This window comes from Lytechinus variegatus, chromosome 11 (genome assembly GCF_018143015.1).
Source record: "Lytechinus variegatus isolate NC3 chromosome 11, Lvar_3.0, whole genome shotgun sequence".
NCBI classification, from domain to species: Eukaryota; Metazoa; Echinodermata; class Echinoidea; order Temnopleuroida; family Toxopneustidae; genus Lytechinus; species Lytechinus variegatus.
In genome coordinates, this window is record NC_054750.1 from 9,297,097 (window position 1) to 9,579,010 (window position 281,914).

General features: G+C 35.7%; 15 protein-coding genes across 19 annotated transcripts; 8 read left to right on the plus strand and 7 right to left on the minus strand.

The window, feature by feature from the left end:
* The first annotated feature begins 1,697 nt into the window (after nt 1-1,697).
* On the plus strand, nt 1,698-27,840 carry LOC121423433 (UV excision repair protein RAD23 homolog B-like). Its single transcript, XM_041618769.1, has 9 exons — nt 1,698-1,904; nt 13,601-13,679; nt 15,513-15,592; nt 16,238-16,449; nt 17,403-17,562; nt 18,116-18,218; nt 20,214-20,350; nt 21,371-21,661; nt 23,472-27,840. Exons 1-9 carry the CDS (start codon nt 1,839-1,841, stop codon nt 23,568-23,570), a joined length of 1,227 nt encoding a protein of 408 aa, XP_041474703.1. The 5' UTR covers nt 1,698-1,838; the 3' UTR covers nt 23,571-27,840.
* LOC121423434 lies at nt 25,098-31,254 on the minus strand. Its single transcript, XM_041618771.1, has 2 exons — nt 31,009-31,254; nt 25,098-30,424 (listed from the first exon to the last, which is right to left on the minus strand). Exon 2 carries the CDS (start codon nt 30,391-30,393, stop codon nt 29,407-29,409), a length of 987 nt encoding a protein of 328 aa, XP_041474705.1. The 5' UTR covers nt 30,394-30,424; nt 31,009-31,254; the 3' UTR covers nt 25,098-29,406.
* A 3,817-nt stretch (nt 31,255-35,071) lies between these two features.
* On the minus strand, nt 35,072-47,246 carry LOC121423937 (protein PAXX-like). Its single transcript, XM_041619486.1, has 7 exons — nt 47,059-47,246; nt 44,630-44,690; nt 42,923-42,972; nt 41,550-41,740; nt 40,242-40,322; nt 39,428-39,512; nt 35,072-37,554 (listed from the first exon to the last, which is right to left on the minus strand). Exons 1-7 carry the CDS (start codon nt 47,178-47,180, stop codon nt 37,521-37,523), a joined length of 624 nt encoding a protein of 207 aa, XP_041475420.1. The 5' UTR covers nt 47,181-47,246; the 3' UTR covers nt 35,072-37,520.
* A 70-nt stretch (nt 47,247-47,316) lies between these two features.
* On the plus strand, nt 47,317-62,859 carry LOC121423936 (probable dimethyladenosine transferase). The gene is made up of 11 exons (XM_041619485.1): nt 47,317-47,494; nt 49,694-49,767; nt 50,149-50,235; nt 51,308-51,369; nt 53,196-53,339; nt 54,468-54,591; nt 55,083-55,175; nt 56,214-56,278; nt 58,822-58,885; nt 60,855-60,961; nt 61,814-62,859. Exons 1-11 carry the CDS (start codon nt 47,437-47,439, stop codon nt 61,854-61,856), a joined length of 921 nt encoding a protein of 306 aa, XP_041475419.1. The 5' UTR covers nt 47,317-47,436; the 3' UTR covers nt 61,857-62,859.
* A 7,964-nt stretch (nt 62,860-70,823) lies between these two features.
* On the minus strand, nt 70,824-85,257 carry LOC121424552 (mesoderm induction early response protein 1-like). 2 transcript variants are annotated; one of them, XM_041620278.1, is made up of 10 exons: nt 85,177-85,257; nt 81,433-81,457; nt 80,781-80,914; nt 79,782-80,013; nt 78,935-79,011; nt 77,569-77,638; nt 76,395-76,546; nt 75,705-75,881; nt 74,843-74,970; nt 70,824-73,272 (listed from the first exon to the last, which is right to left on the minus strand). In XM_041620278.1, the coding sequence occupies exons 1-10, from the start codon at nt 85,183-85,185 to the stop codon at nt 72,699-72,701; spliced, it is 1,578 nt and encodes a 525-aa protein (XP_041476212.1). In that variant the 5' UTR covers nt 85,186-85,257; the 3' UTR covers nt 70,824-72,698. The 2 variants fall into 2 exon arrangements, with proteins under 2 accessions (XP_041476212.1, XP_041476213.1); XM_041620279.1 differs by lacking the exon at nt 85,177-85,257 and adding an exon at nt 84,806-84,830.
* Nucleotides 85,258-85,538: 281 nt separating this feature from the next.
* Nucleotides 85,539-118,813, plus strand: LOC121424551 (dynein intermediate chain 4, axonemal-like). Of its 2 annotated transcripts, none has more exons than XM_041620276.1 (23): nt 85,539-85,654; nt 87,179-87,416; nt 89,512-89,628; nt 91,242-91,312; nt 91,921-92,033; nt 92,522-92,703; nt 94,111-94,218; nt 94,939-95,008; nt 97,255-97,386; nt 98,766-98,881; nt 99,490-99,592; nt 100,514-100,719; nt 101,315-101,401; nt 101,754-101,831; nt 103,008-103,081; nt 105,029-105,170; nt 110,639-110,799; nt 111,382-111,469; nt 112,657-112,785; nt 115,501-115,598; nt 116,368-116,443; nt 116,651-116,728; nt 117,903-118,813. In XM_041620276.1, exons 2-23 carry the CDS (start codon nt 87,201-87,203, stop codon nt 117,957-117,959), a joined length of 2,502 nt encoding a protein of 833 aa, XP_041476210.1. In that variant the 5' UTR covers nt 85,539-85,654; nt 87,179-87,200; the 3' UTR covers nt 117,960-118,813. The 2 variants fall into 2 exon arrangements, with proteins under 2 accessions (XP_041476210.1, XP_041476209.1); XM_041620275.1 differs by lacking the exon at nt 85,539-85,654 and adding an exon at nt 86,631-86,734.
* Nucleotides 118,814-122,149: 3,336 nt separating this feature from the next.
* Nucleotides 122,150-130,735, minus strand: LOC121423996 (NADH dehydrogenase [ubiquinone] 1 beta subcomplex subunit 6-like). Its single transcript, XM_041619557.1, has 4 exons — nt 130,438-130,735; nt 124,575-124,676; nt 123,449-123,505; nt 122,150-122,964 (listed from the first exon to the last, which is right to left on the minus strand). The coding sequence occupies exons 1-4, from the start codon at nt 130,696-130,698 to the stop codon at nt 122,938-122,940; spliced, it is 447 nt and encodes a 148-aa protein (XP_041475491.1). The 5' UTR covers nt 130,699-130,735; the 3' UTR covers nt 122,150-122,937.
* Nucleotides 130,736-137,289: 6,554 nt separating this feature from the next.
* On the plus strand, nt 137,290-151,699 carry LOC121423766 (E3 ubiquitin-protein ligase Topors-like). The gene is made up of 2 exons (XM_041619253.1): nt 137,290-137,423; nt 147,967-151,699. The coding sequence occupies exon 2, from the start codon at nt 148,001-148,003 to the stop codon at nt 150,587-150,589; it is 2,589 nt and encodes an 862-aa protein (XP_041475187.1). The 5' UTR covers nt 137,290-137,423; nt 147,967-148,000; the 3' UTR covers nt 150,590-151,699.
* A 7,146-nt stretch (nt 151,700-158,845) lies between these two features.
* On the minus strand, nt 158,846-172,644 carry LOC121424471 (TM2 domain-containing protein 1-like). The gene is made up of 6 exons (XM_041620165.1): nt 172,415-172,644; nt 163,003-163,249; nt 161,920-161,993; nt 161,145-161,238; nt 160,057-160,222; nt 158,846-159,481 (listed from the first exon to the last, which is right to left on the minus strand). The coding sequence occupies exons 2-6, from the start codon at nt 163,140-163,142 to the stop codon at nt 159,368-159,370; spliced, it is 588 nt and encodes a 195-aa protein (XP_041476099.1). The 5' UTR covers nt 163,143-163,249; nt 172,415-172,644; the 3' UTR covers nt 158,846-159,367.
* Nucleotides 172,645-175,597: 2,953 nt separating this feature from the next.
* LOC121423921 (holocytochrome c-type synthase-like) lies at nt 175,598-189,032 on the plus strand. Its single transcript, XM_041619469.1, has 5 exons — nt 175,598-175,751; nt 179,149-179,527; nt 180,087-180,355; nt 181,074-181,157; nt 188,163-189,032. The coding sequence occupies exons 2-5, from the start codon at nt 179,174-179,176 to the stop codon at nt 188,368-188,370; spliced, it is 915 nt and encodes a 304-aa protein (XP_041475403.1). The 5' UTR covers nt 175,598-175,751; nt 179,149-179,173; the 3' UTR covers nt 188,371-189,032.
* A 3,985-nt stretch (nt 189,033-193,017) lies between these two features.
* On the plus strand, nt 193,018-222,653 carry LOC121423845 (tetratricopeptide repeat protein 39B-like). The gene is made up of 16 exons (XM_041619351.1): nt 193,018-193,163; nt 197,155-197,285; nt 202,288-202,316; nt 207,947-208,051; nt 209,003-209,211; nt 210,338-210,470; nt 211,315-211,414; nt 212,060-212,125; nt 212,839-212,947; nt 214,847-214,974; nt 215,578-215,739; nt 216,580-216,786; nt 217,172-217,283; nt 217,871-218,000; nt 219,390-219,506; nt 220,539-222,653. The coding sequence occupies exons 2-16, from the start codon at nt 197,184-197,186 to the stop codon at nt 220,918-220,920; spliced, it is 2,091 nt and encodes a 696-aa protein (XP_041475285.1). The 5' UTR covers nt 193,018-193,163; nt 197,155-197,183; the 3' UTR covers nt 220,921-222,653.
* A 7,023-nt stretch (nt 222,654-229,676) lies between these two features.
* LOC121423758 (5'-AMP-activated protein kinase catalytic subunit alpha-2-like) lies at nt 229,677-249,555 on the minus strand. The gene is made up of 14 exons (XM_041619241.1): nt 249,434-249,555; nt 243,863-244,004; nt 243,055-243,148; nt 241,657-241,801; nt 241,078-241,165; nt 239,851-239,969; nt 239,382-239,490; nt 238,735-238,837; nt 237,486-237,600; nt 235,232-235,305; nt 234,374-234,422; nt 233,595-233,764; nt 232,056-232,227; nt 229,677-231,257 (listed from the first exon to the last, which is right to left on the minus strand). The coding sequence occupies exons 1-14, from the start codon at nt 249,516-249,518 to the stop codon at nt 231,106-231,108; spliced, it is 1,617 nt and encodes a 538-aa protein (XP_041475175.1). The 5' UTR covers nt 249,519-249,555; the 3' UTR covers nt 229,677-231,105.
* Nucleotides 249,556-249,801: 246 nt separating this feature from the next.
* LOC121423759 (armadillo repeat-containing protein 7-like) lies at nt 249,802-257,254 on the plus strand. Of its 3 annotated transcripts, XM_041619242.1 has the most exons (7): nt 249,806-250,251; nt 253,219-253,317; nt 254,578-254,646; nt 255,214-255,280; nt 255,708-255,778; nt 256,529-256,620; nt 256,815-257,254. In XM_041619242.1, exons 1-7 carry the CDS (start codon nt 250,092-250,094, stop codon nt 256,920-256,922), a joined length of 666 nt encoding a protein of 221 aa, XP_041475176.1. In that variant the 5' UTR covers nt 249,806-250,091; the 3' UTR covers nt 256,923-257,254. The 3 variants fall into 3 exon arrangements, with proteins under 3 accessions (XP_041475177.1, XP_041475178.1, XP_041475176.1); XM_041619243.1 differs by lacking the exon at nt 253,219-253,317 and having other exon boundaries at nt 249,802-250,251; XM_041619244.1 differs by lacking the exon at nt 256,529-256,620 and having other exon boundaries at nt 249,803-250,251.
* On the plus strand, nt 253,558-254,138 carry LOC121423760 (40S ribosomal protein S13-like). Its single transcript, XM_041619245.1, is given in 2 exon segments — nt 253,558-253,980; nt 253,983-254,138. Coding segments are annotated over 2 exon segments (456 nt in total). The 5' UTR covers nt 253,558-253,596; the 3' UTR covers nt 254,055-254,138.
* Nucleotides 257,255-262,339: 5,085 nt separating the features above from the next.
* On the minus strand, nt 262,340-269,713 carry LOC121424063 (probable 60S ribosomal protein L37-A). The gene is made up of 4 exons (XM_041619648.1): nt 269,612-269,713; nt 265,063-265,198; nt 263,088-263,172; nt 262,340-262,467 (listed from the first exon to the last, which is right to left on the minus strand). Exons 1-4 carry the CDS (start codon nt 269,612-269,614, stop codon nt 262,407-262,409), a joined length of 285 nt encoding a protein of 94 aa, XP_041475582.1. The 5' UTR covers nt 269,615-269,713; the 3' UTR covers nt 262,340-262,406.
* Nucleotides 269,714-281,914: the final 12,201 nt, after the last annotated feature.

Sequence of the window (281,914 nt, forward strand, 5' to 3'; positions counted from 1 at the left end):
TGGATGGAACGGGGGGGGGGGGGTTGTAATGTCCTTTCTTCATGTGATGATAAATGGTCATGTTGTAAAATGGTTTGTGGTGTTAGCAGTTTGTTAGTTATGAAATGCATAGATTAGATGGGGGCAGTAATATTGCCTATATGAAAACAGAGGTGAAAGTTTTGAAAAAATGAAAAAGAATGAAAATAAAGCCCAGACAGAGAAAACAATGATTGGACAAGAAACTTGACTGGGGAGTGTTTATTTTGACCAATTCTGACAAATGTGATGCAGCTGTCAGCCCTACTAAAATTGAATTATGTAGCAAACATACAATGTAATTACCATTTGCAAAAGTAATGGGACAAACCTTCATTCTGAAATGATTCAAAGAATAGCCATCTCATTCTTGCCCAAATGAAGCTGAGAAGTGGCATACCGATGTACATTCATCTTTTGTCTTCCACTGACAAAAAAAGTTGATTTTTCCCCCTCCACATTATAAGCTATATACTTAATTTCTTGCAGAAAAGGGGAATTTGGTTGGTTTTTGAAAGATAAATCCTATGATAAGAAATCTTTTAGCAGAATTCTGGCCGAGTTTAATCCAGTTTGCACGCTTGTCTGATAGTGAACACACGCCATGAAAGTGTACGATTGTCTGTTTACTTTGTTTATGTGGCCTCACCTGTTACAAAATGAGTTGCAATCAATCGCAGCTCTAACAATCATGTGCAACTTGATTTTCAACCAATCACCCGGGGGGGGGGGGCACTTACATTGACGAGTGGATACCATGCGCGACCAAAAAAAAAACACGTAAAAAGGATGTCTTTTTCACGATAGGGCACGTTACGTACGTAACGTGATAAGGTTGTCAAAAACCCGGGTCAAAAACACAAAAATAATGATAAAAGGGTATATCTATTTCGCTAGGAAAATTACGTGTTTTGGGTCGAATTTGCGGGGAACCAGAATTACAATGTTTTATAAAGGATGTCCTTTTTGCCGGTCCTTTTTGCCCCCAACATTTCGTGTTTAGAGTCCGTTTTGCGCGAGGTTTAGAATTAAGGTGGGGTCGTACTATGCCAAATAAGGTAAAGTCGACAACCGAAGGACCCGTAACAATAAAACATTCCTGTACTTGTTTAGGGGTTCATCTCAGGGAATATTTGCCAAGAGTATCGTTTTGTTTCCAATACTTGTTAAGGGTAGGGTTTCACACGCCAATACTTGTATGAGGGGTACATTTTCAGAATATGGAAATTACGTGTTTAGGGTGCTTTTCGAGACTTCATGGTCGCGCATGGTATCCACTCGTGAATGGAAGTGGCCCCCCCCCCCCCCCCCCCCCCACCAATCAACATCGCACATTTTGGACTTTCGATTGATTGATTGAAAAAAAAAACTGCATAGAATTATGAGAGGGTGGTATGTAAGGGAATATTTACAAAGGAGATTTTGATATCTACAAATTAAGAGAAAGGGTAAAAAGGGGGATGAAGGATGGAGAGGGGGAACACACTGCATCTAACTTTAAACGAAGGAAAGGCGCAATAGAAATATTACACTCAATTAATGAACCAGTACATTGCTTATCAGTTTGCAATGGTTATGTGCATGCATATTGCATACATAATTTACATGCGGCGAAACTGAGCCTGCTGTCCGTGTCGTCGCCTGCACTTGCCATGCATGCACGCCGGCCGTCCAACAACAGATGGCGCTACAGTACCTGACGTCACGCATATGGCGGAGAGCGTGTAATCCTGAGTTTGCCCTATGAAGAAAAACTTTCTTTCTTTATTACATTAAAAATCACAAAGTTACCCTGTTTTGCTACCAGGGAAACGACCATCATGATAATAGTACTGAAGACGTTACAGCAGAAATCTTTCAAGGTGGAAATAGAGGAGAGTGCAACGGTAAGTTGATTCTAACTTTTTGTCTATTGCATTATTTTTGCATTGCCATTGCACTGGCACCGCTGCCTGTGCTGAGTGAATGTGAATTTAATGAGTCTGCTGTGCGTCTGAAAAGTGGCTGTGCTGTGTCATGCCTGGCTTGGCTCATGCCAGAATCTGAAATGCATGCTCTTAGAGACTTAGTCTTATTGCTTCTACTTTTATTATCCCTCTTCTTTGTCTACAAAATTGATGTATGCCTTTCTGATAATTTTCTTAGACTAACTAAAGTCTAAGCATCCACCTATCCGATCCTGAGTCTGGCAGCCATCTGTTTCGAGGAGTTTTTTTTAACATTTTAAATCAAAATGTTTTTATTTTTTGTACACAGACGGCTTGCGATCGTGCAGCTGCCATTATCAGTAGGGGGTTAACAATGCCCCGGCCTGATAGGACTGATAAATTTTTGTCTTCATTTCATAAAAATAAAACTGAACCAAAAAGATTCTGTTTGGGCCTGAAATGCACCAAAAGTGAAACTGGAAGTGGAAAAATAACTTCAAAAAGGATGAACAGTGACTTACATTGGCTGTCACACAACTCCCACTTCAATGGTTTGTCCGAACTTAATAATAATATGGCAGTGAGTCCAAACTTCGTGTGTATCCATTCATTGCGGACAGTCATTATCTAGTAGGCCCCCTAAGTTTCTTTAGGATGAGTTCAGTATTCATGAAAATATGGACAAAAGATCGGCAAATTTGTCACGTTAGCGCCCGTTCTGAAGAAATCTAAAATTCTCAACAAGCATCACGATATCATTTTGCAAGCAGATATCATAAAAATGGTATTGACTGATTCTATAGCTTTTTGTCATCAATGTGATATAAATATCTCACCTTTTGAGCTCGAGTTTTTGTTTAAATCTCCTCAAAAACTTTGGTCCGTGAAGTTAAGTCACACTTTTTCAGAACGGTTTTCCAGCACAGCGCGCTTGTTAGTGTTGTTATCTAGAAAAAAAATCCCGGTCCGAAACCGTCCCGGCAACTTCAAAATTTCCTTATCGGGATCCCGGCTCGTCCCGAATCCCGAAACATATCTCCACGCACAAATGCAATCCAAAAGTGTATACCTACATTTCCAGCCTTAAACACTGCGCACTGGCGGTGCACCAGACAGTCAAAGCATAGAACTATTAACTGTTAGCTCCATGGTCAAAGTGTGCATGCCACCACCGCAAATTGTAAACATTCACTCAAAACGTGGGGAAAATAATGATGAGACAGTCAAAGCGTGCCACCACCGCAAACTGTAAACATTAATGACCACTGACATGACCCGAATTATGTTTGAGTCGACCCAGCTGCTGATCTGACAGTCCAATAACACACGTGTCGGTGCCACTGATCTGTGGTCGGTGCGCACGTGGTTGACAGTTATAAGCAAATTGCGTAATGTCTTGTCAGTGCGCCTGTGGCCCTAGCCCGGAATTTTAACTTTCAGTTTCACTCTCTCTCCCTCTCTCGTAACTCTGAACAGTATGATATCACCAAGGAGATATCTCCTTGATATCACTACTACTGAGAAAAGTGAATACTATCTTATCAGAGAAGCTTATTTGGAAATTTACACAAGATTAGTCCCGGCGGCCGGCACTTCGCATCAAAACAACAAACTCATTTTTTCTTTAATCATGAATTACTTTCGATCGAGAAAACATTATTTGAATAGATACTCAGACTATTCACAGTAAAAAAAATATTTTGAACAACTATTTAAATATTAAGAAACATTGTTTAAGCCAGTCAATATACAACTGTTTTTAAACTATTAAACCAATAGAATTTTTTTAAAACTTTAAACAGTTTGTTTTTAAATATTTTTTGCAATTTCCAACGATATCATTTAAAACTGTTAATATCATTGATAATTTGTTTGATGCATTTAACAACATGTTTTTTACAACATATAGGGTATGATATGACTTTCAAAACAATGTTGTTTCAAAGTTTAAACAACGCCACTTTAAACATCGCCAATTCTAACAGCGTTTTGGTACAATTTTATAATTTAAGTCGAAATATATCTAGGAGAAATGATTTGACCATAGAGCTATTAACAGCTCCATGATTTGACCGACTGGTTTGCAATTGTAAACATCAAGTCAACAGATGACAGATGGTCCCCAGTCGTGAACGACCAAGCACTTCCCGTAACCCCCCCCCCCCTTCTCTCTCTCTCTCTCTCTCCCGGCTCTAACCAGCTGAAACATGATGCGCATTCGTCTAGTTGTTATTTGCAAACCCTTTCGCAAAAAATACCCCAACAAAGACAATCATCACAAAATTAATGGCGACTTTTTTTAAATGACTAAATTTGCAAATACTCATAGATCATCATCGTCAATTGTTAGTAAATTATTTCATGATAAATTCACTAGTCCATACATATCGTAGCAGATTCAACTCGAAATTATGGGGTAAATGAATGACTCAGTAAAACGAACTGAGGTGAAAGAGGTCTGCACATGAGACTATACAGTAGACGATTGTTGTCTGCGTAGATCTCTCGGAGCCGTGTGCAAAGCTAGATTGCGTGCATGCTCATGCGATCGACGAGTACAGATTGCGTAATATTTCGAGGTGCATGTGCACACAGCCAGTTGAAACTAAATTGTTCTCTCGTATTTCGTAAGTACAATTACTAATTAGGGAAATATTACAACATGAATTTGGCCATTATTGATTTTATTTTCCTGCCGGGATACGGTCTAAGTTGATTGATCCCGGAACCGTCTCGGAACCGTCTCGGAGCCTCAGACCGCCGGGAATTCATCCCGATCCCGGACCGACTGACAACACTAGCGCTTGTAGATGGGAATGGAATTTTGAGATCGCGATACCGGCAAAACCCTACTCCACTTGACCTGCTTCACATTTTCGTCAATGAATTTATAGTTTACGATCTTGCCATCAATGTAACTAATTCTTGATTTGGTTCAGGGTTGGTAGAAATTATGAATATTTTGTGAACAAAATTAAGCAAGTTCAATATTTTGGAAAAGTCTGCCAAGTTTGGACACCCCATCATACATAAACTTATGGCATTGTGTGGAGTGTTGTGGCCCAGTGGATTAGTCTTCTGGGGCCCGTTTCTCAACAGTGTCATAAGTCTAACTTCTTGACTAAATCGGAGATAGTGAGCTACTTGTCCGCTAACCGTTTCGCGAAGCCCTCTTTACCAAGATCGTGTACAACAACCTCAATAAATATTTATGACACCTCCGAACCTGTCATAACTTCTTTCTTAATGACGTAGTGGCATCACGTGGGTAGACTATGACATGCAAAAGAGCCGAGAAATTTGAAAATTATAATCTTACGTAATCAATCTTAGAGGTTGAAATTACATTCCAAAATAAGTGGGATAATGCATTCGATGATCATTGTAATACAAAGTAACTATGAAAACTGTTGGTAAAACGCCACAAAACCATTCATTTTGAAATAGTAAAATAATTTAATCGATGAAAATTCTACCATGTCAGGCCATCCATAACTGGACTTGTATTTGTCGTTTTCAGACCCTATTGACATTTTATTAAATTCTAATCTCTAATTTATGCGTAGGATTTGTCAAATCGTAAGATCGGTATCAAAGATTTATATAAAAAAAAGTGTTAAACTATATTTCGATGATGTTTGGAATCATAAAACATTGTATAATTATCATAATTGTACCAAAAAACGTTATGGTTTACTTTCGTAAACTATTAAAATTGGATATCCCGGGGGTACCCATCTCAACGTCCACATGTGATTTTTTAGTCATGAAATAAAGTATTCATAATTCCATTTTTCAGCAATTGAATGCCCCAGTCTTCATGGTTTAAGTATGTATGATGCATAATTTACCTGTGCTATTATTTTTAAAAGATGTACCGTAAGTAACGGTGTATTAACCGCACCTTTTTCTCGGCGGGGTAGAAGCAAAAGTCGGGGGTGCGGTTTATACACGGTGACGGGTCTGAGCCAGCCCGCCGTAACCCCTCCCGTACATGTACGATGTCTGCCAGTTCACAACACATCGAGTGGCCGGGCGTAGCCGCCCAGGCAATGTCGTTTAGAGGGGTATGAGCCGCGGGTAATGGGAAGCGATTATTGCAATATTAATTAAATGTTGTCCATAACAAACGCACTCACCTTCATGACACTAATTTTGACTTTATTCTCGATTCAAAGTAGTGAAGTTCCCTGACTAATTTAAAAGAGACGCCAAGCATACTCGGTAATATTTTGTCACCGCTGAGCGAGAGTTGAGTGAGCTTAGAGATTGCGTTGTAATGTGGTTACAGTGCGACTTAAGCTGGCGCTATTCAAAGTCCCGTTTCGCGCCAGCTTGTTTTTTTTTCTTTCCTGTTTGCTTTTCATAAGATACCATGTAAACCACGCACGAGAGAGACGGCACGAAGTAGTAAAAAAACAACTGGAAAAATGCCAATTTCTTTGTTTCTTGAACCTTCCTATAATCCCGTATCCAAAATTCATGCTAAGACATCAAATTTCTGAAAGTGATTGTGAGATTGTGATGCAAGAAATGTGAATGTTTCTTCCTCCTACGCTGGGAAAGACACAGATCATAATTTGATAAGATGTACTGGCATGACTTGTACTGTATCGTAGTTTGCAATGTAATGGCAGTGCTGTGTGTGTACACTGTGACTGTGAGGTGAGCGAGTGTGTAAGTTGCCAATATTGGCGGGACCGTTCTTTCTTTCTAACATTTGTAGATGAATTGATTAAGAACAGCATATTTCTGCATACCGGTAATCTCTTTGGATACTTTGAAATCTTAAAAGCTTAGATTTTGTTTCTTCGTACCTCAAATATGCATGTAAATGTGAGAAGATTTTTTTTTTATTTTTTTTAGTCCAAAGTTGGGGGTGCGGTTAATACACGGGTGCGGTTAATACACCGTTACTTACGGTAATTCCCAATTCATCACAATATTTGCAATTTTGTCATAATTTTTCTTTTTGTAAATTATGCTGTTCTGTGACTAAGGCTACGTCTCGTCTGCTCCTTTTACCGATAGTATCGATATCAAGGTATTTTAGTTAGGAAGCCTTTCGTGAAACAGGTATAGTAAGATTGGAACTAACTCCGTAGTTTGTTGATAAAGATATGACTGACTTGTCCAGGTGTTGAGAAACGGGCCCCTGACATTTGAAACAGAGGGTCTTGGGTTCGAATCCCAGCCATGGCGTAATTTCCTTCAGCAAGAAATTTATCCACAGTGTGCTGCACTTAACCGAGATGAAGTGAATTGGTACCCGGCAGGATTAATTCCTTGAATGCATGAGCGCTGAAAGGCAGCTCGAGCTAAAACCCGAGTAATAATAATTACAACGCGCCTCTTAGTAGAATATTTCTAGATAGATGGTGCTATATAAATGCCTATTATGATTATTATGGCCATTAGGTCCCTGTAGCCTACAGATCGAGTAATATAACTTTGGTCTCTGTAATTGGTGAGTGGAGCCAACAGAGTTCAGCGGAACAACCAATAAAATAGAGACCGAAGCTCTTGATCTATGATCCTGTATTATTACGCATACTGAATCTGCAGTGTAACTTATTTAGTGAAGTCCAGACTGATCCAGGAATCTCCAAAAGAAAAAATAAGGTAGACTAACCACTAACGTTAAAACCCTTATGGTTATGGTATCCGGGGGGGGGGGGGGGGGGGGGGGCAGTTAAATATATTGCTAATGCTATGTACACATGCATGACCAAAAAAAAGTGTTGAAAGGGATGTTTTTTCAGTATTGGATGAGGGCTCACATGCACTTGTTAGGGCGTATCTAAAAGACAGATTTTCAAGTTTAAGGGTGGTTTTGATTTTGAAAGACTGGTCAATGGGGTCACTCAAATGTAATTAGGGTATTGTTTCCAAAGCTTTTTTTTAAAGACTAGCCAAACGTGTGTTGGGTATGTCTTTTTCCCCAGCTTTTTCCACAGGGTCATATTCTGGCGACAACTTGTTTTGGGTAGCCTAGAGGACTCCTAGAGTGGACGTGAATTGTGAGACTTTTTTCTCAAAGAATTTAACTGCTTTCTCCTGGAGTAAAATTGATTATTTTTGTACTACATGTATAAGAAAGAGTAAATGTTACTCTTTTATATTGATTATTTCTTTTGATTTTAATATTTTGATAAATGAATGATTTTTTGGCATGAAATTATATCTCAAACAAAATTTTCTTCTCTTGTTTTCACTTGCAAATTGTGCAAAATATTGTGTTTTGGACACAAACACAAAATTTCAAAATATCAACAGAAAGCTCAAAGTTTTCCTCAGACACTATACTTTCTTACAATGTCACTCTTGATATGTGGCATCAGTTTTAGATGTGTCAGCAGCCAGCGTTTTCCATCAAGATACAAGATGAGATTTCTGAAATTTCTGAGTAACATAAAATCCAAGAGTTCAGATTGGCTGAATAATGTCTTCAAAACAACAGGCCCGGGTAATTTGAAAAGATTACCACATGGTGAGTGTGACCTTGCAGAGGCCCAGTTTGGGGAACATTCAAATTTGCATGGGTGTATGGTCTCTATGACCAATCAGAGCGCAATATTCTTGTTTTTTGAGCTGATAAATTTACTCGGCCTATGAAAAACTTGCTGCTGACCCATCTAAAAAAAAATAATAAAAAATATATTAAAAACTTGTCACATTTGCTCTATGGTGAGTTGAAAACAGCCATTTTATTCATTTTTATTCAAACCATGTATGTATGTAGCTGGTACAAAAAATGTTAAAACAGCTATTTTTGACTCTCCGTACGGCCGCTGTATAGCAAATGTGACCGAAGTAATAGACCTTAAGCTTTATCATTCATAATCTAAAAATCACTTGAGCTCAAACAGAAATTAAGTGAAAATAACTTTTGTTGCATGAAAATGTTTTCTTTCATGTTTTTGGTCAAAAGTTTCACCTGTATTACACAATCTTTTTGAAAATCGAAACACATGACCTAAAAGAATGACTTTTCTTATTTATAAAGATACCAAAAACATGAAATTGGGTCAATAGTTAGAGCAGCAATGGCCGAATAAAAAGATGTGTTTTCATCCGCACCAAGCTCATTAACAATGCAAAAACCCTCTAGTCATGAATATCACTTGGATAAAAGAAGCTACTATTTGAGGGTTTGCCGACTGAGTGTAACTGCAATCAGTCCTCAACAGGTCCCTTTTAATCAGACCAGACAGTATATTCAAGAATTCTGTTTGTTTCTATTATACGGTACACATCTTCTTCAGGATCACAAGCATTGATCAGAATGGTCATATTTCAGGACAAAGTACATTAAATTTCCATAAAATTAAGGTGGCGCTTCGTGCTCGCACAATTTAATAAGGCTTATGAGATTATTATATATTTAGGCTGATTTTTAAGGATAAAGCTAAGAAGTGGCTGTTTTTATAGTCCTGACTTCTCCTTCCAACAAACAAACAAAAAAAATCAATTTTGAGCAGCATTTGTATCTCATCAATCAAACAGGCCTATGACAATGTGTAATGGGATATTTTTGAAATTTTTTGAAATGATAAATCAAGGCTCGACATTAGCGGTGGCCCAAATTCACCTCGGCAACCATTATTGGAAAAATGTTAAGTTTTGGTGGCCCGAATCGGGCAACCAATAATTTTCAAAGTAACAAAATTTTTCTCCCAATTTTGCACGCATTTATCAACTTTCTACAGTTCAAATTGCAAGCCAAATCGTCATGCGCCCTTTTTGTTAATCTACACACAAATACACACACACACAGATTGCATAGTCATGACAGTATGTAGGCGTACCGCTATAGCAAACAGTAACTATTATTCGACCGGCCGTGCCGTCTAGCTGTGCGCTAGCAGACTATTCAAACTCAGGGACCTGCGATACGAAATGTTGCTGCTAAGAAATCTTCCACAGAACTTTGAAAATCTACATCAAAGTCATATTTTACACCAATGAAATGCCCTTCTATGGTCCATATTACTAAAACCTGATTATTTGCAAGCATTAAAAAGAGGAATTATGACCTCTCTTTTGATTAAAAAAGACTAATTTCCAAATGCATTAATACACATAAAACACATAGGTGAGTACATCACAGTCCCAAGTGTGCATTTGTATGTATGTTGATATTTGGTTTCTTTCGAAGCTGAGTCTTCTAGCCCAAAATAAACAAGACAGTTTCTTTCTTATTTAAAAATGACTTCTTAAACCACTCTCGAGGAAGTAAATACTTTGGGAAGGCATTTATTTGATCATATGAAATGTGAATTTTTCCAGCATTTTGTCAAATATAGGGAAGGACTTTTCTCACTGTTTTTTTCCAGATGTAACTTTGCCGTTATCTTATTTTTTTTCTTTCATTTTTTATAGTGGTTAAACCATTTATACCCCTTCCCATTGAATATGCCTGATTAAAGAATATGTTTCTACTGAAAAGTAATAATAATAATTGTCCCCATTTTTATTAATTTCTTTTATTCATTTTTCTTTCATTTTCTTTTGATTTTCTCTAATTTTTTTTCCTATTTGTTTTTTCTTTCTTCATTTTCTTTCTTTTGTTTTATGTCACTTATTCATTTTATATATTTTTTTCATTTTGTAATTTTGTTTTTTTCCCCTATGCATTGTTCTAATTTGCAGCATATTTTTCTGTGATTTTCTCCTGCTATAATATGCTGGAAAAGAGAAAATAAACTGGATTTTGGGCCTGCATAATCTAGGCTTTAAAGGTAAATGCTAGTTTTGGTAACGATATCAAAATGAGTTCGTACAGAATCCAATGAAATGACCACCAACATGTCTGTTTGTATGTATAAAACACATGTGCCAAAGGATTCTGGAAGAAATTGTGTCATTGCTGAGAAATCAGCAAATAAGCACAAGATTTGGGTAGAGCGTCGGGCCCGACGCTCTAAACAATTATTATACATTGTCCCACGTGCGCTTATCTGTGTTGGGGATCTTTGGTGTGAACATTTTTCAGCGTCGATTTCAAGATTTCACAAGGTTCAGTTTATGTAACTGTACCAGATCTAGATCCTCGATGATATACTGACAATTAAGCCTAGGTTTACAGAGTTTCTCATGAAATCAGTGTTTACTGCAACTACTGGAATTTCTCTTTAAGATCAAAAAGGAAGAAAGGAAAAATCATTGTTTTGTACATCTATCTTCGTTTGCTATGCACTATTTATTTACTCCACCATTATGAATGTGTGTCTATGTGGAGATTTAAAAAAAGTCCACACAACCTGGGAACAGTACAGTTCATTTATTCTCTTTCAATCATTTCATATTTACAACGATAGAAAATTTATATATTACCACAAAATATTAGCAAAGTATATGTAAAATAACAGCAAGCAAGATTTACATACAAGAAATACAAAGTGAAAGTAACTTAGTGGTAGTGGCTGCAGAAATAATATTTCAGAAGTTTGTTTACCGGTATTCATTTTTCATTAATGTTTTTCTTTATATTATTCGGGCCACCAAACTTTAAATACGGGCCACCAAAAAAAATATATTTCAAGGTTTTGGTGGCCCGTTCGGGCCACCACCAAAAAAAATTAATGTGGAGCCTTGGATAAATATGATGCATAATTGTCATTTATAACCGTCGATGCGAGTGTGAAGCGCGAGTCTCAATGTTGATGAACTGTCACGAAGCAGGATTTTAAGTCCTTGTTGGAAATCATGAAAATTATACCTCATTAAAGAAAATGCAAGCACGCAGTGCTAGATAAAAAAAAATGTTTCAGACCTGAAGAGAGTATGGAATACATGAAGAGGATAAAGGTACTTCACAAAATAAAACAATGCAACTGCAAGCTGAAATATTTTGATAGTCATACAACCTTAAAACGGGACATTTACTGAACACGTCTTTAAAATTTACAGTGCCATTAAGCGGTACATGGGGCTGGCATCTGGCAGAGCTTTATAACAGGACATGTCAAAGGGACAGTGTGCATCATTTCCAGTAGATTTTTTTACCCAATATTTCTTTTTCTTAACTCTTCCTGGCTTGCTGCCCGCACCTATGTTAAAGCCTAGGTAAAGAAAACAGTTGAAATTACAAATTCTAGTGATTGTTTTCCCTAAATAATTTGATCTTGCTACTGTATATCTCATGAATGTCAATTTTACTTCACTGTATCAATACTAATGTGCACCATTGACTTATGATTTTTTTTCTGTGTTGATGAGTATGCAGAAGTGTCATTGGCTCTAGACTTCAAAGACTGCAAAAAGAAAGCAAAAGAGGATGAAAGAAAGAATGGAAATATGGCAAACAAAGAAAGAATGAAGGAAGGAAAGAAAAAAGGAAAGGAAGGAAGGAAGGGAGGGAGGAATGAAGGAAGGAAGGAAAATAGAAAAAATAAAGTAAAGAAAGGGGAAGGGACCAAAAAAAGAAAAAAAAGGAATAAAAAGGGAGGATGAAAGAAAGAATAAAAGAAAGAAAGAAATAAAGAAAAGAATAATAATGGTTAAAAATATATATAGTGGGGGAGGAAAAAAGACAGAAAAGGATGAATAAAGGATTAGAATTAATAGAAAAGAAAGAAAGGAAGGAACCTCAAAATTTAAACAAACACCAGGAACAACAACAACAACAAATCATCCTAAATTCTAACAATATTTTTTTTAAATGAAATATTGTGAAAAATATATTATAAATCGTTAATATGTCCTATTATCATGGTGAGCATCCAATTTAGTTCAGTCTGAAAACACAAAAGAAAGAAAAGAGAGATAGATCTTTTTTAGTTAATTTGAGAAGATCAATTTTCCATGTACTACAAATGTAAAGTGCTCTGTATAATGGCCTGATGCAGCAGTGTAACTTTCTCCTTTTTGAGCTGTCACTTTGACAACCCTGATATGGCTTAAAAGAGCGATTTAAAACCTCAGATATGACCAATACAAGGCCGCAGTGAAAACAAGTTGGCGCAAGGTTGCAAAATCTGCTGACTCTTACTCATGCCAGCCTGGAAAGAGGGATTGGGCGCAATGAGTTGGCGTCTTCCCTTGACTTTCAACTCTCATTTGGAATTTATTTTTTTCAAACTGCCATATTTTTGGCTTCTCTCTCAGGTGAAGTATATCATGAGCATTTCATGAAACCAATAGTTGATTTTCATTAAAAACTGTTACAAGCTACTGAAATCCTTGCATCTGATTTGCTCAGAACAAAGTAATCAATGAAAATTTAACTCACAAAACACTCCTCAGGATGTTTCATACATTTAAACAAGGATTTACTAGAATTTGCATTAAAATTTCAAAGAAATTTGTTTCTTAAAAAGTTTTTTTCTTTTTTATCCCACTTTTTTTAGCCTTGTTTGTTGCAGATGTTCTCTCATTTCATTTTAGATTTTTTAGTTTCAAACATGCAAAATCTTTTTTTGTTAATAATTTTGAATAATTTGTGTTTTGAAAAATTGCTGGGACTGAATTGTGACTATTGCAGTATACATTAGTATCACTGTTTACTAGTAACAGACCAACTATACAATTCTGTGTTTTGTGTGTTGGATATTTTGGATTGTATGTATAACTTGCTAGTTAATTTTAGGACTGTTGTACGAGTAACTGTACTAGTTTATTTATTGTGTTATTTCAATTTGTTTTGACTACAGGTCAGGAATCTCAAAGATGAAATTGAAAAGAAATATGGAAAAGAATTTCCTGCCTCCGGGCAAAAGTTAATTTATGCAGGTAAGAAAAGTCTTCAGGCTCCTTTAATATTTAGCGTGCATTGCCAGTGGTTTATTGCATATTTTTATATTACAGAGAGTTTTTGCCATATATTACACCACAGCGCATGCTGTGTTAATGTGTTTGTTGTTTTGATAATCATTCCACGTGCAGTGCATCAAGCGAACTTGTCTCGGGCAGATTTGCGTTTGCACCAAATCCAAAGTAGTCCTGAGACCGGTCTCAGAACACATTGCAAGCTGGTCCGGGATACGCTCAGAAGTGAACTCGGGTACATGTTATGTAGGTTTGTGCGTTTACACCAGATTAGAAACCTGCCCGAGACTGGTCCCGGGGCGCCCCAAGACTAAGTTAGGAAATCCTATGTAACGGGGATCGTAGACTTATAATATTTTGGAAATAGTTTATCTTAGATATTGACATTGATTGATTCATAACTTTAATCTAAATTAGGATGTGAGCATGAGCATAAAAATTGTGAAAATATATTTTTGTCTCGCCTGCATAGCAGAGCGTGACTATAGGTGCCGCTTTTCCGAGGGCTGCCGCGACGTCGTCAACATTGAAATCTTAAACAAGGTTAAGGTTTTTTAATTGCATCATAACTTAAAAAGTATATGGACGTAGATCATGAAACTTAGACATAAAGGTAATCAAGTATTACTGATCATCCTGCTTGAGTTTGAGGTCACATGACCAAGGTCAAAGGTCATTTGGGGTCAATAAACTTAGACAATGTTGGGGGAGTCAATATCGAAATCTTAACCAAGGTTAAGTTTTTGAAATGTTGTCATAACTTTGAAAGCATATGGACCTAGTTCATAAAACTTAGACATAAGAGCGATTAAGTATCCTTGAACATCCTGGGCGAATTTCAGGTCACATGATCAAGGTCAAAGGTCATTTAGGTTCAACAAACTTTGGTAATGTTGGGGGTATTTGGGGGAAATGGCATTATAACTTTAAAACTCTATGGATCTTGTTCATGAAACTTGGACATAAGAGCAGCAATGTATCCCCAAATACCCTGTGCACATTTCAGGAACATGGCTAATATCAAATGTCTTTTAAATGTAAATTAACTCTGACCGTGTTGTGTTGAATTGGCATCATAACTGAGAAAGTTAATGGATGTAGCTCATGAAATATCAAAATATGAAGTATGAATGATTGTTTTGCACACGTATGTCTTAGGTCACATCATCATGGTCAAAGGTCATTTTGGGTAAATGGACTGTATAGTGTTTTCTTCTGTCAATGATTATTCATTAGCTGTTTTCAAAGGTAGCACTGCTGCTATATCGAATTGTGTAATGCAGGCGAGACTGCCAGAGGCGTTCCACTTGTTTAATATGGGCATCAGCAATAAAAAAGATTATTTGTGAGTGCTCTTATAGGTAGTCTAGCCTAGACAAATAAAAGCTGCTTGCCTACAGTATCAGCATACACCAGCTAAAACTTTCAGAGCCCCTTATCTACATGTAAACTCGTTCTGTCTATTCATTTTTCTTTACCAGTACAAATGCTGCTATTAAGGTACATCTGTTATTTTCGTGCATGGCTGCATATTCAAACGTTGATGGTTATCCAATATTATGATGTTGAGCAGAGAAAAATGCTTGCCTGCATTACAAAACCACAGACAAAATATAAGTAAAGTCACTATTAAGATACTATTTTAGCAGGTATAATAATGAAATCTTCTATCATTGTCAAAACTGTAGTACTTTATAATTTCAGAATTACAGAGATGAGTGCATACGATGATCAAATTGAAGAAGTGTGTTTGTGATGATCATGTCTTGTTATAATATTTTGTTTCTTTCCCTCTAGGTAAAATCTTAAGTGATGACAACCTTCTATCATCATACAATATAGATGAAAAAAGTTTTGTTGTAGTCATGGTTACGAAGGTGAGTCCAACTAGTATCTTTGTTAGTACATGTACATGGTTTTTCGGGCAAAAAAAAAATTATTAAAATCTGTATTTTATCTGTATTTTACACGCCCGCCCAGCGACAGGTTGGGACGTATTATGGTATCACGTTCGGTGCCCTTCCATCCGTTAACTTTTCCTTGTAAATGCGATAACTTCAGTTTGACTTTACATATGCTCATACTGCAAAGCAGAGTGAGACAAATCCTGAGACTTAAATCATTTTAAAAAAAAGTTTGTGTTTTAGAATAATGAAAGTTAATTTTGTTATACATGTACTTCAAATTTGAGGACTACTTTATTTGAATCAAATGAACATGTGATTTGGTTTCTATCACATACTTGTACACTTTCTATCACATACACTGATAGATAATTCTGTTAGTTTATGGTAATAAAGATTGCATTAATGATATTTAAAATGGGAACAATGTGAATAATTAAATGGATTTAGAAGCATTGTTTAATTAATTTTATGATTTTTATTCTATTGACATCACAAACAGGAAGGTACAGAATACATTACGGTAATTCGGAATTATATTGGGTCTTTCTATTTATATTGGAAAGATTAGTGAGTGGATATCTCAAGTATTTGTTTGTATGATGTCTCCCTGTACAGAGATTGCAAACAGAAGAAAAGAAAGAAGAAAAGAAGGAGGAAACGAAACCACAAGAAACTGCTGCAGCTGCTGCCAGTGCATCCGCAAGTAGTGCCCCGTCTGCTGCAGCCGAGAGCACACCTAAAGCAGCTGAGGAGAAGAAGAAGGAAGAAGAAAAGGCAGCAACCCCAGCCCAAGAAACAAAACCAGAAACACAGCAGTCAAGTGGAGTGTAAGTTCTGTGGACTGTAATCTTTGGAAATAGGAATTAAGATGATAAAACCTTTAATATTGTCAAATTCCGAGGAGAGCATTAACCCTAAAAAGCGTTTTTCAACCACGCCGCTTGCTGACTTTTTAGTTTCGAATCTCACACAACTTTTGAGACCAAGTTTGCAATGTCCAGATACGCGGTTACGAAATTACGCAACATTATGTAAGTGCATGTCAGACCAAAACTGCTCAAAAACGTGAATTCATGTACAAATCCAATGCAAATTGTGTATTTAGCCAAAATTCGTAAATGCATCATTTTTTTTTCTTGTTCATGATCAGAATTAAGTCTGCAACAATTTTCATCAAAAAGCAAAAAAAAAAAAGTTGAAAAACAAAGAAATACATAAATTTTTAAAACAATAAATGCAAAGAAAAAAAATTGCGATACCAAATTCTTTTTGAAGTATATTTGATCGGATCCTAGAAAGAGTCTGTGAATGAAAAAAATAGAAGTTTTGGGGCCATATAATTAGCATAATTAATTCATTAAATGAAAAATCTTATTATTTCAAAAAAATTAATCATACAGCTTTGCAGATTTTTTGCACACTACCACTGTGCAAATTTTTGCGGTGCTCGCGCGCTCAAAGGCCGAGATTCCGGGGGGGGGGGCAGAATTTCATCCCCCAAGAGGGTCCAAATAACCCGGCTCTTTTATTGTTGAGGCAGTGCTGTTCTTATGACTCAACTTTTATTTGTACTTTTTTTAGTAATTACAAGAATAAAGAGATCTATGAAAATATTAAGCTTAGAATGACATTAAATAAAGTGCATTGCTTTGCCTATGAAATAAGTTTGTATTGGTTTTTACTCTAGTAATCTGAAATACCAGTGAAGATCATTGAATATGTCTTTATACGAGTGCAAACCTAACATTGAACTTGGATTTCCTTCTTTATTTTTTGACAGTGAAGCCTTCCATAATGCAGAATCCACGCTAGTGATTGGTGAAGAATATGAGAATATGGTGACAGAGTTGATGAGTTTAGGCTTTGAAAGAGACAAAGTCATCAGGGCAATGCAAGCAAGCTTCAACAATCCAGATAGGGCTGCAGAGTACCTCATGACGGTAGGTTCATTGATTGATTGATTGGATGGTTGTGGTTGGTTGGTTAATTTGGCTAGTTGGCTAATTGTTGATTTGTTTCATTTGGTTGATTTATTGATTGAAGTAATTGGTTGATTGGTTGGTTATTTATTTGGTTTGCTATTTGGTTCATGGCCGATTTCTTATATTTATTGGCTGATTGATAAATTGATTGATAGGTTGGTCGATTTGTTTGTTTTGATAGTTGATTTATTGCTTTGTTGATTTGTTTTCTTGCAAGGATTTGCTAAATTCCCCCCCCCCCATCCCTAATTGGTTTAATTGGTTGGATGGTTGATTGAATGACAGATCAATTTATTGATTGATTTATAAATTGATTCTCCAGTATATCCATTGATTGTTTGATAAATTGTTTGATTTAAGATTATTTGATTGAGTTTATCAGAGCAATGTCTATTGGAGAAAATGTAGGGGGATCATTTAGAAACCGGATTTTAAGGTGTTTGTAAATACTACCAGTGTATGAAATTTGGCATAATATTCTTATGATTGTGGTCATGGCTTTCTTATACAGGGTATTCCAGAGTTTGTTCCAGAGTCAGCACCTGAAACGCCGGGAGGTCAACCAGCATCACAGCAATCATCTCAACCATCATCACAGTCCTCATCTCAACCAGGTAACTAGTTTTATTATCTTTCTTAAAGAATATTCTGATTTCAGCTAACCACTTGAGGTCTCAGTGGCATAGTAAAGAAACCAAAACAGGTATAGTGCCACTTGTTTTTTGTTCTCATAATTCACCTCTGTCTTGATAAATCATAGAAATCATACAAACAAAGATGATAAAATATAAACCCAGGATATCTTAACGAACAAGGAAAGGGTAACATAACATCCATGACGTAGATGTGAAAATAGCATTGAAAAAATACATACAAGCAATAGAAGTATAAACATTAAAAAAATGTGTTTTAAAAGGAAGCAATGTGAGTGAAGTGCATATTTTGAAAAGAAAATGGTTAGAAGCCTGTAAATTCTTCCTCAATACTAAGCCTTTTGTTTGTTTATAATTTGTTATCCTTTGACCGACAGTATGTAGACCAAATTGCCTGTAGACCAAATCGGTTCAGCCCAGGTGGTATTAGACTATCTGTGAAGTAGATCTATTGATTGTAGATCCAATCGGTTCAGCCCAGGTGGTATTAGACTATCTGTGAAGTAGATCTATTGATTGTAGATCCAATCGGTTCAGCCCAGGTGGTATTAGACTATCTGTGAAGTAGATCTATTGATTATAGATCCAATCGGTTCAGCCCAGGTGGTATTAGACTATCTGTGAAGTAGATCTATTGATGATAGATCCAATCGGATCAGCCCAGGTGGTATTAGACTATCTGTGAAGTAGATCTATTGATTATAGATCCAATCGGTTCAGCCCAGGTGGTATTAGACTATCTGTGAAGTAGATCAACTGCTTGTAGACCAGTTTAATATAAACCATTTGATGTGAATGACATTCAGTGTTATCCCTGTTTTTTAAAAACATTTCTCTCAATCACTGTCACTAATTAGTTGTAATATTAGGGTTAGTAAATATTCAGTGCAGTCCAGTAGGCCCGTTTCGGGTACACGTGTACACGCACGGTCAAGTCAGTGCACGTGTACTAAATTCCATCACCGTGTACACGGTAGCATCTGCATAAAGCTTGCGTGGGACTGTAAAGTCAGTGAACAAGCTCACAGCCTCACATTAATTCTTAGTTCTCAGACACTGCACATGTTTTAATCACTAATATGTCAATATATTTCAATTAACCTAGAGTGAGTTTACTTCCAAAATCGCCGATTTAATCCACATTTATTCTGGAGACTCAAGTTTTTGTACCACACAAAATGGGTATGCTCCGGTCAGTGCAGGGCCCTAGTTAGCGCCGACGTTCGTTGGATGCGCATTTTGCATACTGTACCGTACACATGCATGCACAGATCGCTGCAGAATTGAGTGTAACTGAAGTTATCGATTGATTTTCATTATTTTATTGCCAATTTGAGGAGCGTGTGTTTGTAGGCTTGTAGCACATGTGTATGAGCGTATAACACGTAACTGGAGACTCTCGAAAGCGTTCTTCAATCACTTTTTAGAGCCAATTTGAGAATCACCAATTGCGACAGCGATCATTGCTCTAGTTACGTGTTATACGCTCATAAACATGTGCTACAAGCCTACAAACACACGCTCCTCAAATTGGCAATAAAATAATGAAAATCAATCGATAACTTCAGTTACACTTAATTCTGCAGCGATCTGTGCATGCATGTACGGTACAGTATGCAAAATGCGCATCCAACGAACGTCGGCGCTAACTAGGGCCCTGCACGCCCCTGCACTGATTTACTTTTGCATTCTTTATTAATTTAATGTGCTGCTAAGCTGAGTAAACTTTTTAATTGCACCAATTTTTGTGGATTGATACTTCTAACTTCTCAGGTAAGCTTTAAAACCGTGACTTAGGCTACATGTAGGAAACACTGAAAAAATACCGTAACTCACTCTCACTCAGTGTTTACAACGTGTACACGACCGAAAAACACGCCGTGTACACGTGCATCAAAAATGGACTTTCAAACCGGGCCTAGTAGTAAAGGTTTTTTTTTTCTCTCTCTCTTTCAGGAGGTGAGATTCCTTCATTGGAATTCCTAGTTCAACTTCCTCAGTTCCAGCAGTTACGGCAAGCCATAACTCAAGATCCATCCATGCTTGGTCAATTCATCCAGTCACTAAGCCAATCAAATCCAGAGCTTCTCCAGGTATTAATCATCTTGGCCCGTATTCTGAAGTCTGGTTTAATTTAAACTCAGGTTTACAGTTGTGGTTTAGGTTATGAGAAGCCAAAAGTATCAACATTTTTATTAAGTTGTATGTGTCTTATGTTTTCTGTGCTCTTTCCGTATTCATCAATTGTGAAAACAATCATCTATTTATACTTCCTAGACAATTATGAATGATTTGAGATATGATATTGCATGTTTGTTCCCCCATTGTTTTTTTTTATACCTGAATGAAAATTTGATGTTGATAATATAAAGCATTTATTATCATAGCAATAGTTTGACAATTTGCCTCTCCACATTCCTAAGCTTTCCTGTTAAGTCTTGTGTTGAATGGTCAATTAGTTGAGGGATGATTGATTAAAAATAAGAGTATTTCCTTTGACAGTCTTTTTCTACCTTTGCCAATGTCAGTTTTGAGCGGCCCTAAAAACATAGGTTTGTGAGCAATTGTGTATTTGAAGACATCAATTTTGTGACTGATTATCTAATCAAACCTTTTTTTTTCATACAACTATGATGATGATTAGTCAATTTCATTGTGCCAGCAATTGCAAACCTTTGCAAGTGGGTATTTCATAAAGCTGTTTGTAAAGTTAACTTTATGCATGACTGGAACATGATCTTAGGTCCTAACTCAATTACATAGGGATATCAGTTGGCATGAGAAAGGGTTACCAGTCGTGTGTAAAGTCATTTGTATCTATTAGGATTTTTAATGGGAGAGTGACATCAAATATGATATTTTTCCCCACAGAAATAACTTTTTTTTGCTATGTGAATGATGATTTTTGGTGTTTTTTTTTTTTTTTTGGGGGGGGTCTTCAAAATTTTAAAGAAAATTGTTATTTAGGCATGAAAATAGGATAAAAAGGATTAAAATAAGATATAAGGAATAGGATTTTTTTCACTATTAAGGTTGGCAGCTCTACCTTTGTGTTACAGTACCACCTTTGTTTTAGCAATAATCTACCTGATTTCCCTTTCCCATTGGTTTAGATGATAAGTGAGAGGCAGGAAGAGTTCATTGCCCTGATCAACCAGCAGCCTGATGCAGCGGCACAACCTGCTTCGGGCGGTGGCAGTGGTGGTGGTGGTGGAGGAGGGAGTACCCAATCACAACCTTCAGCACAGCAGCAGCAATCCTCATCACAACCTACCAATCCTCCCAGCCTACAGGCAGGGGGACAGCAAGGTGGTGGAGGTGGTCCAGGTATCAGGATGTCAGCTGAGAACCCAGGTGTCGCGTACATTGAACTCATGCCAGAAGAGAGGGACGCAATTGAAAGAGTAAGGACACATTTTTTTCCCACCAATGGGCCTGTTTTGTAAATGCTTCTATCATAACTGTGACATTATTGCAACTACCGTGATTGTAACATTGATTGTGATTGGTTGCTGAGCATTGTTATGGTAATTGCCATAATGGAAAAGTTACCACAGTTGTACCTCTTTATGACCTCTTTAGCCCGAATTCACAAAGGTGGTTTTGAAAACCCAAGGTTGAATCCATGGTTATGCAGAGTTCCTGTATAAATTACGCTTAATTTAGCGCGTATCGGGCGCTTTTTTCACAGTGCGCTAAATTGACACCTGTTACTATGGTTAGATATGCTATTTTATTCATGAGTCCACTGTTTGAAGAGTGGACTCATTAATTCAAGACAGTGGACTCATGAATAAAATAGCGCGGACAACCATGACAACAGGCGTCAATTTGGCGCACTGTGACAAAAGTGAGCATCGGCATTTTACATTTTTTCATATATGCGGTAAAATAAGCATAATTTATACAGGAAATCTGCATAAACCATGGACTCAACCATGGGTTTTCAAAACCACCTTTGTGGTTCTAGAATGATTTGATAGGAGAGAATTAGACCGCTTTGATAATCTTGAACTCTGTGCACTGACAAATACAAGTCGTACACCATGCGATAACAGCACAGTTTAATGTTATTTACCATTTTTTGTCTCGCCGGCAATGCAGAGCAGCTCTAGTATTGGCGCCACTTTTCAGACTGTGGCAGCGTCGTCAACCAATAATATTGGAGGAGTTTCACGTCACATTATTAAGGTCAAAGGTCATTTTATAGGGTGATTGAACTTTGACTATGTATATTATTAAATGTCACCATTATTTTCAAAATTCATGGATCTTGTTTATTAAACTTGGACATAAGGCTAATCAAGTATCACCGATCGTCTTGCAGGAGTTTCAGGTCACATGACTGAGGTCAAAGGTCATTTAGGGTCAATGAACGTTGACCAAGTTGGGAGGGTATTTTATGGCATGCCACCATAAATTTGAAAAGTCTGTGAATCTAGTTCATGAAACTTGGTCATGAGGGTAATCAAGTATCACCAATCATTTGGCACAGTTTCCAGATCACATGATCAAGGTCAAAATTCATTTAAGCTCAATGAACTTGTTGTTTGCCAAGTTAGCACTGCTGCTATGTTGTTTGTCATAGTGCAGGCAAGACTACCAGAGACATTCCACTTGTTGTGTAGCAGTAAAAAAATAGATGGTTAGAAGTCCTCCCTGAATAGACCACCCTTATACATGATGGTATTGTAACATGTGAATATCTGTAATAGATTCCTTGGACATCATTGTTAATAAGGGGACTGTTTCATCAACATTTTTGTCTGACAAGTTGTCAGATCTGAAATCTTTCCTTGATTCTGATTGGCTGAGAGGCACTGTTACTATAGTAACTGTCGGATAAAATGGGACTTGTCGGATAAAATGTCCAACAAGTCCTTTCATGAAATGCTCCCCAGATGTCAAGATTTTCTGATGTGCTTATGACATAACACTGAAGTATATCACATCAGGAGACCCAATTTAAACGCCGATAGAGAAGGTCACGTAATATAGGGATTAATAGATGGAATGCAGAACATTTTTTAAAGAGAATCTGCTTGGCAGTTTGATAGGCATTAATTTAAACTGAGTGGTGATAATTTATTATTTTTGGATCATATATATATAAAAACACCCTGATGATAACATGGATATCCTCCGAAATGAATATGGTATCTCTAAACATACTTTTTATGTTTTTTCTTTGTTTATCCATTTTCTTTTTTACAGCTGAAGGGCTTGGGTTTCCCAGAACAGGAAGTAATAGAAGCCTACTTTGCTTGTGACAAGAATGAAAATTTAGCTGCGAATTTCCTCCTTCAGAACTGAATCACCTATTATTATTTTGCAGAAGTAACCAATATTGTTTCCTTGGTCACCAGGGGCTGTTATTGTAATGTTTCAAAGAATCAAGTATCAATGAAGCAGATTGTTTCTATTCAACTCTCGAACTTTGTTAATAAGCCTGTCACACACTACACATTCCAACTACGATGTTATTTATGAACAAATCACATTTTTCATTAAAATATGAAATTTGAAGACGTAAAATAAATTTTTTGAGGTTCAGCATTAAGCTTGGAGTGCTAAGATGGAATTCTGCTTTGCTGCAAGCTTTGTGGTCACACTGAATTTTAAATCGGCTTTAAATCCCAGCCGATCATGACATTTTGATTTTGCTGCTATTCCTGAAAGGGGAGGGCTTAAAATTGACTGAAATTTTGACTTCAGTACTCGTACTCCTATTTGGAAATCTCGATCATTAATATTTTATAGGTTGGAATGTTATAGGTCAAATGCTATCACAATTTTTTTTATCAGATAGCAAAAGATCATGTAGTGTATGGCAGGCTTTAGTCGCATCCATGATCCATGGCTGTGTTTTGGAAAGAGTTGGTGGATTCAAAGTTACACTCAAGCAGTGTTTTTTTTTTATCTCATAATTTGTCTGATGACTACACAGTAGACTGGGCATTCTTGTAGCATGATATAACCAATCCAGTTTTGTCTTATTATACCATATGGAATGGAATCTCTGTGCCACTCAAAATCAAACTCAGCTTTATGTGAAACAGTGCCCTCTACTGTCGATATTTAAATCATTGTTGTTCATTGCTCAATGACATAAAATTTCACTGAGATCTTGGCTTCAATTTCATCATAGCTGCTGCACTCAACTATAAGTTCAATCCGTTGAAAAGCATTTACAGCCGTGCTAAAAAGTAAGTGTACCCCACCACAAAATGGACTCCTTCATGCCGGAATGTTGAATGTAGACAACAATACTACAATATTTGGCAAGCCCAGAGAATCAAACTTTATTGAATGTAAAATTTTATCACCTGACTTCACAATTAAATATCTACAACATGACGGATCTCTTTCAGTGTGTACATTTCCTGGTGGGGTTCACTATATTTGATCACCACTGTATAATCTCTTAGGGAAATATAATTAAATGTTACTTTTTCACTTCATCCAAATGGTTTTAAAAGCCAAGTGAGTTTATTCATAAATATTTGTATGGTGGGACTTAAAAAAGCACTTTCCTGGCATGATGAATGTTGGATGTACTATGAATAAATATTTTATCTTTAACCACCAATAGCATACAAAGAATTTGATGAACACGGAAAATGTAATGTGTACATTTGACTTATACAAATGATTATGTTTCAATTTGTTCTTTACATGTCAAGGATAAATTGTGATGTTTATTTATTATATTAATTAATCTTGGAAAAGGAAAAATGCTCTTATATACGGTCGATTGGGAACTGCCCTATCGAACCATCATTTTTACTACCCCCCCCCCCCCTCATTCTGACCTATTCCATTCTTTTTTTCCCCATAGAGTCTAGTACAAATTTCTCCTTTCTCATAGATTCACAAGGTTTTAATCAAAAATAACAATAATGATTTAAACTGCTCAAGTAGGAATGATGAATATTTGAACTTGTCACCAAGCAAAAGGGTTCTCACTTAATCTACCCCGACATTTTTTACATTTTGAAAACAAGGAATTATTATTGATTGATTGTGTTTTTCTGCATTGGCTTCATTGCATGCTCTGTGTACAATTACACTTTAACATTGATATAAAACAGACAATTTTCAATTAGTTATGATCAAAAGCACAAAGCTGGTCATTCGTTCCTTGCATATGATGCTGTTTAATGTATTGAAAATACTAGGAATGTTGAATGTTTTCTTCTATACCAGCAAATATTATTGTTTGTTTGTATATGTTTTTTTTATAATATTGTACAAAGTATTGATCAAATATTATCACCTCTAGGGACTCGACGAGTGCCATGTTGTAAAGTGATAATAGTACTTGATGAGAATTGGTTAGAAGTTTTGGTCATGTGATGGCATAATGCAATAGCAGGGTGCTACATTATTATGTAGTCGATGTAGGCAGGGGCAAGCAAATCTATTCAATGAATTTTGTGGTACCCATAATCCTCCATTCTTTTTAATATTCAATTTGTTTTGACTTGGCAATCCATGAAAGGAATCAGTAAATTGAGTTGACATTTGATTGTATCCATTATTAAGCATATCATTTTCATTCTTTTCACATTTTTCATTTCCTTTTATCTCTGAACTTTAAATTTGGATCTCTTTGATCTATTATGTTATAAAAATTAAGGATATTCTTAAGAGTTTCCACAGATCAGTTTGATATTTGCATATATTTCTTATCGTTTTTGATTCATAACAGACCATGTAATTTTGTCTCAAACCATATCAGATAGCATGAATTACAACACCGTTATAACAATTCCAACAACCGTTATGATTACCATGACGTGTTGCATGTTCAATGTGAACAGACCATCAAAGTTGTCAGGAACAATCGATTTCTGCCTTTTCTTCACCGTGTGCCCCAATGGGTCCCTTGTGTAGGCAGACTATGTTCTGATTACATAGTCTTGACATAGTCATGATATTTAGTTCACTTAACCAATTATACTCTGTTCCAAGTGGTGAAGTTGTAGGTTTGGGAAATGATTTTACAGGAAGAAGGGTTTGTTTGGGGATAGTCATGATTTAAGCTTGCCAATTTAATTTCATGAATGCTAACTATTCAATAGTTAAAGTAATTTACAATCTTTCTACAGTCATTCTACAATCTTCTGTTATGGTGTCCATGCTTTGATTAATCTATGTTTTTATAAAAGATATTGTGTTGCATGAAAAGTATATTAATGATACCGTTTGTTCTGGACATTACGTAGGTCTCATATCCCATGGTCATGTAGGTGTTAAACTTGACACAATTATGCAGCATAAAGGATAACATTGTTGTTTTTACATCCTCATGATCTTCATATTCTTTCCTATAGTAATATGCCATGCCATTCTTAAGTAATTCTAATCTAATTCTAATAAAGCATTTCACAGATGTGCTAAGTGTTACTCATAGAAGTATTTTGCACTGGGTTTTTTTTTTCAAAAAATATTTCAGGTCCGAATGAATTTTTTTTTTTTAAGAATAAAATTAGATATGGTTGATATTTACAATTTATTATCTGACTTTTGTGTATGGTATGCCATGGAAATGTATACTTGTACAATTCTATTGATACATCTTTTGTGTAGCAAGGCCTTGACATGTGTCTTGCAAGAAAGGTAACAATGAAAATACTTTTTTTTCACAAAAGAAATACCATAAAGCTTTTAAAGGTTTGCTTCCAGGAGGTAATCAATATGATAAGCATGGACACCTTTTGTGCTATTTTGTTGGGGTCTTAAGCGGTTTCAGACGTTCTCGCCACTCACGATGGATAACGCTACCAATCACCATTGGTGATCAGTAACATGTCATTTACAAGTTATCATCACTCACGATGGATAGCGCTAACAATCACCAATGGTGATCAGTAACATTTCATTCAGACGACCACTCACGATGGATAGCGCTATCAATCACCAATGGTGATCAGTAACGTCATTCAGACGTTATCACTAGCAATAGATTGCTAACAGGCGATCAGTAGCACGCCATTTAAACATTTGGTCACCATTTTATGATATGTAAGATGTCTTTCCGCAGGTTACAAGACGACATCTGACCATCAGCGTTTCTCTCCTGGATCGAAATTGATAAATCTTATTTTGCGTAAATTTGTGTATCTAGTGTACTTCATTTATTTGTTGTACACATGCAAAAACAGGGATGTCACCCCCCCCCCCCATTTTTTTCCTGTTAATTGTGAGAATATAATCTCAATTTGTAAAAGTACATGTATTAGATACAGTCCTTATCACATTTTCTTATTAATCATAGTTTAATACAAAGAATTAAAAAGCAAGAATTTTACTAAAGTTGTCAGATATCTAGTTCCTACGTTTATTATATTCATAATTTATGGATAAAGAGCTGAAATCTCAAAGACAAGGAATTTAACAATATGCATTCTGAAAATTAGTCCAAGTATGTGTACTTTTCTTTTACCCAGTATTTGAAATGACTAATTTGAGAAATGTACATTTGTTGGTATCTGAAAGATTGTTTGATACTTACGACAACATATAGTGTAAATATCTCAGAATAAAGGCAAATTGATCATTTTCTTTTTGCTTAAATGAATCCTGTGTGGAATGTGATCCTTATTTCTTTGTTCTTCACGAATATGTAATGCAATATACCGTCATTCACATCTTGCATGCAGTGAAAACATTGCATCAAAAATGCTGCAAATTATAATAATGAATTTATTCATTTTCATGCACACTAAAAACGATTGCTTGGATGGATGGACAAATTCTATTTCTTCTGTCATATATTTTAAATATTCCCTTTATTTTGCTGGAGGAAATAATCATTGGCAAGTTGTCATGCAATGGCAGTTACTACAATAATGGCTAGTAGAGCTACCAAGTAGTACCGATTTTCAGTATTTCGTACTACATAATGAGAATACTGATGGTTTCAAGCTGAATACCAATTTCTCAATTTTCAGTTAGATGTGTTGTCCTGTGACATTTCTTTGAAAATACTGAAATCTTATTCGTTTTTAAGTCGACACTGCTGCTATATGCAGAGTAAAGTTTAAAGTGTAAGTTCAAAAACTACACATCGTAAATATACCCATTCTTGTACTGATAAAGTGAACAGTAAACTGACCTCAAAGTAATTTTGATACGCTTGAAATCAGATCTCAATATTACATTCCATAATAGTGCACGATAGACCTATAGAGGTACACATGATATTGTAAAAAAAACATGCAATATTTTATAGGTAAAATCTAGGAAATCTCAAAATCAATTGTTGGACAATTGAATCATGTCAACCCCTCAAAAGAAAGCTCTGCAACTCAACTTTGAGGGATGATATATTTTTATAGTTATTGTAGTAGAAAAGATGAAACTACATGTAGTATCATTGAAAATCTTCATTATTCGTCTTTACAATGAAGTACCATCTGCTGTGATTTATGTTATCATGGAATGTGTACTTACCCTGGATATAGGGAAAAGTCAGAAGTGGAGTGTTGCAAAATACATTATTTTCTATGTGGAGTCTCCATTCTATAGAATTTTGACCATGCAGGTGGGTGACAGTGAATGTTTCGCAAAATTGTCAGTGGTGCATGGTGCTTTTTTTTATGAATAAAATGTGCTTGAATGCTATTTGGGTGGTCATTGTTGAAGGCTAAAGATTTAAATTCAACATCCAAAAATGTTTTAAATGACCAGGTTCAACATAATTCCAAACACATTCAATCTATTATGCAAATAAGAATACACAATGTGTGGAATTTCAGGCATCAGTACATCAACATCATTCAAACTCGGTCCATCCTAGAAACATTTGGAAATTCGCTATTGGAAAGATGAATTTTGCAACATTACATTTTTGACATTACTGCATATTTACCATCATGTCTGCGCATTCCATGATAACATTATACATGACACATGATTGTAAAGAAGAATATTCATGCTTTCAAATGATACCACCTTTACATATGATGATGGCACACTAAGAAATGTATTGCCGCTCAAACTTGAGTTGCAGAACTGTTTTTGAAGGGTTTACATGTGAGAACAATTCAATTCAAGTTAGGCTAAATCAGATTGACACAGATTTACCAATATAGGCGAAACATGTCTAGATAAGTAGAGCATCTCTTAAAGCTGAATTTTTTTTTTATTCATGGTACACTGCATAAACTGTTACTTCACCAAACCAATCCTTGTTTTGTTTCGTCACAGACAGAAACCCATCTGTCTTGGTGTCCCAGACACAGCGGCTTGAACTGACTAAATCCTGTCCAGATTTTAGGCATATCGTTGCCAGTGAGATGATCTTGTAGCGTGCCAATCGCTGCAGTTTCACCTGGTGTTTGATAGACTCTACCAACCCTTTGGCAGCATGAGCAGCTTCTTCTGCAGTAGCTGATGAGTTTGCAGAGAGGCTGTCAAGGGTGCTCTCCAAGTAGTCTTCCATCATCCTGCGGATAGTTCCCTCCACCTGATGGAAGTTGTTCCTAGGATCCATACGATACGTATTCTCATGCTTCACTCCCGTTTCTTCCAAGAACTGATGGCAGTGTCTGCCCCTACCCTTGTACCCAAAATAGTAGTCTGAGCTTGGTGTGATTAGGCTACTTGAAGAGTCTGTGTGATAGGGGTATGTACTGCGCTTGTACATGGACATCACTGGATGGCGAATGCGAACCTCTCCTTGGAGATCCCTGTGGCTGTTAAAGCCAGGAAGGGACAGAGCTGAAGTCCCCTTGTGGCCATGGATATGACCATTGTCTGACCAATTATCCCACTCTTTGATGGTACTGTTGTTACCTGAAGGAATCTGCCTTGAGGCATTTGTCTCGGCTCTTGGACGTGACACCCCAAAGTTGCGATGAGACTGCCCCTGTGCTGCAAATGCTTTCTGGAAATATGCATCATCAAAAGACATTGATCTACGTCTGCCACTGTTTGGCAGCTCCAACCCCCCTCGATTGTGGATACCCCTTTGTTTGGACTGTCCTGGAGGTTGGACTTGATGAAGACCTGGTCTAGGTCTACCCTCAGGTTTCTTGGATGTTGGAGCTACAGGAGGTAGGGTGGTACCACGACTACCATCCCACAGCTTCCTTGACTGCATTACCTTACTGTAACTTGGTGTTGCCATTCCTTGAGTAGCATGATCTTCAGCATAAAGCCTGAAAAATGAAAATAATCAATTTGTTTTATTCCCCTACTTTTTGTTAGATTCTTTACTCTGTAGGTTTGTAAAGAAATTAACTGTGTGAAACGAATATAACAGGGAATAAAGAAATGTAATCCTATCAACTGCAGATTAACTCTACAGGATATTTCAAGTACATTAATTTCAAGCAGAAGTTTTTCATAAGGGTTTTCTGTTTTCTCTCCATAAATCTACCTTTTCCTTTACAATTAAAACGTAACACTTTCAGATTCTTCAAACCGACAGTACCAGGGTGGTGTTTCATAAAGTTATGCACAACTTTGCAAACGACTGGAACATGTTCTTATACATAAGGCAGCTACATAGGGATGGATCATATAGCCCAAGAAAGCGGCACCAGTTGTGCGTAAAGTAGTTTGTAACTTACGAACAGCTTTATGAAACGGGCCCCAGGACTGCATAACGTAACCATCAACTGTAAGCATCAAGTGTCTTTTTCAGACTTTTTCAACACTCTTCAGCTTTTTTTCCGATTTTTTTTTGTGACCACTCACACCCCTGAAATAATGTATAGATAAAACACGGAGTAACACTTACAGTGAAATATCACCCAGATATGAGACCTCCCCGAGTTTGTGTAGCTGCTCGACAAACAACCAAACTGACTGATGCTTCTTAACTTTTGTAGCAAGTTGCTACCAGCAACCCAAAATGAAGTAGGTGTTATTAAACAAATAATCAGCTCATCAAATCATAGTGAACCATCGATTGATCTTACCATGACCCCCCTCTGTTGAAGATTGTTTGCGGAGCTCTACAAAAGAAAAATGATAACAGAGGACAAAATGTCACCTTTGTTCAATGTTTTAAAGGGCCCCATAGATTTATATGTTCTTATAATGTAAACATAATAAAATACATTTCAATCTACACATTCTCTTCAATCTCTGAATGATATAAAAAGGAGGTATTTACACTCATCATGTTAGAGTCATTCCATGTTCCATGTCATAATAAAATGTTATTGGCTGAAGATTCCATGTGAAGGTATTTATATGGGATAGTGATTATCACTATCATCAAAGAATTGCTATACCAAAAGAAGTCAGCCATTGTAAAGAGTATTTTATGACTAAATCCCTTTAGAGTTCATTGAAAGAATTTTGGAGCCAGCTAAATTTAGTAGGCAGCATAATACAGGACCCACATAAAACAATTTAGAAAATTAATTTATAGTCTATAGACTTTGTCTTTAGTATTAATATGCAACAGACTTTGGTAAAGGAGAACAAATAGAGATATCAGAGAGATGTAGTATCAACAAGTAACAAATGAGTTAATTAGACTGATTGAATTGTGACTTGTATGTTTTAATTGATAGAAAAATTCACATACAGAACACAGCTGTAAATATTTTATCTCAAATACACAGGAATAATCATTAATGTAATCTTAATCTCATTTATTTTAAATGGCTACAGATGCAATTGAGAATATAAGGATGCTGAAATATTGCAGAAAAATTGAATAATCCAATCATTTAAAGGACAATTCCACCCCAACAAAAAGTTTATTTGTATAAACAGAGGAAAATCCAACAAACCTAAATTTCATCAAAATCAGATGTAAAATAACACAGTTCTGGCATTTTAAAGTTTCATTTAATTTCACAAAATGGCAATAAGCACATCCTGCTCAGTTTGCAAATGAGGAGACTGGTGATGTCATACACTTATTATTTCTTTTGTATTTTATTATGTGAAATATGGAATATTAATTTTCTCCTCATTGTCATGTGAAGCAATTATTAATTCACTGAGTTGTCACTGAGTTGTGCATATCACTGTTTTGTGAAAAATAAACAAAATTTTAAAATGTAATAACTTTCTTACTTTACATCCGATTTTGATGACATTTTCAGCATTATGCTAGTTTAATCTTTCTCTATTTATTCAAATCAACATTTTTCTGGAGTGGACTTGACCTCTAACAGAGCAGTGGAGAAGCACAAAGCTTACAAATTATTGAAAGTAGAAAATTACAATAATTGATATCTTTCCACCAAGTTTGCTTAGTTTTTGTCCTCTCCCTCATCATATGAGATGCTATAGATCAGAAGCTTTGTATGTATATTTGGGGGTTTTTTTCAATGTGATTTTTTTTAATTATTTTGGTTGGTATGTTTTTATCTGTACAAATATGTTCCTTTCTCTTTTATTTCACATTTAGTACAAACAACACATATGACATCATGATTTAGTTATAGAAAAATGCCGTACTGATTATTATGTAACTGCTTTATGTTATGATGGCTGCGTTCTATGGAATAGTCTCCCCCAAAACCCTCAACAATTTCAAACTCTGTTAAAAGACATTTCCTCAATCTTGCCTAGGCCGATCAACTGGGATGCAATACCTTTCCCCCTTTTAGGACTGATGCTATTAACTATTATCTCTTTTTTTTTATGTATTGCTTCATATAATCACTTTAGTCACTTAATCATGCTTTATACGTCTGTACATGTATCTTAATAATATCATATGGACTGATGATTGTACATGTGTATGTATTATCACCATTTACTGTTTTTAATTGTATATAGTTGTATTGTTTGTTTTCCAGGGCCTCATGGAAGATCAACTTTTGTTGAATGAGCTACCCTGGTGAAATATTGAATAAATAAATAAATAAGAAAAAACACATTGCAATATATGTAAATGTATCTCGCAAGGCAATCAATGCCTTATAATATACTCAGATGAAGTAATCTAAATACATCAAGTATTCAGTTTTCTTGACTGCATATCAAAATCAATTACAAAAACACATTTTAGATCATCTATTGAACTTCATTTAAAATGTTGCAAAAATCCTCTCATTTTAGTCAACTATTTCACATATAAACACCCATAATGGTATTACCAGTAGGCCTACTGCATTTTCATTATGATGAAAGTACAATACAATAAAAAAGTTTCATTACGTGAAAACACCATTTGGAGTCGGACCGCAGTTCAGATTGCAAACTGCGGTGTTATACCCAATTTTTCGTTTGGATCTCCCAAATATTATTTCCAAGCCCTTAGCACCCGCGCTTGGCAAGGTAATCCAGGGGTAATACTTGCTGTCTCAATTTCACCCCCACAGGCCAGTATATGAGCGTTTAGCAAAGGACCAAAAGATAAACAACAGCTGTGCTATTACGTAAGACTTCTCTGCCTGTAGTTGGACCTTCGGAATGAAATTATTGTATTCGATATTTAATCACGTTTTCAAAGGCATATTGTATTCAGTAATCCAATGTTAGTCCATTTTCAATTTCGACCGAAGAAAATCGATCTCGAATAAGGAAAGTAAACGAATAAAAATGACGGCATGTTTTGCAGAAATCGAGCTCAGCGCTGCGCATGCATCCCATCGTGTGTGGCCCCCTACTGTGACTGTATATGCCGGGCTCTTGTGTTATCTTCAGACCGACGTCAAGAAACAGGTGTTTTGATACTTAAATTGCTTGCTTGGGGCATGTTAGGGTTTGTCGTATTTGGAGAAGAGAAATGATGAGAAGGGAAACCGGGGTATAGTGATCTCAAATGGAAGTTTTTTGTCATGTGGCAATATGAAATATTAAGCTAAACGTAGAAATATTAAGCTAAACGTAATTTACAACACTGAATATCTTCTTGCTTCATTGGATGACCTTCACCTCAGGCCAAAATTCATCAAAAAAAGTTCTACCAATAAATTGAAGAAAACAAATTGCATGGTTTCAACTGCCTAGCTACAGATAAAAATGTTGGTGATTTTTTTACCTGATTGCTATAAGAAAGCATGAATGCTTGTAAGCAAGCAACCAGAGGACCAACAGCTTAAGATCCTCTCTGAGGAACCTGATAATAAAGATAAATGCCTTACCAAAGGACAATAGCGCACCAAGTGGGAATCAAATCCAGGTCACTAGAACCGCCGCTATACCCATTGAGCCTCATCATGGTCACTTGCAATTGATTTCAAAAGTTCAAATTCATAACTGAATCCCTGAGTTGTAATTTATTTTTCTTTAAATGTTGAACATTTATCAAAAAAGGCAGTCCACTGGGACAGTAAGTTGGTTTTCATTTAATATGAATTTTTTACTTTTACACTTTTCATTCTTATACGCAAGTAGCCCCATATGTCATGCAACTAGAATTCCATATTGCTATTTTCTTATAAAATGATATAACCAACCTATATGAATGATATGTTCTCAATATGTTGCTATGAAAAACAAATATTTCAACCACAATGAACCACATCTACATGAGATATGGATCGAGAGCTGCTCATTTAACATGTGGTATCAAAATATCCAACCTTTAAAAGAAATGATATAATTCAATCATGCTTTTTAATTGATTTTTACCAAGACTGCATTAACATGTGTCTCTTAATAATTTTCCTTAATCAAAGCCAACATGACATCAGAGAGGACTTCCTTTTTAACTGGGATCGGATACTTAAAGAAGTAATCCCTCTGGCAGCTTTAATAGCTTATGATCCCTGTACAAACCCTATGAAAATCAAATAATTCAGTATTCAAAAGGTTAAAACATCTTCCTTATTTAACCCAATGTCTATTGTCTAGTATTGGATTCAACATTAAGCGGAATGGATTCAAACAATCTTATATTCACTACATACATTGAAATTTATTTCGTCAGTTCATACAATACGATATCTTCTCCAGAAATTCATGGAATTCATTTTCTTTCAGATTATCTTTCAATCGAATGTGACACAGTTTTTAATTCAGGATCTTTTCTACACAATATTCCCTTCCAGGTGGTCATAACAGTTTTTATATTCTAGCATATTGAGTTAGACACGTTTCCTTAGCATCCAAATATCAAAACCTATTTTTTTTATTTTCAATAATTTAGAATTTTACAAGGCAAGTTCAACTTCCAGCAAGGATTGGATTAGAATTTAATCTACGATCCAGTTGCAAGAAAAAACAAAATTTCAATTTCTAAGTGCTCAGCGAACACTTCTGCCAAATTCAAATAATTTCTTTTACCGGTATAAAAATACATTCTTCAATTCCTAAAATGCAAAACAAATTCAAATTTGAACATTTAGCAAGTTACAAAGGCTTCATTCAATAAGATTTCAATTTCTTAGAGCTCAGCGAATACTATTGTCAAATTCAACTAATTTCATTTACCAATATAAAATACATTCTTCAATTCCTAAAATGTAAACAAATTCAGATTTGAACATTCAGCAAGTTATTAAAGTTCCATTCAATAAGATTTCAATTTCTTAGTGCTCAGCAAGCACTATTATCAAATTCAACTAATTTTCATTTACCAGTATAAAATACATTCTTCAATACCTAAAATGTGAACGAATTCAAATTTGAACATTTAGTAAGTTACAAGTTTCATTCAATAAGATTTCAATTTCTTAGTACTCAGTGAATACTATTCTCAAATTCAACTAATTTTATTTACCAATATAAAATACATTCTTCAATTCCTAAAATGTGAACGAATTCAAATTTGAACATTCAGCAAGTTACTAAAGTTCCATTCAATAAGATTTCAATTTCTTAGTGCTCAGCGAACACTATTGTCAAATTCAACTAATTTCATTTACCAATATAAAATTCCTAAAATGTGAACGAATTCAAATTTGAACATTTAACAAGTTACAAAAATTTCATTCAATATCCTAACCTTAATTTTTTCACCAAAGAATGTGACTATCTAATGCGTAGTTTGAATATTTTTTTTAATTCTAACTTTCCATAAATAAAAAGATGAATTTTCTGTGAATTGAAGACCAACAATAAATGTATTGAAGGGGATAATATTTTGGATTTCTTGTTAAAATGACATTTCAATGAGGAAACAAGTTCATTTCATTGAGTAGAATTTCATTTCATGAGCCATTTCATTTCATAACATTTAATTATTGTATAAATGCTGAATCGTATCTTTATCACAATAATGATGCTCTCATATTTTGAAAATTTTATTTACATTTCCATGTGAATACAAATGTTAGTTTAAAAAAAAGACAATATATTGACAGCAATAATGAAAGTTCACTTGCATGAAAAGTTTCAATGCACTTGCCCTGGAAAGGATAAGTAATCGAAGTTGTAATCAAATTTCTAATATGTTTATTGAAATATTGACCAAACTCCTGACCAACAGTCTAAATTCAGTCATAAACAGTGATTTCAAGAAAAGCAATGCTTCATGATTTTTCTAGAGCAAATTAATTAAAGTGTCCATAGCTTTACAGGCAAATTAAAGAAAGAATTGATTTCAAGTCTCTGCAAATTTCATTATTTTCATTATTGATTAAGTGCCCAAAACTCAAAATGGCAAATAATTGATTTGCATCCTTCTTTTTATCAACAATTGATTTCTTCTTTTTTAACTGCCATCTTCATTGGATAATACACAATGAGGAAACAGGGATATTTGATTAAATGTCTACAAATTTCTGTTAGAGTACTAACAAGGTTTGGTTTCTCTGTCTTCATATCTCACATTTTCTTGCCAGCAAGACATTTCATTCTAGTTTATAAATATGGTCTCTTTTCAATCAAGCATCAAGACCAGCCTATATACATTGTGTACAAGTAAAGGTGGACTGAACACATTGACAGGAGTAATTATAGTGGTATTAAAAACATTGTTGTCCTGCACAATACATATTAAAAATAGATTATATTTCTAATTATTCTTTATTGTCTATTGTTAAGAATGTCACCCTTGAATAATTAAAACAAATACTTGTAGTATTCCTAATTAAATTTGCAGTTAATGAAATGTAATACGGATATATTATTAACATTACACCAGTCAGCTTTGTAATACACCAAATGTATCCTTGAATTCTCAGCTCCATCCAAGAGGTTGTATATCGCATTGGCAATGGAATAGCATCAGATTAGTGAGACCTATCCTATAGCTTGACACACTGGATAGTACTCTGGATTCTGGACAGCTTTCACAGCATCTATGATTCATCACAACCATATTGAAAGACCTCTGTGACTATAATAGGAGTCCATGTTGAAATTCATTGCAAGCATAATATTGATCTTTTGGCATCAGTCAAACTCCACCCCTTTGGCAGCTTTCCGCCTGTAATATCAATGGTAAGAAAATCAAGAAAGCATGAGTTAGTTTAAGCATCCGGCTATTGGTATGTTGATTGAATCGCATAAATGCATAAATCAAGGAGCTATTATTAGAACTGATAGAAAGAGACATGAGTGTATAGATAAAGTCATACTCTAAGGTTTCGAACCATGTATGGGCCAATCAAGCATGAATCACCTGGTAATGTAATCAATCAGACCCCCCTCGACTTAAAATCCACACCAAATGTTCCCTCAAGTATCTAATAGAGCCATGTCAAATTTTATGCCCTAAGGTCACACGGTTGCTAAGTTACAGCCTGAACTAGTAACCAATGCATTGACAGTAAATCGTCATTCTTGAATATTTAAAAAACATGAGTATTGGGAAAAGTGAATCATTATGTGGAGTTATTCTTCAGTAGAGAACTTACATTTGCTTTCGTGATCAGCATTCTATCTATACACAATTCACACATTATAACAGTTGTATACATAAGTGCAAAACTGAAGAAACTGGTAGGACATATTCTCTTGTTTTCATTTAACATATCATCTTTCATGATTTTCAAATGTTCTTTGAATGAGTGTAAGCCAGTTCGTAGTTCCTTTCTGCGCATGATCAAAAGATTCTACGCATGATCAGAAGAAGGTCATTTGTACTAAAGTGGCATGGCGTTTTAAAATCTAATGAGATAAGCACCAACTTTGATGTCTTCATTATTCATATATTCTTTTGAATTGTCGTTTTCATTTACATCCACAAAAAACGACAATACTTCCACGAACGACTGGTATTTCACAGTTTGCAAAGTACATTGTGCAACATGCTAAGATATGCATTCGAAGAAGTTATGCAACAAATGCCATCATTAAGTGTTCATTTGTGTGCTATTCTAGTCATCTGGTCTATTCAATTTCTTCATCCTGCTATGTAAGGCAAGCTTGCGTAATATCTTGCTTTGAAATCTGCCTATCATAATGAAAGAAATGAAAGGTCATTTGACCAAAATTGTCCATGAAGTAATTACGAACTGGTCTATTCACATACAGATTTCAATGAATCAATATATCAATGCCATGAAAAAATAGAAATTAATTCATGTAGTTAAAAGCATGAATAACGAGATACAATCCAGATGAAAATAAAATAAAGTTATTATATAGAATATATACCACATTATTACATGTAAATAACATCTCTGTGTGCTTCCAAAAATCTTGCATATCAAAATTCCACCAGTTTTGCCAAGTAGTATTTCATTTTATGTACATAGTGTATGTAGTCAACATCTAAAAATAAGATTTCAAGGAATGAAACTTGCCAAGTCTCAATTTTTTGTGAGTGCAGCACAGTTACGGTGGGAAAATCACTTGCTGAAGGAAATGAATGATATATGACTGGGATTCAAACACACCACCCTCTGATTTAAAGGAAAAGACTCTTCTTCTTCTTTGGGTATACTGCCCAACGCCCTACAGTAGGAGCCAACCGGGCAGGAAGTGCGCAGGTGTTTGGCACAGAGAGAGAAGATGCTCACCTCTCGATATCTGATTGGGGGTTGCAGGTGGACCACTACACTGGGGTTTCCCCCTACTCTTATTCGAATAGTGCAGTGGGTTCTTAACGTGCAAAGGTGGTGACTCTCCTCTACACAGGGCCTCCATTTAACGTCCTTGTAACGTCCCTGTAACATAGCCTGCATCTATGGAACAGGGGAGAGATGCTTGCACACAACGCACTGGCTTCAGTCATCCGCCCAGGGTGGACTCGAACCCACGATCTTTGGTTCGATGGGCAGACGCTTTACCGACTGAGCCAACTTCGCTCTCAGCACAATGATGCTCCCATTTGAGATTATTTGTCAATGACTTACTTTTTACTGGATGGGTTGACTATGCTGAGGCCTTGTTGCTTGACAATCTTGGGCTGGTTTCCTGATTGCTTCTTCATCTCAAAATCTACAAATAACAAATAATAATACCGGTATCCTAATAATGATCTTACTTGGTAATATGTTACCCTGATGTTTTGTTGGATAACCAAGTACAAGGTACTTGACTTTCACCTCTTTTTTGTCCCATTCCTTTTCTAATGTTGGACAATATGCTCTTTTTACCACCAGCTAAATGGGAAGAGGCTTTAAACTATTTCTTCTGATAATCAAAAGTCAACAGCTGGTATTCTTTGTGTGTGTGTGTGTGTTTCTTTCTCTTCTAGGGCTGTTATCATTGAGAAAATTCTGTCGATATCATGCTAAAAATATCTTACCAATATGGATAACTATCAACAAAAGAACATAATCAAAAGGCATTTTCCATTTGAAAAGCCACTTTTGAAGGGCCGTTTCCATGAAATCGCGGAAAATCACTGTGTCCCTACATAATAGCGGGTATTATCGACAACAAGAAAAAAGTTATCGATATTGCTAGGTGGCAAAATACAAGCGATTATCGACAGGACTAGCGATAAAGATGTTATCGATAACAGCCCTATTCTCTTCTGATAATGTATTTTGTATCTGTATTGATGTTCATGATCAATTTACTGATACTTGCTTTTGTTATGAGTATCATGATAGCATATATACCTTGGAAATGACCTAGAATAAATGAATGCTCTCTAAAAACATTGTACGGCCAGTTTATAGTAATCTTAATGACGAGATACATGTGTATGAATTATTTTACCTGGTAATATGTTGCCCTGGTCAGTGGTACTTGTCCTCTGTTTCTTCAGCAATGCCAACTCTTCTTCTTGAGTGATCTTTGCTGTAAATGATATTTTAATTGAAAATGATTTTTTTTTTCTGATTCTAAAGGCAACCCCTGTGTTACCATGTGTGCGCTACAGTCTACGCCACAAAAAGTTTATTTGAATAAAAAGGAAAAATCCAATAAAAATAACACTGATAATTTCATCAAAATCGGATGTAAAATAAGAAAGTTATGACATTTTAAAGTTTCGCTTAATTTCACAAAACAGTATATGCACATCCTGGTCGGTATGCAAATAAGGAGACTGATGATGCCATCAACTCACTATTTCTTTTGTATTTTATTATATGAAGTATGAAATATTCTAATTTTCTTCTCATTGTTTTTTTTAAACAAGTGCACACCTAGTTACCAATAATGCATATAGCATTTCCATTTATTGTCAAGTGAAACAATGATTAATTCCTCCCTGAACATGTGTAATTAGAATTGTTTAATACTATATGGTTCAGTCAAGTTGGTCTAAATTGTCAAATCTGTAAAAATTGAAATATTGTATAATTCAAACAATAAAAAACAAAAGAAATAGTGAGGGACATCATAAACAAACTGAGTTGTGCATACATGTATCACTGTTATGTGAAAAACAAGCAAAAGTGTAAAATGACATAACTTTCGTATTCTACATCCGACTTTGATGACATTTTTACCATTATGCTGGTTTTATTTTCTCTATTTATTCAAATCAACATTTTTCCAGGATGGATTTGACCTTTAATGAAAAGGATTGCTAAAAAAAATCCGAAACCATTTGTGTTGTAAGAAAGTAAGACAATGAGTTGCTTCAACAAATTCTAATCCAATGGCCATTTTTGTGGGCAAAGGGGTGTTTTCTTCATAATTCTTCATGAAAATTTTTTATGGTCATTTTATTTTCCATCTCTTCATAATGATCACTGTAATAAAGCCAACAAGTGGAACGCCTCTGGCAGTCTCGCCTGCATCGCGCGATTCAATATAGCAGCAGTGCTGATTTTGAAAACTACTATGGAATAATTATTCACAAAAAACACCATTCATAAAATGATACAATACACAACAAAAGTAGACACAGTTTTTAATGGCCTCGCAACAATTTACCCAAGAATTAACTTGGAGCCAGAAGATATAAATGATATTAATGAAGCCTTTTCATTCTGAAGAAATGATTCGCTTTTTTGGGGGGGAGTTCAATGTTATAATTAAAGGGGTCCTCTTCATACACTTCATCACTGCGTTCACCTGTTAGTTTCTTTTTCAAATCACTGGAATATTCTGCAAAGTAGAAGAGCGCCCTCTGTAAATCAGCTTTGCTCTCATCAGCCCTGGCTTCAAAAAGGTCGTAGCTGAGGGCATTTGGACCACTTCCAACTGTCAGGAGGACTTTATGGTTCTGGAGTGTCACTGTAATGTCCCCAGCTCTGAAAGCATTGCTGTAGGGAATAAAGTGGATAGACAATGGAACAGTGCATGCATCAGCGTGATGTTATATTTTTATTTATTTTTTATTTATTTTCAGTTTTATTTAATCAGGGTGGCCTCATCAGTTAACAAACTGCTGTCCTTGAGGGCCCTGAGATAAAAATCAATATGTACAATATTTACAAAGAATGAATACATAAATCAAAATGGCATACACTAAAACAGTAAATAAAAACATTTAAAAAAAAATCTAATAAAAGATCAACATTGAATTTCAAGAAACAAAGGAAAAAGAAAAGGCTATCGGAAACTGCTACATACGATTTAACGGGAGAAGGATGGATGACTGGTGACAGAGTTATGTTCACATTGATTGATAATAATTTGAGTAGAGATTGTAATGTTTATATCGTGGCTGGATCACTACAGAGAGGGTGATCGACTGCCCCGCCCCCCCACCCACTCCCTCCCAATCTCCCATGAATATATTTTCAAGTGGTCGGTGTAATCATGTGATGTAAAAAATTTTAAAAAGGAACAAATTAAGTAAAAGGAAGAAACAGAGAGATAGGGAAGTCAAAATAGATTAAGTCTTTGGATTGCCAATTGTGTTAAATCCTAGTAAATAAAACTCTAAGGCCTGTATTCTGAAGTCAGGTATAATTTAAACTCTGGTCTAAAATTGTGTTTAACTATGGACAGCCAATCATGACATAAATCTCTAACAGAAGATGTTCATAGTATCAGCTCATTTGACTCTCAGATCATTCTAAATAGTCTGAATTGACAAGATAATTGTCTTCACCATTAAAACACATTAGGAAAGAGCACAGTAAAACTAAGAAGTATACCATGTGAACAAATTTTGATGTGTTTGGCTTACCATAATTATAGCACAGGGTTAGACCGCAGAGTCTAAGCTAAACACGAGTTCAGTATACGGACCTAAATAGTTTACTGATAGCTCCTGAATCAACCTGCTGTTATTCATTTTGTTGAATAATGAAATAACTTACAATACAATGTGAATAAACTTGAAAAATAAGAAATCCTTCAAAGTTTTTCTAGTTTATTTTGCCATCTTTGCTATTGGGCTTTTCAATAAAAGAGACATTTTTCAGTTGATCTGACAAAAAAAAAACCTAAAATGAAAAATGAATTACAAAGCTGAACTATGACATTAATGAACCAACCTGAATCTTAAAAAATAAGCCTCATTTGTAGTCACATCTGCCAAATCTCTCTGAAAAAAGAAAAGATACCAGTAATATTCAGTGAACTGAAGGTGATGACATAACAGAATGTTGAGAGAGAAAGAGAGTGTGTCAAAGAAAAAAATAACGACTAAAAGGGAGAAGGATGGAAATAAAAAAAGAATGAACAACAGAAAGACAAAGTTTTAAAAGTTTATAAAAAGAAATATGGAAAAAGAAGCTGCTGAAAACTGCTTATCTAAAAAAAGAGCCAATTGGGTAAATTAGAGAGTCAAAAGGGGCCTAAGCTTTCGATCCTAGCAGAATCTTCTTCGGAGGCAAAAGGACCAAAAGAAATATGAGAAAGAAAGATTAAAGAAAGAATGGTAGAACATAAAAAAAGACAGAGAGAAGGGAATAAAGGAAGCAAGGTGATTATATTAATACTGTCAAAACCAGTATAAGTGTAAAATGCATGTTAAGAAAATAAAATCAGGAACCCTCTCAGTGCTTTTCAAATTAATAATAATAATAATAATTTGATACTTATATAGCACCTAACAAAATTTCTCTAAGCGCTTTACATCATAAAACCTAACTACTTAACTTAATAAACTAAACTCACTTATCAACTTAACTACCTTACATAACTAAACATCCTACATAACCACCTTAATACTAACTGAACTATGGGCATATTAACTGTAAAAAATCATAGGCCTACTATTTACGGAAGAGATATGTCTTAAGTGCTACTTTAAAGGAACTTAGAGAAGAATGTGATCAAATTGAGAATGAAATTTGCTGAGCAGGATTTCTGCTGAAAGGCATGAGTTCAGATTATTGTCTATGTGCTTTATAACAGGAGTTTCAGGACAACATTTAAAGGGGAAGTTTACCCTGACAAAAAGTTTATTGTAAAAATAGCAGAAAAAATAATAAAAAATATTGCCGAAGGTTTGAGAAAAATTCATCAAATAATTAAAAAGTTATTAGAATTTCAATTATTTGATTTGTGACGTCATATGCGAGCAGCATTCCTACATAGCGAATGGTAAAAAATCAATTAAATGTCATTTTCTCAGAAAATTGAAAATGGTTTTCACTGTAACTTTTGTATATCAATAGACAAATCATTTCACACAAGATCATGAAAAGAAAACAAAATTAAGTCATCAGGAACCATACAAAATTTGAAATTCATACATTTTATATTACATAACACATGGGGCAGCTGCTCGTTTATGACGTCACAAATCCAAAATTTTGAACTCTAATAACTTTCTTACTTTTTAACGGATTTTCCTCAAACCTTCACCAATATTTTTTATTATTTTTTCTGCTATTTTTACAACAAAGTTTTCTTCAGGGTGAACTTTCCCTTTAAGTGGTCTATAAATTTACTATAAACAAGCAAGGCATAGGATACAAGATGAATGAATTTTTCAATTTTGAAGGCAGTCAAATAAGTATACCTTCCATTAACTGAAGTTGAAGTAATTTTTTCAACCAGATTATTAGCAATCTTCAAAATGAATTTCTCCTGATTTTAACAGATTCCTGTGACCCCAATAGATTTTGACATAGCATTACAGAATATGATACAAACATGCATACATATTCTATCCATACCAAACTTCCATTCAAGTTTCATAAATCTTTCAGAATCTGGAGATTTAATGAATACACTGAATGCATTTTTCTTACATGAGATTCCAACTGTGAGGAGTCCATGGCCAGTCGCCACACATCAATGCCAGTTGTTACACTGTGAAAAAAAGATGAAAATATTAAATGAAATGATAAAACAAAATGAAAAAAAGATGACCCCGAGGGGGCCACTTCCAATACCAGGAGCGACGAAAGAAAAGTAAAAAAAGGATCTTGTTTTCAAGATTGGGCATGTTACGTACATACCGTAATAAGGGTGTCAAAAACACCAAAATAACAAAAAAGGGTATCTATTTCTCTAGAAAAGCAAAGTGTTTAGGGTCAAATTTGCAAGGGTATAAGACTAAAATGCTTTATAAAGGATGTACTATTTGCCCCCAACACCACATGTTTAGAGTCCGATTTGAGCGAGGTGGGGCGGTACTAAACCCAATAAGGTCATGTGATGTCCATAACATAACACTGTCGTTGAACTTGTTTCGGGGGTCAATCCAGAAAATATTTGTCAAGGGTACCGTTTTGTTATTAAGGGTTTGGGTTTCCCATATGCCAATACTTATTATGTTAAGGGGTGCATTTTCAGAATATGAAAAATACTTTAGGGTGCTTTTCAAATCCCCATGGTATCCACTCGTCAATGAAAGTGCCCCCCTCCCCAGGGTGTCTGACACAAACATACTTACCCTCACATGTAACATACATAACATACAGCAAGCACACAGGCACTCATTCAATGAACATGATATGACCTTGTTCTCCGTTACTACTCTGTGTGGTGAAATAAGGTTGGAAATTAATGTTTGGCAAAACAAGGCCAATTTAAGGAATTTGACTGCATTAATTTAAAGATGAATCCACACATAACAGTAGTTTTAACCATTTGATGAGTAAAAAATTATTCTTATACCTTGAAAAGTGTGGGGGGTGATTGTTCATGCCATCCCCCCCCAAAAAAAAGTGGGGGGATGTATCCCCCATCCCCGGGATTTATGCCCGTGTGTCCAAAAAGTCAATAGGTGAGTTGTCCTGGGCTCCGTAACACAAAGATTAGCGATCAACCGCTAAATGAACTGACCAGTCAATATCAATGTTACACGCGCATTCGGTTTAAAATGCTGACCAGGGACCAATCAGTGCGCTTCTTTCATATTTGCAATCCATCGCAAACTAGTCTATCGCAAACCTTTGTGTTACGGAGCCCAGCTTGCCCTCAAATTTTCTATGTTTTGAGTGAACAATGTAGCTAAACTTAGCACTGTCCATCTTCCCATTTTCTGGCAGCCAAGTTGATTATCTATTCATGTGACATGTTTCCATGGCTCACACAGACCTAAGTCAGCATAGACTTCAAAATGCCTATTTTCAGCCACTAACAAATTAGCCCACACAGTATAGCATAGGTTATAGGAGTCGATCATGCCATGGACCAATATGCATACACTATTTTATGGAGTAGACTCCTATTTAAGCCTTATTTTTCACTATTTAGGAGATTTTGAGGTGAGTTTTTAGCAATGTCTGTAATAATAATGCTAATAAAGAGTATATTAAGCCATTAAGGTCATGGGCAGAAATCCCAGGGGGACAGGGGGATACATCCCCCTACCAAAAATAATAGTAGGGGGGGACAAATGTATTGCCGTACACATGCATGACCAAATTATTTCTAAACACCCCCTAAACAATTTTTTTCTCTGTGTGCAAATTAACCCCTAAACAAGTTTTTTGCGGGCTTTATTTACACAATTTGGCCCCTAAACAAGTTGTCGCCAAAATATGACCTCAGGGAAAAACATACCCTAAACACGTTTGGCTAGTCTTTAAAAAAAAAAAGCTTTGGAAAAAAATACCCTTAATAGTAATACGTTTTTACCCTGCGATTGACCGTGAGTCTTTCAAAACCACCCTTTTTCTTTAATATCTGTGTTTTTGATACCCTTGAATGCACCTACGCTACGGCCCACGTCCAAAACTGAAAATACACCCCTTTATTAAGTTTAAACACAATTTTTGGGGTGTAAAGCATTATATTTGACTGCCCTCCACCCCCCCCCCCCCGGTACCTATCAAATGCCCCCTTCTATTTTTGGTCTTTTATGGTGGAGAAAATAATATGACCTTACATTTTGGTTGATAACCTTTTTTTGTCTCGTCAAATTTTACAGTCCCTGGTACCTTTGCTTTGGGGGGAGATTTCCACTCATATTTAATGTTCTATAACATTAAATGCTTTGTTGCTAGTTCTTTTTTTTCTCCTTTTTTTGTCCGACGTTAACTGATCTAACGTTAGACTTAGATCTAACTTAGTGAGTAGCTTAGTCTACTTATACTTAGTCTTGAAGACGCAATGATGACTTTTTAAAATCCTGTCATATACTTCTTCATCATTGACAGGATTTTAAAAAATAATCATCAATTCGTCCTCAAGCATGTCAAGACTAATTAGTATCGTTAGGTCTACTTACTGTAATATCCATGAATCTTTGTCGCAAGACGTGTAACATAAATACTTGGTTGATTCATTTTTCACAATGAAATGATGACAATCAGCCCCCGCGTCTCTGGCTGCAGATTTGGCCGAAGACATCTTTCACATACAAAAAAAGCAAGTGCATTGATAATACATGCAAAAAATGGAGCGGCGCTGGAGTTGGGGAATTTCCCTTCTGTGTAGCGCATGCGCACTAAAGATCAGCCGTAACTGTATTGCGACGTACGCCTACCACATGCACATTCTGCTGCAGTGATCTACGATTTTGTGTTAACTTTAAGATTAAATTCTGCCAGAAAATTCAAGTTACTGGGAATCGGAAAGCCAGCGAAAGTATAATAAGCCCAGCAAGATGCCGAAAGTAAGAGTAGAGAAGAAGTCACGCGTCCACGATCAAGTCTACAAGCAAGGTAATGATCACTCACAATTTTACCGTGATCATGCTCACGACATTATGATGTTTATGTTGCCCCATGCGTGAATAATCGTGTGGTGTAACTCTGGGAGCTCAACCGCCGAAGCCAAGGATCAGTTTTAAAGCATAATTATCATGATAAGATGAAATCGTAAGATGAATGGAGGTTGATGTTGATTGATAAAACCACCGCAAAATGCCAAATATGAAAATTTCAGAGGAAAGGAATGCCATCAACAAACAAATTTAAAAGAAATATTGATATATTTTGGCGAAATAAGCACTTTGAGCTATCAAGCTTCCATGACTCCTCACGCAAGCTCATGAAGTAGTAGTTTTCAGTGACCAATCCTACAAGAAGCGACCAGGAGTTACAGGCTTGCGCCTTCATCCCGTACCAGATGATGATGATGATGATGTTTAATCTAGTCTTGAGCCGGGACTCAATGATGATGTCTTTTTCAAATACTTTCTTCATTCCTCATTGGAGTCTTGAACTGCTCGTCATATAAACTTCTCAAAAAAAGTTTGGAAATCTGACTTTGATCGATAGTTCATATCAATGTATTATTAAAAGCAATGAACAGATCATTTAATTATCTTTAAAATGACACCCTACCAGTAGAGGCGCACGGCCAATATGACTGTCTCCCATGAGAGAGATTATCTCCAATATCAGAGACTTTTGTAAAGAATTTGGGTATCCAATTTCAGAGACAGTCTCCAGTTTGGGAGACATGTTTACATTTGCTGCAAAAGGATTACCTTGGCAGCAAATAAAAATGTGATAAGCAGATTCCTCATGAAAAATTACCCCTTTTCACTGTGTCTAGTTTTGTTTTGATAAGGATTTTTGTTGTCATCCACACACAAAACAAATAGGCTTCTGACCTCAGTGAGACAAAATATTGGGTGGAAAAAATTACACTTTTGTTGGTATTTATTTTGTTCTTTTGTGAAGCAAGTCTCCAATATGGGAGATGTCTCCCCTATTGGAGAGAGTCTCCCATATTGGCCATGCGCCTCTACTCTCTACAATGATTTATGGTTCACATATGGAGGTGCAGTGCCTTGTAATGTGGGGCAAGGTCAAAATTCAAAAGTTGCAAAATGACACAATATTAAAAGTCACTGTTCTTTTTTCCGTGGCGATGAGTAAATTTCTCAGCGGTTTCTTTTGACTTTGATCAATAATTCCTCATCGGTTTAAGTACATAACAATGTGTATTTAATATCAATGAATAGATCATTTAATTTTCTTTAAAATGATACCCTACATGATGTGATTATCGTTCACATGGAGGTGCAGTGCCATGCGCCTCTACTCTCTACAATGATTTATGGTTCACATATGGAGGTGCAGTGCCTTGTAATGTGGGGCAAGGTCAAAATTCAATAGTTGCATAATGACACAATATTGAAAGTCACTGGTTTTTTTCAGTGTCGATGAGTGAGTTTCTCAGCGGTTTCTTTTAATTTTTTTTAATGCATCTACAGCATGTTATCACTTTAAAGAGAATCAAATAATCTTTTGAATGATGTAAAATATGCATTGTTTGTGTAAAATTGGGAGTTGGGAGAAATTTATGGCCAAACACAGATTTCCAATTTTTTTATGAGGGGTTTACATGTATGTATATTAAGAGACACATGTAAACACAGCTGGATTTCCCTAGGAAATCCAGAAATCCATCTTTTGATATAAAAATCATGTTAATTGTTCTGATTTTATTGATCTCTACACCTTCCTACACCTAATGCATAGGAAGGTTTTAAAAAAGGTCAATTAAGATTTTGTTTAAATGAAGGTTTCTTAGTCTTAACAGACTGATGTCATGTAGGTCCCTCGATCCAAATGTACACAACACAAATACAATAGGGTCATGCCTTGAACCGCTTATGTATTACGTACATCCGGTTAGCGAGGCCGTTTTGAAGAACAATTTATAGATAAAAATTATTATGTCACAAATACTAAAATTTAATACGTGATTTTAAATAATTAGTAATATTATACTAATTGTTTATAATCAATGTAAATTCAAGCAGCGAACCAATTCAGGGGAATGAAGTTCATCCCCCCCCCCCTTGAATAGTGAGACTTCATGCATTTACATGTGGTGTCGACTGGTGTGCACTGATAACGTGATCTGTGAAATATTAAACTGTATTTCTTTTATGTTGTATTTATCAGGAATCTTGTTCAATACTGGGATAGGACAACACATCCTCAAGAATCCTCTTGTAATTGAAAGCATCATCAGTAAGGTACAAATATAATTAATCTTTTAGTTTTATTTGTGATCGATTGTGATTTGCTGCATTGAATTTGTATTGCTTGACATATTCTGCAATGGAAATGTACTTTAAAATCATGCTTTTGACAAACATAATCAAAATTTTGATGATTCATAACTCATTGTTGGATGGATTTTCCTCAAAATCATGGGTCTGCTTTTATAAAAACAAATGTTATAACAGGGCAAAATTTCCTTTGGAAATGTCACATTGCAGAGGAGGACATTCCAATGATTCTTCTCACTACATGAGTCCTCATTGGAACTGTCCAAAGAAAACTGATGTATCACTAGCAATTTAATTCATGTTCATCTTTACTTGGTGAAACCATTTATCTTATTTTGATTTCAGGCTGCATTGAGAACAACTGATACAGTCCTTGAAGTGGGTCCTGGTACTGGAAATATGACAGTTAAGATGCTTGATAAGGCCAAGAAGGTATGTTTATCAACCCATTATCAACCCAGTTAATCCTGAGTAATAATAATCTCACATCTTATTGTGCAATTGATGTTTGAGTTTTCCCTGAGGTGATCAGAGTATCAAGATTACAGGAATGTGGTATTTACAACACCAACACATCATTAAAGGACAAGTCTACCCCAACAAAAAGTTGATTTGAATAAAAAGAGAAAAATCCAACAAGCATAACACTGAAAAATTCATCAAAATCGGATGTAAAATAAGAAAGTTATGACATTTTCAAATTTCACTTAATATTTACATCCTGGCTGGTATGCAAATGAGGAGACTCTGACATCATCCACTCACTATTTATTTTATATTATATTATATGAAATATGAAATATTCTAATTTTCTCATCATTGTCAAGTGATACAATGATTAATTCCTCCCTGAACATGTGGAATTAGCATTGTTTAATACTATATGGTTCAGTCAAGTTGGTCCTTATTGTCAAATCTATAAAAAATGAAATATTGTATAATTAAAACAGTAAAAAGCAAAAGAAATAGTGAGTGATGGACATCATCGACTGAGTCACCTAGTTGTGCATATCACTGTTTTTGTGAAAAATAAGCGAAAGTTTAAAATGTCATAACTTTCTTATTTAACATCTGATTGTGATGAAATTTTCAGCACTATACTAGTTTCATTTTTCTCTATTTATTCAAGTCAGCAGTTTCCTGGGGTGGACTTGACCTTTAGTTATAATAAGCATAAAATGGCATCATCCTTTAATGTATCATTTTGAAAGTGTTACTTTGTGAACTCTAGAATTGCTCACCAATCTCAGGTTAGATAGATAAGCACTGTGTATAAACAGAGCAACATGTATACACAGTACGCATGTGTGATGGTTTTCAATCTACCAGTGAATGAATTATAACTTTGATTTGCTGCTTCTGGACAATCAGCAGAATGAAATACATTTTTTCTTGACATATTTCATTATTGTTATTAGGATTTCAATTCTTTGAAGTGTTAACTTTGACTTTCCATTGGGTATAATATGTTGCAAATATTTGTATGTTTATTTCTTTCTTTTAGGTAGTTGCTTGTGAACTTGATCCTCGTCTCGTTGCTGAATTACAAAAGAGGGTTCAAGGAACGTAAGTTGTTGGTTTTAAAAGCTTTAAAAGACTCATCTGTATAAAATATTCCTTGTTAACTTGATAGATGGTATCTTTTCCGGAATGTGAATCAATGACTAATCAATCTATCAAATCCCCAGATCTCACTCACACTAGTGACCTTATCTGTAACCAAGTAGAGTATTGTGCCTAAATATCTTTGAAAGTTTCTTTTTTTTTAATGAGAGAACCCAATTTTTAACAGAAGGCCACTTCCATAGAATCAACTTAATGTATTAAAGTCTGACTTCTATTTTTCCTTGTTTTCACTTCATTATAAACTACTCAAGGGATCTAAAATTCACAAAGTGAAAAGAACTATGGTAATTAATGATTTGTCAAATGGTGGATTAAATATGTTAGATCTAGGTATACAGTTAAACAGTTTTAAGTTAAGATGGCTTTTCAAATATTTCGATGATACTAAATCAAAATGGAAATGGATGTTTGATTATTGGTTTGATAAATTAGGTGGAAGCTTTATTTTGAGAAACTGTGTGATCCACAATATATCCTGTCATTGAAAATGATTCCAAGGTTTTATCGTGAAATATTATATGTCTATTTTACTTTTAAAAAAGAAAAAATGCTTAAGGAAAAGAAAAAAAATAATCTCAAGTGCAGAGATTTGCAAAGAATTGTTATGGTTTAACAACAATATCAGACATAATGGAAGGATGTTGTTATTTAGGAACTGGATACGGTCAAATATTTTGTTCATTGGTGATCTGGTATCTAAGAATACCGTTCTTACTGTAAATAAGTTAAAAGAAAAGTTAGTCAATCTTGATGGACAATGGTTGTCAGAATATGCAGTTTGTATAATGTCAATACCAAAAATGTGGAGAGAACAACTAAAAGAAAATAACCTTGCTTTGTTTAGAAAATTTAAAAATTCAATCTTGAATGACGAGTCATGTATGCCATCTGTAAATACATTACTTAATTGTAACTCTAGAGTAAAACAAATTTATCAAGAGATGTTGCAATTAATTTTCAAAAGATCAAGGGCCGAATTATTTTGGAGAGAAATTTTAGATGAAGAAAATAAGTATTATTGGTTGTTTACATGGACACTGAAACTCAAGTATTCAAGATAATGCCATAGCCCATTTTAATTTCAATTTTATGTATAATTTATTACCTAATCTCTGTAACTTAAAAAAATGGAATTTAAGAAACACAGATATTTGTCATGAGTGCAATAAGTTGAGTGATTTATTTCATTTGTTTTGGTTGTGTATAGAGGTTGATAAGTTTTGGAAATACGTCGAAGCACTCATAAGAAAATGTCTAATTCAAAAATTTCCGTTTGAAGCCTCAGCATATTGTTTACGGTCTAAGAAAAGAAAAAGGAAAAGAAATTAATTTAATTTTGAATTATGCATTATATTCTATTTACAAATGTTACAAGATAACATTAGTTACAATGAAAAAGATGAAATTTTATGATTGAAAATTATGTTCATATATGTTGTGGAAAAAAGATATGATAATGAGAAAGGTAAACGAAAGGAAAATTTGTATATGAATATGAGCAAATGGAATCTAATACTAAATAACTTGTAAAACTTTTGTTTGTGTACATATATATGTGTATATTTTATTCAAATAAAGAAGACCAGTACTGGTTTAAAAGAAGAAACAGAATAAACTACTCAAGCCATTATAATTTGAGAGTGTTAATCATTTATCGTATAATTCACAAAGTGGACACAAATCATTTCTGAAAGTCAGGCAAGTGGTGCAGATGTAAATACTCTGGAATTTCCAAGCAACGCATTTTTTGTTTATTACTTTTCCAGACCATTTGGTCCCAAGTTGCAGGTGATAGTTGGTGATGTGCTGAAGACAGATCTGCCTTTCTTTGATGTCTGTGTTGCCAATTTGCCATACCAGATCTCTTCTCCGTTCGTCTTCAAGCTTCTTCTTCATAGACCGTTCTTCAGGTAGGATTGCTTACAGTTTGAACCTAACATATTGATTAATTTGAATGCATAATTTCAAGAAAACATGGGGTGTACAAGAAATACTACTTCGATGATATTTCCATAAGTTTATGAGAATGATGATGATTTGATTATACTTTTGTTTCACAAATTCAAATGTCAAAGGGTACAGGGGGTTTTCAAACTATGTTGTAGTGATAACAGTAACCTGTTTTAGGGATCAACTTCGAGCTTGGCTCATATGTGCACAAGGGCATGGCAATCTGAATATCTGTGGAGTCCCAAGGTCAAAGGTCACAGAGGTCATTTGTTTGAAAATTTAGGTAAGGTGTGTATTAAAAAAAGTCATTTCTGATCTGCCAATTAGGAGGCACTAATTTTATCAATCAATGTTCAATAGATGATGCAAAAGATGTTTTACTCATCGACCATATCAACTTCTGTCCCTTTTTGGTGATATTTAAAGGGGAATGCAGCCTTGGCCATAAAATGTTGTGTTGGGAAGAGAAAAATAAATTAAACAGAATGGCGAAAGTTTGAAAGAAATCGGACAAGCGATAAGAAAGTTATAGCTGCTTTAAAATTGAGATCACTAATAGTATGTAGATTTCAAATTGGCAACTGGGTAAGTAAATTATGACAAGGGGCAAGGACAACTTTCCCATAGGCCATGTACTTTATTATCAGGGATTTGTGGTTTTCTCTTAAGTACCTATTCCCCTGGGGCAGTAATCTAAATATAACCCAGGTAGTATATTGTTTTATGTCCTCATGAAAGAAAAATATAATTTGAAATAAAACTTTTTGGAAAAATGATATTTTAGCCATAATATGTATTGGAGTACATGGAAGAGTAGTCCTTGCCTTACATCACTATGACATCCCATATGCGGCCAATTTGAAGTCTCCATGGGTATAGTGATTACCAATATTTACAACTTTTAAAAATTCATAACTTTCTTGTTGTTTGTCCAATATTGTTCAAACTTTCACCTATTAACTTGTCTGATTTTTCTTTTTCTTATAAAAACAAGTCTTTATATGGGTTGGATTCCCCTTTAACTGGAGGACCATATGAATCGTGGATGTCTAACTTATCTGATGACAATTTAAATGATTGGATTACAGGTGTGCAGTGCTTATGTTTCAGCAGGAATTTGCCCAGAGGTTGGTAGCAAAGCCTGGTGACAAGCTATACTGTAGGCTCTCTATCAACACTCAGCTACTGGCCAGAGTAGATCATCTCATGAAGGTAGGCAACAAGCAAGATAGCAACAGTAGAACCTTGTTCAGACAGTAACGTAACAATGCTCAGCATCATATTTGATGCTGATGCTGGAGCGTTGTGGCCCAGTGGATTAGTCTCCAGACTTTGAAACAGAGGGTCGTGGGTTCGAATCCCAGCCATGGCGTAGCTTCCTTCAGCAAGAAACTGATCCACAATGTGCTGCACTCAACCCAGGTGAGGTTAATGGGTACCGGTAGGAAGTAATTCCTCAAGAAGCTGTGTGTGCTGTGAACGCCTAGCTTAGCCGGGTAATATAGGAGCGCCTTGAGCACCTAACAAGGTGGATATGTGGGCAATATAAATATCCTATATTATTATTATTTGTGTACAATTTCAATGATGTACATTGTTATACATTGTCCCATTTCATGTATTTTTATCTGATCTTTTGACGAGAAATAAATTAAACTTGAACACACTGCAGACTAGTATTTACTCTTTTGTTTATTTTTTAGGTTGGTAAGAATAACTTCAAGCCTCCTCCCAAGGTTGAGTCTAGTGTAGTAAGGATAGAACCCAGGAATCCACCCCCTCCGATTAACTTTCAGGTGAGTAAACAATGACAAATATATTGCTCGAATGATGGAATAATATCAAATAAAATTGAAATAGTGTTGTGATTCAAGCAATCTCAAAGGTATTGAGCTAAATGATTACAATGTTGTAAAATAGCAGGAGTACCTGCCATGTTCAAGGAGAATATGGTAGTGTACAAAGAATTGCTCCTCGGCTGCCTTCATTTTGGAAATATGACAATGAATATATTTGAGTTTTTTATATCAATAATTCAAATTATCATCTGTATTGGATGCTAAAAGCAATACATTAAAATGCATATCTTGGTCTGCATCAATTGCCCATTCATTACCAGAGCGTATTCTGAGCCACAGTGGTCCTTTATGTTGAACTAACTTGGCTTTCCCAGTTTGATCGGAAACAGTGTCTTTTGAATGAGAATCACATGATTATCAGATTAATGGAATTGAACTTAAAGGGGAATGAAACCCTTGGAACAAGTAGGCTTGTTTCGAAACAGAAAAACAAAGAATAAGAAAAAAGAAAGTTTGAGAAAAATCATACAAACAATGAGAAAATTATGAGCATTTGAATATTACAATCACTAATGCTGTGGAGATCCTCCCATTGGCAATGCACCAAGGATGCGTGATGTGACATGTAAATAACTTTCCCTTTGATGGACTATAAAATACCCCCCAAAAGACTCCTTTTGTTTTTTCTTATGGTGATACAAAATCTTTATCCATGATGTATTCTTTAAAAATCTGTATTACAGATGGGGAGAGTTGTTCACAAGTGACATCACACATCTTTGTCACATTGCCAATTTGAGTATCTCCATAGCATTAGTGATCGCAATATTCAAATGCTCATAACTTTCTCATTATTTGTCCGATTTTTCTCAAACTTTCATTGATCTGTTTCTTTGATTTTTCTGTTTTCACAAAAGATATCTTGTTCCAAAGGTTTCATTCTCCTTTAATAATATCTTACCTCCCATTCTACATTCATTCTTGCATTAAAGTAAATTATCATTGTGTTACTTTCATTCCATTTGTGATCTATAGGAATGGGATGGCCTGGTTCGCATTGCTTTTGTAAGGAAGAACAAGACTCTATCTGCTGCCTTTAGGTGAGTTCAGGGGCCCGTTTCATAAAAAGTTACAACTGTTGTAACTTTGCCATTATGGCAACTACCATGGCAACCTTGATTCTGATTGGCTGCTGAGCCCTGTTTCCATGGTAGTTGCCATTATGGCAAAGTTACAACAGTTGCAAGTCCTTTATGAAACGGGGCCCTAGAGGTAGATTCATGAAGATGTCAGTAAGACTTTTTGTACAACTTGTTACCTTTTTTATGCTATTAAACGTCCTATTGAAAGTGACAAATTGAATTGATGAAATATACAACAAAGGAATTCTTATGAGCTGTAAAATACTAGAAAGCCAGTTTCATGCATTTTTCCAGCTTACCAGCTGAGCATTTCTGTGAAAAACGTTTCTGTATACTTTAAATAAATAACTGTTAAAAATTTATTTGAATCAAATTTTAATTTAGATTGATTTTTCAAACTAACTGTTGAGGTCAGTCTTGATAAAGCGTAAAGGAAACAAAGGAAAAATGGTGAACTAATTGTCTTATTGCATAGTTTTTGTAGTTAATAAAATTTCATGATTGCGATATTTTGTAAACGTAACTGAACATGCATGTTCATGGTCTTTTGATTTCAAGATGAACAATCAAGATATTTGCATTAAGGATTCTGTAGTAAAAAATTTCAGTTGATTTAAACCAAACTCATTTGGGTATTGAAACCAACTCACAGTTGAGGTTAAGATTGAATTGAGATTCAGAATCTCTCTCATGAAAAATAAAGTCCGCTTGTGATTCAGAGATGCCAACCCTCCCGATTTCATCGGGAGGCTCCCGAAAATTCATCCCAACTCCCGCCCTTACGATTACCATCCTTATCCTCCCGAAATTATGATTTTTTTGCATTGATCAAATTGGATTGGAAGGACATGTATCGTCTGCTAACTGTAGCATGTAGTAACTCCATTGCGTTCGCTGCTACTAAATCCTGTGTGAAAGGTAGACAAATGAGGAGCAGCGAAAAGCTGGTGCATGTGATATGCCCAACGGAAATCCACTGTGCACCAGGCCGCTAGGCCCGGCTAGCTTCGCGAGGCGTGTGCGCTCGCGGTCACTGGATTTGTCGAGTCGTGCGGTGGATATCGGTGTGTGATTTTGGCGTATTGATGGGTTGATATTGACACGAAATGGTGGAAAATCGACAAAAGAAGACCAAGAAATGGTCTCAGAAGTATAAGACTGAATACAGTCTCCAGTACCTGTGTGTTCGGAAGTCGGAAAGAGGAATTTACCATGCATTTTGCGCAATTTGCAGCGTGGACATTTCAGTTTAGCACGGAGGTCGTGATGATATTCGGAAGCACTTAACGTTCGGGAGCAAACGGCATACTGTAGGCCTACGGACATTGCGGAGACAAGATCTTCGAGCTCCACTAGTACCCTGTTGTCTTTATTTCACCAAGCAAGGGACCAGCGCTGAGCTTTTCTTTACTGGATTTATAGTGGAACATAACCTGCCTATAGCTGATAGTGATAATTCCTCATTATTATTGTTGAACAGGTACTTCTTTTGTCCCCTCATTTTTTTTTACATGTAAAAATGCATATTTAATATTTTTTATGTTAAAAAAGTGGGAACAATGATTATTTGAAAACATGTGAAATGCCCCAAAATAAGGGTCAGATTGCACCAGAGAGCATCTAGAAACCCAGAGCTTCCAGGGCCCTAAGGCGGGCCCTGGACCCCGGTCGCAAGGGTCGAGCGCTCCGCGCTCGAGATGTGCGCTGCACATAATTTGGTGGCGGTTGCAAATCCTCCCTGATTCTGATTTCCAAAAGTTGGCATCTCTGGTGATTTAGTATCCGAGGAAAATCAAATACAGATCAAGTTTATAAAAAAAAATGAGATTTTTGTGCTATAGTGAATGTTGCCAAAACCTGATCTCTCTAATTAAAGGGGTGGTCGGGGCTGAAAATATTTATATCTTAATACATAGAGTAGAATTCACTGAGCAAAATTCCGAAAATTTCATCAAAATCGGATAACAAATAATATTGTTTAAAGTTTAGCAATATTTTGTGAAAACAGTCATCATGAATATTCATTAAGTGAGCTGATGATGTCACATCTCCACTTTCCGCTTTCTTATGTTATTACATAAAATCATAATTTTTTTTTTCATTATTTCATACTTGTGTGAATAATGTCTCCCTTATAATGAAATAAGTTTCAGCAATAAATATCTAATGCACTAAATCAGTTGTCAATCCAATTTTTCTAGTTCTTGGAGGAAAAAATTTGAATAAACCTAATTTCATATAATAAATTACAAAAGAACAAGTGGAGATGTGACAACAGCCCACCTAATGAATATTCATGACGTCTTTTTCTCACAAAATATTGCTAAACTTTAAAATTCAATAACTCTGTTATTTGTTATCCAATGTTGATGAAGTTTTCGGCATTTTGCTCTGTGAATTCTACTCTATTTATTGAGCTATACATAGTTTCAGCCTGGACCATCCATTTAAGACTAAATTTGATCTATAAAAAAATTTGTTTATTCTTTTCTATTTTTCAGGAACAAAGGAGTTGTTGAGATGTTGGAAAAGAACTACAGGATACATTGCTCTGTTAAGAACATAGTAAGTCATGGTGCATGATATAACAGTTTAGGTTTTTTTTCAATTATAAAAACTGTAATAAAATAGGCAATTCTATATATGGCACACTCCTATGAGAAATTATTTGTCTTCTAACAATAACCTTTTGAGGCTTGTAGATTGATGCCAAACATAATGACAAGTTCCTCAAAAGCGTCTATCATTTAATAGGGTAATACTGAATACAGTCCCTGGAAAAAGAATTAAGAAATTCATAAATGGTCGAAATTTATTTCCTGTGAAGCTTTCATATTTTACAAGTAATTCACAACTAATGCTTGGGCACTCACTTTTTGCATTTACCCCTTTATTTGGGTCAAGCTGTTTAAAGCTGATGCCACATTTTAGGGATGCATTTGAAGTAAATGACAGCAGAGAATAAAAAGAACCAACATGCAAAAATAAATTACCATTAAATTTTCATAGTTTTGGTGAAGATTTTTCTCGCCTGCATAGCAGAGCGACGCTTTTCCGACGGCGGCGTCGTCAACATTGAAATCTTAACCAAGATTAATTTTTTGAAATGTTGCCATCACTTCAAAAGCATATGGACCTAGTGCTTAAAACTTAGACATAAGGGTTATAGTGTATTGCTGAAGATCCTGCCTGAGTTTCAGGTCACATGATTAAGGTCACTTAGGGTCAATGAACTTCGGCCATGTTGGGGTAATTTGAAGAATTGTCATCATAACTTAAAAATTTTATGGATCTAGTTCATGAAACTTGGACATAAGAGTAACCATATATCCCTTAACCCTAAAAGACTGGGGGGGCTGATTCAGCCCCCCCCCCTCAACATTTTTCGCGATAAATCCGCCGCGCGAAATTTTTTGACCGCATTGCTCACTGACAAAAATTAGCATATCAGGGGCATTATTTTATTAATTAGAGCAAACTTATGATTTTACGCATAAATTAGCATAATGAATGAGACATGAGATTTTTTGCAGAATTTGATGTTATAGTTTTGTAGATAATGCCATGGGTAATGCGTGTGCCAATTTTCGTCGCGATCACGCGATCGACGGCCAAGATCATAAGGGGGGCTGAATCAGCCCCCCCCCCCCAGTCTTCTTAGGCGTCAAAATAGCCCAGTCTATTTAGGGTTAATATATTGTGCAAGTTTCAGGTCACATGACCAAGGTCAAAGGTCACTTAGGGTCAACGAACTTTGGCCATATTGGGGGAATTTGAAGAATTGTCATCATAACTTTGAAATTTTATGGGTCTAGTTCATGAAACTTAAACATAAGAGCAATCAAGTATCCTTGAACATCCTGTGCTAGTTTCAGGTCACATGACCAAGGTCAAAGGCCATTTAGGGTAAAAAAAAACTTTGGTAAATGTTGGGGATATTTGTGGAATTGTCATATCTTTAAAAGTCTATGGATCTAGTTCATGAAACTTGGACATAAGAGCAGCAATGTATTGCTGAATACCCTGTGTACATGGGCCAAGATGAAAGGTCATTTAAAGGTCAATGAACTCTGGCCTTGTTGGGAGTAATTGTTGAATTTGCATCACAACTTGAGAAGTTTATGGATCTAGCTCATGAAACATCAAAATAAGGATAATCAAGTATGAATGGTTGTTTTGCACATGTCTTAGGTCCCATGATCATGGTCAAAGATCATTTTGGGGTCAATGGATATAATATTTTATTATCATATTAGTGTTTTCTTCTGTGAATAATTATTCATTAACTGTTTTCAAAGGAAGCACTGCTGCTATATCGAATTGCGTAATGCAGGCGAGACTGCCAGAAGCATTCCACTTGTTTTTATACTTATTCAATTAAAGCTTCTGACAGTATTTTCTTTTATTATTATTGTTGCAGCCTCTAGATATTTATCACATTAATTTTATTTCAAAAAATATACTTGTTTTTAAAAATATATATATTTAACTTTCTTTGCAATTGTTTAACTTATTTTTTTACACTCTATTTTAGCCTATACCAGAGGACCTAGACATGAGGGATAAAGTTACATCAGTGATAGAAAAGATTGGATTTGAAGGAAAGAGGGCAAGAACAATGGATATTGATGACTTCTTAAAGTAAGTAGAAATTTTAATTTCAATGATATACGGTATCTCTGTTCATTGATTTATGTTTAATCTGTTGAGCACAATTTGATTTCACTATACCACATAATGGCTTTTTCTATAGACCCCCCTGAGCCTGATAAATTTCAGACTAGGTCAATGGACTAATTGAAAGGGGGCAATTTGTTCTGCAACATATATAAATAAATTCAAAATTTGACCCAAAAAAATAAGAAATGAAGCTACTTTAAACACTTTTTATATTGAATTAATGTGCTCTTTTGGATATTCTTTGTCATTGTTTTTCTTTCTCACTATTACTATGAATTCAATTTATTCCAATGTCCCCAAACCTATTCGCTGGCTTTATACACCTTTTTTTCAATTATGGTGACTTGAAAAAAAAACAACTGTCATCTGCATGTAACATGCATTCTTTGCTCTGTGTATTTTGATTGACAGATATCAACAAGAATTTTTTTTTTTTTGTGATATCTACATCAGAATGACAGCTGCGTTGATTTAAAATGTAGGGTTGGGAAAGCAATTTGTTTATCACAGGAAGGGTAGTCCGTAACTTTCCTCTCCACTCCATAACACCCTGCTGTGTTGCTGGCCTTTTTTTTTGTAATTTTGGTAATTATTGGAACAATCTACAGTTATGAAGTCTAATGAAATCTTCCTCTAGACCAGATGCTTGAAAATATTTTTTATTTATGCTTCTTATTTGAATGCTGTTTGTAAGTGAAGTAAGAATCAATATATTGTTTGGTGACCATATTACATTTTATCCAACATCAAGAATTATTCATATTTGTATGATCACGTCAATTTGTTTTTCTTCTCTCATTTTGTTTTCTTCAGGTTATTGTCCAGTTTCAATTCAGAAGGGATCCATTTTTCATGATACATAGCATCGATAAAAACTCTTACAGACAGACTTGATTGTTGATGAATGCTCTGATGTCGCAAGAATGGCATATTAATTGGAAAGGAAACAGATAACCCGAAAGGAAAGAATAAGAAAACTTGGAGAAAGTTTCACAGATGGTAGCAGTAATCATGAAAGAACGACTGCCTGCGATTTGAGATTATCTTTTCTATTCCAGAATATTTCACCTTATGGTATCCTTAACAGCTAGAGCATCAATAATGTGACAAGACCAGCCTCGCCATTGACATGCAACAAAGGAACGTACAGGATTTTTTTTTTTAACTTGTGCTAAATATTTTATTGTATGGTGAAAAGTGGAAATGCATTCATCGTTTCTATTTACCTTGTCAAGTACTTCTGGTGAAAACTTGGGGAGTAAACCAGTTTTTCAATATTTTTTGTCATCATAATTTTTTTTTAGATCTAAATTTGATTTTTCTTAAAATCTGTTTTATTGGTTTCACTTGGATTATCACCATAACTAATAATACCAAGGTGATATCACACCTCTAACTTCTCCTTGATAATACTGGGAGCCTTTGAATGTTATAATTATTCAAAGAGTTATTATTGTTCATGTTAGTGATTGTTGTATATTTATATTTTTTAAAGAATGAATGAAGCATGTTCTGAAGTTGAAAATTAACCTATTTGCATGGAAAAACATTGATTTTAAAGGAGAATCCTGCTTTCTTGAGAAAAAAATGAAAATCAGACATGTTGATTGGTGAAAGTTTGAACAATATCAGACAAACAATAAGAAAGTTATGAATTTTCAAAAGTTATAACAATTGGTAATCACTATCCCCATGGAAACTTCAAATTGGCTACATATATGATGTTATAGTGATGTAAGGCAAGGACTATTCTTCCATGTACAGTACTCCATACATGAAATGACTTCTTTTTTTCAAGTTTTACTTCAAATTATTTTTTTCTCATGATGACATAAAACAATATACCACCTGGCTTATATTTAGATTACTTCCCCGGGGGAATGGGTACTTAGGAGAAAACCACAAATCCCTGATAATTAAGTACATATAGCTGATGGGAAAGTTGTGTCCTTGCCCCTTGTCATAATTTACTCACCCAGTTGCCAGTTTGAATCTACATAGTCTTAGGGATCTCAATTTTAAAGCAGCCGTAACCTTTTTATTGCTTGTCCAATTTCTTTCAAACTTTCACCATTTTGTTTCTTTATATTTCTTCTTTCTAACAAATTGTTTTATGACCCAAGCTGGACTCCACTTTTAGTACCTATCATTTTGTGAATATGAACATATTAGTTATTGTTTAATTTGAAACATTTTAAAGCAAGATGAAAAAAAAATACTGATGCAATTATATGGACATAGTATGTTAATACTCTTTTACTTTTGAACTTCTAAAATATTCTGTATGATTTTTAGGGCTCTTCATCAAAAGTTATTGGTCAAACAACAAAATATGGTCACTTGTCCCAATGGTATTTATTATAGTAATGCAACATAACTGAACTAAATGCACTACAAATAAATACAAAATTATCCTGTATGCAGGTTCATAACACCTACTTCAATCATAGTGAATGAAAACTGCACTATTGATCATTATAGGGAATGAAACCTTTGGAACAGGATAGCTTGTGTGAAAACAGAAAAATCAAAGAAACGGATCAATGAAAGTTTGAGAAAAATTGGACAGATAATGAGAAAGTTATGAGCATTTGAATATTGCGATCACTATGTTATGGAGATCCTCACATTGGCAATGTGACAAAGATGTGTGATGTCACTTGTGAACAACTCTCCCCATTTCTTTAGTATATATTTCACTTAAACTGTCTCTTTTATCAGATCTATCAGTAGATCATGTGTTTTTTCTATAGGAAGGCATGTAAATACATATTCAAAAAATACATTATGGATAAAGAGTTTGTAGTACCTTAAGAAGAAGCAAAAAGAGACATTTTTGGGGTATTTTAGAGTCCATCAAAGGGAAAGTTGTTCACATGTGACATCACACATCCTTGTTGCATTGCCAATGGGAGGATCTCCATAGCATTAGTGATGGCAATATTCAAGTGCTCATAACTTTCTCATTATTTGTCCGATTTTTCTCAAACTTTCTTTGTTCTTATTCTTTGATTTTTCTCTTTCAACACAAGCCTATTCGTTCCAAAGGTTTCATTCCCCTTTAAGTATTTGTCATGCATATAACAAATTATTATGCATGATAAATCAGCTGTCTCTCTATTCTATTGCCTCATAATTATATGTTACTCAACATATTGCCTCATCTATTAAATCATTTTTGAGATTATAGAATATGAAATGAGTGTGTTTACTTGATTTACTTAGAGTACTATTAATACAATCACCATCTGCTATTGATGGGATTTAGTAACATGGAACAAAGCTTGATTTATGGAAGGTGAGAATTCTGATGCCTGGGCTTGCCAAGTATGTTTTCTTAAAGGTTTTTTAACTGCGCTTGACTTCATGCATTACAGGTTACTTTTTCTTATGCTGAAAGGACAAGTCCACCCCAACTTAAAGTTGAGTTGAATAAAAAAAATCCAACAGGCATAACAATGAAAATTTCATCAAAATCGGATGTAAAATAAGAAAGTTATGACATTTTTAAGTTTCACTTAACTTCACTAAACAGATATATACACATTCTGGCTGGTATGCAAATGAGGAGACTATGATGTCATATCTCTTGAATTTTATTGTATGAAATATTCTAATTTTCTCCTCATTGTCAAGTGATGCAATGATTAATTCCTCCCTGAACATGTGGAATTACCATAGTTTGATACTATATGGTTCAGTCAAGTTGGTCCTTATTGTCAAATCTATTTAAAAAAGTGAAATATTGTATAATTCAAACAATAGAAAAAACAAAAGAAATAGTGAGTGATGGACATCGTCTGACTCACCTAGTTGTGCATTTCACTGTTTTGATCGAGAAAAATGAGCGAAACTTTAGAACGTCATAACTTTCTTATTTTACATCTGATTTTGATGAAATTTTCAGCACTATGCTAGTTTGATTTTTCTCTATTTATTCAAGTCAGCATTTTCCTGGGGCGGACTTGACCTTTAAATAAGATGACAGATGAAAAACTTTCAGATTTTTGTAAAACTCACAGAAAATTTGTAATCTACACAGATCAAAATTTAAAAAGCTAACAGGAATAGAGTGAATGGGAATATGATTTGACACCCAAGAAAGGTTCCGCAGTTATTCATGGGTTAATTCAAATATTTTTTCAATTTCAATTGCTCTGTAGTACAAAATCATGGACTAAGCAGATTTCTTATTTATAATAATGATTATTTAATCTCATGCACACAAGAATAGTCCAATTATAAATGCGCACTTTTGGCAAAGGGCGACTAATTAAACTACAATAGCACATGGAACCTTCATAACCCATGTTTTTGTACCATGGATAATATGGGCGAGATCTCTGCGCTCATCGATATCTTGTGCTCTGCTCATTACCAGATTCAAAAACTTTGGGGGAAAAAACCTTTGCTCAACCAAGCCCTGCATTGTGGAATAGCCTTCCTGAGGACACTAAAACCTGCACCTTTTCTTAACTCTATGTAGTCTCAAGCACAGCAGATTTGGCACATAAGCTACTTTCTCATCTTTATTACTTGCTACATCTTGGAATTCCAATCTTATGCAATTTTATTCAGTCCTTAAATAAAAAAAACATGAGAAAGAAAACAGAATCAGTGACCCCTATTTTTCAGTTAAACTTACTCCCTCTAAATCTCTCATAGGAAATCGGGTTAGATGTCAGGAATATTGGTTCGTATGGATACGATTGTTGGTTCTGCTTAATTAATGAAGATTTTTCAAATGAGTAATAAGGTGTAGCAAATGATAAAATTTGATGGAGACTTACATGTTGAGATTCAACAACAATCATAACGAAGAAGAATGGAAGAAACAAGACATAAACTTGGTATATTTTTGTCCATCATATTTTATTCCAGATTTGTATATATAATTATATAGCTACAAGTCATAGTGGCAAACATATTTTTTTCATATTTACAAAAGTACATGTAAAAATAATTTATACAATGACGTATTTTTTTTCTCCACTTTACTGCAGCTAAAATCGCATCACTATCCAATTTGGGTAAACCGTTTCTTGGTGTCAATTTTCAACCATAAACATCTATTGAACAAAATTTGAAATAATTTAAAAGCCAAACGTATATTTACACAATCATTCAAGTAGATTATAAAAAAAAATAATAAAAAATTATGGAAAATACTACACTGTGATCACATTTTTACTGTACAAAATGATTTAAAGCTATTCATGACACCACATTTTAATGCATGTATATGGGACGCAACTTCTGAAAGTGGGGATAGTAGTGCTAGCAAAGCTTATGAAAATATTGGAAACCAAACTGTGGCTGTAGTGTAGACATACTGGGGATGTTCTCTTCATTGGATCATGAATGAAATTACACACTCCTTGTATACACCTTCATAACTTAAAAGAATTTCAGAAGGGGAACTGGGACCTATTTCATAAAGCCATTTGTAAGTTAAGCATAACTTAAACATGCTACTGGTGATCTGGGAAGTGTTTCGTCAACAATTTTCATCTGACAAGTTGTCAGATCTGACTTCTGACTGGCTGAGAAGCAATGTTGATATGGTGACTGTCAGTCCTATCAAACAGGACTTTCCTTTCATGAAACACTCCCCAGTTCTTGTGCATACGATAAAAAAACAAATTTTCTCTGGTCTATCAACAATGTTTGACTGAATTTCTTATAACCCTTATCATCAAAGTATAACAAATTAATCAACTTTGCTTTCAGATGCTTAGTAACAAGACAAATATTAGTCTACAAAGCTCTGATTTTAACTTTAGCCAGTGGGAATAAAAATGACTTTGAGAATCCGTGGAGTTTTTCATGAAAGGACTTGTCAGACATTTTATCGGACACGAACTGTTTTAACGACAGTTGCCATATCAAAATCGTATCAAAATGTAGGAAGTTGTCAGATTTGACATCTTGTTAGATGAACATGTTGATGAACCTCTCCCGAATTTACAGCAGAACCCTTGGAACAGGTCACAGTTTTAAAAAACACTACCCTCAAAGATTTCTGAAACGATCAGCACCAAGAATTAGGAGTTTTTCCTACATATCATAAGATAATGGTGCCAACCAAAACAGGTGAAAAAAGCTATGTAGATGCATATCAGAAGGAGGAGGGAGTAATTGATGGATGTTAAAAAAAAAAGAGTGATTAAAGTTTTCATCTGCAACAAACAGCTCCTGCCTTAATATCGCTAATGATATTGGTTTGGAGATATGTTCGGTTTTCAGTTCAGAATGCTGGGTCATATGTCTGGGTATATTGTTTAGAATGCAGATTTTCCAATAGGATCAATTGTCACCAGAACAAATGCCATGGATTCAAAAAAAGTTTTCAGTATCAATAGCTGATCTGGGCCTTCTGCATTCAAAGACTTGGTATCATTATAAGAACTTTGCCATTAGGGTAACTGCCATGATTGTGAAAAGGGCTCTAAATTGCAAAAAGTCAAAAGCAATGTTTTCAAGGTAGTTTATGGCAAGGTTACCATACAATGGGTCCTAAAATTATTGTAAGCAATTATGGCCAATTATAGCAAATTATCATTTATTATCGAGATAAAAAAAAAATTGGTTGACATGCCACTGGACTGCAACAAACAATAATGCCCAAAATGTGGCAGAATAAACTCATTCATAAACTTACAAAAACTAACAACAAACAGAACTATGCATCGTGTAAATATAAAATAATTATATTCATCTCTCAATAAATCTGAAGGGGAAAACCCCAACAAAAGTCGCATCAAAATAAACAATACATGTCATTACAGCTTTCAAGGAAAAGAAGAATAATTGCATAAAAAAATGCATGTTTTGCTTTGCAAAGATCATAGCATCAGAACTTTGAAATTATAACTCTTGAAATGGATACAGTTGTACATGAAAATTTCAACCTGCCAATAGGGAGAACAGAACAAACTCCCATAGTCATTTGTATAAAATAAATCTGAACTGTAAATTCCTAAACCCATTCTACCTTGAATTTTAATGATGCATCCAGTGATTAAAAACACATGTACACACACCCGTAAAAAGGAATACTACTAGGTATTATTATTAAACCTGACAATGTCTCCATTGGCACAAAGTATATTTCAATGAACTGGGAGTGATTCATTATTAATCAATTCTCTTATGGATAGTGATAACATCCTATCTACACATTTTTTTTTATTTCATCCATTAAAGTACAACTGACTTGAAAATGCAAGACATTGAACTTATTTGGCCCCATGGCACAAACAGCTCCCCAGTACAAGGTGTTCATTTTATGAAGGCATATTTTTTCTCACCGAAAGGATCAGTTAGTTTAGAAATATATCAGCTATCCTTCCTTCACTTCATTTGTAGTACATGTATTTTGTCATAGGTAACATTTATTGGATTTTAAAGTTAAACCAACTACTGTATGGCAGGTAATATTCACAAACCTCTATTTTCTCATGATATTTTTAAAAACCATTTACCAAGTATTTGTAAATTGTTATCCTCTAAGTGCATTGCTCTATCAGCATGTATGCTGTCAACACAAAGTAGTCACTGGCATGTTGATGTGTTTGAACAATATACAAATGTTTGAATTGAAAACATTAATGTTAAGACTCATGCATGATTTGTTGCTTAATTATTCCTAGCATTGGGCTGAAATTGCATTTTTACAGATGAGAACATGAACATGATACTTAGGGTATGCTACATCAGTCAATTCAGATTTCATATCCTCACCTATGGATTAATTTCATATCCTTATTCAGTCTTATGGAATGAGCTGAATTCTATCAAGAGTTGAACTCAATCCTTGGCTTGAGGAACACTGGAGAGCTGTGACCAAAACTGGAGACAAGTCCCTTCTTCAGTAATAAAGGAATGATAAATTACAAGTGGCAACTGACAAGCAGAAGGGTCATCTAATCCTTGTGATTTTCTTTTCTTATTCTCTAGCGTAACAAACTCTATGGAAACAGACCCATTAGCCTGGATTGCCACTCTCTGACCTTGTCCATCCCTAATTCTCGATCTTATATACACATATTATACAAACAAAAGCAAATTTACAATGTCTAACAATGTCAATTAGCACCTTTTGACTGATTTTCTTTTTAAGAGATTTATTTAAATATTATAAAGAATAACATCATAACTATATACCTATAATACAAAAATATTGTCTTTTTTCTTCTTCCACAGTTTCTTTTTCTCATCTTGCTTTTTGGAACGATTTCACTTCAGAACTTCTAGAAGTAGAATCCTACAGATGTTCTTGGAACATTCCTGTACTAAAAATTATTTCTATCGTAGAATGAATACCGTACTAGTTGAATATTTACATCTCCTCCTTTCTAACAATCTACTCTTCTAACAAAATATATACAAACAGAAAGAATGTACAGCTTTACAAATAATATCATCATACCAAGTAATGAGATGATAAAATGTGACATAAGATACATGTACAAAACTAAACTTTGGTGCTGCCAATCTCCCACACATCTACAATGCAAAAACCCAATAAAATAATACTTTGTCACATGTAGTATAAATAAACAGAACATGCACTCTAATCATGTGAAGGTCTGAGTTGTCTTAAAGGCCACATTAATTCAAATATCAAATTAATGAATTTAATAAATTAGTGCTGATTGTAATTATGTAAAAAATTTAGAGGTATGTATAATGGGATAATTAGGAATGGCAGGGTTAAGTTTTATCTATCACTAGTAGTATGAAACAAAATCAAATGCATTTCAATATATTCATATCACTGTGGAATTCAATCCTTTAAAATACTGTTCCTCCACCAATGATAAGCCACCTTCAGTTAAATATTTGTAAAAACTTGACTTTTTCCCAAACTTAATTATTAAACATTTTGATAGCTGTAAAAACTGCAACTTCCTATTTTTTAAATCTTTGAATCAGAATGTGATATAGCAGCTATAATATGTAAGCACCAAAATGTATGAAGTTATTATCAATGAATTAGGATACAGCGCTGTAGGAAATATCCCTAAACAACCAGAAAAGGGGTTCATGGTTCAAATCCCAAGTCATATTTTTAGAAAAGTGATTTTAAGGTTGATCCCCAGGTGCCCCTTATACAAAGCTTAGCAATCATCATGTAATTTTTGTATGTTCGATCACAGACTATAACGTGCAATTAATCATAAAACTAACTATATGATTAAACACTAACCTTTGTGATATGGGACCCTGATGGTAACAAGCTCTTGAAAGATAATCTGAAAAAACTTGATTACTGTGCACACACACATTTGAGAAGCCACAATTTATTACACATAATTTAATATTTTAGCATCTAAAGATAAGAAAGCAGGTCCCAAATACACAGCTGCCTAATCTGGTGCGTGTTTCATAAAGCTGTTCATAAAGTAACGAAAGACTTTAAGCATGACTGGAACATGTTCTTAGGTCATAACTCAATTACTCAGTGATATCACATAGCACAAGAAAGGTTCACCAGTCGTGCGTAAAGTCGTTTGTATCTTACGAACAGCTTTATGAAACACCCACCTGGTTATAAAGCTAAGGGCAGAGTCACAGAAAAAGATCAATTGTTAGTAGGTGGTCGGGGAGGCAATGCCACACCACTGCTTAAGGGTGAAAACATTCTGAATACATTTTCACTCTAATCAAATATCAGCTTTCTACACAATTTCAACATGCTAACAGCAGTGCTCCCATAGCCAGAATGGTCATCAATCAGCAACGGTTTCACAAAGAGTGACTAAAAATCAAACTTTTATTTCCATTTGCCTGTGGCAAGGCTCCACACTAACCTCTTTTGTTGGTGGCCCGATTGGTTCACCAAAATCATCAATTTCATATTTTTGGTGGCTCGCAAAGCAATTCTAGTGGCCCTAACACAATAGAAAACATTAGAATTTATCAAAACTTTGGTAGCCCAACAGGGCCCCCAGGTGTTGGCATTTACAGAATTTTGGTGTTCCGACTCTCATTTTTTGTTGCCCCGGGCCACCTGGCCACTGCCAATGTCGAGCCCTGCCTGTGGTATAAGCATCAAGGTATTGGTCAGATCATGAGACACAATCTACCCAAGATCTATTAATGAGATTAAGCTTTAAATAACATGTGTGTGTTGGCACAAAAGCAGAAATTAGTTAGACCCAACTCTTAGTGAAATATCCCCCCCCCACCACCACAACCAATCAACTGGCAGTGTAAAATCCAAAGCTGGAAGTGTCTGGTCAAGAAGACACACAATAAATGGTTGGATTTCTTCATAGTCCTCCTATTCTTTCAAAAGACATATATCTATGTTTGGCATGCTTCACCCAGGCAGTGGTACAACTGAGAGTTTCAGCAGCACCGGGACTGAAAAGGGCCCGTGGAGAAAATGTGTGACATTGTGCCTCAAATAGTTGCCATAAAAAACTAGAGATTACAATAAATATCTGGGCGGTTGTGCAGAGTAAGAAAATTTGGTTCAAGCCCAAATGCTCAATGGCTACTCTACTTCATTGCAGCCATAACTTGACTACAATAATGGCTAATCTAGATCGAATATATTCAAATGACCTACTAAACGACATAAAATAAATCGATTCATCATTCTATTTCTCCTCAGCCTCTATATTATTATGGCTGAGATAAAGATAACCATAAAATAATGATGCCCAGTCACTATTACAGTTGATATGCATCTGAGCTTTATCTTCTTTTAAGCAAATTCCTTTTTAATGAAACCTAATGGAAGCATGTAAGATTATAAAAAGCAATAGATAAAACTTGAAAGTAGCAACTTGAAAACCAAGTGCACACTCGGGTGCATTTTAGTAAAACATTTATCACCGACCAGTCCCTCACAGAGGACTGAAAGCTGTCAGTCTTCTGGTTGGTTTCTTACACAACCAAATTTAATCTGATTTATGAAAACTCATCTGGGATGGCTTACAAATGAAATGTATTTGGTTATGTGCACACTTACATGAGATGATGACATGTACGATCACAGGCAAGGCCTATAGGAATTTTTTTGTATCTACATAGATGTATCTTAGGAGGGAAAAATGAAGCATTCGTGTCTGTAAAAATGACATAAGATATGGATTTCTATATTAAAAAAGGAATGGTCGGTTACATATACAAAGAACGAACAGAAAAATATGATGCTACCAATATGTATCATTGCACACAACTCCAAAAAAATGAATCATCACGCAATGCCTTCACGGTAAACTTTGTGATAAAGTCCTTCCTTTTCATTAACTTTCTATTTTCATACCTCTCTTCACCTGAGAACATGATATATATTTATATTTTAGAACATCTTTATTGGGGGGAAATAAAAGATTTAAGAGAACAGGGAGGAATATAGTCTTAAGATTCACAGTAATGGTAAAATTTCATGACAGGAAAGTGAGGAAGAAATAGAGGATTGCGATAATGGCAAAGAATTACAATTCCTCACGTTGAGCTAATCTGTTTGTAGTGGTATCCCGTCACTTCAAACAAACTTCACACCAACTCCGCAAACAAGATCACGTCCTTTCTTCTACCATAATTTTTTTTTTACTTATCTTATTTTTTACAAAGATACAACCAGGTGGTACAAAAAGATGGATCACATAAACTCTATCTTGCATCTCTCTGGCTTATTTACATATTAACACAGAATACTGCAGCACATAACGCGTGTCCATCATTGGCTGACGACTGAACTATACTTTTCTCTTGACATCCCTTCCGTTGCTTTGAACCCACTTCCAATAGTAACCACACTCTGTGAAGGCAGTAAGCCCTTTGCACTAGGATCCAAGTTCTGTAAATTGTGCGCCAGGGAGGGTTTGGCTGCAGGGGGCACATCAATGGGAGCAAGAAGCTCTGCAGCAGAGTTTGTGATGTTCATTCCTCCATTGCTATCTAGGAAATTGTTCAGGTTCTCCAGGACGGAGAGGTCATTGTCTTTTAGTCGCTGTTTCTTAGCGGGAGGTACACCGTCTTCCGAGGTTATGGGCATGGAACGGGTGCTTGCATAAGGAAGAGAGCTGTAGGAGGTTCCTAACGTTCCTGAGGCTGAAGCTTCGTGAGGGAGGTCACCACTAGCAAGGCCACCGATTGCTGCAGAACAGTTCTGAAGGTCTGGCACTCCATTGAGAGCCATCATGGTGACTTGATTGGGTGGTTTATTCATCCTTGTCTTGTCCAGGAGAGACTGGGCAGGTGGAGGACTCATACTGTTGTCGATATCATCCAGGAACCGGTCCATGTAGTCCCTAGAATGGAAACAAAATATATAAATGAATGAGAGGGAACATGATTTTAACCGACATGTATATCTATTCAATCAATAAGGTGTGATTCCAACAATATGCAGGACAGAGGCAACATGTATTTTAAAAAGAAATATATTAGTTATATAAATAATAATAATATTAGTATATACATTACTAACATACCTAGAGATGAAAGAATATTGTGAACAATTTCACAATATTTCCAAATAATAGTTAGTCAAAGCTCACCATCTCAATGCAATTTAAAAAACATAGATACAGACAGCGTCTACCAAAAATCAAGTAACAAATCAAAAAAGGTATTTTCTTTCGATCAACAAAAACATAAGTGAAGGAATAGAAAACTAAATGATTGTTAGTTGGTATTTTCAATAAGGTCACAAATATATTATTGCTCTTTCGAGGAAGAAATCTAAAACATTAGACACATGTTTTGAGTTAAAGATATGTGTTAGGAATATTCATTGCACACTAGTCAGGTGGATTTCATATCTCATACAAGTGGTAAAATATCGGTCTTAAGTTAATTCAGTTGTGCAGATGCACAGAAGTTCTCTTTTGTAAATGGAATATTTTACTTGGTATACTTATGCACTCATCTGTAATTAACAATTTTAGGAGTTCTTTCCTAGTTACGATAGGGTATATTAGGAGGTTGGTTGGTCAGGGAGAACCACCTTAAGCTAAGATAGACCATAGATCTTTGTTTAGCCAGGAAAAGTTATCTGAGGGAATCAACATCGGTAACAAGTCTATAAGCCCAAGCTCCATCGACATTATATGTCTAATTCATGACAATTTTGGGGGCTTGATCTCGTCCGTAATCTTCAAAGTCCGATCTGAGGGGCATCGCCATCTGCGGAGGCCAAGGGACTGTCTGCCAAGGGCCAAGGAAGCATCGCTATCCGCAGAGGCCAAGGGACCGACTACCAAGGGCCAAGTAGGGCAACGCCAGCTGCGGAGGCCAGGGACTGAATGCCAGCAGCCGAGTGGGGCATGTCACATCCAGACGGACGATGATTCAACTTTATTTTGCCCAAGTTAAGTTATATTCATTTGTGATCATTTCAATATCCATACATATATCATATATGTTTATGCATAATACCTTTGTGAAACAATCCCAAACCCCCAAAAAAGATTTAAACATTAAACTTTTATATAACTTTATACAACTGGTTTATATACCCCTTATATGGTGTCTCGAGTAGCAGTCAATAAATAATTTAAAAAGTCACTTCACATGAAATATAGGAGCGCTTTGAGCACCTAACAAGGTGGAAATGTGCGCAATATAAATATCCTATATTATTATTATTATGAAATGCTCAACCTTATCATACCGAGTGGGAGAGGGCATTTTGTGGTGTAGAATCAATTATACATGTATTAAAAAGCTGTGCGCACTAGAATCGGTAGGCTAGCTTAACCGGGGTAATATAGGAGCGCCTTGAACACCTAGCATGGTGGATATGTGCGCTATACAAATCCTATATCATTATTATTATTATTTAAAAAAAACTATTTGTATTTGTATAGATGAACTTACGTGATTCCTGGATGAAGGTGATATTTCTTCTTCGCTAGTCTGCTTTGATTTGCAAACATGTCGTGACGTGCCGTTTTCTTCCAGAGGTAGTAAAATTGGACCAACTCACCAACAGATCTCGTCCTCACCTATAAAAAAAAATCAATTTGAACCAGACCTGCAACACTCTGTGAATGATAAACTGTATTCTTTGATTCCCAAACCTTTTTTTTCTCTCCAAAAGCTGTAGATTCTATAATAAAATATGCAATGCTCTTGCAGATGGAAAAAAACCCATAAGTATATCTCAATTTGGTTTTAACAAAACCGAAAAAGACATTGGTTCACGTTGCTATGATTGGATTTTTTTTTTACTTGAAAGTTAAAAGCTACTTGAAATTACACTCATCCTATAATCTATAACTTATGTAAGATTTGTAAAATAGAGACATATAAAAATTATTTTCTCAATAATATATGATTTCCTAAAAATATCTTCTTGCAGTTTTCACAAGGCACATAATCTTTTTGCAAATAATGTGAATATACAAAAAATAAGAAAAGCCATCTCACTTGCTCATTTCATGAGACAAATATACACCAAGCAAATGCTTGGTGCATTTGGCACATTTTACCATTTTTTTCTACATTTGCATCCTTTGCATAACCCTCCCAAAATGTCTGCAGGCCCCATGAAAATCACACTTTACTCTGAACTGATGTGCTCTTATACCCGTTGCAGTAAAATTTCTAACAATTTGTTGATAAATCAATGTCCATATACACATCTACAGTAGATGTGAAATAATTCTAAAGAAAGAGCTTCACTTCAAATACTGCCATTATGAATCCATCTCATACATGATCATAACACATACATTACCTTGTGTTGATGGATTAGATGGAAGTTCTTGCCATACGTTCTGAGACCACTCTCAAAGTTTCTACACTCCTCCTCTGACCAGAGGCTCATCTCATCTGCTGGTGGTGCCATCTGCATCCGATGCCGCCTCAATGCTTCCTCTACATTGTGCCCACATTGTAGGAGGATGAAAAGGGTCTGACGTGAAAAAAAAAGAAAAGAGTAAAGGTTGGGTTGGAGGACATTCTTGTATAGGGGTATTATCATAAGGAAATCACCCAATCAGGACATAGAACAGTGATGGATGGATATACAATTTACATTAGATATGGAGACTAAAAATCAGAAGTACTTCACGTCCAAATGTACTACATGTACAGATCAGTTTGCACTCTAGCAACTTTGCAGCATCCTGCTCTGCGAGACAAATAGTACACATGCAGTTCCACGTAAGCCTTCACAGATTAAATTTGCAGTAAATTTTCCTGAAATTGAGACCAAATTAGGAGTAACAAACTTCCATTCGTTAACTGGGGGGGAGAGGAAGTGCCTGATTTAGAAGTGATAGCATGTTTTCTGTAACCCCGATGCTAAAATTCTGCATCCATCTCTGAGGCAATAGACACTTTTCAGAAGCTTATTGTTTGCTATGTGAAATGCTCCCAATAACACCCCGCACTCACTCTGTCAGCGCATCTCCTGATATCTTACCCTTTCATCATCTCTGATGTGACACCCAGATGGCAATGCCCTAATGCCTTGCATGCCTGCTACAGGTTGATGAACTTGGGCTAGAAAGCGCTCTGTATCAGCTGCCTGCAGCTTGTACGGATCCCATAATAGCCTATCTTCATTCTCATATACTGCATAAAAATAAGATATTAAGGAAAAAAGATGTACACGTTTAAGTACTTGGTCCTTCTGTGTCCTATTTGTCTACCCTAAAACAGTGATATCTGGCAGATCAACCAGTCACAGTGGTTATCAACATCCTAAACACGCTGATGGAAAATAACAAAAGCTCAGACCCAAAGAAAAACTATTTTGCAGTTTCTTCATGGTGGAAACAAGGAGTTCACATAAACTGCATTATACATGTAAGATAGCTGAAACATTTCATACCACTTTCCTTTTTCTACCTCGAAACAGGCAAATCAGGTTGAATTGATTAATATCCCTTATGAATATCCAAGAGTATTCTAAATAAATGATGAAAGGACTGGCTAGCATTAGCTCTACAGGCCTTAGACTCGGCAGGACTAGGTCCGGCAACATTAGAATTGGTCTCGATTTGTTGCAAGTCGGCAATGACTAGTACACCGTTCTCATTATACTTTCTTAATCTGGTTTACTGGAAACCGGTTCAGAAACCAGTTTCGAAGATCGCTTCGCTTGCGATCCCATTTGATCACCTGAAAGTTATTTTCAAAACCATTTCACGTAAATCAGTTTTGTTAATATGGGTTTTAGGTTTTTATGTTTTAGGACGGTAGCGAGAATGGTGTCTAGGTCTACAAGTTAAAGAGGGATACAAAACAAATACATTAGGCTCTTCTTTCGAAAGCATAGTGGGAATTATTAATCCATGGTTGGACTGGCAATGTAACCATTCTTCCTTCTGATCAGGAAAAATAGTAATTGGCACTCCAACCTCGGATAAATAATTCCCACTATACTTTCTCAAAGCCTGATATATTTGTATCTTATACAATAAATTTCAAACATCATATTGAAATTTGTCATTCTACTTCATGTTTTGCTTTGACACTCATAAATTACAATGGAATAAACTAAATCACAAAATAATGCCCTACACTGTGAAAATACAAAGCGTTCATTTAACATAGGATATCTGAAAGAAACGTCCCAAGTTGAGTGAACTCACCTGGTGCATCATCATAATGACTAAGGCCTTCAGGCACTACGGCTTGGAAGTCAGAACCTACATTTATACACTGGATGAGAAATATGGAAAGATCTGAGTAAATCATCTAGGCAACAAATTGATGCTATTAATACCTTACATATCTTACTGATTGATCTTTGCAGGAGTACTCTCCCAAAAAGTAAACATGAAGAATACTGTACAGTAGTCCAATTTATGTCAAATCAGGAACAAATCACAACATGCCTTCAATTTCCCCTAAAAATTACTCTAGTGAATGACCTTCCTTTACAATATTGGTCACCAAAGTCAATTCAATTCATCTTGTATTAAGATGACATCACTGTTTTCCCCAAATAACCAAACCTGTACCCCAAGAATCTATTCAAATCATAATTTTTCTCCAGTATGAGAGATGCAGGCATGTGGAAATGAGGGGTTAATCTTCACCTGATTGGGCATATCTTCATGTATTGAGAAATTCATAATAGCATTATCCACAGTCAATCTTTATCTTTGTTACCATAACTTCACATCTACTATAGATATATATGCCCTGTTTCACCAAGCAACTTGCTGAATTATGTTCACTGACAACTATTATAAGCTACTGAAATCCTTAAATGCTATTGGCTAAGGGCAAATGTATGATTGGAAATCTCTGACAAATTGCTTCATGAGCTGGTACCCTGATATCTAGAGTAGATGTGAAATCATGTTAAAAAGGAAAAAGCTATATTGCTGTCAATGCTATTGAAAACCCATATATGAAGAATGGTGGCAACTATAGCAATACTGTTCAATTTCAATTAAAACCAAGGTTAACATTAAAGTTACCATCAAATGTGTTAGATCGCCAAGGGGTATTTCATTGAAGACAATGAATGAGTGAGATTCACGCTAACTTCCGCAAATCATTCTTGCCATTACGTCAATCTCTCATGTTCACATTTCAACAAGAGTTACTTTTTCTTATGAAGAGGACAGACATCAAAAACGTGTACATCATGACGGGCATTCACTAAATTAAAAGACAGACCGTTCAGAAACAGCACCAAATAACAATGAAAGACCAAAACAGTACTTATTTTCACATCTATTTTAAGACATCCAAATGAATAAAGCATGGATGGAAATACATTAATTTAGAGAAGAAATATAAAGGAACTATTAAAGCTGTAATGAATGAGATTATTTTCCTTGTATCACACAATGCTCCACTTTTTATGACTGCTACACAAGAGTTCTTCTTTGAAGCGATTCTTTGACATAGGACAATACAGAACATAGTCGAAAGCTTTTCTCTTGTAACCAAAAGTGCTAATCAAATTTCAAGAAGTGAAATTATACCCTTAACTGTATTTACCTTTTTCCAGTCATCTACTGGTACATAGTCAGAGTCTTCTGAACCTGATTCTGATTCATCATCAGCATTTGTACTGGCTGTTGAGTGAAAGCAATCAACAATATGGACAGTTATACTCTTTTCTCAGCACAAGTGTGCATATATTGCTATTTCCCTTGCTGACATAGACATTAAGGGGGGAATGAAAGGGATTATGGGTTTAAACAGATTACAACATTTGTTGGTAAACAGTGAAAATTGTTAACTGAATCTTGTATTTTCATAAATGCCTCCCCCCCAAAAAAAAAAAATAAATAAATTTATAAATATGTTTCAAACACACTTTGCCCGGTTTGGACTGGTATCCTCATGTTAATCAGAATATTCTTGGCAAATATCTTTAACCAAGTGCTGTATTCTGTTACAACATCTTACAGGGAATTATCTCAAACAGGTTCCCTCTTCCATTAGAAGTGTTTAATTGGCTGGTTTCCATCCAGTATAGAAGGTAAATTTTCATTTGTAAATGCTGGGATTGCATATAAAACCAGGAGGCCGTTTCATAAAGCTGTTTGTAAGTTAAGAGCAGCTTTAAGAACGACTGGTGATCCTTTCCTATGCGCTAAATCACCTATGGTATATACCATTTAACAAGAAAGGATCACCAGTCGTTCTTAAAGTTGTTCTTATCTTATGAACAGCTTTATGAAACACCCACCGGATACCAATTCAGAGGAAGGTAGGAAATTTATACTGATGTCCTCGCACAGAAAGACTATGCTACACATGACTCAGCTAATGCCACAAATTTCAGTCTCAAAACCGATTTCTCTAGAATAGAAACCATTAAATACTTTAATTTGCTTACATCTTAGTAATCTTTGGGTGCTATCCCTGGTGTTGGTTGATTCTCTGGACTCTGAATATACATCGTTTGGAAGGGATTCTTCTGTCTCTCCATTAGTGAGCTCTTCTTCTCCGTTTGTTAGTTCTTCCTCCTCCTCTTCTTCCTCTTCCTCCTCTTCTTCATCTTCTGCAGGGTTTCCCCCTTCGGGAGGGAGGTACATGGCTAAAAGGTCTTCCATTGGAATTTCTGCATCCTGTAATGTCAAGATGTTATATATAATAACACATTTTTTATGGACTTATTTCACTGGATGCCATGATAAAAAGGACTTCAAAATTACATCTTCATGAATCATATCCAAAAAAAAAATAAAAACCCCTCAAGGTATAGACCAAAATGACACTTGAGATTCAAAACACTACAGTTTAATGTTTGATGCAAGTTTGCTGTTTCACTTTTGACAAGAAATCCAATACTTGGGCCAGATAAAGTCAAAAAAATTAATCTGATTCATGATGGCATCTTAGGATGCAGAATCCAGTAAAGAAAGCATCATAGAAAACACTAATTATGGATTTTAGTGCCATGTAATTCAGGAATTTTGACCATAGGGTGCTTTGCATCAATCTCAAACTAAAATAACATTTGATTTTCACAAGGCCAATTTTGAAAACATGTGGCAAAGAAGCCTGCATTTAATAGCAACCTATGTTTACATTAATTGGAATTTTGACAATAAAATGGAGAAAGAAAATGCAAGCTTATCCAGCTTCCTAACTTCAAATGTATTGATAAGTTTGAATGTCAATATTATGAGAAACTTTACACAAGTTTTACTCTAAGACAGATTTGTTACCATCAATAGCTCAGCTGAAGTTTGCATCATCAAACCAGAACAGAAAAAAATGTTACCTGAATCTGATTGTATTAGACAAATTGTGGTGTTTGGCATCACTGATTCAGGCATATTACCAAACATGACTTTTTTTCACTCAAGATATAGGGTGATAGACAGTTTACCTGAGCTAGTTCATCCAGTTCATTATTGCTGAAACTTTCTCCACTCTCATTTTGCTCTTCTTCTTCCATTGTTTGTTCATCATCATAGTCGTGAACCATCATCTCCGCTGTTACATCAAAATCACGATCAGTTTCTAAATAGAATGAATATACAAGTGACAAAGTGATTATGTAATATATGTTGAACTAATCATGTCTCAGAGGAAAAACGGGATTTTTATATTACATTTGAATGTTACTCCAGAATTTTGAATAGAATTTCTGATACAACTTCTGCACCCTAACCCCCCCCCCAAAAAAAAAAGAGTTATGAAAAAATAAATATATGGATATCACATTGACAATGTTCTAGCTATGGCCTTTTAGTGGTGGTCAACTGGTCACAATTTCACAGCAATACAATTTTTTAGGCCGAGTGTTCTTAAAGCGAATGAATATCATGTACACGTAATGACAACCTGACATAAGCAAATCTTTGAAAATAAACTAACATTTAACACTTTTCATTTGAAAATAGTGGTGGTTGGAAGTAGTGTTCTTCATGATGGGTGGAGGTCAGAAATCTTTTGTGCCAGTAGGGCCAACCACTGCCGACCAATGTAGCTACATCACTGCACATTCACACTGAATCAAGACTTCAAAAAAAACTTACCAGGACTCGAGTCACTTGTTGCTGGCTGTGAAATATAAAATGAAATGAAATGGAAAACAATATTAATAATAGGATTAAAACAATAGAGGATTACAATATTTATAGCAATCCAATGATCAAACGTATCTTCTCAAATATGCAGTACAAAATTTTTTTGTAAATATTTATTGCTGAATACATCCTGCAAGGACTGCTAAAGTGAAAAAAATGCCAAAGGAAATCATTATAAGTACAGCATTTAGAAGAGACGAGTTTGAGATTCCTTCATTTTTTCTTCAAACTTATGAGAAATTTGGTACGCTAATTAGTGATAAAGCCCTCACCTCTGGACAAACAATTTCCTGACTCCAAAGATTACCTTGGTGCAAAACAAAAAATGTCCGTTTATGAGGACAGTGTTTTTAGTTTTTGTTTATTCACTTCCCCCTGTACTAGGACATATAAAGTGCTAAAACTTGACTCTCTGAACTCAATTCCCTCAAGTTCATCATCCATTCTTGATTGATTAGCTGACAATTTATTACCTTGGTCTGAAACTAATTTTTCCCAAAACTTAAGTGTTCACTCTGTTGAAATTCTACCCAGAACAGTGAATTTTTATCCCCAAAAAGCAAAAAAAATTAAAAAACAAAGGACATACAAATATTGAAATTAAAGGTCAAGTCCAACTCAGAAAATGTTGATTTGAATAAAGAGAAAATCAAACTAGCAAAACGCTGAAAAATTCTTCAAAATCGGATGTAAAATAAGAAAGTTATGACGTTTTAAAGTTTTGCTTATTTTTCACAAAACAGTGATATGCACAACTCAAATGAGACAGTCGATGATGTCCCTTACTCACTATTTCTGTTTTTTATTGTTTAAATTATACAATATTTCATTCATTATAGATTTGACAATAAGGACCAACTTGACTGAATCACATTGTATTAAACAAGATTCATTTCACATATTCAGGGAGTAATTAATTGTCGTTTCACTTGACAATTAAGAGAAAAATGGATTATTCAATATATCATATAATAAAATACAAAAGAAATAGTGAGTGGATAACGTCATCAGTCCCCTCATTTGCATATCCACCAGGCTGTGCATATAACTGTTTTGTGAAATTAAACAAAATTTTAAAATATCATAACTTTCTTATTTGACATCCAATTTTGAGGAAATTTTCAGTGTAATACTTTTTGGATTTTTCTCTTTATTCATATCAACTTTTTGTTGGGATGTACTGGTCCTTTAAATAAAATCTGAAATTGATTTTCTGATGCCTGGATCTACATAGTACATGGTATAGTGAATAATGTATTATCAACCGCCCTTGCATTACCAAACATGCACATCAAACGCATCAGAAAATTTCATATGCTCAAAACTTTGCACCATCCTTCCATAGCCAAGGGAACTTAAGTAGAAAGATGATGAAAATGGTCACAAGCACATTTTCAAAGTCTTTACATTCTCAAAATAATAAAAATTTGTCAAAATAGCTCATCAATAACTGATGTTTTCTCAACCTTGTGAATAGAAAACACGCGTTAAGAAAAGTTCAAGAGGTCTATATCTTTTTCAGGTGACGTGAGTGAAGAGGGGTCCGATATGAAGCTGATATTCCAAAAGGAAAATGATTTCCACAAAATTTTCACAAATTTACATTTTGTAGACCTGTATTAAAGTTGAAAGTTTTGTGAATTTATCAACTTAGAATGTGTTTGATATCACTTGATATAATTGAATTTGTGGAACGTGTTCAGTAATACAGTTCAGTAATTTTGCCTGAACATCCTGGGGTGGTATTCTAAAAACTGTCTTAAATATTCTTGTAACTTAGTAATTATAACAGCTCGCTAAATATTGCCTCAAATCAGTATTCTAAGAATTGTCTGCTCTCTGTAAGGACGTCCCCTACATGTATTTTATCTCTAACACAACCTAGTATTTTATCATCAACCAATCAATAAACTTGTTATATGCTTAGGTCAACCAATAGAAGCATCTCTTCTGAAAAATAATTGAGCGCATTATTGATATGAGGCATAATTTCCTTGCGCCCCTGACACTTAGTAGCTTCTGTGCTAAAAATACATGTGGGTGTTCTCAAAGACGTATAAAAGGTTCATGATCTCGAATACCAATTGTTAATTGTTGAAAAGTCTACCAATCCGCTGTTATAATTTCTTTGGAAAGTGTCTTTTTGTATAGCATGCTGTTCTTGTGGGATGCAGCAATAAATTATTATTGCGAGGGACAACATTAACTTTAAGTTACAACAGCCCCCTACATCATATGGCAATGAGTCCAAACTTCGCGCGTGTCCAAACTTCGCGGACGGTCATTATCTCCAAAACTAGCCAATATCCTTACAATCTGACATCATCAATGTGAAAAGCAACCTAAAATTACCCTTCGCTGAAAGTTTCTTTAGGATTAGTCCAGTATTCATGAAAATATTGGCAAAAGATCGGCAAATTTGTCACCGTTAGCGCCCGTTTTGAAGAAATCAACAAGCATCACGATATCACCATTTTGCAAGCAGAAATCATCAAAAATGTGAGTTAAATGTGGTACTAACCGATTCCATAGCATTTTGCCATCAATCTGATATAAAAAATATATTTCACTTTTTGAGCTTGAGTCTTTGTTTAAATCTCCACAAAAGCTTTGGTGCGCGAAGTTAGGTCACACTTTTTCTGAACGGTTTTCCAGCACAGCCCGCATTCGCCGATCGGAATAGAATTTTGAGATCGCGATACCGGCGAAACCCCGTGACCTACTTTACATTTTCGTCCATGATTTTATAGTTTACGATCTTGTCGTCAATGTGATTACTATTTCTTCAATTGGTTTTGTATAAATTATGAATAATTTGTGGACAAAATTATGAATAATTTGTGGACAAAATTAAGCCTGATGAATATTTTTGAAAAGTGCGCGAAGTTTGGACACCCCATCATACATGTACCTCTCCTCTCGTAAATTTTCTTGTATTTTGCAAGAATGCAAAGATAATTAAGATAATTTTGAGAATACCTGTCATCTCGATATGTTATGTTGCGCACAGAGATATAATTTATGCACCGTTTTGAACTTTACGAAAAATTCTAACGTTAGCTCTGACAATGGACATTCATAGTTTTCATAAGATACACGCTTACGCACTCAGACTCAGTGAAAGTTACAAGAATTTTCAGAATTTTTTCATTGTAACTGTGAACTTTACAAGAAGACAATTTTCACTTTCAGAATACGGCCCCAGATTTTTCATTCACTTATTGTTCTGTTTAGGCCCTACTTGCAAATCTTAAATGAACTTTTCTTAAAATCATATATGTCCAGCGCAACCACTTAGCTCTAGCCTCTAGCAAAAGGTGACCTTCATTACGCCAGAGCTTCGGCGTACATTGTCACATCGAACCGCTCATTCAGTCCCCATCGTCACGAGTATGGGCGACCGCCCATATTTATGTGCGCACAAGAGAACGGCGCAAGATAAACACACACAACACACACACACACTAATAGCACACACAGGAAGTCAATTTGGTTATTATTCTCACTCACTTGCGCCGAACACCGGTTACTTTCAGACAATACCATTCTTCCAAAAGCTGACAAATTCACACTTTAAGCACCCAAATATTCAATCTAGAAATCAAACAAATTAATTCGTAAATTTGGTAAAATTACGAAAAGAATGAAAAGACAAATTTTACCGGTAAATACTTCAGAAATTTTCGCACTTACCTGCGCCATGACTGCAGTATTATGGGATAACGATGACCTAGCGCTGCTGACGTAATGATTACAAAAAATACCCGGATGAAGAATTCTCTTACAACGTATTTTCAAGAAAAGAAACTCCTTATTAGTTGAATAGAATTGTAAAATCAATTGATTATTCTCTTAAACTATAGTTAGAATCATTATTATCTAACCAAAACCAGAAAAGAACTAAATTTTGAAAGTATATGCGAACTTGTGGACTGCTGATCAATTGACCAATCAGAGAGCATACAATGGTGACGTATGCGGTGGCAGAAAACTATATCCCAGTCACGATCCCATGGCAACTCGGTCGGCTTCGGCTTGCAAGTTTCTCGTTGTGTGGATCGATTGGATCGGAGCGCTCGCGCGGAGGAAAAACAACACGCTGATTTTAGCAAGTGGGACTGTACCGAAATTTCCGTTCTGCTAGTGCTACTGCTAGCTGCTGCTGTAAAGTGTAAGTAACTAGTAAGCATTAATTAAGTAGAGATTTTTCTTTTGATTACAAACATAGTAGAAAAATGAAATTATTTGTAGGCTGCATCAAAATATCCCAAAAGAAATGTAGGCCCTAAAGGCAAGCCAAAAGGAAATTTAGATCATTTGCAAATCATTTATTTTTTTAATTGAATTGAGGAACAAAATTAATTGTGAATGGGAGTTGTGTGTGGCACTGCCAGTGCCACTGCCTGGCATGACACTGATGATAGTGACAGCCAGTGACGAGTAAACCCAAGGCAAGGCCAAGCCTAAAAGAGGGCAGGTTTCGCGGCCGGAGCCCAGGGGCCGATTGCACGAAGGGGGGTCTTTCTAGTTTCTACATCACTCAACATGCTCAAAGTAACTAAGAGTAAGACATCAGTACCGTACATCATGTTCTAAATCTAAGGCCACACACAGCCGTCTTTTTTGTCTGAATATGCAGAATATTTCTGGAATGTATGATATGATAAACAAATAAAATTTGTTAGCTTAAATAGCTACTAAGGCTTAAGCTGGTATTATTTGTAAAAAATATGATGCAACACTCACATTTTATAATTTGTTTACTTTAGTCTTTAGTGGATGAATGAAATATGTTTGCAGGTAGGCCCCTAAATGTGTTTCACATGGCGCATCATAATAAAATGGGTGACATGAAAGACGATTCTTGCAAAGACCCTTTCGTGCAATCGGCCCCAGAACTCATCCGTGTAAACTAGGCAGACATGTCATGGGTACTCTCCAAAATGGGGTCGCAATAATAGCACTCCAAATAAAAGAGGAAAATTAATTATGCACTTAACTCGATTAGCCTATAATATGGATGAAGGTCTATCGTGACACAGAATCCTGACAATCGAGGCACAAACTGGACCCTCAAAAAAGGGAAAAGTTAGACCTCTACATCATGTCATGTTCATTCTTGCTATCGATTGGCCATTTTGTTTTCTATTTTAAAAGGAGAACAAACGAGACAGAACTTTTCCTTTTTTTGAGGGTCCAGTTTGTGCCACGTCAGGATTCTGTGTCACGATAGACCCACATCCATATCAAGGTAAGTGCATAAGTTTCCCCCTTTTATTTGGGGTGCTAGTATTGCGACCCCATTCTACCCCATTTTGGAGAATACACTTTGCCTAATATTATTTCAATCCATATCCATCCTCCGGTTAGCCTCAAAATTGGTGATTTAGAGCCAACATCAAGTTCCTCACACATGAATAATTCGCTGCCGATTTCAAAACATCGCATGCGCGAGGGTCTGAGCTCGGACCCTCGCGCATGCGATGTTTTTACCATCGGACACAGACTCGCCTTGCCATTTCTTTTAAACGTCTCATTTGAAGCCAGTTCGAAATTCCTCACACATTAATTCACTGCCGAATCCAAAATGGCGAACGCGGATTGCACTATCGCGGGGGTCACAGTAGTGCAATTTACCTGTCTGCATAAATCTGTTGTACTGCATATGACGATATTTGATCTTTTCTCTTCTCAGGGTCTGATAATTCACAATAACCATGCTAAAGCTTCCTGGAGGACAGAATGCTTCCAGCGTCATGAAGAGCAGCAAGATCAGTGGTTCAACTAGCCAGAATCGAATTGGCAAAGACCGTAATGTGACCCTAGGCATTGGGTCAAGGACAACCCTGAACTCCAGCAGAAAGAGCCAAGTTGGGATTGATAGCAAAACAGAACACCACAAGCTTCCAGGGGCCAAATTCCATAATATCCAGGTGAAACATTTGTTTATAAAGTCATTGGTAGGGGAAGGCGGGGTAAGTTGTGACAGTTTTTGCTTTTTGCATGTTAGAATTGATATGATTAATAATCTTGTCGAAATAAGTACCTTGCCTTGAAATTTAATTCTTCTGAAATATTTTCCACCTATATATTCTGTTTCTGTTTCTGTTTCTGTTTTTGGTAACTCCCGTATAGGAACTCGACAGGACAGCACTTTGCTGGTAAACGCCAAGCTGGTGTATAACCAATTACCTATGAAACATTTTACGTCTAGATTAATCAGTCATAGTGGCTGACGTTATAGACGACAGATATCACTCTCGGGCCTTTTTATCAAAGTGGAAACAGTGGCAGAGTTGGGATTCGAACTCACAACCTTGCGATTATGAGTCCAATGCTCTAACCACTGGACCACACGACCCGTATAACTTTCTATCCCCACACTGAAAGTCATCGTGACCTTTGAAAAAAACGATGTCAAATGGCTCAACTTGCCCCATATATGGGGTAAGTTTGAGCCACCTTCTGGGGCAAGTTGAGCCACAAAAACTATGTACAAAATGTATGCGGAGAACCAGCATGTCAATTTTTTTATTAAAGTCTTTTCACTTGCTAATTCTATATAAATACTAACATCCTTTAAGAGGAAAAGTGCAGTCATGTAAATTTGCTCCTTTCAGCCAGCATTTCAATTGATTTTTATGGTTTGTTTGTTTTTTAAGATACATTACCATAGGAATTACCATGGCTCAACTTGCCCCATGCTGTTTGGCTCAACTTACCCCAGTCCGAACTTAGTGTGATAATTTTGTATCCACACATTTATTATGCATCCATCATATAAAAGACTATGACAAGAATGAAGATCCATACCTGGACTAATAATGTTGTTATCATGTCTTTATTATATTCAAAGACGTGTGTGTTTATAAAGCACTTATCTATTTCACACTCTTTTTTACTTTTTTGGCTGAAATTCATGTTTTTCCCTCTAAAAAACTACTTTTTGTTTCAAAGTTGAAAACAATGTGGTGGGGTTAGGGGTTATGCTATGGGTCATCAAGACATGACACCACCACAAGGTCTGACTCATTCATTATTGGCCTGGGGCTGGTGGCTCAACTTGCCCCTATGCTCAACTTACCCCGCCTTCCCCTAATGTTTGCTACAACAATTTAGGTTGAAGTTGACAGATGCATAGGAGCCCCTTGATACACTCTACAGTACTTGTGATAATTTTCAGCCACTGGAGTCTTTTACCAAAGAAAAAAAAAGAAAGTGAATGATGTGAACTGAACTGAGATTCTGATTACAGTACTTTAACCATTTAAATGGCATTATATTTATTGTCCAGCTAAAATGCATTGCCATCAGCATCCTTGTTTGCTTTATTCTTTTTATTGGTTCTTTTCTCTCTTGAAACTAATGGAAGTTTTCAGAAAAAAAGAAAATTCTGCAGAAAACAATCACACATTTTTTAAGAATACATTTACGCTCATGAATAAGGGAATTATTTTACTTCTATAAATTTGATTAGCATATTTTGGTCAGTGGGAAAAGATGACACTGCCATTCTGTAAAGTCCTACATGTACAGTACATAAAAACTTGCTACACAAAAGAAATGTTGTGTATCAGTGATTTAAAAAATGCATAGCAAATTGCAATGCAATACCAGAAAAAAAATACCACTTTTACCACTTCCCTTACATATTTTGGGGAGAATAGAAAACACCAATTCTCTAGTGAAGATGACTTTCTCAGCCCATAAAATACTACATTAAACTTATAAAAGGTTGACATTTTTTTTGTACTACAGATCACCTGTATTTTTTCTGCAGACCCAGATGGATGTTCACCCCGCCATAGTTTGATGGGTGTAGAATTACAACAATGATAATTGTAGTGCCATAAATGCTTGAGGTACTTATGAGTTAGAAAAGTTGATAAAAAAGGAGAATGGAATATCTGTTATTCAACATAAACTGTCACAGATGTAACTTTTGTTTGCTCTTAAAGCATACATGCATGCGATTATTTATGCTGATCTAGCATTTCATGATGTTCTGACATCCTCTGTGCAATGTAGGTATTAGACGATGAGGGCCAAGATGTCACTCCACAGCCCCTTATTGCTGCAGATCCCTCCTCAGTCAAACAACAACAAAGCAAGCTTTTCAATGCTGGTGAATCAAGCCATGGAACAGTGAGTACCTCTGTCCCTCTTATGTATGATTAAAGTTTAGCTTGGAATGGGAGCCAGGCGGGCTGTATATTTCTGAAATTTGAAATTAATGTAACTTGGCCGAATCTTGATAAGACAATTCTTTTGGGACCAGTCACCATAAAAGTCTGTTTTACTTGAGAAGCTTGACTTAAAAGAGGTCTATTACACATGTTTTGCATGATCTGGTCATAATAAACAAAAGTTTTTTTACTTCGGCAAATATTTGACATATGATGTTGATTTGTGCAAACAAATTATCTACAGGTATTGTATTTCTCAGAAAGAACTTAGATTCTTCTTTTAAAGGGGAAGTTCACCCTGACAAAAAAATTTATTGTAAACTTTGAGAAATATTCATCAATTAATTAAAAAGTTATTAGAGTTACAATTATTTGATTTGTGACGTCATATGCGAGCAGCATTCATACATAGCGAATGGTAAAAAAATCAAAGAAATATCATTTTCTCAGAAAATTGAAAATGGTTTTCACTGTACCTTTTTTATATCAATAGACAAATCATTTTACACCCAATCATGAATAGAAAACAAAATTAAGTCATCAGGAACCATACAAAATTTGAAATTCATGCATTTTATATTACATAACACATGGGGCAGCTGCTCGTTTATGACGTCACAATTCCAAATTTTTGAACTCTTATAACTTTCTTACTTTTTAACGGATTTTCCTCAAACCTTCACCAATATTTTTTACTATTTTTTCTGCTATTTTTACAACAAAGTTTTCTTCAGGGTGAACTTCCCCTCTTAAACTCTTATAACTTTCTTACTTTTTAACGGATTTCTTACTTTTTAACGGAGTTTCCTCAAACCTTCAGCAATATTTTTTACTATTTTTTCTGCTATTTTTACAACAAAGTTTTCTTCAGGGTGAACTTCCCCTTTAAAAAAAAGTGTGCAGACACCATAGATAAAGCAAACAAAATAAATCAATCAATGACCCCACATTAAAATGTACAGGAATAAGTGCATAATTACATAATGTAGACTTGTAGTTTATTTTAAGTTTAATTCATCAAAGTGATACAGTTTAAAGTGACAAGAATAATTGTAAGTAATTGTAATTTGTGCTGTCATTTTTGTGAGGTCACTGATGATATTGAAGTATGATGGAGGCTAAGTTGTTTTGCAAATGCTATCTGCATAAGATATGAACCTCTCTTGTAATGATGAATATCACTTTTTCTTGTACCATCAGGCAATAATTTTTCGGCTTTACATTGGAATTTATTATTTGCTTAGCATTTATTACGATGTGTAACTATTTCTTCTTCTCCTGACCATCTGTAATATATTGAGGATTTATTGCCATGGGAGATTAAATAACCCTCTCCTGTACAAAATTCAAATTTCGGGTCCCCCATCCCCCTGTTGTCCCATGGATCCCCCCCCCCACACACAAATATATGACTATCAATATCTTTGATCTAAAGGCAAGGGCCTGAAATATTTTACTATGAAACCTCCACCTTGTTAATTGTCTTCATTGCTATTATTAATTCTGAATCTGACAAGGTCCAAAATTTGTCTCATTGATTCCTTGCGTTTTATCTCTTTAATTTATTTTTAGCCGACTGATCTTATGTCACAAGCATCTATTTATCAGACTGGAACAACAAGCTTTGCTGGACCATTTACAAGGTAATTATAAGGGTTATATCTAATTCTTTCAAAATCATCTATCAATAATAAACAGTTACTTAATTTTTAAATCAGAGAAGATTTGGATGTGTACACTTCTGAGAAAAGGGTGTTTGGTATAATGTTCGCAATTTTCAACTGAGTGCAGTAGATAGGTCATCTTGTAGTGGACCTTCATTAAAAATGATTAGTGGTATTCTCACAGCAATAATTGAGTTGACCATTGTCCTAACTGTGGCTTAGACCATTCTTTGATAGATTCCAGCCAGTTTCCAGATCATTTACCTTGATCAGATTATAATCCTGGCATGAATAATGTTGACAACAAAGATGAAGTGAAATGAGATGAGAAATTAACATGAATTTGACAAGGAGGTTTGAATAATTCTTTGGTACATTATCTTTGAATATTGAATAAAGAGGATAAAACCTAGCATCAAGTTTGGACTGACATTTTTGGTTTCACCTCCAATCATGAATTCCAACCCATTTTTGTCTGAGCCTTAGAGCACTGATTCTCTGATGTTAACTAAGGAGAATGTCTAAGTTTATTTAGGTCTGATTAAAGTTAATTTTTGTCTCCTTTTGTTTTGTCTGTGTTACGATAGATCTGTGTTTGGAGCCAGTATGTCACATGCTTCCAGTCAATCTAACACAGAATCCTTCACAGATGAGATAGCTGAACCAACATCTATGAAAGATATGCTGAGTGGCTTAGAAGGTAAATAATTGTCATGTCTTCATCAAAGGAATTGTTTTATGAAAGGGGGTGGTACACTGTTAATGATTACCACATTACATTTTGCATACTTCCTTTTACCAGTGTAGTATTTTCTTGTAAGGGGTTGAGTATGGGAGTATTAAAAAATACAACTCTTCAATAATCATAATTATTTTTTGTCTTATTATGATTATATTACATGGAATGCTGTTGAATATCTATTAAATTTGATAGAGTAGGTGCCATGTTAAAAAGAAGCATTTGTAAAAGGCTTGTTTTTGTTTCATCCGAACAAGACCAAATGGTTGTAGTTTGAACTGTGCTTGTCAAGCTGCGGAGGTATGATATAGCTGTTGTAGATTAAATTCTTGAAGTTCTTGAAAAGAACTTCATGAAATTTCTCAGAGAGGCTCATACATAAAATGTTTGTAGAAAAACAAAATAGTAATTTTGTAATATACTTCATGGTATTTCCATCCATTGTATAGATATCCAGACACGAAGGGAGGAGACAAAGGAAGATCTAACAGAGGAAGACCTTGAGAAATATATCCCAATCAACCTGACAGAGACTGCCACAATATGGTTATTAGATATCAATGGAGTCAGTATGTCAATAGATGCCGAGGACGCATCAGCAATTAAAAGCAAGAATGAGAAATATAAAGAGGTAAGAGAAGATTTGGAAGAAGGAGAGAGAGAGAGAGGTAGACAGACAGACTGGGTACCATGTTATGAAACTTTGCCAGAACTAACAAATCAACATTTCGATGACAATTACCTTGAAACATTTCGTCATAGATCAGTGGCTCATCAGCCAATCAAAACCAAGGATTTATTATTGAAATTGTCACTGTTGTCAATTCAGTCAGATAGTGCTGGCAACTTTCAAGAAAAGGTTCCCAACGAATCATTTATCAATGATCTTCCCTGACACCTGTATAAGCTACAGAAATAATTGTATCTAATATTCTGAGAGCAAAGTCCTCAGTCAAAATCGTTGACAAGAAGGAGCACTGATGATTAGGTTGTACACCAGCTTTACACAATTAAAGAGAAATACCAGTAAAGAGAAATACCAGTAGTTGCAGTAAACACTGATTTCATGAGAAAGTCTGTAAAACCAGGCTTAATTGTCAGTATATCATCGAGGATCTAGATCTGGTACAGTTACATAAACTGAACTTTGTGAAATCTTGAAATCTACGCTGAATAATGTTCACACTGAAGATCACCAACACAAATAAGTGCACGTGGGACAGTGTATTATTGCTATGAATGTCGGCCCGACGCTTGACCCAAATCCTGTGCTTATTTGCTAATTTCTCAGCAATTACACAATTTCTTCCAGAATCCTTTGGCACATATTTTTTATTTATACATACAGACACTTTGGTGGTCATTTCATTGGATTTTGTACGAACTCATTTTGATATCGTTACCACAACTGGCATTTACTTTTAACCCTTTGAACCATATAGGCCGGAATACCGGCCTACCAGAAAACACGCAAATACCTGATAGGCCGGAATACTGGCCTACAGCCATGTGATTTCAAAAGCATGGATTCTAAATGTCAGGTGATCTTAGAAAATGACGTCATCTTTCTAGTACGTGTAGGAATATTTAGTCAATAATTTCAGTCAATGTGGGCAATGATTTCGGAAGGATTGAGCTTCAAAAATGGCCAAAATATGCCACTTTTTTGTGATTGCTCGTGTCGTACGTGCGGTAACACACTGTGTAATACGCGGCGAGTCACATGCTTACTATGGGGAAGCAATTGGTATATCTCACTTTGGTGAAAACAGTGATTTTGAGCCCAAAACAGACACTAAATTTGATATAGGTCTACGAGAAGCCAAACAACTTCAGCCGGCTCGTCCGAGTACAAGCGGGGGGAAGGTGCCGTTGGGTCTCGAATCATGGAGGATTGTGGGAATGTGGTCGAGAAGTCATTTATGTGCAAATAATTCAGGGTGTATGTCACGGCCGCCCCTAATAATTCAAGGTTCAAAGGGTTAAGGTTCATCCTTTAATTGTTATTTGTAATTATTTTGATTGTCTCTTTTTGTAGCTGTGCAAAAGTCGTGATGGTAATGACAGATATGCTGAAAGGGGGATGCAGACTTTCAACGACCTCCCGAAGAACAAGGACATCCAGACATCTCGAGTAAACTTCATTGTAAGTTACCATGAAAAATCATGAGTAAAAGTGTTGGTGAACTTATTGAAAAGATTTTGTGTCATCATTGTAGTGCCTTGACAGTTCTTGTTTGTAATACATTATTGTTCAGAATTCTAGTACATTGCAAAGCAAGCAACATCATTACTGCACATTAGAAATTGTTTCATATTTTTCTTGTTACTGCGCATTGATAACGCTAAGATTGCATGATAAGGTTTTATGAATTTAATCAAAATTATGGTCTAAAGTGTACTGTGTTCCAATAATCACACTACTTCTGTACTAGAATTTCGCCCATTTCAATTTGCCCTATATTTAAGGTGTATGTTCTTTTTGATAGCAAAATGCTATGATTGTTTGAGTTTATTGAAACAAGGACTTCAACTTCAACTATATGGAAATCCATCAGTGTCATAATTTTTCTCACAGAAAATTTGCACAATGTCCTGTGTAAACAAAGAGGATCACACTGAATTTTCAAGGAACTATGAATGTATGAATATGCAACATATTTAGGAAACATGTGGAACTAACATGCTTTTAAGATGATGATGTATTTGGCTTTCCATAGTTGTGGTTGATGGGATTAATCATAACTCTTTGTAAGATGGGGCCCTGTTTTTAAAATGAGAGCATACCTGTACTAAAAAAATTCAGCATTTAAATACAGATCAAAGTAGCCAATTCCTAATTTTGTCTTTTGTTTTTTAATTACAGGACCAAGAAACCATAGTGAATAATTGGGATATGTATGATACATACCAAGATCAGGAAAGAAAAGCCAACTGTAAGTTATGACTTGTAGAATTCAACCTTGTATGTTGTTATATGCAATTATGGTATTCACCAAGTTTCTTCATTGAATTTGTAACTTGAAGTGATGTAATACTTCCTCAAATCTATAGAATTTGGATGTCTTATGGAAATCTCACAAAAAAAGTTGAATTCTCAGTAAAAAAAACAACTAAAAGCATTGCCATTGTGGGCTTCCATTCATTTTTTTTTTTTTTTTAACGAAGGCAGCTTAGCTAAACATGATTATACAAATAGTGATATTTCTCAATGGCAACTGTTAAAAGCTTTCATGTGATTGGCACAGAAAAAATTTTGCTTCATAGAATGCTCCCCAGAGCTGACTTAAAATTCTGCTCAAGAGCAACATAGAAAGTACTTGGTTTAGCAACATGTAGCATTATTTGATGGACGTCTTCCTGAGATACAGGCTACAGTGAGAAAAAAAAAATTGTTTGTAGACTGTAAATCAATGTTTGGCTTTTAAGGTGAATGAGCTCCCAGCAAGGTTAATTCCTAGAATGCACAGTGCTTGCAACAGCAGCACGAGCTTAAGACGTAATATTAACCCTTTCCACGCGTACTTCGCACCAATACACTCTCATGACCACGCGAACTTCGCATTTCACGCTCAAACAAACAATCCATTGTTTCCCTCCCTGAAAATAATCCAGCACAGAGGGGTTCATGGCCAAGCGAACAAAGAGTTGATAATCAGAATAGATTATTTCTAAAAAATGGTACCATATAAATGCCTATTATTATTGTACAAGAACTCAAGTGTTGTTATTGAAGAGGGATGAAACTTTGTTCCCCATAGACTGATATCTCCTGAGAGCAGGAGGCCATTTCATAAAGCTGTTCAGTTAAGAAAGACCGGTGGTAAATGATATTCAACATTAAATGTTCATTGGTGATTATTTAGCGCAAAGATAGGTTCGTGAGTTATTCTTAAGGGAAAATGAAACCTTTCAAACAGCGATAGCCTGTGTTAAAACATAAAAATCAAAGAAACAGATCAACAAAAGTTTGAGAAAATTGAATAAATAGTAAGAAAGTTATGAGCATTTGAAGTTTAGATCATTATCATAATGTAGATCCTCTAGTTGGTAATGCGACAAAGATGTGTGATGTCACTTGTGAACAACTTTCCCATTACTTTTCTATATATATTCACTTAAACTGCCTCTTTTATCACATCTATCAGTAGATCATGTATTCTTTCTATAAGAGGGCATGTAATACGGATTTTTAAAGAATACATTATGGATAAGGAATTCGTATCACTATGAGGAAGAGCAAAAAGGGATACTTTAGGGGTATTTTATAGTCCCTCACAGGGAAAGGTTTTCACAAGTGACATCACACATCTTTGTAGCATTGCCAATGGGAGGATTGCCATAGCATTAGTGATCACAATATTCAAATGCTCATTATTTTCTCATTATTTTACCGATTGTTCTCAAACTTTCTTTGCTCTTATTCTTTCATTTTGCTCTTTCCACACAAGCCCACTTGTTCCAAAGGTTTCATTCCCCTTTAAAGTCCCTCTTAAAGGGGAATCCTACCCAAATAAAAACTTGTTTTTACAAGAAAAAGAAAAATCAGACAAGTTGATAGCTGAAAGTTTGAACAATATTGGACAAACACCAAGAAAGTTAAGAATTTTTTAAAAGTTGTAAATATTGGTAATCACTATACCCATGGAGACTTCAAATTGGCCACATATGGGATGTCATAGTGATGTAAGGCAAGGACTACTCTTCCATGTACTCCAATGCATATTATGGCTGAATTGTCATTTTTCCCAAAAGTTTTATTTCAAATTATATTTTTCTGTCATGAGGACATAAAACAATATACTACCTGGATTATATTTAGATTACAGCCCCAGGGTAATGGGTACTTGGGAGAAAACCACAAATCCCTGATAATAAAGTACATGGCCTATGGGAAAGTTGTCCTTGCCCCTTATCATAATTTACTCTCCTAGTTGCCAATTTGAAATCTACATAGTATTAGTGATCTCAATTTTAAAACAGCAATAACTTTCTTGTTGCTTGTCCGATTTCTTTCAAACTTTCACCATTCTGTTTAATTTATTTTTCTCCTTCCCAACACACCATTTTATGGCCAAGGCTGGATTCCCCTTTAACATACAAACAGCTTTATGAAACCCCCACCCGGTTTGATTAGATTTGAGATATTTATTTTACTTTGTTTTACCTGTTGTATCTTCAGCTCAAGAATATGAATTCAATGAATCTGATCAAGAGAAGAAGAGGATAGTTGAAAGACCAAAGAGTACAAAGTCTGGTGTCAGCTCCATCATAGAAGAAGACTCTGGAAAGAACACTAGCTCTAAAACAGGAGGTACTTATTTAGATCAAGGGGGTGTTGCAAGAAAATATTTGCAATCAATCGCAAATATTCTGTTGTAATTTTACAGTTGATTGATCACTTTTAAATGGCAAATCAGATTACACTCCTTGTTTCATGGAGCAGATTAGCAATCAATCACAAATTTGCAATTAATTGCACGGCATATGCTTGATTTCGGGAGCGAAAATAGACTTGGGATTGATCGCAAGTTTCTTGCAATGCCCCATTAGATTGCTTTCATTATCTGGAATTTTATTTGGTTATTGAGTATTGGCCCTTTTTTACATTGTTTGTACCATATGTATCAATCGTTTTTGTTTTTCTTTTTCTTTTTGTAATATTTGCAATGTGACTTCTTTAATCAGTAATGCTCATTTGTAGAGTTTGTCATATGTCATATTGTCTCATTGTAGAATATGAATGGAAAATAAATTAGGAATGGATTCATTATTACTTTTTATTGTTAAAAATGTTTGTATAAGATCCAAAAGCAGATTGATGAATCATTAATGTATATCACATTGGAAACTTGTATTAGTAATAGCAATCTGAAAAAAATATATGCAATGTTAACTGAATGAATTGTGCTTATCTTGATTTAAAGCATCAAGAAAATTCAGCTTTACCTTAAATTCCAAAACAATTGAACTACTTGAGTACAAACCCCTTTCAGTTGCCTTTTCTTTTGCATAAAAAGAAGTGGAAAGAAGCACCATTTTTAGTGCAGTGTGATGTCTTGAATTTTTCTGTCATAATTTAGACAAAAGATCGCTTCTTAAGTTTATTTATATGTAGAGGGTTTCCAGATGATATCATAATAACAGTGGACAGAACAATCTGTGCATTAGACAAGTACAACAATTATCACAGTTTGATGCACAAGTTTTTATTGTTAGCCCTCTGACATGGCTGCTCGTGGGAAACCTCTACAGTGCGTATCAAAAAATAGTTTACACTTTGAAAAAATCCTGTAAACTTACACATCTGTAATATCCTGAAGATTTTTCCACATTTTAACATTGGTACAGATCCATTTGAGCAAATGACGATATAACTGTCAAAAAATATTTCGGCTTGAGTGAGCACCACTTACCAAAAATGGACAGTACTCACTCAAGTGTAAAATTCTGTCATAACTTTTACTTCCATTGGAGAGATGAGACCCAAACCCAAGATTATAAGTGATAAAGATATCCACATGTTGTATATTTTTTAATTCCCAGGGCTTTTTCAAAGTGTAATCCTTTTTTTGATACGCACTGTATTATCAAAAATTACCTTCAATTTCTTCTGAAATTCTAATATAACTCAGCAGGCATGACTTCTTGTCTCTAAGTAATCTTTTCGTGCTCATTTCATTTTCATCTCAGAAGGAAAAGCGAGTATGGTGAATGCTTCCATGGTAGAGTCTGAGATAGGTGAGGGTGAAGGTGAAGGAGAAGAAACAAAAGAAAGCTCAGGAAAGTCACATGAAGAAATTCTTGCAGTAAGTCCTTTTTATCCTGGATTCTACTTCTCAGGCCACAGATTGATTTCAGGGCCCTGTCTTACAAAGAGTTACGATTGATCCAATAGATCGTAACTCTATGGAAATCCATTGGTGTCATAATTTTGTCTACAGGAAATTTGCAAAATGTCCTTTGTAAATGGAGGAGAACACATCAAATTGTCAAAGAAATCAATGAATTTATGGATATACATTCATACCTAGAATTTCTTTAAAAACAAACATGCATCTTACTTGTTGACTTTGCTGGCTTTCCATAGTTGCGATTGATTAAATCAATCGCAACTCTTTGTAAGACGGGGCCCAGGCCTAACAATGCATTTCAGGCCATAGAAAACTGGAAAACACATTGTGTGTGTACAAATGGCCAATTCTAGATTATTTTCAGTCTTTCATTTATATTTCAAAGAGAGGAGGTATTCCGTGAATGCATAGCGCATTTCATAAAGTGATGTTGTCAGTGATCTTAGATAACAAATTTGTCTCTGAGAGCAATCGTATAGATGTATGCATTTTTGAAGCTTTAAACTTTATTCATGAAAATCTGTCAATTGATCCTAAAATATTCATTTGTAATTTGTTTTCAGTCAGAGGAGCTAAAAGAAGATTTGTTTGTAATGGAGAGAGTTGTAACAATGAACATACTGCAACACAAACAGGCTGCCTATAGGAACCTACCTATCTATCCAGGTAAAAAAAAAATTGATTTGTTTATAATAAGTATATCAGAGTGGTAACAAGAAAGAAAGGAGAACTTAAAGGGCAAGTCCACCCCAACAATACAGTTAATTGATTCAAACAGGCATGACAATAAAATTTTCTTCATCAAATTTGGACATGAAATAAAGAAAATTATGGCATTTTTAAGTTTTGCTTATTTTCACAAATAGTTTAATACACATCATGGTCTGTATGCAAATTTGGGATGCGGTGATTTAGATAAAATCTGTCTTATGATTGTAATTTCTTCAAATCAACTTTTCTTGGATGGTCTTGACCCCATCCCTTGTTTTATGTATACTCTAACAAGAACATAAAAGTTGTTTGTGACATTCACTGAATACTTTTAAGATTTTTCTCTTTTGATTGAATTTGTTTGAACACTTCACTGAATCTCATTCTACCTTTGATGTTATGGTGAGGTAAAAGTAAATTTATCACTACAGAGTAACATTTTAGCATTAGCCGAAAACTGGACACGTGGAGATTTTTTTTTCTTTTTGATTTTCATGCAAAAATGACCGAATTCAGCTTCTGCCTCAAGGTAATTTTCAGACCGAGAGTGATCAAAATGCCTCATTCAAGGGGATTTACAGACTTTCATTGCTTTCATAATAGTTCAGCTATGGAGTATTTAGAGCTACCTTCCAGCCAAATATTTTCTTGGCACAAAATAACTCATCTAAAGTGATTTTTAGAACTCTTGCCTCCTTCAAGGGGCTTTATAGACATCCATTGCTTTCATAATAGTGATATAGCGTATTTAGAGCTACCCTCGAGCCAAATATTTTTTGGCACAAAAATAACTCATCTAAAGTGATTTTTAGAACTCTTGAACAAAAACTAATTCCTTCCATTGCAATTTTTGACATTGTATATTACATTGAATAGATGTTGACAGAGTGGAACCTGAAGAGACGGAAAGCCAAGCCTCGTTACCTACCGCAGGAACAGCTCCTTCGGCTCCTCCCGCATCGACAGCCAACCAGGTCGCACTCACCCAGCTTGGTCCTAACTTAGACCGGCTTTGGGCTTATTCCTGTAGTCTTACGAAAGGAAGGAATGTCAGCTGCATGGCATGGAATAAAGGAAATCCAGTAAGAATAGTGAGACCCTCATATAAATATAAGCAATTGATTGTATGGCTGGATTGTGTGAATGATTGCTTTGAAGAACCTTCCAAGTTTTTAACCAAAGGCCATGAATATCACTTTTTCTGCAACAAGAAAACAGCAGAGGATTAAATAATCTACATTGTCTTGTCGGAAGAGAAGCTGTAGTGTGGCGCATTTCAGGACAAGATCTTGTTCTTTGTACTGTCACAAAAAAGCCAGTCACTACCTTGATAAATTCTAAATTGAATCAATGGAGGTTTATAACACAAGCGCTGCACCACTCAAGAACTCTGGGAATTAGTAGTCATTTTGAAATGGCTAAGAAAACATATATCTTGGGCGAATTATGTCCTCAAGCTTTGAGACATGATAGATAATGAAACTTTCCATTTCTATTAAAGATAAATAGACAATACTAATTTGACAAAATTTGCCATTATGGTGCTGACAACCTTTTGTTGGTTTGAGATGATTATCCCTTACATAGATTCCTTTTATCTCTTCTGTAGAACCAACATCCTTTTTGTGTGTTTTTCTCTCTACAATGAAACGGTTATGCCTATTTTCTTCCTTGCAGGATTTGATAGCGGTCGGCTATGGTCAATTTGGTTTTACAGAACAGAAAGGAGGTTTGGCCTGCTGTTGGTCACTCAAAAACCCTGAGGTAAGAATATCCTGTCCCCCCCCAAAAAAAAAAAAAATGTAACTTCTTTTATTGGTGGAATATGCCCTTTTAGAATATTTCCACACGTTTTCTGTTTTCTCGTTATTTAAACCCTCTAAAAGGTGTAACCTTTATCAAAATACAGCTAATCAATTATTCTTTTTCAATCACCCCTTTAAATGCTACAAAATAAAGTGTAATTTAAAATCAAAAGTAAGAAAAGTAGCCTATGTACTAAAATTTTCATATCTTTTCCCAGTGTATTCAACTTTTCTTCTTATTTGGTAATATTTTTTGACGGTATGAAATTGATCATTGTTTCTCACTATTCTTCCCTTTATCTACTTCACAGTATCCAGAGAGAGTATTTAACTGTGAAGCTGGAGTGACTGCTATGGATTTCTCAGGCTCAAATCCAAATCTCTTAGCAGTAAGTAGAAATACTCAGAAAAGATAATCTTGTCTTGTTTATTATAAACAAGACAAACATTTACATATACATAATCATAAACATTGACATCCTAATCAAATTTTGAAAATGGTATTTTCATCTTGTTTATCAATTCCCGAATATGAAATTGTTGACAGTTTGCTTCATATAAAATTTTGATGAATGCTTTTATATCGTGACATAGATGCTGCAATAGGCCATGTATTATCCAAGATTGTATAGTGACAAATTCTAAATAAAAGATTTTTTTCTTATCAGATATTCTGGCAATTTCAGAGTGAAAATAGGAACTATATAACACACTTATTTTTGCAAGACTTACTCAATGACTTACAAAACGTTCTGACAATAGACCACTTTGTATTTCAAAATGTTTAGTGTTCTGTTCCACTTCTCTGTTGTCTCTTTTTTTTTAAGTATCAAGTTTCAAGTTTCATTTATTTCTCCTCAAGAGATCAAGATAAAAATACATTAAAAAGAGACAATGTAAATACAGTGAACATCAAATTTAAAGAAAATGAGGGAGGTAATGACCAAAAAGGAAAAAACCTTGTGTGAGGCCAACCCATAACAAAAATTGTATTTAAAGAAATATTAAAAACATCATATAATCACAAATTCAATGAGAAAAAAAAACATAACAAACTCCTAACTAAACCTTAACCGAATGAGAATTGGGGGGAAGAACCAAAAATAGATCTAAGACTTAGACAATAAAATGTTTTGTATTTCCTTTTAAGTGTTCTTTTAGAGTGAATGATTCCCTCGGGGATAAATCTGGGACCCGGTTTACAAATAGTTGTGATTAATCTTATCAAAACTATGGGTGGCCAACAAATAATAAATAATAAACTGGATGTGTACTGTAAGTGATTTGTGCCCCAATTGGCTATCCTAGTTAAACCACAACTTTAAACCAGTGTTTAATTTAAACCTGAGTTCAGAATACGGGCCTAGGTGTTTACATGTAGGCTACATAAACTGTACGTCTAATTCAACTGAAAGTTCTCGTATTTGATAATCCTGAAGATTCAGAAAGGAGGGGAAGCTCAAATTAGAATCCTGAACACATTCCATGGTGCAGGATTACATCTGATCTATCCACACCTATTCTGTTAATTGACAATGTTTATTTTTAATTTCCTCTATTTACAGGTTGGTCTCTATAACGGCACAGTAGCAATATACAATGTAAGAGCTTCTAGTGACGAACCAATTCTTGATAGCTAGTAAGTATTCACATTAAATTGCCATAGTTAATCTATATAAGCTGTCAAAAATTTCCTTTGTAATCAGTTATAATTGATCCAACTGAATTTTTGCTGGTTCTGTGAGAAATTTGAGAGAAAAGTCTTCAAAATCAAGTTAAAATATGATCATTGTAGATTTAGATCCCACAAGCCATCAAATGATGAAAACTAAGTGAAAAGAGAGTACCAAGAGAAGCAACAACCTAGAATAGAGGTGTTGTAGGTCAGTGGATAAGTCTTTGGACTTTGAACCACAAGGTCTGGGATTCAAATCCAAAGGCAGCACTAGCGTCCTTTGGCAAGGCGTTTAATCTACGTTTGCCACTCTCGACCCAGGTGTAGTACGTGGGTACCCAGTAGGAAGTAATTCCTTGAATGCTCAATGCGTCCGATCAGGGTAGCCTTGCTAAGGCTGGGGTAATAGTATGCAGCACTTAGAAACATTTGTATTAAGCACTTTATGAAAATTGCATATTATTATTATTATTGATAGCACACATGGGTATGTGGAATAAATATTAATTTGAAAAAAGATCTGTCTATTGACACAATATATATATGAGCTTTTATAGTGCCACTTTAGGGTGAGGGGCGAAGTTGGAAACAAATATGGCAGCCTTCATCGAAACAGGACAATATCATAACATTACAGACTAATAAATTCAAGCAAGAAACTTGAGAAATCCTATATGAAAATCATCTTTTCCTAGTTTTCTTCTGTTCTTCTAAGGTTCCAAATTTAATATCATGCAAGAAATACAATATGAATAGAGAAATTTATCAATCAGTACACCCGGTCCCTGTTTGCAACTTGGTTAACTAACATAACCTTGATTAACCACCACTAAGTTGAATGTACTCGCATTATCTGTTACCTTGTTCAAATCTAAATTAAAAACCTACCTTTTTCAAGAGAGTTTCATTAAATAAATCATGTTTGTTTCACCTGCATAGCAGAGTGAGACTATAGGCGCCGCTTTTCCGACGGCGACGGCGGCGGCGTCAACATCAAATCTTAACCTGAGGTTAAGTTTTTGAAATGACATCATAGCTTAAAAAGTATACGGACCTAGTTCATGAAACTTGGCCATAAGGTTAATCAAGTATTACTGAACATCCTATTAGAGTTTCATGTCACATGACCAAGGTCAATGGTCATTTAGGGTCAATGAACTTAGACCATGTTGGGGGAATCAACATCAAAATCTTAACCTGAGGTTAAGTTTTTGAAATGTCATCATAACTTAGAAAATATATAGACCTAGTTCATTAAACTTAAACATAAGGTTAATCAAGTATCACCAAACATCTTGCATGAGTTTCACGTCACATGACCAAGGTCAAAGGTCATTTAGGGTCAATGAACTTTGGCCATAGTGGGGGTATCTGTTGAATTACCATCATAACTTTGCAAGTTTATTGATCTGACTTTTGAAACTTGGACATAAGAGTAATCAAGTATCACTGAATATCCTGTGCAAGTTTCAGGTCACATGATCAAGGTCAAAGGTCATGTGAGGTCAATGAACTTTGGCCACATTGGGGGTATTTGTTGAATTACTATCCTATCTCTGTAAAGTGTATTGGTCTAGTTCATAAAACGTGGAAATAAGAGTAACCAAGTATCACTGAACATCTTGTGCGAGTTATAGTAGTTTTCAAAGTCAGCACTGCTGCTATTTTGAATTGCGTGATGCAGGTGAGACAGCCAGAGGCATTCCACTTGTTATATAATTTGTAGATATATTAGGTCCCCTTTTCCCATAGTAACAATTCAATCATACTTTTTGTTTACTTAACTATTTCAATAGTTTTAGTATTGTAAAGTGCAGTTGAGTATACTATAGAAATTGTGCAACATAATGCACAGTTATTATTACAGTGCTTCAACACTTCATATGGCACAATTTTCTGTTTTTCTTCTAGTGAAAGTCGTTCCAAGCATGCAGCTCCTGTCTGGCAGCTACAATGGGTTGATAAGGAAAGAGGATCCTCTAATGATGAGAGAATAGAAGTCTTAGTATCTATCTCTACTGATGGTAGAGTAACACAATGGCAAATCAGAAAGGTATGTTCTATAAAATGGCCCGTATTCTGAAGTCGGGTTTAACTTAGACTGCGGTCTAACTCAGTACTAAAATTATGGGCAGCCAAAAATTCAGAAATTCTGTTGAAATTGTATATTTCATATGTTTACTATTTTGTCTCCTTTTGCTTTCATAATGAAGAAAAATACTTCAGTCATCATTCACAGACAGATATGAACAATTTGGATGCAATGTGAGTTAATAAATTGAATGTGTACTGTTAGGGGTTTGTGCTCCAGTTGGCTCTCCATAGTTAAACCACTACTTTAAACCAGGGTTTAATTCATACCCGAGTTCAGAATACGGCCCAATGAATATTCTATTGTAGATCCAAATGTCTTGCTTGCACCCAGTGAATGAGATTGTATATTCAATCTAAGAAAATGCATACAAGTCAGATTAAAAGATCGGAGGTTGTGTGGTATTTGTGCATATATCATGGACCAGTGATGGCCTACTGGTAGAGTGCTAACAAGCAATCAGTAGGTGACAGGTTCAAGTTCCAAAGGTTCTACGACTTTTTCTCTATCGTTCAGATCAAATATGCAGTATAATTTACTACCTATAGGTGCAAGCACTAGCACAAATTTGTGACTGCAATATCAAACTTCCCCGCCAAGCTTTAACAGTTCAATGAATATTCTTATTTGTGCTATCGTAAAAAGTTACACTTGTGTTTATTTTCACTTTGTGTTTAAAAAAATCTATCCAAAATAAGGTATGCTTCAAATTAGAAAATGAATCTTGCGTGTATGAACCAGTGAATTTATAAGTTTTGAAAGTTGATAGGGATTCCACACTTCAAAGTTTTAAAATTGAAAAAGGTGTTTTCTGTATCATTTTCTTCTGAGACAAAAAAAAAACGATTTCAGATGTATAAGTGGTGCTTTGGAAGTCATAGACACAGTATTTTTATTGACTTTTCTGCTTCATTGTTTGGTCTTCTTTGCAAACTTTCAATGTTTAGAGAGTGCTGAACTCATGAAATTGTAGGTCTACATTTCATAAGCCCAAAAATAATTATGAAACAGATTAAAAGCTGAATGCCCTCAAAATTATCATCCTAGATAAGCACACATGGGCAGTTTTATTGTCTCACCTGCGAAGCAAAGTGAGACTATAGGCGCCGCTTTTCCGACGGCGGCGGCGACGGCGGCGGCGGCGTCAACATCAAATCTTAACCTGAGGTTAAGTTTTTGAAATGACATCATAACTTAGAAAGTATATGGACCTAGTTCATGAAACTTGGCCATAAGGTTAATCAAGTATTACTGAACATCCTATTAGAGTTTCATGTCACATGACCAAGGTCAAAGGTCATTTAGGGTCAATGAACTTAGACCATGTTGGAGGAATCAACATCGAAATCTTAACCTGTGGTTAAGTTTTTGAAATGTCATCATAACTTAGAAAATATATGGACCTAGTTCATGAAACTTGGACATAAGGTTAATCAAGTATCACTGAACATCCTGCATGAGTTTCACGTCACATGACCAAGGTCAAAGGTCATTTAGGGTCAATGAACTTTGGCCGAATTGGAGATATCTGTTGAATTCCCATCATAACTTTGAAAATTTATGGATCTGATTCATGAAACTTGGACATAATAGTAATCAAGCATCACTGAAAATTTTGTGCAAGTTTCAGGTCTTATGATTAAGGTCAAAGGTCATTAGGGTCAATGAACTTTGGCCGAATCGGGGGTATCTGTTGAATTACCATCATAACTTTGGAAGTTTATTGGGCTAGTTCATTAAACTTGGACATTAGAGTAATCAAGTATCACTGAACATCCTGTGCACATTTCAGGTCACATGACCAAGGTCAAAGGTCAATGAACTTTGGCCGAATTGGGTGTATCTGTTGAATTACCATCATAACTTTGAAAGTTTATGGATCTGGGCCCGTATTCCATAAACAAGATAAGATTTTTGCTTAAGTCTTAGCAATTTGTCTTAGCATTTTGCTTGTCTAAGAAATCTTCCCTAACGATATTCTATAAACTTTAAGACATTTGTCTCAAGTCAGGCGATATGGCTAAGCCAAAGTCTCAAATTCTATGACCTTCAGTGACCTTCTTAATAATAAATTGCTGCAGAGGTGATTGCAACAAACTTGCAAAAATGTCACAGAAGTTGCTTTTTCTTAAAAATTTGGATTTTATTGAAACTAATTACAACTATTGTAGTAAGAGAAGAGCATTCATCACCCATATATGGTAAGAATTTTTAATTCAAATTATCTATATTTTTGTTAATTACCAAAACATTTCAATCCCAAACCGAGTGACTTGCACAGTTTTTTGTGTATCAGTCCCATTTATTACTTTTCATGTATTGTTTGTCAAAATATAAATTGAAATATTCCTCTCGACATCTCTACTCTTAACTTCAGTTTAAGTAGACCTAGGCTCCCTTAGGGACAACCTTTTGAGACTAGTCTTGGGTCTAACATTAGGCCTAGATCTAGCCTAGGCCCAAAATCTATAATATCCGTCTGTTTGGAGGAGAATTGAACATTATTTTGACTTTTTTTTATTTTCATGAGACATGAAGGCTGCAAAATGTAACTTTATTAGACTCTAGTCTAGTGCCATAGACATAGTGGAGCAACCGACACTGAAGCTACATAAAGTACATAAAAACCTAGGCCTATATAGGCCTACCAGGCCTATCAGTATTGGTCTAGGCCTAGAACAACATTCAGGACTTAGCCTGGCTTAGCCTTACTTAGGACAGGGATAGATTTACATGCAGGACTAGAATAGATCTGACTAGGTAAAGTTAGAACAAAAGCTTCATTTCAGTCTCCGATTTTTTTTTTTGCTAAACTAACGTTACGACTACGTCTACGAATACGACACTCGACAGTCTAATTGTAACATTACTTTGGCCTAGACCTTAATCTCACCAATGTGATATGACAGTATATGTCAGAAACTTTTAAATAACTCCCAGAATAACAGAAACGACGGTTATTCATGTCTACAGTGCTAGAGTACCCATCGCTATACATTGCTTGCCAAAACTTAGATCTAGTCCTGACCTAGGCCTATATATCTATATGTAGGCCTAGATTTGGAGGAGTTTCTATTTTATACATTTTGGGGAGTTTGTTTAGATCTAAGGTTTCTAGAAAACAGGCCTGAAATAAAACCTAGACCAACAGCTCAGACTAGACTGGGGCCTAGATTTATATAAATTTACTAGATCTAGGTGGCCTAGCCTAGTATTACTAGGCCTAGTATAGCTATGCTTTCTTCTATTCATTCTAGATTCTATTTCTAGCCTAGCCGGTAGCCCTAACGCTAGGACTGGCTGATCTAGTCTACTGTTTGATCTAGAATCTCTAACGTAGATCTAGGCCTAGATCTAGACTAAATGACTAAGACTAAAAGTTACACCCTATCTAGATCTAGAAGTACAACTAACTATATAAATCTAGGTGTAGGCCTACATAGTATTAGGTCGAGATCTAAAGTGGAGACTTGTAGACTCTATCAAAATATAGATTCTAGTTCTAAAAAAAAGTAAATGTAGGCTAGTCTAGATCTATTCATCTAACATTAGGCCTGAAAAGGGAAGTGAGCTAGGGATCTAGCATTGGATTATTTCTAGGACTAAAGGATCTTGATTTAGGCTTAGGCCTACATCTAAAGCTAGGGGCTGTAGTTTGAGATCTAGAGGCCTAGCGCCCCCCCCCCCCCCCCCCCCGCAACCTCTGTCCTAAAAAATTAAAAGCTAGAACTAAGCCAAGAGCTACATGTAGTTCTCCATGTAGCCAAACAAAATTTAGCATTGACCATTGACTTAATCTTATTTTGGCGTAGATGTTTGCAGTTACATGTACCAATACAAACACATGTTTTGATGAATGAGAAAATGTGTCTTGCAGATTATTTTAGCGCAAAACCTGCATTCCATGAGCATACTGGCCAATGTCATAAAATAAGAAGTAGTTTAATCCACATCATGCTGTTTAAACATTTATTGATTTTATATGCTGTTACCATGGAAACACATTTTTCAATATATGTCTTACAGATCTAGTCTCAAAATTAATGTGTGAGCCAACTTTTATAAGAATTGGTTGAAAACTAAAAAAGCGGTTCAAACCACAAGTTTTTCACCTAATTTCATTATATTATATGTTGTTACCATGGCAACACGACTTTTGATACAGTCAAAAATATGTCTTAGACATCTTCAAGACTAATGTGTATGCCAAATTTTAGGAGAATAGACCAGTTGAAAACTGATGAAGTAATTCAATCACAAGATTTTCATTTATTTTTGGTATTTTTTTTGTTACCATGGCAACACAATTTTTTATATAGGCATAAAATATGTTTTGCACATCTTCACATCAAGACTAATGTTTGTGCCACATTTAATGAAAATTGGTTAAAAACTGAGGAAGTAGTTGGAACAGCAAGATTTATACATAATTTTTGCCAATATATACCGTTACCATGGCAACACAATTTCCGACACATGCATAAATGTGTCTTGCACATCTTTTCCTCAAATACAATGTGTGAGCCAACTTTCATGAGAATTGGTAGAAAATTGGCCATAATATATTGTTACCATGGCAACACAATTTCTGAAAAAGAAAAACATCTTCCACCTCCTTACCTTAAGACCAATGTGTGTTCAAAATTTTATGAAAATCGGTTTAAAAAATGAGGCAGGAGCTCGAAATGCAATATAGGTATAAATTCTAAAATTTTGTTGTCTGAATTACCTTGAAACTAATACAATTAAGACAACTCACAGCTGTCTTAAAGTTAGGGCTAAATTCTTAGCCATGTTGTATTTATGAAATACAGAATCTGCAGTTTTAAGAAAAGTTACTTAGCCATTCATCCTATATCTGTCTTAGTTGCGCAAAACCTCTTAGCCATATTCTAAGACAAAATTCTTAGCCAATTCTTTATGGAATACGCATTTTGGCTAAGAATTTTATCTTAGACAGAAAATAAGACAAAATGCTTAGATTTTTTTACTTAAGCATGCTTATCTCGTTTATGGAATACGGGCCCAGATTCATGAAACTTGTACATAAGAGTAATCAAGTATCACTGAATATCCTGTTTGAGTTTCAGGTCACATGATCAAGGTCAAAGGTCATGTAAGGTCAATGAACTTTGGCCATGTTGGGGTTTTTTGGTGAATAACCATCATATCTCTGTAAGTTTATTGGTCTAGTTCATAAAAAGTGGACATAAGAGTAACCATGTATCACTGAACATCTTGTGCGAGTTAGAGTAGTATTCAAAGTCAGCACTGCTGCTATATTGAATCGCGTGATGCAGGTGAGACGGCCAGAGGCATTCCACTTGTTTGTAAAAGCTTGGGAAAATATCCATCAGTTGAGATAGTATCGCATTTGTTTTGCTCATTCCCAAGAAATAACAAATTTGTATTTCTTTTTAAACCTTCAGGGATTTGAGAGCGCTGAACTCATGAAATTAAAGAAGACTGCAAAAGCTGCTAAGAAACAAGCATCGCAAGCCAAACAAGATCAGAAAGAGAAGGGAGAAGCCTTCATTACAAGACAAGCTGCTGGATTCTCATTTGATTTCTATCCGAAGGATAGCAACATGTAAGTCTCTTGTCTTATTAAGATTTGTGATGATGCAATCAATATCAACTATAGAAAGCAAGCAATGAAAATCCATGCAATCACTGGATCAGTTGCATCTGCCTGTTCAAAGTGTTTTGTGAATATGATATCTCATTGATTCGGCCAATCAGCAGGCTCCTTTTAGTTTGGATAGAACATATACACCCAGTCTATTTTTAAGAAGTATTACATCAATGTCTTTCCATGGTTGAGCATGATGGGAACTCTTTGTTAGACAGGGCCCAGAAGTATATGAAATTATATTTTTCATTAAAAATTTTGTTGTTCATTCATTGGATTGGATTAAAAATTGTTATATGTCATTTTATGTTTAGCTGTACTAACTTGAAATGATACATTTTATTGTTTTTAATAGCATGGGTTTAAGCTCAGTATAATGCACCAATCAGAAAAATAAATGGGATAAGTCATGCCTAGGGTTCACTTATAGATAATTAAAACTTTTTTTTCAAAGGGATCTACTGGTTTGATTCATTTGGAAAAGCTCAGGTTATTTTGCAGACAACATATTTTTACAAGGTTTCTTCTTTTTTTCTACAGATATCTTGCAGGTACAGAGGATGGTCTAATTCACAAATGTTCATGTTCTTACAATGAACAATACTTGGATACATACAATGGTCATACAGTAAGTTTGTTGTAAACTTCCTTCTTTCTTTCTAGTTTTAAGGGAAAAATATTTTGTCAGAGTGCCGAGAATAGTACTTTGACACTGTCATCAACATCAACACCATCATCGTCATTATTATTGCTATAAAAAGGGGTTGAATCAATTTTTGTCTCACCTGCGAAGCAGAGTGAGACTATAGGCGCCGCTTTTCCGACCTGAGGTTAAGTTTTTGAAATGACATCATAACTTAGAAAGTATATGGACCTAGTTCATGAAACTTGGCCATAAGGTTAATCAAGTATTACTGAACATCCTATTAAAGTTTCATGTCACATGACCAAGGTCAAAGGTCATTTAGGGTCAATGAACTTTGGCCAAATCGGGGGTATCTGTTGAATTACCATCATAACTTTGAAAGTTTATTAGTCTAGTTCATTAAACTTGGACATATGAGTAATCAAATATCACTGAACATCCTGTGCGCGTTTCAGGTCACATGACCAAGGTCAAAGGTCAATGAACTTTGGCCGAAGTGGGTGTATCATTTGAATTACCATCAAAACTTTGAAAGTTTATGGATCTGATTCATGAAACTTGTACAAAAGAGTAATCAAGTATCACTGAACATCCTGTGCGAGTTTCAGGTCACATGATCAAGGTCAAAGGTCATGTAAGGTCAATGAACTTTGGCCATGTTGGGGTTTTTTGTTGAATAACCATCATATCTCTGTAAGTTTATTGGTCTAGTTCATAAAAAGTGGACATAAGAGTAACCATGTATCACTGAACATCTTGTGCGAGTTAGAGTAGTATTCAAAGTCAGCACTGCTGCTATATTGAACCGCGTGATGCAGGTGAGACGGCCAGAGGCATTCCACTTGTTTTTTAATGAAGACCCTACACCACAACTTCTTGCTAATCTCCGTAAGGGGATATGAAGTATGTTTTGCCATGTGGCCTATGGGTTTTGATACTCATGCCATGCAGAATGTAGTTTCTTGTCTGTCTGTCTCAAAACATAAAGTTCAACCTTGGTCCTTTTTCATTGAAACTTTTATATCACTGACATTCTGTTATTGATAATTACTGTGAAATACTTGCTTTCGATTAGATAATAAGCTATTTTGCAAACTGGAACCAGTTGGTCATGTAGTAAAACTATGGAATTCAGTAGTCAATCTCCCTCAAACCATTCAAAATTTCAGGGTCCAATCTACAAGATTCGCTGGTCACCATTTATCAATGATATCTTCTTGAGCTGTAGTGCCGACTGGAGTCTTCGTCTCTGGATGCAGGATCGTCTTCAGCCCGTTCTTAACTTCTTTTCATCCACGGTAAGTCACAATAGTCATTCAACTCCAATATTTTCAATGGGCCACATGTAGCTCAAACGGGAGAAAAATATTAAAAGAGTACAATAAATGTATAAAACCAGAGAGAGGGGAATCGAGGCCTTGGATTGATTGGAGCGTTTCATGAAAGCATAAATCAGACATTTAATCGGATAGTTATTAGAGTAAGAGTGCTTCCTAGCCAATCAAAAATATAAAAAAATTGTAAGATCTGACAACTTGTAAACATTTTTTGTGTGACAAGTTGTTGAATCTGACAAACTTTCCTGGATTTTGATTGGCTAAGAAGCACTCTTACTCTGGTAACTGTCAGGTAAAATGAGGATCTGTCGGATGAAAGGTCTGACAAGTCCTTTCATGAAACACTCCCCTTGCCACCGTTATTGTTCGTATAAAAGGCAGGCTGCATCCTCGCAGGTTTAGTATATCTGATTTGGTGGTTTGCTGAAGCTGTTGACTTCAAGTTAAGAAAGTCATTGTAACTGTTTATTAAATTTCACCTTTTTATTTTATTGTGTTTAGCAATGAATTTGTGTATAATAATCATTCATCTTTCTATTGATTAATCTCACCTTTGTTATGCAATATTAATAGCCATATTTATAATCCATGTCTATATTAGAATCAAAATACTGACGTGCTTGTCATCACTTCAAACATTATTCATTTTTGTAGCTCTTTAAATCATATATTTATTTGTCACTCAACACTTCACCCACAGATATTGCATTGGAGCTCACAATCATATATATCCATTTCCATCTCATTTCTAATTCATAGTAATCGAACTCTTCATTCATTCACAACTGTAATTCATTCTGCATAAAACTATTTACCTGAGAAAACTCTGGTAAACACTGAAAACTAAGGTTAGTCGGATTTCTGCCATTGAGTTTAACACATGGAAAAAACTCCGGTAAAAACAACCTGAGTTTTCTCAGGTAAAAAGTTTTATGCAACGGGCCCCTAGAGAGTGTTTCATCATCATCATTATGTTTTTATCCTCCAAGTTGTCAAATATGACAACTTTCCCTGATTTATATTGGCTGAGAAAAACAGATTGTTTCCTGACACCTGACCAATAACTATCATATGATCATCCTACATATTCAAATCACTTTTGCAAGATTTCTGATATATATGTACTTACATTTCATTTGTGTACTGCTCTACAAACATGCACTTTTTGGCACATTTTAATCCCTTCTAAGGACCATGGGCCGGTAAAGTATTTTCTATTCATTCCAGGAGTTTTTATAGTAATTAGCTTAGGTTTTATAGGGATAGAATTCATTATAGACCAGTATGTGATTGGAAAATATATGTTTGAGTAATAGTATTCTGTTAATCATACACCCTCCACATTAATTAAACAAAAAAAATGTTATTCAGCTTCATGAGATTATAATCTTATGCCGAATCAAATTTGATTAAATTCTGACATTGATATTCCTCTTTCTAACAGTTATCTTGTACATAGAAAAGTTATGCTTAATCATAGAGAAAATATGTCATATTAACAATTACTCCGAAATGTTTAAAAACAAAATCCATGCATGTATGATTTGTTTAATGTTCATTAACTTCTTTGTGATCATCATCACGATATTATGTAACCTTCGTGATAACATAACATTAAACTAACCATACGAATAACCATATAAAACCACACCTTTTCTGGGAACGAACAGTATTTTTGTCATTTTGTGCATAATACTAACATGTCTGGTGCTTCCTTCTGTAAACCTTAGTCTATTTGATCAGTTATGACATTTAGCCTTACTTATTTGAGACAGTGAGTTTGATATCCATGTTCTTGTTATTTTTTCAAGTACATTTTGAAGAGGAAGGAGCAAAACATAATAAAGTTTATCAAGCTAAAAGGGATGTTATCCGATCCATGTTTCAATTAATAAACAGAAAAGATGGTATAGATCTATGAATTCCTGTATACAGTTGATGCACATGGATGTCAAAAATAATTTCCCCCTTTGATATCTGATATGTTCCTCCTTTTTTATCTTGTGTGATATTCCTTTCTGTACTTTTCCTCTCAGGTTCACTTTGATTATGTGCAATTTGTTAAAAAAGATCCAGTAAAAAATCCAGTAAATTATTTCGGAAATTTTATTAGTTCATCTAGTATTGAATTGTTTTCATTGGTTGAAATAATACATGTAGATGTAGTTATTTTGAAAACCTGCTTTATTTCTTATTCATTTACTCATAAAGAGAAACGTTACAAAGTTGGATGGTTTCACTCATTTAGAACTTTATCATCTCATTTTGACTATCAACAAATATGGAAATTGCTACGAAAAAGGGGTATTTCTTGACATGTCAGAGCAAGACTATTATTGTGACATGTTTGTTTGCCAGATATGGACAATGGTACAATGATTCTGTTGAAGATAAAACCAAAGCTTTTAGGAGAGCTTGTCATTTTACAGAAACAAGTATGTTATTTCAATACAAGTAAAAGTTTTAGAGCTAATTTCTTTGGAAAAGCTTTTGATTTGTGAAGAGATCGTAGTTGTATAAACATTCAAAAGTTATAAAGGATATACTTCGTAAATTTACCTGTTAGCATATTCTAGGGAACATCATTTTAAATGCATAATAACTTTGTTCATTATTTATTACATAAAGACCCTATGATGATTGATTGTGATGTATAATTTGATTGTTCCATTTTAGAAAGCTGTTATGGACGTTTGTTGGTCACCTACATCACCTACTGTCTTTGGATGCGTCAACGAGGGTGCTGTTGAGATATGGGATTTGAGTGTAAATACGTAAGTGTTTATGAGGTAGTATTTATGACCCGGGGGGGCCACTTCCATTCACGAGTGGATACCATGCGCGACCATGGGGTCTCGAAAAGCACCCTAAACACGTAATTTCCATATTCTGAAAATGCACCCCTTATCAAGTATTGGCGTGTGAAACCCTACCCTTAACAAGTATTGGAAACAAAACGATACTCTTGTCAAATATTCCCTGAAATGAACCCCTAAACAAGTACAGGAATGTTTTATTGTTACGGGTCCTTCGGTCGCCGGCTTTACCTTATTTGGTTTAGTACGACCCACCTCCACCTCGGGCAAATCAGACTCTAAACACGAAATGTTGGGGCAAAAAGGACATCCTTTATAAATCATTTTAATTTTGTTTTATCATCCCCGCAAATTCGACCCTAAACACGTAATTTTCCGAGCGAAATAGATACCCTTTTTTCATTATTTTTGTGTTTTTGACACCCTTTTCACGTTACGTACGTAACGTGCCCTATCGTGAAAAAGACATCCTTTTTACGTGTTTTTTGGTCGCGCATGGTATCCACTCGTCAATGTAAGTGCCCGCCCCCCCCCCCCCCCCCCCCCCGGGATTTATGAATAAGAAAAATTTAGTGAGTGATCACATATATTGGGTCAGACATGTACATGGTATGGAAATGCCCTCCATTTGAATCTTTGAATCAATCAGTGTTTATTTATTAATTTTGATGCCTCAATTATTTATTCTTATTATTTTTGTGATACCTTTTTTTATTCCTATTCCTAGATTGGATCCTATAATTGTAAATGTCCCTGCTCCCGGTGTGAAGCTCTCCTGCCTGACATTTGCCTTTAATTCTGATGTGAGTATGAGCATTCTTTGATTGCATTGAAAGGCCATTTCAGTAGATATTCACCAAGTTCTCATATTCCATGTAATTCTTGAGAATTTTCTATTTTCTGATTTTTCTCTATTGATTCAAGTCAACATTTTTCTGAGGTGGACTTGACCTTTAATTGATTAGCAACTCTTCTATAACTAGCGTATCTTATTTCCTTTCCATCTCTAGTGTATTCTTGTTGGTGATAGCGAGGGTCAGGTCTCTGTTTATCAGCTCAGATGTATGCCTCCAGTTGAAGACGACCAGGTAAGAAGCTATTACAAGATACAACCAATCTCAACCATTAGTCATTGAAGACTATGGATATGGCCAGTTCCCCCAAGTCTGCGCACACGCGTAAATGCACGATTCTAGTGAAAGAAGATACGCGACAAACTCAGACTTTACACATGCAATACATAGACAGATATTCATTAAAAATCCGACTCAAAATGGTTGGAAAATAATGAATTTTGTACATTTCATGTGCAGCTTCAAAATGCAGCATTTCTCATCAGAATCCCTGAATCGTGTGCAAAGTGAATGGGTGCACAGACATGAGGTACCATTTTTTTTTTCAATCTGAAAATGACTGCCCGAGGTTTTTTCTAAGAAAATCTTATATTTCTTCCAAATTTTAATGAGATATTTGGTACACTTACTCATAATAATATAAGAAACATTATTATCTGGAAGATTTTGTGAAATGAAAAGCAATTCATGTTAAATCTGAACTCAAATTGTTAGGTGCACAGACTTGGGGACCACCATCATACATCTTACATAGAGTTTCAAGCGATCTAACCAACCTTGACCCGTTGCCATTGAAGCCAGTGTACCATTGACTTGCTTCTTTAGATAAAGAAGTAGGCCAAATTTTTTTTTTTTTTTAGTTCAATTGACTTCAATTTATAGATGGCCCCGTTGAAATGATTCAGGACTACCAAATTTGGAATGTAGATGTTTTTCATCATGCCCCTCTGGGATGTAGTATAAAAAGTGATTTTTTTTTTTTTCAAATAAAACTGTGATATCAGTATTAGCTTGAACAAGGCCCATGCCCATCTCCATCCTAGATGAATAATAGTGATATGCTAAAAATATCCAGAAAATAAATTATTAGAAAAATTGGGAAAATTTTATGTATTGATGCAAAATTTATATGTAATGGCTGACCTTACTACCTGGAAAGCTGATAGCATACAGTCATGAACATCAATTTAATTTGCATTAAATCAACTTTCTGCTCATTTGCTATTAAATAAGTACTCTTCACTATAAAATTACCTGCATGTTTTGGACTGTTTGAAAAGGCATCCAAAAGTTTAGTTTCCCATATTTTCATCCAGGTTCACCTACGTATATCTTCTTACTTTGTAACTCAATTTCATGAAATCTTGATTTTTCCCCTCTTTCAAACTTGTTTCCCTCTTATTTCCAGTCTGAAAAGCTGAAGCAGCTTCTGCAGCAGACCATTGCAGGTCAGTTAAGAACCTGATTGCACCCATGTCAACATCTCTCGTCATCAATCCGTCCAGTCCTTCATGGAGCCGTCAGCCAGTCACCAGAAACATCATAATCATTATTAGGTTTCCTCAACAGGGTTTACACTATTGATTTGATTACCATGTACATTTCATATCATTGGCTTTGCCAGGACCTGTTGCGTTAAAGTTGCTATTCTGGTAACTTTGCCATCCAATGGTATCTACCATGAAATCCTTGATTCTGATTGGCTGTTGAGTATTTTAAACATGGTAGTTACCACTGGATGGCAAAGTTTAAATCAACTTACTTCAGAAATTTACTCATGCATAAGGATAAAACTTATCTAGTAGGATTTCCTCAAAGCCATATCCAAAGTGTAGAAAACTGAATTTTCTTAGAAATTTGTTAAAGTTCTTCCTTCACATTGATGAAAGTTTCACTCATGGCTTGTAAGCATACAGAATTTTGAGTGGGTTTTTTCGTATTCCCCAATATTTTTTTTGTGCAGAATTGTTAGACTTGGAATGAATAACAAGCTGAGCAGGATTTTTGCTGAAAGCCATTGGCTAAACATGACTAGGGTTTTGTTGAGATATCCAAGTAAACCTGAGCTTTTAGAAATCCAATTTTTGTATGTTTTTTGTAGTTCCCATAGTTTTCTAGTAATGAAGAAACAGTACACTGATCAATCTGAGGTATCCATTGAGCAGTTAATTGTCGCGATGTATGGCAACTTGAATCTATAGTCCTTTCTATGGTGTAGGATGGGCTGAAGTTACCCCCTATACAATGCATAGTGGGTATGTGCCGCAGAGGGGACCCCCATTTTTACACTCAAATTTCCGTTCCAAGGCATAGCATTTTTGCCTTGTTGAGAAAAAGAACACAGAAAGCCGCTCCAAGGCATAGCATTTTCTTCTTATCGAGAAAAAGGAAAAGAAATCCGCTCCAAAGCTTCGCATATTTTTCGTTACGCCGCTCTGATCGCGTTGAATGAGCTGCAATTTTGGTGAAAAGCGGCCGCAAAGCTCCCCGGCGGAGGCCGCGCTAGATGCATCATGCACGCATGACCGTTCCGTAGGGAGGCATACGCGCTCACACGCTGGCGATCCGTTCCAAGGACCTCCGTTTTTACAAACATTTGTCGTTCCGAAGCCCGTTCCGAGGACCCTCCTTTTTACAATAAGCCCGCTCCAAGGCCCCCGTTTTTTGTCTCGCCCGCGGCACACCCCCACCACTTTTTTGGTCGAGTGCCCCCCCCCCAAGTTACCTCAGATTTAGAATGAACACAACTTGTCAAGAGTTCATCAACTATTGTATTTTCTATAGCCATGCCAGAAAATTTTGTCCTAGTCATATCTAGATCCAAGCCCTTGAAATATTAAACTTCTGAAAATAAATAACAATCTCATGATGCCTTTGCATTTTAGTGCTTTTTGCACATTCTGTTATGGTAACTCTACTGCGGTTAGTTTTCGATTTGATTGACAAAATGGTATTAAATTGGCAAACTGAAAGATTGAAAATTAAGAAATCTTGACACTTAAGCAATATTCCATTGTATATTTGTAATATATTTGGTTCTTTATTTTTAAATAGCCATCATTCCATGCTAGATATGTGTACTATATGAAGCTGAAATTCACAAAGATGGTTTAGATATAAACCATGGTTTATGCTTCTTAGTGTGTGAAGTGCCCTTTACATAGCTTGTATATACAGATGAAACCAGAAGTTTAAATTTTGCCACACATCATAAAATTTATTGTATCTTATGAAATATTTGTGCTATTATGACAAGTTTGATATCAAATTATTGAGTATGTCATGTCCCTTCATCACATTGCTTTGTCATCAGGAGCTTAAAAATATTTAGATGTCATTTTCCCCAAAAAAATCATATTTTAGACATATCGAAAATAAAAACTTGACAAAAACATTTATTTTTGCTAGTTACTTCTCAACACAAACATTTCGGATTATACTTTTTTGTTCAGTAGTGACATATAATGATAGAAAATGTTTTGACATTTATATATTTATATGAAACGATGTTTGAAAATATAACAAACAATTGAAAACTAGGCCTACACGTACATTTGGCACAAATATCAACTTTTTTTTCTGCAAAGAAAACTCCACCTGAAATATGCTTTAATCCCAACAGCTCCCCGATCATGAGAAAAGGCTTAATATGTTCTTTCATTTGATACCAAATTCGTCATGGTAGTATTTATATTTCTGAAGTTTTAGTAAATTTTACGATGTTTGGCAAGTGAACAAATTTCACTGAATTCCATGGGTGTACCGGTATATAAACTTTTGGCCTCAACTGTACATGGTGAAAGGTCCAATAATGAGTGATGTTTTTTTTTTTTTTTGTAAAGGTCACTAAGTTCATGATGATTTGTATGGTTATAGTAAATGTTTATACATAATTGATCAATGAACTTTTAATGTAGAAACCATGGACTTAACTGTAGCATCTTGCATGAATCTAACAGATGTGTATCCATTGTTAGGCCTAATTGGATCTCTTTGTACATGCTGAATTAAGAGAGCTAGAAACCATGATCAAGATTCTAAAAAATCTTTGTGGACTAAATATATATATATATATATTATATATATATTTTTTGTTTTCAATTTACTAATGTGAAATATTAATTTAGAAGTGTACATATGCTCACTGTTCATTTACATTTTACCAGATGTATTTATTGTAATAAAAAGCAAATATTCAGACAATTATTTCATTGTGTGAATTTGTGCAGTGTTAAAATACAGTCCTATTTTCAAATTCAAATCCACCCAAAAGGCCGAGATGAATACCTCTATTTAGATTTGCTACTTCATACAAACCACTCCCCTCTAAGATTATCATAATTCCATAGAATATGTACGTCTGAACCCCTATCAGGCGTCATCCTTAAATTGTATTTTTTTTGTAGTAATGCTTTTAAATTATTATAGCTTGAACCGTTCATGAAGTGAGGTAGGAATGGAGAAAACATTGGTTTGGATGTACCAAAAGATGGCATTGCCAATACTAGTACGTAATATAATAAAGTCATTTGCATCCAATAACACACTTCTCTCCTCGACCCTCTCTCTCTCTTCATATTTTTTCAACCTGTCCAATTTTCAATTCCATTTTAAAATCTATTTTCTTTTACACTTCACAAATCTTTCTCTTTCAAACACAAAATCCAGTGTCCCTTTTCATAAAGACTTGTAATCACAAGTACAGTTTCTTTAACAAATCTATTATCAGCCAAACAGATTGAAGGATTTTAGTAAGTTAACTGTCATTACAAAAATATTTTTTGCAACAAGTTTTATTAAACGGGCCGCCAGATGTTGGCCCTTCAATGTTCTGTTTCTTCCATATTCTGTGCTCCATCCACTGATCCTGAATGTTTTTCCTCCGCACCGCACTCATCAAAATTTATCCCTCATTTGGGCATTGCGCGATCAGTGGGTACATGTGTGGAAGAAAAGAAGAGCCAGCATCTGGTATATCAAACAATTTCAGCATTTCTTTGCTCTGCTCTTTCATTCTTTAACCCCCCCCCCCCCCTTTTTTTGAACAATCTCAATATCTGTGAGGTGTTTCATAAAGCTGTTCCTTAGTAAATTTAGGAGTGACTTTAAGAACGACTGGTGAACCATTCTTGTGCACTAAACCTTCGCCAATGAACATTTTGGTGTATACCATTTACAAGAAAGGATCACCAGTCATTCTTAGTCGCTCCTAAATTAGGAACAGCTCTATGAAAGAGCCCTCTAGTTTGCTCTCTCTCCCTCTGTCCTAACCAACTATCACAAAGAATTTTCACTTTCTTTCCAATTGTTTTCATCTTCTTACAATCTCTAACCTCTTTCTCTCACAACTTAACTTTTGTCAAAGGGTAATTTCACAACACAAAGTGGTCATAATCCAATTTCATGAATATCGAACCTACACATGAAAATCGACTAGGTGATGTATTGCCCCCTTGTCTCTCACGAATTTACCTTATCCCTCTTCCAAGTGCATATCTTCTCTCCAGTCATATCCTATCTCTCCCCCTCTCTCTTTCTCTCCCTCCCCAAGTCTCCTCACACTCCTCTGTTCCCATGTCATTTCACATCATCACTTATTCACTAAGATAAGGAAAACAAAGTAATACTGACTGTGATAGTATTTCAATAAATTCATATTTGATATCACACATACTGTATGCACACTTGGCTGTGTCACTATAAATTCAATTGCTCTATGAATGTGGCATTTCAAAATCTTGATGTCGCCAGTCACACAGACAAAAAAACCCAATCCACACCGATCAACATTTAATATGTTATCTTCGATGACATGCCACTGCTTGATTTGGATTCGGTTTCGCTGGTGTGACTGCCACAGTACAGTTACCATCATGCTGAATACTGAATCTTCAATGTAAGCATTTATCAATGGAAAAGTTTGAATGAAGCCAACAAAGAGGCTATCAATAAGATTGTCTCCAGGCTCCCTCCACTCTATACTGCCCCCCTGCAAATGATTAAGGGGTAAATTCTCATCGTTTATCCTTCAAAATTGGCATAATCTATTAAATCCTTGATCAATGGTATATTTCTAACTTAAATTTTACCTTTCTTTCAGGTTTTCTTTATAAAATTTGAGTCTAAAGGTGGGTACAATCGTACATAAACAATTCTCTGCTTAACATCGACCTACTCCCCCCAAAAAGATTCCTGCCTGAAAATATTCTTCATCGAATACAGTTCAAAGTGTTGGATTTATATCTGGTCACATTTATAAAGATTCTAACATGGGTACAGGTGTATCGGTCTTCATCAGAGAGCAAAGACACATCCATACTATGAAATAATTTCATTATGTACAAAGAGCTGATTTCATCAACATCATCTGCTTCCCGTTGGATGCACAAAGTTGTCACACAAACATCTGACCCTGATGATGCCCAGCATGACATTTGGTTCTATCAATGATGTCCACCTCCCTCTGAGTGCTTTAAGATAAGAAGCAAACACACAAATCAAATTGTTAGATGTACCATTAACTAAATTCCACAGAAACTTTTACAGACAAGAATAGGGTACCGAGTCATAAATCACTTTCAAGCTTAATAATCACTCAAGATGACTGTCTTCTGCATTCCATTAATCATTATGTTTAATGAATAATACATTTGTGGATATTCGTTTTCATTGCTTACATTAAGACTATTGAATTGTTGTTTCATATTACATTTGTACAGCTCGTATGCTCACATCTCTGATGTGAATGCAGAAATAAAATCAATCAATGTAGCATGGCCTTGGATGCTACATTGATTGACATTAATACCCCTTTCATTGGTCTTGGTTACTTTCATGCCCTTTTTTAATTCAAATGTAGAAATAGAATCGCTATTACAATTCACATTAATGCATCATTCCCATTTATAATATGACAATACATGATACAAATACAGTATCAGCAGTATTTCTTACCAAAGGGTTTTCAGGGAATTCAGCTCGCTTTGCTGTGACAATATATCCAGGTTTTGCCTGTAAAAAACAAGAATTTCAGTAATCACCAAATTGATAAAATATACACATCAATTATCTTCATGTTTGATAAATCCATAACAAATAATACCTGTCATCATATATATCGCATAAATGCAATGATCATGCAATTAAACAATGCTTTGATCAATCATAAGTCTTCAATGTTTAATTTACATTACCTCTCTCCAGGGATCTCATATGAACCGTCAGTTAACAAAATACTAATACTAGAAAGTTTTTTCTCAGTCTTGTTCATTTATAATGCACAATTTAAATCAAAGCTAAATCATCCTTGTTTTCCTTCAGCAAAGTAATGGTTTTGACCAGCCTCCTTTTGATATACATGTATAAAAATTTTGCAATCATGCAATAAGTTACCATGAGGTATTGGCATCTCATTGCCGATTACATACATGCACATAGTATAAAGCAGCTTAATAAATACAAATGAGAACGCCAAAGTTGAATTTGCGACCACACAAATCTAAACAATTTTAAAAGATAGAAATATTTGACTTGGAAGAGGAAACCATAAAAAAATTGTATTTCTTGTACTATTTTTATTCTTGCATTGTACATGCTGTCTTGTTTTTCCAATTTCTAAAACTGCTGAAATAATAATAATCCATGTTTTGCATATTCTAGATTGAAAATTGCATAGACATGTTATTCAATTTAGAAAAGGTTAAGCTTAGTCTGCTGTGGACACCCTTGACTCAATGAATTTTGTATTGAAGGCCTAAAATTGAAACAGGCGGTGCTATGTGAAGGCCAACTTGTTGATCAAAGTTTCAATCAAGGTCCGTGCCTGCAGACTTAGTCAACCAGGATGCAGGTTTAACAGTTGGAAAAAAAGCATTGTGCTAGCTTTAAAACTGCATCAATATACCAATCCTCCAAGATATGAAATGCAATGCTGATAGTTCATTTTACTATAAACTCATCTTGATAGGAACTAAACTAACATTGTTCATGTATTGCTGAGGACTATGCTATGAACAATATACATGTATACAAATTGCATATTCTTCAAAGGGCATCCAAATAAAGTTTCTCCAGTACTCACTGCTAAATGGTATTTGACTACATAATGGGTGACCCAGACAGGAAGAACAAACCACTTGAAGTAGAATCCACCCTTCCACAGGACGGAACGTAACCTATGACCCTGTAGGAAAAAAAGAAAATATTTAGGAAAACTAAGTTCTATTACTAAGTAATAAAAGCCTGAAACACAAGCTAAAATATATATTTTCGTACAGGTAACTTTGTACAAGTCAAATCGTATTAGTATTAGAACAACTTACAGTCTACACAGGGGTGTGAGTTTTCACCAATAAAAAATATCTGAATAAAAACTGAAGAGTATTGAAAAAGTCTGAAATAGAAAGAGCTCCCATACTTTTTGTACAGAGGGAAGCCAAATATAAGCTGAAATTCAGCTGAAAATCAAAACAATAAAATCTGAAATCAGACAAAAATCTGAACTCTCACACCTAGACGTCAACCACCCTGTCTGTGTTAAATCTACACGTATACAGCATACAACACTCCGAAAAGTCTTTAAAATATATCATTTTTTAAGTGATTTTGGTGATTATCATTTTCATTCACAAGAGCACTAATAAGCTGTAATATATTTTCAAGAGACCCTCCCTCTATTGATGGAAAGTAAAAAAATGTAGCTCAAAAATTCCTATTTTAATTTTTAAAAAACTTATTAATTCAAAGAATTTCAATTTAGTTTTAGGTCAGGCATATATTATGAATAACTGTTAGTACAAACTGACTGTGCCAAAAATCAAGAATTTATCTTATACATCAAGATAAAAAATTCCAAAAATTGGTTAATACCGAGGACAAGTTTAAAGCATGACCTTGTACAATGCGAGGAGGCGGACACTAAGTTAAGAAGCAAAAAACATCACCTTTTGCTCATGGTTTTCTAAACGTGTAATTATCATATACATGAAGTACAAATGTGCCTTGTTTATCCTTTCAAACTACGGAGAAAAAAAATTACACAGGGGCTATGCTCATATTTTCATAAGAGCCATGGAAATTAAAAAGAGGATCCATGGAAATCCCCATTCATTCCAATGTTAAAGCTTATCCAAACTTGCAGATTTAGGCAGTACTTAAGTTGTGAAAAGTAGTCCCTGAAAATGTAGATATACTTTTAAAATAATTTTGTTTCAATCAATTTTTCGAATATCGCTTTTCTCAATATCGCAATCAGGAACGGCTGAATTTTGGCTTTGATTTTGACCTCATCATTCGAATTCTCAGTCTCAGACATCGTTTTGCTTATTTAGACTAGACTTTGATGAGAACTAAAGTAAGCGTCCAAAATCATGCAAACATGGCGGTAAACAAACACGTGAGCTGCCACCTGGCCTCCCTCCCACAGCACAGGCAGATCTTTTGGTGGCTATTTCAAGTCCATATAAAAACTAGAGCAAAGCCGAGCATGGAAAGTGGAGCAATGTCTGATTCTTTGAATTATGATATGAATGGGAATTCAACAAGGCAACATGAAGTAGAGATCGAGCCGAAATTCTACGGCTGTTTCCAATCGCGATATTTGGGATAGCGATAGGCATTAGACTTGAATTGTGATTGACAGACTTGCAAACTACAGAGCCTGCCAGGCCTACCACTTTACAGTGCCAGGTGACATTGACATGAAAGAGAAAAATTTCTCTGTGGATTATTTCGTTTCCTTAAGCTGGAAATACTATTTCATCCCCACTGAATAAAAAAATGCCGTTTTGAAGAACTATTTATAGATAAAAATTATCATATATCAAATAATGAAATTTGAAACTTGATTTTAAATAATTATTATAATTATTTTTCATAATCATGGATTAGATTTTATTATTTGTTAAATAATAATTCTTAACTATAAATAGTTCTTCAAAATGGCATTTTGTAACATCGTTAATCCAAGGTATGTCATACATAAGCGGTTGAAGAGTCAAGCCTAATCAATAATTACAGCATTATCATGATCCAAGTCCCCAGTGACTCGGATCCCATATAATTTTTCACAACGTTAAACATGTTCTACCTGTCTCAACTAACCTTGCAGTTGCAATACATGAATGTCACGGGTCTCTTTTCACTTTATTGGCGTCGATCGGGTCTACTAAATAAATGAGAATTCCATCGATCTACTGCTTTTCAATCTTGCCTTATTTCATTAACTAGTACTTTTCATATAAATAAATCAGGGGCGGTATTCTGAATATTGTCTTTTATCCATATTTTATCTTTTCTCAGAGATATGACAAAATCGGTATTCTGGTGGATGTCATAACTTTTGTCATAAAAATTGTCACAAATTTTGTCTCTTCTCTTTAGCGCGCACCAAAAATATGCGGCTTGAAATGCGTGTAATCCTTTTATACAAGCAAAAGATATGACAAAACATATGACAGGGGGGGTAGCAGTCATAAAATGCTACATTTAGTTAACTTAGGCCCTACATATTAATTCCACCTTTCTTCTCTAAAATCCTTCACAGCTCTGTCTCTCTTTGTAATTAAGTGCATCGATATTCGCGTAGTTGCGCGATGCCAACAAAAGTATTGGGAATACCCCCTACCCTACCTGTCACGGGGTCTTCCTATTGGCTAGAATGGCTCCCATTGGGAACTAACGATGATTTTGATTGGTTTGCTTCCGAAAAGATGGGCATTATTATTATTGCATAAATTTATTTTACAGGCTTTAAAGAAAATTACAATGTTTCAACTTACCCCGTGTTCCAACTAACCCGGTCTCCCCTATTACGTTTTTACTAAATAAATCAAAAGGCACTCCCTCTTTAGTCTCCATTGCTTTATTTCGTCAATTCCTATTTTACTAAATAAATCAGAATCGCATCTACTTCTTTTTTAGTCTCTAGTGCTTTATTTCGTAAACTACTAGGCCAACTTTGTCTCTTTCATGTTTATCTGACAATCCAAAGTTTGCTAAATACTTTTTAACTAAACAAACTTCAAAATTGCATTTAGCCCATTTCTCTTCAGTCTCAAAATGGCAATTAACCCGTTGATATTCATCTACCCCTCATTTCCCTCCTCTTTAAAACCAATCTGCCACTTTTAGACAGTTTCCTGGAGATGATAAATGAATATTTTCGATAATGAAAATCACATTAAAAACACTATTTAACTGCCTAGTCACACCTCATGATCCGAGTCCCCTCCCTGCGTTAAAAATGTCAAATTTCCCAAAGGGGACTTGGATATTCAAGGAGTACTATTACTAGTGATCCAAATCCCATCTCCTAAAAATACGAAAACGGCAATAAACCCGTTGATATTCATCTACAAAATGTACCCCTCATTTCCCTCCTCTTTAAAACCACTCTGCCACTTTACAGTTTCCTAGAAATGATAAATGAATATTTTCGATAATGAAAAACACATTAAAAGCACTATTTAACTGTCTAATTACTCCTCGTGATCCGAGTCCCCTTCCGTGGGAAATTGGTAGTCTCAACTCTCAAGTCTCAACACGGGACAGGGACTCAGATCATGACATGAGGAGTAGACAGTAAAATAGTGTAGCGATCGCAACGGGTTCGCGTTTAACACATTTCCTATTCTGCCAACACACAAAATGGGCAAAATTCATTGAGCCAGTGTATCAACATTTCAAATCCTTTTTTCATAAAATGTTACAATCTTTTTCTATTATATCTAAACTTCTTATTTCTAGTCAATTTACTCACATTTGCATCGCCAAAATGTTGTTTTTAAGGCCGTTTTCGAGAGCACCACCTGTCCGTCGTCACACAATGGAAGTCGCCATTTTGGAAAATATGACTCCAGAACCGGGTTAATCTTGCAAGTTACTTTTACTTGTTGACACCCTCTAGGGGCATCAAATAACCATGTGTTATGTATCATTAAAATCGGCAGACTTTCTTCTACAAGTTAGTGACAATTTCAGTTCAATATCGGCAATGTTTTTCGTTACAAAAAGGAGTTTTTTGGACACTTTCGGTAAATCATGTTTCTATTTTCTTACTTCAAAGCCGTATAAACAGAAAATTTCCCAGGGAACAGTCAAATATCAGATATGAATTAATTCTTTGAAGTGTATTTGTATCAGAAAATCTAATTTTGATATATAAGAATGTGTCGCATAGCTGCGCAAGAGGCGAATGCAAGCCCATGTTGTGCCGCCTAGAGTGTGATTTTGGTGCCATGGCTGACCGAAAGGAGTGAGTGGGCGTGGTGGTTGTGGGTGTGGTACTTGATGCATGTATGTTATTGTTAAACCCATTGAAATTAGTTGTAGGTGATAAGTTGTGCATTTGATTTCTGCATGAATTATGTGTATTGATGATAAATTAATGATAATTTCAACTTAATATTTCAAGAAAAAAAACAGGCGGGAATTAAAGCACGTTTAATTCCAGTCTCATTTTTTTTTCATGGTGTACAGGCGCAGACCATGCATTGACTGCTGCCTGGTACTGGTATCAAATGAATAGATACATGACTATATCTATATTCTGTTGTTTTGTGTCATCATATCAATAAGCTGTCTCATCAATTCACATGATGTACACAATAATGGGTCCCTGTTTTATTATGTTTACTAGGAGGGAGATTATTTTGTAAATGTGATTTTAAATGTAGTAGAAATTCAGATAATGTCAGAGACTTGCTTTTTAACTTTATATATTCCAATATATTTAATGTTAATATATTCTATAATTCTAAGCAGTGGAGTACATTTCTAGCTACTGTTGCAGCTCCAGCTGTCTGATCCCGCATTCTCAGATCTGCAAACAAAAAGAGACATCATGGTAATTATACAGAATACAGAGTGAACATGGACAAACAGAAAGAAAAAATTTACTGCAAAACTTAATTTTCTACTTTTGAATGATATAAATCTTACAGATACCGGGAAGTATAGTGGGACATTCATTTTTATTTTCTGATTAAAGTCTGTTGAGGAATGAGACCCCCAAGAGTTGATTAATTTTTTTTAACAACGCAAAGCGTTCCATGCATTTCTCTTGTCTTATTCTAATTTGTTATCTTTCTTCTTGTATACTATATTTTCACAAATAGAAGCTGTTTGAATAAGAAAAATATGAAGGTAACACAGCCATGCTCTACAAGATCACCTCTTGTGTTGCATTTTAGTCAAATTAACTTAGTAACCTACATGAAAAAAAGTATGGAAGTTTCTTAGATCTACAAGTACCTGTAGATCTGCCACCTAATGGGTACTTGTCTTGGGTGGCAGAAAAGTTCTGCGTATAGCGTCCCTTTAAGAGGCCATATCTTCAGTTATGGTGCTCCAATTGTAATTTGGTCTTCACCATTGAATTTGTCTTGAAAAAACCTTTCAAGTGATGTATAATTTGTCTGTATTTAAAAAATAAAAAAAAATCATGTAATATAGCTAAATACTGTTTTACTTTTAGTGTGATTGTGTTTCATTTAGTGTTTTTTGATAATTGTTTCATCAACTTGGAAGAATATACAGCCACAGGGGAGAAAAGAGAGACTATTCATGTCGTTTGAAAAAGTGTCCGAGTCCGTCGTTATTGTGTCAAATGGGAAAACGTGTGGTGGAAGGAACTCAAGCCAAGGAAGTCCCCGTTCTGCGAGAAGCTTCGCACCGTTTCGCATCGCGAACAATATCAAAACTCAAAAGACTAGATTTCTTTTGAAAATCTTCCAAGGCCAACTGTGGATTCCATTTGATTAAAACTAAAAGATTGCTGATATTTGAGGTGTGTCTCAAGTTTGTCTCCAGTGACTTGGATGACGATAAGGCCATAATTACTGGTGGGGAAATTTGCTCAAAGTCCCCCGGTGCGAAACTGCATTTGCGCCACGCCAGCGCGCCCGCTACACCACCAGCACAGCCACAGCAACGGGGGTACTCACGGTCAACTTGTCGATGGGGTTTAGCAACTGTCGAAACGGTTCTCGAAGTCGCTCAAGGAAAGGATTCTGCGGCCTCCATTCGGGCCTTGGTTCGCTTGGATGAAGCTCTTGATCCCTCAGCCAATTCCTCCTACGTTGCCTTTCTTCTCCAACCCATTTTTCTAGAACATAGTCCCCTTTAGCCCACTCTGGAAGAGCAGGTTTAGAGCCAGCCGGAGGCCGTTTATCGGGTCGAGAGAGCGATCTGATGGGATTCGCCATCTTGCACGATAACCTAGGACATGCGCGCGCATGCGCGTTTGCCTATAATTAATTTGTGAAGAGCTCAGTTGCAAAAGGGGTAAGGTTCATTTTTCATCAAATTAGTTTTTTTTTCTTAATGTATAGATTTTTAGTAGCTCTATAAGATGATATCAAAGAAAAGTTGAAATTCCAATTAAAAAGTTAACAAAAATGGCAAAGTAAAATCACTTATTTTTTCAAAAGGGGTTATATGTCCTCAAAGATTTTTTTGGAAAAGAATATTTTAAAAAATATGAAGACATGCTGATTTCTCTTTTTTTCTCTAGATTTCTTACCCAATTTTATTTTCACATGGTAGGGTATCATCAAAATTAGTTTCGCACAAGAATATTGCAATATGGGAGAATTAAAAATTTCTTGGAGTGGACCTAATCCCTTTTGCAACCAAACTCTTCCGAAGAGCTCATAATTTGTGAAAGGGATTATGTCAATTTTGATAAATTTTATTGTTTTCTGTCTCAAAAGTTTACCTATAGATTTTTAGTCACTCTGATAATTCCAAACAACATCTGAAATTCACATTAAAACGTAAATAAAAGTGGCAAAGAAAAATCACTCTTTTTCATTCAAAATGGATTGGATTCATATTTCAGTTTGCTTGCAAAAAGGGTTAGGTCCACAATGATAATTTAATAAAAAAATATCTATAGAAAAAATTGAAGACAGGTAGATTTCTTTTATGGCCATTTTTATGTTTACATGATAGGGTAGTACATCATGACAAATTAGTTTCTCATAAGAATGACAATAAGTGAGAATAAAAAAAACACGTTTTTTCTCGAAATGGTCCAAAGTGGGCTAACCCCTTTTGCAACCAAACTCTTCACATCAAGCAAAGATTTTCATTATGAAGAGTTTACATGCAAAATGGACTCAATCTACTTTTGCTCATTCTTCACAAATCAGCTTTTATATGTAACCCAAATCTATTTTTCATTCAGGAAATTATTTTACTACATGTTTAAGAGCCATAAAAAAAACGTTCGGATTATTTCGTTTATGGATTTATAGTACCGGATTTACGGCCCCTTTTGCATGAAAACTGATTTCAACTTGTTGCTATATCGGGAAAATATTAAACGTGTAACTAGTAAACAGAACAGTAAACGATTTCAATTTCTAGACTGAAAAGGAAGGGTGGGGGAAGAGGAGTTAAATACGAACTACATACTTTATTTAAAGGTCAAGTTCACCCCAGCAAAATGTTGATTTGAATAAATAGAGAAAAATCAAACTAGCATAACACTGAAAATTTCAGCAAAAATCGGATGTAAAATAAGAAAGTTATAAGGCACTTTAAAATTTTTCTTATTTTTCACAAAAAAGTGATAAGCACAACTTAGTGACATGCAAACGACGGTCGATGATGTCCATCACTCACAATTTTTCTTTTGTTTTTTATTGTTTGAATTAAACAGTATTTCATTTTTTACAGACTCGACCAAAGGACCAATTAACTTGACTGAATAATATAGTATTAAACAATGCTAATTCCACATGTCCATGGAGGAATTAATCATTGTTTCACTGGACAATGAGGAGAAAATGAAAATGTTTCATATTTCATATATTAAAATACAAAAGTAATAGTGAGTGGATGACGTCATCAGCTCCTCATTTGCATACCAACCAGGATGTGCATATAACAGTTTTGAAATCAAGCGGAATTTAAAATGTCCTTAGTCTAAATCCGATTTTAAGGTTAAATTTTCAGTGTTATATGCTTGTTAGTTTTTCTCTTTTTATTCACATCAATTTTTTGTTGGGGTGAACTTGTCCTTTAAAAAAAAATCATGTAAAATAGACACATTTTGCAGGATTTGTTTGAACTGTCATTTTAGTGACCTACATATTGAAGACTCTTATAAGAGTATATAATCAGAAAAAGAACTGTCTGAATGGAATATGATTTCGTAAAATTACTGAAGAATACATAGTCCGTATTGCATGAGAACGTAAATTTCATGTCGATTTTTAATAAACTTCTTGAAACTTTTGGGAGTTGAAATATAGTCATGGTGAATGTCTAGTACAACTGCCTCATGGACAAAATGGATTTTGTCTCTGTATGTAAGCTCTTCATATCAGTGTTAAATTCCAGTTCCCGAGTACGCCATTTGCAGTGGGCCATATTCTTAAAGGTATATGGTTTCAGATTTAAAAAAAAATGGCAGCAATTTCAAAAGTGTCTATGTGTGTATTGGAAATTCATCAAATTTAATCATAGATAATATTCGAAATTTATTCACGTCATCGCCTCCATTCGAACACATCCTAGTGCATAAAGTTACAATGCTAGGATAATGAAATTCCGGGAATGAATGCAGTGGCAAATAGATGGAGGGGGGCTTCCCCCCCCCTTGAAAAAAAAATCACGACCAAGAAAAAAAAGGAGTAAGGGGAAGAGAAGGGTTATAAATACAAAGGTGTCGGGCCCGGTGTCGGTGCTCATATTATGGACTGAAAAAAACACTGAAAAACACAAAATATACTTCTGCTCTGATACTTCCATGGTGAAATATGATACTATTTTATGAATGTCAAAATCTATCACAACTTAATTTGGATATTTTCAGATTTTCCCCTTTATCTTACATATTTCACATTATCTCCTCCTGACCTTGACATATATGGTGTGGATTATATTTTCCCATGACATATGTTGTGCTCAGAAGGAGGCAAGATGCAATTTGAAAGATAATGAGGAAAATCTGAAAATTTTTGTACAAAACAAATGGAGAGTTGTCCACAAAATCAGCCATTTTGAAGCACGTTTGCCAATTTGAGGATGCCCATAGAAAGTAAAACAAGAATTTTCAAACTCCCATAACTTGCTTATTTCATATCCGATTTTGATGAAACTTTTTTTAAAATTGTTCCTCTCATTTTACTCTTTCCAATAAGATTACTTCTCTTCTTGGGTTTTGGTTTCTAGTAGATACGAGAGGGCGTGCTTAAAATCTTAAACAAGCTTTCTACAGTGTAATTTTTATTACCTTTTGAAAAATGAGCTATAAGCTTGCCCAAACCTGAATAATTTTCGGATATTTTGGTATCACATATGAGTTTATAGGACTTTTTCATAGATCCCCGCCCCCCCCCCCCCCAAAAAAAAAATCTGGCACCCATTTTAAAAATGAATGTTTAGATTATAGATATATATATATATTATGGTATACCATAATATACATATATCTCTATAATACATGATAATACCATCAAAGGGACAAAAATATTAAACAAAATGGAGTGCATTATTAATATACTCATGGAGCAGTTTTTGAAAACCAGACCTACCTTTTTTCTTTCTTTTTTTTTTATTTGGGCTGTGAGCACAATAAGTACTCTTCAGTGTTTAGCCCCGCATTACACATCGATCTTGCATTGCTGACAATGCTTCAAAACTTAAGCGAATAAATTATGGAATTCATTCCCATCCTGATCGAGGTGTCCACAAGCATAGCTTCACGAGTGGACATTTCCATTGATATTAATTCAAAATCCATGTTCCAGTTGGTAGAGCGGGGATTCGTATTCCGGTGACCCGGGTCGATTCCCACTTGGTGCACTAGTGCCCTTTGGTAAGGCATTAATCCTCAGTACCAGGTCCTTCGGAGAGGACCTTAAGCCGTCGGTCCTCTGGTTGCTTGCTTACAAGCATTCATGCTTTCTTAGGAATCAGGTAAAAATCACCACCAAACAAAATATCAGTTGCAAGCCCGGGTTTCACTCTGTCTGTTTTGTATTATCTACAGCTGTTATAGACTGTTAAAACTGAATATAATGTAGGCCTACATAAAAAGCGTGTTAGACTAGGCAAAATTGTCAAGCAATCTAGGCATGCAAAATTTTGTGATGGAGTTAAATTAGAAAAAAATAAGAAAACATGTTTTGAATAGTGCCGGAGGCCTATATCGATATTGTATAGATCTGGGGGGGGGCACAGTGGTCCGTGCCCCCCCCCCTTGAGAAGCAAAATTAAAATTTGTAATGTAAGTGGCATTAAAACAAATGTGTGCCCCCTGTCTTGATAGAAGGCCTTTTTTCTTCTTCTTTTTGCTTGTCAATTTTTTTTACGGGGACGCGAATATCATTAGTTTTTCGGATTAAAATTTTGGTCAAATTTTTCCTCAGAAAAATGTGCGCCCCCCCCCCCTTGGAAAATCCTGGATCCGCCCCTGGTATAGACTTAGATCAAGCTGCTTACCCGTCTTATATAGTAAAGGACTGGTTATAAATTAAAACGACAAAAAAAGAAGAATGGGAAAAATACAGACAGAGAATCACACATCCCACTAGCAACCTTCAACATTCCACAACAGCACCCCACCCCATCCAGGGGCGGATTCAGCCTTCGCCAATAGAGGGGGGGGGGTTGTTTCAGCAATATTTTCACCGATCGGCAGCTCGAAGATTATTTTTGTTTGTTTCCTTGAAGGGGTAGTCCTATAATTAGTCACTTCTTAGCTTTATTCTTATAAATTGATATATAATATCATAATCCTTATTATATGCGAGCGCGAAGCGCCGGCTATTTTGGGGAAAATTTTCTGTATATTTTCCTAAAATTTGAACATTCTGGGCAATGTTTGTTATCCTGAAAAAGGTGTGTGTGCAACCAAATAATTACTGCGAACGCAAAACGCAAGTAAAAATGAACTGATGGAAAAGGTATACCTGTTAAAGACTGCTTGCAGTTAGCATTTAACAATCAAATAAAGCGAGCGCGATCTGAATTTTTTGACATTTTCACCTGAAGAATGGAAATTCTAAGCACTTTTTGTAACTCAAGCAGAATAGATACGAGACACTCTATTCATGTTTTGTAAACAATTAAAAGGATGAGCATTAATAATGCGAGCGCAAAGCGCGAGAAAAAAAATTCTTATATATTATCTACGTTTTGAACTGCGGTACCTGTTGAAAAGGTACCTGTTAAGGACTGCTTGCACTTCGCCATGAAGATGTTACATATTTCAACAATCAACAAATGCGAGCGCGAAGCGCGAGCTGAAAAATTTTGACATTTCTAAAGAAAGAATGGAAAATTTTCAATTTTCGTGAACAGGATAGCTATAATTCAACATTTGATGCGAGCGCGAAGGATGAGTAATAGGGGATCTTCCTATAGGCTACATCAAAAACATTTTTGATATTGTGATCTCAACTGGATGATGATCTAAATAGAGAACAATTTGAGTATCTGAATAAATTTCATGCGCGCGCGTGTTTCATATATTTAGACTTAGAATCTAAGCATTCTAAATACATCTTTAATCATGAAAATCATGAAATTCATGAAATTTGATATTCCGATCTGAAAAAAAGGAGTCGACTTCAGCTTCATATTTTAAACATATTGAGTTTTGACATAGGACCGGGACATCCTTAGGACATGTCATCATATGAAAAATGATGTCTATCTTCCTATTCCTCTTTCGAAGTGCGAGATGAAACAAAAGGAAAAAAAAACAATTATTAAATCAATTAATGCCTATAATGAGGGCACGAAATCTGATGATTTATGGCCTAAAAACTGGACATTTCTCTTTTGTAATTATGAATAGGATGCATCAGTTAATACATTTTTAACTATTGATACGAGCGCAAATCGCGAGCTAAATTTTTTTGATAAACTGTCGTGAAAAGAGGATTGTAAGTGGTTTGTTGTATATAATCAATCGAGACATACATGTACATTTGGCACTCAAGTGCGAGCATATACAACACTAGCTGATACGTCTTGACAATTAATCAGACCTGAAAAGGGATATTTTGAAAACTTTATAGAATACATGAAAATGATAGGTACCTGATAAATCAAAATTTGCGAGGATAAATCAAAATTTGCGAGCGCGCAACGCGAGCAGAAAATGTTAATATTCAGACTATAAAACTGACATTTTTATGGAGCACTTTTTAAAAATCAATTTGTAAATCACACATGAAAGTTCGATTTCCGATATGAAATATGTTTTGTATATTGACTTCCAAACTTTATATTCGAGCTCCACATTGAACAAGATATGTAAATTACCTAACAGGCAATGCGTGCGCGAAGCGCGAGCGAAAATTTTATATAGTGGCACAAAAATTATTTTTATTTTCCAATTAAGTCTTCCCCTCATATATTTTTTTTTGCAATCGTCGTCCTTCTCTTCCTTTTTTCTCGTCTCATTTCTCTCCTCCCTTTTCCACTTTCCTCTTTTTTCGCTCCGCCAATAAGGAGGGGGGGGCGGGCCCCTCGCCCCCCTGGATCCGGCTATGCCATCCCCCATGTGATGGCCCCCGCAATCCTGATTCGCGACTAAGCGAGAAAAGAGGCATACTTTCTTTGTCTCGCAGATAACCAATGACGCAAAACCCGTTTCCTTTTTTAAAATATTTCATATTCATATCTTGTTGGTGCGATGGTAGAGGGGGGGGGGGCTTTGATGTTTACTTGAAAAAAATAAAAGTTTAATATCTAATTCTGCCCCAAAAGAAGATTTGCTATCTGTCTTGACCCCACCCCCGTATAGTGACGTATCATGACGTCATGAAATTATATATTCACTGGGCAGCAGTTAGTACTTGACACAACGCAAGGAATACCCTAAAATTTTCTCTTCTGCTGTCCTTTTGCAGATGGGTAAAGGCATGTCTTAAGCTTTATTTCCTGAAAGTATATATTGATCTAACAGGTAAGCTTCTTAGAATAAACATTTTTGTGATTCTTTAAAGAAAATCGTCAAAAGTATGTGGGATGCGATTGTGTTTAGCTGGATGTATTTGTATTATTTACTTCAGTCCCATGTTATGTTGTTTGTGTTAGTATTTCTCTGCCCTGCTCATTAAAATACACAACCCAATTAGATTCACTCCTAGTACCAATGAGGTCCAAACATTACATGTATGGACCTCATAGGCGACATCAGTGCTAAAATTGGGTTAGAGATTTATGTGGATCTAAATTTATTGTAATTTCAACAAAAGTACTAGCTAAATTTGAGGCTTTTGTTGAAATTTTGCTTTAATGATACATTTATGCTTCAATAAGTAACAAAAAATTGAAAGAAATGAAGGGGAACTTACATTTTGACGACTTTTTCCTGATTTTCTTGGCAGTTGTCCTTCACTTCTGACTCTCGATCGGACCTGATATGCAGATCACGTATACGCGTTCTCGTCAGGTGATCGGTCGGTTATTCTTTTCGCCAGATGTTGATAATTATATATTTCATAACGCAGCGTTCATCGCAAATTTAGCTGAAAGAGATTGAAGTTGAACAGCGCAAGCTTTAATTTATTCAGAAATAACGTTTGATTGCACAAGTTTCGCCTCGGACATTTAGGATCATTTGGTCCCATATTGGCGTAACTACGGGGGGGGGGGGGGGGTGTCCCTACCACCGTCCACACCGGGCGTCCACAAGCCAGCAATTATCTTTTTTCTCTCTTTTTAACCAAAATGCTTCCCCCCAGAAAAAAAAGAACCAGGGTTAAAGAGAAAGACAATTATGATAGAGGAACACAAAATACTTTATTTTTTCAGCTTTTAATGCATCGACTTATAATCAAATATTAAATGGGGCTTAGAACATTTTTTTAAAAAGTCAATTAATAAAAATATTCCGCTCTTCGGGATTTGAGCTTTCATGAAATATCAATCTTTTTCATGATTACCGAAAATACTTCAAATGTCCAAAAAAAAATTATCGGTGTATTAGCTGATACCTTGCGCCCGCCTTAATTATTTTAATGTTGAGATACTTTGCTTTAATTTAATGAATTCCTAAAAGCATTAATTCTCAGATCATTTGTCGCAATCGAATGATTCGATTGGTAAGCTAGTTGTATAATTATTATGATTCATGAATTGTTTAAAATGTGTCTCTATCAGTTTTGAATATTTAAAAAAATGTCAGCTCGTGCTTTTTGCTCGCAATATTTTGATTAGTAAGAAATTCTTGTGTATGCGAGTTTGATACATAAATAACTAGAGAGAGAGAGGGGGGGGGGGGTGTCCCTCAGCTACTTGTCCTTGCTTATTCCATATTTTTTTATTATGCTCGTGTTGTGAGTATTTCAAAGTCTTTTCTTTTTCTCACCCTTTTTATTGTCTCGGAGCTTCCCTCTATTTCTTTGCTACGATGTATAGCCCATCTTACTTGTTTCATTTTTTTATGTTCTCATTTCATTGAAAACATAATTATTAAACTGACGTAGAAGACTTTACAACAAAATTTTGATATTGTTTTTTCTTGTTTGTTTGGCTTTCTTTTTTCTTCTCAGTCCTTTTTCTAATTAGTTTCCCTTTCCTTATTTTATATTATTTCATTTCATGAGGCATCCGCCAACTTATATACAACAACAAACGTTAGAGGCGGATATCCAGTAAGGGGGTGTGGTGGTGTGCCCTCTAAAAAGAGGAAAATAGGAAGGAAAAAAAGCAGGAAGGAGAAAAAATAAGAAAAAAAGACGATGATGGCAATGATGATAATGATGATGAAAATTATCTTGGTGAAGATGATAGTGGTGGTGATGGTGGCGGTGATGATGATGATGATGATGATAATAATGATGGTGGTAGTGGTGATAAAGATGAGAATGAAGTTGGTGACGATGATATGATGATGATGTAATTTTGTCTTTAAAAAAATAATAGTGCAAAGGCGAAATCATTTAAAGTTTATTATGAAAATAGCAGAAAAAAATAATTTGAAAAATTGTACGTATGCGTATGGAAAATCTATCCCCCACCAAAAAAGAAAAAAAGTGAGATTTTGTTTTGTTATTTGTGACGGCGTAGGCCTATGCGAACAGCTGTGTGATATAATTATGGTAAAAAAAGTAAATGAAATGCCAAGAAATACATGATAATGACTTTTATTGTACATTCAGTATATCAGTAGATAAATTCATACTCGTTCCAAAAAAGAAGAAAGTGGGTATATTATGGACCATTAAAAATGGGCAGTTGCTCTATATATTATATTACATAGAATATATAGAGCAACTGCTCGTGTGTAGCGGTAAGTTATTCACCTGATCTACATAATTCATGCGGCGCACGGCGCGTGCGCAATGTTTAATAATTATTGTTGTGAATACAATGAATGTCATCAAAAACATAATAACACAGATCAAATAGTGCCAGCTCGACGCGCAAAATGAGAAAAAAAATATATATTTTCTGCCCTGATAATTTGATAACCCTAACCTAACCCAATTTCTAAGTATTTTTATCATAAACAGGATAACTATATACAATGATTGAAATTAACTTTATATTCTTTTGCGAACAAAATGAATATGAAAGACAGCTTTTTGATAAAGAACACAGTTTTAGAGCGTTAGAGCGCGATTTATACCTACAACCGCTAACATAGGCGGATCCAGGGGGGCCGAGGGGCCCGGGCCCCCCTATTGGCTCGCATTGATAGATATATAATGCCTCTTATGCATAATTACAAAGTGCTTTAAATGTCCAGTTTTCAGGCCATAAAATTAACACATTTCGCGCTCCCATGCGAGAGAAATAGGAAGATGGTCATCAATTTCATATGATGACATAATGCCCTCATAGCATGTTCCGGTCCTATGTAAAAACTCAAAGTAATAAAAATAAAATACATCAGCTCTTTTTTAACTGTGATCCATCACAATTCACAATTTTCCCACAAAGTGTTTGCATTACAGAGCTTAAATTCACCCTTTGTTATATCATATATTTTTAGCTCGCGCTTTGCGCTCTCTTTATTGATTTTCATGATAAGAAAGTTACTTAGAATACCCAAATTCTAGGTCGAAATCTAAAACACACGTTAATTCAGATACGCAGATTGTTCTCTATTTAAATCATTATCCAGTTTCAGATCACAATATCAAAAAGTGTCTGCTCGCGGATAAATAACTTATCCTTTTCATGATAAAACATGAATAGTGCGTCCAGAATCTTTCCCCATAATTTTGTTAACCCATCACATTTCTCCTATTTTCTCCTCCCTTTTATTTTCCATTAATTTTTCTTTCGTTCACTTTTTTTCTGTCCTCTTTTCCCATAATTTATTTAACCCATCACATTTCTCCCTATTTACTCTTCCCTTTTATTTTCCATTAATTTTTCTTTCGTTCACTTTTTTTCTGTCGCCTTTTCCCTTCTAAGTTCTATTTTTTTTCTCGTCTCACCGCTTTTCCTCATCCCCAGCCCTCGATCGACGCCCGTGCAGATTCGCAAACAATATCAAGAGTATGTCTACTTGCAAGGGCGGAAATCTCTCCCCAAAGGTAGGGGGACCAGGGGCTGGAAAATTTGACAAGCAAAAAACAAACAAAAAAAGAAGGTTTATCACCCTCTAAAGAAGGTCATCTTGACCAAAAGAAATTTGACAAGCAAACAAGCAAAAAAAAGGGGCATGCCAAAAGTAAGATCGTCTCTTCCAAAATACATTTCGAATTTGAACGACATGACCAAAAATAGTAGGGGGACATTTCATAATGTGCCCCCTACTATTTTGGGTGAGGGGACATGTCCCCCGGCCCTGGGGTTTGCGCCCATGTGGGTGGGGGTGTTGCGCCTCCCTATCGGGATCATATCACAGCGAGTATACACTCTTCCATATTGGAAGAGTGTTTACTCGCTGAGATTTCGATCTCACACATAATTTTATAAAAAAAATAGAACAGCTACGCCTTGAACACAGGCCAAAATGCCTAACGATTTCTCCGCGGCATTAACAACTCTCGTAAAGGGCGCTCCATTTATAAATAACGTTGCATGAACAGCTCTCTATGGCGACAAAATTTACCGCGGAATTGCAGCCAGCAGCGTGGGAAATTGGCAGAAAATTCAAGAAGAGAACCGGTGAGTACCGATTTAACAGTATTCATGTATTAATTAATATTTATTTAATCATAAGAATAATTTTTTTTTACGGAAAGAAAGCTTAGTTCTAAGCTAGGGCGGCCCAAATGCGCGTGAGTGGAGTCCCAGTTTCTTAACACGGGTAAGTATTGCGGTGTCGCCTAGAGTGCCTTGTCTGTGCACATATCAAACTTAAAGGTCAAGTTAGACAGCTGGCAGTCTGTTTCGAGGAGTTTTTTTAACATTTTTTTTTATTTACTCCTCGTACACAGACCGTGACAGACGGCTCGCTATCGTGCAGCCACCATTAGGGGATTTCATGGTTATATTATAACCTTGTTCATTGAATGAGTGGGGGACTTGCAGTGCAAAATCCCCCGTCAGGGCTTTTCAATTTTTGTCTTTAATTAATAAAAATTTTGAAAATTAACGTGACCAAAATGCAAATTTATATTCCCTCTTGGCATTAATTGCCAAAAAATGGAGAACAATGAAGTTAAAAAGGAACAAAAACAGTGACTTACCTCGGCTGTCGCTCAAATTCACTTCCCCGTTTTATCCGATCTTAAGTACATAAACATATGGCCATTGGGTCCCCTGTACAGATCGCACTAGAACTTCGCCGTCTCTGTATTTGGTGAGCGAAGCCAACGGAGTTCAGCTGAACAACCAACAAAACAGAGACCGAAGCTTTTGGTCTAAGGTCAAGTACACCTGGCCTGGACTAGATAGCCGGCTGCCGTCTGCTTCAACAAGGTCAAGCCTCTCAAGGAGTTTTTTATTTTAACATTTTTTTTCATCTCTCCTCGTACACAGACGGCTTGCGATCGTTCAGCGCATTAGGGGGTTAAAAATGCAAAATCCCCCTGACAGGGCTTATCAATTTTTTATTTTATTTCATAAAAATATATCAAAAGAACTGGACCAAAATAAAGACTATATTTCTCTGTTTTGGGCCTGTAATGCACCGAAATGGGAACAAATTTATTTAAAGGTCAAGTCCACCCCAGAAAAATGTTGATTTGAATAAATACATGTGTAGAGAAAAATCAAACTAGCAAAATGCTGAAAATTTCATCAAAATCGGATGTAAAATAAGAAAGTTGTGACATTTTTAAGTTTTGCTTATTTTTCACAAAACAGTGATATGATGCACAATTCAAATGAGATAGTAGATGATGTCCCTCACTATTCCTTTTTTTTATATTGTTTGAATTGTACAATATTTCATTTCTTTTTAGATTTGACAATAAGGACCAACTCAACTGAATCATATACTAAACAATGCTAATTTCACATGTTCAGGGAAGAATTAATCATTTCACTAGACAATGAGGAGAAAAATAGAATATTCCTATTTCATGTAATAAAATACAAAAGAAATAGTGGGTGGATGATGTCATCAGTCTCCTCATTTGCATACCCACCAGGATGTGCATATAACTGTTTTGTGAAATTAAGCAAAGCTTTAAAATGTCATAATTTTATTATTTTACATCTGATTTTGTTAAATGTTCAGTGTTATGCTTTTAGGATATCTCTCTTTTCATTCAAATTAACTTTTTCTTGGGGTAGGGGAGATTAGGGTTAGTTGGAACAGGGGGTAAGTTGAAACATTGTAATTTTCTTTAACGCCTTTAAATAAATTTATGCAATACTGCCCTCAAATTATTGCTATTATCAACAGTTTGTTTGTTTTTCCTCCTTCTGAGTAATTTTTTTTCTCTTTCAGATTTTTTTTATTTTCTCAGAGAAGTTTATAGATCAAGTTGGCCTGTTTGGGGGTATAATGGACACTTGTACCAAGCTACAAAATAAGGTTATTGATATGCCATGGTGAAGTCCCTTTGTGCTGTAAGCTTATAAATATCAAATGGGCCTCTGGGATTAGTTGGAACAAAATTGAAGGGGCTAGCTGGAACATGTTCCAACTTGATACCCCAAACATAATTATGAATAAAAACATTGGATATGAGAAAAAAATGTTTACAGTATTTCACACTCTTCTGAACATGTATAGTATACCATGCCTGTTTTGTTTCTCAGTTAGGTCTGAGTGTGCATTTAAGGCCTATTGTAGGCCCCTAATGCAATATTAACCCTTATCAAATTAAGTTGATGGTAGTAGCAAATACCGGTACTCAAGCGTAGCTCAGTCGGTTAGAGCGCATGTTTCGGAAAAGATCGTAGATCTCAACGTGAGGGGTTTGAGTCCCGCTCATGCCGAAACGCGTATAACAAAAAATCTGATGCTATAGCGTTGTGTGTTAGCATGCCTCACCACTGTATTCAGTGCAGGGGTGAATGCAGTTGGAAAACACTCTGTCCATCGGAAAGGACGCAAATGTTGGTCCCGTGTATAGGAGAGTCACAACCTATGCACGTTAAAACCAATACACTATTCATCAAAGAGTAGGGTGTTCACCCGTTGTATTGCACCTGCCGGTCCCGGCAAAATTCAGGTCAAGTCAATCTTGACATTCATATGCCATAATAATCAATATAATGATTGTGGGCATTAATGGAAAGACAAGACAAGATTAAACGGGGGGGGTCAATTTTAGCCCCCCCCCCTGACAAATTTTGTCACTATGCCGTTGCACAAAATATTTTGACCGCATCCCTCACTGACTTCTTACTTTCAAGTCTTGTGCATCTTTTGAGACCAAATTTGCGATGCGTGGGTGCGCGGTTTCAAAATTAGCAACATTTTTCGGACCCAAAATTGCTCAAAAACGTGATTCCATGTACAAGGTCATATTAGGTTTTTCAACCAAAAATCATAAATGTATGATTATTTTATACTTTTGTTGGTTCAAATGGATTTTTTTTATGCTATTAATGATCGCAAAAGAGTCCCCGACAAAGTTCATTGGAAAAACAATGAAAAACAAAGGTTCGAAAAAACAAAGAAATACAAATTTAAAAAACAAAAATACATAAGAAACTAGAATTTAATTCGTCATGCGGACGAATTAGGTGGTCTGTCATGATTTTTCATTCAGAGTCGGCTAATGTATAAAATGAATAATTTAGATATGATTGATAATCTTGATTCTAGACATCCTAAGAATAAATTTTGACCATTGCTCAATGTGATTATTAATGTTTCCCATAGACTTTACACGTAAGCAATTTTGAGAATTACAATTCCAATATTGCAAGTGAAAAACGGGCATGATCCCGGCATCTGATCAAAAAGTGGAGGGCACATTACCGAAAGCCCAGAATCTCAGCTATAACATATTAAAAGCTCCGGCAAAACTGACAAGAAGAAATGGAGATATGGCTCACGAAATAGAGGAATGTCGAATCTAGTTTTGAGAAAAAGTCATGTCCCATAGAGATTACACACAAAATACATGTGATATGAAAAAAACAATTATAATCTGTTTTATCTTGCTAAATTTTAACTTTCATACCTTTTAATTATCATAAAGGATCATGTAAGAGGTGGCAAAAAGAAAAAAAAAATGAAAAAAAAATAATCTTTTCTACCCCAGGAATCGAACCTCCGCCCTCGAGAAAGCAAGTCAAATGCGTTATCCATTGAGCCACGATATTCCCCATAGAGATTACACGTAAGCAATTTTGAAAATTACAATTCCAATTTTGCAAGTGAAATACGGGCATGATCCCGGCATCTGATCAAAAAATGAAGGGCACATTTCCGATAGCCCAGAATCTCAGCTACAACATGTTAAAAGCTCAAGGAAAGCTGACAAGAAAAAATGGAGATATGGCTCACGAAATAGAGGAATGTCGAATCTAGTTTTGGGAAAAAGTCATGTCCCATAGAGATTACACGCAAAATGAGGAAAAATGACATGCCTCTTTTCATCGCTGTTTTACACAATGATGCGTTTCTCAAAACGAATATTCATCTTAACTGAGGAGAAAGAGTACATTATAAACTACAACATATTGAAATCTGGGCGAAAAATGATCTATATTCGAGAAGTTACAGCCAAATTTGCATAAATTTGATGACGTCATTTTTGAAAAAAATGAAATTTTTAGTTTGGGCGCCTATTTGATGACGTCACGATATAATTTAGGGACAATGGTGACATGAAATCAAATCTACAACTAATACTCTATCGATATATCAAAAAAAAATTGGGGGTCAACGGACTTTTTAAAGAGCTACAGTGAATTTACAATAGGCATGTTTTTGCCCATATATGGCCTATAGTGAGAGCTCGCGCGCACACGTGCTGCAAAGTTTAACGGGTGTTAATTTCGTTATTAATGGTTGTAGAAGGTTGATCAAGGTATCAAATTGCTCAGAATTTTATTAGCAATGCAATGATATTAAAGAAACGGTTTTTCTGCGTTGCGTTAAGGTGTAACGCGCGGAAATGCGCGCGCAAATTTTTGAAATGCTTAAAATGACCTGAAACGTACCCAAAAAAATTTATAGGTCATTTGGACGATTTTTTTACCTTTGACGCGCGCGTACCCTACATGACCTTTGATGACATTGACATTTGACCCTTGACATGAAGTTAATGTCATGTAAATATTGTTAATTTTTGACAATTGATAATGAAGATATGATCAAATGAAGAATTTTACAAAATGGCGCGTAGATGACGTCATCATGACCATATGACCTTGAAAAGCTTATTTTGCCGTCTCTATGATAGATTCTATATATGACGAAAAAATCAGCAAAATTGATTCAGCCAATTTCGAGAAAAATTGGCGATAAAAAATAGGTACCATGAATAAAGAAAGAAAGAAATAAAGAAAATTCTGACGAAATCAATAGGTGATCTGTCGTAGACAGACCACCTAATTATATTTTTTGCAATTTTTTGTGGATATTTCTAACAAAGGTAAATATTGATACTCTCACCAAAGGTTAGCATTCTACTAGCCTAATAGATAGAATTAAAGGCAAAAACGTACCAAAAAAAAAAAAGGGAAAATTTCATATGCTTATTTGCATAATTAAGTAATAACTTACCCCATATGGGGTAAGTTGGAACATGGTATGGGGTAAGTTGGAATAAGTACTGCATGGTCAATTAAAAGTAAGTACTGCATGGTCAATTAAAAGTAAGTTGGAATACCCCGATATGGGGTAAGTTGGAACGCTTGCGAAGGTCTTGTTCAAGGTGGAATTCAGTAACTATCATAGAGTTAAAACATTACGGGGTACATTTGAAGCCCTTAGATATATGCTTCAAGCTGATATATTGACTGTTTCTCAAATTACAGCCATTTTTGTCAAAATTGTTCCAACTAACCCCGGTCTCCCCTAGACTTGGGGTAGATAGTGGAGAATAAATGAGTAAATCCCTGTCTGAGCAAGTATTGATCAAAAAGTTTGCTGAATGGGCAAAAAATGAACCAATATTGATAAAGATTTTGGACTTACTCCAGTCAAGAATCCATCTACTGGTATCTCTAGTTTTTGTCTCACCTGCATAGCAGAGTGAGACTATAGGCGCCGCTTTTCCGATGGCGACGGCGGCAGCATCAACATCAAAATCTTAACCTGAGGTTAAGTTTTTGAAATGTCATCATAACTTAGAAAATGTATGGACCTAGTTCATTAAACTTGGACATAAGATTAATCAAGTATCACCAAACATCCTGCATGAGTTTCACGTCACATGACCAAGGTCAAAGGTCATTTAGGGTCAATGAACTTTGGCTGATTTGGGGGTATCTGTTGAATTACAATCAAAACTTGGATCTGATTCATGAAACTTGGACATAATAGTAATCAAGTATCACTGAACATCCTGTGCAAGTTTCAGGTCACATGATCAAGGTCAAAGGTCATTTAGGGTCAATGAACTTTGGCCAAATTGGGTTATATGTTGAATTACCATCATAACTTTGAAAGTATGTTGGTCTAGTTCATAAAACTTGGACATAAGAGTAATCAAGTATCACTGAACATCCTGTGCGCATTTTAGGTCACATGACCAGGGTCAAAGGTCACTGAACTTTGGCCATTATGGGGGTATCTGTTGAATTATCATCATAACTTTGCAAATTTATTTATCTCACTTTTGAAACTTGGACATAAGAGTAATCAAGTATCACTGAATATCCTGTGCAAGTTTCAGGTCACATGATCAAGGTCAAAGGTCATGTGAGATCAATGAACTTTGGCCGCATTGGAGGTATTTGTTGAATTACCATCCTATCTCTGTAAGTGTATTGGTCTAATTTATAAAACGTGGAAATAAGAGTAACCAAGTATCACTGAACATCTTGTGTGAGTTATAGTAGTTTTCAAAGTCAGCACTGCTGCTTTGTTGAATTGCATGATGCAGGTGAGACTGCCAGAGGCATTCCACTTGTCATCATTATTTGACCTCATTAATTTAATGTTGTATATTGCTTTATTTTCTCTACAGGCAGGCGCATATGATGTCATAAAGGTCTGCTACTATGGATGGAGCCAACGTGCAGAGAGGTCTGCAGAAAGCCTTGAATGAATCTTCCTCCAAAGGCATCAGCAATGAGGCAGAGCTTGCTCCAACTGACAGTGATGCATCATCCCGATCAGGTTCACCTGACCAATGCTGCTCTATTTGCCTTGGAAAATTCAAAGACAAATCCTTTTCCGATGGCTGCTTTCATCGGTTCTGTTTCCAGTGTATTCGAGAATGGGCCAAGGTGAAGTCAACCTGCCCTCTATGCAAAACTCCTTTCAAATCCATCATTCACAATGTAGTTTCAAGTGATGTCTATGACCAGTACATGCTACCACCCACAGAAAATGGATCTTTGGAATTGGATCATAATGGTGCTCGTTTTCGCTACCATACCACCTTAGCAAATAACAGAAGGTCTGCATGGGAGACCAGGATGGATCAACTCTTTAGTCGTCAGGCCAGGTTGGCAGAGCGGATCCACCGTGAAAATGAGGCCCGCCAGCGCCGCCAACTGATCTACGCCGCTGGCTTGCGGGTTCATCATATCGCAGCTAATAGGTTCACAAGGTTCAGGGACACTTCTCCACAGTTTTTCCGTGAGAACCAGGCTGTAACACATCGTCTTATCCCATGGCTTAGGAGAGACCTTGGTGTACTTTTCAATGGGAATGACCAACATGTCAGGTTCATGACCCAGTACATTCTATCACTGCTTCCAAACGTTGACATTCAATCAGAGGAATTCCACAACCACTTGAGGCCATTCCTCTATGGACGCACTGAACACTTCATTCACGAATTCACCAGCTTTGCAAGATCACCTCATGACATGGACACCTATGACCAGATGGCCCAATATGACTTTCGTCCTGAGAATCCTCAATTCACTGCCACACTCCGACCTCAGCATCCCCTTGTAGCACAAGAGAATAGTAGTAGTGAGGAGAGCGAGAACAACCATTCCAATAACGAAGTAATTGTCATTTCAGATGATGATGACAGTGAGAGCAATCTGTTGGTCCTACCTGGTGGAAGTTCACAATCTGCCTCTCTTGGTCATCACTTACCTGGGCCATCTTCTTCTACAAGTGTGACTGGTCCATCTGCAAGTTATAACCTTGCAGATACCCATAACCCTGAGCCACCTGCAAGCCGAGACCTTGATCAACCTGGCCCTTCTGGTGTTACTCTTTCAGGAAGTCTGCAAATCAAGCAAGAGCAAGACAGTGCCAGTGCCAGGAAAAAGTCTGACGATGGTGAGGACAGTAGTGGTAGTGTGGAGATTGTTGGTTATCAAAAACCATTCCATCTGCGCACTCCTATTGCTTTCATAACTATATCTGATGATTCATCAGATGATCAACAGGAAAAAGGAACAAAAGGAAAGCTAAGTAGAAACAAGGAAAGGTCTGCACCCAAAAGAAACCACATAGAAGAGAAAGCCGGTGGAAAGAGGAAACAGAAGACAAAGCATACCAGGAGCTTGCATGCTTCAAGTAGAGCTGGTACCTGGTCAACAGATTCAGATGAAAGTTACTACAACAGATCCAGACATGATGGCTACTACAAAAGACGCAGAGATACTGTTGATGACAGAGATGGCCCTTCTACATCGCACTATGATTCTCGGTACAAATCTTCATCGAAGCGCCGGCGTTCCCGCAGTCCAAATGAGCTTTTCCGTAAAGCAAGAGAAGAGGAAAGCAAGTGGAGTCTGTACTATGAGACTAGACATGATGATTTTTCTAACTCGAGATACCGACGATCAAGATCAAGATCCAGGTCTCGTTCAACACACTCAAAAAGGTATGGAGAAGACGGCAAATCACTAGACAATTCCAGAAACCATCCTAGACCTTTGCGAGATGAAAGAAGATGGCGACGAAGCAGGAGCAGGAGTAGGAGTAGATCAAGAGAGTGGTCCAGGAACAGATCAAGATATTACAGAGATGAAGACTATAGAAGAAGCAGAAGTAGGAGTAGAGGGCGTTCCATGGATTTCTTCAGTGATGACAGCAAATTCAGTTCACGATATGGCAGTCGTTATGGCAGTACTTCTAGCACCTTCAGCAGACTTTCACACCAAGACAGTCACGCTCCACATTCATCAAAGAAAGACAATTCTAGTGCCACTCATGTGGGTACCTCTAAAGCTTCAAGATCACCTGTGCTTAAGCATAGGCTGGATGATGATCATTCAAGCAAAGAAGGAGATTCGCATGTAAGCAAAAGACACAAGCACAAACAAAAGCACCACAAGAAGAAAAGCTCCAAACACAAGCACAAGAGAAGTCGAGACAAGGATTGTAAAAGTAGAAAGAAAGACAAGCGCAGTCGGCACCATAGCAGTAGTAGCCATGTCAGGAAGTCTCAGGATGAGAAAGAGAAAGCAATCGTTGAAAGCATATCTGACAGTACTGTAGAAGACAAGCATAAGGCAAATGACAGAACCTCACAGAGCAGGATAAGGACTATGCATAGCAGTCATGGTGAAAATCAGAATATCACTTTACAGGATTTATTAAACATGGACGAAAGCATGACATTTGACCCATCCCCAGCAGCAGGAAATTCTGATAAAGGAAATGGATCCATGCTATGATCAAGATTATCATTTGATGCACATCAACTAGCGGATGTGAACAGGGTGGTGTTTCACAAAAAAGTGACTTTAGTTATTTAATTTATTATAATGTATACAACTGGGATTAAGTGTGATTTTTAGTCCCACTTAGATTTTTGTCCAACACTCTCCAGCAAAATGAAATGATGCATGTAGAAGTAGAATATGATTGTTACAGAATTTCTTGACAGTCAGTCCTGGCAGGAACAAATGGGGACCTTTTCTCTACTTTTTGTTAAGTGTGGTTTTGCTTCGATTAGCACATGAATAATGTTTTTGCTTTCTCCAACTACTACTGTACAAGACACTCTGTATGTTTTTTTAATAATGAATGTATATTCACTGTGTGTATAAAGCCAAGAGAAACGAATGTCTTCCCTGTACATTAACCTACCCATGGGCTTGCACAGGAAACATGAAAATAAAAATTCCCAACTAATGCTGTCCAGAGAGAATTCACATTTAAAGAGAATTCACAAGTAATATCCACTGTGGAAACATTTTGAAAACTAATGACGAATTTCATGTGTATTGAACATGAAATAGATTATGTTTACAGTACATGTATGCCACCATTCGTCCCTCAAAAGTTTATTCTCTACTAATTTGTCATTTTTTTAAATTTCAAATGCATCCCAAATGAATTAGATTTTTGGATATTTTTTTCCATTTTGTTGGTATAATCTAATACCTTTCATTACTTCATTTACATGTATAGTACACATATTTGAATATATTGTTTTCAACTTTGTTCATGTTGAGGCAGGTGGGTGGGGGGGTATTGAGCACTTTTAGATGACGTCATTTTTGGGCCTGCCATATGCCCTGGGTTCTCACACACGTCACTGTCAGAATCGAGAACCTCGCCACATCCATTTTGCGTTTCTCCTAAATCATAGTCAACGTGCACGTGAGTGACGTCATTTTAACCGCTCAAGCTCAGCATGAATATCAACCTTTCCCTGTTTTTCAGTGACTTTTCAAAAAATTAATGAAAGTTGTACAATGCATTATGTTTATCATATTTGAAATTGCTTTCTAATATCCAAAATATGTATCCTATTAAACTCGCGTAAAAAGGAATCAAAGCAAGTGAAAGGGCAAGTGTGCACAACTAATTACACCTTCACATCACCCGATCGGGTCGCCAGGCGCGATGGTACTTGGTACGCCAGATCTTCCGGGTCAGGCAGCGTGTCATGACTTATCGCGCTGTTTCACGTTGACGTACGTACACGTTCAAGTCGAGTGAAATAAAACATTTCGCAACTGTAGTGAACAAAGGCAGAATACGACGTTGACTCAAACGATCAGACGACTGCTACGCTGTTCTCCTTCTCTGCTCCTAAAACTCTCAAGGTAGACACCATGTCAAATATAGACTACACTGGACCGAGGAATGAAACTGCTTTTAATAGCAAGATAAACATGGAACATATAAAACACAAAATGCTGGGCGATATCATGTATGGCATCTTGCTAAGCATTGTGTACACCTCCGTTTCTCTACCACTGAAGTGAAAATATGTTATTTCAAGTGCAGTGTTCCATACACTCAAAAGCCATATATAGAAGTTAGTGCAGGTCTTTAGATGGCGCTATTCAAAGTGCAGGTATTGGCTTTAGTACTTTACCCAACTGAATTGATATCTGTTTATTTTGTTATCCAGAACAAAATTTCTTTATGCATGAAAGATGAAATGTAGATTGTAAATATATGATTTTGTGTATATTTTATTTGCAATGCATCATATACAAAATATTAATTTTAACCCCCCCCCCCCCCCCCCGGAATTAATTTTTACTGTAACAGGAAATGATTTTGATTGAAATGCCAGATAATTGGGCATTTTAAAATACCATGGAGATGTCAGAATTACTCTCTCTAGTCATTTTTGCAAAATTTCTATCATTTTTTTCAATTTCTGTTTGTTTCAGGTAAAAAAAATGAACCTGTATGTATAATTAAAAAAAAACAGCAATGAAAGTCAGGTCCACTCAAACAAAAAGTTGATTTGAATAAAAAGAGAAGAACCAAACTGCATGTAGGATAAAACTAAATGTTTCATAAACATTTAATGTAAATCAGAAAAATATGACATTTTGAAATTTCACACAAAACTGTTTATATTTTGCAAATGATAGAGCAGCAATGATGTCACTATTTTGGGGGGCATTATTTGAATTACACAATATTGCAAATTAGATGAAAACAAGAATATTCATCAAATCACAATATGTTGCATCAGTGACAATTCCACTTGTTCTGGAGGAACCAAATATTGTTTCTCTTTATGATAAAGAGAGAATTAAAATATTTCATATAATGAAATACAAAAGAAAGAGTGGGTGATGTCATCAGTACCCTCATTTGCATGCAGACCAGGATGTATATATATTTGTTTTTGTGTAATTGAGCCAAACTTTAAATTCAGATTCAGATTCATATTAACATTTATTTGGTATAAGATAAAAATCAAGTTACAATAATATACATGTATATATATATGAATGTCATAACTTTGTTAATTGATATCTGATCTTGATGAAATTTTCAGGGTTAAGTACAGTGTATGTTTTTTTTCTGTCTTAATTCAAATCCATTTTTTGTTGGGAGTGGACTTGACCTTTAATTTGTTTTTAAAAATTGTAAAAATCAAATGAGGCTTCAAGTAATAAACTTTTACAAATTTGTATGAAGAAGAACAAGAGTAGCCAATAAAACTAAAATGATTAATATTTATCAAATAAAAATTAATAAAACTGAATGAAATTATCAGTCATGAGTAATACCTTGGTCACATTTGTTCTATTATTTGTTTTATTAATTTAAATTCAAACCACCTATATGTAAAAATGTTAAAACGGCTGTTTTCGACTCGCCGTACGGCCGCCGTAGAGCAATTGTGACCAAGGTATAATCTACAGGTAACTCACTGAGACACTCTGCGTTTCATTATGGGACTTCAAGTTTCTATTATTCAGTACTCTCATAATGGTATTCAGTCCATGCTATATTCAATTGTACATGTTCCTACAATGTTTTTATTAGAAATACATGTAGGTGTACTCTCCAAACCCTACATTGACTTACAACGTACACTGAGATTGTTAAGAGAATGAATACCGACAAATGAAAACAGACTTACATTCAAGTATATTTAGTTTTATGTCAATATTGAAAGAATACATCGTAGGCTATCAAATGATGCAAAATTATCTCAAAATTTCAAGTAAAACTCAAAATATCAGCAATTCAAAAAAAGCATAATAAAAGAAAAATATAATCGTAAAAATCACCCCAAGTTCCTTCTTGCAGGAAACTGACATATTTATATAAATTTACAAAATGTTACTTAGATTAAACTTTATGATACTACACTGTGCTCTGTTATAACTTTTTATGTTACATCACAACTTGATGAAAGGTTCTTTATGCTTGTGTGAATTTCCTCTATTTATTCAAGTAATTAGACTCTTATTGATTGGGTTTGATTGTTGGCATGTGAAATACATGTATGTAGATGAGATAGAAATGATTTTCTTGAATGTTAACTGCCCATATTGGCTAATAATACATTGATTTTCTAGATAGGTCAAAAGTCAAAATGATCTTGAGAAACGTCCAGGGTAAAAAGAATCCAAACTGAGCAAAGATATAAAAAAAAGGTTTTGTAATTTATTGGAATTTTACACAAAATTATGAAATGTGTACATGTAAAATAGTAGATGTATCTTTATAGTTAAGGCCTATGTTAAAGGTAAAAATTATCATTGTGTTTGTCAAAGGAATTTTGTGTCTTGTAATGAATCGAATTAGTATATACAAATTGTAGATTTTGTTATTTACTGCTAGGTAGGTCATTGAGAGAATTTTTAGTAGATATTAGCAATACCATGTAATGGACGTGATACAAACATTTCCAAAGAAAAACACTTTAAAATTTTACAGTCTTCAAACAATTCTTGTTGAGTTATTTAATAATTGAACATTCAGTTGAACACAGATTTGTTTTACAAATTTATTAAAGGACAAGTCTAGAGAGAGAAAAGTCCAACAAGCTTAATGTAAATAATGTAAAATAAAAAAGTTATGACTTATTAAAAAGTTTTGCTTACTAAACTTCTCAAAACAGTTATGTATGCACATTCTGGTCAGTATGCAAATGAGGGGATCGATGACATCACCCACTCTTACTTTTGTATTTCATTATGTGAAATATGAAATATTTTCTTCTTGTTGTCATGTGAAACAAGTTTTATTCCTCCCTGAACATGTGGGATTACATTATTTTAACTTTGTATGGTTCATTCAAGTTGTTCATTATTGTCAAATCTGTTAAAATTGAAATATTGTATAATTCAAACAATAAAAAAAAATAGGGAGGGGGGCATCATCGACTTTATCATTTGTATATCACTGAGTTGTGCATATAACTATTTTGAGGAAAATAAGTGAAAATTAGAAATGTCATAACTTTGTTTTACATCCGATTTTGATAGTTTTGGCATTATGCTTATTTGATTTTTGTCTGGTGATATTCAAATCAGCATATTTCTGGGGTGTACTTGACCTTTAACAGTTGCAGAGGAAATACTGCTGCCTTGCTGCTCTCTTGCATAATGGATGTAACATTCTGAATGCTATTTCCACAAGTTACAATTTCCATGATTGTCAATGTATTTGTACTGACAGAATGACTTGAAGATGTATCAAAAATCAACTTTCTTTGCTTGATGCTACATGTATGTATGAGTGCGAATGAATCATTTAATTAATTCAAGGAAGTGTGTCTTTGTATAAACTGAAGAAAAAAGGAAGAAAATTAAAGATTGTATAAAGAAAGCTGATGCAAATCTTGTACATGGACTAAATAACCTTATTGTGGATACTTAGTTCACATCCCTCAAAAATTTTTCCCAGTGGTGTTTTCTCATATTTTCTATGTCCCAAGATGACTTTGAGGAAAATACTGAAGGCAAATAGTTAAAAGTACCAGTGTGAGATGTGTACCAGTTTGAGATGTGTATATAAAGAGGGAAACATAAAAAGATACTTGTTATTTTGAAGGAAGAGAAAAAGATAAATAAAAATGGGTTCGACGGAGTAACTAATGGCGCAGTCACATTTCCCCTACAGCGAGTTGAAAACAGTGTTTTTAACACTTTGTACCAGCTACATATAGGTGATTTGAATGAAAATTCATAAAACGACAGTTTTAGACTCAACGTACGGCTGCTGTAGGGGAAATGTGACTGCAGCAAAAGGGTGAGGAGGTAAGTCAAATACAGTAAGAGATAAGAAACAGATGACACTTGGTAATGGAAATGAGAAAGTGATGGTGTAGAAAAAAAATGGTTGGGGTATTTAAAGGGGAAGTTCACCCTGAAGAAAAGTTTGTTAAAAATAGATAAAATGAGAAATATTTGTGAAAGTTTATGAAAAATCCTTCAGAGATTAAGAAAGTTATTAGAATTTTGAATTAATGAGACTGTAATGGAGCAGCTACCCCATATGTCATGTAATGTAAAATCCGTAAATTTCAAATTTTTGATGGTTTATGAAGACTTGTACTTGTTTTCTTTCAGGAACAGGTGTGAAATGATTTCTGTTTTTCTGAGAAAATGACATTTTATATTTTACCATACGATATGTAGGGAAGCTGCTCGCATATGACGTCAAAAATCAAGTTAGATAATTATAACTCTAATAACTTCTTTAATCTTTGATGGATTTCCTCAAGCCTTTGCAGATATTCTTTTTTTTTCTGTTATCTTTACAATAATTTTTTTGTCAGAGTGAACTTCCCCTTTAATACAGGAAGATAGATTGAGAAAGTCTGGGGTAATATGATAGCAGTGAGTTAGTTTGAGAAACAGTGAAGAAATAGGTGGTACAAGGGAGACAGAGAAAAAGAGAGTAGACAAAGAGGGTAGACTGTAATACAGAGGGATCTTCTTTCGAGGAAGATGGAAAGATAGAGAGGCCAGGATGCACTGGACCCCAAGGGCGGTATTCTGAACATTGTCTTTTCTCCTATCTGTCACGGGGCCTTCATATTGGCAAGAATGGCTTCCACTGGGAACTAACGATGATTTTGATTGGTTTGCTTCTTAAAAGATGGGCGGGAACTTACAGATATGACAGGGAAAAAAGACAATGTTCAGAATACTGATTTGTGCCAATCAAAGCGGTGTCACATCTCGGAGAGAAATGACAAAATTTAGGACAAAAGTTGCGAGTGTTCCAGAATACCACCCCTGACTTTCATTTATCCAAATCATTCTCTATTCCTTCTGATCAGTACCTCTCTTTTCATCTCATTCCTAGTATCTCCCTCCCTCTCTTGAAAATCTCACTCTTATTCCCTGTTCCTCTATCTCTCTCCCTTTCTCACCGTTTCCCTCTCTAATTCTATCTTTCTCTATCATTACAATTAGTACTTCTCTCCCCATCTCTCCCTCTCACTTTCATTCTTCATCTCCCCACTCTATTCTTCAAAAAGCACATTATAGCCAGGGGAGGGAGTCTTGGAAATTCTACGGGGTCAGTTATTTCATCAACCAGTGTAAATAAAAAAAAGCCAATAGGTATCTTGACCCTTTTCATTAAGCAATATTTTTCAAGAGAGAATGGATGTTGATCAATTTTGCGAATTCTCCAAGAATTTCTATCACATATCCTTGCTCTTTTAACAGCTTCATAATGATTATTTCTACTTCCTTCTCCTATTTTACATTCTTTCCAACAAAAAACACTTCTTAACCACAGCCTCTCTTTGCATACTGTGGGTTTTCAACCATCATCCTTTAATCATACTCCCATTGCTTAAAATAAGCAACAATAACAAAAAAGGAGAACAGAATAAGTCATTTTTCATCAGAAATATTTACATTCCAGCAAAACACAGAAGGCTGTTCCAGACAGACTTCTTTTAATTACAAGAGAAAAAGTAAAATAATATGTCAACCTGCCATAAGTCAAATATTCACCAAAGTGAAAGCAATATTTGTAGACCAGAATATGCAATATATGTGTATATCACTTGTATTAATAGATTTCAGTAGTCCTGATGATTTGACATAGGCAAAGTTACCTGTAAATTATATGGCTCTGTTTTACATAACAAAATTGACTAATACTGAAGACCATTGCAAGATGTAGAATGTTATTGCTGTACTAATCTCGAACTTCCATTACTCCACTCATAGCACAATTAATCTGTAAGCTTTATACCCAACAAACAATATCTCAGCTGTGATGCTTCGTCCCCCCCCCAAAAAAAAAAATATAATAATAATAAATAAATAAATAAATAAGTAAAATAACATTAAATTGTGTGCAGTCCCATATATTGAACTGAAATTAATTGGATTGATGCTAAGTTCAGTGCATGTAACTCACAACACATTAGTGTTGATTTCTGATAAATGCATGATCCAAAATTTTACATCATACACCAGTTTAAGGTACATTATTATAATCGACGTTTCCAAATCACATTGAAATGTTTTTTGCACAATTCAATCTCTCCATGTTTATCTCTATTGGTAGATTTCAAAATCAAATAAAAATCCAAAATCATAATTTTTAAGTTTGGATGTTGATAGCACAACATGACTGACCATGGAGTCATCGACCGTGGATGCTCTTTGACCTTGATCATGTGACCAGAAACCCTGATGTCAAATAATCAGTGAGAATTGAGTACCGTTTTATCCAATCTTCATGAAAAATATTTGTACACTTTTAAAGCCATGATGACATGACACTATCACTGTCGAAAAAAAAACACCCATGTCTCGCTTCTGCTATGTAGGCAAGACAAAAAAATGAAGTGTTTGATTCCATAAACAGCTCACATTTGACTACATACATGCAGGAGCATGAAGTAAATTCTGGTTCAGAAATGCTGGAAAGAAATCGTTAATATTTCTCCTTTATCCACACATGAATATTGGAATGAGATCTGGGCCCTGTTGTACAAAGAATTACAATTGATCCGATTAATCGCAACTATGGACAGCCAGCAACATCTATTATGCTTGTTTGATCAAAATATTTTCTAGCTATGATGCATATTCATGCATTATTCATTGTTTTATTGAAAATTCACTGCGCTTCTCTTTATAAAAAAGGACATTGTGCAAATTTTTCGTAGAAAAAATTATGACACTAATGGATTTCCATAGAGTTACGATTGATCAGATCAATTGTAACTCTTTGTACAACAGGGCCCTGGACTCTGTCTTACAAAGAGATACGATTGATCAGATCAACCTCAATTCTATGGAAATCCATCATTGTCATGACTATTTCTAAAGGAAAATTGAACAATTTCCTTTGTAAACAAAGAGAGGCATATTGAATTCTCAAGAAAACAATGAATGCATGCATATGCATCACACATTTCGAACAAACCTGCATTTCAGATGTTGACGTTGCTGGACATCGATCGCTGTGGTTGAGTGGATCAATCAAAACTCTTTGTAAGACAGGGCCCTGAAGTATTTTCATTTTCCATTATTCCATTATAAAAGTCATGTGACTATTAAATATAAATGCAGTCAGACCAATCCAAAGTGAATAATATAATCTCTAGGGTGTATCTTAAGTGGGATAATGACCCAAACTTAACTTTGCTTTGGATCTTTAAAGAGTACTTACATTAGAATATCTTCAGAGTTGTAAATATGATTTTAAAAAATCTAGATATAAATATATAAAAAGTCTCTATGTACAAATCACTGAACATGTCACGTCAGAACATCTTGTGGAACATAGTAAGTCTCATTGTCCACTCCCATCTTGATCAGCTTTGGGGCGTAGAAATCCATCTCATATTCTGAGCGATCAGCCGGACCAACCACCTGAAGAGTTTAATGAGAATAATAAAATAGGTGTATTACGCCAAGCATCACAATTGGTCAAACGTGTCGCATGACATATTTTTGCACATTGAACTGCAGAGCGAATAAGTGTACTACAAAAACTGACATTTTATCGCACATTCCAGCAAACCAGCGTTACTGTGAAAGAAAAGATGAGCAATGAATAAATACCATAAAACCTTTTAAAGACTTGTGTCTCTGTGTCCTATCTTATAAAACAAATAATGCACTTAATTCTTTATTTCAAGAATCTATTTTCTTGATATCAAGAACTGAATTGTTGATTGAATACTAATATTGCTTCATACGAACATTAGCATGTGCTGGCTAAAACTCATGTAGGAGTGACAACCCCTTTACACTGTAATAATCTAAGATCTGTTTTGTTTTGTTGATTATTGTACAGGGCCCTTTCCTCGCAAGCTCTGCTTTTCTTGGGGTCCTTCCGATTTCTATTCATGAATTTTGTAATCATGTATTTATTTTGATTGAGTATTTGATGGAAAGTAAATGAACTGAACTGAAACTTTAATGGTAGAGACAACATATAGTACCTGTGTTGCAATGAGTATGACATCTACAAAATGGCCAACAAACAGAAGACCCATGGTGCAGAATTTGAGTAGCCCTAGAGCAGGGTAGCCCAGATACATTCTATCAACACCAAACATTCCTAAGAAGATGGAGAGAAGGAGAGTTGTCCGGTAGGAGTAGCCTTTCCTGGATATAGAAAATATAAAAATATCAAAGTCAATATGAAAATGCAATACAGTCATTAAATTCTGCATACGTCAACCTTCCAAAAGTCAAATAATCACCAAAGTACTAAGTACAAGCAATTTGTCAGACTAGAGTCTTGTTTCATAAACATTTGCAATTAAGGTAACTGAGGATAATAGCATCCATTATGGCAGAATCAACATGGTAATTAAGATACACAGGTGGATTGACGACGATCAGACTTTATGACACAAACCCTGGGAACCCACGATGTCTTCTGGCTTCTCATAGTCAAACAGTATCAAACAGACAAGAGCTTTATACAGGTCTTGATGGTTGAGAAAAAAAGACCTTTCATAGTTTCATTTGTGACAATTTAGACACCATTCTCGCTGCTAATCTTGCATGAGATCAAGAATTACAGTGGAAACAAGAGGAAAAGGATCAGGTCCCTGTTGCACCATGACTTGATTTTGAATACAACTCACAACATCAAATGCAAATCCAAAATGCGAACATCTGATTACCTGAAAATCAAGTTGTGTTTTGATACTTGAGATTCAATTATCTAAAGCCTCATAAGAAGGTAGTATTCCTAGTTAAGTCTTATTCATCTATAGTTCATTCCTGACCAAACATACTCTAATTCCTGCCAATATGCTAAATGCAATTCTTTATTTCCTGAAAGACTCATACCTAAAAACACTAATTAAAAAAATGTAATGATCCATTGCAAATCCCTTTGTGATCCTCTAATCATTCATAAGTCTTGCATTTGATTGCTGATTTGCTTTTTGCAAAAAGGAGTGCAAAATTAATCTATCATTGTCAAAGATCGTTAAAAATTTGCAATGCCATGGATTGCAATGCCATGTGAGACAATGTAAGATAAGATAGAGAACTAAAAACAAGCAAATCTTACGTGTTTCTACAAGGAACTTGTTTGTGAAATCCAGGAGTGGTGCCGTTATAGGTTGTACCATCACATGTTATACCAGGAGCTGGATAACAGTCAACTACATGGAAGAATATCAAGAACAGAAATGAAGAAGTTAAAATCATTCTACAGCTGCTACAAGCTACGTATTTCTATTTAGAATTATTAGAACACATTCAGGATTTGTCCTTATATTTTGTTTCATTTTGTTGTCTGCCTATTAAGAAATTCATCAAAATGGACAAGCCTGTCTTTGGTACATTCCTGATTGGTCTGTAACCACTCTGCCTACTTTCCGTTTCTCACATGGTCTTATTATACTTGTCTAAATCCAGTTCATCTACAAACCATTTGCCATTTAGCACATTTTACCATTTGTCTAATAATAATTATATTGTATTGGATGGCTCAGAATGGAATACCAGAAATATTCCAAGAGTTTGGGTAAGAATCAAAGATGAGTGGGATATTGGCCTTAACGAGTGGAATATTGGCCCTAATGAGTGGAATATTTCTGGTATTCCATGAAAGAAAGCCATCCAAATAATCATTACCATCTATTCCACCTCTGGTAATCCCCCCGGAATGACAAGAATCAAAATACCCCGGGAGATTTGCGGTTAACCCATGTGGTATTAGACTATAGACCAACTGCTTGTACAACAAGTAAATATTATCTGCCTTCAGGAGCTTTATACAGTCATCTCTCTGTTCTTGCTTTGACTGCAAGAAAGATTGAAACCCTGAGAAATTCAACTACCATTAACACTGCCATCTGTACATCCGCTTGCTGCCTGAGTTACAGGATCTATTTCAGGGTCACTGCACTGATATCTGATTAAATTCATGGGTCAAGGGTCAAACAAGAAACTAAATATATTATCACCTTCATTGAATTATCATCTTGAAAAATATCATCAATGTCATTAATTTATATATCATCATCATTGTCTTCATCATCATCACCACCACCACCACCATCATCTTCATCATCATCATCATCATCACCATCATCATCAACAATCATAATCATATCATAATCATCATCACCGTCATCATCATATTATCATATCATTGGAGGGGGGCACTCAAATTACATTTTGATGGGGGTGTGCCTCACGAAACCCTGAAATGGGGGTCTAAGGAACAGACCACAAGGGTAAAATACAGGGTCTTGGGAACTAAATATAATACCGGGCGGTGTGAAAAACGGTCTACGGAATGGGACTGCAGTACAGTAGGTACGGTGCACGCTAGCACTGTGCATGTAAACATGTGGGCACTATGGGCCTATGGAGCTGCTAGCAGAGAGTTGTGAAGCTGTGCGTGCAGCTCCTGCTGGACAATTTTAGCAGGGCTAGGGAACTGAGATGTTTTGTAACGGGGGTCTTACGAGCCAGGCGGGGCTTCTGAATGGAACTTCTGTCATTCAGAGTATCTAGAGAAACTGAAAATTAGGTCTGAAAAAGGGGGGTCATCAAAGCGGCACGTACCACCAATATATGTGAGTGCCCCCCCTCCCCCGGGCATATCATCTTCATCATTATTATCATAATCATCATCTTCATCATCACATCAACATCATCACCACCACCACCACCATCATCATCATCACTATCATCATCATCAACACAACCATCATCTTTATCATCATCACCATCATATCATCATCACATCCCATCATCTACAATTATCCTCATATCATCATCACCATGTCATCATTCACATCATCATCATTATTATCATCATCATCATATCTTTATCTTCTTTTTTCCTTTCTCTTTGTCATCATCACTATCAACAACCAAAAGCATCTCTTTTCTGCTGATCATATCAAGGATACTGTCCAAGTAGTAGCTCAGAGCAAGTGAGATCAATATCTTCCAGACAGACAATGTCAAGAAGTAGACCAATGACAATACTCAGGCATATCCATAACTTCCGTTCACTCAGTCGCCTCAGTAGACACAGTAAAACCGCCATCAGGCCCAACTTCTCAACAGGAGGTCTTCAATGGGAGATCTTCTGTTCTAGGAGGTATCAGTTGTATAAGTCTTAAAATTCAATTGCACTGTTTGGAGGTTTCCAGTCTGTTGAGAGAGAAAATTGAAGATTGACAGGGTGGTTAACAAAGCGTTAAATCTGAATAAGGGCAGGTCCAAGCTATTTGACTTGTGACGTACGGGAAATTTAGAGACTTTAAAGGTGTGTAACATATAAAATAAATGCACAACAGAGAATCTTTTATGGATTTTGGAAGGCCAGTTGTATCCTCTTTATTCAGTAAAAAAAATGGTGATCTACAATTCCATTAATGACATATTTTAATTAATATGGAAGTACTTGACCAGACAAAAGCTGATTTTTTATTTAAAAAGTTTGTCATTAAAACTGTGAATTGAAATAAGCTGGAAATCTCTCATGTTTTCATCTTGTATCTTTTCAAGTTTCATTAGCCATGAATGAAATCATAGAACTCATTGTTGTTATTATGTAATAGCTCAAAATATAAACATCTGGGGCCTGTTGCATGAAATGGTCTTTCGTAGAACTATTCTACGTAAGAACGAGATATTGCTCAACTGTTTCACAAAGCCAATTTGGGCGATACGAAGAATGGTCCTTGGAAAGACACCTCCAGACATGTCCTACGTAGGCATGATCTTCTTTGCACACCGCCCGCCACCGTCGGCAATGAGAGAAAATGCGGTTACAGCAAGCCACACTGACATATCACCTTTAAACATATTTTTTAGGGGGTTGATGCGTTTTATCTGGGATGGCGCCAAGTTTTTTTTTTTACATGGGGGCTAGTTGTCATCACTTTTCAGGTCGACAAGACGACCAAAACGGAAGTCATTTTAACTTCTCTGAGGGTAATGTAAGCCCAAATATTTTCAAAATATGTTTTCTTTTATTCTCCCTATACGTCCTATCCCCACCCCTTTTCAATTAAACAATAAATAAACTTGAACTATGAAATGGGCTGCACTCTCTCTCTGACTCCTTATGCTTTCTCAATACAGATAATTAAACAACATGAAAACAAATTTCTTAAAAAGTAATTATGTAAGTAAAAAACGTGTTTATAACGTTCAGCAAAAAAAGACACAAAACTAAGATGTTAAACATGCTAAATCATTTATTTTTATTCATTTTCATTATAATTATTATTTTTGATGAGCTTGATTATAATCAATGAAAATTAATTCTTGAATGGATTTGGGATAACTTGAGATGTAACAAAACAAAGATCTGCAGAAATAGCTAATTGAATTTAAGATACAAATTAGGCCCATAGCTTACGAATCCATCACAATCATATAAATGAAGATAAGTTCACAAAGAAAAGATTATGAAAAGTCCATGCGAAGAGGCACATTTCAATTCGCAGGGTAGGCCCCAAAAGAATCACGTTAGTCATATACATTTTGTATATTCTTAAACCTTATTTATTCTGATATAAATTTCCATTAATTCAGTGATCAACTTTAAATATGACCAACGTTTATGATCGTTGTAATTTTTAGCATTATTTCTGGTTAACGGTATTTTTTCCATTGCGGATTACACTTTTTTCTATGTTTTAATTATTATGGCATAGCACTACTTTATTCACTTGTCCATGTTTGCAGCAATGTTCATATTTTCCTTGTCTTCGGTACTCATCATGCAACTGAGGTATGTTTATACTCTAAACACTCACATTTGTATTTCTTGCGTTATATCTAACAAATAAAATAAATAAATTACATATTTCACACGCAGCCTCTCATATTTTCCTTTTTAGTCTCCTACAATCAGACACTGTTGATTTTGTTTACACCATTCAAACCCTATTTTTACCTCAACAAATGATATATTAAAGCATAATTTGCAAAATTGTCATCATATATAAGTATTCTATAAAATATACAATATTGAACTACTAAAATGTCTAAATTACTAAGTTAAATCAATTTTTACACCGGGCAAGGGTCTCTTTCGTTGAAATATCAATGAAAGGTGTCTTTAAAAGAACACCGTGTTCTAAATAAGGGAAATAATGAAAATTTCGATTTTATTCAGTTATGTTTGTGAATCTTTAAAGTTTTTTCTCTTTTTATTTTAAACACGTATGCTTATATATGCTGTGATTCACAGTGAACAAGGTTATGTCATGTTAACCCAGCTAGGGCCAGGGAGCCGGGAGCTCCCTAGTGTCAGACATGACACACTTCACCGAGTCTGATAGACCAAAAGCTTCAGTCTCTGTATTTTGGTTGTTCCGCTGAACTACGTTGGCTCCACTCACCATACATAGACTGAAGAGCTTAGGGGCCCGTGGCTACAGACAACGTATAGTGAACTAGCGTTTTATAGATCGCGATATAAAACTTATATCAGGGAAATATAAATAACTTAACTACCTTGGACCGGAGTTATTGAAAAAAAATCCACTGGATGATTGAGAAATCTGTCATCTAAGACATTTTCTCCTGACCTGACGGTTTTTCTTGCAAGTTGCCATCTTGAATGACTTCATTATCGTTATTAACTTACTTAAGTTAATGTCTCGATATATCGCGATTATAACTAGTATCGTTTATCTTCATGTAGGGTAATGCCTCTCAAACGAGACTGAATAAAGTCTTGCTACTTCAGAAAAAAGTACTGAGAATAATATGCAATATGTCCTTTAGAGCTCATACGGATGAATTGTTTCGTCAGAAACGTATCCTTAAAATCAATGACCTGTACCGCTTGCAACTATTCCAATTTATGTATCAGCTAGATAGAAATAGTTTACCTAATGTCCTACAAAAGAAATTTATGACAAACAATACTTTACATTCATATAATACGAGACAATCAAATGACTATCACTTACCTAAAAGTAAAACAGTATTTTCTAGCAAAACTGTATTTTTCACAGGACCAAAACTCTGGAATTCTCTGGACAGAGAAATGAAAGAGGCAGCTAATCTTATACGATTTAAATTACTCATCAAAAAATTTCTCCTGAATTCTTATTGATTCAATCTAATATTTGTGAACTTCATACTTATCCACGGTAGTATTGAATATTTTTTTAAGTCAATATTTAATTTTGTATATAGTGTAAATACATTTGTGTTACAGTGTTTATATCTATATAATTTTATAGAATTTTGCTGATTATTTTACTCTTACCCTTGTATAAAGTTTTGATAGGGGGTCTACATTTTACAAGCTCTGCTTTTTAGTAGGCCCTAACCCTGTAAGTTAGAGCTCTGATCGGATCGGATGATCGGGACCACATACTTTTCCCTATGATTGGTATCGGTCAAAAAGATCGGCAGTAAATATCGGATTTTGCTATTTGTTTATCAAGCACAAAAAACAGACCCATATTGTCCTTAACTGACCTGATTGTCCTCAGCTGACCCCATGTATGCCAAGCACTACTCACATATCTTATTCTTCCCTTGGGAGTCTGGGTCTCACTGTCAAAAGCGAGGCAGTGATTTACGATTGTTCAAGGCCGACATGGCCCAGCTGGTTGGTATCACTACCAGCGTTTAATAGAATGGATCCCCCGCCCTCAGTGCGCGCCCTGGCCCGGCCTTGTAAATGTGTCATCGCAAGCCAAAGCCCGGCCGTCCACTAGAGAGAGGGAGATGGAGGGGGAAAGGGACCATCGGAGCTCATCTAATAAATACGCCAACGCAGACACTTTCCCCGATCCGATCCACACAGAGAGAAGGTGAGAGAGAGTTTGGGAGAGGAGACGGAGGGAGTTATGGACGAAAAAAAAAAGAGCAGAGAGTAAACCTCGTGGAATGATGCCAACTTTCATCTGAGGGTATTTAAAATGTGATCAGGCCTGACAGAAAATGTAAGAAAGGTCTGATTTTTTTATTGGGGTTTTTTTTTGTATGAAGTCGTTGTTCCTTGATGGTTGTTTTGTTGTTGCTTTTTTTTTCAACAAGCGTTAATCATGAAAATAGGGATGATTAAATGTTGAAGTAACAGCCTCGATGTCATATAATCATCAATGAAAATACCATATTTTGTATTCAAAGCAGTGGCGGCACTGGGATGGGGGGGAGATTTGAATAAAAAATGACGTCCATAATCCCGTAATTTAAACAAACAAAAAATCTTGTCTGCCCTCGGCTCGCCCCAACATTTTCCACATTAATATTCACTGAAGACAGCAGCTATGAATTTCAATACAAGAAAAAAAGACTTGCAATACTGGAAAATTAAAAGAGAATATTTCAGAGATAATTGGGAATTTACCATCACTCAGAAACGTTCTCTAATTGTTTTTCTCCTCTCTTCCACTCTGCTTTCACTCAAGATACAATGAATCAACTAAGTTCTCTCGTTTCTTGCCTCTGGCTCTCCACCCTCTTGGATATGCTTTCCCTTTCATCATCTCAATGAATGACCATTCACAGCATCTTTTTCACTCATTTGCAATGCCAGTTTTCATGCCCCGACACTGAATACTGGAAACACTTCTCAAAATCGCACCTCACATTTTCCATAACATTCCATCAAAAACATCTGCAAAAAAATTGTCCCTTGCCCACACCATGTCCCCACCCCCACTTGTGGCACTGCCCACGATACTACACATGTATTTCAAAAAAAATATTTTGCAAAATATTTCATTTGAAATACCTTTCAAAATTACGAATTTTTATCATTTGAACCTACATGTATAACTGGGTCTATTTTTTTAGACTAATCGAGAAAGTACTGGTGAAGGCGGCGTGTGTTGGAATGTCATTTTGATTGTGTGAGGGGATATAAAAAAAGGTTGCATTGTTTCGAAACATAAAAGGAATTCTCCGGCTCCCACCACCTATCCTTCTCTCTCTCTATCTCCCTCGCACACACAGATGGGGGAGGGCCCCCGGAGGGGTCAGTTTATTTCTGAAGTCACGACCTTTCCTGATAAGGGAACCATGTGGCTTCTTCTTTGTTTCCCCAAAAATTTCATTGGCTATCGAAGGTCCAATCAGCTCAAGTGAGCTGGTTGTGTGTTTACTTTCTGTTTTGAGCATGCAGACAGTATCGAGGGCAAGGTAGGGAAACACCATGGAGCAACACCTTCTTTCTGACCCTCTGACATGCGGGACCGTAACTCCATGGTTGGAGCTAGCTCGTAAATTTTGGTGAAGCCTTGTCCTTGCTTGGAATTGACCAATGAGAATCGTTCCCTCTAATTTCCATCCACGGCACTCGACGCTGATTGGATTTATCATCTGATAAGATCTCTTTCATATGACGAAGGTTGTTTACAAAACCACTGGAGCGTAATGCCCATCAGACGATTAGGGGGATTTTCTCAAGTGGATGTTTCCAAAATATTAAACAAGTCTGGTCCCTGGGGTCAAAGTTGTCAATGAAGGAGTTGTGGGCAGGAAAGGGTGTTCATATTTTGTTAGGGACGCACCATAAGATATCCAGGGGAGGGGGTTGGAAGTTTGAAAAAAACTTGACTTGCTAAATGAGCAACAACAAACTGACTCAACATCAGATTAAAAAAAAAACAAAAAAACTTGGTCCACTGACAAATCATCTCAAAGGTGAAAAAAAACCTTGTCTCAATGGAGGATGGGGAAAAAATGCTCAAAGAAAGGAAAAAAAAATCACTACCCTGTCCCCGAACTCTCCATCGCTACGATCTGGCATTACCGTATTTGAAACTTGAAAGTAACATACACCATTACTCTCATTCCTTTCAGCCCCCCCCCCATTCTCCCTCCCCTCGTACGGTACCGGTAGTCAGTCTCTCTCCCCATCTCTTCCTCTCGAGCTCACTGAATCATTTGAATTCCCAGGTCATCGTATCAGGACGGCCAGAATGAAGCTCCGCCAAGCACCTAATACCTCGATGTGATTGTTGCACGCGTACACGTGGTCTTTTTTTCAGTTGTGTGTTTCCTCCGATCCTTCAGCGCTGCATTCATATCACATTATCACATCCATGCACAACCCACGACTAAATATGCACTGGATTTATAATCAGTATCACAAACAAGTTTTATTTGTACCGCCAAATGGGAATAAAGTATAAAGATAATTTTTTTGTATTTTTGTGATTTAAGTTGGAAACTTATTCTTACTGTAACATGTACAAACTACAAATTTGAATTGGTGGTCATGAACAAATAATTTACTTTATGGACAATAAAGTTATTCAATTCAAAATGACATGAACCACCCCCTCCCCCAAGAAAAAAGTATGGTTTCAAACGATGAATGAGAAAGAATGACATGATTTTCAAAAAGTTGAGAGTGAGAGATGGAAATGATAACTTGAGGAAATGGAGGTAAAATATGAAAACATGTAGTCAAGAAAGGAAAATCAAAATTAGAATCAATGGAGGAGTACACCCCTCTTCACTTTCTTGCACAGCCTACATAACCGCTCATCTTACTGCTGGAAAGAAGAAAATGTAAACATGCTTTTCATATTCTTATACTGATTTAAAATATAAACCTGCTTTCAAAACACGACACATCAAGTTTCCTTTATATTTTGATATATAACAGAAAGTGAAATAACAATTGAGAACGTGAAACAAAACAGAGAACATGATGGGCTCAGACTTTGGAGGTCGCGATAACATTCTTGTGCACGGTGGTGGAAGTAATTTACGAGCGTAGCCTGCCAAATGGCGCTAGGAAAAAAGTGAACTGTAGTGTAAATCTTTTTCTTTAAGAGGAATGTGGAATGATTGAGGGGCACGCGACTCCAATTAATCCGCAGTTTTCTGCATGGCAACAGGTATTTTTTTAATCTCTATTGTGGTAACCCCGGAGCAATGATGACCTGAGTTAAGGACATCAAGACATCCATTTCACTGTTGCAGCCATATCGGCTTGCAGCATGGCACCCGACCAAGAGCTAATACAGCAAGCGCACAGCAGCTACGGCCGGCTAGTGAGCCAACTGAGGCCTGGCGCGGTGCGGGGAATCTTGCAACCGATCATAACGATACTTGGCTATGATCGGTGATCGGCATGAAACGATCGATCAGCATTGATTAGATCGAGATCGGCCGCCGATCCGAGAATCGGTTACAGGGTTAGTAGGCCCCTCCACTTTTTTCATTTCATTGCTACGTTTCAATCCTGCATATGTTATGCATTTTTTTTTCATTGTAAACATGATTACGAAATGTACTTTGATGATTGTGGAATATGAATATATCAATAAATAAATAAATAAATAAATATATGTAGTGTATCGTATCGTATTATTGTATTCGTATATTGCCTTGTAGGTGTGCTGGTGGAATGCAATATCGATATCACATTCGTAAATTGTTGACGCCCTCTCCATTCGTTTGTAAATATTTCATAGTTTGGCTGCCATTTTGATCGTTTTTGCTGTGTTCTTCCCAACTAAACATCGGTAAAGTATAATTTTCATGCATTTTTATCTATATCGTTTAAAATTAAAGTAGGCCCCTATTTTAAAATTGAATAATTAAATATTTTTAGTTTGTAGTTTACCGTATATATCCTTAGAAATATTTACACCAAAGTTTGGACTCTGGATTCACAAAAGTGTTACAGTAAAATGTAAGAAATTGTTGAATAAATCCCCAGAAACGGGCTTATGTCGAAAGGGTGGGTGCTGTCGCGTTAGGGTGCGTCAACGCGAACGCGAAGATTCGTCCAAAGCCCCCCCCGGTTTGGCCGAAAGGGTACGTTGGGAGCGCCACGTCGCGTCGCGTTCACTGGAACGCGCCCTTTTGTCCAAAGCCCCCCCGGTTTGGACGAAAGGGTGTGTTTAATAATAATAAATAAATAAATACAAATATTTATAAGAAAGCTGAATATAAGGTATTTTGTCAAACATTGCCAATTTGCACGTAAAATAGTGGATTTTTAATCATTTAAAGCATTGACAATTTGAGGAAAAGAAAGAAAAGTTCAACTAAGAATAATAATGATAATAATAATAATGATAATAAAATCAGATACCCACCCTTGCAATAAGCCACTTGGTGCCAATTTTTCACTCAAATTCATTTCCATAAATTCACTCTTTGGGGTGAAAATTATTATTATTATCATTATTATAAGTATTATTATTATTGTTATTATTTTTATTATTATAAGTATTATTATTATTATTATTATTATACAAACAACACGCACATATTATTATTATTATAGATACAACACGCACACATACACAACAGATATCTCACAAAATATACTGAGGCAGGGTCTCAAGTGTAAAATATAGTAAGGTAGGGTCTGAAGAGTTAAACGTTGTGAATGCTGACCCGACATCAATTTTGGCCTTGCCCTTCCAGGACACATCTGCCGTAAGTTTTATAATTTGGGGGACACCAAATATCTCCAGGTATACGAATGTTTTCCTTTGTAATAAATACACACCTGCAAAGTATAAAATTGAAGGTAAATTACCTTTTTTTTATTTGAAAGGACCTTGAAATCAGTCATAATTTTTTCATGTATCAATATTACACCATAAAACATTTCCACCGAAAAATCCTCATGCAGCATGCCGTCATTGTTTTTTTTTTACCTTAAAAAGAATGTTTGTGCCATATGATGATTTATGTTCCTATGCAAATTTCACATATCACTCGTCTTTTTTGTTTGTTCAGCTTTCTTATTAATATTTGTATTTATTTATTCATTATCATTAAACACACCCTTTCGTCCAAACCGGGGGGGCTTTGGACGAAAGGGCGCGTTCCAGTGAGCGCGACGCGACGTGGCGCTCCCAACACACCCTTTCGGCCAAAACGGGGGGGCTTTGGACGAATCTTCGCGTTCGCGTTGACGCACCCTAACGCGACAGCACCCACCCTTTCGAAATAAGCCCCAGAAACGACGGTTATTCCCGTCTACCTGAGAGGCTGAGTGACACTCCGTTTCGTCTAACAATAATATCGAACTAGTTTAATAGCCACCTAACTAGTTACTAGCCAACAAAATTATAAAACAATTAGGCCTACCTAACTTTAGCCGTTTTTCTACCTTTGAGTTCTCAACACCAAGTGTTTGTTACAGTGTGAGTGTGACTATCTATCTATGACTGTGAATGATTGAATGATCATGTCTAACTCTACTCTCTAGTCTAGTCTACGACTACGACGTGACTCACATTGACTGTTACTGTTATGTTAGATCCAGTTCGATCTAGAATCTAGATTTATTTTAGTGCAACTTCACACTCACAGTACGGTACTCATAATATAAATGGGCGAAATATTTGAATGCCAACTTACGGGTACAGAACACCAAAAGAGCAGCTAGCAGAGAAATTAGAAGCCAACGTCGCGCATCGCACACACCAAAATTACCACGTAGCCAACGAATGTGATGTAACGGCCGGAGATTTAACCCCTGTCTAATTTGAACGACTGAATCACAGTAGCATGATTATTTGATCAGATATGTGTGCAAAAGTATTACATGCGCTATGAATGAAATGGTTTATTGTTTGAGCCATGTACTCTACATGTAATTCTGACCAATCAGAATTAACAGTACTTTCTGAACGTCACTTCTTTTCTACTGTGCCCCGCCCCCCTCCAAGAAAAAAAAAATCTCTCCGAAAAAAAAATGGAGAAAATTATAAATGAGAAGAGAAGTGAAATGGGGGGGGGGGGGCGGACGGCGTTGAGGAAAGAAGTGCACCATTGTGATTTTTTCCCCCATTTTTTTATCAAAAGAATGAATGAATTTGATTAAAGTCACGAGAGATGCTCATCGCAGATATTCAGATCTAACTTTAGAAGAATTAAGTAACTATTGTAGCACTTGGGGAAAGCAGTAGCGGAGCCAGGTAGGGGCATCCGGTCCGTGCCCCCCCCCCCTTGAGAGGCACAACAAAGGGATTCATAGAGAGTACTCATCGACTCAGATCGTAACATTCATGATTGTTCAAGAGTGAAATGATATGATAGGCCTACTACATGCATGCAATTGTTTCAAAACAACCATTTTGAATTAAATGCCCGGGGGGCCACTTCCATTCACGAGATACCATGCGCGACCATGGGGTCTCGAAAAGCACCCTAAACACGTAATTTCCATATTCTGAAAATGCACCCCTTAACAAGTATTGGCGTGTGAAACCCTACCCTTAACAAGTATTGGAAACAAACGATACTCTTGGCAAAATTATTCCCTGAAATGAACCCTTAAACAAGTACAGGAATGTTTTATTGTTACGGGTCCTTCGGTCGTCGGCTTTACCTTATTTGGTTTCGTACGTACGTACGACCCTGCCTTCTACACCTCGCGCAAATAGGACTCTAAACACGTAGTGTTGGGGCAAACTTGAGGACATCCTTTATAAAACATTTTAATTTTGTTTTATCATCCCCGCAAATTCGACCCTAAACACGTAATTTTCCTAGCGAAATAGATACCCCTTTTTCATTACTTTTGTGTTTTTGACACCCTTATCACGTTACGTACGTAACGTGACACCCTTTTTACGTGTTTTTTGGTCGCGCATGGTATCCACTCGTCAATGTAAGTCCCCCCCCGGGATTAAATGCTCTGCTAAAAACAATGCTGTTTATTCAGTATGTGAATCGCTCAGTAAGTTGTTTAAACAGTTAAAACAAGTGTTTAAAATCTCAAACACTTGCCATGCTTATAATTTCATGATAGTTGACTATTTTAATTTGTTTAAGATTTCAAACAACTACTGTGCGATGCACATAGTAAAAAGCGTTGTTTAAACTATTTTTAACAGTATATAGTGTAGGCCTATTTTAATGAGACTTTTATATATTTTAGTTGTTTAAGATTCAAACGTTTGTTTAAATTTTCTTAAAAAATATACTGTAATGTTCATAATATAGGAAACAGGGTATGCGCTCCAGCTCCCGTCCTGGGATCTTGATCGGAGTGACACAAGGCGACATCGGGTTTCATGAAAGGACTTGTCAGACGTTTTATCCGACACTTATCCGATCGTTACCATAGGAACAGTGCCTCTCCAATCAAAATCATGGAAAGATGTCAGATCTGACAACTTGTCGGATGAAAATATTGATGAAACGCTCCACTGATCCCGACATCCAAAGGCTTGGCATCATATAAAATCTGGTGACAAGACCCAACGGAAATGGTGCATCATAGCCTATACACAACCGAGTCTATACCGCAACACTGTGCCTGGTTGTCATATCCCACGATGACGCAGCATATAGGCGGATCCGGGGGGCCGAGGGGCCCGCCCCCTCCCCCCTATTGGCGGAGCAAAAAAAAGGAAAAAGGAGAAAGAAAGGGAAAAAAGAAAAGAGATGAAAAAAAAGTAGAAGAAAGATAAGATGAGGAAGACGAGTGAAAAAAATAAGATGAGGGATGACTTGGGAAAAAAATCATCACCAATAAAATTTTCGCTCGCGCTTCGCGCTCGCTTTGCCTGTTAGGTGATTTTTCATCTTGCTCAATATGGAGCTTAAAATATCAGATTTTGAAGTCATTATACATAAAGCATATTTTAGCTCGGAAATCGAACTTTCTTTATTTTGTTTGATTTACCTTTTTTTCTAATAAAAATGCACTGTATAAAATATGTCATATTAACATTAATTGCTCGCGCTGTTTGATTGTCAGGTACCTATCATTTTCGTGTATTCCATAACTCAAAATATCCCTATTCAGGTCTGATTGTCAAGAGGTATCAGCTAGCGCTGTACGTTACGCACGCACTGTATGTTATTATCTCAATATTAATTAACAAATTACTTGAAATCCCCATTACATGACAGTTTATCAAAAATTTTGGCTCCGATTTGCGCTAACATTAATTATTAAAAATATGTATCCTATTCATGAATTTCAAAAATGCTTGAAATGTCTAGTTTTCAGGCCATAAGGCGGGCCATAACAGTTTTAGCGTTATGCTTATTAGAATAAAAAGTAAGTTATTGATTTAATAATTAAATTGTCCATTTCTTCAGAATGGAATATTGACAAGTTTCATCTCACTGTTAGATATTGGGAAGAGGAAGATATGATGACACTGAAATGTCCTAATGTCCCGGTCCTATTGTAAAAACTCAAGGGACCTTGTCTTGACAAGCCTAGCTTTTTAAGGTCTTTTTTTCAAAATTTAAAATTGTTTGTAACGTTTGTCTCCGGAATCCTACTCTATTTTATTATAATTTGTCATGTAACTACCATAACGCGGCATGAATGTTTTTGTGAAAGGAAGAAATAAATGAACTATTAGTCGGAATGTAGAGGACCAGTGTCCACGGACGAAATTTTCAGAATTAGTCAGTGATTTCCAGAAATTTGTCGGTGATTTTCTCCGACAAATCTTCATGAAATGGAATTGAGTCGGAGACAGTGAAATAGTCGGAGAAAATGAAATTCGTCGGACCCCCCCAGCCCCCCCGATTTTAGGAGTAGCGCCCTCTAGTGTTGAAAATCAGTCCATTCATTCGATCAAAGGTTACACAATTTCTCCGCATGCATGTCTGAAATTATGTATCGCCGATTTGAAGTTTAATACAATCATCCAAGACCAGCAAAGAGTAAAAACCGTTTCGTCCCACTTCATTGATCTGAATATTGACAAATAAGGAGACTTAAGGGGTGAGTATCATAACATAATTAATCAAAAACAAATGAGCTTTCACTGCACCGGGCCTAGCCCTAGGCCTAGCCGGCGGTAGTGACTGGGTCTGGAGAACTCACGGGGCCGGGGAGCTCCCGCTGCCACCCCGCCGAATGCAAAGGCCGTGCTCTGCTCTGTTCGCGGTAGAGATAGCCCACTTGTCATGCTTGTTCACTGCAACCATCCTGCCTGTGGGGAATCTACATAGTACAGGTAGGACTATGGACTATGGTATGCCAATGCTGTACATAGCACACACTTTAAAAAAATCATTTAAAGAGAAATTCCAGTACCGGTAGTTGTAGTTAACACTGATTTCATGAGAAAGGCTTAATTGCCAGTATATCATCGAGGATCTAGATCTGGTACAGTTACATCAACTGGACTTTGTGAAATCTTGAAATCTACGCTGAAAAATGTTCACGCCGAAAATCCCCAACACAGATAAGCACACGTGGGACAATGTTGCTTAGGGCGTCGGGCCCGACGCCCTACCCAAATCCCGTGCTTATTTGCTGATTTCTCAGCAATTGCACAATTTCTTCCAGAATCCTTTGGCACATGCGTTTTATTTATACAAACAGACACTTTAGTGGTCATTTCATTGGATTCTGTACGAACTCATTTTGATATCGTTACCAAAACTAGCATTTACCTTTAACTATCACTTTTGTGAACAAAATTACTTATTTCCATACAGTTGCATTTTTTGCAATTGATTTTTCATGACATGAGTAACTTGGGAATAATTTTTGACTTTTGTATTCACCAGACAGTAGAGGTGCACGGCCAATATGGGAGACTCTCCAATAAGGGAGACAATCTCCCATATTGGAAACTTGCTTTGCAAAAGAACAAAAGAAACAACACCCACAAAAGTATGATTTTTCCACCCAAACTTTTGTCCCACTGAGGTCAGAAGCCTATTTGTTTTGTGTGTGGATGACAACAAAAATCCTTATAAAAACAAAAGTAGACAGTGAATTTTTAAGTAGACTGTGAAAAGGAGTAATATTTCATGAGGAATCTGCTTATCACATTTTATTTGCCGCCAAGGTAATCCTTTTTAAGCAAATGTAAACAAAGAAAATTGGTCTCCAAAACTGGAGACTGTCTCTGAAATTTGATACCAAAATTCTTTATGGAAGTCTCTGATATTGGAGATAATCTCTCTCATGGGAGACAGTCTCCAATATTGGCCGTGCGCCTCTACTGCCAGAGCGCTCAAAAACTTGAATTTGGGGGATATTTTTGTGAACGCCCTCTATTTTGCGGAAAGTAATATGGCAACAAAATTTTCATTTTTCAATCTCTATTTTTAAAGGTCAAATCCACCCCAGAAAATCATTGATTTCATTCGATAGAGAAAAATCAAACAAACATAACGCTGCAAATTTCATCGAAATCGAATGTAAAATAAGAAAGTTATGACACTTAAGTTTCACTTATTTTTCACAAAACAGTGATATGCACAACTCAGCGATATGCAAAAGAGAGAGTCGATGATGTCCATCACTCACTATTTCTTTTGTTTTTTATTGTTTGAATTATACATATTTCAATTTGTATAAATTTGACAATAAGGACCAACTTAACCTCAAACTGTTAAAATAATGGTAATTCCACATGTTCAGGGAGAAATAAAACTTTGTTTCACTTGACGAGGAGGAGAAAAATAGATTATTTCATATTTCATATAATAAAAAACAAAAAAATTGTGAGTGGGTGACGTCATCAGTCTGCCAATTTGAATACCGACCAGGATGTGCTTTGTGAAATTAAGCGAAACTTTAAAATGTCATAACTTTCTTATTTTATATCGATTTTGATGAAATTTTTAGTGTTTTGCTTGTTGGATTTTTCTCCTTTTTTTCAAATCAACTTTTTGTTGGGGTGAACTTGTCCTTTAATTAACAAAAAATAATTCAAAGAATCAAATTTACATAAGAGCAAAGTTATATAGGGCCTAAGGAATAGCTGTATTTGAAAACCGACAGTGTAAGAAAATCAAACATTTGTCCCATAGAAAAAGAGAAAATAAGCCAAAATTGCCACCCTTATTTGGCCACACATGGAGATGTAACTGAGAACGAGGTTAAATATAATAACCTTGTTCACTGAATGAGTGGAGATGGCCTGGAGGTTAGTTCTGGGGAGTAAAATTATTTACTCATGAAGCCTGGAACATTATGTCATTTATCCCTGTGTAGGGATAATATTCTCATGGTGAAAGTAAACCTAAATCACATGTTTTCTTTAACGTTTGGAGCCCAAACTAACGTTAATGGGCCCAAACAGTATTAACCCCCGTTTTTATATTTATGAAATAAATAGTACTTAATTTGAAAAAAAAAACATAAGAGCATGAGCGTTTACTTACCCAGTCTGTTTAGGTCGCCATTTGGAGTCTTGTTATCGATAACAAGATACCACATGTAGAGCTGCCAACTTAGATTTTAAAAATACTTGAATCAGCCGATAAATATGAATTGTAAAATGCTTGTTTCGGTCGATAAATTTAAAAAGTGCTGAATGATATTTATTGACTGAAACAAGTATTTTACAATTCGTAATATTTATTGGCCAATGATCTTATGCCTGATTAAAATTTCATTATTGTAAGCCTACCTAAAGATTAAAATAGCAGAAAAATAATGATTATGGAAGGTTTGACAAACTAAGAAAAATCCATTTAAGAATAAAATACCGGTAGTTACCGTATTAGAATTATAATTATTTGATTTCTGAGGTCATATGCGTGCAGCTTTCCTACATATCGTATGGTAAAAAAAAATCAATTAAATGTCATTTTCTCTGTCAATATTGAAAATGGTTTGTACCTTCACTTCAGTACATCAATACACAAATCATTTTAGACCTACACTCGCTCCTAAAAAGAAAATATGAAATTCAATATTGAACCCTAACACTATAATTTGAATAAATTAAAGTATAGGCCTCACATTGAAATGTTGCCCATTGACTGTAGCACAAATTGCCATGCTCTGCACAGATCACGGCAGTGATTCGGAGACTACTTATTGGTTCATCACGCAGTTCACAGGATCATGTTGTGACAAAAAATAATTTGGCCCGAAAAATATTTGTTAGTATTGATAACAATGAATATATCCAGCCTCGTATTCTGCACTTGCAATGGTCTTGGCTCGTGATCGGATCGCTCAAGTATCGTTAGAGAAATATAGAGATTTGGCAATTTCTTGCAAATTCACTGTGCGCTCCGGAACTCCATTGACTGTACAAGTTGTGATAGATTCTGTAAACTGAGGAACATGGAATCCCTTTTGCAAAATTGCAAAGTTGCATTGCAATTTCTTTTGTATTTTTTATTTTGCAAATTTCACTTGCTCGTAGGTGAACCAGGACAACTAAGTACATCATGGGAGGGTCTTTATCCTCATCTCCGACTGTCCAGGCTGCTACTGTCCAGAGTGTTCCATCTGCTGGAGCTACGTCTCCACCGTCAGAATGTCCCATGCACCAGGGTGACTCTTTAACAGTACAGACCACTGCCATTCCTGCAGAATGTCCAATGCACAACAAAGACACATCTCCATCAGCACCAGCTAAAGGGACTGCTGCAGACATCCCACCTGAGTGCCCCATGCATGCATCTACCGGTCAGGCAACCACTGGATCAGGGGACGGATGGGTCAGTGAGTGCCCAATGTCGACTGGAACGAATACATTGGTTGTAGACAACAAGACCGATGACATTAATCCAGCAAACAGGGTAAGAATGTGTAATCTATTGACTACTGATTTCATTCATCTCATCTAGACTCTGTGCAAGTGTCACCCGGTTCCAGTAAAGCATTGGTTAATTTGTTAATTCATTTTCTTTGCAGCACTTGAGGCTGTAAAATATTAACTTGCTCTGTTCAAGAAATATTAAAAGCTGTCATCAGAAAGGATGTCTGTAAAAAACTAGATGTTCAATGCTTAGGAATTTAGGATAACAATTGTTATAATTGCACTTCACTATTGTACTTGTGAAGGTACAATTTACATGTAATAAATGGCTGTGATGCATGAAACATCATGTACATAGAAGAAGGTATCACTTATGCAATTAGGAAGGTGGGTTTTTCAACAGAATTTTGAAAATTAGAAATATTTCCTTAGCGTTATTTTAATGTGCAAAGAGTTAATATAGGACTGTTTTTTATTGAAATGAAGTTCATTGAAGTGTACTTTTGAGAGGACTTTGCATCCCTACATGAATCATGACAAGAATAATGCTTAAAGGAATAAATCAAGTAAGATTTTCTTCATTTTCAAAATGTCCATAGATGCCTCCTCCAAATCAAAGACCTGCCCCAGACCAGCCGTTCAGCCTCTCCACTGATCGACAGACCTCCAGCATCCCTCGGGCAGGAAAGGATGAGAATTGGGTGTACCCATCTCAACAGATGTTCTGGAATGCCATGTTAAGGAAAGGATGGAGGTGGCAGTCAGATGAAATACAGCAGGAGGATATGCATAACATCATCAATATCCATAATGCTAACAATGAACAAGCTTGGAAGGAGGTGCTTAAGTGGGAGGCAATGCATGCCAAGTGAGTGTTATCACACCCCTTTCAGAATTTATTGTCAATCATCAGGCTTGCAATAATTATATTTTTTTTTCATGAGACTCCGTTTTTTAAACAAATTTGATTTAAAATATCATGATAATTCAGGGTATAATGACTCTTCTCTTATGTCATTGGGAGTTTGGGTCAAGTATTGAATCATCAAATTACCCTGTTACACCAGGAATTTTGTTATTAAATTAGCGTTTAAAAATGAACTAAAAACTCAGAAATATTGCTCAGATGGTCGGATAATAATGATAAGGTTAATTTTGAGCAATAGAGTAAGCTATGTGGTATTGCAACAAGCGATAGTAAGCCATTGCCCTGCATATCTAAATAGAGCAGACTCAATCACAGCGCCACCTTGTGGCGGTTTAGCGATAGATTTGCGTATAAATTTTTATGGAGGATGATCGACACGGGAAATAAAAACTGAGGGAGGAATTCTTGCACACAAATCTGACTTCCAAAGGTAGTTATTCTTTATAAAATCAATGTCAAGTGCTTTTGAAATACAATATGGGGAAGAAGTTTCATTTTACCACACTATTATAAAATGGTCTAATATTGTTTTCACAGGGCTTTTTACAATTTCCTTCAGAGCAAAACTTGAGTTCATTTGTCCTTTTTATTGAGAACAACTCGTGATTAAAAAAAATCATTATTGAAAGAAAATTTATGCTCTATATTTTTTTTTCAGAGAATGCCCCTGTCCTAAACTGGCAAGTTTTGGTGGACGTTACAATGATCTTTCACCCCGAGCTAAGATGAGATGCTGGATGGGGTAAGTTTGTGTATTGATATTTAATTTACGAGGGCCCTGTATCACAAAACTTACCAATTGATCTTGGGGATGATTACTACAACTGATTGCATTGCTTATATATGATCAATCATAAATATCAGCCAATGCTCAATCACTTAGATTCATGTTACAGAGACCGGGACTAAGTGCTCTTTAACCACTAACCAACGGGGAAGTATTTCATGAAAAGTTTTGTGAGTGATTTTTACCTGATTTAATTGCTCTTAGCCAATCAGATGCGAGGATTTTCTGTAGCTTTTTACAGTTTTCAGTGATTATCACTGACAAAACTTGTCATGAAAGGCTCTCCTTGAGTGTGACAATTTGACCCACCATGAAGTTTGTAGTTACTCTGCAACTAGTCTAGGAGCCAGGGGGCTTTATTCAGAATTTTTGGTGGGGAAGGTTTGACAAGCTTATCCGGGGTAAAATTGTGCGTTGATTCCAAAAATGCCACTCTTATTGACCGTACTCACGCCATTTTGGTCATTTTGGCCAAATTTTGGCCAAAAATGACCATTTTGACCACTCTTTGGAAAATGGTCCCTTAACAGACTGCCTTTGTAGCCACATGCAATTAAAAGTGTCTATCTTAGGTAGAAATGCACACAGATTCCAGATAAAGTGCTTTCATTTGCCAAAATCACAATAGCAGTGGTCATTTTGGCCATAATTTGGCCAAAAATGACAATTTTCATGATTTTTTGGCCGAAATGTGTTACAAATATTGATCAGAGCTTCGACTGGATGTCTTTAGAAATCCACATTTATTTTCAAAATGTGCGCTGGATCATAACCATCAACCCCATGTAATTTATTTCATCAGTTTTTACCTATGAGGGTCATTTTGGGTACTTTAGACATAACTGACCATTCGCTCAATTTGCATTATTAACCTTTCAAATAGGCAGGAAATTGAGGCCTTCAGCATGGTTTTTCTTATTCCCTTATAAAATGAGAATGCATTAAAATGTCCTTCATGTGTAAAATTTTATGCTGATTCCAAATATATAAGTCTAAATGACCCTATTTAACAGTTTGAGGTCATTTTGGCCACTTATGACCCTTAAAATGACCAATGACATCAGTTCAATTTATCCAAAAATACTTTGAATGTTACCAGAATCGTTACAAGGGCATACTGTGACACCTAACATTGGTGTATTAATCCTTGAAATTGAACATCTCAAAAGTATTTTGACCTAATGCAGTTTATTCCATCAGTTTTGACCTATGAGGGTTACTTGGCGTACTTTAGCCACAACTGACCATTTACGCAGTTTTGCATATAATAAACTGCACATAAAATGGCCAATAACATCAGTTCAATTTATCCAGAAATACTTCGAATTTTACCAGAATCTTAACAAGGGTGTGCTGTAATACCCAACACTGGTGAATGAATCCTTAAAATTGAGCATCCCCAAAGTTGACTACCTTGGTCATTTTGGCCACCTTGACCCCCCGGCCAGCCCTGCTCATTGTGTATGTTAATTCAGGTGATATCGAACATGGTGAGGAGAAATTTTGGATTGCGTTAATATTAGCATCAATTATTGTTAAATGGGGAAGTTTGAAAGCTTCTTGGTGGAAATCAATGAAATTATTCCACACAGACCATAACTATTGGACCCTGTGGTCATTTTGACCACGTTTCCCTCAATATTGTCCAGTGACCATGGACCCTACTAATCTCCAATTAGTGGAGACATCAGCTAAGAGAGTGACCTTGCATGCTTTGATGAGTCAAAAAGGGCTCAAATGCTGGTCAGTATCATTATCAGCACGAGCTACCAATAATCGGTGAAGAGTGTCATAATTGTGATAAAATCCTTTACATCGTGCATACATAAGGTTGTTTGACCATGGCACTGTGGTCATTTACATGATTTTAGCCACCATGACCACACAGTAAATGTTTATGGAAACCTCACATATATGGGGCAGTAAATTCAGGAATGAGACACTTTAGCATCATTTACATGTTATTTTAAGACACTTTTCTATATTAATGTAGATTAATGATTCCAAATAATTTATGTTAGTCTTAATGACCATTTATGAGCTAGTGGTCATTTTGGTCGCTTTTGGTCCCGACAATGACCAATCACATTTGCATGTATCAAAGAGGATTCAAATGTAGTTGTCGCTCAGTATTGTTAATAAGATGTATTTTATCAATTATTGATTTCAATATGATATGACTAATAGCACATTATCAAAATTTTGAAACCAATTTGGCCATTTTGACTATCGCATGTATGACTTTTGTAAATAAACATGACAGGAGCAATTGTGGAAATGCGTTCAATCCCTTTCGATTGGAAATATTAAAAGCTCACCTTGAGTAAAAAAAAATTGTGCCAAATACCTCACCATTTGGTCATTGTGTGGTCATTGAGTAGCCATAACATCATTCCCTCATTTTTTATTTAAATTATACAGATAACTATATTCTAGAGGAAGGCACTAATCCTGAACTCAAAGGTGCGTCATTACAAAGCTATTGGTCAAAGTGGATTTCACGAATAGATTTAACCATGGTGCATTTTTATTACCTTTGCCATTTTGTGTAATGTTTCACAAACCTCACATTGGCATGATTGGTAAAGTTGAAAGTGGAAAACTTGCCCTAAATTGTTAAAGAGTGACCAAAATTCGGCACAGAGAATAATTTCATATAGAGAATGTATTTCATTACCCAGTACGTCTTCAAAAGAATTAAGGGTAAGTTTGCTGCTCACCAATCATGCCAATGTGAGCTTTGTGAATCACTGTACAAGAAAAAACAAAGATTGTAAAAATGAATGATAGTTAAAACTCTTTGTGAACTTCACTGTGACCTATTTTGCTTTGTAATGATTCTCAGTACAATTTGACTTTAAAGAAGGAAAATAATTCTGGCTATTTAGGAACATACAGTGATCAAAGGGGCCACAGTAGACAGTCACATGATATTTGGCACAATTTTTACTCAAGGTGAGCCTTTAATATTTCCCATGAAAAGGGATTACGCATTTCATCATGTTCATAGACCTACAATTGCTGCTAAGTCAATTTTATTTCAAAATTCACACATTGGATAAACGGTCAAAGTGGCCAAAGTGGTCACATTTTGATTATGTACTATTAGTAATATCATATTGAATTAAATAATTTGTCATTTATTATGATTGATACAACAAATCTTACAAAAATATAGAGCAAGAACATTGGAATACATTGAAATGACCACTAAGTAGTATTGTATTAATATGGTGCAAAAAGTTTTTGTAATATGTCTTATCTAACATCATTCTTGAATTCGTTTCCATGAATTACAAAATGGTTAATGTGCATAAAATCATGAAAATGACCAAAGTGCATGGTCAAACAACCTTATGTGTACTTGATGTAAAGGTTTTTATCACATTCATTAAACTCTTGATTATTGGTGTAGTAGCTCAAGCTGAAAATAATATTAAGCATCATTTGAGCTCTTTTTAAATCAAATAATGTGTGGTGACGAGAAATTATTGAGGAAAGGTGATCAAAATTACCACAAAGTCCAATAGTTCGGCCAATAACACTGATTTATATGAAATCCTTGCATTGATTTTCACCCCAAAGCTTTCAAACTTTTCCAATTTAACAATAATTGATGCTAATATTAACACAATCCTGAATTGTCTCCTCACTATGTTCACTATAGGCTAATTTAGTATACACATTGGGCAGGGGACAATCTGGCCAAAATGACCAAGGTTGTCAAAAATATTTTTGGGACACTCAATTTAAATGATTAATACACCAGTGTTAGGTGTCACAGCACACCCTTGTAACGATTATAGTAACATTCAAAGTACTTTTGGATAAACTGAAGTATTGAACAGATGGTATTGGTCATTTGGGGCCAAAAAGTGGCCGAAATGACCATAATCTGTTGAATGGGGTCATTAAGACTGACATATTGGGAATCAGCTTGAAATTCTACACAAGAACGACATATGCATCATTCCCATTTTATAAAGGAGGAAGATAAAGCACACTGAACACCTCAAATTCCTGCCGATTTGCACAGTTATTATGCAAAATTGTACGAATGGTCAGTTACCCAAAATGGTCAAAAGTCAAAACTAATGATATAAATTACATGAGGTCAAAATACTTTTGAAATGTTCATTTTAAAGGATTAATACACCAATGTTTGATGTCACAGCACATCCTGGTAACGATTCTGGTAACATTGAGGTATTTTGGATAAATTGAACTCATGTTATTGGTCATTTTTATGGCCATAAGTGGCCAAAATGACCATTAGGTGTTCAATAGGGTCATTAAGACTGATATATTTAGAATCAGCATAATATTCTATACAAGATGGACATTTAAATGTATTCCCATTTTATAAGGGAAGAAGATAAAACACACTGAAGACCTCAAATTTCTGCCTATGTGCGAATGGTCAGTGATGTCTAAAGTACCAAAAATGACCCTCATAGGTCAAAACTGATGAAATGAGGTCAAAATAATTTTGAGATGTTCAATTTAAAGGATTAACACACCCCAATGTTAGGTGTCGCAACACACCCTTGTAACGATTCTGGTAACGTTCGAAGTATTTGGGGGTAAAATGATTTAATGTCATTGGTCATTTTTAGGGCCATTAGTGACCAAAATAACCATAAGCTATTGAATAGGGTCAATAAGACTGATATATTTGGAATCTGCATAAAATTCTACACAAGGTGGATTTTCGAACGCATTTGCATTTTATATTGGGAAGAAGAAAAAACACGCTATGAGACCTCAAATTCCTGCCTACATGTATATGTGCACTTTATTATGCGAAACTTCGTAAAGGGTCAGTTATGTATAAAGTACCCCAAATGACCCTCATAGGTCAAAACTGATGGAATAAATTACACAAGGTCAAAATACTTTGTGAGATTGCCAATTTAAAGGATTAACACACCAATGTTAGGTGTCGCAGCACACCTTGTAATGGTTCTGGTAACGTTCGAAGTATTTGGGGGTAAAATGAACTGATGTCATTGGCCATTGAAAAGGCCATAAGTGGTCAAAATTACCACAAGCTATTAAATAGGGTTATTATGAATGATATATTTGGAATCAGCATAAAATTTTACACTTGAAGGACATTTAAATGCAATCTCATTTTATCAGGGATGAAGAAAAAAACATGCTGAAGACCTCAATTTCATGCCTATTTGAACAGCTAATAATGCAAATTGTGCGAATTTACTGCCCCATATATGTGAGGTTTCCATAAACATTTACTGTGTGGTCATGGTGGCTAAAATCATGTAAATGACCACAGTGCCATGGTCAAACAACCTTATGTATGCACGATGTAAAGGATTTTATCACAATTATGACACTCTTCACCGATTATTGGTAGCTCGTGCTGATAATGATACTGACCAGCATTTGAGCCCTTTTTGACTCATCAAAGCATGCAAGGTCTCTCTCTTAGCTGATCTCTCCACTAATTGGAGATTCCTAGGATCCATGGTCACTGGTCAATATTGAGGGAAACGTGGTCAAAATGACCACAGGGTCCAATAGTTATGGTCTGTGTGGAATAATTTCATTGATTTCCACCAAGAAGCTTTCAAACTTCCCCATTTAACAATAATTGATGCTAATATTAACGCAATCCAAAATTTCTCCTCACCATGTTCGATATCACCTGAATTAACATACACAATGAGCAGGGCTGGCCGGGGGGTCAAGGTGGCCAAAATGACCAAGGTAGTCAACTTTGGGGATGCTCAATTTCAAGGATTAATACACCAATGTTAGGTGTCACAGTATGCCCTTGTAACGATTCTGGTAACATTCAAAGTATTTTTGGATAAATTGAACTGATGTCATTGGTCATTTTAAGGGTCATAAGTGGCCAAAATGACCTCAAACTGTTAAATAGGGTCATTTAGACTGATATATTTGGAATCAGCATAAAATTTTACACATGAAGGACATTTAAATGCATTCTCATTTTATAAGGGAATAAGAAAAAACATGCTGAAGACCTCAATTTCCTGCCTATTTGAAGGGTTAATAATGCAAATTGCGCGAATGGTCAGTTATGTCTAAAGTACCCAAAATGACCCTCATAGGTAAAAACTGATGGAATAAATTACATGAGGTTGATGGTTATGATCCAGCGCACATTTTGAAAATAAATGTGGATTTCTAAAAACATCCAGTCGAAGCTCTGATCAATATTTGTAACACATTTCGGCCAAAAAATCATGAAAATTGTCATTTTTGGCCAAATTATGGCCAAAATGACCACTGCTATTGTGATTTTGGCAAATGAAAGCACTTTATCTGGAATCTGTGTGCATTTCTACCTAAGATAGACACTTTTAATTGCATGTGGCTACAAAGGCAGTCTGTTAAGGGACCATTTTCCAAAGAGTGGTCAAAATGGTCATTTTTGGCCAAAATTTGGCCAAAATGACCAAAATGGCGTGAGTACGGTCAATAAGAGTGGCATTTTTGGAATCAGCGCACAATTTTACCCCGGATAAGCTTGTCAAACCTTCCCCACCAAAAATTCTGAATAAAGCCCCCTGGCTCCTAGACTAAACTGCCCTCTGTCATGACATGCTGATAATTCACTTTTTGTACATAGTTTGAAAATCTGACAAGGGGTTAGAACATAATTTCATTATAACTTTTCATCCTTTGATCTTATGATATTATACATTTAATAGTTATAGTGAAGAGAACAGGGTTTGAGAATTATCTCCTCAGAAATTCATTCTTTAAAAAAAAGTTGTAATCATATTTGGGGTTGTCTCACTTGTCTGCCTTAACAGGTTGAGAGAGATTTCTTTGAGAATAATTGTCTTCAGGTTAGTTATCTGGAGGGGGGGGTAGTGGTTAGAGAGCTATGGCCAAGGGAATTCATTGTGATCCTGTACATCAGAAGGTCAAGAGTTTCATACCATTCCTTTTATATCCATATTCCAGATACGAGCGACCGTTTGATAGACACGACTGGATCGTCGATAGGTGCGGTAAAAAGGTGCGATACATCATTGACTATTACGACGGAGGTACGGTGGATAAGAAGACATTTGAATTTGCTATCCTTGATGTTAGGCCTGCTATGGATTCACCAGGCGCTATGTGGGATCGTATGAAAGCTTCTTATTGGAGGTTTCTCTACAGCAAGTAACTTTGCCAGATTAAACTCTATTAAATGTCATCGCTGGAATATTTGAATTTGGTGCGGATTGTCAGATGTATTGAAGAAAACACACATTGGAAGAGCGATGTGCATGGATCCTACTGTGGCCTTTATTAGATTATTTGCTCTGTTAGGTAAAAGGCATAAGTTCTAAAGTTGGATGACTGTACTTAGAGATCCATAGTACACAAATTTGCCTTCAACTTTTTTACTGAAATGACAGCTTTATCCATACACTTCAGGAGAACACGGAAAGAGAGGAACTGTTGCCCCATCTGTTGATGCTGTCTTACCTTATTTGCCATTTTATTTGTCTTCTGTTTACTACATGCTATTATTTTAAAATGACTTTATTTCCGTTTTGAAAAAAAAACTTTTATTTGGCATACTCATATCAAGCTGTATTGGTTTGTTGCAAAATTGGTAGAATTGTGTTCCAATAATTACATTTATTGTATTTCTCTCAGTCATGATACAGTATGATGAAAATAATTTTGGCTTAGAATATATGTGCTGGTACCAGTAACTTCTTTTTTTTTTTCATTTTATGATTCTGCAGCATGATTGAGAAACTATGCAGTACTTCTCACAAGTGTCTAAGTAAAGCCCTCTATGTACTGGGGTCTGTTGCAGAAAGAGTTGCGTTTAAACGCAAGTAAAAAAATAAATCGCAAGTCCCAAATGCGCGCTGTTGATTGGTTGGAAATCAAGTTTCGCATGATTTTTAGAGTTGCGTTTGATTGCAACTCTTTCTGCAACGGGCCCCAGGTCTACCACCTGATATTGGAACAATGCATGAAATTTTCTGTTAACAGTGTGAATTCTAGATGTTGACATTGCTGGCTTTCCATAGCTATGGTTGATGGTTCACTTGCAACTCGTAAGAAGATGGTCCAGGTTTTGATGTTGTGTTGATTTTGATACTAGCCACATGCAAACCACAAAACTTTGAATATTGCTTTAGCTTTGACTGACATACCTGGGGCCCTTTGCAGAAAGAGTTGCGTTTAAACGCAAGTAAAAAAATCAGTCGCAAGTCAAAAATGCGCGCTGTTGATTGGTTAAAAATCAAGTTGCTCGTGATTTTTTAGAGTTGCGTTTGATTGCAACTCTTTCTGCAACGGGCCCCAGCTGTATGTGTGCATTACATGAATTAGGTCTGTGCATAATGTCTACTCCTGTGTGCATTAATAAATATGAAAGAATGTTATGCACATCACATGGCTAGTTTTGGGGTAGCCCTCACTTGTTCAACTGACATTAGTGAGAATAGATGTTGATTCTTACCCATATCCAAGGCTCCACACTAACTTTTTTTCTTGGTGGCCCAAACAATCTACCAAAATCATCAATTTCATATTTTTGGTGGCCCTAAAACAATAGAAAACATTACAATTTATCAAAACTTTGGTAGCCCAACCGGGCCACCAAGTGTTGGCTTTTACAAAATTTTGGTGGCCCGACTCTCATTTTTGGTTGCCCCGGGCCACCGGGCCACTGCTAATGTCGAGCCCTGCCATATCTAACCTGAATGTTCACTTTCAGCAAATGATTGTGAAAGTTTTCCCTTGTTCTATAGAGAATTTCTAACCATAAACATAGTGGCCCGTATTCTCAAAAGAGGTTTTAATTGTACCATGGTACAAACTAAGGTTTATCCAGATTTCTCATATTATTGTGCTTCCCTTTTAGTGTACTTTGCCAGAAGCACATATTTCTTAGTGTGTGCAATGAAATGATCATTATTATGTACTAAGATCTGCATAGTCCAAGGTTATGTACATGTACCATGGTACATATGAAACCTCTTTAAATATGAGCCATGCCAAATATGGCTATTTACACTTTGTTTGGACTTCGATAACTACATTTATATGTATTTACACAGTTGTTGTATAATCCCCAGTAGTATATCTCAGACTCTTGTGATGCGTGAATTGAGCAAGCAATCATGCTTCGTAAGTATAAGCTTGTGATGAGTAATTGCATCCTTCCTGACTCTACCTATTATGGCCACCGCACACATTACGACTGTTCGCGATCCGATTTTTTGGAACAAATCGCATTTTGCTCATTTTCTGAAAATGTGAATGGAACATATCATTTTATTTGGAGTTAAAATAAATTGAAAGAATACTAATATAAACATTTTGAAAGATTGCAAGCTTTATTTTGGAGTAAAGGCCAAATTAGTTTCAAGTCATAGCCAATCGTACGACTGTTATCATTACGACAAGATATTAAATTCGCTTTTATTCAAAGAAGGATGATAGCATAGTCACAGATTTAAACATAGGTATTCGTACGATGATTTAGAACATTACGCAGTAAGTAGTAGTAGCATAGTAGGAACAAATTCTACTACATTAATTCTGAAATCGGGTCGCAGACCAATCGTAAGGTGTGCGGTCGCCTTTACACGTCAACAGGGAAGGACCTAATAAAACACCATTGTGAAGACTGATTAACAGGAAGGTGTACTTAACATTACCTTATTGTAACATCACAGTTGGTGATAATTTAATTAACCATAATATGCAACATTGTGCAGAGCATCCATGCTATTAAACACAAGTCATGATGTATCACTGTAGATTAGTGTTCTTGAATATATATATATATTTCTGTTGAGAAGCAGAACTATTGAACTCTTATTCTTCCTCCTGTTATATATAACATAATGCTTGCACATGAAGAACACACACCAGGAATGGCACTGACAAGGGTTTGACAGTTGACCCATCCAATTTGCTGATAATTTGGTGCTACTATTGCAGGGCTTCACACTAACCCATTTTCCAACTGGTCCAACCTGTTCATATCAGACCAGTAGATAACAAGTTATTAAAAAAAAATTACTTCTCCAAACCTAATATTTACTGGTCCCTCAAATTGAGAAAAACAATAAAGAATAAAGTTTATTTTGCTGTCATTTATTGCTTTTATTGCACCCCCAAATAAAACAATACAAACACACACACAATTTAAATTATGAGAGCCATTTTTGAAGATGCCATAGCCATATTTATAATTTACAATAAGAGAAAAAATATCATTTGTATGAAAATTTTATCAATTTGATATATTTTTTACTGGTCATGTTGGACCAGCAAATCTGGTTATTTCTGAAGAGTTACTGGCGCGACACAAATTTTTACTGATCTGAGACCGTCAGGGCAGTGTCGTGCACTGAATATTGATAGTATGGTAGCACATACAATCTCCAATGTCTTCAATACAGTTTTACCACTCTATGAACTGCATGGCAAAAAATGTAACTGGAGGTATTAACAAATTTTACTTGAAGATATATATGAGAGTTTAATATTTGTATCTGATGTTTTGAAAACTGCTTTAACAAAATTTTGCTCTCTGGAATGCATAAATCTATGCTTATTGGGATTGATTCCCATTTTACAGTATTGAATAAAATTGGAATCTATTTAAAGAAGTGATTGAAGAATTTGAAAATTTCTCTTGTGTTGTAAGAGTGCAATTTTGGGAGAGTAATTGATGATTTGATTCCAGGGGGGCGTTTCATGAAAGGACTTGTCAGACGTTTTATCCGACAAGTCCCATTTTATCCGACAGTTACCATAGGAACAGTGCCTCTCAGCCAATCAAAATCATGGAAAGATGTCAGGGGAGCGTTTCATCAACACTTTTGGCTGACAAGATGTCAGATCCGACAACTTCTCTTCATGGTGATTGGCTAAGAAGCAGTGTTACTATGGTAACTGTCGGATAAAACGTCCGACAACTCTTCATGAAACGCTCCCCTGATCTGACAACTTGTCGGATGAAAATATTGATGAAACGCTCCCCAGTTCATAGAATTGAATAAAATTGGAATATGTTTAAAAGAGGGATAGAGGAATTGTATTTTCATAATAGTACAACTATGGGAGAGTAGTTGATGCTTTTGTTTTATTATTCCATTCCCCTTCAAAGCAAGCCAAATGAATGCACCCCAGAAAAATGGCACAAATGGATAGTATTTATGATGGGTGCAGATTCATACAGCACTGCAAATCATCTAAAATTAATATTTAAGAGGGAATCACTATTGAAAACAATTATATCTCTCTCCCTTCTTCCTATCTCTCCCTCTCTCCGATGATAGATATGTATTTAAATTGTGTTTTACAAAACCTTGTCCTTGGCATTTCACATTTCATTTACAAATCTTTCTAAACATATGCCCCTTTTGACTCTCTAATTTACTTCATTGGATCTCTTTTTTTTAGATAAGCAGTTTTCAGCAGCTTATTTTTGCCATTAAACATTTCAATTAAAAATAGATATACCGGTATTTCACTTTTTCACAAAATTCTATTTCACTTTTCACGAAAATATATGTCCCTATTTCACTCAAAGTTTTTCCTCTTCGAAGGATGTTTAAAAAATGTTTTTACAAAAATTGAGCCTCTATTATATTTTCCTGTTTGAAAATTTGTATATTGCACTTTTCACGAAAATAAATTTCACAAATCATATATCTCTTGATTGAGAGAACCTCTTTCGCACGTATACCTCTCATTCCGTAGGCTGGTACTCTAGAGCTAAACGTTGAGAGATGCTGCTGATTCGATGATGCGGTGTTTAGTGTCACTAGCTAGCGATGTTATTATATGATAGAGCGCCATCATATCAGCAGCGAATTTTCGGATCAAGTCCTTCTCAAACTTTCATTTTTACCAAAATATGCCACCCGTTCTACCGATTTGAAAACAAACTGGACTTTGAGACAAAGTAGACCAAAGACATACATTGCAATAATTGTAAGTATCCTTTGGAAATCTTTCAATCGCCTTTGGGAAGAGTTATTTTGACGAGAGTACATGTATGTACCTCTGTAGTCGCCGGTATGTCACTTGATTTGACTTGATGCATGCACTGCTCTGGCTGCCAACACGGTACCGTACGAGTACCCAGCCCAGGGAGCTCCGGCCCGCGAAGCGTCCCGGAGCTCAGGACTCGTCCGTGTAATAATTAGGCAGACGTAGTTACTCTCTAAAATGGGGTAGAATTGGGTCGCAATAGCACTCCAAATACACGGGGAAAAATAAATTATGCACTTACCTCGATTATATGGATGAAGATCTATCGTGACGCACAGGGAAGGGACGATCGCCCCACCAATAAAAATATTGGGTGGGCAAACATCGTTTTGCCCCCCCCCCAATAATTCTCTCGATGTGCAAAAATAAATAAGATTGTAATGTTACACAGAAATCGGAAAGCGAGATTGAGATACAGAACTCGCTCTTTCATGTCTTTATTCAAAATCGTGCTCAAAATGTCCGCTTTTCAGATTGGAATATAAAAATGTTCAGCTTTTTGCAATAATTGTGATATATCTTGTTCTTTGACTTTATTAATAAAAACGCCCAATTAAACTGTTAATGACTTTCAGATCGAAATATCAAAATTTTCAGCTCTCGCGCTTGCATCTGTTGTTCTTTTCAATACCCATCTTAATCATTGAAAAATGCTTAGAATATCAAGCTTTTAGGTCAGGATATAAAGAAATTTCAGCTCGCTCTCGGCACTCACATTATCTATGTAGTAAGATATGTACATGTATCCTCCGCATGAGTCACTACAAACATTCCTAAAAAGAAAAGGTACCTTTTTCCTGTTTTCAGATCAGTATACCGGTACTTAAAAAGTTCAAATCGCGCTCGCATTAATTTCTTTCTCATGATATGTATATATATATATATATATATATCAAGGCTCCACATTAACTTTTTTTGGTGGTGGCCCGTTCGGGCCACCAAAACCTTCAAATAATTTTTTTTGGTGGCCCATTACTAAAGTTTGGTGGCCCCGAAAAATATAAAGAAAAACATTAATTAAAAATGAATAAGGCCTAAAACAAACTAAAATATTATGCAGTCACTACCATGTACCACTATTCTTTGTACATCTTGTATGTAAATCGTGCTTGCTGTTATACTACTTTGCTTATTTTATGGTAATTCATAAAACCTAGATTAGGCAGGCCCCAAATCCAGTTTATTTTCTCTTTTCCAGCATATTATAGCAGGAGAAAATCACAGAAAAATATGCTGCAGAATTAGAACAATGTGTAAAAGGGGGAAATAAAAAAAATTAGAGGAGTATATTGAAAAAAAGAAAACAAAAATTGTAAAAATGAATAAGTGAAATAAAACAAAAGAAAAAATGAAGAAAGAAAAACAAAGAGGAGGGGAAAAAAAATTGAGAAAAAAAAACAAAGAAAATGTAAGAAAAATGAAGACAAAATTATCAAAAATGGGGAAAATTATTATTATTCAGTAGAAACATGTTCTTTAATCAGGCATATTCAATGGGAAGGGGTATAAATGGTTTAATCACTGTAAAAAAAAAAAAAAATGGCAAAAGTTATCTGGAAAAAACAGGTAGAAAATTCCTTCCCTATATTTTACAAAATGATGGAAAAAATTCACATTTCATATCAATGAAATGCCTTCCCAAAGTATTTACTTCCTTAAGAGTGGTTTAAGAAGTCATTTATAAACAAGAAAGAAAGAAGCTGTCTATTCATTTTTGGCTAGAAGAGACACAGCCTCGAAATAAACCCAATATCAACATACATACAAATGCACATGTGGGACTGTCATATACTCATCTATGTGTTTCATGTGTATTAATGCATTTGGAAATCGGTCTTTTTGAGTCAAAAGAGAGGTCATAATTCCTCCTTCTAATGCTTGCAAATAATCTGGTTTCAGTAATATGGACTGTAGAAGGGCATTTCATTGGTGTAAAATGTGACTTTGACGTAGATTTTCAAAGTTCTGGGGAAGATTTCTTAGCAGTAACATTTCGTATCGCAGCTCCCTGAGTCTGAATAGTCTGCAAGCGCACATCTGGCTGCAGTGGTTTCATGCATGCAAAGCTCACCCAGACAGCCGGCACAGCCGGTTGAATAATAGTTACTGTATGCTAGCTGTAGGCCTACATACTGTCATGACTACGCAATCTTTGTGTGTGTGTATATTTGTGTGTAGATTAACAAAAAAGGCGCAAGACGAATTTTCTTGCAATTTGAACTGTAGTAAGTTGATAAATGCATGCAAAATTGGGAGAAAAATTGCGCTACTTTGAAAATTATTGGTTGCCCGATTCGGGCCACCAAAACTTAACATTTTTGCAATAATGGTTGCCCGAGATGATTTTTTGGTGGCCCCGGGCCACCGCTAATGTCGAGCCTTGTATATATATATATATATACACACACTCACACATATTTATATATGCCTATGTGTGTGTGGGTGAGTTTGTTTTATTTTGTGTGGTCGAGCGCCTCTGGAACTTTGATTCATGATTTTACCCCCCCCCCCCAATCTGAAAAATGGATCGACGCCCCTGGTGACACAGAGTCCTGACATCGAGCTGGGGGAGGGGGTACTCGACCAAAAAAGTAGTAGGTATGTGCCGTGGGGGAGACAAGAAATAGGGGCCTTGGAGCGGGCTTATTTTAAAAAGGAGGGTCCTCGGAATGGGCTTTGGAAATTCAAATGTTTGTGAAAATAGGTGTCCTTGGAATGGGTCGCCAGTGTGTGCATCCCTATGGAAAGGGCACACGTGCATGCAGCTAGCCGGGTGCACTAGCGCAGAGGCAATGGTCGGACAGCGCTCTGCGGCCGCTTTACACCAAATTTGCTGCTCATCGTACAGTTGTAGCAGATCAATGTGACCGTAACAGTCAACAGCTCTTTTGGAGCTTCCCCCAAATGTCGATCTTGGGGGCAGGGTGCATGCCATTGCCCTTGTTCCTCCATCCATGGATTGGTATCTGATAAAAAAGATTAAAAATTATAACATGGTCATGTGTAGGGGCGGATCCAGGATTTTCTAAAGGGGGGGGGGGCACATTTTCCTTTTGCAAGGTAAATTTGACAAGCAAAAATAACAAAAATTTCACTTTAAAATGCATTTCAATTCATCAGGTACAGTTTGAAAAGCAGAAAAAAAATATTCCTATTAAAAATATATGCTGTGACTTTCAAAGGAGGAGGGTACATGTGTAAATACTAGCAGCATTTTACATTAAAAATTTTGATAATGGCTCTCAAGGGGGGTGGGACGGGTTGGATGTGCCCCCCCTTGAAATGACACATTTGAATGGGGGGGGGGGGGGGTGCAGCTAACCTCTGGTGTCAAGCACTGGCATTAAAACTTATAATGCAAGTGTGCCCCCCCCCCCCTTTGAAAGGGAGGCCTTTTTTTTGCTTGTCAAATTTTTCCTTGGGGAAAATGTGCCCCCCCCCCCTTTGGAAAATCCTGGATCTGCCCCTGGTGTCAAGATACTATATTTGAAAAGAGATATACTTTTTCCATCCCTGATGTTACCCATTTGCTGTCAAAAAATATATATTTGAAGAGGGGGCTAACATAACCCCCTTTGTCTCCTTTGGCTTCACACCTGATGATTGCACATGATTTATAATTGTATACATGCAAATACACATGCAACATGCTGGTTCTATTATCAGAGTTTGTATTTCAAGGCCCTATTAAATAGCATTTCTGATTTTGATGTTTAATCAACTCTTTGAACTTCCTTCATAGATTTGTCTGTCTCCTCTGCCTCCTCATTTTGCTCCCCTCCTGGCCCTTCTTCTGCTCATCTCTCCTCATATTCATTAATGCACTTCTTTATATTTACAGAGCTGTCTAAATTAAAATAAACAGCGCCCTCTTTAGTGAATGATTTTGTGGCTTTTGTACATCAACAAGATATTATCCTTTCTCCAACAGGCCAGACAATTTACTGGAGATTGGTGAGGATGTCATCTGGAAAACCAAGGAAGAGTAGCTCCTCACGGAGCAGCAGAGGTACCTCATCAGATGTGAATGCAGATGCTGGAGGAAGCAGTGATGAAGAACAGGTACATGTATTTCAGTAGAATATCTGGGCCCTGTTGCATGAAAGTTACTATCATGGTAACTTTGCCATCCATTGGTAACTACCATTGTAATGATGATCAACAGCTAATCAAAATTAATGATTCCATTACCATTGCATGGCAAAGTTACCATAATGGTAATGCAATGGGCCTGAATACAGCAAACTTTACTGTCCAGGTGCCTGTTGGATAAAAGTTACTTTTATAGTAACTATGCCATCCAGCAGTGACTACCATGATTACGATGCTAATCAGCCAATCAGAATCAAGGATTTTAGGGAAGTTACCATTGAATGGCAAAATAGTAACATTTGTGCAACAGGGCCCAGTCCAAAACTTGTCACTCTGTTGAGTGTGGTTGTTGTTAAAATCCTGAGCACTGCAAGTTAGGTTGGTAGGTTTGTGATCAGGTGCAAGTTTGAAGGTCAACTCCACCTCAGAAAAATGTTGATTCGATTTTGAATCAATAGAGAAGAAACAAACAAGAATAATGCTGAAAATTCATCAAAATCAGATGTGAAATAAAGTACAACATTGTGAAGTTGTGCTTATTATTCATAAAATGGGTATATGCACATCTCGGTGACATACAAATGAGAGAGTTGATGATGTCCCTCACTCACTATAACTTTTGTTGTTTTTTATTGTTTGAATTATACAAGGATCAGATGATTAAAAAAAATGATACACTGGGCTGATAAATCTCAAAATTAAAAAAATTGAGGGCAGCTTAGAAAAGCTGTATTTTCAAAATACATGTGTATAGCCTAGCAATGGCGGCAGTCTCATATTGTCTGAAAACAGTCTCTTGCTACCTGCGATTGACTCTTTCGAGGCAAAAGAAGGTTGCTATCCACAAATATCACATTATAACTCTAATATAGATTCTGAGCTGCCATTAAAGATCATTTAATTTTGAAATACAAGGTTATATTAGCCCAGCCTCGATATGATGATTCAGACTTTCATATATTTAAAGAGAGGTGTTAATAGTTGATGATAACCTGAAAGATTTATGTTTCCTGAGCATAGCAACAAACATTGTACATGTATGCAAACTGTATTTCAAGTAATATTATTTCATTAATTTCAGCAGGTCTGCTAATTTTTGACTGAAAGTTTTGTTTTTGAAGAAGTACATACCTTACCTTTAAATGTAAAAACAACTTCTATTTGCTGGTGAATGATGTTACATACAGGTTATATCCTTGATACAAGTAAAGTTTATCTCTTTCAGATGTCTTGTATTTCTGTAGCAATGTTGAATTTGAGAAATGTCCAGAGTCTCTCCAAAAGTCACTTTAAAAGTGCCCCATTCCTTTACAGGGGTTCATTGTGCATACTTGCAATATGACTGCAAAAATAATTGAGTAGTTACATGTACATCCTGATTGTTAGTCTCTTTGCACTCATTTAGCAGTATGTACGCTTGTATTAATCTGCAAATACAGTAGGTTTATTTATTGTCTAAGCTTTTATTGATTCAAATTTCAAAAATTAATGGATTTGACAATTTACTTTTGAAATTAAGACAAAATTTCTAGCCAGTCTTTTTTATGCTATTAACTTAATATACCAAATTTACTCCATGTAGTTTAATGGAATGTATATATTTTTTTTAATCAGAGAAATGTCATTAATATTGACTTGGAAAGTCATAATTCTTATATCATTTATGATGTGCAATAACCATCTCACATACAGAACTCAATTCAATTTTATCTCAATTTGCATAAAAAATATAATGTCATCATACATGGTGTATCTTTGAAATTTTCATGGATACATTACTAGAAAATGAACAAAATGGTAATTTTAGTTTGCGTAACAAACATATAGTGCACTTTAATTGCTGCTTTGTTGATGGCGGCGCACGACGGAGAGAGGTTGTCAACATCAAATCTTAACCAAGGTCAATTTTTGGAAATTATACCATTTTCATGAAACTTGAAAGTTGGACATTTTTGTATTTTGCATTTTATATTTCTATAGGCAAGTAATACATACAAAGTAGAACATGTCAAGGGATACAATTTTTTTTTGAAAAGTCCATACAAGTTTGAATCCCAATTATATGATTACCATACAATAAAGTAGCAGCAAGATAAAAACACAAGTTTAACAATTGGAAAATAAAAATGTAAATTACCATAAAAAAGAACATAGATAGATTTATGTAATGTAAAGATTTAAAATGTGATATGACAAAAAAATTGTAGAACAGGCATAAGATAACATGATATGACAAAATATAATGAATTAATGACAATTCGTTATGAGTTGTGGGGTGGGTCAAAATTATGAGTACTATGACAAAATTAATCATAATTTACAATAACTGTGAGGCATTATTGTGGAAAGGAAAGGTTGTGAAATTATTTCGTAATAGAAGTTATAAGAAGGTGAGCATTGATTAAGTTTTTAAAAGAGAGATACTTGTAGATGTGCTATTTATTACTTTGCTAGGGAGCATGTTCCAATTATTGGAAGATCTAACATAAAAAGTTTTGGTAGTAATCTGTTTTTGCAAAGGGCGTGATTGCCTTGTTTTCATGGTTGTTCCTACCTATCCTGTTGGCTGTTTCACTACATTGACATGAACTAAATTATTAGTGAGCTTATAGAACCTAACAATTCTGTTTTTGTCTTGCTTCCAAAGTTGGCATATTCAATTTTTGTAAAAGTATGTTGTAACTTGTTTGCCGATCCCGGCACATCATTCTCACGTATCTATTCTGTATACGCTTGAGTAATTTTATATGGTTTGCTTGATACAGGTCCCATGCTATACAGCAATGCTCTAAACATGGTCGAATGAGTGACTCGTAAAGGGTCTTAAAAACTGACCTTTGACGGTTCATAAAGTTCTTTTTCACAATACCAATAATTTTAGTGCATTTAGTATGTTCTTCACAATGATTCTTCACAATGATTTTTCCAATTTAATGTGTCATTAATTAAAATGCCTAATTACCTTTCAGACTTATGGTTAAAACATCTCCATCCATTTTATATGCATACCCGGTAGTCTATTTTAAAACTTTTGGGGACATTCTCATAATTTTTACATTTTGACACATTAAAATCAAGAAACCATTTATTTGACCATTTCTTTAATGTGTCAAGATCATATTACAGAATTACACAATCTTGTATAGAATTTACTGGTCTGTAAGATACGTTCATGTACATGTAATGGGATTGGTACGGTAATGTGCCCCAACCCTGCACATTGCCCTTGTGTGGGCATACATTTAGACACATACATGTATTTAACTGTGGAATTCTAAATAAAAGAAGACCCACATTGGCGCAACAACCACAAACCTTGCACCTACAGTATGATGTTCATTAAAAAGTCTGGGTCAAAATGGTGGAAAATATGGAATTGTCTGGCCTCAAAATACAATCTCTTTCATAAAACTCGGATCATGGGTAAAGTGAATGGATGCACCTAGAGATCACACGGGCACCATTTTTTTCATGCTGGAAATGGCTGCCCAAGCTTTTCCCAGGAAAAGTGTTGTCAAGGTGAGCACCATGCTCATAGGACTTATCCAAAATGGCAATGGACCCCTCAACCAGACCTTTACCCAGTTACCTGTCCTGAAACTGTGCTCATAGTTTGCTGGATAAGGCTTTAAATACTATCTTCAAATTACAAATTCAAAATCTTAAACAAATGGATAAACTTGTCAATTTCACCCAGGACAAGTCCTCTCCAACGCAAGTTAATTTGAATGAAAAAAGAAATGTCCAATGAGCATAACACTAAAAATTTCATCAAAATCGGATGTAAACTAGGAAAATTATGATATTTCAAATTTAATTTCACAAAACATATATGCACATACATGTAATGGTCAGTATACAAATGAGAAGACTGATGATGTCATCCACTTACGACATGTATATCTTTTGTATTTTATTATATGAAATATTCTAATTTTATCCTCATTGTCAAGTGAAACAATGAATAATTCCTCCATGAACATGTGGAATTAGCATTGTTTAATCTGTCAAATCTGTAAAAATGAATTTTTGTATACTGTAATTCAAACAATAAGAAAAAAAAGAAAGAGTGAGTGAGGGATGTCATCAACTGTCTCATCTGCATGTCAGTATCATCTGTAGGTCATTGAGTTGTGCATATTAATGTTTTGTGAAAAATAATCGAAGCTTTAAAATTTCATAATTTTCTTATTTTACATCTGATTTTGATAAAATTTTCAGCGTTATTATTCTTGTTTGATTTTTTTCTTATTTATTCAAATCAACATTTTTCTGGGGTGGACTTGATCTTTGAAATAAATATGAGAAAATGATTGAAAATAAGAATACTTACATAAAAACCAAAAGTTATCCTTCTAATGTCCATAATGTATTTTCTTACAGTGAGAAACATTGCTATTTGATACCTACATTATATCCAACACATTTCATCTATAGATTTATTGTTGGTTTCAAAAGTCATTGTCATGCTATCCACATACATGTATTGATCTTGTCTGGACTATTTATCATGCTCACAATGTTCCCTGACATACATTTTTAATGTTACATGTATAATTTACAATTGTATTCTAATATAAAATCTTTTGATTTGGATCTTGATGGTCTAATTGCCATTTCATACATGTTCGTCTAATAACCAGTTGGTCCAATAGCCAGTTACAATGTAGTCAATATACCATTTTGTCTAAATTGAACTTTTTGGGCAAAATGAAAGAAAATAAAATGGATATTAGACCAACTGGTTACTAGACGAAATGGTCATAGACAAACTGGTGGATAGACTGTAAGACAAAGTGATGATCGGACCAAATGGTTGTTAAACAAAATTTTGATGGACATAATGGCATTAATAGACTATAAGAAGGTAGATCATGTGATGAATGGATGAGTTGGCAATAGACGACTTGACAATTTACCTCTTATTGTATATTGATATCGTCCCTGTACATTGCTCTCTTGTGTTTTACAGTTTCAAGATGCGATGGAAAACTTCCAAACGTAAGTAGAATTATTAATATTTTTTATTAATCAAATACTTCAAATTTATTAATGCAAAAGATTTTGTTTCCTCTTTTTTTTTGGGGGGGGGGGTGGGAGGGGCAGTTTCCTGTCATACATTGTACATGTATGCCACTTTGAAGTACTGTAAATACAGATTTTATCATGAATTTAGATTTATAATTCAGATTGTGGTAAACCATTTTTGTATTCAGATGTGACATGATGGATGTATTTTTGATGAATTGAGGTCATAGGTATTAAAGGGGTGGTCCAGGCTGAAAATATTTATAGCTTAATACACAGAGTAGAACTCACTGATCAAAACGCTGAATATTTTATCAAAATCGGATAACAAATGATAAAGTTATTGAAGTTTAAAGTTTAGCAATATTGTGCAAAAACAGTCATGAATATTCATTAGGCGAGCTGATGATGTCACATCTCCACTTTCCGTTTTCTTATGTTATTACATTTCATACTTGTGTGAATAAAATGTCTCCCTTATGATGAAATAAGTTGCAGCAATAAATATCTAATGCACTAATCAGTTGTCAATCCAATTATTCTAGTTCTTGGAGGAAAAAAATTGAATAAACCAAATTTCATATAATAAAATACAAAAGAATAAGTGGAGACGTGACATCATCAGCCCACCTAATGAATATTCATGACGACCGTATTTACAAAATATTACTAAACTTTAAAATTCAATAACTTTGCTATTTGTTGTCCGATTTTGACGAAATTTTCGGCATTTCGCTCAGTGAATTCTACTCTATTTATTAAACTATAAATACTTTCAGCCTGGACCACCCCTTTAAGATTTGGTATTCTCATTCATACATGTACATATAGTGTGTCCCAGAATCAAACGAAAACGTGGATTCCCATTTCTCTTTTCTTCAAAGGAAAGGAAATTATGATAATTCATTACATCATCATACAATTCAGTTATTCTCTATTTTGATACCTATGAGACAAACACTTCACCAATAATGAGCGAAAACAAGTTTGAAACTTTAAATGTCAAAATCTGGCTGCGCAGAAAAAATTTGGCAAGATTGGTATGTGTGAACGATTTGATAAGCTGTTGGTCTTAAAATAAAGACAAGATTCCACTATATCAACATAACAATTTATGGTGAAATCTATGTCTGAAAACGGGTTTCTTGTTTTTTAACCACTGTAAAGACCATTTTATATTCCATATTTGAATTGCATGACATATTGATATTTTTTTCTTTTTCCTTGTCATTAATCTTCAGCTGGTAGTAGCCCTTTAATTATAAATGTCAGTTTTATTGATATTGACAAACCTTAAAGTGGAATGCAAGGGTTGTTTGTACTTCTGATTACATCTAATGAATCATTGTTTACCATATTACCTGAGGTCTGAGGACAGGTTAATCTAGCCTTCTAGGTCAACAAAAGGACTCTAAAGCTGTTGTACACTCTTTTCTGTTTCAAGATTTGTTCTTCTTGATTTGTGCCATTGCAAATTTTATTATTTTTGGGTCATTCCAATGCGATTTGAAGATTTTTCTAAATGAAATTATTTCTCACTGTAAAAACTGACAAAAGGAATGCAGATTTTGATTGTTGTGCATGAGTACTACATGTATATCTAGTAATGATATGAACATGTTAGGGCCTGCATGTAATCACATATGGATTTTGCATTTTTTTTAAAAATAAACCGATGAAATTATTAGTTTTTTGGAAGTATTTAAAGAAAATTTTTAGTGTTTGAATATTCAGGTATACATGTGTAGATGTATATCTTCAACACATAAATTTTAGAATTTGAAGGTCAAGTCCATCCCAGAAATATGTTGATTTGAATAAATAGAGAAAATCATAATGCTGAAAATTTAATCAAAGTTGGATGTAAAATAAGAAAGTTATGGCATTTTAAAGATTCGCTTATTTTTCACAAAACAGTTATATGCACAACTTGAGAGTCAATGACGTCACTCACTCACTATTTCTTTTGTTTTTTATTGTCTGAAATATACAAATTTTCATTTTTTATAGATTTGACAACAAGGGCCAACTTGATTGACCCATATAAAATAATGTTAATTCCACATGTTCAGGGAGGAATTAATATTTGTTTCACTTGACAATGAGGTAAAAATTAAAATATTCAGTATGTCATATAATAAAATACAAAAGAAATAGTGAGTGGATGATGTCATCAGTCTTCTCATTTGCATGCTGACAAGGATGTGCATAGAACTGTTTTGTGAAATTAAGCAAAACTTTATAACTTTCTTATTTTACATCCGATTTTGATGAAATTTTCAGTGCTATGCTTGTTAGATTTTTCTCTTCTTATTCATATTGACTTTTTGTTAGGATGGACTTGTCCTTTTTATTACTGGAACCCCCACCCCTTGTCCCCTGAATGCTTTTGACGGTGGGCTGAGGCTACTACTTGGTAAATGATAGAGGAATAAAATAAAAAATAACAATATTCAATGAAGAAATACATGTATACATGAACATTGATGGAAGAGAAGATTTTTAAAGAAAAGAGAATAAAAAAAGAAATTCATGACACAATTTAAAGAAGAAAAAAAAGGTAAACACACATTACAAAAAAGATGGGGAGGGGAGAGAAGAATGTAAGAGTTAGAAAAACGAAAAATAGATTTGAATAAAAAATCAAAAATTATTGTTTTAAAAAATGGCACAGCTCGAGGTGGTATCAAGCCAGCCCATGTTAAGATGTGAACTTCTTTGGGGTTTAACCATGTACATGTAGAGGTGGCTTTTAATTGCGGATGTGGGGCCTCCTCTGAAACATGAGGCAGAACAGGGTACCTAGTGCAGGAAGCTATTATGCATTATAGGTGATAATTAAACTGAGGGTTATCAGGAACGGACCCATGTGACAGGTATTACTTAATTAGACCAGTGCACTGTGGAGGACAGATCAAATTTGCGCATGTGTGTGATGTTGTTTGTGAGTGAGTGTGTGTGTGTGCAGGTATTGACTCATCGTGAGCTCTGGCCGGGCTCATCCTATTTGCCATGCATGACAGTTCTCTGCAAATCAGATGAGAAGGGATCAATTGGATGAGGTAGATTGGATTGATTATCATTAATGTATGCATAGGAGTTTAGAGGATACCACTGCCCTGCTAGGGTGATGCATGGGGTAATAATGTGTGAGTGTTCTGCTGATGGTGATGAGGATCGCTGGCAGTGCTGTGTACAGTACCTGACTGATATTTGGATTATCCCACATGTGATGTACTGAAAAGGGATAATATAGTAATTAGAAGGATTCTGTTTCAACAATGTCTGTAGAAGCTATTGGTTTTGAAGGGTAAGTTAGTACATTACATGTATGTACATGTACACAATTTATGCAATATTAAAGGGGTAAGTCATGACTTATTTTGAAGAAAATAGAATGTGCAGACAGAGAATCTCTGAAACTAAATATCCAATCTCAAAGTAATTTTTGAAATTGTTATTCGAACTAGTGGAACTGAGGTCCTCTGTCGTTTGCTATAATGTAGTGTGACACATGATGTTTTTCTCTTGTATCAAACACATTTTAGCCTTCATCACATGCAATAGTTGTGTGATATAAATAAAGTGACAATGCACACCATCTCTTTGAATTATGTTATTGTGTATGATGTTGATCCATTAAACAGATGGCTCTAATGATCACCTCCAAGTATTACTTGATTTTTATGAGTCATATGCAGACTGCAGTGAGCCCCATCACAATTATTATACTTGGAGGCCTTGCATGTTTGTGCTTTGATTTATAAAAGTGTGTTCAAAGACTATGTATTACATGCTTTATCATTGTCCACTTGGACCTCAATAGCAGTTGTTTGTGAATGCTAAATTTGACTCTATTAGTCTATTGCACCAACAACATAGTTTATGTGTGAATGATATTTGATAGTATTATCATTATTCTTGCTTGCATCTGGCCTCACATAGCAGAAAGAGCCCAAAATACAGGTAGGAATAGTGTTTGTGTACAGAGGTGTATTAAGTAAGTACATGTACATCCAACTATGGACGATTCCATCAAGCCTTAGCAATGTCTACAGTCTCCTACACTGTATTTTTTAAAAATAAGATTAATATGATAACCCATTAAATGCACATGTATTGCAAGGGGAAAGGTTTGTTTTTTTCACATCTCTGCCTGTTTTCATCCCTCACAGTCCCTCGATTGGTTCCAAGCTCTTCAGCTTGTTCTCTGATGTATATGTGGTATTAAACACTGCATGTTTCATTCCAAGCCCTGATTTTGGTTGGCTGGTATTGGATTTTTGGGTCCCAGGTGTTCATGTTTTTCACATGAATTTGATTTCAACTAAAAAAAATCTCTCTTCATGGGACCCATGAATGAAAAAGTTTCATAAAACATTTTGCATTAATTGTTGGCTGGGGTTCTTGCCAAAGTTGGATGTACATGTACAGTACTAGTTTCATATAATAAATGTCTGCTCTCCCGAGCCCATTATACATGTAGCTGCGCCATACATAACCTTCTTTTATTTGCCGTCTATTAGTGTGGTGATCTCATATTTTTTTGGCCATTATCATATATATTTAACCTATTCATTGTGTGATTTCGTATTTTGTTTTGATAACATTGTATAGCTGACCATATTTTTTTATGCCTCTGGCCATTGTAATGTTCATGTAGTAGTTTGCCAGAGGCATTGTTTTGAGGTTCTATGTGATGTCTGTCCCAATTTTTCGTTCTCGCGACAATGCAAGATCAAGTTGATTGATCAACTTCAAACTTATATTGTAATGTAATGATTGTTTCATAGTTCAATGTACAGTAAATGTAGACTTTTGGGGTTCATTTTACTTTGTTACCCAGTTTTAGTGTACAGTAATTGCCAAAAGAACTTTGCCGAGTTTTTGATCCAGTATTGTTCTGTTAAAGTGCCAGTAGACTTCTTTTAGTTCTAAATACATACAGTATCTATTTAATAGTTTTTTGTTCAAATTTAATTTCTCATTTAGTTATTTGTAAACATTGAAAAGCATGCCTTATTAACCTGAATTGACATACATGTACATTATAATTTTAAAGTCAACACATGGTTAAAGATAATGTGTTTACATATGTGCAGCTCCTCATGAATGAATATGTTGCTTTATTTTGTTTACATTCAAGTTCCAATGAAATTAAAAGAGTATTCATTATTCTGTCATTAATCAGACATTATTTCATCATCATCATGTATGTCTTAAAGATTTATTGTTAAAGTTTTATGTTCAATCATGCAAATACATGTAGACATGAGGGAGCAGCTGACAAGTGCTGCAAGTGAATTGAAACTTCAAAATATTGTTTCTCTGCCTCTGATAATCTGTCGATTTTTGCCAAACCTTCAATATGTCCCCCCTGCTTTTATGCAAATAAAACTAATTTCCCAGTCCTAATATGTATGGGGGGGGGGGAGGGGCATTTCAATCATTAAACATACAATATGTACAGTGAACTTTAATTGGTCATCAAAAACAACTAGCAACTTAATTTCAATGCTGTGTGTGAATTGGTATTAGATCATTTTTTTTTTCAAAAGCCATATAAATATTAACTTTCTCATTTCTAATTGTCTTATTCACAGAGTAAAAGAAATGGATCTAGCTACTGCCATTGAAGAGACTACAGTAGCACTCAACCTCTTTCTCAACAACAAATTCAGTGAGGCTAGAGCCATATTTGAACCATGGTAAGAGATAATTTTATACTTTTCTGACAGTCAATGTTTGTCTAGTATCTGCGCACAACACTGGTGTATCACCATCAGATTACCAGTAGGCATGTGGAGCGATGTGGCACAGTGGATTAGTCTACGGACTTTGAAACAGAGGGTCGTGGGTTCAAATCCCAGCCATGGCGCAGTTTCCTTCAGCAAGAAATTAATCCACATTGTGCTGCACTCAACCCAGGTGAGGGGAATGGGTACCTGGCAGGAATGTATTCCTTGAAATGCCTAGCACGTAAAAGCTGCTTGAGCTATAGCCAGGCTAATAAAATCCAAGTTCTTTGGAAGCGCATAGAGACGTTATAATGTGTTATGCGCTATACAAGAACTGACTACTATTAAAGTGGTGTATTCAAGCAAATGTGAAAAAAAAGTAAATTATATTTTCCTTCATAAATCATGTTGAATTTGTATTTATGTTGTTTACCGTACATACCAAAGATAACAGTTTTAGAGCCAATTAAAAATACCTGATAATTTATAAGCCTTTATTTATAGGGGGAGGGACTCTACCTCCTGAATACCCTCTCATACTGTAAGTGCCTTCAAGCAGTACAGTTCTGGTAAATTTGGCATTAAAAAAACTGGTAATTGAGAACTTTTGATCAATGGTCTAGATTATAGACCTACAAGAATATTACCCAGACCATAATCAACATAAAATTGATTTCAGATTAAATGAGAAGAGGAAAATAAGTCAACAAGATCGGTAGAATATCTGTGAATAGCTGTCAGTATATGGTGAAATTTTTATGAAAGTGATGGAATATCAATTTTGAACACTCTTTTATTAGTAATACACTGAATGCATGTAAAAATTACCATCTTAGAGGCATAAATTATTGTCTGCATGCAGTCAGTAATTTTCTAATTCTATTCTTTTTATCTTACCGGTGCTTTCTCTCCTTTTGCAAGGTCTCATGCAAGTATCTACCATGCCTTGGGCCACGGAACTATCAGTTACCTCCAGGCTGTCATGACCTTTGACCCCACAGACATCCAGGAAGCTATCAAATGGATCAAGAACTCCATTGAGGTTGCCAACCGGTTCCGGAAAAAAACGAGTGTGATGACGTCCATGTCGAAAATGATGTGGAAGACCAACTATAACACATACACAGATGGTATGATGATTTGTAACTGTGTGACAAATGTTTGTGTGTGTACTTTTACATGTTGACGATTTTGGGCCAAGACCGCTGAACTGGTGAAATCAAGAAATGCATAATAAATACAGTGGCATGCTTTCTAATGTCAAGCTTAATTTTTGGCCATGGTCTACCCCTGATTAAATTTATTTATAGGGAATACCAAAAATGTTGGTATGTTGTTTACATCTTTATATTTGTAATTTTTACTGTGCTCTTTCCCAATGCTTTAATGGTGAATAAAATAATTACTTTTTGTTTTGAGTCTTTTAGTTATTCCATAGCAGTTATACAGTATAATTGCAGCATGGTAATAAAAGCGTCATTTCAAATAAACAGAATAGAATGACTGCACCCATATATGAATGAGTTATGTGGAAGCACTGTGGTGTAGCAGTACTGACGCTTGCCTTGTAATCAGAGGGTCATGTGTTCGAACCCCACCATGGCCTAGCGTCCTTTGGCAAGGCATCAATCCACACATTGCCACTCTCACCCAGGTGCTAATTGGGTACTGGTAGGAAACAACCGTCATTGTGGTTGGTTTAGCAAGTGCGCGCCTAACAGGCTGCTTGAAATGCAATGAATCCAGTGACCGGGTAATAATAGTGAAGCGCTTTGAACAGTCGTAGATTGTTAAAGCGCTATATAAGTGCCAATTATTTTTATTAATAATGATAAGTTGTGTTTTTCCCTTTAAAGATAAATTCCAGTTTTGGTAACGATCTCAAAATGACTTTTTACAGAATCTAATATAATGACCACCCAATTGTCTGTTTGTATGAATAAAAAATATGTGCCAAAGGATTCTGGGAGAAACTGTATAATTGCTGAGAAATAAGCAAAATAAGCCCGGATTCGGTCACTTCCGTCGGGTCTTTATTCCAGCAATAATAATACACTGTCCCACGTGTGCCTATCTGTGTTGGTGATCTTCAGTGTGAACGTTTTTCAGCGTAGATTTCAAGATTTCACAAAGTTCAGTTTATGTAACTGTACCAGATCTTCATCCTCGATGATATACTGACAATTAAGCCTGGTTTTACAGACTTTCTCTTGAAATCAGTGTTTACTGCAACTACTGGAATTTCTCTTTAAATAGAAGAGGTACATGCTGAGTTATGCTATGCTGAATCCCTCCTGGAGCGTGCAATCCTATCTTTCATCCAAGATGACAACCTTATCAATTTCATCAAAGGTGGACTGAAAATAAGAAATGGTTACCATTCTTACAAGTGAGTTAACACTCCTCTTTCTCTTCTACAATGTATGTTTTATCCATTTATTTGGTTTCAATCAAACCATTTTCTATGTCCCCACAACCATTTGATTTGTACAAACGTCATGCCAAAACAAATGTGAAACCGAAAGGTCAAAAGTTGCTCTACAGCTCTTAATTCAGTGAACATGCAAATAGGTGATAATTCACTAACAGATAATTGTACTGTCACTTTCAATTAAAGGATTAAAGCCTGTAAAAAACTTTGCTTAAGGGTATGAATTCTGTAGTTGTATTATCTAATATTCAGTCATACATATTCTATTTTCTGTTGAAGAATTTTCACTTGTTGATGCTTGTAAAATTGAATTTTTAAAAATATCTTTTGTAATTCTGCCATCAAATGTACATCTACAGCCAGTAATAATTAGGCTTTCACAATTAATGGTATCATTATTAAAATCATTGAGGGACAGCATATTATTTGCTGATACCAGACTTTTGAAAAGCACTGGAATGCCTGTAATATACATGTAGCTGCATGTTTTGGGCTACCTAAATATGTCCAGTGTATATTCGGGCCGTAGAAAGCGAGATAATGATTAGCAGTGAAGGATGGAATGATGCAGAACATTACATGAAAATCTTTTGGTCAGAAAATCACATGCAATCTATGTGATAGGTAACGTGTTATTCAATAAACATAGTCGTATCAAATTCCCAATTTGTTTTCATTCATTTTACACAGTCCATCCTTTCGTAATTTTTATTGAATGTACTATGAATGATACTTCATATTCAAGTTGTTTTCTTTGTGTTTGATGTTTAAAAAAACAAATCACTTGATTGCTTTTCCGCAGATCATGTGTCCAGATGTTTGAAAATAGAACTTGGCCATCAGCTAGATCAAAGCAACAGTTTGAGAGCGGAGTCAAGTTTGGTAGTGGTACATTTAATCTGGTAAGTTGGTACCACCCCCCCAAAAAAAAAAAAATCAAATAAAAATGATCAATGAACCCCCCCTCCCTTACAAAATAAAATAAATAAAGAAGAAAAAGAAATGAATAGAAAAAATAATTTTTAAAAATAAAAAGAAAAAAATTAACTAAATTTGAAGAAAAATAAACTCCAAACCTCATGCAGGGTAGGAAATAATTTTTATTCAATAGGTCCAATGTTTTTTTTCACATCGGGGTGATTGCTAAACTTCTTGGGATATTCCTTTAATTGCAAGCAGTAGATTCAAATATTACTATCCTCAATAATGGAATATTGATTTTCTAAATATTCTTTAATATTGTTTGTGGAAGGTCTTGGGTGACTCTCAATAGATGGTTGCCCCAATGAATTCAATTTGGGGAATAATACTGGAATTTGGCTCTGATAATGGCAAGATCACCCTTCACCCTTTTCTACTTCTTACGCTAGATGACTTTAATAGCTATCTTTCATTCATTCATACTATGTCTTTTGAAGTCATAAATAGCATATTAATGCAATATACGAGGAAGTGAATAGTATTATTGATCGACCGATAAATGATACTATGGGTGTGTTTGTTTGATTGTGTTTATAAATAGATATTGAATGTGATTTATTTCCTAGTGTATATCAATGTTGCCAAAGAGGATACTGAAATTACTAGAGTTTGTAGGATTCTCAGGAAACAGGGTAAGTATATATTTGCATTATCTTTAAAGGGAATTAGCAACTTTATAGGTCATTTAATGATTTAGGGACCTGATGGGTGTTTCATAAAGCTGTTTGTAAGTTAAGAGCGACTTTAAGAACGACTGGTGATCCTTTCTTGTGGTAGATTGTATATTCATAGGCGATGGTTTAGCAGGTAAGAAAGGATCACCAGTCGTTCTTAAAGTCGCTCTTAACTTATGAACAGCTTTATGAAACGGCCCCCTGTTTCACAGAGAACAAATTGTTTTGGTAAAAACCATGGTAACAGTGCTCAGAAGGGTAACAAAGTCAAAGAGTTCTTAGTAGTTACCATAAAGGTAAAATTGTTACGTATCATAATAATTCATGAAATTCGCAATGGGAATCTTAGCGAAACAATTAAATGACAGGACTGTACATACTTCAAATCAGATAATGATGGAATTAGTGTTATGCTTTGTTATGCAATGTTAGATGTGGCTTTTAACCATATTGAATCCTATTTTTCAATGTATTAAGAGTTGATATCAAGTTTCAGTATATTTATTGATATATTTTCATTATTTCTAGTCCCTCTTCTGAACTTGGGAAGTGAATATGGATGGTGTGTTAAGAAACTTCTTTTAGAAGTTACCTGATTATCTTAGTACCATGAATGTTGTACTGATTGATTAATGGTTTTAATCTTATTCACTGATATCCCTCCTACACAGATAAAAGGGCTGACTGATTTAGAAAGGGCTTCCAAACTTCCTTGTCTCAGGTCTCCTATGTGTTCTATGGTCATCATCAGTTACCATTCCATAGGAACTTATGTATTCGGTTAGTACATCTGACATTAATGATAATGTATCTAGAAGTCTCCTATGTATTCTACCATTTCATAGGAACTTATTTATCCGATGAGTACATCTGACATTAATGATAATGTATCTAGAAGTCTCCTATGTATTCTATGGTCATCATCAGTTACCATTCCATAGGAACTTATTTATCCGATGAGTACATCTGACATTAATGATAATGTATCTAGAAGTCTCCTATGTATTCTATGGTCATCATCAGTTATTGTACAACGCCTACTTAGCTTGTTGTACGCGATCAAATGGGAGGCTGAATGTCACACATTCGTACCGTTGCACACAAGACGTACCATCCTACATGTACCGTCCAAAATGTACCATTGCACGGCTTTAGGAGGTGACGTCACAATGCGATTTCATTGAATAAGGTGACAATGCGCGTACAGCCCGCTGGCTAAATGCGCAATGCTGTCCAAGATCATGCGCGCTTGTGGGCCCGGCTTGTGGGATTTTGCTTTTCGCTTTCGATATTTTTGCTCCCTTTTCATAGATTACTGCAGGGAAAAACTCTTGTTTTTTCATATTTTCGCTAGAAATTACCGAGGCGTTGTACAACACAAATAGCGAATATTCTTATTCGTGCAATGGTGCGAGATTTCGCATTCGGTGAAAGAAAGAAACGCTCTATTCAACTCGGCTAACGCCTCGTTGAATAGAGCAACTTTCTTTCACCTCATGTGAAATCTCGTACCATCGCACTCATGCCTATTCGCTATTTGTATACCATTCCATAGGAACTTATGTATTCGGTTAGTACATCTGACATTAATGATAATGTATCTAGAAGTCTCCTATGTATTCTATGGTCATCATCAGTTACCATTCCATAGGAACTTATTTATCCGATGAGTACATCTGACATTAATGATAATGTATCTAGAAGTCTCCTATGTATTCTATGGTCATCATCAGTTACCATTCCATAGGAACTTATGTATTCGGTTAGTACATCTGACATTAATGATAATGTATCTAGAAATCTCCTATGTATTCAATGGTCATCATCAGTTACCATTCCATAGGAACTTATTTATCCGATGAGTACATCTGACATTAATGATAATGTATCTAGAAGTCTCCTATGTATTCTATGGTCATCATCAGTTACCATTCCATAGGAACTTATGTATTCGGTTAGTACATCTGACATTAATGATAATGTATCTAGAAGTCTCCTATGTATTCTATGGTCATCATCAGTTACCATTCCATAGGAACTTATTTATCCGATGAGTACATCTGACATTAATGATAATGTATCTAGAAGTCTCCTATGTATTCTATGGTCATCATCAGTTACCATTCCATAGGAACTTATGTATTCGGTGAGTATTTCTAACTAAGGCCCAATTCATATTGCTTTTGTCTTCTTTAATTGCTTATTACCTTGTCAAGTGAAAATTTGGTTCACAAACAGGCCATTTAACCTGATTGACTCAGTGGCAATAGACCAATTGGATGTTGAATAAAATGGGTATACATGTAGCTTAACTGGACATTAGACAAAATGGTAAATGGGCTGAATGACAATTGGACCACGTGGTGACTAGATGGCGTAATTTCCTTCAGCAAGAAATTTATCCACATTGTGTTGCACTCAACCCAGGTGAGGTTAATGGGTAGTGGTAGGAAGAAATTCCTTGAATGCTTGAGCACCTAGGCAGCCCAGCTAAAGCCGGGGTAACAATTATCGCAGGGCCCTCTGGGAAAACAGTTTTCAGAACTGAAATGGCTTCCCTGGGTAAATAGACCTATATTATTATCATTAGATCATGTAGGATGAATTGAAAAAGAATTGATTGGAAGTGGTTATTGATCTTGAGCAAGTTATTAAATGCCGATACTTTTCAACACACAGGTACTGCTGATGGAGACATTGAGCTTGCTAGACAAATCTTAGAACCGTGTTTGAAGAACTATCCCAAGGGAGTCATCTTCTTATTTTTAGCAGCGAGGATAGAAGAGATATCAGGAAACCTGGATGAAGTGAGTATAATGATAATGAAACTAATTATGATAAGGATAAGAGTAGGGGAAGGCAGGGTAAGTTGAGCATAGGGTCAAGTTGAGCCACCACCCCCAGGCCAATAATGAATGAGTCAGACATTGTAGTGGTGTCATGTATTGATGACCCATTACATAACCCTTAACCCCACCACATTGTTTAAAACTTTGAAAAAAAAAAATTTTTAGAGGGGAAAATACAAATTTCAGCCAAAAAAAAACAAAAAAGGGTGTGAAATAGATCAGTGCTTTTTACCCACACATGTCTTAAAATCTAATAAAGAAATAAGAACAATATTGTTAGTCCTGGTATGGATTCTCATTTCTGTCATAGTCTTTTAGTTTTTACATGATGGATGCATAAGAAATGTATGGATTAGAAGTTGGGACTGGGAAAATTTGAGCCAGCCAACATGGGGCATGTTGAGCCATGGTAATTCTTATGGTAATGTATAATTAAGAATACAAACAAACCTTAAAATGCCATTGATATGCAGGCAGAGGAGCAAATTCACATGACAGTTCTTTTGAGGGAGAAGGACTTGAGAAAGGTGATTGAGTGCAATTGTTTATTTGTTAATACAGGCAATAGATAAGTTCCAGGAGTGCATTGCCTCGCAGCAGGAATGGAGGCAGTTTCATCACTTGTGTTACTGGGAACTTATGTGGTGCCACGCCTATAAACTTGATTGGCCAATGGCTGCTCAATATGCTAATAAGCTGTGTGAAGAAAGCAGGTGGTCTAAGGTAAGTACATGAATGAGGCATTGCAAGGGGGGGGGGTAGAGTGTACAGCCAACTTCAAGTTTTTATATTTTTTTAGGATAAGGTGTGGGATTCATGCCCTATGTTGTGGCCTACATTGGCCACTCTCCTCCCAGGAGTAGTAAATGGGTATTCAGTAGAAAGGATTCCCTTGAATGCTTGAGCCCCCATTCAGGATAGCTGCGATAAAGCTGGTGTAGTAGTAGGCAGCATTAGAACCATTGTGTGGAGCACTATATAGATACTGCATATTATTGTTATTGGTGAAGGAAATAATCTGTTGCCTCACGATGCATCAAACTGAAATTGCAACGTTTCGACTGCACCTGCTAGTTTTCGTCAGGCAATGAAGTGGACAATCGCCTGTTATACCGTAAGCTGCGTGCCGTCGGTGCCGGAATCGCTGCGTTATGATTGGTCGGAGCAACCAACCAATCCTATTGGGCGGTCGTAGGGGGCGCATGCTGGCGAATGATCGGAAGCCATTCCTCAGGGATGTCAGTGCCGTTATCCCTGTTAACATTATTCGGATGTAGGTGGATTTGGATAGCCTCTTTAACTCGCCATGTGTACCAGTGCTTATCCCACATTCCAAGCATGCTCTGCTACTGCCGAACTATCTATGTGCCGGTGCTTGAATCTCGGCGATATTCTAGCATTCTTTTGCTTACGGGTCTGCCCGTTCCCGATATATATCTTGTCACAAGCCAAGCATGGTATCTTGAAGACAACGCTATCGAGTCTGGCTCGATAGCGTTATCTACAAGATACCATTCCATCATCATCATCATCGTCTTCATCATCATGATCATTTTTTTTCAGGCTATTTACCATCACCAGCAGGCTAGCTTCTTAGCCATGCATCTACCACGTACCGACGCTTGTATACAGAACATCAATGACATCTACGCCAAGGTACCAGAACTTAAACAACGTATTGCAGGCAAGTCTATCCCCATGGAGAAGTTTGCGGTTAACAAGGCCAAGAAACATCTCATCCATGGCACTGAAAATTCACTCGTAGGGCTGGTATGTATGCGCATATTAATAGACTCTGTACAAGGCAACCTTCTATAGGTAGAATAATCTCCTAACTCAAAGCATTATTTCAGACCATAATGTAATATTCCATAATGGGTAAAAAAAATGCTTTCAATGACTACTAAACTTTTGTAATATTACAATATTTTATGATACTCGAGTATAGTTCACATTATTTAACCTTAAATTCTAAAGCTATAGTTAGTCTTTAATCCAAGGCCACCAATGTCATGACCTCAGATTCCCTATTGATAAAGCTCAATCCCCTTCACATTGGCCAAGGCATAAGTTTTGAATGTTCAGTTGAAAATTAAACAATTTTTTTTAGTAGTATTTATCTTAATTTTTTTTCTTCACTTTTCATCCTGTTTAGGAGTTGATCTATATCTGGAATGGGTTTTCCATTCTTGCCAAGAAGAAAGAGCTTTTAGAACCAGTACTACTCTTAACAGAGGCAACACTTCAACAGCTTAAGAAGACGAAAGGTAAGTTATGATGTATGGGTCGACCTGGATCATCTTTCACCATATTGCCAAAAATGGGCTGTCAGTAATTGATACAGAATTTAATGATTTATAATTAAAACATATTTTTTATGTATGAAAAATATAGAGTACTGTAGTGTCACGTAATCAATTATTTTTTGTGCAATTTAGCATTTTAATGACCATATTCCCATTAAATATGATGAAAAACCTTTACACATCAAGTTTGACATGAATTGGTCCATGATGGCCCAAGGTCTAGTCAAATGAAAACGTATAGTCCCATTAAGGGAAGTGAAAAGTGGCCTTGGTTATTGAATTGGGTGAATTTACACTGAGTTCGATGGGCTTAGTAGGTATTTATATTGCTATATCTTTCACCCCTATGGACTGACTTCCTCCAAAATTGGGCTGTTGATGCTTTTCATTATGCTCCGCTGAAATACAACAAATAAAATGGCGTGGGGAGTCTATTATCTTAAAATTAATCTCAAGGGAGCTGTTATGTACCCTCAATAGATGTTTCATTGAGAGGTCCATTGTTCATTTTATTCTAATGACTTTCTTGATTTTTAACATTTGTTCAGGTTATGCAAGTAGAAGTAGTGGCTGTTACTGGGATGATTATAGTTTAGCCATGCTCCTGAAAGGAATCACCCTTAGATATCTGTCAAGACCTTCTCAAGCAGAACTCTGCTTTCAAGAAGTCATCTCTAAGTAAGTTCTACCAATTCCTCTTCTTGTATATTACAGACTGCAAGAGCAGTGCACATTTTAGCTTGCAAGCAGCTTGAGCGCTGCGATGAGCGAGTTCGCCACACATTTTATTATGAAATACACTTTTTGGGGGAAAAATACACTTTTTTTATCACAGAATACAATTTTTCATTCCCAGAGGTTGGCAGGTCTTGATTAGGACAAATCTTTTTTTTTTTTACTCCCTGATCTTTCTAAGAAAAATTGAAAGGTGGTTGATAATGTGATGCACATTTATTAATTTCTTTACATTGAGGCAAATGTCATCGGAGCAATTATTGCAGGAGAAATCACCATTATACTATTTTATTTTATGAAATCTGAAATACAGAGTTCAATTTGCCAGTAGTGTGCATTTACATTTTATCTAAATAATTTAGAGCAATGGTAAAGTTTCTTCATTCAATGATTCTCCTTCTGTAGACACCTTCAAGATCAGACTCAAAACAGATCTATTCAATGGACTGTAGTTCGATTCACTAATTCCATGTCACCCATCTGTTTTCTTTGTTTATTATAATTTCTTGCAATGTAATTTAACGTAATGTAATTTAATGTAATATTATGCAACGTAATGTGATATAATTCATTTATAATCCTTATACTTGTATTGCTTTAAGATATAAATGTTAAGCGCTTAGAAACTATTGTAATAAGCGCTATATAAATGTACATTATTATTATTATTATTATTATTATTATTTTATCCATTAATTAAATAATGATTTTTATCCCATTCAATGATTTTATACATTCAACAGTTCAATTCATTTTTTGAGCAGAAATTATTATAAATATTCCCAAACTGTACTTTTGTGATGCCATCACTAACTGATTAGACACAACCCCAATCACTCTTTCCTGGAAAAAATTGAATTTCATTCATTAAAAGTAAAAAAATCAAATTGAGCATAAGTCTCTGACTATCACATTCATATGTCTCAATGATCAAGCTCCACCATACCTGTCAGACCTCCTAACAGTTCGCCAATCAATGTACAACACTCGGTCATCATCACATATCCCTCTTCACATCCCCCGGACATTCAAATTAGTAGGTGATAGGTCATTTTCTGTGTTTGCCCCCAAATATTGGAATAGATTACCCCATAAACTTAGGCAATGTTCTTCTACTGATGTGTTTAAGAAGATGCTTAAATCTCATGTGTTTTAACATGTTTAATATATTGCAAGTAGTGTTTAATTTTGTGTAGTTTTGTTTTAAGCTTTTACCGATTGTATTTGTTTTGTCATTGTACAGCGCTTTGTAACTTTTAAAAAGCACTTAATAAGAAGTAATTATTATTATTAAGTACATCCTCTCTTCATTTTGTTGTTGTTGTACCACAGTGAAAGAGATCTTCATTATGATCATTACCTGGTACCGTATGCAACCCTTGAACTTGGCTTACTCTATCTACAGTATGATAGATTGCAGGAAGCGAAGACGTTCCTTACACAATGCAGGTAAACTTCTCTTCCTCTTCTAACTTTTTAACCTTAAAATATCAGAAATGAGCCTGTCCCTATTCAAATTTCCTGTTATATGGATCACATATTTGTACTCAATCTGCAGTTGTGTTGATTCATTTATGTATTTATTTAGACACATTATTACAATAATGAAGTTCTTGTACAAAATGTACAAAGTACATGATCTTTTTTGCTGATGTGGTTTAGGGTACACCATGTGGTGTGTTATAGAAACAGTGGATAGAAGAAGAGAAGAAATGGATAGGCAAGAAAGTGGAGATTTGAGAGTAGAGTATTCTTTCTTGAAAGTAGTCCTGAAAAGGACTGTAAACCAGAAGGAATTGATGAGTGAGAACAGCTTGAGAAGTAGAGCTGATGAGGAGATGCTGGCTTGAGTCGGCGAGTAGAGATGATGAGTAGTAGAGAGACTTGACGTTTCGGACAGGTTGACTGTCCGTCTTCTGAAGACTGACAGTCAACCTTCAAACAACACATGATCTTTTTTGTATGGTTGAATTATAGAAAAAAGAATGTTCCAAACATACCACCAAATATTATTTTTTAACTGACTGTACTCTCGTATTATTCTAATCCTCTTTTGTATTTTTTTTGTAACAATTTTCCCCGTTGATTGAAATAATTTGTTCTTGATGAATTATGTGACAAATAGCAGTCCCTAAAGGTATGATAAAGGTTAGCCTAGAGTTAACTAAACCACTGCTATGAGAATTCACCAATGTGCCTGTATTCTAAAAAGAGGTTGCAATTGTAACATGGTACAAAACCTTTGGGTCATGCAGATTTCTAGTGTTGCGCTTCATTTAGATGCCCTTGTGCCCAAAGTGTGCAATTATTTTTGGACTTTTCTTTAGTCTATATGATGAAATAAGCATAATTATGTAGACAAATCTGCATAGTCGATGGTTTTGTAGCATGGTGTGATTTAAACCTCTTGAGAATATGGCCATACTGTCTAATTGTGACTGCCCCTTGTCAATCTTCTTTCTGACTATACCTTTCATCCAGGCATCACAACAAGAAATACATGTTAGAGAACAGACTTCACTTCAAGATGCATGCTGCCCTGGATAACCTCAAGACCAAGATGACACAGTCATCAGAGATCCCGGCCCAGGACTCGCTCAACCTTGAAGGAGAGGATGAAGAAAGGACTGGACCAGAAGAAGATGGACTAGAAATGAGCATAGCATCTGAAGCATCCCAGGACTCACTTGACAAGGATGGGCCGATAGATGGGCCAGGAACCAACCTCAAGAACAAAGACCAGGATTCTCTTACAGGAGATGGATCAGTAGATGGACCAATGAACAAAGTGGGACCAACAGAAGATGAGATAGCAAGGACTAATGACAAAGAAGACCAGGACTTGTCTTCTGGTCCTAGATAGTCCTAAACATCATCAAATACCCTGTGGTGAAGTGCAGCACAAGGCAAAATATAAAAACCGATATTGAGACTTGTGTGCAAAAATCGAGCAGGCATTCTTTATGTACAGTACTCAAGCATGTTGCTCATCACATCCTTCTTGATTATTGTGTAATAATGCATGTATGTAATATGCATCTCAAAGTTATCCCAATAAACTGACCTGAAAGTGTCAATAATGCCAAAGCGAAGGTACTTCGGAGATGCCTTTTATTAGTTTAGCTGTATGCATGTCTGTCCCAGACATAAATAATGACATCTGATTGATGAACATCTGTTAAAACCCTCAGACAAACACAGGTTTCTTTTAGTGTTCAGCACATACTTGCAACCCAGTGTCTTTAATAGTGTTATCCTTCATGCTTTAGGAAACGGTGCTAATTCATTTTTTTTTCAAAGGATAAGTCCACAATTTAATAAGTATTAAACTTAGATTTAATCAAATTCAGATGTAGAATGAGAAAATAATGTCATTTAATTTTTTTTAATAAATAACAATTCGCATAACATAGTTTGTAAATGAGAGAGCCGATGATATCACACATAATTATATTTGTTTAGATGGAAGCATCATGGTCTGACTCTTTCCTTTCAATCTAAAGGCGACCCTACACCTTACGATTGGTCTGCGACCCATCGTATGAATACCTGTGTTCAAATCTGTGACTGTGCTATCATCCTTCTTAGAATAAAAGCGAATTTAATATCTAGTCATAATGATGTCATAGCAGTTGTACGACTGCCTATGATTTGAAATTTATTTGGCCTTTACTATAAAATAAAGGCTATTAATCTTTCAAATTGGTTAAATTAGTATTCTTTCAATTAATTTTAACCTGAAATAAAATATGTTCCATTCACTTTTTCAGAAAATTAGCAAAATGCGATTTGTTCCAAAATTGGATCGCGAACAGTCGTAAGGTGTGCGGTTTCCTTAAGGGTGGTGAGTTCTAATCCCAGCCATGACCTTAATTTTTTTCACCAAGGATTTATCCACAGTGCTTCACTCAATCCAGGTGAAGAAAGTTGGTACCTAACAGAATTTATTCCTTGAAATGCTTGCATACTGTCAAAAGACTGCAGGGCTAGATCTTGGGTAATAATACTTCAGTCCTTTGGAAGCGCATAAAGACATTATGATATGCACTACACAAAATTGTGAATTAGTATAATAAATTTTCATTGTACGAAATTTCAAATGCTTCATTAATTTCATGATCTCAATTTAATCACGGTCACCGTCAGTTACATTATTGATGAATTTCTTTTTACTTAAAAGAGTCAAACCATGTTTTATGTTATTGGAGCATGATATGAAATTAGTGAGTTTATGGCACCAGCCTGTATTCCCTCATTTGCATAAGGTATGAATTTCTCTGTTTCTCTGAAACACAGAAACACCGTCACTTTTCTTCTCTATCTCTCATCAGTTTTGTGCATGTTTTATTTTGCCCTTTCTAGTTATCAAATTGACTTTTTTTGGTCGATTTGATCTTCAGTGAAAATTGAGTATAAAACAGATGTATTCCTGATGTGTGTTCCATAAAAATGTGATGGTACAAAAACCTTTGTGTGGGTTACCTCGCTGGTGTTGTTCGATCAGTATTCCATGCCAAAGTATAGTCAGATACAGTTAGTCATGTGTGATGCCACAATACATTTGTAGCCCTTTTTATTTTCAAGAAGACTTTTGTCCCTCCAGCAGAAATAAGACCATTTTCTTTGTTTATTTATTTCATTCTTCTGAACTACTCTTTTTTAGGTGGTGACTTTGTTAGACTATAGGGATATAGCCATGAATATCTAGTAAATTCAGTTTGTTGATAGCATGATGATAATGATAGTATGAGCATTGTAATACGCTAGTATCTATCATGAGTCGACGTTCATGGCGCAGTAAAAAAGGAAATAGAAATGTATAAAAGTACTAGGAAAAGGGGGATGAGAGCTACATTTACTGAAGAAATATCAAGGATGTTTCTGCAGAAAAGTAAAATGGGACTTTTGTAAGCCCGAGGAAAGAATCCTAAACAACTCATTATAGTGTTCAATGTTATTTTGGTAGGATCAATGAGTTGCTGGTGACTCCAAGGTAGGATTTGAGGACTCTAAAAATGAAAGAAATATGAAAAAAGGAAACAAAAAACACTTTGTACTGCTTATTACTTCACATGCAATCCAAGTCTTTTTTTGTTAACAATTTGCAGAAATTTTTTGTCATGACCGAGACTTCTGAGTGAAGGAAAAGAAAGATTAAAGCTATCTTTGTAGAAAAATGACTATTTATTATATCCAAGAGACCAAAAAAAATTTGCCACAGTCTAACTAATGAAACTGACTCTAAACTGATCAATGTTAAGCCATTGATGTTAATGTAATAGATTTGGTTAGTCTGGAGTCGATTTCAACATTGTGACTGAGGCTTTACAATGAGACATTCCAAATCATCAGGCTATAAAAGCAATGCTGAATTTGTACATATATTTCTACTGCTATGTTTCATAGTGATTTTGATAAGCATTCATGTTTAATAGCCTGGATTCTATGTATAAAGATATTATCTGTTGTCGTTGCCATTCAAAATCTTTTGTAAAACATTCCAGCAGAACACCTTAGTAAATTACTTTTTGGTATTCAAAGACACGCTGATATTTGGATATTTTTTTATAGGCTAATGCAACAATATTTGTTTCTTGATTTGGTATATTCTGTATGGTCTGAAATGGACTCTAAGCATGATTTTATTTATTCTCAGGACCCAAATATACTACGGCAAACATACCACGATCATTAAGATAGTACCCAAATGAAAGCACTGGTAACAGCTCAGCAGCTAAGTAAGTTTTGATGGCAAACATACCACGATCATTAAATGTGCCCCCCCCCTCCCCCCGATAGGATTCCAATGAATGACAATCTTTGATTAATAAACAATCAATGTCGGATTCTGGTTAATGGTGTTTCATCCAGGCATAACTTCTTAACCATTTAAGAAGCTGCGAGGAAAGAAATATTAGACCACGGTTGTTTGACAATGAGAGATATCAAGTGCAGTGTTAGCGCTGGTGTTGGACGGCACAACACCAAGTATGGGTTAATAAAAGTGATGCCAGTCACATTATAGACAGCACAACACCTTGCAAGGTCAGTCCAAACACCAACTTTCAACAGCCATCTTCAGTGCAGTGTTGGCGCTGGTGTTGGCATCAACAGCACAACACCAAGTATGGGTTTATAAAAGTGATACCAGTCACATTATAGACAGCACAACACCCTTTGCAAGGTCAGTCCAAACACCAGCCTCATTTTACGTTCTGTGCTAGATCTTGGATGAATATCCCATCACTGACACCAACTTTCAACACCCATCTTCAACTCAACCAGTGTACACATGTGCCAACCCTTACCTATTAGTTTTCAAACATTTTTTTTCTTGATTTTACTTCTTGAATGTGCACAGGACCAAAAATATTGAATACATCATTCTGGACATATTTCAAAACCTCAGATATTGATTATTTATTTGATATGTAAACCGTATTTATTGAGTTTTCATTCTAGCTTGAAAATCCAGAGATATTGAGTGCTATTTATGAAAGCTTTAACTTATCAATATTACTATTAAGAGTTCTTAGAACACAGAGTATGTATTTTCTTACATATTATTAATGAGCTATATTTAGATGCTTTTACCTGTACATTGTGCAATTCATGTACTCAGAACTATGTCTTTAATATAATGTTCTCTTATTTATGAGAGTTTTATATACTTTTCATTGCTCTTTTCTTGCTGTTCATTGTTTATTTCTTCATTGTCTTGCACAACTTCGAGACCAAAATGGTGATGCCTTTGGACATGGTTGTAGAGTTGTGTAACATTTTTGAGTGGCATGTCAGATCCAAAAACAGCCCAAACACATGAATTCATGTAAAAATCCAATGCAGATTCTGTATCTAGCCAGTATTCAGAACTGTATCATTAGTTTTACTTTTGCTGATCATGCGTCTTTTAACGGTCATACCCAGGCATCGCAAATTTGGTTTCTAAAGTTGTGCAAGACTAAAAACAGAAAAGTCAGGAAAATGTTTTTGAAATATCTTTTTTCAAGTTAGACTTCTCTTTCATAGTGGAGAGGGAGTAGGGCCTGGGAGCACCCCCCCCCCCTCTCTAGCTGCAATATTCATATATTTATATAATATTGACTGGCCTTGAGGGGAACATCAAATATATTGCCAGCAAATGAATCATATTGGCCCGAGTCTTTAGACGAGGGCAATATGGGTCATTTAAGGGCAATATATTTGATGTTCCCCGAAAGAAGAGCCAGTCAATATTTTTATTATCATCCAAATCAGATATCTAGAGCAAAAATCATGATAATGGGGATATTTCTTTTAAAAATAGAGTTCTATTGTGTCATGTTAATATCGGTCTAGACTCTGCACTTTACCATTATGACGTACTTGCAAGCGCTCGGATTCAGCGTTGTCTTTATTATGACGTATATTGTTGGTGGGCGGATCCTTATGAAGCGTATCTCTTTATACGCATCCACAAATTCCCGGATGTGAGACCAGAGAAAATACAAAGGTATATTTTGCGTCGTCTCTGCATGCAAAGTAAATATGCGCACTGAGACCGAGGAAAATACAAACAATATACCTACCCTTCCCGATATTCAGAAAATGTAGGGCAATACGGTTTTGTAAATGACCAGCTCAGATGTCTGATACGGGTGATAATTATTTATATTCTGTTCAAAAGAGACTTTAGATAACTGCTATATTAAATATGAATATACATGGTGTGTAGATATTTAAAGATGCCAAAAGAATGAACAGGGGCTGATCAGTACATGTTTGAATCAATTCCTTATTAATTTTATGTGATCTGATCTTATAAAAGCTGTTGCATAAATCAAATATATTGATTAAATGTTCTCCTTTATTTTGAAGTTTCTCTTGGTGTTGAAAAATTGAGCTTGTCCTTGCTTAGTTTGAACTGCAAAGTAATCCATTTTGATCAGCTTTCTTTTTCCAGGTCCAACAATTATATTCAAGACTAAAACATAATGCTACATTCAAAATCTCCAAAACAATGAAAGCAAGCAAACCATCTCAAACACACAGAAGATACATATTTCACTGAGTTGTTTTTTTATTTTACCAATATACAATAACTGTCAACCATACACATGTTACAATTCTAAGCATGCATACAAACAATCGAGTATGACAGGAAAGTACTTTTAATCTTCACACTTTTACACGACGGGTGTTTCATAAAGCTTATTCGTAACGTTAATCCTGACTTTAGTACGCACGAATGAAACATATTTAGTGTTAAATGGACGATCACATATCACTGGTTTAGATGGCGATTCAAAGTGGTTTACCCTTGATGTTGGATACAATCAGAGCCTGCAATTACAGAGTTTGGCCAATTCGTTATCTATGAGCTACAACAAGGCGCATGTTTCTTTGTTAGGCAAAAGCAGTCCAAAATAAATTGTGACATGTAAACGACTGACGGACAATTTGCCAAACTATAAAAAAAAAGGCTCTGCAAGCTGCCATTAACCACCATCTAAACCTGCAATGTTTGATCGCCCCCTCAAGTCAGCTACAAAGTAATATATCATGTAGCATGAGAACTGGGCCCTGTTGTACAAAGATTTACGATTGATCCGATCATTCGTGACTATGGAAATCCATCAGTGTTTGTTCTACGAAAAATTTGCACAATGTCCTTTTAATGCAAAGAGAAGCGCAGTGAATTTTCAAGAAAACAATGAATGCATGAATATACATCACAACTAGAAAATATTTTGAACATGCATAATAGATGTTGACGTTGCTGGCTGTCCATAGTTGCGATCGATTGGATCGATCGTAACTCTTTGTACAACAGGGCCCTGGGTCCCGTAACACAAAGGTTAGCGATTGATCGCTAATTCAAAAGAACAAATCTGATTGGTTCATAGTCAGTCTACTTAGCAAAGTGCACATGCAACGAGGATCTTGATTGGTCATTTCATTTAGCAATTAATCGCCAACCTTTGAGTTACGGCGCCCAGGTCATCAGTCTTGCATGAGGTCGCAATCACACTAACAGCTTTATGAAACAGTCCCCAAGGAAGCACAAAGAAAAAGGGATGTAAATCTATAACAAGCCTAACAGACATTCTATACTGATTGCACCCTTGTATATTCTTCAAGTTTTACATAAGATGCTTTTCAGAGTACAGGAGATAGGATGAACACAATTCTAAATTTCCTAAACAAAATGAGGCAAACCTCCCACTCGGATACATGTACCTTTATCATATAATAAAGTGGCATATGGTTATCAAATAAATATAATAATGGGTACACACAAATAACCACTGTTCTTAACACCTGGGCATCTCTATTAGAATGTATGTTATGTTTTTCCTTGTGACCAAGGTAATTATAATGCAGTTAAATCGTTTAAAATCAGAAAAATCACACCCCATTTTATCATTTAACCTTTTTGCTAGAGTTGATTAAATCTTGCTGCCCTTGAATATTTTGTTATTCAAAATTTTGAGCATGTGTGCACTGCACTCCGTAACCAAATTTCTTTCTCGGGCACACAAGGGCTCGCCAGCTGTGTTCCACTTATGCAAAGCAAGGGAATGGCAGGAGGGACAGATCAAAGCAACCTAGCAGTACCCACTAGCCTGAACTCAATGAAAGAGAATTCAGAGTGATCAAAAGCCCAGTATTGCGATATGTCTAATCCTCAAGACACCTAATTTAACTAGGTCATTGGGATTGCACAAATTACTCCTGCTTCAACATTCAAGAGAATAAATTCAATTTGGAGCGTTGTGGCCCAGTGGATTAGTCTCTGGACTTTGAAACAGAGGGTCGTGGGTTCGAATCCTAGCTATGGCGTAATTTCCTTTGGCAAGAAATTTATCAACATTGTGCTGCATTGTGCTGGGTACCTGGCATTATTTTATTCCTTGAAATGCGTTTGCGCTGTAATCTTAGTAATAAGGCTGCCAAGCTACAGCTGGGGTAATAATATCCAAGTCCTTTGGAAGCGCATAGAGAAATTATTCATAATTGTGATATGCACTATACAAGAACTGACTATTATTACTAAAGCCATTGTTTGGTGTCTACCAAAATATTTTCATGTTCCCTGTTAAAAATAATAGTTGGATATGACAAGCCATATCTAAATAAATGTATATTTTTTTTCGGCGAAGGTAGAAATGGGACTCTTTCCCAGCAGAACATTACGAAATGAATCGAATTTACATTTGGTCTTTCAGATGGCACAAAAAATTCTTCATATTGAATAAACCTTATTTCTATTCCTGAAGCTCTTCTCTAACATTCATATTGAAAAACAAAACCCACAAATGTTTTACTACCCAACTAATAGTAATATCTTGTTTGCCATGTGTATAGATAAAAGAAAATATAGAAAACTGATACACAGGTATATCAATCATCCAATTAGAATTGAACAAGAACAATCAATTTCTTGTGATGTGAAAACATTTTATAGTACTTTTCACACAAGCCCAAAAAGCATGTATACAAACCAACGTGCTTAATCTTTCAAATTAATTGTATTTACACTGTACACACATCTGTAGTATCATCAAAACTCATATAAAGATCTTGCTATTTACATATTTCAAGTTTTAAGTGGGAGCCTTATTTTCTCTTTGAAATCTCCACAGCATAAAAAAATAATTTCATTATCTGTCAATTCGGTTTTACATATCTTTTACGATGATAAAGTATCATATTTATATAATTTGTATATGGCTATGCCAACATGATCAAATAAAGACATGAATTAAAAAAAAATATTCAAAAAATTCAAAAGCCTGATTCAATTTTCCAAGAAAAAAGTTTAAAATACACCACCATGATGGTCATGCTTTAATTTTAAATATAAACAATAAATTTTCTGTTTCAATTAATAAAACAATAAACCTATCATACACTTTTATTTCTTTGACAATTAGTCAAGCAAAGGATTTTCATAATATCAAATAACTTGATCAAAGCAAACTGCATTAAACAAAGTGGATACCACAAATACAATATGTCAAAACCATCTTCAAACTATTATAATAGAAAGCAATGAGTTGGTCTAATAAACATCCTAAACATACAGAGATTTAAAGGAAGGTTGAATCTCAGACATCTTCACAAACTCTGAACGCTGCCTTTCAGAAGCAACCTCAGCGTCTTTTCCTCTCTAATTATAGCGGTGGGTTCCCTGCAGAAGAATTGGTACGTGTTGCCAAAAATATTTGCAATCAATTCCAAATTGCCATTGAAATATTACGATCAAAAGATCAACTGTAGTAATTCAGTTTTTACAAGAAACAGATCAGCAAATGACAGCAAATTTGCAATTAATCAATAGATATACAATTCATTTGAGAACCCCAAATACATTTGAAATCGATTTTAGCTGTAGCGAATCAGTTTTTACAAGAAGCAGATGACAGCAAAATTACAATCATAAGATATATACGATTGATTTGAAGACCCAAAATAGATTTGAAATATGCGAGTTCATAGCTCCACTCTGCGCATGATCAGAAGAAGGTCATTGGTACTAAAGTGACGTGATGGTTTAAATTTTAATGAGATAAGCACCAACTTTGATGTCTTGATTATTCATATATTCTTTTGAATTATGTTTTCATTTACATCCACAAAAAACAATGCGTCCACGTATTTCAGTTTGCCAAGTACATTGTACAAAATGCTCCAATATGCATTCAAAGTAAAAATGCAATACCTTCACAGAGCATTCATTGGTGTGCTATTCTAGTCACCTGGTCTATTCAATTTCTTCATCCTGCTACGTAAGGCATACTTACGTAATATCTTGCTTTGAAATCTGCCTATCATAATGACCAAAATTGTCCATGAAGTAACTAAGAACTGGTCTATTGATTGTAAATGTTTTGCAACACGCTATCAGCACAAACCGTTATAAAGGTGTCTTATGGGGTGTTGCAAGAAATTTGCGATCAATTGCAAGTCTATTTTTGTTCCCGAAATCAAGCATATGCCGTGCAATTAATTGCAAATTTTCAATTGATTGCTAATCTGCTCCATGAAACAAGGAGTGTAATCCAATTTGCGATAGCTAGAAGTGATCAATCAATTATAAAATTGCAACAGAATATTTGCGATTGATTGCAAATATTTTCTTGCAACACCCCCTTAGTATAATCTTCAACTACCAAATACAGTCTGATAACAAATCTATCATTCCATTCCCTAAATAATTTAAGGATTAAAACAAAAGTCACCTTTCAAATTTTAATACAATAATTCATAACCTTTGATATATTCTTTGAAAATCACTACTGCCATGAACTCAAACATATATATATATATATATGGACTTCAACACAAGACATCTCATAGCCATGGGCTAATAATGTAACCTTAATGTATGAACATGTAATAACACACAACAAATATAAAGTACATGAAGTACTGTAAACACCGTCTATATGTAAAACGAATATATCTATATTTAAAGCAAAACCAGACTAAATTCACTAGCGAAAAACACCGAAAATCTTTCTGGGAATTTCTGCTGAATTGCAATGAGTGTGAAAACAAATATAAATAAGATATTGTGGCACCGAATGTTTTGGTTGAAGACGGCTTAGGAGGGTTGAACTATGGTGTGTAGCCAATAGCTTGACCCCCACTTTGTCATCATCTTTTGAAGACTGCTACACAGTTAGTGTAACAAGATTATTACTTCAAAGGCTGATAAATCCAAGGAGGAACACTGAGTGTTCCTCTATGGTAACCTTATTTCCATAGTTCAACTTGGTTTGAAATCTAATAAATGAATTTTTATGACATTTAGTTTTTAAACTGGTTAAGTCTTTGACTTCAAATTTCTAAATATATTTCTTTATTTCATTGGTCTGCCAGTCTGAACGCAATTGCAACAGCGACAAGCAGCATCGGTTCGGCATTAGCGGACCAACTTACTCGATTCAGGCCAATAGGATCTAAATTAGGGAAAAATACAAGGGTATATTGACACTGATTTCAGCCAACTCTTTGGCATGAACTCTGTTGGTTCTTGGCCATCAACCGATCCAGACCATCCTCATCGTGCAAGGGTTGCGATCAGACTAGCGCACATCTCAAAGAATTCCATGGTACAGTGCTGCATGCATCGTGGTGAACCAGGAGATTGAGGGAACGGTGGTGTGGTCGGTGATCGCGGTGACAGGGGCTCCTCCACATCCATTCGATCATCTAGAATCACAAAAGAGGATGAAATAAGTTGAGATTTGAATTTCATTTCAATTTTTCATTACTGAGAGATCCTCAAGCGATCTCTGCCGATAATCCAGAGCATCTGTTTCAAGAGCAAACAAGCTTCTCATCGATATTTCCTATTCCCACATTTTTCAGGACCCCAGCCTCGGCCTTGAGCAAGCAGCCTCAGACCAAGTACTGCTCTGAAAATATAGCAATCCTCAAACGCCAAGTTGTTGGTATCACTTTCATTTATGTTAGGAGACCTTCAGGATATGCTTCAATACATAGTGACTAAACTGTCCCATTCCCACTAATATGAAATTCATGGTCATATCCCAAGGCCTAATTACATTCATTTTCCTAAACTTCTGGCAATACTCAAGAGCCCAATCTGGGTGGCCATACTCATGCTGGGGTAACAGTAACCAGCGCTAAAAAAACCTGTCAAGTGCTATTAAATTGTCCATATCATTTATTATTATGAAAATGCAATGAAAAATGAAAATCCATAATTTATTGTTCGAAATAGACATGAAACAAAATACTCCAAAAATTTGCTTTGCCCAATTGATCGTGGGAACGGCTGCCGCTGTGCAGCGCCAGATTGACGAGGCTCTATCCCTTTAATCACTGAACATCAAACAGGGTAGCAGCAACTCCAATCTTTTAACGTCTTTTGGTCTGACGTGGCCGGGGTTTGAACCCCCAACCCCCGGTTGTGAGATGGACACTATACCAACTGAGCCAACACACCGGTGTTATCATAGATGAATTGTCAGTGATTATACTTACCAGAACCAAAGTTGCTCATGCCACTGTCCCTTGGATTGGTCAAGCTCTTGAAGTCCAGTAGGTAACTCTTACTGTCCACCTGATAGAGTTGAAGACCCATCTTAATCTGAGCACCGGTCAGTGGATTGGTTCGTCGGACTCTCACATAGAATGGATTCACTACCTTCCATTCCTAGTAAAGCAATAAATGCAATGAATACAATAATACAATGGTAAATTTTGATTGTGGAGGTGTCGTGGTGTAGCGGTTCTGACTCTCACCTCGTAATCAGAGGGTCGTGTGTTCAAATCCCACCATGGCCTAGCGTCCTTTGGCAAGGCGTTAATCCACACTTTGCCACTCTCCACCCAGGTGTTAAATGGGTACTGGGTAGGATGTGAAAGCCTAAATGTAGTATGCCTAGCAATTGTGTCTTGGAACTGTTGTTGGAATGCTCACCAGGGAGTGGAGAAGGTGCATAACATTGTATGCGGGCAAGCAAGGATCCGATGACCAGGGTAATAATATGTCTGTAAAGCCCTAAGAGACGTTGTTTCGATGTATTAAGCGCTATATAAATGCGGAATATTATTATTACAAATTGCTGATTGGTCTAGACATACTTCGCCTACTTTCTGCTGGTTCTCACCCTAGACAGTATATTTCCTCTTAAAAAGTTTGTCCACTATTTGGTCTGAATGCCATTTAGCCCATTTATCATTTTGTCTAATTTGAAGTTAGGCTCTACCCAATGTACACTTGGCCAGATACTGCTTTGTCTATCAAGGTTAAGGTTTCACTTGACAAAGTAAAACAAATATTAAACATGTAAGATACTGTCAACTCACTATTTCATATTCTGTAGGCTATTTTCTAATGCCTATTCATTGTATTATTCATTCATACTATTCATAAGATTAGTCCATTCTGTATCCTTATACAGTAAAGAGAAAGTAACTTCTCCTGTCATGACTCATTACTGTGGAATGTATCTTAACCATGGGATTGACCATTGGCATTCTGAATAAACCACTTGACCTTAAGTTTTCATACTACCAAGACATGTGTACCTGTCTCTCTCCTTTGTATTGAGTATTATAAAGTGTTGCTGGAACTGTTTGACTATTGAAATATTATAGTTTGTCCAGTATATAAAAAAGCACAAGTGAGAATTAGACCGACTAACCAATAGAATAAATGAGAATGAGACTAATAGGTATTAGACCAGTGATAATAGACCAAATGGGTTTAGGCCATGAGGTATTTGACTATCTCTGAGCAGTAAAAATGAACTGATCGTAGACCAAGTTAATATTAACTGATTCAAATATTCTTTCAGAGTGAGAAAGGTGGCTATTTGGGTTGTTAATGTGAAATATACTTGAGTTTAATCCGATCTTACAAAGAATTTCTAAGAATATAATTTAATCAAAATATGAAGAAATGAGTTAAATTCATCAATTAGACCAATCACCTAGCCTGACTAATGCACAAATACTACCTCATGGTCCCATGCATAGTCTTTCATATATATATAATTTTTACCCAAGCCTACTTACAAAATTGAGTGCTTTCATAGCTCTGAAGACTTCTCCCATGATATCATGTGGTCTGCTCTGTGATCTGATACCAAGATGCCACTTTGACCTCTTAACAGGTGTTGCTGGAACCCTTCTCTGACTTTCAGAACTCTGGTTATTGAAGTTTTCCAGGGTGTTCATTGTCATAGCTGTAAGATAGAAGAGTGCCATGGTTTAGATAGCACAAAGTCAACATCACAACCCTGAGAGTGCCTCTAAGACCTTTGTCCTTTGATCAGATCACCACCACTCTCATACATGCGATCAATTTGAATTTAAACTCTATTAATGATCTGAAGATTGAACAAGACATTTTTGGGGAATATGACCTTTGCAACCTTCTACCTACGACCCCATGTAATTAAATTTAATCTGGGTCCCGACATGCAATACAAACAAATGCACAATTTATTTAACAAGTTTACTACCAGCCAATCAGATATAAGGATTTCAGTAGCTTTTAACTGTTCTCGCAAAGTTTCTGTTATAACATTTTCTATGAAATGGGCCCCAAATCACTGCCACTCCCAGATGCATACATGAGCCTAATTCAAGTTGAACCCTCAAATGAATCTCTATTTTTTGTGAGATTAGAATATTTAAAGTAATCAATAACCAGTGAGACCTTTTGACCTCATGACAATCAAGAAACTTGTATGCCTCCAGCAACCATTTGCTGCAGGCAGAGGCATAAACTCAGGTGAAACTTGTTAACACAAAACGTATCTGAACGTGAAAAGCTATAGTCAATCACTTACTTGTTAATCTTTCTGGATGTGCTTTGGGTGCCAGGAAACCTGCTTCTTGCTGTAAATAATAATAACAATAATTATAGTAACAATAACATCACAGAATAAGTCTCAAACATGTTTTGGAGGCAAACACATAGGACATGAATCTCTCTCTTCCACAAATTTCCCACAGAAGGAAGGTGCTCTTTAAAAATTGAAAATTTCTTTCTTCATAAATTACATATTACATAAAAATGTACTGTAAGTGGTTTATGAGAAAATTAATGATTTTCTTTTTTGATGACAATTTTTCTTTTTGCCATGGAGAACCTTCATCCTACTTGGAAGAATGATTGCCCTCTTCTTTTTAAAGATAAATTCCAGTTCTGATAACGATCTTAAAATGACTTTTTAAGATGATGACCACCCAAGTGTCTGTTTGTATGAATGAAAAATATGTGCCAAAGGATTCTGGAAGAAATAGTGTAATTGCCGAGATATAAGCAAAATAAGTGCAGATTCAGTCACTTCCGTTGGGTCTTTATTCCAGCAATAATAACACACTGTCCCACGTGCGCTTATCTGTGTTGGTGATCTTCAGAGTGAACATTTTTCAGCGAAAATTTCAGGATTTCACAAAGATAAGTTTATGTAACCGTACCAGATCTAGATCCTCGACGATATACTGACAATAAAGCCTGGTTTTACAGACTTCCTCATGAAATCAGTGTTTACTGCAACTACTGGTATTTCTCTTTAAGTAATGCATTGAGGTCAATCTATACAAATGAGTTGTTTTTGCACGAAGCAATTAAAGATGCATTTTATTTCTACTTGCGATGCATGTAGAAACTCTTCCAGAGGATACAATACTTGAGAACTTACTTGAACTTCAAGATAGGACTCCCTTGGAGGCGGACTAGAAGCAAGGTAGAAATCCTTCATTTGTGTCTTAGAAGCTGGGAGGTATAATAAGAGAAATTGATTTTGGGTGAAAATCTGAATTTTTTTAAGGCGACCGCACACCTTGGGCCTGTTGCATAAAACTTTTTACCTGAGAAAACTCTGGTAAAAACTGAAAACTAAGGTTAGTCTGATTTCTGCTATTGACTTTAACACACAGCAAAAACTCCGGTAAAAACAACCTGAGTTTTCTCAGGTAAAAAGTTTTATGCAACAGCCCCCTTATGATTGGTCTGTGACCCAATTTCAGAATAAAATGTAGTAGAATTTGATGCTGATATTGAGACTTGGAATATCTTACTGTGTAATGTTCTAAATCATCCTACAAATATCTATGTTCAAATCTGTGACTATGCTATCATCCTTCTTAGAATAAAAGCAAATTTAATATCTAGTAGTAATGACATCATAGCAGTAATACGATTGGCTACGATTTAAAACTAATTTTGGCCTTTACTCCAAAATAAAGGCTTGCAATCTTTCAAAATGGTCATATTAGTATTCTTTCAATTGATTGTAACCTGAAACAAGTGGAATGCCTCTGGCCGTCTCACCTGCATCACGCGGTTCAATATAGCAGCAGTGCTGACTTTGAATACTACTCTAACTCGCACAAGATGTTCAGTGATACATGGTTACTCTTATGTCCACTTTTTATGAACGAGACCAATAAACTTACAGAGATATGATGGTTATTCAACAAAAAAACCCAACATGGCCAAAGTTCATTGACCATACATGACCTTTGACCTTGATCATGTGACCTGAAACTCGCACAGGATGTTCAGTGATACTTGATTACTCTTATGTACAAGTTTAATGAACTAGACTAATAAACTTTCAAAGTTATGATGGTAATTCAACAGATACCCCCGATTCGGCCAAAGTTCATTGACCCTAAATGACCTTTGACCTTAATCATGAGACCTGAAACTTGCACAAAATATTCAGTGATGCTTGATTACTATTATGTCCAAGTTTCATGAATCATATCCATAAACTTTCAAAGTTATGATGGGAATTCAACAGATATCCCCAATTCGGCCAAAGTTCATTGACCCTAAATGACCTTTGACCTTGGTCATGTGACGTGAAACTCATGCAGGATATTCAGTGATACTTGATTAACCTTATGTCCAAGTTTCATGAACTAGGTCCATATATTTTCCAAGTTATGATGACATTTCAAAAACTTAACCTCAGGTTAAGATTTCGATGTTGATTCCTCCAACATGGTCTAAGTTCATTGACCCTAAATGACCTTTGACCTTGGTCATGTGACATGAAACTTTGATAGGATGTTCAGTAATACTTGATTAACCTTATGGCCAAGTTTCATGAACTAGGTCCATATACTTTCTAAGTTATGATGTCATTTCAAAAACTTAACCTCAGGTTAAGATTTGATGTTGACGCCGCCGCCGCCGCCGTCGCCGTCGGAAAAGCGGCGCCTATAGTCTCACTCTGCTTCGCAGGTGAGACAAAAAAACGCTTATTTGATATGTTCCATAGAGCTTATACAATTACATCATTTATTCATGAGTCCACTATTCAAACAGTGGACTCGTGAATAAAATAGCGTAGACAACAACGACAACAGGGGCCAATTTGGCGCACTGTGACATAAGCGCGCATCGGCATTGGACATTTTTTATACACGAGCCCGATACAGGCTAAATTAGATGTAATTTATACAGGAAATCTGCATAAACCATGGACTCAACCGTGGGTTTTCAAAACCACCTTCGTGAATTCAGGCCAAGGATTTGGTAGCTTGTAACAATACTCAATGAAAATCACCATTTCTTTCATGAAATGTTCCCCCAATCTTTAGCTGCAATTGCACCCTGCCAACACAATTAGTGCATTAGTGTATTTTTGTTAGCAATTGACATCTCAATTTTGATCGATGAACAGGCTTAGGGGGTGTTGCAAGAAAGTATTTGCAATCGATTGCAAGTATTCTGTTGCAATTTTACAACTGATAAAGCAATTTTAACTGAACCAAATGAGATTACACTCCATGTTTCACGAAGCAGATTAGCAATCAATAATGAATTTGCAGTTAATTGCAAGACTTATGATTGATTTATGGACCAAAAATAGGCTTGCAATCGATCATAAGTTTCTTGCAAAACCCCATTAGTCCTACAGTATTGTTGGAGTAAAGACCTACCTTCATCCATTATTCTCTTGTTATCAATGATGAGATAGTAAGCGATCCGAAGTTGATCATGAGGATCACCACACATTAATGCATTCTGCACTTCACCTTCTCGAACATTGAATTTCTGCATATAAATCAAAGGAAAGCAAGAATTTCAATTCAATATAAGGGCAATTTCCATAGAATAATCAACCTTTTTTATTCTTCCGCCCCCCCCCCTTTCTCATTCTTGCTTCAGTGCTTAAACAAGCGATATGAATAGCTTCTTGGACTTGTCAATTTCAATCTCACAATCGGAAGCTGAAATTCAAAGAGGTGGAATAAACATTTCAAACATCAACTCTATATAGCCAAGGCTTTTTCAAAACTGCATAGCAATTTTTGGCCCCCATCAGATCTTTACTATAGATAATGCAATCGTGACGAAAATTGACATGCATGACAAACGCATTTCACCTGGATTATTTCCTCCAAAATTTGAAAGATAACTGCACCAAAATTATTCAAATCTATTTCAAATTAATCAATGCACAAAAAAAAGATTTGGCCATTAATCTTTAAATAATGATCCAAAAACTAATAAATTTTGGAATATTGTCCTTAATTAAAGTAAATGACTGGTCATGTGAAAGAAAATTTCAGACAGTCATTTGACCAAAAAAAAAAAAGAAATATATAGGTACTGCAAATCCAAAGACCATTTGTTGGAAGTAAATCAAATAACTTTTTGCCTCCATGGAAGTTATTGGCTGTTATATGACACCTAGATAGATCCTTGTGATTTGATTGGTTGTTTGATATCGTTCATTCAGCCCATTTTGCAATGACGTCATCACCATTCATCATGCAATTTTGGATCTATATGATTTTGTCCATTGCACGCGCGCACCGAGACTGCAGCTGCAGGCACCAGCAGTGCGCATGTTGTACGTTGTACTGACGTAACAATCAACAGACCGAACTCCCACTGCAGGAGCGTGTTTTGCATCGAAATTCATGAATTTCATGTAAAAAAAAAAATTAGGTGTCATATAAACCAAATAATGTTTTTTCATTCATGCAATGGACAGAATACTTCATGAGGTGAAAGATGAAATAATGATCCATTCAACTCGGCTAAGCCTCGTTTCACCTCATGAAGTATTCTGTCCATTGCACTCATAAATATTCATTATTTGTCTGTTGGTGTGTATCAATGATGGCATGTACTGATGAGAATGAGAGGTTTTCAACAACCAAATCAGAGCAGCATACTCACCTCACAGACTTCTTTGACAGCCTCTACATCAACGATAGAATCATCAAAATCATTCTGAGGAAACAGGTACTGTGGCAGATCAATCTTGAACCAATCATGCTCTCTGTATTTAAAAAACAGCATTACAAAATGTTACTACAAGACACTCTTGAGTACGAATCACCAGTGGGGCTGGTCTTATCTGTTTGGTAAAAGACCTCCTGCTTGCCCTTTACTGTTTCAAGCAAATAGTGTCGCTGTTTTATTCTTTTTCTTTATAATCATTCCAAGCTTTTACTAATTTTGAGTGATGAAATCATAATTTCTTTAATTCTTCTTTATTCGGATTTCTAAATTCCACTGCCTATGGACAGTGGAGAACATCTGCCACAAAAACACAGAAATAGGGGTTGTTTTACACAGGTAGGCACGAAACGCAAATAGAGCATCAGAAATGCCAAATATGAAAAAAATGCCCCCTAAATTACAACTTATGAAAATGGGAATATCCTAGCTTAGGGTGTCAATCAATTTTTCTGATGACTAATGAAATCCCTGTTAGGAGTACGCAAATCTGAGAAATCCTTGTTCGGGGTGGGTTTTTAGAACGATTCTCGTGGAAATTGACCGCTTTTCATTAGGATGGTCTGGAATAATTAACTACTTACCTTATATCCTTAATAGTAGCTCTCTTAAGTGGATCAACCTGTAACATGTGTTGGATCAAACTCTTGACCTGTGAGCGCTCTATATGATCAGGAATTGTGAAATGACCACCTGGTAATGAAAGAAAATGACAATGTTCATATATTAGCGTGTCACTAAAACAAAACTTTGTCCTACTTCATTTGGTATTCCAGTATAATGCCTCATTAATCCTGACTGATGGTCGAGTATTTTTCAAATTCGTGTTTTGTACTCCGTGTGTGTGTGTTTGGAATGGAAATGACAACTTTTTTTAGTTTAATCAATACTTAATTACTTCATACATTACTTGGAACATACATCCTGCAATCTGAAATATTTTCTGTGTTTTTTGTAAGGATCGGTGCACGTCCTAAGAAATATGAACCTAGACCACGGAATGGATGTATGGTGTAAAATGTAATTTTGTAAGTCTGCACTACATCACCTCACCTTTGATCTTTCTGAAGAGTGTAGGGACATGTTCATCGTCAAACGGTAGTGTACCACATAAGAGAGCATAGAGAATGACACCACAGCTCCAGATATCAACCTCAGGTCCTGCATACAGTCTTTAAACACAATCATAGATCACACTTTATATAAACTCTTTGCATGTTGAGTTGTGAAAGGATAATAATCATACATGCTTGAATTTTGCTTTCCAAATTGTACCAATAATACTGATGGTTATTTTGTACAAGTTACTGAAGAACTGTAGTTACTACGTTTTGCTGCTACAAAGATGAAGGGGAAATTATTACAATCTATGAATTTATAAATTTTACGACATTTGTGAACAAAAGATTAATATGCTCTTGGATATGTTGATTCTTTATTTTGCAGTGCAGATTATTGCACACTTTTACCCACTGAATTAATGCAAATGAATCAAATATCCACCATATACGTACAGTATACTTCACTTTATCTGATGACAACACATTTCATGAAAATAAAAAGACACCATACCTAACTGTATTAAAGGGAAATGAAACCTTTGGAACAAGTTGGCTCGTGCCAAAACAGAGAAATCAAAGAAAAAGAACAAAGAAAGTTTGAGAAAAATCAGGCAAACAATGAGAAAGTTGTGAGCATTTGAATATTGCAATCACTAATGCTATGGAGATCCTCCCATTGGCATTGTGACAAGGAGGTGTGATGTCACATGTGAACAACTTTCCCTAAATGGCTCTTTTTGCTTTTTCTTATGGTGATACAAACTCTTTATCCATGATGTATTCTTTAAAAAATCTTTTTATTACATGCTCTCCTATAATAAGAACACATGATCTACTGATGGATGTGAAAAAAGAGGCAGTTTAAGTAAAACATATTATAGAAATGGGCAGAGTTGTTCACAAGTGACATCACACATCTTTGTCGCATTGCCAATTGTGAGGATCTCCATAGCATTAGTGATCACAATATTCAAATGCTCATAACTTTCTCATTATTTGTCTGATTTTTCTCAAACTTTCGTTGATCTGTTTCTGTGATTATTCTGTTTTCACACAAGCTATCTTGTTCCAAAGGTTTCATCCTCCTTTAAATCATGAAAGTGAACATTGTTATAGGCGTGAGAATTTTATTCAAAAACTAATTTTACATGAGATGTAAAACTTTTGAATCTAACTGCATACATTATCAAGTACTTTGATGACGTTTGACATGACTTACTTGCCAGATATGACTTCTGGTGCAGCATAGTTTGGTGATCCACAGCTCGTTCTCAAGAACTCACCATCAGTCATCATGTTTGACAAACCTGTTAAAAGTACAATTTAACTATAAGTCCCTTGTTTTTACATTTTCTAGAATGCATATTGTGTTATTATGTATTCTCAATATATTTTGTGTTCTTCATTGTAAAACACATGAAAAAGCAATAATAAACAAGATAGATATGCGTATGTCTTTTCCAAATTTCTTACACACTAGCATGTTTTGTGAAAGGTTTGATTTGCAGATTTTCAACTGATGGACAGTTTTGTTTTATATTCGAATTGCTTTGATATTTAGTGTAGTTAATTGTAAATTCATATTTTTGACCTGAAATAAAAAGCAGTTTTTTTGTTTTGATTCAGAAACATCCCTTTCTTTTCCTCATTTTTTTCTGATATTTGCTACTAGAAAATTGAAAAGTCACAGATATATGTCAGAATAAGAAAAAGATTACACAGTAGTTTATTCATGAGTCAATATCCTGTAAAACTGAGTAGGAAAAGGGTTATAGTTTGCAAATACTTGAGGACCTACCAAAGTCAGCAATCTTGACATGAAGATTGGGGTCAAGTAGCAGATTTTCAGGCTTCAGATCACGATGTACAATCATATGACGGTGACAGTAATCCACACCAGATATTATTTGTTGAAAGAATCGTCTGGCTTCATGTTCCTTCAGCTACAGAATGGAATTGTAAGAGGAATTCATTCAATTATTGATAGGTCATTAATAAGCCTGAGTCATGTCAGAATTTTTTGTTTCTGAATCCCCCGTGTTGCGCCGGTCGGAATCAGGTATCCCGAAAAATGAATTCATGAACAAGGAAGTACAAAGAAGTCACAGATTATACAATATTGATTTCATTTTTAAACAAACATTCATTGAAAAAAAAATATTATGAGAAAACGGGAAAAAACCATAACCCATAAAAAAGCCAATGTTTGTGTGACTATCTTGTTCTCTTTGCTAGTAGCTAAGCTATGAGACGCATATAGAGTCTGCCGCCCTCTATATGCATCTCGCAGGTTAGCTACTAACTAAGAGAACAAGATGGCCATGTAAACATCGGCAAGTTTTTCCCCTTCTCGAATTATTCTCGGTGGTCACCTGAAATGTAACAAAGAAACCTGGGTTATGATTGGTAAGACCAAATAAAAAATACTCGATCATTGGTAATTATGTTAAGATATTCAGGAGAAGAAAATGTTAAGCTATTTGTTATGTATTATAATTGTTTTATGGGAATACCGCAACGGAAAAAAACAAAACTGGAACCTGCACACACCAGACGGATTCCGGCATTCCGTCCGTTCCGACCCAGGCCTAGTCATTAATTTCTACAACTTACATCACTGAATTGTTTGCGGCTGCTGTCATATCATACGGAAGGCTGTACAATACACAAGAATGATGCTCAATAAGTTGTCTGCATGCACACACAAATGAGTGTATACTACAGAGCAGGGCTCGAGGTACCAGGAGACTGGGTAGGCTCCAGCCTCCCAAAATGACTTTTTCCTGAAACCATTTACAAAAATGACCGTATGATTGTGATCTTTTGCATGGTCACCCCCCCCCCCCTAGTAAACCAGTAAGCTACAATGTAAATAGACAAAGGTAGAATACATGGATAACATTCCAAGTCAAGCAATGGGTACAGTACATGCAATTAGAATACTATACCTTTCATATAAAATGGCAGTAATCACAATCAATACTGAGATAAAAAATGAAGTAAGGCAATTATTAAACTGACCTGTTAACAAAGACGACCAAAAAGAATTGCATGTGTAAAATAGCCACAATATTTGAGGCTTTTGACAGATAATGTAGCTGGCATTTACGAAATATGTATTCATGATTAATGCTTCATCATCATTATAATGAGATCATCTCATATTAAAATATAATGTGATTATGTTTCAACCCACCTTTCCATGTTTGACAATATAATCAAAGAGTTCTCCTCCAGCTACATATTCCATCACCATGAAGATGTCAGTGGGTGTACTGATTACTTGATACCTGAAAATATTAATCAAACAAAATATCAAATAAATCAAGTGATAAGCAAGGTCGGCATCCAAATTATCAGATACAAATGATTACTGTTATTAGAGGTCTAAAGTAACTCTTTACACTTGTTAACACTGCATTGATGATTACCCACATTCTTGGGAATCAAAATCTATCCCTTTGATCTGATTTCAAAGGAAACTTCTTTCAAGTAATGTGTTCCTTGAAAGGACACATGCAAAAAAAGTTCCCTTGAATATTGTAGTTGGCCATCACTTGCCACTCATTCTATGAACAAGGTTATGATATAACCTTGTTCTCTGTTACTCCTCCCTATATAGTGAAATAAGGTTACCTTATTTTCTCTTTTACTTTGGGACAAATGCTTGATTTTTTTATACTGTCAGGTTACAGCTATTCATCATATAAATTGTCTCTTAAGTAAATTTGATTTTTTAGATTATTTTTTCTTCATTAATAATAGAGATTTAAAAACTACAATGGTCTTGCCATATTTCTTGGGCAGGGGAACGTTTCATGAAAGGATTTGTCAGTTTCCATATAAAGTCTGTTTTATCTGACAGTTACCATAGTAACATGTACCATCCCATGTTTGAAATTTCTTATGTAAAAGCCAGTGGAGAAAATATAGACTAATGACAATAATTTGAATGGGAATGAATCGAAGTAGACTCCTGCAAGATGCAAAAATATAGTACTTACAGTTTGATGATATGAGGGTGACGGAAGAGTTTCATATTTTGAATCTCTCGTCTGATCTTACTGACAACATCCAAGTTCTTTATCTTCTGTCTATTCAGAATCTTGATAGCCACCTTATGCTGGGTCAGTTGATGTTCACCCACTGGAGAAAAGATCAATGATACAAGCAAAGAAACCATCAGAGAAGATACGCCTACTGAAAGTTTGAACAAACTATGAGAAAGTTACAAATTAAATTAAGGCTGTTACCTCTCTACCTACATGCAGATGAAGATTTCAAACTGGTTGCATAGCTGAAGTCATGGTGCCAGATATAGAGTGGTAGTTATAAATGGGAGGGATGAAATGAGAGAAAATACATGGAGGCAGGGGTAAAATAGAAACTACGGTAAAAACAAGTGGAGCGCCTCTGGCAGTCTCATCTGCATTACTCGATTCAATATAACAGCAGTGCTGACTTTCGTTTGAAAACTACTATTCAATTTTTCAATTCAATTCATTTATTTTTCTCTTTCAATCTTTTCACATTTACAATGATAGTTCAATATACCTATTTGCAAAATATAACATATAAATCATTTCTATAATACATTAATACTATGAAATTGAAAGAGACGGAGACCAACTAAAAAGCAGAGCTTGTAGGGTGAAGGCCCCCTTTCATAAGTACATTTTATGAATGAAAATAAGATAAAATAAAGAAATAAACAATACATATATACAATAAATAAAAAAATAAACAAAAATAAAAATAAATGAATCAGTATACACTATACAAAATCATAAAACGATTAAACATATATGCAAAGAGAAATTAACAAAAACATTTACATATTAAGTTCTGAATTACATTACTTTGTGAAAAAAACTATAAAATTATTCACAAAAAACATTCATATAATGATACAAAACTATGTTCATAATATTAAATGATATTTGACCTTGATCCTGTGACCTACAAACAATGTAAGACTTGTCAGTAATACTTGATTACCCACATTTCATAAACTATATCCATAAACTTTGAAAGTTATGACAGCAATTTAATAATTACCTCCAACATGGCCAAAGTTCATTGACCTTAAATAACCTTTGACTTTGGTCATATGACCTGAAACTTGCATGAGATATTCAGTGATAATTGATTACTCTTATGTGACTTATGTCCAATTTTTATGAACTAGATCTATACACTTTCAGAGTGATGATGGTAATTCAACAAATACCCCCACATGGCCAAAGTTTGACCTTAACTGACCTTTGACCTTGGTTATGTGACCTTAAACTCGCACTGGATGTTCAGTGATACTTGATTATGTCCAAGTCTTATGAACTAGAACAATACACTTTCAGAGTTATGATGGTCAATATCCCCAACATCAGTAGAGACGGCCAATATGGGAGACTCTCTCCAATAAGGGAGACAATCTCCCATATTGGAGACTCATACCCCTTTCATAAACCCAATTATGGGGCTAATAGCAGCATAATTTGGTCGTAAAATTGGAGGACCAGAGTTATCCGCATTATTTTGATGCTGCTATTATCCGCATAATAGCAGCATCGGGACAAGATTTTGAGTTTATGAACGCACTTCCAAATAATGCGGATATTGCCATGGTGCGGTCACAAGCAACGAACGTAGAGGGCAGCAACACACAAGCGTGTTGCTTTTAGGAAGGTCCACTTCGCTCAGATTTTGTGACCACCTTCTCCCAGAGCACTTTTTTGGAAGATTGTAGAGTTGATTTTTTTTCGTTTGTTCAATTTTCTTATTTTTCATTGATAATGAAGCCTTGAAGGAATTATGTTAAATAATATTATTTTGGTATATTTGTATTTTTTAAAAATTGTAAGACAAAAGGTAATCATGATTCTTGTAGTTTACGTAGCAATAAAAATACATAGACTGATGACATTTGTGTTACCGCTCTTCTGCTTAATTTCGCTGCCCCCTACCAATCTACACAAGCTAACGCCAAGCCAAGACCGTGATGTTCTGGTCTGGCCGCGCCGAAGCTTCCCCGGTCACCTGTACCTCGGTGCGCGTACTGCGCTGCGCGAATGATATGCGGGCCGCACTGCACTGGCAGGATAATCTCGACGCGATTCGACTTCGCTCGATATGGACTTGAAGGGTATAGGCTTGGTCTGTCATTAATGTGGCACTATGGCGGATGAGGTACGATAAATATTCAAGGTTATAATTTTACTTTTCACTTACTATGTAAATTGTGGTCTGAAAATCTAGAACAATCCTGCTATATCCGCAAATCCAACCAACATTTTGCAATCCATCAGGCAGGATCGAATACGGCGACTAAACTTACTAGCAAAGTCAAGTCCTAGACCTAGTCTAACGTTAGACCTTAGACAGAAATTATCTGGTTCAGTATCAAGCTATGTATATTCCGAAGGGTCTTGACTTGAGAACGATTAAGGCGCAAAGGTCTATGTCACATCTATTATTTTCATACCATAATTTTACAAAAATTTGTGTTAGCATATGCATGCAGGCAACCGTACCCTACCTCAGCATCGACCGGCCCGGCGGGGCACCGGCGCGGTCAATGTCAGCCATGGCGCTTGTATACTCAAGAGGCGGTGTTAGTTGTTTAGGCGCATTATGGTGCAGCGAAATTTGGAAGAAGACGTATCAACCTCACGTATACTTGATATCATATTGATATGCAAAGTCTTAAAGCCGTTGTCACCACCATGTAAAATATTATGAAAAATACAGGAAAAAATATTTTATATTTTTACGCATCATATTTGATGTAAAAACTTTTCAAGCAAAAATAATGTTAAAGAGGAAATGAAAATAAATCAACTCTACAATCTACTAAAAAAGTGCTCTGAGAGGATTTCGGTGGTCACAAAATGAGCTTGACTAAATCCGGGTGAAATTAGCAGACTGGTTTATTCATGACAGAATTAAACCCTTTTTACTGAAGATGTACAAAAATTTGGGACAATCATTTAGTGATATATTATTTTCAAAATGTGGTAAATTATTTCTCAATATCTTATATATTTTTAGTTTTTATTGTTTTAATCTACTTTTGTCATAATCTATTAGTTTACCTCTATTTTGCTGTCACTCCGTGGGTGTATTGTATCGGATCATGGTTTCGTTGGCATGACTACCAAATTGTTCGCGCACTTCATTTGTATGCGCGTATCGAGTGGACCTTCCTAATAGCAACACGCTTGTGTGTTGCTGCCCTCTACGTTCGTTGGTCACAACTCACAAGGTCAACCTTTTTCAACACAACCGCATCGGAGGGGGCGTGTCCAGTTGTCATGACGATTATCCGCCTTTTTCAGGATGCTCGTAAAAATAATGCGGCTTATTTTCGGAGTTTGTGAACGCAATTTTTATTGAATTATCCGCATTACTCTTAGACGGCTAATTGGAGGATAGGTTTATGAAAAGGGTATTAACTTGCTGTAGGGTGGCTACTGGAGTTAGATGGCTACTTTTAGGGTTCAACTACACAGGTGTTATCTAACAAATTGATACATAAGTCTGCCAAGAGCACATGGCCCACTTTATTCCTCTCTCCTTTCCAAAGTCATCTCATCAATTGACCAATCAAGAATTAGTGTATCCTCTGGGTGGGCAATGAGTGTGTAGTGTATCATCTGGGTGTGTGCATGTACCCTGTATCCACATTACATAATACACAGTGCATTAATGAGTATGTTAGATTCAGAAAAAGGGCAGTGTACCAGTAAGAGAGAACCCCGGGGGGCCACTTCCATTCACGAGTGGATACCATGCGCGACCATGGGGTCTCGAAAAGCACCCTAAACACGTTATTTCCATATTCTGAAAATGCACCCCTTAACAAGTATTGGCGTGTGAAACCCTACCCTTAACAAGTATTGGAAACAAAACGATACTCTTGGCAAATATTCCCTGAAATGAACCCCTAAACAAGTACAGGAATGTTTTATTGTTACGGGTCCTTTGATTGTCGGCTTTACCGGGGCTTTACCTTTTTGGTTTAGTACGACCCCACCTTCTACACCTCGTGCAAATAGGACTCTAAACACGTAGTGTTGGGGCAAAAAGGACATCCTTTATAAAACATTTTAATTTTGTTTTATCATCCCCGCAAATTCGACCCTAAACACGTAATTTTCCTAGCGAAATAGATACCCTTTTTTCCTTATTTTTGTGTTTTTGACACCCTTTTCACGTTACGTACGTAACGTGCCCTATCGTGAAAAGGACATCCTTTTTACGTGTTTTTTTGGTCGCGCATGGTATCCACTCGTCAATGTAAGTGGCCCCCCCGGGCAGAGAACATGACTGCACAGAAAATCAATGAACCATCTAAACCAGGTCAACTCCATGTCTAAACAAGATTCAAATTTACAAAGACTGAGCAGATGAACAGAATTGCATCCAACATTCCAACTCGTTTATAGAAAGTTCTCTGACCTATAGAATACTAAACTGCATCTAACATGTACATGTAAATACAAAGTTCTCTGACCTATAACAATTGCTTTGCAAAAAAAACAAAAGAAAAAACACCAAAGGCAACAAAAGCATGATTTTTTCCACCCAAAATTTTGTACCACTGAGGTCAGAAGCACATTTGTTTAGTGTGTGGACGACAACAAAAATCCTTGTAAAAACAAAAGTAGACGATTAATTTTTTAAGTAGACTGTGAAAAGGGGGAATTTTTCATAAGGAATCTGCTTATCACATTTTTATTTACACCCAAGGTAATCCTTTTGCAGCAAATGTAAACAAAGGAAATTGGTCTCCCAAACTGGAGACTGTCTCTGAGTCTGAAATTGGATACCCAAATTCTTTATAAAAAGTCTCTGATATTGGAGATAAATCCCTCTCATGGGAGTCACTCATATTGGCCATGCGCCTCTACTGAACATGGTCAAAGTTCATTGACCTTAAATGGAGTTATTGTTCTTCGCAAACATTACAGACGCTTACGTTGACAAAGAACAATAAGAAACAAGAAAGCGGCGTAAACATCGAGCAAATTTCCCCCGTCTTTTCATATTTTTCTTGTTTAAAAATGAGATCGATATCGTAGAAATGTCAGAAATTAAGATGTATCTCCAATGATCTCGTTTACATGATTTAGGGCTAGATCTTTTAGAAGGAAAGTAGAAATCTCTGGGACGAAAGTTTCAGGTTTTTTCGCCGTACACGCACATGAATGGGACGCAATCACTGCCTCCATGGACTGAGTCTCGAGAGTACCGGTAGGCGGTAAGCATACGTTTAGTTAATGATTTTTACTCTCTAGGAGCTCCCTGGCTAGGTCCAAGTTGAGCTCCGTTGCCTTCATCGGAGGGGCTCATGGAGATCCAGTTAAAGGCGCTGGCACTGCCAATGCCACGGGCACTGTGCGGTGCACGCACTGCGCTTCCAAACAAGCCGCAGCACCAGGCACGCAATGCCAATGCCCAATGGAAACGGACGAGGTACACACGCCCATTCTTTAGTTAGCATTTAAATTTTACTCGATTTACACAAAAATTACCGATCTAAAATCTAGATATTGGTCTATATTCAAGGTACCTACTTTTGACTTTTCCAAATGTTCCCATTCCAATCGTTTCACCGAGGACATAATGCCCTATTTTCACTCCAGAATTTATAGTCGTCATCTTGATTTCAGCAGTAAACACCGAACGTGCAGCTGTGCGCTACACATACACAGCGCGCGTAAGGTCAAGTTTTGCAAGCTTTTTGCTATTATGTTTCATTTTAAATCCAAAAATAATTAGTTTGATATTTATAAATTAATAAAATATAATAAAATAATTTATTAAAGATTAACAAATTTAAAAAGGCATAAAATATTCATTCACTAAAAGAAAATAATAAATACTGCTTTCTCTTTAGTATTGTTTGTATGTATAAATAAAGCGCGCGCGTTGGGAGCAAGCACGTGTATTTGTTGATAAACAACATCGTTAGCGCGCTAGCTAGCTAGGGCCTAGGCAGGCCCTTTGGCTAGGCCTACTATACAGCTAGCTAATAGCCGCGATAGCCGATTACGAGTGATGACTTCAAACACTGTTATTAGTATTACTGTTTGTGTGACTTAAAACTGAGATCGTATAACCCATTGAAAGAACCTTTACTCTATGATATCTGGAAGACTCCCTCCCTAATCCTAAAAGATTTCCGGCTGATCGAGAGAAATTTTGTTCGACGTACGGACGACGTACGTTTAAATGAGAGGCACGTGGCCGGGGCCGTTGCCCTGGCCTGATTTCCTGAATATGTTTCAGTCAAGGGATCGACTAGAAGCTCGAACACCACTTCAACATGGAATTGGGAGATTACAACATCTACAAAACTTGATGATAGAGTTTCAACAGACTGAGGACGATGGTAGGTAAACTGGTGTTAACCTATACTCCCCAGCAAGTTTAAAAAATCGAAAGTGAAAAAGAACTGGCTTTAACTTTAAACGATTTTAAACTTACCTTACCTTACCTTGTACGGAATACCTTACCGCAAATACTGGATTCTGGAACTGGAAGAATGCTGAATTAGCAGTCGAGCTTCCAGGTCTATCTTCTAATTTTGTCATCTTCCTTCATTGGCCTTTATGCTTTTCACATTGCATTTCCTTAACCATGCAACTATCCTTAACCACTATCTTTTTTTATTCACAGTGATCATGGTGTGGGGGGGGGGGGGCACAAGTCTACATGTAGGTCATATGACCAAGGTCAAAGTCATTTAGGGTCAATGAGCTTTGGCCAAATGGGGGTATATGTTGAATTACCATCATAACTGAAAGTTTATTGATCTAGTTCATAAAACTTGGACATAATATAAGAATATATATATATATACATACATACATACACATACATACAAACATAAGAGGAATCAAGTATCACTGAACATCCTGTATGAGTTGCAGGTCACATGATCAAGGTCAAAGGTCATGTAAGGTCAATGAACTTTGGCCATTTTAGAGGTAATTATTAGATTGCTGTCATAACTTACAAAGTTTATAGATATCGTGTATAAAATGTGGATAGTAATCAAGTATTACTGAATATCCTGCTTGAGTTTTACATCAAATGACTAAGGTCAAAGGTCATTTAGGGTCAATGAAATTTGGCCAAATTGGGGGTATCTGTATAATTACCATCATAACTTTTAAAGTTTATGGATCCGACTTATGAAACTTGGACATAATAGTAATCAATTAAGTATCACTGAACATCCTGTGCAAGTCTCAGGTCATATGAACAAGGTCAAAGGTCATTTAGGGTCAATGAACTTTGGCCAAATTGGGGGTATCTGTATAATTACCATCATAACTTTGATAGTTTATTGATCTGACTCATGAAACTTGGACATAATCAAGTAATCACTGAATGTCCTGTGCACATTTCAGGTCACATATGACCAAGGTCAAAGGTCAATGAACTTTGGGCATAATGGGGTATCTGTTGAAGGCATTATCGTGATATTGGGAACCACCGTTCACTTCATACAGCAGTGCTTTATTCAGTCACACGCACGGTTCCCCATTTCCACCTCCATTCACTTCGTACACAAGTGCGCATACACAAATCTACGAGTGGTTCCCAAAAACACGACTTGGCCCTGTTGAATTACCATCATAACTTCAAAAGTTTGTGTATCTGATTCATGATCAAGGTCAAAGGTCATGTTAGGTCAATGAACTTTGGCCATTTTAGAGGTAACTACTAGATTGCCGTCATAACTTTCAAAGTTTATATAGATATAGTGGGTCGCATGTCATAAGGTGGTCCAATTTCGCGAACAGGGTAAAAATGGTCAAAAATTTTATTTTTTGATATGTTATAGCTATTACCATTCTCTAAATAACGAAAAAGTTTTAAGTCTCGAATACCTTTATTTTTCCTTAAAATGACTAATTAACAGCTAATTATTACATAGACGTCAATGTAAATGTGAATTTTGAAATGTGTTTTTCTCAAATTGGACCTGCTGCACATAAAATGGTGTCAAAAGTTAATGCAACATTGGATCACCCTAGTATTTTGCAGTTATAATCTTGAAACTTCAATAATTAAATCTGTACCCAAAATCGAATAATTATTATTATTGTATGAATATTAATTATACTAATTAATTACCAGTATTTAATTTCACATTTTTGCCCCCAAAATACCTGTCACTGTATTTATATGCTTGGCAAAATGACAATATCATGGGTAGAAATGTTTGTTGCAATGATACACAACATTTGTACTAAAAATTAAGATTACAAGTTAGATAATTAACCAAATCTCTCCGGTTTACTAATTGATTAAGTTGCAGATCAGAGCTGACATACACATGCATTCCATTGCTGCATATTTTCAAAATTGTCAAATTTTTATGACATTTAGTTCTTCCCTGCTTTAAAACACCCAGAAATATGATGATAACAGTCATATTACACATTATAGAAAGTTGTTAATTAGGTTTAATTAATATTTTATCATTTACCGCATCCACCGGCTCCGCATCCACCGGCTCCGCCACCCCTGTTACTTCAAACTTAATGTCCTATAGATTTTGTTCCTGATATTGTATTGATCTAATTCATAGTAATATATTTAGCCTATAGTTCTAGCTTCAAAATGAGATATTACTCAATAAATTTGGTCAAGATGCTGTGATGTAGCAACAATTTATCCATGGCACCGTGTGGAAAATTGTTCATACGCCACCCTTTTTGCATACCCAACTTATGAAATGCGACCAGTGTATAAAATGTGGATATGTATAGTAATCAAGTATCGCTGACAAGCTTTAGGTCACATGATCAAGGTCAAATGTCAATGAATGTAGTATTGTATTATTATATGAATGGTGTTTTTTGTTAATAATTGACATGATGCAGGCGAGACAGCCAGAGGCATTCCACTGTTTTAAGTTTGTGTGTGATTGTGCTGGGAGTGTAGATTGCAAAATAAACCCTGTTAAAAGTCTGAACAAGTTTACATTTTATTGTGCCCTCCCACAGCACCGGCCATACAAAAAAAGTGAGTTATTGATAAAATTTGTTGAACATTGTGGTCAGGTCTTTGCTTATTTTCTCCTGATAAGTACTGCATGTATGCCGACCAGTTTTGACTTTGAATGTTAATATTTTTAAAAAGCACAATTAAAAAAGAAATTTGAATGAATATAATTTATAGCTCTCTGAAAAACTTTGTTTTGGGATATATCAAAGCTTTCATTTTTTTTTTTGCAGCCAGTGCCTCAACTCCGAAGCCTTTTTTTGGTGGACACAGATCCTGAGACTTATCGTTTGAATCATCCCCTTCTTTGATGTTCCTTTTCATTTCCTTATAATCTTAGGTTGCCGAGAACAGGTGCTGGCTAATTTGGCTAACTTTGCCTATGATCCAATAAATTATGAGTATCTGAGACAACTAAATGCAGTTGATTTATTCCTAGGTAGGTATTCAATTTTTTTAAACACTCATTCCTTAATAAAGCTTATCATATTTCCTACTGTAATTCTGATTGTGGTTGCATTTGTGGTCATATGTTTAATTAAAGCCTTACCTGTTACTCTCTGCAGAACATTATTCATTGTATATAACATAGATGGGGGCGTCGTGGTCTAGTGGTTATGACCCTCGTCTTTCAATCAGAGGGATGTGGGTTGAATCCCATCCAGGTGTGTTTTCCTTCAACAAGAAATTTACCCACGCTTTTCGCCAAATCGCCATCATGGGTCGTATGCACGCTCCCAGAAAGGGTATCTCTGCCTCGGCACTTCCATACAGACGAAGTGTGCCAACATGGCTGAAACTGTCATCAGATGATGTGAAGGAGCACATCCAAAAGATGGCCAAGAAGGGTCTCACTCCATCACAGATCGGTGTGATGCTTCGTGACTCCTACGGAGTAGCTCAGGTACGCTTCGTCACCGGTAACAAGATCCTCAGAATCCTGAAGGCCAAGGGTCTTGCTCCATCCCTCCCAGAGGACCTCTTCTCCCTGATCAATAAGGCTGTCGCTGTACGCAAACATCTCGAGAGGAACCGCAAGGACAAAGACTCCAAGTTCCGTCTTATCCTGATCGAGAGCAGGATCCACAGATTGGCCCGATACACTACAAGACCAAGCGTATCCTTCCTCCAAACTGGAAATATGAATCATCAAAAGCCTCAGCCCTCTTGGCTTAAGGAGTTGACCTTGTGTTGACCTTGAGTGTAGGAGCTAAGAGTATGTACATGTACAGGTAGTAATAAAACCAGACCAAGATCAAACAGTTAAAAAAAAAAAAATTTACCCACATTATGCTGCACTCGACCCAGGTGAGGTGAATGGGTACCCGGTAGGATTTATTCCTTGAAATGCTTTAGCGCCTATATATGGCGGCTGAGCTATAGCCGGGGTAATTATATGATACCAAGTATCAAGCGCAGTAGAGTATATGCAATTATAGTAGCTGGCTAGTTGTGCTACATAAATGGACCATGTTATTGTTATTATTTATCAAACTTGCATGGGACAGGTGAAGTCCATTTTGAGAGTGGAAGGAAAGGATTTTTAAAGAAAATACCTTGTCATACTGATTAAATTATGCTAGTATTACTATGCATGATAATTTTTCAACATTCAGACTTGATTATTGTAGTTGCAATATTTTCTTGTTTTAGTTTTCTGATTAATTATTTCCATTTTCCCTTTTTCTATTTTATACAGATACCTTAACTGAGCCATCAGAACGGCTTGTTGAGTTTGGTATTGGCGGACTTTGCAACCTTGTACTAGGTAACTAGCAAACTCATTTACTTTACAAATATATCTATTAACATGCCATGCTGATATTCAAATCTGACTTCTATGAGGTTCTTTTTTAGAATAATTCCTGGAATTGAAAAAAATCGATGATTTTAAAACATTACAAAATTCTTACTAAAAAATACCTGTAGGTCCTTATGCCTGTATTTTTTTCTTGCTCGCTCCACTTTCTCACAAAATTAGAGACAGAATTCAAAGTTAGAAGCAATTATTTATCTCTGTACTGTAACAACTCATAAGAAAATATCAATGCATTATTGGCCATTTGAATAATGTCAGGATATTTCAGGAAATTCCTGGAATTGTTTGTTGTTCAATTCAGTATAATTTATTTTGATTAAAGCACTGCTTACAAATAGCACTTGACAAATTGGATTAATATAGCAACATGCATTGATGCTACATGTACCCCTTCTTTACAATTCACATTTCCACCCTAATGCCCCGACCCCCCCCCCCCCCCCCCCCCCCACCCCTTCAACAGTCATCATCACTCTGTATACTACCTTGTTTTATTATTTGTGATATTTTTCCAAGATAAGGAGAATAAGGCCCATATTCTAGCAAATGACGGTGTTTCTCTGGTAAAAGATTGTTTATCAAGGTAAGATGCTTTAGTATGACCCAAGAATCTACTTTATAAATTGTTGCATGAAACTTACACCTATCAACTACCATAATATAGAAGTTGTTATAATTGAACCCATAGAGGGGCATAGCTTTTATCATGGAGGTACTACCTCCATGCTTTTATATATTCAAGATTAATCTGCCTTTATTCCTCATACTTGTACGGGCAACAACTGCTGATTATTTTATATTCATATACTTTGGAAAAAAATCATCAGAATTTATAGTTGTAGCAAGTTTTAGGAAAAATTGCCCGTTTTCATTCATATGATGTAATTTTGTCATGTTTTGCTTCAATATCCTATTAAGAGAAATGCACAGATTTTTTAAACTTGCAGGAATAGGTGACTGAGGTTTCATAAGCTTTAACTGCACCAGTCTTTCTTTTCTTACACATTTAGTCCGAATGAAGAGATTGTTTTGTCAGCCATCACGACCCTAATGTACCTCATGACACCAGCTTCTAAACAAGGTAATTTTCATCAAAGGGCCCCGTAACAAAAAGGTTAGCGAGTAATCACGAATTTGAAAAAAACAATTCTGATTGGATCCTTGTCAATCTACTGAACAAAATGCACATGCAACAAAGATCTTGATACGCCATTTCATTTAGCGACTATTTGCTAATCTTTGTGTTATGGAGCCAACATATATCTATTTAAGTAACTTATAGAGGTCCTATGGCCGATCAGCTGTTGTGTGTTGATTTTAAAAAAAGATTAAAATATATATAAGGTGCGGGCATTGTTCACTCAATCAGGTGTGGGAGGGAAGGCCTGTGGGCTATGGCCATTAAGTTGACCTATTCCCTACCAGGCTACCTTGTTGGCTGAGAGAGGGTCTAAAACTATTTGTATTTCTGTATTATTTCTCACTCTTGCATTGCACATGCTGTCTTCTTTTTGATTAAGTGCCAAATAAAATAATAATTTTGTGCTTGTGTTTTGGTGGAAAGACATTGTAGATATAGATATTTATGTGTTAATGTAAGCATTACACTGGTCATAAAATAAAACTTTCTGAACTTCAGGGGGCACTTCCTCCTTACACCCCTGCCATACTTTGCCCAAAGGGGCCCATTTTCAAAATTCAAATGTTGGCAGGTCTGTGATTTGATAGTTTTGTATTTCATTTTGAAAGAATAAGTGATCATACAGCCTCTTGTGAATGTTATAGCGTCATATTTACTCTCTTTGTTTTTAAACATGCATCTATCTTGTAGAGATCACAGCCCCATCCATTGTTGAATGTATGCAGAGGTTTGCAGGGTCCAGCAGCAAGAGATTGAGTAACCTAGCCAATGTCTTTCTCCAGGTGAGAATTCTAACTTCTCTCACCAGCGATTGTATATGGTTGAGATAGCATAGTACTTTCATGTTATAGAATATACATTTATTACCAAATGTAGCTTTGATTTTACATTAATTTGTTAACTTGATGAAATCATGATGAAGAGATATTCAAACATTAATTCATGGTGAATTTTCCCCTCTTATTTGTTATTTCAGGACTACTGTACTCCAGAGCAACGCCTAATGGCAGAGTCACCGTCGTTGACCACAGGTTCAGCAGTTGGGATACCTCTACCACCTGAACCCAAGCAGGAGACAAGATGAAAAGTTGTTGTCATCCACCACAGGTTGAATTGAAGGGATACCACTACTGCCTGAACCAAAGTAGGAGACAAGATGTCGAGAAGTCACCCTCATCAACCACAGGTTCATTTGTTGGGTACTACTACCACCTGAACACAAGCAAAAGCTATAAAGATGTCACTCATCTTGGTGACCCATCATCTCAAAAACTGTTGTATCTCCAGCTTCAGATGAAGATATTAAATACAATCAAGTGTCTGCTTTCAATATGTCATCTGTATGGTGTCTAGAATCAGTTTTCAATTCAAAGTTAATTTTGACGACAAGTATTTGGCTAGATGGGATTGCTTTAAGATCTTGGCAAAACATATTACATCCCCTTCAGGTCCATTCTCTATCACCAAGTTCAGCATTTTGAAGCTAGCTGAATACTCAGTTTATATTCACTTGGTCCACAAGCATTTGGTCTATTGATGATTGGTCTATACTATTAGTCTAATACACACTCAGTCCAATACCTGGTTGGTCTAATTTTCACTTTGTCTATTTACTATTTTGTACTTTGTCAATTTGTTCATGAAAAGTTCATCTAACGGTGATTTTAGACCCAGTGGCCCGTATTTTGAAGTCAGGTTTAAATTAGACCATGGTCTAACTCACTGCTAAAATTATGGGAAGCCAAAAGTGTCAAAATTCTTATTGAGCTGTATGTTTCTTATGTTTTTTGTGCTCTTTCCTGATTCATTGATGGTGAAGACAATCATCTATACTACCTAGACAATTATGAATGATTTGAGAGCCAAATGAGTTGAAATATGATATATATATCACTATCTACCGGTAGTGATTTATGTAACAATTTGCTGTCCATACTTAAACCACAACTTTAAACCTGAGTTTAAGTTAAACCCAACTTCAGAATACGGGCCAGTGGGTATTAGACCAAATGGGTGTAACAACTGGAAACTAGACAAAATGGTTAATGACTTGGGTTAGATGATTAGATGAAATGGTTAGTAAACAAACTGGGTGAAGATATAGTACTGCACATTAGGCCATGCTGATTTGACCTATTGGAAAATGAACGGAGCAGGTATATACAAGTCAGCAATTTACCATTTATTTTAGATACTGTGATGAACTAAAGGACAATCCATTTCCATAAATATGAATCCCTCAGCCCCAAGTCTTATCAACATTCTTCTCATATTGATTCTGTAATATATTTATACCCATTCATGCATTTTTGTTTTATGAAATAAAATCATTTTATTAAACACATTAATATAATTTCAGTTCTTTTTGTGTATATGTCAACTGGAGTTTATCAAAAAATATATTTATAGGTAAAGTCCTCCCCAAAAAAAGTTTATACTAAAATTTAACTAAAATTGGGTTTAAACTTAGAATATTTCTAACATTTAAACTTTTGCATAATATACTCACAGAACAATTATATGCATAACATGGGTGATAGTGAATGAGAAAGCAAATAATATCTTATTTCTTTTTTATTTATTATGAAATATAGAAATGAAACATTTGAACTGAAAGGACAAGTCCACACACCCCAACAAATACTTATAAAAAGAGAAAAATTCAACAAGCATAACACTGAAAATTTCATCAAAATCGGATGTAAAATAAGAAAGTTATGGCATTTTAAATTTATGCTTATTTTCAACGAAATAGTTATATGAACGAGCCAGTTACATCCAAATGAGAGAGTTGATAACATCACTCACTATTTCTTTTGTACTTTATTATATGAAATATTTTTATTTTCTCGTCATTGTCATGTGAAATGAGGTTTCATTCCTCCCTAAAAACGTGGAATTCCATTATTCTAACATTTTGTGCTTCAGGCAAAAAGGTCCTAATCGTCAAATTCGTAAAAATTGAAATATTGCATAATTTAAACAATAAAAAACAAAAGAAATAGTGAGTGAAATCATCGACTCTCTCATTTGGATTTAATTGGCTCGTTCATATAACTATTTTGTTGAAAATAAGCGAAAGTTTGAAATGTCATAACTTTCGTATTTTACATCCGATTTTGATGAAATTTTCAGCATAGTGCTTGTCTGATTTTGCTCTATTGATTCAAATCAACAATTTTCTGAGGTGGACTTGACCTTTAAGAAAGCTTTTAAAATCCCAATTGGTTACAATAATGGAAATTCCACATATTAAGAATTAAACCATATTGTAAGTTGAAATATTTCATATTTGGGATTATATAATAGAAAAGTGGGCAACCTATTGCAAATTAACTTAGTTTTAGTTCATTTGTATTGTGTGAAGTAAAGATTTTTCAAATATTTTTTTTAATTTATGCTCATTTTCTATGAAAAACAATTCTTTGTGGGGAGAGGTGTTTGGATGTTGCAAATACCAGTTGGAAGCTGGCAACTGCAAATGAATTGTATGCACAGTAAATCAATTTAGAGTTTCTGATGCGAGAAGCAGAGGAGAAATCGTTTGAAAATCAAAAGTATGGCCGAGTTGGTCAATGGAGCAATATCCTGCAAACAGGTGGATATTATAGTATGAAATACCCAATATTTAGTATTGGAGAAGTCGGGATCTGTATCTGGAAAGGAGTTCTCCCCCCACCCCTTAAAGTATCAAAATCAGTTACAAAATGACAGTTATGAAAGTTGCTTCAAAATGCAGGACATGTAATACAAATTTAAATCCATGTTTTGAACAAAAAATTTTACATCATTTGCTCCATTGTCTCTCGACTGAAGATGCTCATCTTGTCATTTTGTATTTTCAGAATTTACAAACATGCATGTTTTGTCAAATTCATTTTCATGATATATATTGAGCTAAGGAAATGAGCTGCACATTGAGAGAGCTTCAGATGACAGAAAATTCTTATTTGAATATTATTTTTCGTGTGCAAAACATGGAGAGTTACACTAATTCCGTCCACTGGTCTGTACACTATATAATATTCAGATCAGTAATCCTGTCACATTGGAAGCAAGATTGCCAATTTGAGGATTGCTGTAGAAAAGAAAATTGACCTTTCAGATTTTCAGAACTTTCTCATTTGGTAATTGATTTTGATGGAATTTTTAAAATTCCTATTAGCATTCCCTTTTTATTTTTTCAATATATTTCCCCATATGGGTTTATTTTCCTTTAATCACAGTAACAACTAATCAAACTAACAAAATTATTGGTGAAGGAAAATCAAGTCCTATCTGCAACCTACACTCTCATTAGTGGACTGTCATGAATGAAGTCATTCTCCAAGTAACTATAGTAAGAGTCGGTTACCTCTGCGAATCAGCCAGTTACCCCCGGGTGTTTGGGAAGGGGGGAGCACTTATTACAAGGTAGACACCATGCTCGTTCACAAGAACTCATTAAAAGGGTCGCTTTTCACTGATAGGCATTAGGCAATGCACACTTATGCTGTGAAAAAATTGCGGGAATTAAGCAGAGACCGTTCTCTTTTCAACATCCCAAAATATGTAAAGGGTATATTACACTCTTGAAAATCATCATTCGAGTCATTGAGGCAGAGGAAAAGGTGTATGTGGTACATTCTCGAAAGTTTTCTCTAATGGTGTTCAGTCAACCTTGTAGACAGTCCCCCCCCCCCCCCCCGGCCAATCAAAACCAAAGAGGGTTGTCAAATATGATAACCAACCCCAAGAGACTCGACTTGTTCACCCAATCTCATTTAAGAGTACTCCTCTCTCTCTCTTTTCCGTTACACGTCTTGTCAAATCTTGCCACTCATCTCTCATGTTCAATCTACTTCGCTCAACAGTTCTTTTCACTACCTGCCACGGACTTTACATCACAGAAATTTCAGAGAATGCTAAAAACACTACAATAGGATCCAATGTGGATCAAACTGATCAACCAAATTGACTTCCTTTCCACACATATAGCAATGATGTGCTTTTCTATAATGTGCATTTTCATGGCTTTTAATTCATTCATTCAGATGACACGATCATCTACCTTGCCTGCGTTAAAATTTTGGATTTTGTACATCACCCGAGTGTGCATACCTAACTGAATTCTATTCTAGTGTATAGGGTTCTCATGAACTTTCTTGTGCTCTAACATCAAGTCCTCCTTTCAACCACACAGTGAACCGTATCAGGGGAAAAAATACCATGGGGGCTTGGGACACCTTGAAATGCTCAAGAATCCAAGAAAAAGAAAAAGAGCCTAAGAAACTCCCCATTCACTGGTATGTCTAATGATCATCCGATGTTGCAGTTTTCAGTGCGCTGTGAAAAGTAGCCCTGAAAAAAATATATTTGTTTTTTCATGATATAACCACCAAAATTTCCCTTGAGATCTTTTCACCCCTTCAAATTTCTTGTAGATGTCCTCAGAACAGAAATGTGTTTTCATCACAAAGAATTGGGAAATGACATTTTTTCCCTTTAGAAAAATTTATGTAAAGGTACTAAATTTCCGTGTTTTATTTCTACTGCTTTTAAAGGGGAAATTTGCCGACACTACGTCAGTTTTAATAAAAGCAGAACAAAACTGAGAAAAATCTTGGTTAAGTTTTGTGATGTAACATTCAAGCAGTTCCTCCATATATGTTGTGATAAAAATTCTAGGAAGTGCAATTTTCTCAAAAAAATTGAGAGCATTGCATTTGTGTGGGGGATATCAATCAGACACATCATTTAGTACCCCTCCATTATGAACAATATTTTTATTGATCAGTGTCCTATTGAAAATTTGAATTTATAGAATTTAGAGTTAACGATTTGGGGGAGCTGCTCGCATATGACTTTATAAATAAAAAGAGCATCATAATTTCCAAGCTATATTATTCTTAATGGATTTCCTTCAATATTTTTCTCCCAGTTTTTTTTTGTAACAAATTTATCATCAGGGTGAACTTTACCTTTCAAGGAGTTTTCCAGGCTGAAAATAATTATCTGAATATAAATCTAATCTAAATAGAGTTAACTTCACAAAGCAAAATGCTGAAAATTTTATCAAAATTTGAAAACAAATACGGACGTATTTGAGCTTGCCTAGAACTCTTTCACCAAAATGCAAAATTTTCAAAATGTCATTACTGTCCTTGTCTGATTTTGATCAACAAATTTTCAGTATTTCGTTGTCTGATCTTTCTTTCTGTGTTCAAATCATATTATTTTCAGCATGGGGTACCCCTTTAACATGGCAAATCATGAGTTGTTTTATAGCATTACCCGTCTGTGATTTTTCTCTTTTCATAAGCAACTGGTAGTGATAAAACCACATGCAGATCACCAGCACTCAATTCATAAATTCAACATCACACAAGTTCCCTTGTACTTACTAGATATGGACAACATATTGATGTATAAATGGAAACAATTAATTGGTGATTCTGTGAGGATTTATTCACATCTTACGAAGGGAATAGTTCTTTGAAGAGTCTTTTGCATTTTTTTTGAGAGAGATATTGTCTACTGCTTGCTGTTCTTGGTAATAACTGGTAGTGGGCCATGTGAGATTAACATCTTAAGATGAAGCTGCTCCTCGGGCTCTGGGTTTGGCTTTGGTGCCTTCACGGAATCCATTGCTGTATTAAAAGGGAAACAAAGATAGGTTCGAGACACTAAATCCAAAGAGAGTAATGTACAAAATGAACTTGTCATAATGGTTTCAATTTCATGAACATTAAAAAATCAAATGTTAAAAACTAAATCTAGATATCTTTACAGAGTTAATGAAAACTTATCAAAAATTGTGAGCCAACAACTTGTAAACTAAATAAGTTTACTGATGCAGTACCTTAGAAACCAGTCTTAACTATAAAAAACCCTCGGCTTTACGTGCTGCCTTTCCATGACAAACGGAACAACGGTTCATGATTTGAGATATTTTCTGTCTGCTCTACAGGATGTCACTAGCCCCTAAGTTCTGAAATGTATAGCTGGCTCAAAAGCAAGTAGCTCTATGTTTTTATTTTCACATGAAACAATAATACATCTTTCCTCCTTTACTATAAAGAAAATCATTCTACAGATTTGCTCCCTTCTGTCATGCGATGGAAAGTCAAAACAGCCTACTTCAGTAGCATCAAAACTTCCAAATGCACCTTTATAGTTTTGCTTTACTCCATGCAATATCTCCAACTAATGAACAATGCTGTGTATTATTTGTATAGTACTAATGAAAGCATATATTTGAAGAAGTTACCGGAATCTCCTGTTGACTGCCCTGAGATGCCTGATGCGTCCAGTGCCAGTAGTCTTTCTGCGTTTAGCTTTCACACTCCAGTTATCTACGCAAAACCAACAAAAATATTTCATTACAAAGACATTTTTTAAAACATTCTGTTTTAGGCAATTCATACTTTAAAATCAAAATAATCTTTCTAGCTACATAAAAGGGAACCTGTACGTACATCAGATACGGACTGAGCTTTACGGGAATTAGGACACCTTTTTTCAAGAGCATCCCCATGTGTCACATGCCTCTGCTCTACCGCTGGGTACTGTCAGGTAAACCTTGATTGTTTGACACTTTTTAACTTGATACCTGAAGATCCTCTTAAACTTTGAGGTAGATGTACAATTCAAAGGATACAGCTAACCACTCTATCAGAAGTAAATTAAATTTGTGTACTATTAACAATGTTTACTTCACATAGCTCATCGAAGCAGTTCAAAGGTCAAGCCTATTGTATTTGTGATGTTTACGAATGGATCAAGGCATCTATATGAGATGAGTCTGGTAAGAAACCTCTCATTTTTCGTATCTACAGCAGATTTTGCACCTTCATACACATTCTGCGTATGAAGGTGTATCATAGACAAATAAAATACAACAAATTTACATGATTTCTAGGTCTAAAGATGGATTTCTTCGGGGAATCCATCTGTGTGTACATGTCTCACTTAGGCAAGTATGGGGACCGTGTCAAGGCTCCATGATGTAGAAGTATATGGAAAAATATTTTTTAAATATCATCACAGAGTCCTCAAGGATAACCAATACCAACCCCAGGGCCCCATACCACAAAGGTTAATGATTAAAGGTATTGTTTAACTTTGTGAGCAGCCGATTTAAAAAATTCTCAAACCAAGATGAAACTTGTATATCAGTGCATGTATTAGAACTAATAAACCCTAAAAACAACCATTATTGAGAATGAAAAGCTAAAACTACAAGGGAAAGCCCGATTTTGTAAATAGGCGTCTTGTAGACGCCTAAATAGTACACATAAGTGTATGGGATGAAATTAAGATGGTGTTTCCGGTCACTTTATATTTCAATTTTTGAAGCACTAAATAATTATTTTCGAACGCAATTTTTTCTGGGCTTCATTTTTGTAACATATCCTAGACACAGGTGACAAGTGTGACCTTCTAGCTCAGATTTTTTAAAAGTCAAACCAATGTTAAACAATCACTTTAACCGCTAACTGAACTGGCCTATCATTAAAGGTCAAGTCCACCTCAGAAAAATGTTGATTTAAATCAATAGAGAAAAATCAGACAAGCACAATGCTGAAAATTTCATCAAAATCGGATGTAAAATAAGAAAGTTATGACATTTCAAAGTTTCGCTTATTTTCAACAAAATAGTTATATGAACGAGCCAGTTACATCCAAATGAGTCGATGACGTCACTCACTATTTCTTTTGTTTTTTATTGTTTGAATTATACAATATTTCAATTTTTACGAATTTGATGATTAGGACCTCATTGCCTGAAGCACAAAATGTTAAAATAATGGAATTCCACGTGTTCAGGGAGGAATGAAACTTCATTTCACATGACAATGACAAGAAAATTAAAATATTTCATATTTTATGTAATAAAATACAAAAGAAATAGTGAGTGGTGTCATCAACTCTCTCATTTGGATGTAACTGGCTCGTTCATATAACTATTTTGTTGAAAATAAGCGAAACTTTAAAATGCCATAACTTTCTTATTTTACATCCGATTTTGATGAAATTTTCAGTGTTATGCTTGTTGAATTTTTCTCTTTTTATTCAAATCAAATTTTTGGTGGGGTGGACTTGTCCTTTAATCAAGATCACCGTTGCATGCGCATTTTGCTCAGTAGACTGACTATGAACTAATCAGAATTCTTACAAATTATTGATTAATCGTTAACCTTTGTGTTAGGGGCCCCATTTCTGTTTTTAAAATAAGTACTTACATTTCCTAATGGTCTTACACGGGTATGAACAGGCTGCGCAGGAACACTTCTGGATGTGCCAGCTACGGCGCCCACACCTCCTACAGAAGGTGTGGGTCTTGTTATGGCGCTTTCCAAAGCTGGAAGTACCCTTCGTCTGTTAAGCAAAAATAATTGTAAAGATACAGTTAGTTGACAAAATGCTAACTAGCATTTAGGAGTATATCGGTCAGCTTATACAATTTGTTCACATCTATAGGCACTGTGTATGTACTACTGGAAAGGTCAGTTCCTATGGTCCAATTCACACAGTTCATTTGGAAAAAAAATAATGCAATTGTTTGTTTAGAATAAAACTGTTTATCTATCTGTGTTGACAATCTTCAGTGTAGTCATTTTTCAACTTTCTTAAGTAATTAGATTTAGGCCCTATGTCAATTTACCAGATTGATGTAAATTGGATCCACTGTGATATAGTGACAACTAACCTCAATTTTAAAGACTCGTAAAATCATTGATCTTATTAGCTGCAACTAGACCTAGACCTACTTTAAAGGGGAATCCAACCCAAATAAAAACTTGTTCTTAGGGGAATAAGAAAAATCAGACAAGTTGATAGGTGAAAGTTTGAACACTATCTGACAAATAATAAGTTATGATTTTTTAAAAGTTGTGAATATTGGTAATCCCTAGATCCATGGAGACTGCAAATTGGCCACATGTGATGTCACAGTGATGTAAGGCAAGGACTACTCTTCCATGTACTCCAATACATAAAATGGCCAATATGTCATTTTTTCAAATGTTTTACTTCAAATTTTATTTTTCTTTGATGAGGACATAAAACAATATAGGGTCATGCCATGCCAATTCACCCAATGAATGTGCAATTTTGCACCCGACCGTCTCAGAATTCATTGTAATTTGGTATACATAAAATTCACAATGGCCCAAGCACAAAACAAAAAAAAATAGTCCAATCGGTCCGTCGGTTCTCGCGCTACGGCCCGCCCTTTTCTCCTTGTTTTGACAAAAATGGGCGTGACCTTCAACTTTCAATGGCCACTGCGTCGTTACGTGTTGACCAATTTTCATGAAACTGGTACCATTTTATAGGAAATTCAGAGAGGAATCCAAAACATGCATCGAATAATGTATTGGAGCAATTTATAAGGTCATGACCTTTGATCTTAACTTTGACCTTGAGTTTGACCCCGGACAAATAATTTTTTAACTTGATTTTCGTGTATGTTAATTATTGGTATGATATTGACAAAATATGTTAAAATCAATGATGATATTTTATTTCTTCACCTTTAAAAACTCTTCCAAAGATACCATGAAATTTTACTCTAGTCCCACACACTGATATTCATGTTAGTAAAGTGTTTACCAGTTACATGATTTCTTCCAATCTTAAGTTACAGTATGCAAACACATGAAAAGAAATTAAGCTTAATCAGTTTACAAATAAAAGATTAAACCTTTATGCTCATGAATAGGTTTCTGTTTAGGCATTTTATGATTCAGCAATATATATCATATACATCTATATACATGTATATATTTTGATGATGAAAGTGAAGACTTAACTACCATGAATATATATGATATATATTGCCGAACATCAAAATGAATATATATTGATGAACATCAAAATGCCTAAACAGATACCTATTCATGAGCATAAAGGTTTAATCTTTTATTTGTGAACTGATTAAGCTTAATTTCTTTTCATGTGTTTGCATACTGTAACTTAAGATTGGAAGAAATCATGTAACTGGTAAACACTTTACTAACATGAATATCAGTGTGTGGGACTAGAGTAAAATTTCATGGTATCTTTGGAAGTTTTTAAAGGTGAAGAAATAAAATATCATCATTGATTTTAACATATTTTGTCAATATCATACCAATAATTAACATACACGAAAATCAAGTTAAAAAATTATTTGTCCGGGGGTCAAACTCAAGGTCAAAGTTAAGGTCAAAGGTCATGACCTTATAAATTGCTCCAATACATTATTCGATGCATGTTTTGGATTCCTCTCTGAATTTCCTATAAAATGGTACCAGTTTCATGAAAATTGGTCAACACGTAACGACGCAGTGGCCATTGAAAGTTGAAGGTCACGCCCATTTTTGTCAAAACAAGGAGAAAAGGGCGGGCCGTAGCGCAAGAACCGACGGACCGATTGGACTAATTTTTTTTGTTTTGTGCTTGGGCCATTGTGAATTTTATGTATACCAAATTACAATGAATTCTGAGACGGTCGGGTGCAACCACTGGGTGAATCCAGATGGAATGACCCTATACTACCAGGGTTATATTTAGATTACTGCCCCAGGGGAGTGGGCAGTTAGGAGAAAACCACAAATCCCTGATAATTAAGTACATGGCCTATGGGAAAGTTGTCCTTGCCTCTTGTCATAATTTACTTACCCAGTTGCCAATTTGAAATCTACATAATCATAGGGATTTCAATTTTAAACTAAAGCAGCCATAACTTTCTTATTGCTGGTCCGATTTCTTTCAAACTTTCACCATTCTGTTTTATCTATTTTTCTCCTTTCCAACACTACATTTTATGACCAAGGCTGGATTCCCCTTTAAACTTTTTTTTAGCTAAAATGAAGCAATTTTCAGAACAAGGGGTTTGACATTTGGTCATCTGTCCATTTATTCACTGCTTATTTTGCTTTGGATGAAAGTTCCCCCTGAATCCATGATTGTCCCTTCGATTTGCCCCTCACTCCGAAAGCATCGGTCAGGAAAAGAATAAAGCGAATCGGAAATAAAAAGGTAAAAGCAGGCCACAATATTTTTCACGAAGCCTGGATCTATCAACATTGCAGTTGGTTGATTGGTTCTATTTCTTTCATTCCGACCTCTACATGGTGTTCAGTCTGTGATGGATGACATGAACTTTTGTCTGATTCATTTTTGTATAGATCTCAATATTTTCCAAGAGAATTATTATAATAAGAGACTTAAGAGTGGAAGGGCTTATTGTTTACGTCATGAACCCTGTTGCGTGATTGTTGCAGTACCATCATTTTTTTTCATGAAACCTTTTTTGATTTTGCAAACATGTCAACTTTTCCTGAGGAAAGTGTGACCCCCCCCCCCCCCCCCTTTGGAAACTCCTGAATCCATCCCTGCATGAACATGTAATTTTTCTTGAAATCATGAATCTGAACTAGATCTAGCACTTTAATCAGTAGAGGGAAGAGGTGGTAATCTTGGCACTATTGCAGTTTTGTACTAGATCCGACTTCAAATTTTCCCACCAGAAATTGTTCGCAAATGTCATGGCATGCCTCTCAGTCACATGACTAGATTCTATGCCCACCCTTTACCAAATAGGGCCTATAGTGATCAGGAACAGCTGTATTCATGGTATTACAGCTTCAATCTCAACGGAATCATTTTGCCGATTTATTAATGCCAAGAAAGAGGGAATATTAATTTGCATTTCGCTCGCATTCATTTTCAACAGTTTGATTCATTAAAGACAAAAATTGAAGAGCCCTGACAGGGGGATTTTGCATTGTAAGTTCCCTAATAATGTTGGCTGCATGATAGCGAGCCGTCTGTGTACAAGGAGAAATTTTAAAAATAAAAAAATGTTTTAAAAAATCCTCTAAACAGACGGCTGCCAGATGTAATTGTTCATACCAAGGACAAAGACCCAAAAATATAGGAATTCTTTTTATGTTAGAATACGTAAGACATGGAACAGCCTAAATAATGATGTTGTCACTGCCCCAAGTGTGCACAGTTTTGAAGCTGCCCTGGATAGATGCTGGAAAAATGAGCCAATAAAATATGACTACGAAAGCCCTGTTCCCGGAAGTGAGCCAGCCATCTGCATCTATCTTGAGGAAAAACCTAGAACTGAATACAGAGGCATAACATGCCTACATTCAGAAACTTCCCTAGGTATCCCTAGGTAATCATGGATGTAATAGTATACAGCCGTTCCAGATATTTGGGAAATCCGTAGTCGTAAGCCTATTGACCTCGAGGTGAGACTTGCTATGACATTTGCGAAAGATTTCTGTTGTCGAAATCGGCCGGTGCGAAACAGCATTAGGCCTAGCTCCAAAGTATCAAGCATCGCCACCGATCCCGACGAACATGTCACTGACACTGGTCTGGGCGATTATACCGCCTACCGGGACATTTGTCAATAACATGAAAAGGTTTTAATTAACATGGTTAATAAAACTTTCGCGGTTGCAGACTAATGGATACAAACCGCACATGCAAGTTAAGATAAGATTACGAATCATATTCCATCAAATATGCCCTCATACTTTAAGAAAATCCCATGTAACTGTTATGGTTTCTGGTTCACGTAACGAGCCACATCGTAGACGTGAATTCATGAACACTATGGCCATCAAATGACACTTTTCCTTCCAACCAATAAGGAAACTACTTTTACAAAATGATCATATTATAAAACCGATAAAACATTAATGTAAACAAGGTTGCAAATACTTATAAATAATGATGGATTTTCTTAGATTACATAGATTCTTTGGGAATTTCAGGATCACTAACCATCTTTGTAAAGCAGCAGACTGTAAGAGGTCGACCAAGAGATGGCGCACATGGGGTTTCGTTCTTCGTCGTTGCGTCTTGTGAAAACAGTGTACAAGCAGTATACAAGCTAGTCCACGTCCTGGACGATTTTTACTGATTGGGCAAACCATAACCAACACACACACGCCCGGGCCCGCGCCCTCCACTGATTCACTTACCCCCAGTGATTCACCTTACCCACTGATTCACTTTCCCCGAAAAAAAAATCGTCCAGGCCATCTCGGCAGAGAGAGGGAAGATAATGAAGTTGTGACCTTTGTCTGACCCAGAGGTTACGACCGCCCCTCGCAGATATTGCGCAAGGAGCACATGAATATTCAAGTTGTTTGAACGCAAGCTAGCGCATTGACCTCGCAGGGCGAGGGCATGTCCTGTGCGCACAGTATACAGTACAATCACAATTGGTACAATGAACATAAACGTGAGTTTGGATTGGAGAAAAGCATAATGGCTACCAAAAGATGGCATAGGCGGATCCAGGGGGGGGGCCATTAGCGGAGCAAAAAGAAAGAAAAAAGGGGAAAGAAAAAAAAAGGAAAAGAGAGGAAAAAAAGAAGGGGAAACGTAAGAGGAGGAAGACGAGTGAATGAAATAAGATGGGGGAAGACTTGAAAAATAATTTTTAAAAATCCTTCATGATGGGATGTAAAATTTTCGCTCGCGCTACGCGCTCGCATTGCCTTTTAGCTAAATATTGAGCTTAGAAAATCAAATTTTTAAGTCAATATACACAAATTCATTATTTTTTTTGATTTACAAATTGAATTTAAGATCGAAAGTGCTCTATAAAAATGTCCCGGGGGGGCCACTTACATTGACGAGTGGATACCATGCGCGACCAAAAAAACACGTAAAAAGGATGTCCTTTTCACGATAGGGCACGTTACGTACGTAACGTGAAAAGGGTGTCAAAAACACAAAAATAATGAAAAAAGGGTATCTATTTCGCTAGGAAAATTACGTGTTTAGGATCGAATTTGCGGGATGATAAAACAAAATTAAAATGTTTTATAAAGGATGTCCTTTTTGCCCCAACACTACGTGTTTAGAGTCCTATTTGCGCTAGGTGTAGAAGGTGGGGTCGTACTAAACCAAATAAGGTAAAGCCGACAACCAAAGGACCCGTAACAATAAAACATTCCTGTACTTGTTTAGGGGTTCATTTCAGGGAATATTTGCCAAGAGTATCGATTTGTTTCCAATACTTGTTAAGGGTAGGGTTTGACACGCCAATACTTGTTAAGGGGTGCATTTTCAGAATATGGAAATTACGTTTTTAGGGTGCTTTTCGAGACCCCATGGTCGCGCATGGTATCCACTCGTGAATGGAAGTGGCCCCCCCGGGAAAAATGTATGTTTTACTGTGGTCTGAATATTAAAGGGGAAGTTCACCCTGAAGAAAACTTTGTTGCAAAAATAACAGAAAAAATAGTAAAAAATTTGGTGAAGGTTTGAGCAAAATCCGTTAAAGAGTAAAAAAGTTATTAGAGTTCAAAGTTTTGGATTTGTGACGTCATAAACGAGCAGCTGCCCCATGTGTTATGTAATATAAAATGCATGAGTTTCAAATTTTGTATGGTTCCTGATGACTTAATTTTGTTTTCTATTCATAATCGGGTGTAAGATGATTTGTCTATTGATATACAAAAGGTACAGTGAAAACCATTTTCAATTTTCTGAGAAAATGACATTTCATTGATTTTTTACCATTCGCTATGTAGAAATGCTGCTCGCATATGACGTCACAAATCAAATAATTGAAATTCTAATAACTTTTTAATTATTTGATGAATTTTTCTCAAACCTTCGGCAATATTTTTATTATTTTTTCTGCTATTTTTACAATAAACTTTTTGTCAGGGTGAACTTCCCCTTTAACAATTTCTGCTTGCGCTGCACGCTCGCAATATTTGTTTGTCAGGAACCTTTTATTTTCGTGTATTCCATAGTTATCAAAATATGTCCCTTTTCAGGTCTGATTGCCAAAACGTATCAGCTAGCGCTGCACGTTCGCATTTTCATGTTTCATTGGTGAGTTATGTATATCTCAATATCAATTCTAAAACAAACTACTTAAAATCCCCATTTGATGACAGTTTATCAAAAATTTCTGCTCGCATTGATTTTTGAAAGATATTAACTCATGCATCATATTCATAATTACAAATTGCTTTAAATGTCCAGTTTTCAGGTATAGTTTCGCGCTCTCATGCTTTGGAAGCGAAATAGGAAGATAGTCATCATTTTCATATTATGACATAATGTCTTTATAGAATGTCCCGGTCCTATGTCAAAACTCAAAGTAATAATAATGAAACATATCAGCTCTTTTTTTAACTGTGATCCATATCCACCTCACAATTTTCCCACAAAGTGCTTGAAATACAGAGCTTAAATTGACCCTTTTTCAGATCAGAATATCATATATTTCTTAGCTCGCGCTTTGCGCTCGCTTTACTGATTTTCATGATAAGAAAGATATTTAGAATACCAAATTCTAGGTCACGATCGAAATCTAAAACATGCGAGTGCACATTCTTCAGATGTGCAGCTGGTTCTCTATCTAAATCATTATCCAGTTTCAGATCACAATATCAATAATTGTTTGCTGGCGATTTGCTCTCGCATTATTTTTTTCCGCTCGCGCTTCACGCTCGCATCAATTGTTTAGTTATATACTTATCCTTTTCATGATTACAAAAAAAAGCTTAGAATTTCCATTCTTCAGATAGAAATGTCAAAAATTTTCAGCTCGCGCTTCGCGCTCGCATTATTAATGTACGTTGATTTCAAATTACTCATCCTTTTCATGATTTAAAAAATATGAATAGAGTGTTCCACTTTTGGGTTTAAATCTCGAAGTTTTCAGCTCGCGCTCGCATCACTTAACATATGTAACGTCTTCATGGCCTACAAGCAGCCGTTAACAGATCCTTTTTATCAGATCAAAACGTATATCAAAAATAAGTAAAAAAAAATTCTGCTCGCTCTTTGCGCTCGCATTATTAATGTAGGATGATTTCAATTACTCATCCTTTTCATGATTAAAAAAATATGAATAGAGAGTCTCATTTTTTAGGTTTAAATCTCGATTTTTTCTGCTCGCACTTCGTGCTCGCATCAATTAATTAGATATATACTTATCCTTTTTCATTCTTCAGATAAAAATGTCCAAATTTCTGCTCGCTCTTTGCGCTCGCATTATTAATATAGGATGATTTCCAATTACTCATCCTTTTCATGATTAAAAAAATATAAAAAGAGAGTCTCGATTTTAGGTTTAAATCTCGAATTTTTCTGCTCGCACTTCGTGCTCGCATCAATTAATTAGATATATACTTATCCTTTTTCATTCTTCAGGTAAAAATGTCAAAATTTCAGCTCGCTCTTTGCGCTCGCATTATTTGATAGTTGAAATATGTAACGTCTTCATGGCTAACAAGCTGCCGTTAACAGATCCTTTTTTTATCAAATCAAAGCATATCTTAAAAATTTTCTGCTCGCGCTTCGCGCTCGCACTTGAAATAAGGCTTATGATATTATATGAATATATATATATATATATATGTATATATATATATTTAACTTAGTGACTAGGTGACTATTAGGACTACCCCTTCAAAGAAACAAACAAAAATTAACTTTGAGTGGCCGATCGGGGAAAATGTGGCTGAAAAAAATTCCGCCCCCCCCCCCCCTATTGGCCAAGGCTGGATCCGCCCCTGAGATGTTGTATTGTTTGTGACTCGCAACTGGTAACTTGTAAAAGTTATGTAAGGATAAAGTCTGTGAAAGTTGCTAGAGCTGGATTTCAAGAACAATTGCAAGAAATTTTCGCAGATATTTCGTCCAATTCTTCCAACTGTATTTGCGACAGATGCGTGACAAAAGTACGGAATGTGCACAAGTCCATTGAACTTTGCCAGGAACTTAGGGATCGATACGAGTCAACAAAACGTAATCATAGTCACAACCTGTCATCTTCCATTTCTACACCATTAAAGACTATCCCCAACAGGCTGAATGTAGGAAGGGAAGCTAATGAAAGAAGCAAACGTAAAATTGCTTTTTCTCCAGGAACTCCAACTTCTCGAGTAAGTACAACGAGTAGATCTAACTACGTTAGTCAAGTTCATGTGCCCATGCTGTCTCGTACTTAGTAACTCGTCAAAATGAAAAATATGTTTTTATATCGATCATGTCGATATAGCCTGAGTCTGAGTGAAGTTAAAAATCCCAAAGTTTAGGACTAGATTCTAGACCAATCTGACTTTAAGCCCTTATTTAAAAACAGACGTCTAGAAAAGTTGTCTTCCACTTTCCTTTGAAAATAATCAAATAATAAATATGGTATATTACGACAGTTTGATAATACCAAAAATAAAGATTTTCTCCAGTGTAATGAATTATGGGTTATGTTGATGTTATTAAGTTATAAGTGATTCAAACCAATCAAGTGATACAAATATAGTAGGCCTACAAAGTTTGGCAAAGGGAATATAACATAAAAGGTTTGGGACCCAAATAGAAGAGCTTGTGAAAGGGCCATTTGATGAAAGTAATATAAATCAAAGGAAGATACCGTATAGCAACGTAATGATGATAAACAAACATACATACAAAACAAAAATAATATAAGATGAAGTATAAAATGATAAAACATTGTAGCAAAAATATTGATGATAAAAACAAACATAAAAAACGAGAATAATACAAATATATTTACAATGATAAACTAGAAAGTAAACAAAAGATTAATTAAAGACATTTTGCAAGCTCTGAAATAAGATTTTTGACATATTGGCAATTTTGGAATTCCAAAATGAGTTCAAAGCAGTTTTTTTCTTCCAAATGGTTGATGGTTGATAAGAGTTCTCTGACGTGTAATGTATGTAGATCTACATCAATTTTCCCGGGGAGTAGCATTAAAGGTCAAGTCCACCTCAGAAAAATGTTGATTTGAATCAATAGAGAAAAATCAGACAAGCACAATGCTGAAAATTTCACCAAAATCGGATGTAAAATAAGAAAGTTATGACATTTCAAAGTTTTGCTTATTTTCAACAAAATAGTTAAATGAACAAGCCAGTTACCTACAACTGAGAGAGTCGATGACGTCATTCACTCACTATTTCTTTTGTTTTTATTGTTTGAATTATACAATATTTCAATTTATACGAATTTGACAATTAGGACCTCCTTGCCTGAAGCATAAAATGTTAAAATAATGGAATTCCACGTGTTTAGGGAGGAATGAAACTTCATTTTACATGACAATGATGAGAAAATCAAAATATTTCATATTTCATATAATAAAAAACAAAAGAAATAGTGAGTGAGTGATGTCATCAACTCTTGTTGAATTTTTCTCTTTTTATTCAAATCAAGTTTTTGTTGAGGTGGACTTGTCCTTTAAACCTAACAATAAGTCAATTAATACTACAGTGATCTCGGGATGATGAACAGAGTCTGGATGTTTGATTTGTTGATTTAATTATGAGACAGAAAAATTTCGTGCAGTGCTTTTAATTTAACATGATTTCCACCCCCCCACATAATTATATGTATGTATGGGAGTGTGTATGTACTGACTATACATTATGTATTTATTTTATGTATTTATATTATGTATGTATTTATTTACAGATCGGTGCTGCTTGGAAAATCACACTTTTTCCAAAGCCAGTTGGCAAACTAATAAAGGAATCATGTCCTCGCAAAAATGACAATGCTGTGACCTGTTCACTCTTGAATTGGAGACCAAGACGACGTGATGTCTCTTCGATAGCTCTCCCCACGACTTTCTCTGACTCGTTTTGGCGATCTCCACGGGCACGGTAGTCAGCCATCATTCTTAAAATGGCTAAGAAAGTCAACTACATGTATCTAAACGGTCAATGAGTAGATCGACTTGATAAACAGAAGATAACGCCAAAGTATTAAAGAATAACCTTGAGTAGTACAAGTAAACGATCCGAAAACAAACGATACAAGCATGCGTTGTATATACGAGTAAAACAACAGCCATGTAGCATGCACACGTGTACATAGGACATAGAGTGCACATGGTGTAATTTTTTTCCATGATGTATCAATAATTTTATTTCTTTATCATATAAAATCGTTCAAAAAATACTCAACCAAAAATAATTTTCATATTTATAAATATTTTTTAAGAATATTTTACAGGGATTGTGTGACGAATATTCGTAAAATAGATTTATAAATTTTATTAATGTGAGTTAATTAAAAAATATCCTTGAAATAAGACTGGGAACACCGTCCCCCAAAACTGTCACTTGGAGTTACGTAATGGCACCGAGGAGAACGCCGTTCTGATTGACAGGGTTTGTCGACCAATCGGAATCGAGAGCGAGGGAGACTGGGCTCAGTGGGCGGAATATCAGTTCCCTTGAATCTGACGGGGAACTTGCCAAGATTCACTGGACTGTTGTTTGATATGACTATTCAGGATGTGTGTATACGTATGCGTGTACTGTTATGGGGTTGTAGTAGTGTGCTGGGTGTTTGGTAGTCGTGTCGTACAAAATAACAACAGTCCAGGAGGTGGACTATATACAAGCCGCCTCTTGTACTTGAAATTTTTGATATTGCTAGCCAGATATATATATATATATATATATATATATATATATATATATATATATATATATATATAAATGCTAGCCAGATATATATATATATATATATATATATATATATATGGCTAGCAATATCAAAAATTAAAAGAGAGAACTTTTCATATTTTGACTTGAAAATTTAACGTTTTTCACACTTTTTTTTATATTAAGAGTGAACTCATGCATACGGCTATTCCATTTAACAATCTGTGTACCTTAATTTTCTTTCTTTCTTTCACTACCGTACCTATGGGGGGAGCAGGGGTCAGACTGCCCCCCCCCCCCCGACGAGTCACAACTGATCCCTGATGACCGTGACGAGCCACCAGTGGCCCGGCCCCTCATTTGTAGTTGAAGACTTTTTTTTGTCAATGTCCTTTCCTGCTGAGGAGACCTTTTTTGTTTTGGGGTTTTTTTTTTTGCTTGTCAATTTTTTCTGGTGCGAATGTCCTATATTTCCTTTTGAGGACCTTTCTTTTTTTTTTTTTTTGCTTATCGATTTCTTTTCTGGTACGAAATCTTTTATTTGTGGTTGAATTAAGACCCATTTTTTTTCTTGTCATATTTTTTTGGGCGGACGATTTTGCCCCCCCCCCCCTGTGGAAATAAAACAATATACTACCAGGGTTATATTTAGATTACTGCCCCAGGGGAGTGGGCAGTTAGGAGAAAACCACAAATCCCTGATAATTAAGTACATGGCCTATGGGAAAGTTGTCCTTGCCTCTTGTCATAATTTACTTACCCAGTTGCCAATTTGAAATCTACATAATCATAGGGATTTCAATTTTAAACTAAAGCAGCCATAACTTTCTTATTGCTGGTCCGATTTCTTTCAAACTTTCACCATTCTGTTTTATCTATTTTTCTCCTTTCCAACACTACATTTTATGACCAAGGCTGGATTCCCCTTTAAACTTTTTTTTAGCTAAAATGAAGCAATTTTCAGAACAAGGGGTTTGACATTTGGTCATCTGTCCATTTATTCACTGCTTATTTTGCTTTGGATGAAAGTTCCCCCTGAATCCATGATTGTCCCTTCGATTTGCCCCTCACTCCGAAAGCATCGGTCAGGAAAAGAATAAAGCGAATCGAAAATAAAAAGGTAAAAGCAGGCCACAATATTTTTCACGAAGCCTGGATCTATCAACATTGCAGTTGGTTGATTGGTTCTATTTCTTTCATTCCAACCTCTACGTCAGGATGGTGTTCAGTCTGTGATGGATGACATGAACTTTTGTCTAATTCATTTTTGTATAGATCTCTATATTTTCCAAGAGAATTATTATAATAAGAGACTTAAGAGTGGAAGGGCTTATTGTTTACGTCATGATCCCTGTTGCGTGATTGTTGCAGTACCATCTTTTTTTTCATGAAACCTTTTTTGATTTTGCAAACATGTCAACTTTTCCTGAGGAAAGTGTGACCCCCCCCCCCCCCTTCCCCTTTGGAAACTCCTGAATCCATCCCTGCATGAACATGTAATTTTTCTTGAAATCATGAATCTGAACTAGATCTAGCACTTGAAAATTTAACGTTTTTCACACTTTTTTTTATATTAAGAGTGAACTCATGCATACGGCTATTCCATTTAACAATCTGTGTACCTTAATTTTCTTTCTTTCTTTCACTACCGTACCTATGGGGGGAGCAGGGGTCAGACTGCCCCCCCCCCCGACGAGTCACAACTGATCCCTGATGACCGTGACGAGCCACCAGTGGCCCGGCCCCTCATTTGTAGTTGAAGACTTTTTTTTGTCAATGTCCTTTCCTGCTGAGGAGCCCTTTTTTGTTTTGGGTTTTTTTTTTTTTTTGCTTGTCAATTTTTTCTGGTGCGAATGTCCTATATTTCCTTTTGAGGACCTTTCTTTTTTTTTTTTTTTTTGCTTATCGATTTCTTTTCTGGTACGAAATCTTTTATTTGTGGTTGAATTAAGACCCATTTTTTTTCTTGTCATATTTTTTTGGGCGGACGATTTTGCCCCCCCCCCCCTGTGGAAATAAAACAATATACTGTGGAAAATCCTAGGTACGCTACTGCTTCCTTTCTTTCTTTCTTTCTTTCTTTCTTTCAATCTTTCTTTCTTTCATTCTTTCTTTTATTTCTTTCTTTCTTTTTTTTCCTTTTTATCTCTTTCCATTTTCCTTTTCTATTTCTCCCTTCTTTTTTTTCCTGTTCGCTCCTTTTTTTTCCCAACGGCAGCGCTGATTTACCGATGATATCCAAATTAGTGTGTGTGTGGGGGGGTGTGGTTAACGACGGCCATGGGTATGAATCTCATTGAACAGGCAATGTGAGCGAGAAGCTAGCCATGGCTCTGGGAAGTGGGGGGAAAAGACCAACATTTTGTGTTGAGACTTTTTTTAGGGCTTGCTTGTCAAATTTCTCCGGTCTAGATGAGTCTATGATTATCTAGCAACCCCCATAAGCGGCGGAAGCGGGGGGACGGTCCCCCCTAATTTTTTTTTTTGATAACCTTTTTTTTGCTTGTTAATTTTTTTTCCTGCGTTCCCCCTAAATTCACGTGGACCCCCCTGAAACGTGTGTTATCCCCCCCTAAAATTTAGGTTGATGACTTTTTTTTTGCTTGTTAAAATTGTTTGGTTAGCCACTCCTATTTTTTTTTGGGGGGGGCTTGTCCAATTTTTTACCTGTGTCCATCCCAAAATTTCAGGTGGACTCCCCCTAAATTTTTTGGCTTCCGCCGCCAATGGCAACCCCCCTATTTCCTTTGGAGTTTTGGAGCAAAACGACCTTCATTTTAAGTGATCTCCCTTAATTTTTATTTTTGCCTGTTAAATTTACTTCAGCGCCCCCTGCCCCCCCCAAAAAAAAATGTTCCCATGGCCCTGCGGGAAGCACGAGAGAAATTTTCAAGTTCAAGTTTAAGTTCAAAATAATCTTTCCCTCACCTTATTTTTCTTTACCGTGCATGTATTTCCCTCTTCCTCTCATTATTCCTTTTCCTCTTTTCCCTCCTATCTCTATCTCTCTTTTCCATTCTTTAAAAAATTTCACTCCCCCTTTTTGCACCGCCAATAGTGGGGTCAACCCATTGGCGGCGGAAGCCCAAAAATTTAGGAGGTGTCCACCTGAGATTTTGGGATGGACACAGGTAAAAAATTTGACAAGCGTCCCCCAAAAAGGTTATCAACCTAAATTTTAAGGAGTTCCTAATCAAGAATTTTTGACAAGCAAAAAAAAAAAAAAAGGCCATCAACAAAAATTTTAGGGGGGGTCCACGTGAATTTAGGGGGGACGCAGGAAAAAAATTGACAAGCAAAATAAAAAAAAGCTTATCTAAAAAAAAAAACCCACCTAAAATTCAGGGGGGGGACACGTCCCCCCCCCCCGCTTCCGCCGCCTATGGGTCAACCCTTTGGATCCGCCTATGAAAAAGGTACTGTAAACAACCCAAGATATCAGGGCAAAGTTTCTCCATGCAGATTACATACCGGGGCTTATCAAAATGTTAAACTGACTAAAACTCTAGAGTCTCTTTTTGGTGGTGTTTATTTCCCGCTTTTAGTTATTTCTGCATTCAGATTACATGGATTAGTTATTCGGGGGGAGTTTAGGGTAGGCCTACTCTGCAGAGAAGCCTGCAGAGATCGAGGAATTGTCCATTTGAAAGCACCGCCCCCCCCCTTGGCGGTATTTTTTTTAACCAATGACGAAAAACGGCAAGCCTGATGATCATAACCCCCCCCCCCCATATACAATAATGAATTCTGACATTCGCATGAAGTGACCCAGAGAAGTGACAATTAAGATAAATAACAAACAGCATAATCGAAAACACCAGGAAACAGACTGTTTTTCAAGGTAATCGGAAATCAATATTGATTCGATAGTGTGGGTGTGTGTGACAGAGAGAGAGAGGGGGGGGGGCAACATGGAAATATCAATTACACATTAAGTTGAAATCGAACAAAGCGCAAAGCGAGTGAACAATACACCCCATAATGGGATGGAACTGTAACCCTTTTCTACATAAGACACGCCCTTGTGGTATTTAATAGTTCAGAAAGTAGTCAACTCGAAAATTGTCATTAAATTGCCATCGACATATTTTTTTTTAAATCGAGTTGAAATGAATCAATTACAAGCTCCCATAGAAATATATTAGAGAGAGATATAAGCAAACATGCACATAAAACAAACCATGACCTCTAAAACAACTTACATTAACACACAGAAACGTAACAGGGGTCGGTGGCCGGGGGGGGGGGGGGCAAGAGCGGAAAATTCCTGGTCATATCATGGTATGAATAGGCAGCGCACAATGAGGCACAAATTTTGAGGGGCCAGATATGGAGCATCGGGCAAAGTTTATTTTAAAAAAAATGCGAGCGAGCGAGCGAGAAAAATTTCGACATTTTTTATTACAAAAATCAAAGTTTGTGATAGATCTTTGTATCAGTGGCGTAACTACGGCGGGGGGCATGGGGGGCTCGTGCCCCCTCCCAATCGACTGGCCAAAAAACGGGGAAAATGAGAAAAAGAGGGAGAAAGAAAGAGAAACGTAGCGGGAAAGTAGAAATTATTGTTCATTATAATTAAATTATGTTATGTTATATTACATAAGAAACATTTTTTCATAACTTTATGAAACATAATTTGCTCAGGGCCTATGTCTTCATTGTTCCTGGTGCTCGCATTGTCTGTTTAACGAGATATATATAATCCTGTTGTACTAAAACCTCCCGTTTTCAAGTCAATATACACTATTAGATCGCACTTCGAGTTGTATTGTTTTATAGTGACATATGCGTCTTTTTCATAACTTTTTAAATGATTTCCCCATTTTGAGGTCTTAATATAAAACATTTCCTGTCCGTGCTTGCGTTCGCATTGGCGGATTGGTAATTATATCTGCTTTCATGAGTCCTTAAAATGTCCCTATAATCTGAATATCAAAAATTTTCAGCTCGCGCTTCGCACTCGCATCATTCGGTTAGTGAAATACGTATAATGAATGCCTACAAACAACCTCTGGAATGTTCCTCTTGTTAAATTTTCAGCTCTCGCTCGCAATATATGATTAGTGAGATGCAAATGATAATCATGATTACAATGACTACAAAAAGTGATCCCTACATGTGTTTAGATGTATAAATTCTAACAAAATCAGCAAGCGCTTTGCACTTGCATTAGATGACTATGGTGAGATATGTATACTCTTAATGGATTCTTTAAAAATAGTCCTCCAAAAATTGTCCTCCAAATATACGAAAACTTTAGCTCGCGCTTCGCGCTCACATTGTTTGTTTAGCGAAACAAGTATTATCATGATTTTAAAAAAGATGCTTATAATATGTCCCTTTTAGATCTAAATTTTCAGCTCGCGCTTCGCGCTCACATTATTTGATCAGTGACATACATATCAGTCTAATGGCACTGTTCTTAAAATGTCTCTATACTAGGTCAGTATACCTGGCAAATGAGCGCGCTTCGTGCGCTCACTAATTAACCCAAATTTTTTGCTGGTGCCCCCCAATGCCGTGACCCACGGTACGCCACTGCTTTACATGATATACAAAAAATAATATAACATTTCATTCTTCTCTCTTCTTTTTCCTTTTTCCCCTTTTGCGGCAATAGCGTGTTGAGTAAAAA

Excerpts from the sequence above, each read along its gene's own strand:
- LOC121423759 (XM_041619242.1), top strand. The coding sequence starts at position 250,092 with ATGAGAGGCACGTGGCCGGGGCCGTTGCCCTGGCCTGATTTCCTGAAT. Across the intron at positions 250,252-253,218 it reads TCAACAGACTGAGGACGATG|GTTGCCGAGAACAGGTGCTG; the intron begins GTAGGTAAACTG and ends TTATAATCTTAG. Across the intron at positions 253,318-254,577 it reads TGCAGTTGATTTATTCCTAG|ATACCTTAACTGAGCCATCA; the intron begins GTAGGTATTCAA and ends TATTTTATACAG.
- LOC121423433 (XM_041618769.1), top strand. The coding sequence starts at position 1,839 with ATGATAATAGTACTGAAGACGTTACAGCAGAAATCTTTCAAGGTGGAA. Across the intron at positions 1,905-13,600 it reads AAATAGAGGAGAGTGCAACG|GTCAGGAATCTCAAAGATGA; the intron begins GTAAGTTGATTC and ends TTTTGACTACAG. Across the intron at positions 17,563-18,115 it reads CTGCAGAGTACCTCATGACG|GGTATTCCAGAGTTTGTTCC; the intron begins GTAGGTTCATTG and ends TTTCTTATACAG.
- LOC121423758 (XM_041619241.1), bottom strand. The coding sequence starts at position 249,518 with ATGACGACTATAAATTCTGGAGTGAAAATAGGGCATTATGTCCTCGGT. Across the intron at positions 241,802-243,054 it reads ATATTGTCAAACATGGAAAG|CTGAAGGAACATGAAGCCAG; the intron begins GTGGGTTGAAAC and ends TCCATTCTGTAG. Across the intron at positions 231,258-232,055 it reads CATGAGCAACTTTGGTTCTG|ATGATCGAATGGATGTGGAG; the intron begins GTAAGTATAATC and ends TTGTGATTCTAG.
- LOC121424552 (XM_041620278.1), bottom strand. Across the intron at positions 77,639-78,934 it reads CAGTAGATGACTGGAAAAAG|TGTATAAATGTAGGTTCTGA; the intron begins GTAAATACAGTT and ends TTTCTCATCCAG. Across the intron at positions 73,273-74,842 it reads CACCTTCATCCAGGAATCAC|GGACTACATGGACCGGTTCC; the intron begins GTAAGTTCATCT and ends TTTCCATTCTAG.
- LOC121424063 (XM_041619648.1), bottom strand. Across the intron at positions 263,173-265,062 it reads GTGTAAGACCATTAGGAAAT|ATAACTGGAGTGTGAAAGCT; the intron begins GTAAGTACTTAT and ends GGTTTTGCGTAG. Across the intron at positions 262,468-263,087 it reads GCAGTCAACAGGAGATTCCG|CAATGGATTCCGTGAAGGCA; the intron begins GTAACTTCTTCA and ends CTTTTAATACAG.
- LOC121424551 (XM_041620276.1), top strand. The coding sequence starts at position 87,201 with ATGCTAAAGCTTCCTGGAGGACAGAATGCTTCCAGCGTCATGAAGAGC. Across the intron at positions 87,417-89,511 it reads CCAAATTCCATAATATCCAG|GTATTAGACGATGAGGGCCA; the intron begins GTGAAACATTTG and ends TGTGCAATGTAG. Across the intron at positions 115,599-116,367 it reads TGGGATTTGAGTGTAAATAC|ATTGGATCCTATAATTGTAA; the intron begins GTAAGTGTTTAT and ends TCCTATTCCTAG.
- LOC121423937 (XM_041619486.1), bottom strand. The coding sequence starts at position 47,180 with ATGTCTTCGGCCAAATCTGCAGCCAGAGACGCGGGGGCTGATTGTCAT. Across the intron at positions 42,973-44,629 it reads CCTCACAGTTGGAATCTCAT|AGAGATTTGGCAGATGTGAC; the intron begins GTAAGAAAAATG and ends TTCTTTTTTCAG. Across the intron at positions 39,513-40,241 it reads CCAGGGCAACATATTACCAG|ATTTTGAGATGAAGAAGCAA; the intron begins GTAAAATAATTC and ends TGTTATTTGTAG.
- LOC121424471 (XM_041620165.1), bottom strand. The coding sequence starts at position 163,142 with ATGGCGGTTTTACTGTGTCTACTGAGGCGACTGAGTGAACGGAAGTTA. Across the intron at positions 161,994-163,002 it reads TCTGAGCTACTACTTGGACA|ATATCAGTGCAGTGACCCTG; the intron begins GTATCCTTGATA and ends GAATTTAATCAG. Across the intron at positions 160,223-161,144 it reads CAAGTTCCTTGTAGAAACAC|GAAAGGCTACTCCTACCGGA; the intron begins GTAAGATTTGCT and ends TTCTATATCCAG.
- LOC121423936 (XM_041619485.1), top strand. The coding sequence starts at position 47,437 with ATGCCGAAAGTAAGAGTAGAGAAGAAGTCACGCGTCCACGATCAAGTC. Across the intron at positions 49,768-50,148 it reads TTGAAAGCATCATCAGTAAG|GCTGCATTGAGAACAACTGA; the intron begins GTACAAATATAA and ends TTTTGATTTCAG. Across the intron at positions 58,886-60,854 it reads ATTGCTCTGTTAAGAACATA|CCTATACCAGAGGACCTAGA; the intron begins GTAAGTCATGGT and ends ACTCTATTTTAG.
- LOC121423434 (XM_041618771.1), bottom strand. The coding sequence starts at position 30,393 with ATGGCAACACCAAGTTACAGTAAGGTAATGCAGTCAAGGAAGCTGTGG.
- LOC121423845 (XM_041619351.1), top strand. The coding sequence starts at position 197,184 with ATGTCATCTGGAAAACCAAGGAAGAGTAGCTCCTCACGGAGCAGCAGA. Across the intron at positions 211,415-212,059 it reads GTAGTGGTACATTTAATCTG|TGTATATCAATGTTGCCAAA; the intron begins GTAAGTTGGTAC and ends TTTATTTCCTAG. Across the intron at positions 218,001-219,389 it reads TTTCAAGAAGTCATCTCTAA|TGAAAGAGATCTTCATTATG; the intron begins GTAAGTTCTACC and ends GTTGTACCACAG.
- LOC121423996 (XM_041619557.1), bottom strand. The coding sequence starts at position 130,698 with ATGGCGAATCCCATCAGATCGCTCTCTCGACCCGATAAACGGCCTCCG. Across the intron at positions 124,677-130,437 it reads ACCCCATCGACAAGTTGACC|GGTCATAGGTTACGTTCCGT; the intron begins GTGAGTACCCCC and ends TTTTTCCTACAG. Across the intron at positions 122,965-123,448 it reads AATTCCCTGAAAACCCTTTG|CACTCAGAGGGAGGTGGACA; the intron begins GTAAGAAATACT and ends CTTATCTTAAAG.
- LOC121423921 (XM_041619469.1), top strand. The coding sequence starts at position 179,174 with ATGGGAGGGTCTTTATCCTCATCTCCGACTGTCCAGGCTGCTACTGTC. Across the intron at positions 179,528-180,086 it reads ACATTAATCCAGCAAACAGG|ATGCCTCCTCCAAATCAAAG; the intron begins GTAAGAATGTGT and ends AAATGTCCATAG. Across the intron at positions 180,356-181,073 it reads TGGGAGGCAATGCATGCCAA|AGAATGCCCCTGTCCTAAAC; the intron begins GTGAGTGTTATC and ends TTTTTTTTTCAG.
- LOC121423766 (XM_041619253.1), top strand. The coding sequence starts at position 148,001 with ATGGATGGAGCCAACGTGCAGAGAGGTCTGCAGAAAGCCTTGAATGAA.